Consider the following 257,338-nt stretch of genomic DNA (forward strand, 5'->3'; position numbering starts at 1 on the left):
TCTCTCTCTCTCTTTCAAAAATAAATAAGTGTTTTTAAAAAGGGAATAAAATACTCATATCTGCTACAACATGGATGGACCTTGAAAACGCCACTGCCCCACCCTTGACCTGATTAGTATTTTCACTTGCTAATTTTTTGGAAGTTGGTTCCCTGAGTCTTTAGGACTGGGTTATCACGTTTACCATTCCTTTTTACTTGAGCTGTGGCCAACTGTCCTCAATTTATCTTTCTCACTTAATGGCTTCTGAAGTTCTTTTCGCTCATCCATCCATCCATCTGTCCGTCTCTCCATCCACCCCCTCATCCATCCATTTTTCTAAATTCATTCAACCAACCCAAATCGTGCACCTACTACGTTCCGGGTATTTTACTAAGCGTGGGGGATACAATGACAAGGAACACGAAAACAAGGTCATTTCCCTTGTAAAACTTCCTTCAGAGCCTCCTTACTCCAAGTGTGGTCCCCGGACCAGCCTCAGCTGGGAACTTGTAAGAAACACAGCATCTCTGGCCCCCCCCAGCCCAACTCAACCAGAATCTGAGTGTGTGTGCTTGTACATGCATAGTGGATCTCGGGAAAGATAGAAAAAACTGATAATGGTAGTTCTATCTGGGAAAGCTGGAAGTAGCGAGGGGTGATGAGAAGAATCTAAATTTTGCTTTATACCCATCGTAGATACTGCTCACATTATTATTTTTGAACATGAATGTTTAGTGCTCACAAAACACCCTGAATCTTTTTGGTCCGTTTCTTGACTGCCTTCAATGTGTAGGACCTTCCTGTGTGGGGTATCTCTTCTTCTTCTTTTTTTTAATGTTTATTATTTTTGAGACAGAGAGAGAGACAGAGAGCAACCAGGGGAGGGGCAGAGAGAGAGGGAGACACAGAAGCCAAAGCAGGCTCCAGGCTCTGAGCTGTCAGCACAGACCCCGACGCGGGGCTCGAACTCACGAGCCGTGAGATCATAACCTGAGCTGAAGTCGGCCGCTTAACCGACTGAGCCACCCAGGTGCCCCATGAGAGTTCATCTTAAAGATCGTACAAAGCTTGCTGCAAAGTAAGCATGGTCAGTATGGAGGGGGTAGAGAGCCCACCATACAAGATAGCGGTGGGTGTTAAGCCTTTCTTTCTAGGTTCTCTGGGGAGAATAAATGAGTATATGTAAAGCATCAGCTGTACAGAAGTTGCTTAATGTTATTCCTCTCTGCCTTAGGTCTCTCCTAGCCACCATCAACTGTAGGGATTTTAGGCAAGTCGGGGAAACCTCCCATGGACCGTCACACTTCACTGACAAGGACCATTTATTTGAAGGTTAGTTTCTTTCCCATTTCAGAAGTGGAAGAGGCCCCCACAAATCAAGCTCCCCTCTTGTTCTGTACCTTGACCTCTCATTGCCGCTCCCGCCAGCCGAGGAAGGGGGCAAGTTTCTTGATGGATCAAAATATTGGTGTGGAACAGAAGGGTGAAGCCTCTCTCCGGCACAACAACCTCTCGGTTCTAGATGCCTATTCATTCAGGCAGCGGCGTGCTGGGTGCTGGGACTTAGGGGGGAGCCGGACAGACAGGGTCTCTGCCTTGCGATCCGTCCCCAGCCCCCTTTATGAAGTTAAGGTTTGCTGAAGTATAATTTATGTACAGTAAAAGTCACCCTTTTCGGAGGACAGCTCTGTGGGCTTTGACAAATACTGACAATTGTATAGCCCCCGCCACAGTCAAGGTATAGAACTATAGCCCCCGCCACAGTCAAGGTATAGAACACGACCTGCTGTCCCCACCCTCTCGTTTTCTCACGCTCCTTTGATCCTTTGTGGTCAGTCTTATCCCCTCCCCCAGCCCCTGGCAATCCCTGATCTGTCTGCTGGCCCTATGCATCGGTCCTTCCAGAATGCCATCTACACGGGATCACACAGGACGTGGTCTTTTGAGTCTGTTTCCACTTAGCTTAATACATTTGAGGTTCCTTTTTATTGCTGAGTACTATGCCACGCCATGGACGCACCACTTTGGTGCCGTCTTGGGGACAAAGAGGACAGGAAGACGACTCACCTGGACCAGACTGGCCCTAAGCCCTTAAGACTTTGCCAGAGTGGATTACATCACGTTTGCTCCCATAGGCAGTTAGGTGGGACAGGCACATTCGATTGTTATGGAAAAATAGACAAAGGCTATTTTTTGCACCTCTGTGTGGATTGAGAAACTCAATTCACTTTATTTTATTATCATTTTTTTTTTTTGCATGTGCTTTGATGGGGACAATACGGGCCCAGCTGACCTGAAATGAGCAAGCGTCCCAGCAACGCCCCGCTCCCCCAGGCTTTATGACAACAGTCCCGAGTCACAGAGGTCCTGCCCATCCCTAAGGGAAGAGCCTTCCCCTTCCTGTGGTGCGGTGGCCCCGCAGAGTTTTGCCCAAGCGCAGCTGATGGGGGAGGATGGAGTTTCTGGGAACCTCTCAGACCGCCAGTTACTGTGGCCCCAAGAAAGCCTGTGCCTTCAGGGCACTGCCCCCCGCTGGGCCCGCCCCGGAGACCCAGGAATGTTACCAGCCCTATTCCCTGCCTGGCTACCGCTACCTGAAGTCATGGAGACCCAGCCTCTTCTACAAGGTCTCCAACGCCCAGACCTGCGTGGACGAGAGAGCCACGTGTCGCAGCCACCTGAGGCCCCCCACCATCCTGCCGGCGCTCCACTCGGCGCTCTTCTGCCGCTACAGCCCACGCGACTGGGACAAGTCCAACGATCTGCAGATGCGAGGGGCCGAGGCCTCACGGCTGTGGGCCAGCCGGCTGACGGGCGACTCCATGCGGCTCATGCAGGACAAGGACGAGCTGACGCGCCAGATGCAGGAGGGGACCAGCCGGAACCTGGGCCAGCGGCTGTCGGACATTGGCTTCTGGAAGTCCGAGCTGGGCTACGAGCTGGAGAGGCTTCTGAACGAGACCCACAGCATGGAGACGGTCAAGAGGCGACTGGAGTGCGCGGCCGAGGAACTCAACTGTCCGCTGCAGGTGAGTGTGGGTAAGGGGGGGGGGGGTGGCGAGGCCGCCGCTGAGACGCAGCCCCGGCTTTCTGCTCCTCCCGAGTGAAGGTCAAGGCAACAGGCACCTTGCAGGTGGGTTCCAGCTGCGTGATCGTCTGTGATCAGTTCCTACGGCTCAGGATTATTCCAGTCAAATCAGGGTTCCTGAGACTGAACCGGATTTCCTTTGCTCCTTGGGCTTACATCAGAACTGTAGAGGTTTTATTGAGACATTCCACACGGGTGTGTGTGTCTGTGTGTGTGTGTGTGTGTGTGCACGCACGTGCTGGTCTTTAGAGGATATACTTAAACTAACTGCCGTGTTTTTCTCCAAAGCCCTTAACACTTTCTAACATCCTCTGTAACTTACAGATATACTTATTTATTTATTTTTCTATTTTTTTAATGTTTATTTATGTTTAAGAGACGGAGAGACAGAATGTGAGTGCGTTAGGGACAGAGAGAGAGGGAGACACAGAATCCGAAGCGGGCTCCAGGCTCTGAACTGTCAGCACAGAGCCCAATGCAGGGCTCGAACCCACCAGCCGTGAGATCATGACCTGAGCCGAAGTCGGACGCTCAACCGACCGAGCCACCCAGGCGCCCCGCACATATATTTACTGATTGTTTTTTTCCCTGGGCGGGGATTTCTGTCTGCCTTGTCACCGGTGTGCTCCAGACTGATACCCGGCTGTGACGGGCAGCGTGTCTGTGCTGGTCCTTAGTGAACAGTGTCTGTGCTGATTGCCCGTGGTCTGGGCCAATGCTTTGAATGTCTCCCCAACATAGCACAGTGCATGGCGCACAGTAGGTGCTCAGTAAATGTTTGTTGACTAGACGAATAAATACCTGAATGTGGGCATTCTGGACACTTCTTGTTCTCCAACCGTATCCCAGATCGGTTGGGATTGCTTTTGGCTGCATGTAATGGGTACTTGCCTGCAGCTCGGCCAAGAAGGAATTTATTGTTCGGCCATAATGAGAATTCTAGAGGGAAACAAGGCGGGCTGCTGCAGCTTCCACGTGATGCCGGAAGGGGCCCAGGTGCCCGTCTTTCTGCTCTGCTGTCCTTAGCATGTGGCTTTTGTCCTGCTGCAAGGAGATTTCATATCTCGTAGTGCTTGCTGCTGCTTCAAAGAGCATTTTGATGTTCTCGTTTGAGGCAGAAAGATAGGGGTAGGGCAAAGAGCAAATGTGCAACCGTGTCAGGGAATGAGAGTTTTCTGGAAGGAAGCACCATGCGTTTCCATGTCTGGCCCATGTGCCAGAACTCTCATGGGTTCCGTGGCTGCAGAGGAGTCTGGGTAAGTGAGTGGTTTTCACTGGGTCCTGGAGTGGACATTGGGTAAGGAACTGGCATTATCTGCCTCGTGCCCTGGGGGCTAATTGCGGTCACATAGGATGATGTTCTGCTGTTCCCGAGACCTTTCAGTTCCACCTCCCTGGACAATGGTGACTGCCTCCTTCTTGTCCTCCCCACTCCTGCCCTCCCTCCCATTTTCCAGCCAGCGGGGCGATTTTAAATATTAAACTGGATCTCCACACTCTCTCACAAAAACCCCCTCTGTCACCAGCTCTAGAGCCTGCGCAGCCCAGCCCGTGCTCACCGCACTAGCCTCCACGTCTCCGGTTCTAGTGGCTTCTTGTGTGCTCCCCTCCTACCTCAGGACCTTTGCATCTGCTGTTCCCTCTTCCGGGCACATTGTTTCCATTCTTCTCTGCTGCTGCTGCTAATTCAGGTCTTGGTCTGTCACCACCTTAGAGAAGTCCTTCCTGGCTAACCCCCCACCGGTTCCTCCCACACACTCACATCACCCTGACTGTTCTCATCCAAGCCCTAATCACAGGATTGTGTCTCTGTGTGTGTTTACTTGTGTGTGTTGTCTCCTCTCTGTTACGGCAGGGACCATCTGATTGGTTGATTGTGGTATCCCCAGCACCTTGATCGGGTGTTCGATCAAGAGGGGCTCAATAAATCCTTGTGAAATCAGTGAACCCCTCTCCTTTCAGAGTTCCCAGGTGTGTTTGCCACCCAGCACCAAGATGCGGTGCTCGTCTGCTTCCTTCACACTTCTGCTACTCTTTGTGACATCACAGGCCGGCAGCCCAATCACCACCCTTTCTCAGCCCCCTGTTGCGGAAGCTCCCCTGAGCAGCCCCTTCGGAGGCCCGTCTTCTGTTCCTCTCTGCCCTTGTCCCCACGACATGAGCCTCCAGGTGTGCGGCTGTGAGACAGGGTTGCCTGTGTCTCCCTTGGGCCTGATCGCTTTCCAAAGCTCTCCCCCCACCGACAGATCTTCACAAAGGGGTTTTCACGTATATGTGTAGGTAATACCGATCGACCGTATTTTTAGGGCTTTACATTTGTCGAGCTGACTTCACCCAAACAGCTAATCTGTGAGAGATGCAGCAGTATCATACCCATCCTCAGTCATGGCATCTCACGTCCCCACCAAGAGAGAAGTGGGGGGTGTGGAAGCTTACCCACGCGCACAGCCATGCAGGAAGCATACCCACATGCACAGTGATGAAGCATCCGGGTTTCCCGGGGATAAGACAGATCATGGCAAATGTATTTGTGAGTCACCTCCGTTCAGGGTCTATATACAGGTGCGGGGAAAACACTATTTCCTGCTGCCCCCTACAGGTGGCCCTGGAGTGTCTGTACCACCGGGAGAAAAGGATAGGGATTGACTTGGTCCACGACAATGTGGAGAAAAAACCTTATCCAGGTAAGGTGCCTCCTGGGTCTGCCCAGCACCCCCCGGGGGGAGGAGGGGGCCCCCTGCTGGTCAGAGAGGTCTCTGATCTGCCTGTCAGGAGCAGAAGTCACATGTCACCCCAAGCAAAGTCAGGGCTCAGAAAGCTTTGGTGGGGGCCGAGGTTGCAGGGGATGGGGGGGTAGAACAGGGAGAAATGAGACCATTGGACCCTGCCAAATGGGCATCATGATAATAATACCAATAAATAACAATAATAAAAGCTAGCGTTTGTTGAAACCATGATTACGCCATATGTTAACTAACTTGGATTTAAATTTTTTAAAAAAGCCAGCGTTTCCTGAGCCACTATTTGCCACACGCTGTACCGTATCATATGCATTATTTAACTTAATGATAAAGTAACCTAGCGATGAGCATTTGGCACATAGCAGGTGCTAAATTTTCTTTTAATCTGGAATTATATAACAAGGGAAGCAAGTAAGTTAAAGAATGTGGAGCCTCCACAGCTGACCCTTAGCTGGCTGGTCCAGGGATCACGTGCTTACGATGAGGCAGGAAATGGATCCCACCCTGAACTTTTACCTGTGGGGTCAAAGGTGGGCAGTGAGGGGTAGGAGGGTGGGGCCACTGGGGGTGGGGGGAGGCAGAGCGCCCTGACCTTCTCAAGGGCGCTGTTCTTTTTGACATTTTTCATTGCAGGAAGTGGATTTGCTAAAATGTTGCCAAGAGCACATGAGAAAACTAGCTCAAAGAATTGATATCCAGATGCGGTAAGAGCTGCCTTCTCTCTCCCTTCTTGGAATCTATTTTGGGTCCCCCCGGGCTTCCGAGGGCAAGCGGACGGGCTCTCGGTCTCTGGGTGGTTCTTTGGGCCAGCGTGTGCTGGTGAGAGTTCGACAACAGGCTCTCTGGGAAAGAAAGTAAAATTGGGATTCGCAGCATTTGCCAATTTCGGGGCTGTAAATGCCTGCCCCGCCCCCCTCCCCGTGGCTAATTTTAGTGGGCAGCTGTGCCCCGCCTGGTCGCTCTGATTTTGCCCTTGCGGTCATGACAAAAGAAACGGCCTCCCAGAGGCCCCTCTTAGCCTGTGGCTTCTGCGTGTGAGTTCTGAACTGTGGGAAATGGCAGAGCAGCGTGGCATCAGGCACCAAGGTGAGTGGCCAGGGCATCTCTGGAAGGGATCTGGTGGACGCCCGGAGCCAGGATCTTCAAAAGAAATCGGCTTTTTGTTCCTGGAAGATGACATAGCCAGTATCCTGACAGGCCAGGAGGCTCCCCTCTTGATTAAAAGGAGGCCCGAGTTTTACAGGGCTTGGGGCCCATAGCTGAGCCCTTGGCCCCCGGGTCCCCTGGAGGCAGCCTTCCCTCCTGACTCCTGACACAGGAGCTGGGCACTGTCTTTAACCCTTAACAGCCCACGCTGCTCTGCTGGTTTCTCCTTGTCATTTACTCAGACACCGAGAGCAAGAGGTGGGCTGGCTGCCTAGCCCGAGCCTCCCCTCCAGCTGCCTGGGGCATGTGGGTAGCCTGGTTGGGATGCTAAGGGGTGCCGGGCAGCTTGCACATGAGCCCTGGGGGCTTGCTGCTCTGGCTTGCTATGACAGGAGACAGTCACCGGGGATAAGAGAGCACCCGGGGCGGTGACCTAAGGGTGTGGTCAGGGCCACTGTCAGAGGTGGTGGGGTCCGAAATGATATGCAAATACAGCAGTGGCTGCAGGCCCAGGTGGGTGGACGAAAGCAGAGTTGAGTTCTGTCATTTGTTTGCCTGGGTCCTGATTTCTGACATTTCCACTCCCATGTTCCACTGTCGTTTGCCACATGTTTGTCTGTAAATTAATTTGCTTAAAAAAAACATTTACATACTTGTATTTTATTTATTTATTTATTTTCATTAAATTTTTTATGTAATGTTTATTTTTGTTGAGAGAGAGACAGCGCACGTGAGGGGAAGGGCAGAGAGAGAGAGGGAGACACAGAATCAGAAGCAGGCTCCAGGCTCTGAGCTGTCCGCCCAGAGCCCGACGCGGAGCTCAAACCCACGAAACATGAGACCATGACCTGAGCCATAGTGGGATACTCAACTGACTGAGCCACCCAGCACCCTTACGTCCTTGCATTTTAAAGGGAACATTTTAAATTTTTTTTTTTAACGTTTATTTATTTCTGAGACGGAGACAGAGCATGAACGGGGGAGGGGCAGAGAGAGAGAGGGAGACACAGAATTGGAAGCAGGCTCCAGGCTCTGCGCCATCAGCCCAGAGCCCGACGCGGGGCTCGAACTCGCAGACCGTGAGATCGTGACCTGAGCTGAAGTCGGAGGCTCAACCGACTGAGCCACCCAGGCGCCCCTAAAGGGAACATTTTAACAAAGAGAGCGCTTTGGGCAGGCACATGTCTTGATTGTATTTTTCTTGCCCTTGTTTTTACGGTCACCCATTCTGGACAAGAAAGAGTGGTTTTCCATTTGTGGTTGACATAGAGCGATGGCAGACCGTGGTGTTGTGGTGATAGAGGGCTGGAGTTCGAGCCAGCAGGGGGAAGAAAAGCCCAGAAACTTGGAACTGGGGAGCTGGGCCCCAGAAGGGAAATCCTAAGACAGGACTGGGGGTGGGAGGGGACTGCGGTGTGACCCCAGCAATGAACAGGATGTGGGAGAGTAAGGACAGCCAGAGAAATGGAGAGGAATGGACACAGAAAGAGGAAAATAGATGGAGACTGGGGACAGACGCAGAGAGGTGAAGGCAGCCCAGGCAGGGAGGGTGGGAGGAGAGAACCAGAGCAGGTGGAGAGGCGTCCCTCCCCTTTGCTGGGACTGAGGACCAGCCACCCTCCATAGAGGCTGTTTGACCTCGGGCAGTGGCCCGTTTGTCAGAGGATGGCTTCCGGGGCACCCTAATTAATCTAGAACTGGCCACAGCCTCACTGATGGGGTAGAACTCAGTGTGGCCTTGCCCCTGTGGGGAGGCTCCATCGCTGACCTGCTCAGGTGGCGGCAGCCCTGGCACTGGGCTGCTGACTCAGGGTTTTGTGGGTGGGGCCTCAGGCCTGCATCTGGGCAGAACTATGTCCTTACCTCACCAGATGCCCCGTGGCAAAGCACAAAAGGCACTTCCTGGCAGGGCAGAGGCCATATTCGAGCTTTTCCTCATAGGCCGCCATCAGGGTGAGCCGTGGCACTGGGTGGGCTCTATGTCATGGGCCAAGGAGGGGGAGACAGAGGGGGAGCCCTTTTCTCTAGGCTTATTAGCATGGGCTAGGAAGCTGGACCAGCTGACCAGGGATTCTGAGGCCCTGGGTCCCCTCTGATGCTTTGGCATAGATGTTTTCTAGCATTCTGGTCTTCATGTTCCAGTTCATTAGGCAGGACAGGGCCCCCTTTCTCCATGGCTTTGCTAATTCAGAAGGCCCCAGGAACCTCAGGATGGTTCCTCCTGTCCCAGCATGACTTCCTGAGCATTTTGATAGGTGGGAGCGCACTGCCAGGATTTACTGTCCTTGCTTCTGGCCTCTTTGAAACCCCTCACCAGCATCCATATCCATAGCAGAAAAAGAAAGTGTAAAAAAGATGAACAGAGACAGGGGAGAGGGACAAAGAAAGAGAGAAACAAAGTCCCCAAGACAGAGAGAAACCAAGAAAGATGAGGCAGAAAGAGGTAAAGATCAGAGAGAGACAGACACACACACACACACACACACTCACTTTAGGTGGTGTAGACATCACCTGGCTTAGTGAAGGTTATTCCCTTCTTTATTCCCCGTCACTTCAAGGCAAAAGTCCTAGTCAATGCTTGTGTGTCTTTAACACAGACTAATCTTATTTCAATCAAGAGAGAAACAAAAAGGTTCAGGCTTAGAACCTTCTGGAGACAACAGATTCTATCTGTCTAGGATTCTGTTCGTGTTTACTTAGTATTTATGTTGGAGGTGACCCATTAATAGGGCTACTGATGTTCCTTTAAAGACAGTGAGGTAGATTTTCCCTTTAAAACACATTTATTTATATTTTATTTAAAAAAAAATTTTCTTTAACGTTTATTTATTTATTTTTTTTAATTTTTTTTTTTTTAACGTTTATTGATTTTTGAGACAGAGAGAGACAGAGCATGAACAGGGAAGGGTCAGAGAGAGGGAGACACAGCATCTGAAACAGGCTCCAGGCTCTGAGCTGTCAGCACAGAGCCCGACCCGGGGCTCGAACTCACGGACCGCGAGATCATGACCTGAGCCGAAGTCGGCCGCTTTACCGACTGAGCCACCCAGGCGCCCCACGTTTATTTATTTTTGAGACAGAGAGAGACAGAGCATGAACAGGGGAGGGGCAGAGAGAGAGAGAGACACAGAATCTGAAACAGGCTCCAGGCTCTGAGCTGTCAGCACAGAGCCCGACGCAGGGCTCGAACTCCCGGACCGTGAGATCATGAACTGAGCTGAAGTCGGACGCTTAACCGACCGAGCCACCCAGGCGCCCCTTATTTATATTTTAAAAAAGAAAAGTAACAAGTAAACAATAGTGCAGGTACTTTGAGAATACGGCAAGAATCACGGAAGTGGTTCTCCAGGGTCTGGAGTTTGGCACACGGTGGCCTTTAAATCTAAGCTTCTTGGCCAAGATACTAACCTGCAGGTGCAAGTACTCGGCCTGCCAACCTGCCAACCGTCCTCTCCTCACCTCTGCTCTGTCCCTGGCTCCGCCCAGTCCCTGACTCCACCCACTCTCCGATTCCACCTATACCTGACTGTCCACTCCTTGGCTCCACCCACCACGGACTCAACCCAGACCCTGACTCCGCCCATCCCTGGTTGCCCAATCCCTGGCTGCACCTAGTCATCAACTCGGCCCAATCCCTGACTTCTCCCCAGTCTCTAGATTCCACCCTTTTTTGACTGTCCAGTTAGTTCCTGACTCCACCTAGCTCCTGGTGCGGCACAAATCCTTGACTCCGCCCTGTCCCTGATTCTGCCAGCCTTCATACGCTGGTTACAGGTCTCTAAATACCTGGATGTCTCTACCTTCTTTGCTTTTTACACACGTGGTGCCCTGAGCTTGGAATTCTCATCCCCTCAACCCAACTCGGTTCACCTGTCTGCTGTTGTTAGGAAACCCAACTCAGAAACTTCCTCACCCTGAGTTGGTGGCTTCCTTCTCTGTGTTACTTTGTACCCTTTTCAAACCTTTACTGTTACCCTTCTCATTCTTTGTTCATTTGTACTGAATTTACACAAATCTGTGAGCACCTTGAAGGTAGGGACTGGGTCTTAGTCATGTCTTTTCCCTCTGTGCCTGGCAGAAGGTCAGACACAATGATCTGCGAAGTGATTTAAATTGACACCAGGCTTTTTCCAAAGTGTGAATTCATATCTTGTAAGTCAGGTCAGCAAAGTACAGCTGGGAGGGCCAAATCTGGCCCGTAGCCTGTTTCTGTAAAGTTTTATTGGGCACAGCCACGCCCATTCATTTACCTATGACCTAAGAGTGTTTTCCTGCATAGTTGAGTAGTTGCAACGGAGACCATATGACCCACGAATCCTAAGATATTTAGTATTTGGCCCTTTACAGTAAATGTTTGCCCATCCCTGTTCTAAATGACAACGGATCTGCTTGGATTGGGGCGAAGGAAGAAGTACAGGGAGGCGCTGGGTATGCGGTGGGGGCATTAAGGTGGGAAAAAGGCGGAGAAGCCATTGAGGGTAGATCAAGCACCCTCCTGGGAGTCCAGAGACTTGGCTTTCACCAGTGGCTCTGCACCACCCTCCTGGCTGACCTCGCGTGAGGGACTCTGGGCAAGTGCACAGTTTACGGACCAATCCTTGCCCCCCACAGGGATAACCGAGATGCTCAGCACGCTTTAGAGAGGGACCTTGAGGACAAGAGCTCGGCCCAGTTTATCGATGAGAAGTGCTATAACCTGAGGAACACGGCAGACTGCATCACTTTCTTCCACGGCATGGAGAAAGTCGATGGCACGTAAGTCCTGGGTTCTTGGTCCCCCTCTCTGGCCAAGCTTGGTGGAACTGAGGGCTTCTGGGTCTGCTCCTGCCAAGAACCACAAAAGGTCATTGTGCACCAGTAAAGTAAGAGGCAAAGTGGTTGAGTGGGGATCCTCAGTTGCAAGCCACAGAATCCAAATCTGGCTAACTTCAGACAAGATGGAATTTACTGGAAGGCTGTGGGGGAGCCACAGACTCCAGGAGAAGGCTGGAAGGGAAGGTCCTGGCAGCTTGAACGAGCCAGGAAGTGAGAGCTCATCAGCTATGTTGTCAGAGCACTACTGTCTCTTTGTTCTTGCCCCTTTTACCCAAGATTCAAATTCCAGCAAGAGGGTGCAAGGGATTGGCTTAGTGAGGGTCCCACAGCCACTGCCGTTGGGCCAGGGCGTGCCGGGCACCCTGACTGGCAATTCCACCAAACAAATTCTGAAACAGAACGGGTGTAACCAGAAGGAGGAGGCATTCAAGCTCAGCTGGGAGAGTGACGCCCTCCGGTGGATGCCTGGCTTCAGATTCAGCCTCTCCACTAGTGCTTGGGGCAAAGTACTTAATCTCTCTGGGCTCCGATCTCCTCATCTATACTGGAATAAAAACAGTGCCCACCTCCCAGAGTTGCTATGAGAATAAAAAGGTGGGTGTGGGGAGCGCAGAGCACAGAGCCTGGTGTGGGGGAGTGAGAGCAGCTAATATTTATTGAGTGCTTGCTGCGTGACCCCATTTACTTGTCACAGCAGCTCTGAGCTAGGTGCCTCTGTGTGTCTGACAACGTCATGGGCATGTCACTGTTGATGGAATTTCATGCAGAACTAGGGCCTGCTTTCCCGATTGGCAGTCCAAGGTCAGGGTCATGATGGCTGGACAGAGAGGTGCTCTGGGTACAGGTTGGGGGGGGGGTGGTATCTATCTTGGTTTCATTTTTTTTTTTAAGTTTATTTATTTTGAGAGAGGGCGCGCACCAGAGAGTGCATGTGTGGAGTGGGGGAAGGGCAGAGAGAGGGAGAGAGGGAATCCCTATTCGGGGCTCGATCTCATGAACCAAACCATGAGATCATGACTTGAGCCGAAATCAAGAGACGGATGCTTAACCACCTGAGCCACCCAGGTGCCACTATTTTGGTCTCTTAAAAAAAAAAAAAAAAAAAAAAAAAAAAGTGAAAAACTTCTAGCACATAAAATTGTGCTTGGCACTTAGTAGGTGTGCAGTAACTGTTGAATGAATGAATGGAAGGGGAAAGGGAGGGAGGGAAGAAAGGAGAGGAATTTCTTGGTCATCTCCTTGGCTGGAGCCCGGGGCCACCTCCTGGACCTTAGGAAATACCCAAGGGTTGAAATGACGCTTTGGGGTTGCCGGCAGTAGCAGCTTCTGGGGACCCTCCTCCTCTTCCTGACAAGGCGACTCGACTCCCCTGTGGGGCTGGCCGGCCATGCGAGCAGGACTTCAGGGGCCTCGGCCCCCTCAGCCACAGCTGGAGTCTGGACGATTCCCTTCCCAAATGGATGCCTTCCTGAAAGCTCACGGCCGGGACTCGGAGCCTGCTGGGCACTGCACTTTACAAACAGCATCTTGTGAACGATAAACACTTATCAAGGGCTTGCTGTTGCCGGTGGCCAAGATAGGGGTTTCACATTTAGTCGTTCAACAACCCCGGGGCGGGGGCGGGGGCGGGGGGGGGGCGGTAGGCACCATTATTATCCCCTTTTTACAATGAGGAGGCTAAGGCTCAGAGAGTTGAAGTGACTGGACCCGTCTGAGCCCACGTTGCATTTGATTTTAGGTAAAAGGTCGAGGAGCGATAATCTGAGCCCCCCTTGGGCACCAAGCCTGTGTGTTTTACCTGGGCACCTTCCTGCCTCCTGCATCTAGAGGACACAGGCTCCAGAAACCACGTCCCCCTGCAGAGGCACACCAGCCGACAAGCTGCCTCTGGCACATCCCCCCCCCCCCCACCCCCCCAGGGAGAGTGTGATTGAGCAGGTTATTTGGTTATTTTCTCTCAGAAGCACAGCTGTCTGCTCCAGGGGAGGGCAAGGGCTTAGAGGTTGCTGCTCCTGACCTTGAACAGTGCCCCATTCAGCAGCAGGAGACAGAGTTAATCTGCAGTCTCTTTCTGCTGTCCCTGATGCCTCCCTCTTCCTGGACTGTTGGTGAGTAGCTCTGTGACCTTGGCAAAGGCACTTTACCTCTCTGAGCCTCAAGTCTTTGTTGGATGAAAGGTCAGGATCAGACACAGCACCCTCTCCCATCTCCAGAGGGCTTAGACCTCCTTTATGGCTTGATTTTTAACTCCTGCAAAAGACAGACAAGACAATCACATATTATATGTTTGTTTTTTAATTTCTCTTCACCATGCAATCTAAGCATGCTTTAAAATGTCTGAAAAGAGACTCCTATTTCAGAAAATCGAGTCTCTTTTTTCTCTACTGCCTGAAAATAAAGATGATTTATTTAAGAACTGGAGGCTTCCCAGATAGAAAAGACCTTACAAATGGACCTAGTGGAGGCGCCTGGGTGGCTCAGTGGGTTAAGCGTGCGACTTCAGCTCAGGTCATGATCTCACGATTCCTGGGTTCAAGCCCCACGTCCGGCTCTGTGCTGACTGCTCGGAGCCTGGAGCCTGCTTTGGCTTCTGAGTCTCCCTCTCTCTCTCTGCCCCTCCCCCACTCGAGCTCTGTGTCTCTCTCTCTCTCAAAGATGAATAAACATTAAAAAAAAAAAGGTACCGAGTCTGGTTGACCCCAGACCTGGAGCCCGCTCAGAGAAATGCGTGTCCCTCCTTCTCATGGGCTTCCCAGAGAGGACCCCCATGCAACACATTGGTTGTATGTTGCAAGGATTTCCATACGCAGGCAGGAAGCACCTTCTGTCGTCGAAACTGAATCGCTTAGGCTTCACTGCCTCTGAGAAGCCTTCCGGGACTGCGTTGAGATCCATCCTTCAGCCGCCCTGCGGGCGGTCCCACAGTGGAGACTGCCTGCTGCAGACCGCGTTTCCATGGGGTTCCCACTCGGGCTCGGCCAGTAGTGGGGGCACCAGCGGGAGGCTGAGGGCAGGGAGAGAAGGATGTTGGGGGTTTATTCTTCCAGCACCCCTCTCCCGCCAGGGTGTGTGCTCCTCCAGGGCTCCCCAATCCCTTCCTCGCCCTCTCCCCTTGCCCTTCCCGACTTTGGTGGTGACGGTTTCGTGAGCTTGCTCATCCAAGGGCACCTCAATGCCCTCTGAGCGTCCTTTTTATTTCCTTTTATGACACTGACAGGCACGTAATGACCACCTCCATCAGTCCCTCTCTGTCTACAGTCCTTCCGTGTGTACAGACCTTTATTGAATGTCCGTCTTCCTCTCCTGGCAACTTCGCGCCCTGAGGACAGGGAGGTTGATGTTCTTGTGTATGGTTCTCTCCCAAGTGCCTAGAACGAAGCATGGCATGTAGTGGGCATTCAGAGAACTCTGGTCAAATGAATGAGTCTGTGCAGTGATCGATGCGGAACGGAAGCAGCCCTGCAGCCAGCATGTACCCCCGAGGCCTGCTTCACGGCCTGTGTCTGTGACTTCAGGGAGGGTAGTTGACAAGGAGCTTCTCGAAGGAATCTCGGCTCTGTGATAAGGCACCAAGTGCCCTTTGGGAGATCCGCTCTTGCTAGGCTGTAGCTGCCTCCTCTGTGAAGTAGGGGGTTTGGATTAGCCCTGTGGTTCTCAACCGGGGCTAGGGGACAGTTGTCCCCTCCCCCAAGGGGCACTTGGCAATGTCTGGAGCCATTTTTAGTTGTCGCGACTGGAGGGGAGCTACTGCTGGCATCTAGTGGGTAGAGGGGGGCTCAGGGTGAACCCCCCCCCCAACAGAGAATGGTCCTGACCCAGATGTCAGGGGTGCCTAAGGTGAGACTCTCCAGATCGGGGGTTCCCCAAGGCCTGTCTTCAGCCCCCTGATTCCTCTCCTGTGTTCAGTTCGTCTTTGTGCCTCCTGCAGGGTCTCCGTGCCCGAGACCTGGGCCAAGTTCAGTAACGACAACATCAGGCACTCACAGAACATGCGGGCCAACTCCATCCGGCTGCGGGAGGAGGCTGAGAACCTCTTGGAGACCTTGTCAGACCAGATGTGGAAGCAGTTTACTGACACCAACCTGGCCTTCAGCGCCCGCATCTCCGAGGTGACAGACGTGAAGAATAAGCTCCAGACACAGCTGGCTAAGGTAAGCAAGATGCCCCAGGGCCACCGTCCACGCTTCCGGATCCTCATCTCCTCCCGAGGGCGGCGGCAGCATCTGGCCAACCTGCCCTCCTGCCCCGTCCCACCATCCCGGGTCGACCAACTTGTCCACCAGTAAAGGTGAGGGTCTCTGAGCATCCCAGGGGGGGATTCGAGCATCTGGGATAAATCTTTTCCTTGTGCCCCTGGTGATGAGCTTGGCCCGGCTGTCACCACGGCACCCAAGAAGCTGCTGACGGCCCCTGGGGTCCTTCACTCCATCTCGGGGCCTTGCAGCTGAACGTGACCGGTGAGAGTGGGTGCAGTTATCAGAGGCCCAGAAAATGGGCCCGAGCAGATCTCCACCCACATCAGCATCTTTGCAAATGTAACCTTTTACCTTCAAAGGCTTCCCCAGCATCAGGGGTGAAGGATGGGCTAATGTCACTGTCTTCCTGCTTCCCCCGTACTGCCCTCTCCACTGCTCCTGTGCGAATGCAACAGGCCGCCCCTCACCTCTGGGGGGGGTCCTCTCTGCATGGATTTTATGCTCCCTGCTCTGCACACACTCAGTGAGCCTCCTGGGGAGCCAGATGCGTGCTGGTCGCTGGCTAGGAATGAAAGGAGGGGCCATGCAAACAATGCCCTGATCCCCCTGGCGCTTGCGTTCTGGAAGAGAGCGGTGTGACATGTGCACACAGGAAGGACTTAGGGATGACCGATTGCAGGGTGTGGTGGGGTGGGGGGGAGGGCAGGGGACTAGCCTTGAACCTGCTTTCATGAAATAGTTAGAGCCACAAAGGTACGTTGTATGTATATTTGGGGGGCAGTGAGGGGCCTGCAGGCAAGGTTCAATGGAAATTGCTGGGCAGTATGAGCCCTCCACATACACCACCCTACAGCTCTGGTAGCAGGTGACAGTTTCATCAAGAGCAGGTCACTAGGGAGTTAGGCAGCCAAGGGATGTTGGGAAGATTATTCATTCTCAGGAGCGGCAAGGAGTACAAAGGACGCGTGGAGGATGAACTTGGGAGCAGGCTCGGGTCATACGGTCCTGGCAGGTCCTGGTGAGGGGTCTGGATTTTGCTCTGAGAACAGTAGCGAGCCTTCGAAGGGTTTTAAGCAAAAGGCACTGGGCTCCAATCTTATCCCCAGGTGGATCTCTTTCCTTCCTGGATGGAAAAAGGGCTGCAGAGGAGAAGAGTGCCCACGGGGAAATGGTTAAGAGGCTCTGGAAGGCGTCCGGGGCGAGGGGATGGCTGCCTGTGCCAGGGTGGGAGCCTCAGACGGGTGGGGGAGGGGAGAGATGTGAGATATCTTCAGAAGACAGAGTTGACGTCTATGCCTTCCCTCCCCCCTTTACTGGACATTTTTCTGTTAATCTTTCCAGAACAGGGTTGAGGAACTTTTTCTGTTAAGGGCCCGATTCTATTTTCAGCTCTGCAGACCGTACAGTTTCTGTCACAGACTCAGTTCTGTTCATGTAGATGGGCCCCAGACAGTAGGTACACAAACGAGCACGGCCGCGTTCCAATAAAACTTTATTTACAAAAGTAGGCAGCGGGCCGGATGTGGCCCACAGGTTGTAGCTTGCTGACTACAAACGGCATTTTATGTAGTTTATCATCGCTCCTTCCAGCCCACAGTGTGGGGTTAGAAGCATGGAATGCCTGGGTGTGAATCATGGCTTCACCATCTCTGCAATCCTGGACAGGTTCCTTAACCTCTCTGTGTCTCAGTTTCCTTCTCTGTAGAATAGAGATGATGATGGTTCTGACCTCCGAGCTGCCAGAAGGATTATATAAACCCGCTGAACCGGTGCTTGGAACATAGTAAGCGCTGTGTCAATGGCTGTGATTTTCCTGTATTGGTTGGTTCACTTGTCTGTCTGCGTCTCTTCAGGGCATCGCCCCCGTTTCAGCAAGGGAGCCCCCCTGCTTAGTGTACCTCTCAGCATATAGTAGACACCCCTTCAATCTTTGTGTGATGAAGGAGAGGAATCTACGAGGTTGAATTTTCTGTTGTTTTTTTAAAAGAATGATCCATGAATAATGCTTTTAATTTCAATTTTCTTTCTCTCTCCTTCCTTCCTCCCTCCCTTCTCCCTCCCTCCCTCCCTCCTTCCTTCCTTCCTTCCTTCCTTCCTTCTTTCTTCCTTCCTCCCTCCCTCCTCCTTTCTCCCTTCTTTCCTTCCTTCCTCCCTCCCTCCTCCCTTCTTCCTTCCTTCCTTCCTCCTTCTTCCTTCCTTCCTTCCTCCCTCCCTCCTTCCTTCTTCCCTCCCTCCCTCCCTCCTTCCTTCTTTCTTCCTTCCTCCCTCCTTTCTCCCTTCTCCCTTCTCCCTCCTTCCTTCCTTCCTTCCTTCCTTCCTTCCTTCCTTCGTCCTTCCTTCCTCCCTCCTCCTTTCTCCCTTCTTTCCTCCCTCCCTCCTCCCTCCCTCCCTCCTCCCTTCCTTCCTTCCTTCCTTCCTTCCTTCCTTCCTCCTTCCTTGCTTCCTCCTTCCTTCCTTCCTCCCTCCCTCCCTCCTCCCTTCTCCCTCCCTTCCTTCCTTCTTCCTTCCTTCCTTCCTTCCTTCCTTCCTTCCTTCCTTCCTTCCTTCTCCTTCCTTCATCCTTCCTGCCTTCCTTCCTTCCTTCCTTCTTCCGGGAAGAACTGTCCTGTTATTGTGGTAAAACAAACATAACAAAAAATGTACAATTGTTTTAGTCTGTTCAGGCTGCTCTAACAAAAATACCATAGACTTATAAACAACAGACATTTATCCCTCATGATCCTAAGCATCAGTATCAAGGCACTGGCCGATTCATTGTCTGGTGGCAGGCCAGTTCTTGGTCCACAGACATCGTCTTCTCGTGGTGTCCCGGCAGAAGGGATTTTTGAGGCAGCTCTCTGAGGTCTCTCTAATCAGGGCACACCCATCCCATTCGTGAGCCTCCTGATGACCTAATCACTTCTCACAGACCCCCACGTCTTTTTACTGTCACGGTGGGGATTAGGTTTTGCCGTGGATTTTGGGAGACACAAACCGTTCAGTCCGTAACAATCATTATTACGTGTAGAGTTCACTCGTGCAAAGCTCCCGCTCATTGTTGTGCGACCACCACCACCGTCTGTCTCCGGAACGTTTTTGCGTCTTCCCCAACTGAAAAGAACTCCCGTGTTTCATGAACTCCCTGCCCACGAGGCCACTCCCCAGTCCCCTGTGTCCCTGGCAGCTGTCATCCTACTTCCTGTCTGTTATGAATTGACCGCTCTGGGTATTTTGCTCCTGTAGAATCAGACACCCTTTGTTCTTTTGTGACGGGGTTATTTCACTGGGTACAGTGTCTCCGAGGTCCCTCCGTGCAGTAGATCATGTCAGAATGTCCTTCTGTCATAAGGCTGGACAGTATCTCATCGGATGTGTACGCCGTGGATCCATTTCTCCAGGGGGACACGGGGATCGCTTCCACCTTTCGGTTATTGCACAAGCATTTTCTTTTAATGAGACGTTTTTTTATTGTGGGTCAAATGCCGCACATTGGCATGTTTCGTGGCACAAAGTCTGAGGCCTGGAGGTGACGCGGGAAGCTCCTTTGGTGGGTTTCAGGGGCTGGTTTCTCACCCGTGAAACCGGGAACGAGAATTCCTCCTTGAGGACATTACTCGAAGTGGATTAAGGTGTGGAGTCTTGTGTGCAGTGCTTGGCATGTGGTAAACATTCGATAGAAGCTGACTCAAAGTATTTATATTATCAATGGAGAAGGAAAACTATCTTTTGGGTGGAGGTGGGGAGCACAGCCTTTTCCCTAAATTTCTCTGGGCAAGTTTGGGATTATTACTAACAGTCTCATCCCTGCTGATCAGAGACTTTTTGCAATCATGTGGAATTTTATTAATAGTCATTAAAAAAAATTTTTTTTATGTTTATTTACTTTTGAAAGAGAGAGCAAGTGCAAGCAGGGGAGGGCAGAGAGAGAGGGAGACACAGAATCCGAGGCAAGCTCCAGGCTCTGAGCAGTCAGCACACAGCCCAACGTGGGCTTGAACCCACATACTGTGAGATCATGACCTGAGCCAAAACCAAGAGGCAGACGCTTAACCAACTGAGCTTCTCGGGCGCCCCTGAGGGTGCTCCCTTTAAAGTTATAACTGTTCTGGGGTACCTGGGCAGCTCAGTTGGTTAAGCGTCTGCCTCTTGGTTTTGACTCAGGTCGTGATCTCACAGTTCGTGGGTTCAAGCCCCGTGTTGGCTCTTCGCTGACAGCTCAGAACCTGCTTGGGATTCTCCCTCCCCCTCCCCCTCCCCCTCCCCCTCCCTCCCCCTCCCTCCCCCTCCCTCCCCCTCCCCCCTCCCTCCCCCCTCCCCCCTCCCCCTCCCTCCCCCTCCCTCCCCCTCCCTCTCCCTCCCTCTCTCTCTCCCTCCCTCTCTCTCTCCCTCTCCTCCCCTCTCCTTACGTGCTTGCTCACTCTCTCAAATAAACTTAAAAAAAAATTTAAAGTTTTAACTGTTCATTGTTGAGCTCAGCCTGATTCCTTTTGGCAAGAAGCATTTCCGGAGAAATCTAGGGCCCCATCCGCACCTGTGCTACAGAGCAAGTATTTGCCCAAGTGGTCCTAGGAATCCACTTAGAACGGCCAGGTCTACACAGTTCCCCATGCAGACTTTGAGTCCAGCAGGGGTTTAGAAGACAGCCTTAGCTGTGTACCATGATCCTAGGGTTCCGTCCCTGAGGCCACAGCCCAAACCTTGTAACTCATCCTGGGCCCCGTCCTTGAATTCCCCCTTGCACTTTTGGGCCTGTGGTGTGCCTCAGTCCTGTTGACCTCTGCTAGGAGAGAGGCTGGTGACTTCTCCGGGCTGAAGCAGTTGATGGCCTGGGAACAGGCTGCTGCCGTTGAGAGCTGGGGCCCCCGGGGGCTCCAGATCAGCATAAGTCCTCACCTGCATCCAGTGACGGAGTTGAACATGCCTCGTAGGAGGTGGACTCTCAATATGGGGGAAAGGCGCAGGGTTGGGGGAGGTATGGGGACACTGCGATAGAACAGTTCTGATCCTGAAGTGTGGGAGCCAGGCCCTGGCAGGGGAGGTGACGCTGTGTGTGTTACGAGCAAGAAAGTGATTCCTCCTTCCATCTTTTCTCAGTCCTTTAAGTGATCTCAAGAGGGAAGTCCCGATCGGATGCTAGAATGCCTTCTTCGCCTGTTTTAAACAGAGAGCACCAACCTCCGGCTAAGAACTTGGGGGCAGGCAGCAATGTCTGGCCAGGCAGCAATGTCTGGCCAGTTTTTTTTTTTTTAAGTGTGTTATTTCTTTATTTTGAGAGAGAGAGAGAGAGAGAGAGCATGCACGCATGAGCTGGGTAGGGGCAGAGAGAATCCTAAGTAGGTTCCGCACTGTCAGCACAGAGCCCGGTGTGGGGCTCAAACTCAAAAACTGTTCAATCATGACCTAAACTAAAATCAAGAGTCGGACGCTTAACTGACTGTGGCTCACACTGTGGCCAGTGCCCCTGGCCAGTGTGAACAACATGGTTTTCCATGGTTTCGTCCATTTTTATGGTTACTTGCACTTAGGGCAGATGATGCTGATTTTCCCCTGACGACAGTGATGTAAAATTTCATACTCGAATCAATGAATTTAAGTTTTGTTTTCTTTTTTTTTAACAATTGAATTTATTTGAAGAAAGAGTTGTTAGTTGTGTGACGAGTGGTGGGAGGGGGAAGGTGAAAACAGCAGTGTAGACCCCTGCGTGTCAAATATCTCTGCATGTGTGCTAATGGCCGGTAGTACCCGGGTATTTCGTTGAAATGCAGATTCTGGCTGAGCAGGTCCAGGGGCCTGAGGGTCTGTGGTTTGAACAGGCTGGGGCGGGCGGGGGACGAGGGTGTAAGTGCTGCCAGGAGGAAATAGCTGGACTGGAGGTGGTAGAGCGAGTTGGCTTCGACAGACATCTGGGTATGCAGCCGTCTCCTCCCCTTCTCTCCCTCCCTCTTCGTCCTCCCTGTCCTCCTCCCTTCCAGACTCAATACTAGGGGGAACCAAACCCTTCTAAAAGGCAAACCTCGGCCCTCCAGTCTAATCAGATTTGCCCTGATGGCATCTGCTTTCCAAACTTCCAAGCCGAGCCCTGTCAGCCCTCCCCCCATGGATGGGGCCTGCTTACCCCATCCTGCGGGTCAGCCTGCTTCGTGCAGAGGCAAACGCCCCTCCTGGGGTTTCTGCCACCCCTCGGTGGGTCATGATTTTGACGAGTCAAAATCCCATTTTCCCATCTTGAGCGTTGGTGTGGCCGGAGCAAATGAGGACGCCAGGAGCTGGGGGACCAGGATAAGCCAGAAGCGCAGCCTCTGTCAGGCTGTCAAAGAGAGAAGTCAGATTTCTCGACTTGCCGTGGACAGCTGTCTCCCTGCATGCGTGGTGGGCTTTCTTGTCATCAAGGGCAGCAAACAGGAGCAAGCTTCACCCTGAGGACTTCCACCCTGCTCCCTGCCGCACCTGGAGCCCTCCCATCTCCCTCTGTGGCTCCGGCTTCCAGATGCTTCCAGATGCTTCCAGGTGCTCCATCCCAAACCTTGGAGACCACTTGGATGCCTCTCTTCCTCTCCCACACCACGTCCACTCCGTCAGCAAATCTGGTTGGTTCTATTTTCAGAATCTCATTGCTTCTCTCTGCCCCTTCTGCCTCCACCCTGGCCCAGCCTCCACCATGTCTTGCCTGGATTACTGCTGTGGCCTCCCTGCTGCCCTGTTTGCCTTTGGCACTTTCCATGGACTAGCTGGCAGCTAGTTAAGAGGGCATTTGGTTTACCTTGAAAAAAAGTTCAACCGCTTTGGATTCTTCCAAAAACCTTGGGAGTTTGGCCCAAGAGTGCAGCCTCTGTCTGGATAGAGCCCGCCAGTGTCCATGGATCCCCATGTTCACCCTGAGCAGGCTGCTCTGCCCCACCGTGGTCCTGAGAACTTCTCAGCGGCCCCTCCCCTTTGCAATGTAGCGCCTCGAGAAATGCATGGTGCCCGGCACATCAAGGAAACGCTGGCTGGGTGGTTTAAGTCCAAGGACAAACACTAGGAGTCTTTGGGCTGAACGGGGCCTGCCTGCTCTTCGGCCCCTCACATTTTTCTTTTAACAGCTTTATTTATCCCTGATGCGTAATTAGCCGCACATATTTCAAGCGTAAAATGTGAGCGGTTTTGACAAATACATGTCACGAGGCCATCACCTGAGTCAAGGTAGTCAATGTATGAAAGGCTTTCTTGTGCCTGTCATCTCTTCCCCACCCCCCACAACCACTGATCTGCTTTCTGTCAGTACAGACGAATTTGCATTTTGTAGACCACATTATAAAGGGACACCTACCCTGTACGCTTTTTTTGTTTTTTGTTTTTTTTTAATTTGGCTTTTGCACTCAGCACAAGGGAGGGTCCTAGTTTACTCCTTATTGTTCAGCAGTTATCCGTTGACCTGTTGAAGGACGTGAAGTTGTTTCCAGTTCGGGCTGCAACCTAGAAAGGTGCTACGGACATTCATGTCCCTACGTTTGTACATACTCTCCTAGAGTTGTTTTTTTGTTTTTTTGTTTTTAGTATTTTGGTAGGGTCGCCTGGGCGGCTCAGTCGGCTAAGCGTCCGACTCTTTGTTTTTGGCTCTGGTTGTGATCTCGCGGTTCGTGAGTTCAAGTTCAGGTTCCATTGAAAAACGGGTAGCTCTAGGAACTCTGAGCTCAGGTTTCCACAGGGGAACAGCGGGCAGGACTTTTCGGACAGGACCCGGGCCCTGCAGTTTGCCTGGGTCCCCACCGCATCCCATCACTGCCCACTTTGCTCATCTGGGCCCCTCCCCGGGTTCCAGTAGGCTCGTGCATTGGCCTGTTTTGCTCAGTGCGTGGGAGGAAATGCCGGAAAGCAGATGAATAAAGCAGCCGGGTACAGAAAGAGTTTAACAGAATGCAGAGGGACTGTGAGTTTTAACCTTGAAAGCCTTTGCTTTCATTCTGGGGTGTCTGTGGAGTTTTGCTTTCCAAGGGGTCATTAACACCAGCAGAACACACTTTCCCTGGGAGGCCGGGCCAGGGCAGGAAGGCACAGCGTCTGAGGGGTGAGGGCCTCACCCCTCTGCCAGCCCCTGTGTTTGTCCAAGGAGGTCTGGAACCCATTGTGGAGTGGGAAATACTTTCGTGGTTTGCAAGCAGCCGGATCCTGTCCAGCACGGGTACCCACAGCCAAGCTACTGACGGCTCTTTCTAAAACTGGCCCAGTTTAGAGGGCAGTCTGGTGTGGGGGGGCAAGGGCCAGGCCTTGAACACCACTGCAGCTCTGTGAGAAAGTTCCCTTTGCGGGGTCTCTCCATCAGGCCTGCCGAGGGCGTCAGGCCTTGACGTGATACTGATTTGCCTTGACGTGATACTGATTTGCCTTGACCGTCTATCTGACAGCCATCCAGTCTCGGGCAGGCTTTGAACCTTTAAAGGCAACAGAACTGAGTGAGACTTGGCTGCTTTTTTCCATTTTCTCTCTTGTTATGGTAGCCTCTGTTAATGGCCAGGGGGATTCGTTTTCCACTTGTGGCAATAAAATAAAGATCCTGTTTCAAGTAACGCTTGTCAAGGGAGTTGATTTGAAGAAAAATCGGAAATAATTGTGAAGATGGTATGTGGGTTGTGGCAGGTTAACTCAGGAGAAGCCTCGGGGCGGCATGCGGTAGGTCTCTGCCTGATGCTCCGCTTTGCCCCAGAAGGGATCCAAGGTCTCCTTGCTGTACCTGGGCCACGTGTGCCTGCGGACACTCAGCGTGAGGGGCACCCCCCCCTCCCCGAGAGCTCAGGTATGGGCGGTTTTGAGGCCTGTGCCAAGTGGCAAGGTGATGGTTGGGGGTGGGGGGACTGTGTGACCCATTATCTGTCCGCAGTGACACTGAACAAATGGGAGAGAAGCTGCTGGAATCGGGAAGACAGAGCAGAGGTCTGGAGCTGGGAAGGTGTCCAACAAACGCAGGAAGTTGGAGGGATGGGACAGGAGAGGTGGAGAGAGAATGGGACAGAACCAGCAAGGGTCCGTTGGGGGGAACCATACAAAGGAAGCTGTCTTGAGGTCACTCTGCGAGCACCGCCAAGGCTCAGGGAAGCTATTCCTTCCCTCCTCCCACCGCCAGAGCTTTAGTTGGTGTTAGCCAATCACACGCTTCGACTGGAAGCCGGGGGTGGGGCAATCGCTGGGATTGGTTCCTGCGGAGACAGGAAGCCTGTAAGAGGCAGCCTGGCCCAGGCAGAGAGCACCTAGCGGTTTCCTAATTTCTTCCAAGGTGTGACTTGTCCACTCTTGGGTCCTTGGCTGTTTGTCTGCTCGGGAGCCACCGCCCAGCCTCTTGTATGCTCCTAGCTGTTGCATCTGCTTGCCTTGTCCAGGTCCAGAATTTTCTTGCATCTCGACATCCTTCATCTCCCCCCCCCCCCCCCCCCCGCCATGTGTCAGCCCCACGGTGCAGTGTGGATGGCTGCGTTGAGTTCTGGCTCTAGCGCTTTCTGGCTAAATGGCCAAGGCCGGATTGCTTCACCACTCTGTGCCTCGTTTTCCCCATCTCTCGAATGGGAGCAGTAATGTTTGGCAGACGTTTGTGAGAAAAACAAAAAAAACAAAGAACAGCTGTGTCGGTGACGTATTGATGCCCCGTGAGTATCAGCTGGAAAGATGGTAAAAAAAAAAAAAAAACCATAGTCTGATCTCCGATCCGGAGGGAGGAACGGCAAGGTGGCGGAAAGAACATGGCATCTGGAGTCAGAAGACCAGGATGAATTTTGGTGCAGCTAAGGGATCTTGGGAAAGTAACTAACTCCTCTGAATTTCCGTGTCTCAATGTATGCGACAGGAGTAATCCTGCCAGCTGTGAGATCAGAGGGGAAGGGGCAGGTGAGCAGTTCTTGTGCTTGGCTGCACACTGGAACCACCCACATGCCTGGGTCTCACCTCTAGGGATTTTGATTTAAGTGGTTGGGGTGTGGCCCCAGGCATCCAACCTTGTGAACTACCCCCAGCCAAGATGGAGAACCAGAGGTTCCGAGTTCAGACCGGTGTTTTCTCAGAGTGTGGTCCTTGGGCCAGAGGCATCAGCCTCACCCAATAATGTATTTGAAATGCAAATTATTGGGCTCCCTTCCAGCCCTTCTGAATTAGAAACTTTCGGGCCCATCCATCTGAGTTTTAACAAGTTCTCCAGGTGTATCCCAGGCATAGACGTGCAACGGATGGGTGTTAATCCCCTCCCTCTGCAGCTGTTTACTTAGCACATCTTATGTACTAGACTCTTTAGGTGTTGAGGATATAACGCGAACCGGACGAGATCCCTGCCCGGAAGGGGGCTTCCGTTCTACTGGGGGAGACTGGTTTTTAAAAAAATAAACAATTAATTAGAAATTGTGATAAATGTTAAGGAGACGCTTGAAGGCCTGCGCTAGTGGATTGCCATGAATTTTCCTACTCACACAAGTGTCCTCTCTAGCAGGGAGACTCCACCAGTGTCTAAACCCCTCCAGGACTTGCCGGACCCCTGACCTCAGACAGCCTCTCAGCAGCTGGTGTTTGTATTGCCTGAAGGCAGCTGGCCACCTCTGGACAGCCCTCACCAGGAGCAGGGCTTAGTCAACATCTATCCTGCTCTTCACCTGGGGTGAATTTCCTCCCCAGTGGTATTTGCCAGTGTCTGGAGAGGTTTTGGAGGCAGGCGTGGGACTGACAGATAATGGGTAGAACCTAAGGATAACGATAAACACTAGATAAGGCGCAGGACAGGCCCCCACAACAAAGACATATCTGTCTCCGCATGTCAAGGTGCCAAGTTTGTTCCGTAGCTTTCACGACCTGAGTTTCTGGTGTGGTCGCTCCAGAACACTCCTGTCCTCACTCTCCTTGCCCCTGGGCTTGGCTGCACTTGAAAACCTTCCACCATTTGACCAGCAAAAGGATTCCTAGCGGCCTTCTCCCTTCCTGAGCTGAGAAAGCTGCCTTTGAGCCAGGCATCTCCTTGGAAACCCCTTGGCTTCGCGCAATTTGGAAAACAATGAATTTGCAAGGTTGCACAAAGCATCCAGAGGCCTCAGGCCGGCTGGAACTGCTAAATGCAATTTTTTTTCCCTCCACATCAAAAATAATTTCCTGGCCTTAGATGCTTTCTCTGCTGTCACAAGACAAGACGCCGGCAGATAGTTTTACATGGCAAACAACCTCGTTGGACCCCTTCCCCTCCTCCCCCCCGACTTTCAAAGCCTTGGGATGGATTTCTGTTCCAGCCAGGAATATCAGGGCGCTTTTTCCGCTGAGCCTCGAGGTTGGTTTTGGCCTAGGCGGACCTGGCAATTGCGCACACAGAGGGATGGGGTGGGGGGGGGGGGAGGTTTGCCCTCAGCTGCTCCCCTGCAAGGGCTGAGGGTGGCTGATCACGGTCTGCTTGGCCATCGGGGTGCAAGAGGGAAAAAGAGAAGATTAACCGTAATCTCTAAAGACTAAGCTTCCTGTGTGTAGCCAGGGTTCTCATGGCTTTTCTTGTGTTAACTCCCCTTCCTCAGATGTCAGTAGTGCGAAGGCTAAGGAGCCCTGGTCTCCTGGCTTAAGGCTTGGCAAAAAAAAAAAAAAAAAAAGGCAGTAAATAATTAAGTAGACAGACGAATACATGGAGGTTCAGATGAACAGACAGAAAGTGCTCTGGTCAGGGCGCCTGGGTGGCTCAGTCTGTTAAGCATCTGACTCTTGATTTCGGCTCCCTGTTGGTGAGGTTGAGCCCCGGGTTGAACTCTGCACTGACAACGCAGAGCCTCCTTGGGATTCTCTGTCTCCTTCTCTTGGCGATTTGCTAAGGCCACGTGCTCAGCAGGGTGCTGTTGGCATTCGAACACAGGCTGGTGGCGCCCCCACCTGTCTTCTAGGCGGTTCCTACTGATTTTAAGGGGCTGGGCAGGCTGAGGTGTGTGAAATCTGGCCTTTCCTCCCTTGGCGTGCTCCCATCCGTTACCAGTGCCCCCTGCTTTGCTTTCTCAATAGTCCCGTGACCTTGTGACTTCCGTGTCTCTCCATCCCGCCTTGATGTGGGTCCTCTGCCTCTCCATTGCCCACTGGCCATCTTGGTCCCCTCTGTCCACCCTGCAAATGGCGGCCAGAGAGATCTGCCTCCAGCTACGAATCCGATGCTGTCCTGCCATCTTAAAACTTTCATGTGCATGGGATTACTTGAGGGTTTTGTTAAAATGCAGATTCCCGTGGTAGGTCGGGGGTAGGGCCTATACCCTGCATTTCTTTTTAAGTTTATTTACTTATCTTGGTGGGGGAGGGGCAGGGAGAGAGGGAGAGAGACAATCCCAAGCAGGCTCTGGACTCTCAGCGCAGAGCCCGACTCAGGGCTCAGACCCACAAACCGTGAGATCATGACCTGAGCTGAAATCAAGAGTCGGATGTCTGAGCCACCCAGGTGCCCCAACATTTCTAATAAGCACTCAGAACCCATTGATGCTGGTACACAGACCACACTTTGAGTAGCAGAGCAGTACAGAAATTATTCTCCAAATGCAGGAAACCTCAGAGGAGCATTAGCCTTGTATGAGATGGGCTGTTTCTGATGACTGGGGCTCCCTCTGTGATGGGCTACAGGCAGGGGTCTCAAACTTCTGGCTCTGGGGCCAACTCTGCCCCCTCTTGGCCTGTTTTTGTAGATAAAGTTTTATTGAAACACAGGACCCCCCCACCCCATACATTTACATGTTGTCTGTGGCTACTTTTGCACTGCCGTGACCAAGTTGAGTAGTTGTGACAGAGACCGTGTGGCTTCTAAAACCTGAAATACCTACCCCACAGACCTTTCCAGAAACATCTGTTCACTATCTAGAGCATCCTCAAGAAGCTCCAGAAGGCTGTGTACTGGGACTCCCTGACATCTGAAGGGGCTTGACTTGAAGACTTGAAGACTTAAAACTTGACTTGAAGACTTAAAAACCAAATCAAGGGGTGCCTGGGTGGCTCAGTCAGTTGGACGTCTGACTTCACCTCAGGTCACGGCCTCACGATTTGTGAGTTCAAGCCCTGCATTGGGCTCTGTGCTGACATCAGAGCCTAGAGCCTGCTTCGAGTTCTGTGTCTCCCTCTCTCTTTGCCCCTCCCCTGCTCGCTCTCTCTCTCAAAAATAAATAAACGTTAAAAAAAAAAACGACAACACAGAGAGCCATACCTGCAGCTAACAAGTCTCAGGTTGGGTCTCAGGGAAGTGGCTCCAGGCGCACAGGGCAGACCCATGATGCTTTGAGGTATAGCGCACATCCCCTGGTCCAGGAGCCTTGTAGCATCCTAGCCAGTGGGGGAGCGTAGGCCCCGGTCCCCATTTGCCGGATAAGGAAATCGCCAGTGCAGCCCAGTGGCTGAGTGGGGGTGTGGGTTCCACAGCTGGTTTGTGGTAGGGTTTGGACGGGAACCTGGGTCTCCTGACTTCCCGCCTGGGGCTCCCACCTCCGAGACACCCTGCGCAGAGGCCCTGGTGGCTGGGGATCTGCCTGGAGGGGTGTCGGTTAACAGAAAGAACTTCGGTTGGGGGAGGAGGGTTGAGGGCGTGTGGCCCACCATCTGCCTCCCACTGGCTCCCTCTCTGAGCCACATTTCGGAAGCTGAGAAAGAGGACATTCCTCCTCCCTTGCACTGGCGACCCCTGCCTTGACCCCTTACGCCCAAATAAGTGGGTTAATGGAGGTTAAGTGTGAGCCCTGGACTGGAGGTCTGAAGGAGTCTGAGTTGGCTGCGAAGCCAAATTCTGTCAAGTGAATCTCAGTTTCCTATTGTCTTATATTAAAAAAAAAAAAAAGAAGAAGAAAAAGGAAAAGACCAAAGATCCCAAAGGACAAATCTAACAGACTGAACATTGCAGGGTGGGGGTTGTGCAAGTGCCAGGCGCCCGACTAAGCACTTGACCCACCGTATCTCATTTAATGCCCACAGCAACGTTGGGGGTGAGCTAGTGTCGTGCTGGTTTTGCAGATGAGAACAGGAGCCCCCCCCCCCCCCGGCGTCTGGCTCAGTGAGAAGGAGCTCAGGGGATGTGGGGGACTTTCTGGCACGAGGCACAGGGGGATGGAGTGACCCGTTCCCGGTCAGGGGCTGGAATTTGAACGTGGCTCTGTGTGACCGCACAGGGGCGCGGTGGCACCAAGTGACCTGCCCCTCCCCACCCTCCGTGCGCTGCGCGACCCTCAGCTTCACAGCCCCCACTGGCAGGCGGCCTGCAGCTCACAGGGCACAGAGCTGGGGCCTAGGGAGCAGAGTGAGGTGAGCCCTGCACCGTCGCCACCTCCTTCCCAACCGTGTGCCAGCTTCTGGGCCCAGGCCGCCGAGACTCCTCCCATGGGGTGACCCCCCCTGGGCCAATCGCACGGCGGCCCGCCCAGCCTCTGAGCCAGGCTGCGCCCTGCCCTGCGAGCTCCTTCTCCCCCCTGCTTCTTGGGCTCTGTGGGAGCAGAAAGGTTAACACCCCTAAGGCCTGCGGGAGAGGAGGTGCTTCTGGGAAGCCCTCAGAGCTCAGGGACTGGGGAGAGAGAAAAAGAGGGAAGGAGAGAGAAAAAGAGGGAAGGAGAGAGAGAGAGAGAGAGAGAGAGAGAAGGAAGGAGAGAGAGAGAGAGAGAGAGAGAGAGAGAGAGAGATGATAGATAGATAGATAGATAGATAGATAGATAGACAGACAGACAGACAGATATGCCTCTACCTGGCCCGGGAAAAATGGCGAAGGGGCGTGATGACTTTCTTGTGGTCCTTTCCAGGGGTATTTGTGGGAGAAACACACACACATGCATGCACACGCTTACTTTTGGAAGAGCAGGTCAAGACCCCTGCTGTTCATGTGGCTCCAGAGATGGGTGTGTGTGTGTCTTACGGCTCCGTGTGCCGGGCAGTGGAGGGGGCTCACACGCCTGCTGGGGTTTCCGGGAGCTCCTCCCAGGCTGGCCACCCCGTGCCCTTACCTCCACTCTGTGCAGTGGGGGTATTACCATCCCCTGTTTACCGGAAAGGTTCCGAGATCCTAGGACACTTGCTGAGGTCACCCAGCGTGGGCTAGGATTTGGATATTGTCAGGCAGGCTACTGCCAACGTCTGTCCTCTTTTTGTTTAATTTTTATTTATTTATTTATTTTTGAAGTTTATTTACTTCTTTTGAGAGAGAGTGCCCGTGGGAGAGGGACAGAGAGAGAGGGAGAGAATCCCAAGCGGGCTCCACTCTGTTAGTGCAGAGCCCAAGGCAGGGCTCGATCTCATAAACCACAGATCATGAGCTGAGCCAAATCAAGAGTCAGATGCTTAACCGAATGAGCCGCCCAGGCGCCCCTGTCCTCTTTTTAACCAAACACCCTGTGGTGTGTGTTAGTCTCCATCCTGGGGGCAAATGTTCATTGAGCACCAACCAATTGGTCCGTATCTGCAAAGCCCTCCACAAAGTACCTGGCACATAGTAAGCACTATTTCAAGTGTTAGACGTTATTATTTATTGTTATTATTATTACTGTGTTCCAGGCATTAATCAGTAGAGGCACTGAGGATTCAGCAGTGAGCAAAAGTCCGTCCTCATGTGAAGCTTACTTTCTTTTCTTTTTTTAAGTTTATTTATTTATTTTGAGAGAGAGTGTGTGAGTGTGGAAGGGGCAGAGACGGAGAGAGGGAACCCCAAGCAGGCTCCACGCTGGCAGCACAGAGCCTGACACAGGGCTCGATCCCGGGAACTGTGAGATCATGACGTGAGCCAAAATCAGGAGTCGGACGCTTAACTGATTGAGCCACCCAGGAGTCCCAGAGTTTGCTTTCTGGTCGGGGGAGAGGAATAGCATTAATGAACAAAACATGTATTATGTCAGCAGGTGTAAGGACTGGAGAGAAATACAGTAGGGGTTTGGGTGGTTGGGAGTGCCGGCCAGGGTGGGGGGTTGCATTCTTCTGTGTGTTCTAGCCACAACCTGAAGGAGGCGAACGAGCGATGTGGGTGTCTGGGGAAGGAGCATCCAGGCAGAGGGGGCAGTGTGTAAAGGGAGGTGTCGGTATCTGGGACACTCATTCTGTGTGTGTGGGTGGGTATGAGGGTGTGTGTGCACACACGCACACATACACACACGTATGAATGTAACAGGTGCCTTGAGTCTGAGGGATCCTGACCTTGGGAGGGTATTGGGTTTGCCCAGACCTTCCCATCTTGCAAGACTGCCCGAGCACTGAGCTTCCTGCCTGCCTGGGCCGGGGTCTGGATTACCCGGGCCATGGTGAAAGAAGGGCACAGCTCTGGGCTGGGGGTTGGAGTGTCAGGTTTTTAAAGTGGTTGGCTTCAGATTCAGCCTTGTGATGAGGCTACTACTCCTTCCCCAGACCCCTTTCTGGAAGCCCAAGCCCACGTGCACATCTCAAACAGTACCTTCGACCTGCTCGGTCAGTGTTGGGGATGAACGGAATCACTTGACTTCACTTGGGGCTTCCTGCCAAGACAGACAGCCTTGATTTACAACACCAAGTCCATGACTGTGGTCATTAACCTGCTTACTTCCCTTGGAGACATAATGTTCATGTGTCTCTGTATCGCTTGAACCAATAGGGCTTGACTGTGGCTGCACTTTTGAATTACTCAGAGAGCTCCTGAAACATCCTGATACCCAGACCCATGAAATCAGAACTCTATCTATCTATCTACCTACCTATCTATCTATCTATCTATCTATCTATTTATCTATCTATCTATCTATATTTGTAAAGTTTGTTTATTTATTTTGACTGAGAGAGAGAGAGAGTGAGTGGGACAGAGAGAGAGGGAGAGAATCCCAAGCAGGCTACACACCATCAGCACAGAGCCGCACATGGGGCTTGATCCCATGAACCGTGAGATCATGATCTGAGCTGAAACCAAGAATCAGATGCTCAACCAGCTGAGCCACCCAGACACCCCAAGCATCTGTATTTTTTAAAACCATCGCAGCAGGGAACCTGGGTGGCTCAGTTGTTTAAGCGTCTGACTTTGGCTCAGGCCACCATCTTCTGGTTCATGAGTTCGAGCCCTGCATCAGGCTCTGTACTGACAACTCAGAGCCTGGAACCTGCTTCAGATTCTGGGTCTCTCTCTCTCTCTCTCTGCCCGTTCCCCACTAGTGTTCTCTATCTCTGTCTCTCTCAAGAATAAATATTAAAAATAAAAAATTAAAACCCTCTCAGTGATTCTAACATGCAGCCAAAGTCCAGAATCAGTACCCTTTACTATCAGCTGGTATTTTTTTTTAATTGGCTTTCTCCCATTAAAAAAAAAACAAAAACAAAACAAAACCTAAACTACAGAAGTTATTTTAAAAGGAAACTTTAAATCTGGTAGGGTTGTGGGAATTTTTTCCTTTCTGACCCCAGGGAAGAGAGATGACTTTATCACACTCCTCACTTCTTGGTGCATCCTGTTTATAAAAAGCCCCTTGCTTATTTCTTTTTCCCTCCTTTTATCCTGTCCTTCCTGCTTCCTCCTTTTCTCACATAGACGACTTTCTCATCGATGACCATTTTAACTGTTGAACGTGGACCTCTTGGTCGAGATGTATTCTTACAAAATGTGCATGGCCGTTGTAGGTGCAGGGATTTTTAATTTTCTCCAAAGGGATTGTGTAATAGAGTTCACTCGTTTGCCTTCTTTTCTCCCCCTGCGTAGTTTTAAAGACCCACCCCTGGTCCTACCCGCACCTAGTCTACACCTAATGGCCACCAAAATCGTCTGCAGTGCCCGTCTGCTCTTACTCGTCCTTCTCCATGGTCAATGGCATCCATTGCCAGCTTACTGCCCACTACGAGTGATACCGCATGGGACATCCTTGATATATTTATTCCTGACAGTCTTGGGTTCCCACAGTATATACCCAGGAGGGGATATACTGGGATATGTGGGTCATCTTCTTAGACCCAGGGCTCTTCTCCCACGGGATGTTATGGAATTTGGGGTCCAAGGACCCGGCTGACCTGGAGCTTGGTGGGCCAGGCTGGCATTTGGTGCCTACATGAGCACCGGGCAACTTCTTAGCTTCCTCTTGGGCATGAAGGTCAAGGCTACTCTGTCTCAGGCTCCTGCCCCTGGTCAGTCCACTTGGTCTCTGGCTCCTGGCCCTTGGAGGTCACATTCCTCAAACTTTTGGAGGCTGAGTCATTGCCCACGTGGGTAGGACTGGGGTGGGTGACAGGGGCTGTCCCCAAGACAGAATGAGAGAGAGAGAGAGAGAGAGAGAGAGAGAGAGTGTGTGTGTGTGTGTGTGTGTGTGTGTGTGTGTGTGTGTGTGGCTTTTTCCTCCCTTCTAGGACCCTGGCTGTGAGTGACAGAGGCTGCACACCAGGTTATGGGGAACAGTTTGGGCAGATTTGCTTTGGGTGTGAGTCATTAATGGATTTTAGAGGGGCCGATTCTGGAAAACCCCTACTATTCTGGAAAATGCACCAGCAGGCCTGCTCAAGAAATTCAAAGGGGAGACGGGAGGTGGTGGCCTGGAGATACAAACAACACTCAGCACCCAGCACCCCCAAAACGCCAGCAGAGGGAGGCAGGGGAGTTGGGCTGTGACCGCCCGCCCAGCTCCCCAGCCCCGCTCCATTTTCTCACCTGCTGCATCCGTGTGCCTGGGAGACAGTGTGATACAGGGTTTCCCAAATCCAGTCGCTCCTGGGCCACCTTCTTGATGTCACCAGATCCACCGGCCACCTGGGCTATTATTTATATTTCAGTTTAAATCCAGTCCCTGAAAGGGGCTTAAAAACACATGCATTTAAAACGTGTTTCCGTCCCTTGTGTAACTGGAAAACTGGCGGCGCTTGCCATAACTAGAAAGGAGCTACAAGAATACATATAAGGCAAGTAGAGCAAACTTGTTAAAATGTTGCTGCAGCCTGTTGCCTGCGGAAGCCTCTGGATTCCACCTCCGCTCGCGGGACCCCCTGGAAGTGGTTGGCAGGCTTGAAAAAGAATCGATGAATTTCAGTTCATGGTGCGGCTGCTGCGTCCCTGTCCCTCCGCTGTGCTGGCGAGAGAGTTCCTGGAGAACATGTAGTGGAGGCCCCTTGGGTGGCCCCGTCCCCCACCAACGTCCTGCACACTAACCACATCCAATGCATATTTTCCTAACAGAGGGTGGAAGGAACTTGAATTTCTGCCATGCTCAAGGGAGCACTTACAGTTGTAGCAAAGCCTTGTCGGTGCTTCACAAGAGGTGTGTGTTGCGTATAATAAATATTTACCGCATAAAGGAGCACACGAATGAGTGAATTCTGCACTAGAATGTAAACTCCACCGGGATGGGTTTTCTGTCTGTTGGGTTCAGTGCTGTGTCCGATTCCTACAAGTGCTTTGCACCTAATAGGTGCTCAGTGAACATTTGGTAAGTCGACGAGTGGATCGGCGAGACTGTAGAAGAATGAGTGAATGAAGAAATGATTGAGCACATGAATGAGTGTGAGCACCACCCTTCGACTCAAGAGTCAGGCCTCTTGTAAAGTTGCAGGCCCCCAGGGAGGCTGGCCGAGCCCTGAGCTGGGGACCAGGGGACCAAGAGAGCCAACGGGAGAAACCAACATAAACACAGCCTGGGAGCAGCTCAAGGGTGTCTTAGCAGCAGCTAAGAGGAAGCAGAGCATCCTGGGAGCTGCCTTCATGGGCTCAGGCAGGGGGCACGGCTGGCAGCTACCCCAGCAGCCAAACCCTCAGTGATGTCCTCCTTACCCCACCTCGCCAACAGGCCACAGACGTGTAGATCTGAGAGGGAGGGGCTGTTTTCTGCACGGGGTAACGTGATGCCAAGAAGCATTTTTCAGCTCTAGAAGGCTTGATTTTCTTCTGTACCAGGCTGGGGTGGTGCTTTCGGAGATTTGCATGTCTGTCCAGCCCTCTCCCCCGCCCCCCAACACACACACAAAGGGGCAGGTTTTTAAGGAAAATCCCCACAAGTTCTAAGAGCTGTCTCTGCACTCGAGTGTTTACATGTGCTCATGTGCCGAGCACAGAACACACGGGATAATGTTTAACCAACATGTGGTCAGTGGCACTCTGGTTCTGGGTGGCTCCGTGAGGACCCGGTGAGAGGCCAGGCTTCCTCCTCATGGGCTTTGAAGGAGGGTCAGTGGCCCCCTTGACCCTCCATAGCCCTGCCACCCATCTCCACCCCAATAGGAAAAGGACATCCTTTTGTTACCTTGAAATAGCAAAACACTCTCTTTCCGGGCTTTTTCCCTAAGCTGATAGAGAAGTCAGGACTTTAATTCTTTGGAAAAAAATTGCCTTTTAATTTCTTGTGCCCGTAGAATATTGGCTCAGCCCAGCTACAATAGTCATCAGGTTATGTCGTCGGGTTATAGTCAGTAGGTTATGACTTGCGAGCACTTCCTAGCTCAGAAAAAGAGGGAAAACAATATGAATGTAATGTCCTCGAAGGCGGGGACTGGGTCTCACGCTTGTGATCCCTGCTCCATTCAGGAGGCAGGCACACTCATGTGCCAGTCGTGTTTTCCGATACTGAAATCTGAGATGGATCGGACCAATATAAAGTTTAGGGTACACTGTTCCCAAGCCTCAGGGTGGACAAGGACGATGGGGGAGAGCTGGCTAAACATCTAGACTTCCAGTGCTCGCTCGCTCGCTCACTCACTCACTCATTCATTCATTAACTGACTGTTTATTGAGTTCCTGCCATGAGGAGAGTTTGTAGATTTAGCAAATAAAAAGCAGCCTGTCCCAGTTGAACAGGAATATTGGAGTAACAACAAATCATTTTTTTTAGCGCAGGTATATCCGGCGTGGTAGCTGACACATATACTAAAACGGTGCTTTGTTGTCGATCTGAAATTCACCTTTAACTGGGTGTGCCGGCTTTTATCTGCTAGCCCTCGCTCTGCACCAAGCACTGTTCCTGGCGATGGGGGTACGGCATGGACAAGCCCCCAACTTCTTGGAGCGTACGTGCTAGCGGGCGAGACGGACAAACAGACAGCGGAAGGCAGGCTTGTCAGAACGGGGCGCCATCCGGCCCTGCCAGGTCTGGAAGGGGTGTTAGTGCAGCCCACCCACAAAGAATCTTCTGGAAGGAGGGGTCCCCAGAGAAACGGGAGCCACTCACGGTGATGGTAGGAGAGAGGGCGTGTCAGCCGCAGTGAGGTGACATCTGCTGAGTACTCTCGGTTCTGGTGTGCTTATGTCGGCCAAGGGTGGGATCAGGTGCCTTCTGGTGCCCGATCTTTATTTGTCCTCTCACGCTGTTACTTTTTATTATGGAAAATTTCCAACACACAGACGTCGAGAGAATCCTATAAAAGTCCCCCAACACGAATGTCAACGCCTTGCCAATCTTTTCCTGCAAATGACCTTTTTCCGATTTTAGCTTTGTTTTCTACTGAAGTATGACAGTCTTCCAGTAAAGTGCACAGCTTGATTAATTTTGACAAGGGTCTTCCGCCCGTGTTTACAGCTATGGTACTCCACTCGGGTTAAGATATAGAACATTCCGGGTCCCCAGGAGCCTCTCTCCTGTCCCTTCCTGGGATCTGTACTTCACCAGCTACAGCTGATGTCTTCTCTACAGGGCATTAGAGTGGGGAAAATATTTCTACACATAAATAGAAAATCTTGAGCCTCTTTCCCCTCTTCTCCCTTTGTTTTCTTCCTTTCTAGTTTATTTACTGATCTAGTTACTAGAAAGGTGCATTTTGGATTATAAAAAGATCTAGAACAACCTAGATTAATTCGGATTACAGCGGTTCAGAGATTAGCTATTGTTTTGGATTATTGTGTTAGTCTTAAAAAAAAAATTTTTTTTAATGTTTGTTTATTTTTGAGAGAGAGAGACAGAGACAGAGCATGAGCAGGGGAGGGGCAGAGAGAGAGGGAGACACAGAATCCAAAGCAGGTTCCAGGCTCCGAGCTGTCAGCACAGAGCCCGACGTGGGGCTCGAACTCATGGACTGTGAGATCATGACCTGAGCCGAAGTCGGACGCTTAATCACTGAGCCACCCTGGTGCGCCTTATTGTGCTTAAAGGCCTTTCTCCCTCTCTGTCCCTTTTTTGCCTGAACACTAATTGGCTAACTCCAGTGGGTATTGGAGGTTGAAAACACAACCAGCCTTGGCACCTGCCCCTCCCCAGTGTCCGCAGCGTCCTGGGTGACCAGAAGTGTCCCAGCTGTTATCCTGAGATTGTCTTTGAGGAGCACAGTCCCTGCCCCCACAGCCCTCATGGTTGGGAAAGAGCCATTGAGGCATTCTACTGCCCAGGGCTGCTTCTTCCCTGACACCCCATGTGTTCCCCGCAGACGCTGCAGGAGATCTTCCAGGCTGAGAATACCATCATGCTTCTGGAAAGGTCCATCATGGCCAAGGAGTGCCCACTGAAGGTGGCGCAGACGAGGCTGGAGTGCCGGACCTGGCGCCCCAACGTGGAGCTGTGCAGGGACATCCCACAGTTCAAGTGAGTGGGGGAGGCCAGGACGCAGAGGGGTGGGTCCCACGAGCTCCCAGGAAACCTGGGTCTGAAAAATGGACCCCCCTCCCACCAGTCAGGACGTGTAGGCCCACTACTCAGCAGGACACTGGGCAGGGGGCTAGAGTTCTGGGGTCCCCTGGATAGTCTCCGCCACCTTGTGCTCTGAGAACCCTCCAGCTTTCCCCTGAGAGCTCAGCAGAGGGAGCCTCCCAGGCCGGAGATCCCCGTGCCCCTGCCAGCCCCTGTGAGGGGCTCCAGCACACCTCCCTCCGTCTCCGTCTCCCTCTTTGTAAAGTTGTCACCCACGAACGCTGGAATAGCTTAATCCCGCCCATCCCGCTTTGTGAAGGAGAGGCCCTCCTCACTGGAGAAGGGTTGCAAAGCTCACGCAGGCCCCGAAACGGGGGTTTGGGAGCGCGGGGCTGGGGTCTGGAATGGGATGACGGCCGGGCAAAGCAGGAACAGGCCATCAGACACGGAAATTTGTGTGACCAGGGTCAGGCCCCTTGGTTGTGTGTGCCCTGTGTGCTAGGGACGCTGGCTTAGCTAGCTGCTGCTGCGTGACAAGAGCCCCAGGGCTCTGTGGCTTGTCCCCCTCCTGAGCCAGATGGGCCGAGATGTGGAGAAGAGAGCTGGGGAGGAAGGAGGAAGAACATTCTGAGAGAAAACACTGGGTGGCTCCAGGTGATGGTGTTTGATGTGGGCACAGCCTGAGATAATCGTTCAGGAAACAGAAGAGCTGGGCGTGTTTGTTGGCCGGGAGTGGACAGGGAGAGTGGCCCCAGGCTTTGAACTTGAAGACCTGGCTGCCTGCTCCCCAGCCTGCTGCTGGCCTGGAAATGACTGGAAGTTCTTCACCCTGGGAGTGGGTGCCGTGCCCGGGGTCCCCCTGCAGCTGGGCTGGCAGGGGTCCAGGTCCCGGGTGAGGGCTCGGGGGAAGCTCTCCCGATCCCTCTTGTACAAGTTCCCGCTTCTTAGATGTTCAGGTTGGTTCCGGCACCCTCTGGGGCCAAGGGGTGTCTGATAACCCACCCCCAGGGGACTTTCACGGAACAGGGCTTTCAGGGACCAGATGTTGTCCCGGAAGGCCCATTACTCGGGGACAAGCTCCCTGCCTCTGTGTCCACCAGCTGTGCCCCCGAAGGGGGTAGACGGGGAGCATGGGTGGGCCATGTTTGGCTCAGGAGCCCTGGGCAGTGTGCGTGCGTGCACTCACACGTGTGTCTGTGTGTGCCCGTGTGTACATATGTATGTGTGTGCACGAGGGCTTTGGGAGCTCAGCAGATAATAGGATTCAAGCCATCTGCCTTTTCCAGCAGCTGAAGTGTCCTGTCTCTGCATTCCTCTCCTTGCCGCCGGCCCCCATCCCTCCTCCTCCACCTCTGGGCCTTCTTTCCTGTTTCTTCTATAGGTAACCCCTCCCCCTCTGACCCCTCTCCTGGCTCAGGTCCCGTCCATGCCCATTCCCGAGAACGGACACCCGTTTATATTTACATTTAAATTAATGAACATGAAACAAATCCTAAAACTCAGCTCCTGACGTCCACGAGCCACAGTCCAAATGGGTGGCCAGAGGCTACCATATTGGACAGCGCAGAACATTTCCGTGGCTGCAGAAAGTTCTGTTGGACAGCGCTGGGCTAGAGCCCCAGGGAGCCAAGAGTTTCCAGGCTTCTATGTGACCTCTCCCTAGCCCAGGGTTGCCGCGGGGAAGCCCATCCTGATATCCAACTCAAGCCCTTTGGGTAGCATGTCCTCTCGGCCTGAGCACAGAGGCGGGACCCACGGCACAGCCCCCGAGACTGGGCCACTATCACAGGTCCCTACGGCTGCTGTCACAAGTCACCGCACACCGGGTGGCTTGAACAACGCTTCTGTATTCGCTCACACTTCTGGAGGCCAGATGTGTGAAATCGACTCGGTGGCAGGGCAGGCTCCCCTGGAGGCGGGGAGGGAGAGTGTGCACCATGACTCCTCTTGGCCTCTGGTGTTGCCGGGCGTGCGTGATGCCCTCGGCGTGGGCCGCATCACCGCCACTGCCTCTGTCTTCACGGCCTTCTTCCCACGTGCCTCTCTGTGCCTCGCATCTCCCTCTCCTTCCTGGGATAAGGGGCCCCGTCTTTGCGCTTAGGATCCATCCTGAATGCAGGTTGACCTCACCTCAGGATCACCTACACCTGCAAAGACCCTGTTTCCAAATGGTATCACATTCCCAGGCCCCGCGGTTTTGGACTTGGATGCATCTTGGGGGGCCACCCTTCAACCCACTCCATCTGGATGTTGTGACAACCTCGTAACCCCTCTCCCGCCCCTGTTCTTGCCCCTTCCGATCTCATCTTTAGGCGGTGGCCCGGAGATTTTCCCAAAATTTGAGTCCGCGACTCACACCCCCTCCAACGCTCACACACCATTTAACCCCCCAGGGGCCCTCCCACGGCCCTGAGGACAACCCAGGCCCCTCGATTTTGGATTTTGCTGTGCTCTGTGCTCTAGCCCTGCCCTCTGTCCAGTTGGGTAGCCACCAGCTGCACATGTGGCTTCTCCATTTACATTTCAATGAGTTAAAATGAAATACCATTAACAAAAACAAGTTTCTCCCTTGCTCTGCCTGCATTGCAAGTGCCCACGGACCCCACGCGGCCAGTGGCGCCCAGAGAGCACGGTGCAGGTATAGAACATCTCCGGCGTTGGGAAGTCCTGTCCTGTAGAATATGTTCCCTCTTGGGTTTCATGCAGCCAGCTGGTTCTCATCTTTTATTCTCGGGTCACAAGCTCCCTCCCCAGAAGGGCCTTTCCTGATGCCTTTGGAAGTTTCCCCAGAAGCAGAGCTTCGGGAGAAAGGGAGTGGGGGGAGGCAGGATGGGGGAGCGCGGCTTCGTCCTGATCCCATCGGAGTCTCTGCATCATGAATTGCACCATGGAGGTGGTCCCACCTGGAGGCAGGGGACAGCCTTTTGTACCCCTATGTGGGTGAGCCGTTGGCTTCTCTGGAGAAGCGTGGACCTATGGACGTCAATATGTACGGCCAGTGCACACGGCAGCTGGGAGGACGGGTGCCCCAGCCAGTAATGGGGACCCGAGCAGGGCGCCAAGAAGGGACACCCCACCTGACCATCTTTTATCCACATGGCGCTAGCCAAGCTAGTAGAGTTTTTTGTTTTTTTAATGGAACAGAATACATACAACATAAAATCTACCAACAGCATTCAAAGTGTTGTGCAGTTACATGCACTATCTAGCTCCAGAACATTTTCATTCCACCCCACAAACCCTCCCTCCAGCCCCGGGCAACCACTCATCTTTCTGTCTCTGTGGATTTGCCTGTTCTGGAAGTTTCATGTAATTCACATAATACATAACCTTTTGTGTCTGCTTTCTTTTCACTCAGCATGAGCCTTCAAGGGTCCTCCCTCTATAGCAGGTGGCAGGGTTTTGTTCCTCCGTGTTAGGGCTGAATAATATCCCATCATATGGATGGACCACCTTTCGGTTGGCCATTCCTCCGGTCGGAGGACAGTGGGGCTGTTTTCACCTTTTGACTCTTGTGATTAGTGCCACACAGGTATTCGTCCAAATATCTGTTCGAGGGTCTCCTTGCAGTTCTCGTGGGTATACACCGAGGCGCGGCATTGCTGGGTCACGTGGTAAGTCAACACTGAACTCAATGAGGACCCACCAGATTGTTGCCCCAAACATTCCGTGTCTTCCATTGTGCTTTTCGACCTCGGCAGCGCCCGTCGCGAACCGCCTTGTCTCCCTGTCCCACCTCTGTCTTCCTTGACGGCCGAGCCTTGTCCGTCTCGCTCAGGGCTGCCTCCCCGCGCCTGGCACAGTTCCTGGCCCCTGGCTGGTGCCAACTCTGCCTTCTCTGCTCTCCCCCCAGGCTCGTGAACGAGGTATTCACCATCGACGACACCTTGCAGACCCTGAGGCTGAGGCTGCGGGAGACCCAGGACACGCTGCAGCTGCTGGTAATGACCAAGTGCCGGCTGGAGCACGAGCTGGCCGTCAAGGCCAACACGCTGTGCATCGACAAGGAAAAGTGCATGAGCATGCGCAAGACCTTCCCCTGCACCCCGCGACTGGTGGGCTACACCTGAGGGGCCGCCCCCGGCCCCTGGCATCCTGCTCTGCGCCCGTTCCCTGCGCAGGGTGAAAATGGAAAATGCAGAAAAAAATGCAGAAAATGGAAAAGGCAGAAAAATAAAATAAAGTGTCGTTTCCTCCCTTTCCTCCTATCATGGGAAAGACCCCAAACTATATTTTATATATAAATTTATTTATAAATTTATTTATAAATTTAAATTTATTTATAAATTTATTTATATATATAAATATAATATATATATATATAAATAAATATAAATTTATTTATAAATTTATAAATTTATTTATAAATATAAAAATATATATAAATATATATAAAATATATATAAAATATATATATATAAATATAATATATATAAATATATATATATATAAATATGTATGAAGAGCCCAAATAAATGTGCCCAAACCAAAGATGTTGGAGGTCATTCTTCGCTGCAGAAACCGGCCTCGTAGCGGATCCCGGGAGGAGACAGACTGATTTCTTGGGGACGGAGCACTGAGAGGGTCTCGGCACCCCCAGGAATGGAACAGACCACATTTAAAAAAACGAACAGACCAACCCATTTGTCCCTTTAGGAGCACCGTGTGTAGACCACGGGATCTGAAGACCGGATACCGGAGCCGAGATTGGCCAGAACCCAGTCGTCACTTAGGAGCTGGGTGGCCTTGAGCGGGCTCCCAGCCGGAACACCCTCATGTACAAAATGAGGTCAGTCCAAGGTGGAGGCCGCTGTCAGCTGTGTGGGGCCGGGCAAAAAGCTAGGATTTGGAGCCACAAGTCCTGGGTGTGAATTCCAGCGTTGCTATGTGGGGTGTTTTGGAAATCGCTATGGGAGAAAAAGGAGGTAAAATCAGTTCTGGTGGAGGGGGGGCAGGAAGAGGCAGGTGAGGGTTGAGAGAGAGCTCTAGGCAGAAGTCACATCGCTTTGAAGAGTTAAACGGAGAACTAGCATATCACCCAGCTGTTGTACTCCTAAGTATATAGCCAGGATCGTTGGAAACAGGTACTCAAAAAAACACTGGTACACGGATACTCATAGTGGGTTAATCGCAAAAACTAAAAAGTGAAAGCAACCCAAATGTCCATAAATAGGCAAGAGGTATACTGTCCATGCAATAGAATTTTGTTCTGCATAAAATAAGATGCACAAAGTGCTGACATCTGCTAGAATACGGATGAGCCTTGAGGACATCACGGTAAGTGAAAGAAACCAGACACGAAAGGCCACGTATCGTGTGATTCCATTCATAGGAGACGTCCAGAATGGGCAAATCCCTAAAACAGCGGATTGGTGGTTGCCCGGGAGAGAGGAATGGGTAGCGATGCTCCGTGGCTACAGGGTTTTATTTGGGAGTGATGGCAATGTTTGGGGACTACATACCGGGGGTGGCACAAATTGCAGATGTGCTAAATGCCATAGAATTGCTCGCGTTAAGTGGTTAATTTTATGTCACGTGAAATTCACCTCAATTAAATGGGGGAAAAAAAAAAGTCCTATTAGAGGGTGGGATTTTTGGTGAGATGAACGGCCTGAATAAAGGCAGGCAGCTATGGTCCCAGGCACAGAAGCCCTTGGAGAGGCGCGGGAATCATCCCCAAAGAGTTTCAACTTTTTTTTCCTGGGGCCAGTGTTTCCCAAGCTTTGTTTTTCACGTCGGTGCTTCCCAGAGTTTGATGCGCGTGCACGGATCACCTGCAGACCTTGCTAAATGCAGGCTCTGAGGCCGTGGGTCTGAGGCAGAACCTGAGTCCTGAGGTTCTGACAAACAGCCGCGTGGGGTTGATAGTCCAGGGACCACACTTGGAGTAAAAGTAACAGCTGCTCAGCCTGCCGTGACCAAGCACCACCCTTACTGTTATTCCATCTTTTTAAAAAAATTTTTTTTTATTTTTTTAAATCTCAGAGACAGAGGGAGTGGGGGAGAGGGGCGGAGGGAGAGGGAGAGAGAGCATCCCAAGCAGGCTCCTTGCTCAGCGTGGAGCCCGACAAGGCTCGATCCCACGACCATGAGATCATGACCCGAGCCAAAACCAAGAGTCGATTGCTCAATCGACTGAGCCACCCAGACGCCCCTATTCACTCCATCTTTTAGATTGTTACACTTAAAAGAAAAAAAAACCAACTTAGATTTGTTTCAAAGGCAAATTTGTGGCATGACTGCAGACAGGAGCCTGTGCCCAGAGTGGAGCAAAACAAAATATTGCTAATGATGTTGGCTCAGGAAGTATTGTCCGCCCAAGGTGATCTTGTCTCAAGGTGTCTCTCCTTTTGTTCTAGAAAGGAGATCAAGTCCTAAAGAGGTGTTAAAGACGACCTACCATCCTGTGGAGACTGTCCTTGAGGTAAGCTTGCTTGAAAGAGGACAGAGTCCCTTTTTCTACTAATGAGTTTCGATGCTGTTTAAGGCCTTGAATGCACGGATCTAAGGAGGCCCTCCTGCAGGCAGGAGGCCATAGGATCTTTAATGTGGGGATGTGAAGTGAACAGGCTGGTGTTTTAGAAATAATTCCTTGGTGCCGAGGAGTCAGGGGGGGAGGGAAGTTGGGAATGTGGTCTCGGAGCGCAACAGAGAGGTTAACCAAGGCTGCGTCTGGGGACCGGGGAGATACCCAAAGCCTCCGGAAGAGATGGGCCGGGGTAGGGAGGTCCTGAGAGTCAGACAGAGACGTGCTGCTGGAATTCGAGGCTGCGGTGGAGAGAGGACACAGGGGCACAGGGAGCACCGAGAGGGGCAAACAGCATCCAGAGGAAACGGTGTCCAGGGGCTTGCAGATGGACAGGCAAGCGTGGGGGTAAAGAAAGCCCTTTAGAAGCAGGTGTTCTAAGTATCCCGCTGGCCCGGATACCCTTGAGTGTCATGCTTTTGGAAAGCAAATTGGCAACAAATGTCAAGAGCCTTAAAAATACCTACGCCCTTCCACTCACGAACCTCTTTGTTAAGACTCTCTTTAGAAAGCAATCCCAAATGCAGACCCAGATGTACGCGTCACAGCTAATTTGCTCTAAGAGACCTCTGAAAATTGTTCTATCTAGCGGCCGAGAGAGCAGCCAAGTAGGCACAGCCAAGGCGTGGAATATGGTGTAGCTACGTAAACAATGGCAAATGCTAAACGCTTGACTACGGAGGGAATGTGCTTCTAAGGCTGAAAGCCCAGAGCACAAGATGGTGGTGTTAACCTATCCTCATTTGTGCCAAAAGTGCACAGGAAAAAAGACTGTTGAAACACACTGGAATGTTCACGGTCAATGCTAAGCAAGAGCTGGTTTCTTATTTGTTTATGTGAACAATTATCCGCAGCGAACATGTGTTCCTTTATTAATCAGGAGGAAGTGCTTTTATAAATAGACTTTCCTTTGCGCTAGCTTTGGATTTATAGAAAAGTCTCTAAGAGGACCCAGGGAGTTCCCGTGTACCCCTCACCTGCCTTGCCCTGATGGCGACATCTTACCTGTCCTTAAGGTGCGTTTGCCAAAACTAGAAAAATTAACATTAGTGTGTTACTGTTAACTAAACTCCAGTCCCTGTTTCTTGTAACCTTGACGATTTTGAAGAGTACCCGTGTTTGTGGGGATTTGAAGGTGTTTGTCAATTGTCCCTGAGTTGGGGTTTGTGTGATGTTTTTCTCACGATGAGTCTGGCATTACAGGTTTTGGGGGGCGGGGAGAGACCACTGAGGTTGAGTGCCTGTCTCGTCCCCTCACATCGGGGCTTTTGTGACATCCACGTGGTGGGTGACGACTCCGGTGATGGTGACTCCATTCCTCGCAGAAGGTGGTGCCCGCCAGGTGTCTCCATCATGTGTTACTGCGTTTTCCTTCCCATGCTCTAGAAGTCTCTAAGCCCAGCCCACACTGGAGGGCAGGGGGACTACGGCCGCCATCTTGGAGGGAGAGTATCTACACACATCATTTGTAATTCTTTCCTCAGTATGCCCTTTCACCCTTATTTATCCTATCATTTATTTGGGTCCATGCACTCAGGGATGTTGGTTTTATGCTTTGGCTTATGACCTAATAATACGTCATTTACTGTGCCACTCCAATTGTTCCTGCCTTGGCCACTGGGAGCTCGTTCAGGTTGGTTCTTGTGAGTCTTTGACATCCCCCCCCTTCCGATCTTTGAGCACTTCCTTACTTTCTGACCCTACAAGATGTTTTAGGCTCATCTTGATTTTTTTTTTCCTGCTCTATACCTAGAATCATCCAGTTCTCCGAAGAGTCGTGCTTTGGTTTTGTGTTTGTGAAACTGAAACTCTATAGCCGTCAAACACTAACTCACCAGCTCCCCCCAGCTCCCAACAGCCACCATTTTACTTTCTGTCTTTATGATTTTTTTTTAATGTTTATTTTTGAGAGAGACAGAGCGCAAATGGGGAAAGAGCAGAGAGAGAGAGAGGGAGACACAGAATCCAAATCTGAGCCGTCAGCACAGAGCCCGACGCGGGGCTTGAACTCACGGACCGTGAGATCATGACCGAGCCGAAGTCGGACGCTTCACTGACTGAGTCACCCAGGCGCTTCTCTGTCTCTATGATTTTGATGAGTCTACTTCATACATGCGGAATTGTACATTATTTGTCTTTTTGTGACTGGCTTCTTTCAGTTACTGTAATATCCTCGAGGTTCATCTGTGTTGAAGCACATTGTAGACTTTCCTCCTTCTTAAAGGCCGGATGGCAGTCCGTTGTATGTATAGACTGCATTTTGCTTACGCGTCCGTCTGTCGATGAAGGCTCAGGTTGCTTCCGTGTTTTAGCTGCCATAAGTAACGCAGCAATGAATGTGGGTGGGTGTACGACTATCTCTTTGAGACCCTGCTTTCACTTGTTTGGGGGTATATATGTACCCAGGAGAGGGATTGCTAGGTCGTATGGTAATTCTAGTTTTAATCTTTTGAGGAACCACCAATCCCATCCCAAGGGTTCACATGTCTCCACATCCTGGTTAACACTTGTTATTTTCTGGGGTTTTGATGGTACCCATCCTCATGGGGGTGAGGTTGTACCTCCCTGTGGTTTTGATTTCCCTGATGATGAGTGATGTTGGGTGTGCTCGTTGTTCAGAAATGTTTAAATTTTATGTATTTGTTTAACTTTATTTTGAGAGAGAGAGAGAGAGAGAGAGAGAGAGAGAGAACAAGCAAGGGAAGGGCAAAGAGAGAGGGGGACAGAGGATCCAAAATGGGCTCTGTGCTGCCAGCAGAGAGTCCAATGTGGGGCTCGAACTCAGTGAACCGTGAGATCATGACCTGAGCTGAAGTCAGACGCTCAACTGACTGAGCCACCAGGCGCCCCATGAAATGTTTTTTTTCTTTTTGCAAAGAACATGTTTATTTTTTGTTTTATTTTTTTAACGTCATAAGAAGGTATGATTTTATTATTTTTTAAAATTTTTTTTCAATATATGAAATTTATTGTCAAATTGGTTTCCATACAACACCCAGTGCTCATCCCAAAAGGTGCCCTCCTCAATACCCATCACCCACCCTCCCCTCCCTCCCACCCCCCATCAACCCTCCCCACGAATTTTTTTCTTTTTTTTTTTTTTTTTTTATTTATAATTTTTTTTCAACGTCTTTTTATTTATTTTTGGGACAGAGAGAGACAGAGCATGAACGGGGGAGGGGCAGAGAGAGAGGGAGACACAGAATCGGAAACAGGCTCCAGGCTCCGAGCCATCAGCCCAGAGCCTGACGCGGGGCTCGAACTCACGGACCGCGAGATTGTGACCTGGCTGAAGTCGGACGCTTAACCGACTGCGCCACCCAGGCGCCCCCCCACGAATTTTTTTTAATAAGGGGCTCCTGGGTGGCTTAGTCCCTCGAACATCCTCTCTTGATTTCAGCTCAGGTCTTGATGTCATGGTTCGTGAGTTCAAGCCCCGAGTCTGGCTCCGTGTTGACCGCACAGAACCTCCTTGGGATATTCCCCCTCTCCCTCCCTCCCTCCCTCCCTCCCTCCCTCCCTCCCTCCCTCCCTCCCTCTCTCTCTCTCTCTCTCTCTCTCTCTCTCTCCCCCTCTCTCTCCCTCTCTCTCTCCCTCTCTCTCTCTCTCTCTCTCTCTCCCTCTCTCTCTCTCTCTCTCTCTCTGCCCCTTCCCTGCTTGTGTGCTTGCTCACTGCCTCTCCCTCTCTCTCTGTTAAAATAAATATATAAACTTTTTTTTAAAAAACATTTTGGGGTGCCTGGGTGGCTCAGTCCATTTGGCGTCCATCTTGAGCTCAGGTCATGATCTCATGGCTCATGGGTTCGAGCCCCACATCGGGCTCTGTGCTGACAGCTCGGAGCCTGGAGCCTGCTTTGGATTCTACTAAAAAAATTTTTAATAAGAAAAAAAGACAGACTGCCAGACTTGGTGCCAGGAGGCTTTGGATGAACTGTAAGAATTGGTTTTGGCAGAGTGATGGGGCGTGAGGTGTACTGGAGGAACAGCGACACCCTGAGATTTTAGTCACCTCTGTACCCTCAGTCCCCACACATAGTGTGTGTCCCATAAACACTTTCTTGAGAGAGTTGTAAATGGCCAAAAAGCACATGCAAATGTATATATATCCGTCTTGGACTGTGGCCTGTGGCTGAGTTTTAGGAGAAAGGGTAGTTGCGTTTGGACCGGGGGTTGGGGGGGGAGGTAAGCCTTCCAGTCCATCTTCTGTTTGCAACACCAGAGCCCCTTGACTTGAGGTCCCAGTGTGGCCCTCAGAAGCTGGCACGCCGACCGCAGCCTCGCAGGGTGTCTCCCCACGGGAGCCCGGGCGGGAAATCCCAGAGACAACCCCCAGTGCTGGCTCCCTGCCAGGCCTGGGGACAAATTGGGAGAACTCGGGGCGGGGGGGGGGGGAGGCTCCCGATCGACTTGTTTTCCCCATCCCTCCTGGCTCCAGGGGACATACCACTCCCTGAACGGTGTGTGTGTGTGTGTGTGTGTGTGTGTGTGTGTGTGTGTGTGTGTGCGCGCGCGCGCGCGCGCACATGCGTGTGCCCACCATCGAGGCCTTCTCCTGCCCCCGTGGACTAATCCAGCATTTTAGCATCTTTCAGAAGACCAGGCTCGTGCTAGAAATTCAGCAGACTTTGGAGACAAAGTGAGAGGCCACAAGAGAGGAGACAGGATTGCAGATGTAGGGGGTGACAAGGCTGATGGGCGTGGACCCAAGTCTCGATTTGTAGGAAGCCTTCAAAAATGTATTGAACTCATTACGAACATTTAAATAATAAATTCTGCATTAAAATGTATTTCGGGGGCTTCGCTTAAAGGCAGGCTTATCTGATTACCCCACACCCACATTCCCCTGTGTGGCTGATATTCCGAGCTGGGAGCACAGTCTCCACTGCTCCCTATTGCCACACACTGGTCCTGCTCCCCACCCAACCCCCACCCCATATCTTGCCTGCTGACCACTTAGGGAGCTGATTTGCTACTTCTTGGTTGTTGACGCTTCCTGAAAAACCCTTTGATCCAGCCTACAAAACTGAGACCCAGGGGCTAGAGAAGAAAAGGGACCTCACGTAGGGTCACATGACTGCAGGAAGCCAATTTGGAGTGGGGACCATGGGGCTTGGGTCCTGTCCTGTTGACTTCCTGCGACACCTCGCCTCCCCGCTGTGTCCATTGTTTTATCATTTATCATTGGGCCAGACACCCAAAGCGACTAGCCTTGCGGTCTGCTTCCCACTCAGGGTGCATTAAAAGGAGCATGGGGTCTAAGACACAAAGGCTAGAGCTGCAAGAGGCCAGACGCTTACGAACTTGAACGCTCTCGTGTATTCTCTTTCCCAGTCCTGTTTCACTAGTTCGACAAAGCCGAGTCCAGGAGAAGTATAGTAAAACCTCAACAGCAATGCAAGAGTCCTGGGGATTTTTCATTTTCTGGGTAACAAAGGTGATCCCAAAGGCTTTAGAACCACAGGGTGTTTCTTGAATGACTGGATGGACCAGTGAACGGATGGAGCTAGCGAGGGCCTCCCCAGGTGTCACTTTCACCCCCTTTTTCTTGAGAAGAGAAAGCCCCGCCCAGAGAGGCACGGTGACTTGCTTAGGGTCACACAGCAAGTTAGAGCTGAAACCACTGCTTCCCACTCTCTTCGGAACTCCCGGGCCTGCTGGCGGGAACCCTGCTGAGGGGTCTCTGTCCACTTTCTTGCCCCCGTAGGATAGCGGAGGGGTCAGACTGGGTCTGTCTTTGCCGAGGGTGACCTTGAAGACTCCAAGACTTGCACCACCATCTGGTCTGGGAATGAAGTTGGCTGGGAGTTAGGATGCACGGGAGGGCCACCCTTGGAAGCTGCCTTACTCCATAGGAGGTTGTATTCATTCATTCATTCATTCATTCATTCACACCTTCATTTGACCTACTCCCCGAGCACCTGGGACGTACCAACACTTGTCCGGGGCCTTGCAGCCCCAGTAGGGACCACACCAGGCCACGTCCTGCCTTCATGGGACTCAGATCCTCAGCTGGCTGTCAGCATCCCAGGGGGAGACCATAGTGTCTCCCTGAAGAGTCCAGTGAGATTTTTTAAAAAAACGGGCTTCAAGTGTGCACCCGTCTCTTGAAAAAGTGAATTTGCGGGCTTTTCTCTTACTCCTGTTCCCTCAAGCTGAGCTCCGCCTGCTCCCCGGGGATCAGCCGCCCTTAGCTCGGCCTGGGCAGCTCCTCCAAGTGCTGCTCCAACCCAGACCCCTCCCCGGGTCCGTTCCGCCATCCCACACCTCCTCCCCTCTCCCCTGAGTCCCCCCCAGAGGCCTCCCCCAGCCTCAGGGAAGGGTGTGAGCAGTTGCAGGCTGCCTGTATTTAGGGAATTCAACCCGATCAGTTCTAACACACGTATTCACCCAAGAAACCACAGCCACGGCCAAGATAGCGGATGAACCCATCGCCCTGACAAGTGCTGCCCGCCCCCGCCCCCCACCGTCATCCTTCCCCCTCAACCGGCCGGGCACGGATTTGCTTTCTATCACTATAGACTAGCTTGTGGTTTCTAGGATTTTATGCAAGTGGAATCGTATGCTGTGTACTCTCCCTCTTTTTTGCTTTCTTGCGCTCAGCATCACTGTTTTGAGATTCGTGCGTTTGTGTGCGTCCATAGCTGGTTGCTTGTCATTGCTGGGTAGCCTGCTGTCCCTCCCCCTGCGGTTTTAGTGAAACCCAGGCCTCCGACTGTGCTCCACACGCCTGCGTGATCGCCCCCACCTCCCTCCACAGCCTTGGCCCCTCCTCTCTCCTCACTCACCAAGCCCAGGCCATTCCAACCTCTCCGTTCCTCAGTGCCCCCAGCATAAATAAGCCTGCCCTCTGTGAGGACCCCAGGGAAGCCTCAGCATTGCCAGGAGGAGTTCCTTGAGCCCGCACGAGCATCAAGACATGGGCAGAAAACATACATCATACATCTCAAACAGTGTTTAAACTAGTACTTCAGATAGGGCATCTGGGTGGCTCAGTTGGTGAAGTGTCTGACTCTTGGTTTCGGCTCAGGTCATGATCTCAGAGTTTGTGCATTCAAGCCTTGTGTCGGGCTCTGGGCTGACCGCTGACATCATGGAGCCTGCTTGGGATTCTCTCTCTCTCCCTCTCTCTCTTTCTTCCCCTCTGGTGCTCGCTCTCTCTCAAAATAAATAAACATTTAAAAATAAATATAAAAATAAATTTCCCACTAAGCACTCCTCTTAGAAAGAAAGAAAGAAAGAAAGAGAAAAGGAGGAAGGAGGAAGGAAAAGGAAAGGAAAGGAAAGGAAGGAAGGTAGGAAGGAAGGAAGAAAAGGAAGAAGGAAGGAGGGAAGGAAGGAAGGAAGGAAGAAAGAAAGAAAGAAAGAAAGAAAGAGGAAAGAAAGAAAGAAAGGAAGAAAGAAAGAAAGAAAGAAAGGAAAGGAGGAAGGAAGGAGGGAAGAAAGAAAGGAAAAGGAAAGGAAGAAAGAAAGAAAAGGAGGAAGGAAGGAGGGAAGAAAGAAAGGGAAAGGAAAGGAAGAAAGAAAAGAAAGAAAGAAAAAAGAAAAGAAATGGCAGCTTGCATGTATTGAGTACTGCTCTGTCCCAGACGGTTTCTCAAAGTGCTGTCCCATTTAATCATTGCTCAGCCCTGAAACATGGGTTCTATTTATGTCATTTTATGGAAGCGGAAATAGAGGCACAGAGACGTTAAGAAACTTGCCCATGGTCACACAGACAGTAGTGAAGTGCCGAGACGGGACTTCAGCCCTGCGGTGTGACTTTAGGGTCTGAACCGCTGACCGCAGCCTCCCACGTAAAGGCAAGGTATTGATGAGGGGGACCGAGAGTCCCGGAGGGGTCTGGTAAAGCTACTGGCAAAGGCCAGTCCCGCAGGAAGAGAGGCCCCCACAGCCTTACTCACCCAGCGGCTGCCCCGGGAACAGCATTTCTCCTCCTTGACTAACATACGTCGGTAATAATAATCGAACATCACCTTTTGATGCTCGTGAGATGCCAGGTGTCTCACCCTCTGGCCCAAGTCATTCCACTCTCATCTTTTAGAGTTCCTGCAGACAAGGAAACTGAGGCACGGAGAGGCTAGGTCACTCGCCTGCAGTGACACAGGACGAGCTGGCCCTACCCAACCCCCCAGGGGGCTCCCCGCTGACACTCCCCCCTCCACACACACAGCAGCCAGCATCAGGCCACAAGGCGCTGGGAGGGAGGTGGCTGCATGTTTGTCTTGCCCAGAAATGCCAGTGCGTCACCATCACACAAAGTCCTGGCTGTTTGCTCCCGTCGTTCCCGGGGCACTCTTGACAAGTGTCCCCCTCACGAAGGCTGAGGGCGGAGGGGAAGGAATGGGAGGCAGGTTCAAAGCACACAATTAAAATTCCGAAGGAACTATGTGAAGTCCTTCTATTCCTCCCCTAAAAACACACACAGAACATTCTTGATCTCTCTATTGGGCTGGGGGCTGGACTGTAAGCTTCTTGCTGTACCTTCTCCGGTGCCATGTGACCGACTGCAGCCAGGCTCCAGGGAGGAATTCTGTGTCCCAGAGACAGCTGGTCCTTCCCTCCTCCCCACCCAACTAAGCTGCTTGGGATTCCTGGCGCTCCTGTGGGAGCAGGCAGGGGTGTGGGCACCCGCGGGGAGCGGAGCCCAGGATAGCCTGAGTGGGGGGCATCCAGGCTGGCACCTCCACTCCTTCCCCCGCCCCCACCACCACATGGCTGGCGGGTTTAGGCCCGGCAGGGTGTGTGGGGTTGGAGGGCGGGAGTGAGTGCCGCAGGCTGTTGGTGGTCTCAGAAGATAAAGGAGACCCATCAGCCGAGGTTGTGAGTCCGAGAACTGGCCTTCCCAAGGGGTGGGTGGCCTGCTGTCCCAATAAGGGGTCATCCTGATAGGGCACTGAGAAGCAGGCAGGGAACCCTCACGCCCTAGCAGGGCAGGACTGCAAGCAGGGGCTCCCTCTCAGGCGCGCCTCACTCCCAGGGATCTGGGGAGAAGGGGGTGGGGTGGGGGGGACTGCTCGATGGGCGCACAGGCCTCCTCTGGAGCCGGTGAAATGTGGAGCCCGCAGAGGCGGTGGCGGCATAACACGGTGGAGGTGGGAAAGACCCCTGAGTGGTGCACTTTGAGGCGGTGAATTTTATGGTGTGTGAATTTCACCTCGGTTTTAGCCAAGACGGAGAAGGAGAAGGAGTTGTGGCCTTTCCTTCCTTCCAGCCTCATTTTCCTCCCTAAGTAAATGTCTGTGTGGACTCTGGAACATTTCCATTAGATACAAGAAAACGTGTGGATGGAAAAATTGGAAAATATCTTGACATTTTACATAATAAACTGATACACACACATGAGTGTAAGGAGGCCCTTTGGGCTCAGGGGCCTGCCAGGACAAGGTCCACGCGTGCTGGAACCAAGGGCCTCCTGACCCTTTGCTCCTGGCTTGCCTTACCTGGTCCTCGCCCTGCCCCCAGTCACCTACCCAGGTGCTCTGGGCTTCTGTCTCCTGTCACCCTCTTCCCCTTTCCCCACAGGCCAGGTGGAGTCAGCATGAGGGTTAAAAGCACTCCCTGCAAGGGGTCCAAAGCCCCTTTGCCTGGGTTTAAATCTGCGCTCTCCAGCTCACTGTCTGGGTGACTGTGGGCAAGTGTCTTCAGTGCCCCGGGACTTGATTTCCTCATCTGTAAAATGGGGACAATGTTCTCATGGTTTCTACTTACAGGGGGCTCAGCCAGGGTTATGTGAGATAAGGTACACGAATTGCAGGCCGCAGAGACTGGCACACAGCAGGGGCTGGCTAGCTGGCCCTGCTTGTCCACTGTCGGTCAGGGACCTCCTGCCACCACCCAGAGAGCTCTGGGGCTGGAAAGGGGGGAGGGGCGGGGGGATGGGGCCTTCAAAGGACTTGCTAGCTAGCATACGGGACACAGTAAGTTTGGTGAGGGGGTCCTCACTGCTGCCCCTGGGACAAGAGGAGGGGGAGCGGGTTTGAAGCCCCGAGGAAGGGATTGGAGGGGGTGAATCACCCTTGGGATGGAAGGAGCAGAAAACGCTTGTGCGTCCCCACCTTGCCTCCACATCCTGGTTGCTCACAAATCCCAGGGGACTTGGCTTTGCCCAGAAATGGCCCCAGGAGCGTTTCCATCAGTTCACTGGATGGGGGGATCATTCCTGCCCTCCCTCCACGTTTAACTGGTCCAGAGAAGCAAAGATGCTGGACAGGCAGTGGAGACGTGAGTCTGGCTACTGTGCAGGTAGGGGGAGATCGCAGATGAAGACAATTGAGCCTTGGCCCCACCCCTCATGGTTGTATGCAGATAAGGCCCAGCCTGTAGCCCCGCCCCATGAGCCACGCCACGCCCCCCTCCGCCGAGTCCCTGAATGGACACAGGGTGCAGGCCAGCTCAGTGCCAACCACCCTTGGCAGCCCACTCCTCGTGGGCACTGCCCACCTTCCCCAAGTGCCTCCTCCCTACCCACTGGCTTCTGCAGGGCTGAGGAGGGGCTGGGACCCCCCAGCTCCTGGCTGCCAGCCACACCGCAGGCCCCGAGGCGGTGGGAGAAGGGGCTCAGTCAGGTAGGTACGTGGATGAGGAAAAGCGTGTCCTGCAGGGCTGAGGGTCTGGTTTTCTGTGTTCCCCTTGTGCTCTGTTAGCATCTTGGCAGGAGATCCCAGGGGGCAGAGGAGGTGGGTGGAATGGGGTGCTGGCTGGTCCTGGCACCGGCTTCTGAGGGCCTAGGGAGCCAGGGGGTGGATCTTGGCAGTGGGACTGGAAAACAAACTCCTCCCTCCAGAGCCTCCCCCCTCCAGAGCCTCCCCCCTGGGGGTGGGTTCCGAAGGTGGGAGCAAAAACCAAGTCCAAAGCTTCCTGTCTGCCAAGGCTGGCCTCCAGGCTACCTGGGTTCCCCCTCCTCCCTCTAGAGTGCCCCACAGGAGAAGGGAATTTCGAGAGAAGCCTGATTTTGCCAATCTGGCAGTAAGGCTCAGCGTGCATATCAGCTGAAAGAAAAATCCTTCGAACACCAATCATGTTGGCATCTCTTGCACAAAAGCTTTCAGGGCTCCCCAGTGCTCCTAGGGTGCCCCCAACCCCAACCTTCACTCTGTTCCACCTCTCCAGCTCCGCCTTCCTCCTGAGCTCAAGCCACACTGGCCTCCCGCTTTCCCCCCAGGGCCTTTGCACATCCTGTTCCCTCCTTCGGCCGGTTACTAGCCTTTTGCCTCAGTGGCCAGCTCTGTCAGCTCACCAGGACAGCAGGAGCCCCCCGCGGGGCCCTCTCGGCTTCCCTTCCTTCCCAGTGCTTAGCTCTGTTGAGAATTCTTGTTTTAGGGCACCTGGGTGTCTGTCAGTAGAGTGCCTGACTCTTGATTTTGGCTCAGATTGTGATCCCAGGGTCGTGGGATCGAGCCTTGTGTCATCGGGCTCCTTGCGGAGCGTGGAGCCTGCTTAGGATTCCCTCTCTCTCTCTCTCTCTCTCTCTCTCTCTGCCCTGCTCCCCAGCGCGCATCCTCTCTCTCCCTAAGGAACAACAAAAAAAAGAATCCCTGTTCTTTTGGGGCAGTGTTTCCAAACTATCTCAATAAGGAGAATCATGTGAAGTACTTTTAAAAATGCAGCTTCCTGGGCCCATCCCCAGCCCTGGCATCAGAACCCAACAGGGTGCTGTTTTTTGCTCCCCTCGGGTGGTTCGGTCCATCACCGTGGGAGGTCGCTGCCTGCGCCCCTGGTCGACTCCGTGCCAGGAGATGGGCACCGTGTTTTTCTTCAATTCTTGACCACCGTACCTCCTGCGCTGCGTGGCAGGTGACAGGCCTTGGGAAATATTTGTCAGATGAATGGATGACTGCAGAATGAATGGAATTAGTTCCGGTGACCAACTTTAATTCAATTCCAAGTGTACTCGTTGCCCTGTCTACACAAGACTAGCCCACCCGGAGAAGCTCACAGAGATTGACAGACCCCTGGGGACGTGAGCTGAGAGAGAGTGGACATTGACAAACCCACGCTAGAGTCTGAGATAGAGGCAGGGGGAGCCGGCCTCTGCCGTTGAGGCCCGGTAGAGGACAGAAGTGTCCTCGAGACCATCCTGAGGCTAAACCCTCCCCCTTCCCTGGGAAGGCATCGTACCCCCAACGCAGGCGGAGGCCAACGAACCGTTCACACCTGTGGGGAACCGAGGAACCGGGCCAGGGTAACAACAATTAGAATAGTAACAATCATTAAGGTCCGCATTTTTGGCACCCCTGTGATGCTAGGCCCTGTTCTGGGATTACACAAGTCCGCTCTTGCAATCCAGTAGCTGCTGGGCAGAGACAGTCCCTTGATTTGGTGCCCTGCGCTCGCTTCCTCTCCCTTCCCTCCCTCCTTACCCCTGCCAAGTGTCAAGCTCCCTATCCGAACAGCTCTTTCCTGCCTTCCACCCTGCTGGGTCCCGGACTTCAAACAGCCCTCTCTGCCCACCAGTGTTCCTGCGAGCACCGAGCTCTGGATTTGGGGTTCTGAAAACATCGCCACCGCCCCGGAACGGGGGCCCCTCTGTCTGATGCAGCAGTGGAGGGGTAAGGGAGAGGGATCACGGTGCATCAGAGGGAGCCCGCCCCACCCCAGCCCTCCCCCTTCCTGGCTTCCCACCCTGCAGCCAGCCCCCACAAGGCAGCTGCCTGCATTTCAGGATTTTGAGCTTGGCAGGACGCCTGGGAGGTTCATTTCTGAGGGGGCAGAGAATGGAAGGAGGCGGAGGAGCAAGAGGCTTTCCCAGTGCCCTGCCCAGGCTGGGATGGGTGGTATCTTCCAGATCAAAACCCAGCTGGCCGGCACCCAGGCCTGCAGGGAGTCCCTCCCCCTTGACGCAGCCTGGGAGGGATGGGTGTGCAAAACAGGGGCGGGTGTAGGGGGTCAGGCTCGGAGGGGGACAGGCTGTGGGGGCGGGTTGCCCTGCAGTCCCCCGAGGGGGTGCTATCAGACCCCACCCCCCAGGACCGAGGGGGCGCGTTCAGAGCCTGGCGGGCCGCCTGACACTAAAGGCTTGTTTGCTTCCTGCCCACACTTGCTGGGACTCGCCTTAGGCTGGGCACTCGGGGCTGCCTATGCCAGTGCCTGTGCCAGTAGGCACCCCTCTTCCACGCCTGCATCCCGCATCCCCGAGGGCAGCCCTGAGAGTGCCGCAAAGGCCAAGGGCCCCTGGGTGGTGACCTTTGGGACAGGGCAGGGAGGGACCAGAGTGAGCTGAGCCCCTGGACTTTGCCAGGCCTGGTAAACAAGGCTCCCAGAGGTCAAAACAAAACAAAACAACACAACCCAAAACCTTGGGAGTCTCCGGCCAGGCCTAACTCCTTGGAGTAGGGGCTGTGAGTGGCCAACTGGGTGACTGAGGGTGGGCACTGTATGGGCCAGGGATTCTCAGCCAAGCACTAAGTAAGGATCCCAGAAAAACTCTTAGTTCTCTGTCCTTCCCCTTACCAAACCTGGCCCCCCAGCTTGGGTGGGTCCAGAAAGGAAGCCCCCTGGAAATCGTGGGTCGGTCCAGGATATGAAAAGAAAGGAGGCAGCAAAGCATTGCTTCAGAATGGGTGCAGTGGTTACATCTGGGCTGAGGGTCCATAGGTCTCAAGGGGTGAGGTGTGTTCAGAGTCAGGAGGTCACCGTATTCCTGATCTGGATGGGGAGGAGCGGGCTGGGCCAGGGGAGGGGGAGGGGCAGGGTGTTTGGCATCCTAGATTCTGACATTGTCCTTTAGGTTTGTGCAATCTCACTAGGCCCTAAGTTCACAAGGGCCCTGCACTTGATTTAATGTTCTGCCTGTGCATGATCTTGTAATTCTTAGTAATTTTGAGCCAGGGACCCTGCATTTTCATTTTCCACTGGGCCCTGAAAATTATGTAGCTGATCCTGGTCTTAAAACTCAAGGAAACAATGGTAGCTCTAGAGTTTCTATTTAGGGGAAGCTTTTCGGTGAAAGGCTGGTTGGAAGTGAGAGCTGGACAAGTCGTGAACCTGCACGTGGATAATAAGAAAGGTGATGCTGAAAACCTTATCATCTTACAGTGCTTACTCTGTGCCAGTCCTCATTCTAAATGCTTCCTATGAATTAGCCCATTTAATCCTCATGACACCTCTATGTGATCAGAACTACTATCCCCATTTTACAACAGAGGAAACTGAGTCTCAGTGAGGTTGAGGAAGTAGCCGGGTCAGTCCTGGGCAATTTGGCTCTGTAGTCCTTTGCCTTCCATTCCCATGTATTGGTGTTTAGACTGGGTTTCTTGTAGACAACATATGGTTGAGTCTTGGGTGTTTTTTTTTTTTACTGTTTATTTTTGAGAGAGAGAAAGACAGAACATGGGTGGGGGAGGGGCAGAGAGAGAGGGGAAGACACAGAATCTGAAGCAGGCTCCAGGCTCCAAACTGTCAGCACAGAGCCCAATGCAGGGCTCAAACTCACAAACCATGAGATCATCATCTGAGCCAAAGTCGGATTCTTAACCAACTGAGCCACCCAGGTGCCCCTGGTTGACAAGTCTTATTTTTTATCTGCTCTGCCAGTCTCTGTTTCCTCATTGGTGTATTTAGCCCATTTACATTTAATATAATGGTGCAGTTGGATTAAAATCAATGCTCAGTGCCCTTTTTCTTCCTTTAAAAAAAAAAAAAAAAAGCTTCCCATCCTGGGGCACTTGGTGGCTTAGTCATTTGAGCTACTTGATATCAGCTCGAGTTATGATTCCAGGGTCATGGGATTGAGTCCTGCATCAAGCTCTGTGCTGAGCATTTTTAATTGTCTTATATGATTCTATTTTTTCTTCCTCTCCTTGCCTATCAGTTATTCTTCTTTAAAAAATTGCTTAGTGGCTGTCCTAGAGGTTTTGCAAGATACATTTACATCTAATCTAAATCCACTTTCCATGGCTTCCCAGAGTCTTCCCACACTCTCCCTTCCCTCCCTTACAACATGGCTACCATCCATCTCCCTTCCCATGTGCTACAGTCACCCAACACATTGCTGCTGGTGTTGGTCATGTATTGCAGTCATTCGTTTTGTGGATCCTCAAACGATCTTTTTTTTAAAAATCTTTATTTATTTTTGAGAGACAGAGAGAGACAGAGCACAAGCAGGGTAGGGGCAGAGAGAGAGGGAGACACACAGAATCCAAAGCAGGCTCCAGGCTCTGAGCTGCCAGCACAGAGCCCGACGCAGGGCTCGAACCCAAGGACCATGAGATCGTGACCTGAGCCAAAGTCAGATGCTTAACCAACTGAGCCACCGAGGCGCCCCCTCAAACGATCTTATGAGGCAGGGCTGTCCTCAGCCTCATTTTGAAGAGCAACCAGCAAAAGCATGAAGTGTTTAACAAGCTGCCCAGGCCACAGCCAGCAAGTGGCAATGCTGAGCTTTGAACCTGGGTGTCCTCACTCTGCATCTCAAGCAGCCTGCTTTTGTTTAGTTGATGTGTTTCATGTCATCCGATGGAGCAAAGTTTTCTAAAGAGACTTTTATTCTCATTTGATATAGTATTTTCAGCTACTATTGTTCTGGTTAGTGTATGATTACTATTTAGGGGGGGTGCTTTGGAGAGCTCAGTGGAGACAGGGAGCTACCAAAAGAATTTTGGTTTTGGCCTCACCCACTGACGCCCTGCTCCCGTGTAGGCTTAGAGGGTGGGGCTTGCCATGCCCACCTCAGTGGCATGATGCTCTGAGGGCTGGGTCATCCTATGTAGAAACACAGGCTTCTCCTCCCCAAGATCAACACTCTGGCCTGTGTTGTAAAACGTCTCTGCAGAAGAGCCTGATCTCCGGATCCTCAGGCTGTTCCCTAGTGGCCCAGGGATTGCCCTTGGACAGAGGCCAGAGAGGCATTCTGGGGACCTTCCCTGCAGAAGCTCAACTTCCTGAGCCAGCCCAGACAGTACCATTCTCAGGGACAGGCAGGAAAGAGCCACTTTCTGTTTGTAGACACTGACCGTGCCCTGCTGTCACCCTTCCTTCTTCCAGCCCTCCCGGAGCCCCACCCCTTTTGGCAGGGAGAAGGAACCTGACCAAGGGTCCTGGGGCAGGAGTGGGCAAGACAGTCCACCCCAACCCCACTGGGCTGATTTTCCAGGTTGACAGGGATCCCCCTGCAAAGAGAGCATCTGGAGTCAGATCTGAATTCCTGGGGCAGACACCACCTTCGCTGATGTTTGAAGGGGAAGCCTGGCTGGAACACTGGGGACCTAAGGACCTCCTCTCAAAATGTCTGTGGAGCTGGGGCTCTGGGGCACCCAGTGACCAGTTAGGAGAATGCACACTGTGCTGGGCATGTTTTTGTCTCACCGGCATCCCAATTTCCCTTTGGGGAACCACCCTCCCCATTTTTTCAAGTGTCCTCACCCTTCTACTCCAGGAGACAGGTAGGTCAGACTTGGCCAGTCAGCATCATCCATCCCCGGCCATCATGTTGGTTCAAGATGTCCGCTGAGAGTCAGCCCTGGGACTTATGCTGAGACTACCTAGAGAAAACTTTTATTTGCTGAGCTTGTTGAGCTGGTGAAATGTAAATTTGGAGCTGCTGGTGGCTGACTTGCCTGCCAACAGAGGGAAAACAGAGCCTAAAGATGATTTTTTAAAATGGCATTTTATAAAGAAAAGAAAGAATGAATTATTCACTAAATAGGACAATTGGCTACACATTTGGTGGAAAATTAAGTCAGATCCCTTCCTCATATCACAAACAAATGGTTCCAGTTGGATGAAAGCAAAAAGGATTAAAAAGTGAATGTAGCAGAGGGAAATGCAGATAATACTTTTTGATAATTTGGGACTGGGCAAAATCTTAGATTGCCCTGGATTTGCATGACACGAAATCCAGAAGCCCCCAAAGGAAACTATTTGCAAATTGGCTGCATAAAGACAGAAACGTACATAGCCAAAGATACCACAGAAAAAATTGAAAGCCTGATAATGATTGGGGGGAAATATTTGCAACATGGCAATGGACACATACACGTAAACGCCTCTAATTACAAAGAAGTCTGATCATCAACAGGAAAAAAAAGGAAAGACCACTCAAACCCAAACTGGGCAAAAGGCATGAACAGACAGATCACAGGAGAATAGTCAGCTGAACCATTGTTCACTGCAAGAAGCACTGATCCAAAGGAGCACCTCAGGGAAGGGATCAGAAATGATATCATGCATGAACCATTAAAGGAAAGGAAAATATTTAGCTCTGAAGGAAACAGGTTAGAGCAGTGCTATCCAATGAAATACAATGCCAGATGCATAGGAAACTAAATTTTCCAATAGCCACTCTAAAAAAAAAAAAAAACAGCAACACGTGAAATCAATTTTAAGACCACATTTTACTTAATATTTCAGCATGTTATCAACACAAAAATTATTTATTGGTTTTTTATACCATGTCTTGGAAATCTGGTGTGTATTTTACACTTATGGCATGCCTGGATTTAGGCCAGCCACGTTTCAAATGCTCGGCAGTAACAGATGGTGGCAGCAACCATGCTGGACATTGTGGTGTTAGAGACTAAGTGAATAGATCACAGACCTGGGGCCGTGTCCTGGCTTTCTCACTGGCTAACCATGCGACCTTTTTAATGCTCCACGTCTTCCTTTGAAAAATGGCGCTATTGGGCTGTGTGGGTTTTAAATGGAACTCACATAAGGCATCCGGGCTCACTGGCTGGCACAGAGTTAAGAGCATAACAGTGTATTTGTCGTTCCTAGTTATTATCAAATAGCTGGTCCATCTGTAAGCACCGTGAATGAAAAGAAAGCCAACGTGTAAAAATGGCAGGGTGTTAGATTTTAATTCAGCATGAGGAAAAAGTCCAGGACGGAGAGCTGCGCTGTCCAGCAGTATAGCCACCAGCCCCGAGCGACCGTGGAACGCCAGAAGAGCTAACCCCACGGAGAAGTGCGTAAGTGTAAAATAAAACACCAGAGCAAAAAATAGAATGTAAAACATGCCACTACCTTTTTTTAAATGTTGGTGAGATGCCGATCACATTTTGCATATGTTGGGTTCAAGAAAATACATTTTTACAATGAGTTTCACTTATTTCGTTTTACTTTTGGAAACACCATCAGTGTGCTCACATATTTCTATTGGACAACGTTGATTTAGGACTCTGTGCCAGTGGGATCGAATGCTTTATTGGTAGTGAGTTCCCCATCCTAAGAACACTTCAGGTTGAGGATGCATGGGTGGGGGAGTGGGGAAGGCGTAGGATGACAGAGCTGGGGACTTACGGGTCTCTTACGCCTGAGGCTCTTAGCCACAGAGGAGCTCCTAGGGCAGCGGCCCAGCACGTGCTGGCAGCCGCTGACCTTGACTGTCTGTCTGTAGGTGACCTAGCATGCTGCTCCGGCTCCCGCCCAGCAGGACTCACCTCTTCCACATGGGAGCCCAGTATGACACAGTGTTGGCTCAGGGGGCAGCAGCTGGCCAGAGGAAGGATGGGGCCCTGCCCGCCTTCTGTGTCCTTGTAGCTTAGATCAGCTGAAGGTCAGCTCCTTGAGGCCCTTCTTCTCTCCTGCCCCCGGTGTCTAGAGGGAGGGCCCCCCACTGCTCTCTGTTCAGCCCCAGATCCTGGGCAGAGCTCCCACATGTGGGGGAAGTTCTTGGCTGCCTGGACACACGGAGAGGCCCTTGGAGGGAGGATGTTAGTGGAGGCAGAGCCAGAAGCACCATTCCCCCCGCCCCCCACACACCCCCTGGGGGCCGGACAGCTTCCTCCCCGCAGCCTGTGTCTCTGGGAGGAAGGGTCGACCCCAGTACCCGCGAGTTGGCCTTAGGCAAGTGGAACAATCAAGAATTGGCCTGAATGTTGCTTAATACTGAAACCCACAACCAGCAGGATGGTGCAGCCAGAGCTCGGCCTGGAGCTCTGATCCAGCCCTGGTGTTCTCCTGTTCCCAGGGGACCTTGGGCAGGTCCCTTGTCCCTTCTTGGCCTTGGTTTCCTCCCTCACCAGAGCAGGGAGGCGGACACGAAGTTGTTACATTCACCCACACCAGTTCCTCAGCTCCTATCTGTGGCATCCTCTTTTCATTTTTTTGATTTAAAAAAAATTGTTTTAAGTTTATTTATTTTGAGAGAGAGGGAGAGAGAGAACAAGCAGGAGAGGGGGGCAGAAAGAGAGGGAGAGAGAATCTCTATGCTGTTAGCACAGAGCCCAACGCAGGGCTTGAACTCACGAACCGTGAGATCACACCCTGAGCCGAAATCAGCAGTCGCACGCTTAATCGCCTAAGTCCGTGATGTCTTGTTTCTCGTGCTGAGTCTTGTCTGTCCCAGCTGGATGACATTGACAAAGGCAATAATGATAGACAGCAGCTAGCATCTGTCGGCGTCCGTCCCGCTTGACATGCGTTTCACCAATTCAATCTTCGGCCGCCTCAGGGGATGGGGATCACCACTGGCTGTTTCACGAAGGCAGAAATGGGGAACTATGAGCTTCGTCCAACGCTTTGCCACAACCAAGTACCACGGACTGGGTAACTTCCACTTATTTTTAATAATTAAATTCTGGGCAGCAGAAATTTATTTTCTCACAGTTTGGAGGCTGGGAGTCCAGGATCAAGGTAGGAACAGGGTTGGTGTCTTCTGAGGCCTCTCTCCTTGGCTCGCAGACACCTGTCTTCTCCCTGTGTCCCCATGTCTCCCCTCTCTGCCTGATCTCTTCTTCTTCTTCTTTTTTTTTAATATTTATTTATTTTTGAGAGAGAGAGAGACAGAACATGAGTGGGGGAGGAGCAGAGAGAGAGGGAGACAGAATCCGAAGCAGGCTCCGGGCTCCAAGCTGTCAGCACAGAGCCCGACGTGGGGCTCGAAGCCAGGAACTATGAGATCATGACCTGAGATGCTTAACCGACTGAGCCACCCAGGTGCTCCCGGATCTCCTCTCCTGTAAGGACACCAGTCACCTTGGATTAGGACCCTCTCACGTGACCTCATTTTAACTTAATCTCCTCCTCAAAGTCCCTGTCTCCAAATCCGGTCACAGTGTGAGGTGATAAGGCTTAGAACTTGCACATATGAATTTGGGACGGGGGCACATTAGGCTCGTAACACCCCTCGGAGGCAGGGAGGCCTCTTCCCCCTGTATCCCTCACAAGCCTGGCCCATGACAGAGGGTCTCAGATAATCTTTGTTTACAGTCAAGGTTGGGGGGTGGGGGTAGGGAATGGAGTTCAGGGTTCTTCAGCTCCACCCCAACGTACCCCTACGATGCTGACAGCCTAGAGAGGGGGAATGACCAAGCGAACAGAAATTGCCTCCTCCTCGTAGAAGAGTATTGACCCCAGTGGGGAGGTCTAGGAAGGCTTCCTGGAGGAGGTGCTGTCAGGAGAACAAGAATCCTAGCCAGGTGAGACGAGTTGGGGAAGAGCTTCTGGAGCTGAGGAAAGAAACAGCAGGTGCAAACTGATGTATGTGACAGAGGGTGTCTTAGGAAGGGAGCTCCAGCGTCAAGTTCAAAGCCAGGGGATAGAGGTGGCAAGAGAGAGGAAGGGGCAGCCCGGGAAGGTCCTGAATGCTAAGGAAGGTGGACTTTGTCTGAGCGCTCTAATAGTTAAGGAGTGATGTCAAGCAAGGGAGTGGACCGATGTATGGAGCGAGTTCACCTTGGGGTGGGGGGTGGGCTGGCCCAGAGCCTGAGCTATCACACCCACCCCCTCCCATGCCAGCTGTCTGTCCCAGCCACGCCTCTCACTCGCTCACAGCCCTTTCTTCCCCTTCGTCTGGGAAGCCAGGGACCCCTCTCCGTCCACTGTTGAGCCGGGACCACCCTGAACCGTGCAGCATCTCTGTTTGCAAAGTCAGCTTTTCAGCATAGAGTCTGGGAAGGCGGCGGTGTCCCAGCGTCCCCAAAGGAGCATGTTATCTCCGTCTTCACAGGGACTGGATGTGCCTTCCTGCGCTCCCCACACACTGGTGGTAGGTCAGGAGGGTCTCCACTGGCTGAGCCTCCAGAGGGACTCAGAGTGAGCTAAATTGGGCATGTCCCGTGACACAGAATGTCCCCACTCCGAGCTGCTTTGGCTACTGGTAACAACAATAATAGAGCGGCTACTTACCGAGTGCTTACTCCATGAACACGTCCCCAAATTAATTCACTTCATCTTAATGGCAACCCTATGAGGTGGGGACCATCATGATCTCTGTTTTATACATGGGGAAACTGAGGCACGAAGCGGCTAGGGCACTCACGCAGGGCACCACCACCGTGGTGGTCCTGGGACCATGCTTGGAGAAACATTGCTTTAGTCTCTGGCCACTCAGAATAACTGGGTGGCACTCTAGCAAACAGCCGTGGCCTGGGAATCAGGAGGCTCAGGGTTTTTAGGGTTTTTTCTTTATTAATGTTTATTTTTGAGAGAGAGAGAGAGAGCATGAGCAGGGGAGGGGCAGAGAGAGGGAGACACAGAATCCGAAGCAGGCTCCAGGCTCTGAGCTGTGCACAGAGCCCCACACGGGGCTTGAACCTGCAAACCGTGAGATCATGACCTGAGCCGAAGTTGGTGCTTAACCAACTGAGCCTCCCAGGGGCCCCTAGAGGCTCAGTTTTTATCCTTGGTCTTGAGTGACCGTGGACGAATCTGTCTCCAACGGACTCAGTGTAACATCTTCTGACACCCAGACTGTACATGGGGCTTTTCTTCCAGGCTCATGCACCTGCATTTCAGGGCCTGAAGCTTAGGGACTCCTCCATCCCTCCCCTCCCTACCTGGCCTACCTCCCACGTGCAGCTGAAGGTGCCAGGTCCAGATCCGTGTGGAACCTGTTTCCCTGCTTGTCGTGCAGGTTTGGATGAAACAGACTTGGGGGGAGGCGGGGTCGGGTTTTAGGGGAAGGGATCTGTGGAGATCACTTACAAAGGCTTGCAGATAAGCAGTCAGACTTACCGGCCCGCCCCACCGGCCGCTGGGGCGATCACACAGACAAGCGTGGAAACGGAACTGTCCCATTCCCCGCCAGACAAAACACACTACATCCCGCAACAAGGAATTGGGCTGCATTGTCCCATATGGGAGCCACGAGCCAGAGGTGGCCCCTGAGCACCTGAAGCGTGGCTGGTGTGAATTTGAAGACTTTGTTTAAAAAAAACAAAAAGATGTAAAATATCTTTTTGGTATGTTGTATCTCGAAAACATGCTGCCATGATGATGTTTGGGATCTATGAGGTTAAAGAAGGTAGATGATTAAATTTAATCTCACCGTTCTTTTGAAGTTTATTTATTTTGAGAGAGAGAGAGAGAGAGGCAGAGAGAGGGGGATACAGAGGATCCGAAGCAGGCTCTGTACTGAGCAGAGAGCCCGATGTGGGGCTCGAACTCACGAACCGTGAGATCATGACCTGAGCCAGAGTTAGATGCTCAACTGACTGAGCCGCCCAGGCGCCCCTAATCTCATCGTTTTTAACGTGGCTACGAGAAAATATAGAATTATATATATGGCTGCTGTTTTATCTGTATTGGACCGCATCTTGATTGCTTCCTTCCCAGAAGGAATCCAAATCCAATCCAAATCCTTTGTGCAAAATGTCCCAACTGTATCCGAGCCGTCCTTAAGTTACGAGCATCCCGGGGAGGAAGGGATGGGTGGCTTATCTTCACGCCCTACGGAGCCCAAGTCAGAAGAATGCCACGCACGGTCCCTCTCCCCTGGCCCCTCCGTGCCGTCCGTAACCCATGTGTAAAAGAAGGAATTGTGTGAGTCTCCTCGAGCTGCTTCCCAAGTTACCACGGCGGGGTGGCCGGAGAGGCAACGGTGCGTTCTCTCCCGTTCTGGAGGCCGGGAGTCAGATAGGAAGGTGTCGGCTGTGCTGACACTCTAGGGGGTCTGTTCCCAGCCGGTGCTGGCGGCTGGCGGTCCTTGGCGTCCCTCGGTGCACCCTGCATCACCCCAACGGCTCTCGCCGCCCCATGGCCTTCTCCCCCGCGTGCGTATCCAAAGTTCCCTTTTCTTACAAGGGCACCAGGGCCTACCCTAACCCAGCGTGCACTCTTCTCAGTTACTAACTGATGCCATCTGCAAAGACCCTACTTCTAATAAGGTTACGTTCTGAGGCTCCGGATAGGCATGGATTTTGGGGGGACACTGGGCAGCTCGGCACAGGGACCTGTGCGGGTAGGGCATAGGTGGTCTTCAAGGTGACCAGGCAGGTGGGGACAAGCAACGTCATGGGCATGACCCCTGACACTTCTTTCAGTGACCAGCAGGTCGCTCCAGGATGCCCGAGGGGCCCGCCCTGCCCCCGAGTGGCTGTGGCAGGGTGGGGGTGGGGGGACAGCTCCCCACGAGTGGAAGTTTGGGGGACACTAGTTTCGGGGCTGCAAGGCAGAGGTTCTAAGTCATGCCCCCACTAAGCCTCCCATGGGAAGCGACCGTGGGTGAGGGAACCACATGTAAGGGCTGGCCAAGTCCCTAACTAGCTAGAACCCTGGGGTCCCTGGTCTACTCCAGACGGCGGTTCCTAGGCCTGGGGATGCGCCCCTGGGTCAGGAACCTCAGTGCCTCTCAGTTACCACCAAACTCCCCGTGGGGATGGGGACTGCTCCCAGCTACGGGAGCCCCGGCCTCTCCAGGAAACAGGTCTTGTCTCAATGCTGGACTCAGAGAATGGGGGCCTTTTGCATACAGCACCCCCAGGGAGGGCGGGACAGCCGGCCTGTAACGCAGACGTGCTGTGGGACACAGGCAGAGCACACTGTCCCCCAAACCGTGAAGCTGGCACCCCAGATACAAGGCACGTAGTCACCTTGCTGAACTGGCTTCCTCCTGATTTCCCGCCAAGGCTGTGGGAGTACTTAATCTCCACGCTTGCCCCTGGAGGTAGACGTTATTATCGCCCCCCGTGAATTCATGTAAGGTCTTGCTTGCAGGTGACAGAATCCGCTCTGGCTAGTGTGAGCAGAAAAGGTTTTTCTGAAAAAACAATATTAGGTAGAAGGGTTGGGGAGACAAGCGAGGTTTGTCTAGCAGACGGCGACAGGTAATACTTACCGCGGGGGACGCTTTGACACTCAACTGCCCTAGCTCCTGAGCTCCTGTGGACACACGATCCCGGCCACTGCCGTTCCCAAAGACTCAGCTGCCTCTGACCCCAAGTTCACCGAAAGCGAAGGCGATGCCACAGTTCACTAAACCCCCCCTCCCGTTCCCACGGACGTCTGATCGATTCATGGTCTAGTGCTCAGTCCTGGATACACGGGGGCTGCAAATTTGAGTGGGCTCCTACCAACGGGCACTTCCCCAGCGACCGAAGGCCGTGCAGAGAGGAAGGCAGCCACGAAGGCGAGAAATTGCGCCTTATAAGCAAGAAAACGGAGGCTCAGAGAGGTTGAGTAACTTGCCCGAGGCAGCACAGTGAGAACCGGTAGAGGTTGGCTGCACATCCACTAGGCTAGCTGGAGGACCTGAGGTCTCCCACGGACCGGAGGGTTTGGACAGGCTGAAGTGGGAGAGGTCATGTGCGGTGGAGACACCTGTGTGATTCAAGACACGGAAGGAGGAGGCGGCCCTTTGGAGGAGGAGCTGTCGTTCTGTGTATCCTGCTGAAGAAAAGCGCCGGGAGAGCAAAGGGGCTGGGAGCCAGGGCCAATGACCAGCAAGGACCCACGGGACTCCCGCCGGCCGACACCCACCCCGGCTGTGCCCTGCCGGAGTGGGTCCCTGTGCCGAGCTGTTCCCCCTCAGACCCCAGCAGGCCTCTCAGAGCTGAATGTTCTAGAGTCGGGTTGACATTGATGGTAAACAGAGACATTCCAAACCTGGAGGAATTGGAACAATGCAGCCACCGCGGGCCGAGGCTGGAGGCTCGGAGGTGACGCCGGGCGGGGCCAGGTTCCATCGGGGCCCGGCTGTAGGGCATGGGCAAATACCCCGAGTGCCTACTGTGTGCGAGGTGTGGGGGGAGAGGCATTCCTGAGCTCCCTGCCCAGAAACCGCGGCAGCCAGCCCGCGGGGTGCGGGGCCGGCCTCCTCTGGAAGGAGCGGGGAGAGTTTCGAGGTCACCTCTCCTCTGCGTCTTGGGGCTCCTTGAGAGCCCGGGGAGGGGCCGGGCGGGGCAATTCCAGCTGCCATGTCCCTGCACACCAGGCAGGAAGGTATTGCCACCCCACCCTGTCAGCGGGGCCTGACGCCGGCAGAATGAAGCCGTCTGTCCCCAGGCTGGGCCTAGAGACACGGGGCCTTCGACCCTGCTTTCCTGTCGCTAGTTAGTATGCATTCCTCTAGGACTGGAATCTGAGCCAGAAGGTACAAGACAAACAACTCGAGAGAAGTTTAAGGGCTGCAGGACAAAGTAGGGTGGTGACAAATACGAGCAGGGCAAATGCACTCCCTCCCCTGCAGAAGCTTCCCCTGAATTGGGGAAGGGCCTCGGAGATGGAGTCTGGGTTGGGGTCAGGGGGTGATCCTTCCATCCTCCCCCCCTCCCCCCACCCCGCCCTGCCTCGCCTCCCAGGGTTTTCTCCTACTTCCTGCCCTGGCTCCTTCCGGTCCGGTCACAGACTGTGTGTACATGAGGGTGTCCCCTCACCGGTTCCTCCGTCACGCCGTTCCCAGCCTCTGGCGGGTGTCTGGGGCCTCGTAGCATCCCAGCGCCCACCCGCCCACCCACCCCTGCCGTGGTCCAAAGCGCGGTCCATCTGCAAACCTCACGAACTGCTCCCGGCCCACAAAGAGCTGAGCGCCACACCGGGAGGACAGCTTTACAAACCCGGGTGGCTGTTAGTCGTTGCTGCTGCTTTTGCAGACGCGTGGCGGGCTCTGTTGTTTCCATTGTAGGTTATGGAACCGGCATGTGATGGATGGGCCACGGAAACGAGCAAACCGGCCCTGCCCTGCAAATGGCTTGGTAAGCACCAAGCCCTGGGAATCACAGAGCAGGAAAGCTTCCCCTGGGAGCTTAGGACCGCGTGCCTCACCCTCCTTCCTTTTGTCTCTCTGAGCTCAGGTCCCTGGGAGCATCAGGAAACTTCCAGAGCTTCCCTGAGGGGCAGGGAGTAGGCCTGGCCTGGCGGAAGTAGGGGGGACGCAGGCACCTGTCAGCTGAATCTCAGGCGCCTGGAAGCAGGGTTGCAGAGGGGACATCCCAGAGGGGATGGCTAGGAAAGAATGTCTCCTCTCGACCAGAATCGCCTTCCCCTCCCTCCGAAGCCCCACGGGGGTCTCCTTCTGCCTCCGTCATTTAGTCCCACGGATTTGCCCGGAGTGCTACATGAGGGACCAGCCTGACCGGGCGCCCGCCTGCCTTGAGCGGATGATCTCCTGGCCGGTGGGAGACGCTGAAGCCCCAGATGATGCAGATGATTTCAGGTGGTGGGACGGTGATTTCAGGGGTGAGGGAATGAGACAGGATGATGGGACGGGAGTGGACGGGGTAGTCTTGGGGGTGCAGGATGTTAAATGGGGGAAAGGTGGTGGGATTTCAGACAGCTTAACGAGGTACAGGAAGTCATCCTAGAAACCCTCAAAGAAAGATCAAAGAGAGGAGGAAGCAGAAACTTCTTGCATGGGGTTCTGCCCTGCCCAAGTTCAAGGTTGGCCTCACCTGTCTGCTCGCTCGCACCCCGGAGGGGCCCCAGATCTTGCGCCAGGCGTGGGGTAGGGTCTACGGAATGGTACTGGTCCTTCGCCAGTGTCCCAACCCCCGCGCCCACGCCTTCCCCTCCCGCCTGTAGATCACGGCGTGGTATCAGTCTTACTTCATGCCACATGCCCACACGAGTTCTGAGATGCGCTGGAACCGGGGGAGGGGCAGCGGGGGGGGGGCGCCCTGGCATGCCTCGGCGGGGGGCCCTGGCCGAGCTCCTTGCCCACCTGTTGGTACCCGTCCCCTTGGCCGATCTGCCAGCCTGGCCTCTCTGGCAGTGGGCCTCTCCAACTTGATCTCAGTCTCTCTTCTTGGAATTTCCCTCCTTTCTAGGTGTTCTGGGGAAAGTCTAGTTTGGGGGGCTGGGGTCAGGCCTCTGCAACTCCTTCTTCAGGTGCAGTGAGTCTATTGGTTTCCCACGGGGGCGCCTGGGTGGCTCAGTCAGTTAAGCATCCGACTCTTGATTTCGGCTCAGGTCGTGATCTCACAGTTCATGGGATCGAGCCTCCCTTCAGGCTCTGTGCTGACAGCGCGGAGCCTGCTTGGGATTCTCTCTCCCTCTCTCTCTGCCCCTCCCCTGCTCGTGTGCATTCTCTCTCTCTCTCTCTCTCTCTCTCTCTCTCTCTTAAATAAATTTAAAAAATTTAAAAAGCCCACAAATGCTCACAAACCTCGTAGCAATAAGCAACATTCATTCATTAGCTTGCCAGTTCTATAGGTCAGAAGTCCAGGTGTGATGGGGCTGGGTCCCCTGCTCTGGGCCTTGGGGGTCTGAAATCAAAGTGTCGACTTATCTGGAGGAGAACCTGGCTGTGGACACTCTCTGCTCCTTCCCACGTGGCCCCATCTCCAAGCCTGCACCGGCAAAGGGAGCGCTCAGTGCCCGTTTCAGTCTCCCATTTCCTCTTCTGCCGCCGGCCAGGGAAGCCTTCTTGCTTTTAAAGGGCTCTTGTGATGAGGTTAGGCTAAATGGTCCTTTTAATGAGCTCAAAGTAAATTGCCCCGTGAGGTAAAAGAGCCACAGAGCTCACCATTGTCACGGAGTCTCGCACATCCCCTCCCTGGGGGCCGTTCTTTCAGTGCTGCCTCCCTGGGCAAGCAGCGGGTCCCGGATGGTCCACACAGACCTCCTCCAAGATGTCCCCTGTGAGGGCGCACCACCTAAGTAACCTGGGAAATGGGAGTCCTGGCTTTGAGCTCTGCCTTTGCCGCTAGCTGGCCACGTGACCTTGGGCCAGCCACCTTTGTTTGGGCCTCAGTCTCCCCATCTGTTCACCTGGGAGATTGGACTGTATCACAGGTTCTCTACTCTGACTGCCCTTTGGAACCGCCTGGGGTAGCTTTTAAAAAATATAGCGTCTTGTCGCACCTGGGTGGCTCAGTCAGTTGAGCGTCCGACTTTGGCTCAGGTCACAATGTTATAGTTTGTGGGTTCGAGTCCCGCATTGGGCTCTTTGCTGACAGCTCGGAGCCTGGAGCCTGCTTCCGATTCTGTGTCTCCATCTCTCTCTGCCCCTCCCCCACTTGCGCCCTCTCTCTCTCGCTCTCTCTCTCTCTCTCAAAAATAAATAAACATTAAAAAAAATAAAAAAAGAATAAAAAACCTGCCAAGGAGATTGGGCAGATCCGTCAGGGTTGAAAAGCACAGAATCAAAACTTTCCAAAGCTGAGAGGTTCTCAACCTTGGCTGCACATTAAGATCCCTTGGGGTGTTGTTTTCCTTTTTTTTTTTTTTTTTTTTCCCAAAAGACCAGTCAGTGCCCAGCCCCACCCCAGAGCCTAACTGAATTGGATGGAGGTCGGGTCCCTTTTAAAATCTCTCCAGGGGCTGGCAGCGTGCAGACACAAGATTGTAACTGCCCCTTCCTGTCCTCCCCCCTTCACTCTGGGTGGGAGGGGGACAAGAGAAGGCCAGATTGAAGAAGGAAGCAGGCACAGGGAGGGGAAGCCTGCCTTCTGGGTCAGCTCCAGGGACCCCTCCAAGTGATCGTGTCTTTCTCCTGAGCCCACTTCCCAGGACTGAGGATTAAGAGCCGTTTCATTGCTTAGCACGGCGCTCCTAGAAGGCTGGTGAATGTCCTCGGAAGCCCCCCGACCCCCCCCACCCAGGCCAGGTGGAGCAGGTGCCTAGGTGAATGTGACCTCTGCCTTCCCGGGAAGGCCTCCCAGTTTCTCACCGCTGGGATCCCCGCCCTCAGGTTCCCAGCTCGGCCGTGCAAACAGGCCCCGGCCCTGTTTTCAGCATGGCCACTGCCTCATTCTGCACCATTTCCTTCCAAACAACTGGCTTCCCCTTCGGGAGGTTATCAGAGCACAGTGCAGGGTGGACAGGGCCGGATTTCTGCCCTGGGCACTCCCCGGAGGCGGGAAGGGGCAGAGGATGGGGCCCTGTCTGGACTGGCTGACCTGACCAGAGGCCGATCCCGCAGGAGAGTTCCAGGCAGGAAGGCTCAGCTCTAGCAGTCTGCCGGGAGCACCCACAATATACAGGGAGTCCTCCGTCCCTCTTGGAATGATGCTGCCTTGCAGACAAGGCCCAGGCTTCTGGCTGGTGGGCCATGCTCCCGGGTGGCTGTGTCTATGGTCTGTAGGGACCTAAGGGTGGGTCTCTGTTCTCACCATTTCTCACAACTGAGAGCCTCACAGCTGACCTCCCCCCTTCTGATCTTGCCGCTTCCATTTGTTTTCCCCAGAGCGACCAGAGCGTCCTTGGGAAAACAGGGGTTGGATCCATAACTCCTGGGTTTAAACTGTTCGTGGGCTTCCTGCTGCGCGGCGGATAAATCCAAACTCCTGCCACAGCCCGCGAGAGCTGCTTACTGTGGCCCCTGCCCCTCTGATTTCTTCCTCCCCCCACTCTTCCCACTCACAACAGCCTCCTTTTCCTCACTCGGATCCTTCCTACCCCAGGGCCTTTGGACTTGCCATTAATTCCCTCTATATGAAGTACTCTTCCCACGGGTGGTCATTCTTCTGTTCTACCTGTTACCCTTCAGTCCCAGATCACCCTGCCTAAAATACCTACCCCCCATTACTGTCTAGGTCACCCTTTTTTTATTTCTTCCCAACACATCACTATGAAAAATGTCTTATTTTTTAACTTAGTTTTTCTTTCTTTCTTTCTTTGTGGTCTCTCTCTACTCCTAGAAAGTAAACTCCTTGAGGGCAGGGACCTTGTCTGGCCTTTTTGCTGTGAGTTCTTGGGCCTGGAAAACGCTCAGTAACCTTTGGCTGAATAAATGAACAAAAGAAATCGACATCGTCTCCAAGCACGTAGTGCGTGCAAGGTACCGTAGGTGTTTGTAGAAATGTACACGTCACCGTCCCAAATGCACTACATGCCAAGGGCTGTTCTAAGGGCTTAAGCTCAATCTCTCAACAGTCCTGTGAGGTCGTTGAACACTACTAAGTTGTGTTCACATTTTACAGGTGAGGCAATAAAGGCACAGAGAAGTTAGCGACCTGGTCAAGGTCACCCAGCTGGTCAAACCCAGGAGTAGCCAGCCCCCTATGCTGTACTGTCTATGGGGAAACAGGAGGCGTGATGCAAACTGCTTAGCTGGATTGGTTGCACAGGCCGGGGAAATCTATTCCATTCTATTGTGGCCACCCCCACATGACCATAATAAGGCTGCAGAGGGCAGGGGAGTGGGGAGGGGAGCAAGGGATTCTTCTGAAAACCCTCAAAGAAGCAGCAGAATCCCATGACGGGGCAAACTGCTTCCTGCCACTCCAGACTCAGTTTCCCCATTTCCAGGGTACAAAGGAGGTGGGCGTTTCTATAAGTGACAAATGGTATCAGCCAGAAGCATCACACAAACCCCAGCATGGGGGCAGGGTGGTGATAGCGAGTGGGGCTCAGACAGCAGGGGAAGGCATGAGGGTCTAGGTCAGAACTTGGGGGCGGCGTAGAGTGCACACCCAGAGTTTCTGCCTGCAGGGCGTCGGCCCTTGGCCCTGATGGCAGCACCCCATTCTCCTTTGGGAACTCCCCCTTGGCCATCTGAACCGGCAGAACTGGAGCAGGGGCAGGGAGGTGGCCGTCCGGCAAGGTGCCTTGCCACTGCTGGGCACGTGACCCAACCCAAGCCAATCAAATCCCCTCTCCAGACTGGAGTTTCAGCTGGTGGGGGCGGGGGTGGGGGGGGGGACAGGAGGGGAGGAGGAAGGCAGTGCCCATTTCCAGACTCCTCCCAGGGTGTGCACGTCCCTACCCAGAGCCCCCTGCTGTACTCGCAATCCTGAGAAACCCCTGCGACGCCTCTGACCTCATTTGCTGCCACTTTCTCCATCACGCACCACAGTGACAGCTACCACGTCACTTTTTTACTCCTCAGGGCTTGCTCCTCACCCCAGGGCATTTGGACTTGCTGTTGCCTCCCGCTAGGAACATCCCATTCCAGACCTTCCTTCCCCCTGCTGGCTTCCTCTTGTCATTTCGGCCTCCACCAAAGGTGTCCTCGGAGAGCCCTTCCGAGATCACCCAGCTGAACCCCTGCCCTACCCCACTGGCCGGGGTCTCCCATATCCTCCTGTCGTACCTTCTTTATGGCGCACAATGATGGCTCAGGTTATTTTGCTGACTTGTTGGTTTACTTCTGTCTGCCTTCCCTCGCTGGATATAAACCCTGTGAGAGCCCTTCTCTGGGAGTCTTACCTCCCCGAGCTTGGCAAAGCCCCGGGCACTTGGTTGGGGCTCAAGGAATAAGGAATGAATGTGGTCGTGGGTTAAGTCTAACCCCAGGGAATCCTCATAGGGGATCCTTCAACGAGTTCAATGGGAATTCGTGGTCCTGTTTCCAGACGGGAAAGCTGAGGGCCGGTGAGGAGAGAGGAGGCCATATCAGAACTCACTCAACCTGGTCTTCCTTCCCCGAGAAAGCAGGAAATGCCCCAGCCACCTCCAAATGGTGTACTTGGGCTTTGGGGTCACTTTGCACAATCGTGAGCCAAGCTACCCAGGAGCAGGGAGTCCCTGGCCTTAAGCCTCCCCTTTTCCTCTCCCCAAGCTTCTGGGAAGAAAGAAGCCTTTGCCTCTCTTCTCTGGGAGAAACAGAAAACATTCTCATGTGGAGAAGCACCTGGGGGTGGGAGGAAGGGAGGAGACGAGGCAGACGAGCTGGGTCCTGCCACACGCCCGTCCACACAGATCCGGCTGGCACGTGGGTGGTGTGGTCTGACTGGTTGGGTGAGTCTGGGTGTGGGCTGGTGAGGGTGCCAGCCGGTGAACCGTGATACCCCCAATCTGGAGATGGAGAGGCACTCTGGGGAGACAGCTGGTCTCCCGATGGCTCTCCGGCTCGTGAGCACAGACTCTGGTCTGGGACCATCAACACAAGAGACCCAGAGAGTCCCTGGCTCCTGGAAGGATGCCATGGCCACTTGAACAGGGCTTCCTGAGGGCGCCTCATCTGGTGGAGGGCGAGGAGGAAGCATTAGGGCTGGAATGGAGTAGCCGGAGCATAGAGATGGGCTCGAGATAAGCAGATAAAGGAAGAGGCAGTGAGGAGAGAAACCTCAGTGGGGGTGCTAAGAGGGTTGAGTGTGGTCATTAAGAGTTTGGAGCCGCAAAGACCTCTGCCACCTATTTAGTTAACCTGTCTGAGCCTCAGTTTCCTCATCTGTAACATGGGGATCACAGTACCCACTTCCTCATGGTGTTGTGAGGGTTAAGTGAGCCAGGACAGGGAAAGTGCTTAGCACTTAGTACAAGCTCAATAAATTAAGCATAAAGAGGAGTACAAAGTACAAAGTACAAAGTAATGGGCGTCTTGCACCCATTAACTCTTGCTTTTTCTCCTAGCTAAGCTTTACTTTGTCTAGGAAATTTGGGAATGGGCTCCACCCCTATGGACCCCTCCTGTCCAAATTCTATCATTTTGGAACGCTGGTTGATAATGGCTCTAGCTAAGGTGTTAATGGCTGATGGTGGCTAATGGGATAATGACCTTAATGGCTTAATGAAGTTCCCCATTTAAGAATATTTGCATATTAAGCAGTGACAGCTTGAGAAGCCGGATGAACTTTCTCTGTAAAGCCCAGGGTGTGGCTGGGAGGGAAGACGGAAGGAGTTGGGCCCGAGCGGGACTTCCTGGGTTCTCCTACCCCTCCGGAGTGCACTAGCATCCATCCCTGGGTGTGTTGAATGGGCGTACACTCACACAACTGCAAAGAGGAAAGCTTCAGATGACTAGAAAGACTCCTAAAACATGTCTTTGGGATCCTGCAACATCCTGTGTGTGGGTTGCACAGAGACAGGATCAAAAGATGTGCCAGGAAAAATGGTCTGGGGGCTACATGGGAGAAGAGGCCCCAAGATTCGCCCTCTCTTCCTCTGAGTCCTTGTTCTTAATTACCTAGATTTATTCCAGAACAAGTTTTCCTAAATTCGGTCATCTCCGTATCACGATCATCACCACCATTTCCGCACCTCCTGCCTGTGCTATTATTTAAGAGCTCATTAAACTCTGTCTGGGGGCCAAATGCAGTCCCACATCAGCTTTGGTGAATAGTTTTATTTGAAGTGCAGCCACACCCATTCATCTAGGATTGGCTTCAGAGCTTTGAACTCCTGTCAGAAATGCTGTGAGGTCTGTGATCCCGAAGCTGAAAACATCTACTACCTGGCCCTTTACAGAAAAAGTTTGCTGACCCTTGATTTTGCTTTGTAAAACAAAACAAAACAAAACACCAACTTCTGTTTTTTTTTAAGTTTATTTATTTTGAGACAGAGAGAGAGCAGGCACCCACAAGCAGGGGAGAGGCAGGGAGAGAGGGAGAGAGAGAATCTCAAGCAGGCTCCACACTGTTGGTGCAGACCCTGATGTGGGGCTCGATCTCGACGAGCTGGGAGATCGTGACCTGAGCCCAGATCAAGAGTCGGACGCTTAACCGACTGAGCCACCCAGGTGCCCTTCCACTTGTGTTTTTGAGTTAAGTAGACTTACTTGAAAGGGAAACTATATCACTGCTATAGATTGAAAACCAGACTCCCTACCTGTGAGAGGACGTGCACTGGGGAAAATAAACATAATGAAAGCAAAAGAGTAGTTTTCATTTCTACCTAGGTGCTCTTGCCTAACCAAAGTGCTTTTTTTTGTTTGTTTTGACTTTTTATTGAAGTATAATTGGCATGAAAAACCCTGTGCGTTTCAGGTGTACATCATAGAGCTTCAATATTTGTATACGTTGTGAACGGATCCCCAAAGTGAGTCTGGTTACCACCTGTCGCCTTATTACGATGTTATTGACTGTATTCTGTCTTCTGTACATTACACCCCATGACTTATTTTATAACTGGAAGTTTGTACCTCTTAATCCCCTTTGCCAGTTTTGCCCCCCCCCCACATTCCTCCCCCTTCTAACCAAACTTCTGAGTTGTGACCTTCTTTCCTTAGAAGGGTATCATTCCATCTTGAATGCAGCAGATAATTATTGAGCACCAACTGTATGCCATGCATTATAATGAATGCCTGTTGCCCTTGTGGGGCTTTCTTGGTGCCAAGTGCTGTTTGAAGCTTTTCATCTCTGCTAATTTGTGAAACTCTATGGCCCTGTGAGGTGGGTGCCATCACCCCGTTTATCATCGAGGCAAACCGAGCCACAGAGAGGTTGAGAGATCTGTGGAAGTTACACAACTCGGGAAGTTGATCGGGGCTGGATTGTGGCTGCCCCCCCCTTCCCTGCCATTTGTATGTTGTAGTCGTTAACCCCCAGCACCTCAGAACGTGACTGTATTCGGGGACAGGCTCTTTAGAGAGGTAACTCGGCTAAAACAAGGTTGTTGGGGTGGGTTGTAATCCAATATGCTTTACACTGACAGTCTCATCAGAGGAGGTGGGGACACAGACACACAGAGGGAAGGTGATGTCAGGACGCTGGGAGACGATAACCATCTACACGCCAAAGAGAGCGGCCTCAGAAGAACCCAATCCTACCGACACCTTGATCTCGGACCTCCAGCTTCCAGAACTGGGAGACAGTCAATTTCTGGTGTGCAAGCGATACAGTCTGTGGTACTTGGCTGTGGCCTCACACGGAGGCCACACACGGAGGTGCGGGGCCTGGATGTGATGGCCACGCTCCGTCCATGGGTGCTGGAGCATCCTAGCACCCAGCTGAGACTTTCTCCTTGTGCTCATCAAAGAGACTGAACAGGACTGGGGAAGAGAATAGCATTGTTACTTGCCATAATTGAATGGTACGAATTCCACGCCCATGGATTGCCTCAGACCATCTCCTGGACCGTCAGGGTGTATGCTTCTTGCTTTGGGGAATGTAAACCTGCCACCTGACCAGTTGGGACCAGCCTGGGTCCATGACAGCCCATGGGCCCATGATGCCCAGCGGTCGACTCTCCTAGACTTCCGCGTTACTGCTGAGCGTCTTGAGATTCCTCGGGCCAACGCTTGGCTCTGCTGATCTGCTTGGACTTGACCGCTGGAAGCCATCCTCGGAGATCTCAGCACGTGGACCCACCCCTCAGTGACCTCACAGGGCAGCGCAAGACTCCTCAGTGTTACCGGCACGCGCACCTTCTGGGGATCGTGTTCAACGCAGGTTCTGAGGCAGCCGGTCCGGGGAGGGCCTGACATGCTGCATTCTAACAAGCTCCCAGATGATGGCGCTGCCAGGGAGGGAGGGTGCCTGAGGAGCTGGGCGCATGCGCACATCACAACAGATGCTGTGGGTCCCCGCCAGGCACCAGAGCCGTCTGGTTAGTCCCCCTGCAAGCGGGGACTTTTAGAGGCCATTTCGGGGGGGAAGAAATCTCCTTCCTTAATCTTTACCAAGGGTTCATTTGCCAGTGGCCTGGCTCCCAAATCTGGGATCCTCCATGAAGAAGACGCTGGAATAACTTTGCAAGCCATTGCACCGGTGTCTAATAGACTTTTATAGTCCTGGAGAAGAGTAAGCCTGGAGAGCTTCAACATAGGCTTTGGGGCACCATGCCACATGTTGGTGAGTTGAGGACCCTCGGGCTGCATAGGGAAGGGATGACCCAGTCCCGAGGCACGATCAGTGCCTTCTCCTTCTCTAGGGATCTTACAACCTGAGCTCTGACGCTCCAGATTGCAACTCACTGAGCGATCCTGGACAGGGCGTGGGCATCCATTCTAGAATCTTCCAACTCCTCCTCCAGGATCAGCCACCTTCCAAGCTTAAAAGATACCTCTTCAGAGTGTCCTTCTCTTCTCTGATCCATCTGACTACCCTGTCTGCTATAACTCTCTCTCCCAAGTCTGTTGTTTATCTTCTAACCTTTTTTATACTGTGATCACTGGTATTTCTTTACTTCCTAATGGCAGTTGCCACAACGTATAATTATATGACTGTTTGTTTCTTATTTATCTCATGGCTCCCTCACCAAATTGCACCCTCCACTGGGTCAGGGACCGTGTCATTTTCATTCACCTGTGTGTTTCATTCACCTCTGGGCACTGGGCGTGGTGCCAGGCCCTCAAAAAGTAGTTGTTGGATGAAGAACTGGGATAGCAATGCTTCTGAACTTCAACATGCAGGGGGTTCACCTGGTGATTTCGTTAAAATGTAGATTCTGATTCATTAAGTGGGTAGGGCCTGAGAGTATGCATTGTTCAAGGCTTCTCATGGGATCTTGTTGCCGCTGGTCCGTGGATCGTGCCTTAAGTAGGCATGTCCTAGGTAAAATCTGTCCTCATCGGTTGTCCACCCCACCACCCCCTGTCTCCTTTCTCATTGCTCAACACCCGAGGGGAGGTTTCCAGTGTTTCAGAAGCAAGGAAGGGGCTATTCAAACCCAAGAAATGGTTAGTAAAGCAGTAGGAGACATTTCAAGGTGCCCAGAACTAATGAAGCTCCAAAAGCTTAGCTGAGAGTGGGCACACCGGGCTTTCAGAGGTGTCCAGCTCACGTGAGCCCATCTGTGGAGACGTTGGGGACCTAAAGAAAGACAGTCCCACCCTGGATCTCTCCCAGCAGGGTGATAGGCTGTTCCAGGGCTGGAAAAGGGAACCCAGGCCTCACCAGGCTGTCCTCCTTCTCGATGAAATCTCATCATGAACATCCAGCCGCTTAACAGACCTGGCCTGGCTGTTCCAGAGGTGGATGCTCCCCATCGCCTTGGTGACAACATCTGGTCTCCACCGTACCCGTGGACTCACCCAAAGGCCTCTCCGAATACAGAAAGATACAACCGCAGGACAAGGTAGTTCAGTTGAACTTCTGGTGCTTCCCAGGGGCCCACATCTGTGGGAAGGTATGGTGGCCCTCCACCAGCCAACATGTCCACTCCCCACATGCCTAGGGTGTCAGGAGATCCGGTGTTAAGTTGAACGCTCAATGACCATGACCATATATGGCTAAAGGACTAAGACAGTATTTCGCAAAATGTGGTCCACACACCACTGGCATCAGAGTCACTTTGCAGTTGGGGAATGGGAAAAGAGAGCTTGTAAAACACGCAGACAGGCTCCACCCCCGGCCTTTGGAAGCGGGGCCCAGGAATTTGCATGGTTCACGGGCTCCCCGGATGATTCATATGTGCTTTTACCTTTCAAGGTCTCTGGGCTCATATATTTGCTTCCTCCTCAGTCTATGTAGTTTTTTTATTTCCTTTTGTGTCAGCTCTATTGCGTGCATATCTTTGATCATGAGCTGCCTCAAACCCCTTTGGAAGCTAGAGAGTAGAGTAAATACACAGGCTTTATATGTGACTAGGTGCCCCAGGAACCACCCTGCCCCTTTGATGCGCCTCTTGCCAGTGAAACTGCCATCAAAGTGCAGCCCGCACAGAAGCTACCCGGCGAGCCCTTCCTTATTACCTGAATCCAGCCAGCCGGTCCCCAAGGCCAGCCCATCTTTGAGACGCGTCTGTGCTGGCAAACACTCCCAATGGACAAAACCATGCCCTGCAGGCTTGGCTGTTTCGTCTGAGCCCCAGACTCTTCAGCCTTCTCTATAATATTGTTTTCTTTACACATTTCTCTGAAGGGACGTCTGAGTCCCTTGTGACTTATTCTCCCAAACCCGGTGCCTTTCTAGAGTGTGAGCGCAGCCTTGCATTCCGTTCTCCTATCATTTTTCACCTTGTGATTTCTCTGCCTGAGCCCACTCTGCCCCCCCTTAACCTTCTCTGCACAGCAGCCCATCAGACCATGGTGCCGTGTGTCCGTGTTTTGGTTTCACGCCGTTGTATTGAAGAAAAATGACTCGTTTACTCGTTGAGCTATTGGTTGGTCACCCTCCTACCCAGCCATGGTGTCTTTGAACTTGCTGCCTCCTCGACTTGGGGCTCTCTCCCTTCTCTTTTGCCAAGCCAACTCCTCGATGTCCTTCAGGTCTCAGGCCCCTTCCTCAGGGAAGCCCTCCCTGACATCTCAGCCTGGGTCAGATCCCCTCCCTGCAGGCTCTCGGAGCACCGGCTAACCTCTTCCTTTACAGCGTGCTTTCCAGGCGGATATTTGCATTTCGTAGAGGGACACCTTGGTTCATTAATTCATTTTGTTAGGGTGATTGTGCGCCCCCGTTTCCCGGGGACAGTTCTGATTTGCGATTTATTGTCCCACTGCATTTATTAATAGCACCCCCTCTGCTCTCGAAAGTGTCTTACTTTGGATGATGAGCTATATGGCCGTCCCTGTGGGAGCGACCCCACCCGACTGTAAGCTCCGTGAGGACCGGAGCCTTACTTATTTCTGCTCGTCACTGTGCTCCCAGCACCTGGCTCCAGAGAACCCGGCAGATCCTTCGTGGCTACTTGTGACCCATCCTTGAAAGTGATCCGGCATCGCTTCCGGCATCTTCAGCGGGTCAACTGGACGCCGGTCAGTGAGCCCAAGCTCTCAATGAGCTGAATGTCAGAATTTGCAGGCATGTTTTAAAGCTACCGCCTATCCCTAAGAATTTGAATTTTATTAATTGAGTCATCAAATATTTATTGATTCCAGTGCTCCTGTCTTGTCGCATCGTTTGTGCATGACACAAGAGTTCGTAGCTGAGAGGCAGAGGGTAAAATCCAGCCTACAGACAGTCCTGCAAGCCACATGCCTGGCGTGGGGTTGTGTCTGCTTGGAGAACAGGGCGTTTCATTTTTCCTTTGCACAAAGGTGACATCTTTGTGCCAAGCTGTCTGCACTGAAAGGAAGCCTTTTTCTTTAAAAAAAATTTCTTTAATGTTTATTTATTTTTGAGAGAGAGAGACAGAGCGTGAGCAGGGGAGGGGCGGAGAGAGGGAGGGAGACACACAATCTGAAGCAGGCTCCGGGCTCTGAGCTGTCCGCACAGAGCTGACCCGGGGCTCGGACTCACGAGCCGTGAGATCATGCATGACCTGAGCCGAAGTCGGCCGCCCAACCTACTGAGCCCCCCAGGTGCCGCAGGAAGCCTTTTTCTAAATCATTGGTTTGGAAGAGGAAGCTTTTTCAAATTTTCATAAAGGCGCTGTAAAGACTAGCAGGCACCCTGACCCATCACCCACCCTGTGTCAGATGCTGGCGAAAAGGACCTGAGCAAGATAGACGTGGCCTCTGCTCTCAAGGAGCTTACGTTCTATTGGACAATGAAGACGAAGAGGGAGAAAGTGCACAGACAAGAATTAAAAAATATCATTACAGATTGTAAACAGCATTACGGGGCGAAAAGCCCCTCACTGAGCTCCTACTCTGTGCTGGCTGCTGGAGGCAGAGGTCGGAGTGTGGCGGGCGAGGCTGCCTATGCGGGGCCACCAGAACTCAGGGGATGTCCTGCAGAGGGAGGAACGAACAAGAGGAAACAGAGACGGGCTGTGTCCAGAGGATTTTAGTCCCACAGAAGGAGAGAATTCCCAGACTGTTCAGGTGTAGGGACTTCAGGATCAAGAGCCTCAATGGCCCAGATCCTGCCCAGAAGCATAGGAATGGACAAGAATTTCTAGGCCTCCTCCTCCCAAGTTGTCATTGTTTGAATTTGGAACTGGGGCACCATGAGCGGGGTGTGCATGTGTGTGTGTGTGTGTGTGTGTCTTTCCCCGGAAACAGAAGACATCTTCCCTTCCCCACACCCAAAGTTCATAAGCATTTGGGAGTCTGGCCTGAGTCCTCAGACTGGGGTTCCCTGGCCGGGCCAGGGGTCACTCAGCTTAGGGGAATGTTTCCATGCTTACAGTGTAAGAGACAACTCCCCCCTGCCCCCCCCCCCCCACCAAGATACCGAGGAATCTTAGGAAGAAATACAAAACAAAACCCATGTCACTGTCAAGCAGGGTAATGAAGGAACAGTGTTGATTAGTAAGTTCCATGCGATAAACGGTTTTGTTTTTAAAGGTTTTATTTTTTTAAAGTAATCTCCATACCCAATGGGGGATTTGAACCCACAACCCCGAGATCAAGAGTCACGCACTCCACCAACTGAGCCAGCTGGGCGCCCCTGAGAGCAAGCGTTTTTCGACCTGCTTGTTCACTGCTGGACTCCCAGTGCCTCAAACAGTGTGTGGCACAAGGGACATTCACACCAAGTATACTTTTTTTTTATTCGTTTTTCTGAAGGACACTTAGTGTGCGACTTGCAAAGTACTGTGAGGTCGGGGACATCAGCCTTATCGTTTATTTAGTTTTGAGAGAGAGAGACAGAGTGTGAGTGGGGCAGGGGCAGAGAGACAGAGGGAGACACAGAATCCAAAGCAGGCTCCAGGCTCCGAGCGGTCAGCATAGAGCCCAACGTGGGGCTCGAACCCACGAACTGTGAGCCGAAGCCAGGCGTTTAACTGACTGAGCCACCCAGGCGCCCCCCCCCCCCCCCCACATCAAGTATACTTTAAGTGAATGATTGGAAACATATTATTTCTGTGAGCGATTGTTTGGCAGAAAGGAAGGAAGGCAAGGAGGTGTTTTTTTTTGAAAAATTAAAAATATTTAGAAAAGCACAAAGAAATAATATTTTTGACTCTGCTTAAGATCCCAGGAAAATGAGAGCACACCCTGGACGCTGTTAACAACGGGGACTTTTTTCTTCCCCTCTGCCTTTTCGGGGTTAAATGTACTCCATCTTTTCAGGACAGGCCAGGACAGGGGACCTCTGCTCGCCTTGCCATGCTGGGAGATGCCAGAGGACTTTCTTCTGAGACTTGCTAAAAACATCCCCTGGGCCTACCTGGGCTCCAGATGCTTGGGTGGTAATGATCCTGGCGGCGGAAAGCATACTGCCCTGCTTCCTGTCACTCTTTCTGATGTATTTCAGGGTAATTCAAATGTGAGAGGGCTCACAAGCTCCGTCCCCACGGGGCCGAACCTTCTGATAAAACCCGGGAGCTTTAGTCAAGCAGCCAGATGTTTCGGGGCTCAGTGCCAAACATGTCTATGATGGGAAAAACCCAGACACAACCCCTTAGGTCTGTGATGTCTTCAAGAGACCCGAAAGCCCCTTACAACGTGGTTAGGGGCCGTATCTACAGGGGCCTGGAGATTCTGCGGCCGTGGACTTCGGTGACAGTTGAACCTCTGTGTCGTAGGTCCAATGGACGAGATTTGTATTGTGGATCCTTCTTATATTTGCAGGATGCTTCACGACAGGGAAAAATGATGAGATCCAGAGCTCCAAGCTGTAACTGGAGGACGCGAGGCGGTGGGGGGGGGGAGGGTTCTTCTCTGCTGGAAACCATTGCCTCCATCCCGCCCCCACCCAGTCTGTGGAGGTGGGCGACAGGAGGAAATGATCTCTCCAGAGAATGTATTTCTCAGATCCCACTCCAGGAATTCAGGTCTTTTGGCCATTCATCCAGCAGGCAGTAAGGGCTTTCGTAGCTGTCTCTCTTATGGCAGATGGGCAGCCGGCTGAGCCTTGCCTAAAGTGCTGATGGCAAGGCATTTGGTTAGCGGGGCGGGGGGTGGGTGGGTTGACCCAACATTAGTTTCCTATAGCTTTCATACTTGGAATTTTTCCTGGGCAGCTCTCCTCCAACAATCCTGCTCCACATCTGGAAAAGCAGCTGAGAGAAAATGTCGCTTGTGAGGTCTTTGCATGTGCTGGCTGTATTCCTCCCTGCAGAGGCATCTAGAGCTGTAAGCCAAGGTCAAAGATAGAGTTGGACCCTGCGAGATGAAGCGATTTGCCAGGATAACATGGCCAGCGGGAGATTTTTTGCTGCTTGGCTTCGTGACTTGCTTTGCCCACGAAATGTGAGCGCGCAGAAGCTTTTAATAGCCGGTGTGTACTTCATTCCCTTACCTCCCCACCTCCCTGAGACCAGCGACGGTCCACATCGAGGCTGCTCCCTCAGCCTGCATCGTGAAGCAAAGATGATACGAACACGTGGTCACAGTCAACCAGTAACGGACGTGTAATACGAGCAAGATACAGCAATTACCTGTGTTGCCGGCCACAGAGATTGTGGGATCATTTGTTACCATGGCGTCACCCAGCCTATCCTGACTGATACAAAGACTGCAGCTAGAACCCATCCCTCCAAATCCGAGTCAGCGGATGCTGATTCTTAGTGTGTTCGTTATCTGTCTCTGCATAACCAAGTACCCCCACGATTAGCACACCTACATTCACTTAGAGTTTCCACGGGTCAGGGATCTGGACAAGGCTTCACTGAGTCCTTTGCCCCAGGACTTCCCACAAGTCAAGATGGTGGCCAGATCTGGGGTCTCATCTGGAGGTTCACCCGGGGAAGGATCTGCTTCTAAACACACATGGTTGTTGGCATTACTCTGGTCCTCGAGGGCTGGTGAACGGAAGGCCTCAGTTCCTGGCTGGCTGTTGGCCAGAGTTTCCCTTGTTGTTGTTGTTGTTCTGTTTTGTTTTTTGTTCTGTTTTGGTTTTTTCCTGTGGATCTCTCTAACATGGCAGTTACTTTATGAAAAAAAAAAAAAAAAAAAAAAAAAAAAAAAGCATGCTAACCTAGAGGCCACAGACAGTCTGCTGGCCGGACAGAAGTCACAGTGCTTGTAACCTAATCACAGAAGTGACATCCATCATTTTTGCCTTATTCTGTTCATGAAAACCCAGTCATGTGTCCAGCCCACTCTCAAGGGGAGGGGATCACACAAGGGTGAAGCCCCAGGAGGTAGGGTCACATGGAGAAGGGGTGGCACCCTAGCAGCCTGTCCACCAGTTTGCTTGCAAAGGACATGGCTATTGATCGGAAGTGAGAAAAGCCTCTGCGACACCTGTCAAGATTCAACTGACCCACCAACCAAAAGGGGGGTTCACTGGCCGAATCACCTTCCCATCTCGTCCGTTCCCATCCGGACTTTATGGCTTTAGATATTGTCTTTTAGGGTCTCCACCCTTCTTGACCAAAGCCCGCCTAGTCTCCGTTACCTATCCTGCTACAACTCCAAGTCCTGCTACTGCCTGAAGGTTGGGGATCACGTTCGCCCCGGGGCATGGACACCGCTTGTCATTCCTTCTAAGAACAGAAAAGAGTCAACAGAAGCAGGTTATGAGCAACGGGCAGAACCTTAAAACGTTCAAGCCAGCAAGGCCACACAAGAGGGGCCAGAGTTCTCAGTACCCTGTGCGCCTCACCCCTGACCCCCACCCTGGCCTTTTGTCAACCTGTTCCTGCTGTGAAGCAATCAGCCAGGATGCCTCATAGGTGTCACAGCAGACATGCATTTCTCATTCACGCATCTGCAGCTTGGCTGGAACAGCTCTGTGTCCCAGATGGGAGTTCTGTAGGTCACCTAGGGTAGCTCTGCTCCCCACGTCTTTAATTTTTCTGGAAACCGTGGGCTACTGGAGGTGTCTTCTGCTTACGGAAATGGCAAAAGCACACGAGGGTAAGCCTTACTGGCCAAGCGCATTCCCAGCCTTTGCGTGTGCCCTGCCTGCTAATATCTCATTGACCAAAGGCTGCCAGTGGCCTGCCTCAAGGTCAACGGAGGGGCGGGGGCGGGGGGAGGGATGTACACTCTTCTGGCCACAAGGCTGGAGTGTGGATGCACACTGCTCTATAGCAGGTGAAGATTTGGGACCCAGAACTCAATCGAACACATTCTTATTTTCCCCCCACACCATGTTGAGGTTTCCAGCTTATTATGGAAACACCAGGAGTGTGAATACGGATGGGTAAAGGTAGGTTTCTGCCTCCAGTTTTAGCGGACAGATAGGACTGTATTTAAAGAAACCAAACTAGGAGGCATAGGCAGCAGGTGAATGGGCAGGTAGGTGGGGCTCTGGAGCGGGGTTTGGGAACAATAGAGAGGAACAGTGGATCCCCTCCTTTCTCTGGGTCCTGGAAAGGCTCTTTGGTGTTTTGCCAGGTGCTTCCCGGGGTGAGGCACGCCCCACCAGCAGGCACACTGGAGGTGATTTAGGTGATTCGGGAGGAGGCACTGCCTAGAGTGAGAGTGAGTTTGAATCACAGAGTGAGAAGGAGTTTCTCTTTCCTGGTGATCTTGCAGTGGTTCTGATGACAAGAAGGAGAGTCTCCTTCTGTGCTAACGTGTCCCTAATACCTCCCAGGCTGGCTGATAGATCCCCAACTTCAGGTTCGTGGTTCTTTCAGGCAACAGGATCTGGCTAGAATATACGGACACTGGGGTGGGGGTGGGGGGTTGGGTAGCGTTTATAAGTTTCTCATCTATGTTTGCTGAATGGCACTGTTTCCTGTTTACTGTAATGCTATAGGGCTTCCTTTTAAAATAAATATAGTTAAATAAACAGAGTTGATTTAAAGGAAAAAAAGTCAGTGAATACTAGTTCAGGGGGCATGTAGTGACAGCTTGGCCATGGTTAGCATTTGGTAAATAGTGACGTGGTAGGAACAGGAGAGTGGTCTTGCTGCAGTCGGTCTGATTTCAAATCCACGTTCCATGCGTCACTTGAGGCCTTTGAGCAAGTTACTTAGGTAGCTAATCTGACCCTCAGTCTCTTTATGGAGAAAACGAGGGCAACTTCTTTTGCAGGGCTGTGGGGTTATATTGAAGGGAATGTTGAAGCAGAAACCCACCCGGACTGTCCATTCTGGGAGAGCCTCCTGCGTTTCCTGCGTCCTCCAAGTGGCCATGGGACAGCAAATGCCAATGTCCCTGCTGGTGGCTGGGCCCCACCTGGCCCTCCTCGGCTGCAGCCAGACCCCACTCTCCTTCCCTTTAAGGCAGGGCCTCAGTTCAAATGAACACCTTCCTGCCTCCTCTCTAGCCCTACAGAAAACCTTCTGCTTAGCAGATAGTGGTCTTGAGCAGCATTAAATTCCAAAATTCAAAGAGAGATGACAGGTCAGGCACCTGAGCAACTGGGGAACCTCAGGACCTTGGGGGTGGGGCGTGGCCCTTCAGAGGGGCTCTCAGATCTCCTAAGGATCTCTACTTTCCATTCAGGGAGGCTCTCCCCTTGCAGAGCTCCCCAGCAGGATTGAAAAAAGACTGGCATCAGTCAGTTTAAACATGGCATTCTGGCCCCATCAGCCAGTGCATAATAGATTGGTATTTCCTAAAAGTGTTTCTAATTCTCTTTTCCGTAACGCGGTCTACTGCCTTGTATTTTGGGGTGCATGCAAATAATATGAACCTGTTAAATTAAAAGCTTAAAATATACTGTTATGTTGTGGCCCTGTTTTGGAACTTCTTCGATTTTTCAGTATACTAAATGCTCCCCCCACTCCACACATGGGGCTTGGGTACCTCTGGCCTCCTCCAACTCCCCAAGAACCTCCAGAACACATTAGTCCTCTCAGTTTCCAGATGGGAAAACTGAGGCTGGAAAGAGAGGCTGGCTGTTCCTTGTCTTCTGCTGTCACTTCTAGGGATCATAAATTCCAGGGCTGTGGGTTCAAAGGATGTGGGTGGTGGTTTGTGCAAGGGTGTGTGTGCAGTGGGGGGAAGCAGCAAGTGGGGGGGGTGGGCTCGGCGGGAGTCCTAAGACTTGGGTTCCCGGTTGCCCTGCCCCCTCCCACCAAGGTCGGAGAATAAAAATAACAACCGTTCATATTCACTGAGCACTAACTATGTGCCAGGCACTGGGCCCGCGTGTATCACCACTTTCGGGTCTTCCAACGACCCTACAGGTCCCATTGTGACTCCCCTTTCCAGAAGAGGAAACCGAGGAAGGAAAGGTGTAGGAAGGACAGGATCACAAAGTTGAGAAGTGGGCCTGAGAAGGGGTTCTCCAGCAGGAAGTCGGATTCCAGATCCGTCGTTCTGAACCCTTACAGGAAGGTTGGAGGAGAAAAGGGGGGCAGAGGGACCGGAGAGGGGAGGGAGTGGAAATCCGTCCGGGCGAGCGCGGCGGAGGGACTCCTGGCTGCCCGTAGCGGCGCGATTCTCCCTCTTTCCCCGAACTGCGCGGCAGACTCCGCCCCAAACTTGGCCCGAGTTGCGCCCGGGGGCGGCCGGGGGCCGGGGGCGCTCCCCGGGCCGCAGCCTTTCCCTCCGGCGTCCCCCCACCCGCCTGCCGCCGGCCCTCCCACTCCGCTCTCCGGGCCCCTGACATCACGCCCCGGGAGGCGGGATCCGGGAAGGAGGGGACGCGGGGAGGAGGCTCCGCGCCACCGCGAGGGAGGAGGGAGGGCGCGCAGTCCCAGCCCAGAGCTTCAAAACAGCCCGGCGGCCTCGCCTCGCGCCCCAGCCCGTCCGTCGGTCCAGCCGCCTGCGCCCGGTGAGTGGGGCTCGCGCCCGGGAAGCGCGCGCGGGGCGCAGGGCCACGTCGGGGGGGCTCCGGGCAGCGTGCGCCCCGGGAGCCGGCCGCGCGCCCCTGCGCGCACGGGACCGAGGGAGTCCCGCCGTTGGTGGGGGGCAGGGAGGGGCCGAGGCCCATCCGTACCGAACCCCCCCCCCACGGTCCTCCGCCAGGGGACCAGGGCGCGGACCTTCCCCGTGCGCCGAGTTCGCCGCGCACCCCGAATTCCACCTCCCCACCCCCGGACCGCTTCCTGCGCCTTTTGCGCCGAGGCGGGCGGGAAAAGTTCGGGGAGGAGTCAGGGCGGCTCCCCTCGCCCCCGCCGACTGCCCTCCCGGGGCTCTCGGAGTCCGGCGCAGCCGTCTGTCGCGGGAAGGTCCCGGGCGCCTCGGCGCACCGTCCCCCATCTTACCGAGCGGCGGGCCGGGCTGCGCCCAGGCCGGGTCAGTGGGTACCCCCTCGGCCGCGGCTCCGTTGCGCCCCCCAGCGACGAGGAGCAACTTCCTTGGAGGAGCCTGGAGGCGCCGCTGGGAAGCCGCTTCTCTCTTCTCATTCTGGTTGGGGTGGGGGTCTTTGGCGGCCCCACCCATGGGTTCCAGAGAAAGGGGAGGCTGGAGCTCGAGTATAGAGGGACTATACACTCTCCAAATCCAGGGTCCTAAACACACCCCAAGGAGGCCCTGATTTGGGGCTCCCATGGGGACATCATAAATGGGAGCCGGTTGAGGGTATCTGGACATGAGGGATACCCCGCAGAACAAAGCCCTCCTTCCAGGCCGCAGAAGCCACCCCTTCTTTTTGGAACAAGGCGGACAGCCCGGTATCAGGTTTGGGGAAAGTCACCCTGCCTCCTTCCAAACTCCAAAGACGTGTGTGTGTGTGTGTGTGTGTGTGGAGTGGGATTGGCTCGGGTGATCTTGTAATTTAGCGGTGTCTATAATGGAGAGGCAAGCCTGAAAAGTGACAGGCAGAGGAAGGGTGAGGGGCTTGGGAAGGCTGCAGCCCCAATCTTGTATGATCCCACTGTCGAAAGGCACCTAGGATGGGCAGATTCATAGGGCAGAAACAGAAAGTACAGGTTGCCAGGGACTGGGCGGGGTGGGGGGTTATCGCTTAATGGGTAAGTTTTATGTTGGGGAGGGTGAAAACATTTGGGGTATAGACAGTGGTGATGATTGCATGACATTTGGGGTGTATTTAATGTCACTGAATTCTACAGTTACAACTAAATGATCGATGGTCGATTGTATGTATTTTTACCACCATTAAAAAAAAAAAAGTCTCCAGCCACCTCTTTACTTCCGTCTGAATTAGTGGAGTCTCAGAGGCTGCTGACCATTGCAAGCCACCTCTCCCAGAATTTGGCCTCGGTACAAGGAAGTAGAAGTGAGGCTGAGGAAGAGACAGGAGCCCGGGTCCCCCTAGGACTGCGGGAGGGACCCGGATGGGAACTGAAGCTAATGGAGTGTTTGCGGAACGCCTGTGCAGCATTCAGTGCGCCCACGCTCTCCCCTTCTGGAAGCTTCACACAGCTGCGTCCATCCCTGCTCCCAGGTGGCAGGTGGGGAGAGCCAGGTGGGAGACGTTAAGTCAATTTCTCAAGAGCACTGAGCTAGTGAGTGCCCAGAGCCAGACTTTGAACCTCCCTCTCCCCAAGCCCTCCCCTTATCCACCTGGAAATGCCCCGGTGGGTTTCCTGGAATGGGGCGGGAAGATGGGGGGGGGGTGGGGAGACCCTTCTGGGAAAAACAGGGCCCAGATGCCCAGGGGGGCCTTGGCAGATGCCAAGCCCAGAGCCGAGGGAGGGGCATGGGGGTGGCAGGAAGACGCCTAACCTGTTTTCCCACTGAGGGATTTGGGATCTGCCCCCGCCAGGAATTGAGGGCCAGGAATTGAGGAGTGGGAGTTGGAGAGCGGGCCACGTAGCCTGGAGCTTGCTGTGTCCCTAAAGTGGGGAAACTGAGACTCCCTAAAGTGGGGAAATCTGGGGACTGGTGTCTGGGGTGGAAGCCACGGAGGTGGCCAGCCTGGTGGGGAGGCTCGGGGGCTGCGGCTACACCGCCCACCCAGCAAAGTGACACCCTGTCTGGCAAACGGGGCTCCGTGGCATCTAACTGTAAATACAGGGCACGTCCATTCAGTCACCCCTCCCTGGCTTCACAAGACGCTGTCTTCCTGCGATGGAAGCAAACGTTTCACCTAGATTTCCTTTCTCAGCCTCGCACGTACATTCCAGGCAGGAGCCGAAACCACGTGCGTGTGCGTTCAGACTCTCCATTTTACAGCCACAAGTGATTCATAGGTTGACTCAACTGGCCAAGTTTTCATCCCCTGGGGACTGTCCTGCCCCTCAGCGGCCTTCCTGGTTGATGGGGGCACAGCAGAGGCCAGCTCTCTGTCGCAGTAGACTCGGTCAGACGTGACCAGGAGGGGAAGTCTGTCAAGACAAAAATATAGAAGTGCTTTTGCAAGGCCAGATGGGACGGCCATTGGATTGCTGGCTGGTTGATGAGTCGTTTGGGAGGAAGAATCCAACCACCCTCCCTGGGGGGGCAGATTGTGTGTGTGTGTGTGTGTGTGTGTGTGTGTGTGTGTGTGTGTGTGTGTGTGTCTGTGTCTGTGTTTTGTAACATGTGGCCGCTGCCCAGCTCTGTGGACAAGTGGGGCTCTGACACAGAGCAGGGGTGGCGGCTGCCATGCCCGAAAGGTAGGGTGGGGTCCCAGGCACTGGAGCAGAGTCCTTGGAGAAGAGGCAGGTGAAGGTTGGTGCCGGGCTTCTAGGAGGGAGAATCAGCCCTGGACGTCGGCTTAGGAGAGCAGGCACTTGGTGGTGGCAGCTGGAGTGGGGAAAGGAGGCACCTGGCACCTTAGACGGACCGGAGGCCTGACTCTTGGACTTGGCTTCAGCTTGTCCGGGGAAGAATAGGGGTTGGGGTGGGGGTGGTGGGAAGCAGAGGCTCCCCTTTCTTGCCCCAGGCGTGATGGAGTTACCCAAGGCCCTGCAGGAGTTACCCAGAGTGCAGAGTGGAATCCTCCCCACATGCATCTGGCTCTCGTTAGGGACAGGCCAAGGGGGGGGGGGGAGTCTAAAAATATCAGAGGCAGAACTGCTACCCAGCGAGAGTGCTGGGCTAGTAACCGGATACCCAGGGTGGGGGCTGGTGGTGGTGCCTGTGACGCAGAGCTAGCGTAGCTCTGTTCCAGTCACTTGGGTTCTTCCAGGCAGCTGAGCCTTGGGCAAGGGCCTGGGAGGGGCGAGAGCTGTCTGCATTCAGGGCAGCCAGGGGCTAAGATGGGGAAATTTCAAGGGCGTGAGAACCTTAGAAAATCCCAGTTTGACAACTAGGGACACCCTGACTTGCCCCAGGTCACCCGGCAGGTTGTCAGCAGAATCAGGAGCAGATCTGGGTCTAAGGGTGCACTGCCCAGGAGCTCAGTGGCATCGGAGCCGTCATGGGGGTTCCAGGCCAGGTCCCCAGGATCAGGGTCCCTTATGGCATGTGCCATCCACCCGGGATGCTGAGTTTTCCGTGCTCACGTCCTGATGGGAGAAAGGTAGACAAGATACTATGCCCAGGCAGTAGGTCACTTCCCGCTGGGCCTTGGGTCACTCTCGGGCCCAGCCGTTGGGCTCTGGGGGATGTTTGCCCATCCTGGGGCAGGATGTAGGGAGGAGGAGGGGCTGAAGGAGAACCGGCTATATGAGTGCCTCCCTCCTTCCCATCTTAAGACACTGTTGGTTTTGTTCAAGAGGTATCTGCTGTGCCTAATGAGTAAGTTGTTAACGTGAATAACTGAATTCCTACGGCCCCCCCTGCCCTTGGGAAGTGGAGCTGCTTTTGATCTAAAAGGGAAGTGAGGGCGTAGAGATTGCCCCAATTCCTGCCCTCTGTGGACAGGTTGGATGACCTCAGCTTCTAGAAGCTTCCTAGCATTCCTAGGTGGTGAGCTGGAGGAGGGGTCGCGGGGGGCGACATTTGGCATGGAGATTATCTTGAGGAATACGGGTGTAAAGGGTGTAAGCTCCCTATCACCGTGTGGGATGTGGGGACGGAGAAGTTAAGTCCCTCACTGCAGATGGCTTCCCCGTGGAGAAGTCACTTGGAACGTTTCTGGTTCTGACACTTCTGATCACCGATGTATCTGGCAAACGCCGTCAATAAATACGACTCAGAGTCGTCTCGTTCGTCTTGTTCTCATGAATGCTTCTCACAGTGTGTGGTCACTGGCGGCATGCAAGATATTTTTTGAAGTTCTGCAAGCTGAACGTGAACCAAGAAAGAGTAATCATGTCTTTCTGTCAGTTGGGGTTTCACATCAACGGCACCCAGACCGGTTCACAGATACACCGTTTGGTAGAGTGAAACTACAGTTGATGCTTTCAGCTTTAACACGTTTTTTAAAAAATAATCGAAGGGTGTCGTGGATAAGCCCGGCTGATCCAAGCAAAAAGCTTAGCCCTGGCGTGACTGCCATTTGGGAATTGGCATCACCGTGACCGGGATGGACATGCAGTTCACGCTTTGGACGACGCCACCGATCCTGGAGTATCTGTGAGCTCTCCGCCCCAGCTTCGCTTCCGCAGAAAGATCCGTGTGTCTGGCTTCAGACCTCGCAGCCACTCAGCTTCCCAGAGAGTCTCTCCCTTTAATGAGGGTCCTTGTGCTGCCCGGATGACCTCGGACGTTGCTCTGAGGATGGGAGGAGTTGTGTGTCGGTGTAGATAGGAGTGGCTTGCTTGAACCGAGGGAAGGGCGAGGGAGCGGCTGGCTGGCCCCCTTTCATCTTGCTGGGTACGATTTAGCAACTCTGTGCAGAGAGCTGCTACAGGCAGAGAGGGATTTCACTGTCTTCCAAGGAGGCTGCAGCCTGGTCCAAGGATGCTTGTGCCAGGACCGGGACGGAGACAGAGATGTGGTTTCGTGGAAGCCGGTGGTTGTGGTGGGCAAAGGGTTTCCTTAAGCCTCGTGGGACCGGAGACGGGCTCAGCAGAGTCCCTAGGATTTCCCCAAGCAGCGATGGTCCTGGGTGTGCGGGCGGGAGCAGAGAAGGACGGCGGACAATGCTGGCGGGATCCCCCTCGAGGAGCAGTGTGCAGGTCGCCTGCCGTTCAGGGAGGGCAGCAGGGGGCATGGAGCGGGACGGGGAGAGAGGGGCCGGGTGGAGAGGCTTTCCTCCAGATCCCCAAGAACCTGGCTAGGGAGGCGGGCATGATGATGTTCCCACAGCATTGTTGCAGTGGAAAAGGCAGAGAGAGAGAGAGAGAGGAGGGGGGGGGGGAAGAGGAAGTAACCTAGAAGCAACATAAATATCCATCGGTCGTTAACAGGACAGTTTACAGAGGTTAAAAGGAATGAGATTCATCTGTGTGTCCCGGTAGAGAAAGATCCGTAAGGCATTGTTATAGCAAAGCGATCGGTGGGGAAATACTCTTTTTGTATGAAAATCAACAAGGACTAGCGGCGTTTCCTGTGGCCTCGTATGTATCGTGTGGACATAAGGAAGAGTGTCTGGAAGGACACATCAAAATAGGTCTGGTGGCTGCCTCTGGAGAGAGGGGAGGGAAAGGAACAGCAATGGCAGGAATGGACACGGGAACCCCAGCCTCGTCTGTACCAGAGAGCATGTATTCACGCGCTTCCTCTGTACCTGAAGTTCCATAAGTTCCGGTAACCCGGGGCCAGGGTAATGGGGGGCCATCCAGCCCCCGGGGAGCGTTCCCTTTGGAACATCCCACTGTGGACGCCTCGTGGGTGTAAGGGTTTTCCTGTCTGGGTGCTGTTAACAGAATGGGGCGACAGTGAATATAGTGGCCCCAGTAGGGCCATTATGAGAACCCCCGAAGGGTATCCAGGAGGCCTTGGGGAATGGGATCTTTGAAGAGAATTCAGAGACACGTAAGGAGCCGGGGCTGGAGCCGCGTTTCAGGTTGGTTATCTGAGGGGAGTAGAAAATGGCTTGCATTCTGGCGCCATTGTCCGTGGCAATAATAATAATTACCATTGCTGTTGTTCTAGCATTTGTAAGGTGCAGAGCAGTTTCCTGGGCCACGGGCTTTGTATCCTTTATCTCATTTAAAATGAACACCAACCCGGGATGCCTGGCTGGCTCCCTCGGTGGAGCCTGCAACTCTTGATCTCAGGGCTGTGGGTTCGCGTCCCACGTTGGGTGTAGAGATTGCTTAAAAACGGAATCTTAGGGGCACCTGGGTGGCTCGGTCATTTGAGCATCTGACTTTGGCTCGGGTCATGATCTCGCGGTCCGTGACTTTGAGTACCACATTGGGCTCCCTGCTGTCCGCACAGAACCCGCTTCGGATCCTCTATCCCCCTCTCTCTTCTGCCCCTCCCCCGCTTATACACGCGCGCGCTCTCTCTCCCCCTCTCTAAAAAATGAGTAAACAGTAAATAAATAAATAAATAAATATTAAAAACACCAAACAACCGCCCCGTGAGGGTAGGGACTGTTCTAATTCCCGTTAGTAGATGGAAAAGTGGAGTCTTAACATTTTTGCTTAAAACCACACAGTGGCTGTGTTTTGGATTTGAATCCTGGTCTGGTGGACCCCACAGACCCTGCTGCATTTGATGTATCCCGCCACGTCCGTCTTTGTGAAAACAGACATCTGCGTCCTCCTCTTGGAATAATCCCGGCCCGTCGACCCGGGAAAGTTCCTTTGTTAGCACATGTTTTGGTGGGTGTCCCGGAGGCTGGCATCCTTCCTCCGAAGCCGGCCATCTGGGCAGGCCTGGGGGCCCCCCGGCCGTGAGCTCTCTGCCCCCCAGCCTGTCTCACGGAGGACGGACCCGCCCCTCCCCCAGGCCGTCTTGATTCTGTTTCAGGTGTGTGTGGAATGGCATTCTGGGAATCCCGCTTTGGCCAGGAACCTGGAGTCTAAAGCTCTCCGTTCTTTCTGCTGGTCTTTGCCGAAGGCCAGGGCTGGTGGATGCGGGGACGGACCCATCCGGTGAGGTCACGGGGGTGCCTCCAGAATCCAGCACCCAGCTCAGCGTGCAGTAGCCGGTGCTCCGGGACCCTCTGTCCTGTGAAGTGCTGAGAGAGGGAGTCACCCTGGAGTCTTGGGGCTCCATGCTTCCCAGCCGGCTCCAGAGGAGGATCCCAGGGGTGGGTGAGGAGCCAGCCGGAGGCTGCAGGGGGTGAGAAGAGAGGGGAGAGACTCGGGGGTGGGGTGGAAGAGATAACTGGTGCTGGGACAGCTAGCCGTTCCCTGTCCTTCCCATGGCGGGCTCCGCCTGGAGCCGCGTCAGGCCCCGGATGGCACGGTCAGCGTCCATTTGTGTCAGAGTGACACGGGGTCACATTCTTCTAGGGCAGAGCCCGAAAGAGGCTTCATTGCCGCCACGCCCACAGTGCGGTCTGCACACCCACGGGCGTTAGGAGGCAGCTTCTATAGCATACGGGCAAACGTTAGAAACTGTGATGTGCTCATATTTATTTATTTAAAATTTGCGTTACTAAAATGTCCATCGCTTGGCCCGGGATACAGCTTTTCCTTTGATGGAGTGATACACGCTTAAAAACGAATCGACTCAAGCTCATGTGTTTTAAAGACGGTTATGGGTCACGTGTGGCCCCGGGGGGGATACGGAGACAGGGCAGAACTGATAATAGTGTTGTCTCTGTCACTGTTTCCCTTCACTCCGTGATGTGCCCACCCCATCCCCCGCCCACCCCCAGATGCCACGAGTGTTGGCTGCTAACACAAGCTCCCCCTTTTCTGGGCAATTTCGAGGACCCCCTCACCCCTCTGGAGACAGCCGGGAAATTGTGCTCCTGCCCCCTGGGTCTATGGACCACACCCCGGGGCACCTGCCCAGCTGTGTCCACGAGCCTGGCTGAGGTCCCGCCGCCCTCTCCCAGGTGGGGCCCTGGGGCTCTCCCAACGGTTTTCCAGGCTAGAGCTGATGAGCCTCGGAATATTCCTCTCCCTGCACCCAGAGGCTGGGTGGGACTTCCCAAGCGGAAGGAGGACACTGATCGTCTGGAGGCCCTCTTCTTGGAGATGCTTCCGGTCTCCACTCACCCTTCCGCCTCAGGGCCTGCACAGGGCTCTGGAGTGGCCTCGCGCCGTCAGGGGTGGCGGGTTACCGGCCCCCAGTGAGCTCAGCCATCTCTGCACACCGGCCTGTTCTGGACAGTCCGTGCAAATGGGATCGTGCGCCGCGTGGCCTTTTGCATCTGGCTTCTTTTCCCTCGCAGCACGTCTTCGTGGTTCTTCCCTGTTGCGGCACGTGTCGGTGCTTTCTCCCTTTTCAGGGCCGAATAATATTCCACCATATGGGTGTCACCGCTTGTGTTCATCCGTTCACGAGTTGCTGGACACAGGGGCTGCCTCCACCTCTTGGCCGTGGTGAGGAACGCTGCGGTGGACATTCAGGTACCTACTTGGACCCGTGTCCCCGTGTCTGTTGGGTGTATCCCTCGGCGTGGAGTTGCTGCCTCCGGTGGTAACAGTGTTTAACTGCTCGAAGAGCAGCCAGCCTGTTTTCCAAAGTGGCTGTACCTTCTTATGTTCCCACCAGCAGGGTTCGAAGGCTCCAGGTTCCTGGGGGCTGGGGCCTCTGGGTCTAAGGGAGGACCCACCAAAGGGTCAGGGACCCACTGACCCAAGTGAGTGGGCGGTGGGAGGGGGGTCTGGAAGGAAGAGGGGTGTGCCTGCTGTGTGGGCACCTGCCGGGGGTACAGTTGCAATCCGTGCAAGGTGCTGTTTTCTGCACGACGCTGCAGTGACTTTCGAAGGCGCTGGACACGTCTCATGGCGCGAAATCACTCTGTGAGAGGTGGTTCCCTTTCCGATCCTCTTTCAACAATCCTGATTCCATCGAGGGAAAAATCTTAGTGGGTGCTGACACGTTTCATGCCTTTCCAGCTTCGCGTTCCTTCTTCAGACGGTGCGTGTCTTCGGTGTAGCCCTCGGACAGACAACAGCACTGAGCCAGAACTCGGGGACTTTTGCGGGGGTGGGGGGGCATTTGTTTTCACAATCAATCTCTATTTGTAGCAAGTGATGCTGATTTTCCACTGCCAGGGAGCCAGAAGATTTCTTTTAAAAATACGTGTATTTCTGTTAGCGAGTGGGTTTATTTAAAGACCAGGATGAAGTCGACTCCCAGAGTGGTACTCGAGAAGGTGATGGCAATGGAAGTCGGGAAAACCTTGTTCTGGGATGTAGGGCCCGATAATCACTGGTCTTGAGTGTTTCACAGAGGGAATCTCTTCCTGTCGTTTGTCCCCACTCCCCACCCCCCCGCCCCCCGCCCAGTTAAGGGGCGTGACTTGCCAACTCTCAAGTTAGCGAATCTGTATGGGCTGGGAACCCCAATGGAGAGATGCTGGGTTAGAGTTCTCCAAGAAGCAGAACCAACAGGATGTGTATATAGAGAGAGAGATTTATTTTAAGGAATTGGCTTACGTAGTTATGGAGGCTGGTGGGTCCAAAGTCTGCAGGGTGGGCTGGCAGGCTGGAGACCCAGGGAGAGGAGATGCTGTAGTTCAAGTCCGAAGGCCGTCTACTGGCTGAATTCCTTCTTGCTTGGAGAAGGTCAGCCTTGTTCCAGTCATGCCTTCGCCTGATTGGATGAGGCCCACCCACATTAGAGAGGATAATCTGCTCTTCTCGAAGCCCACCAATGTAAATGGTAATCACACCCCAAAACACCCTCACAGAAATACGGTGGCTCAACCAAGTTGACACAGCTAAGGATCACAGCTGCTTTAGGGGAGGCAAGGCACATAGCATTATATAAAACAGAATCCCTTTTAAATCATTCCCTTCCAGCCTTCCAAGGAGAAAGTCTCAGTTTTGTGCCAAGTTGCCTTCAAACTTCCCAAACACTTGTGACATCCTGTTTCAGCAAGGAGACAGCAAGTTGGCTTGGGACCTGGCTTTCAGCGGCCCCGGTTTCTAGCTGGCATCTAGTAACATTGTTTTGTTTCCATTGTATTTCTTTTTCCCAACACCCTTGGTTAATGGCAGGCAACGAGGACTTTCCATTTGAGTCCTGGTACAAGGTTTCCTTTTATAAAGATGTAAGCTTAGGGGCGCCTGAATGGCTCAGTCGGTGGAGCGGCCGACTTCGGCTCAGGTCATGATCTCACAGTTCGTGGGTTCGAGCCCCGCGTCAGGCTCTGGGCTGACAGCTCGGAGCCTGGAGCCCGCTTCAGATTCTGTGTCTCCCTCTGCCCTCCGCTGCCTGCACTCTGTCTCTCGCGTTGTCTCAGAAATAAATAAACATTAAAAAAAATTTTTTTTATAAAGATGTAAGCTTAGAAAGTGAGGAACTCACTAGTACCAAGGGAATTACGGGACCCACCTGAAATTCCAAAGGTGGTACACAGGGGAAAGCGACGTAAGCATAGTGGGGCCGGTGCCCGAAACAGCCCCTCATGCTCCACGTTCCCTGAGCTGCCCGTTGCCATTTTTGACTTCTTTCCCCCCCAGGAGACCGTGCTAGTGGTTGATTTCCATGTGGAGGGTCCCACCGGAGAGTGGTGGCAGTGGACAGGACGAGAGCACCCTGGCTCTGTGGAGGGCTGGCCTGGGGGCGGTGGTTCTGAGAAGCTCCTTGACCATGTTAATGGTCGTGGTTGCTGGCTTGCATCCCAGCCGCTGCTCTAAGCACTCGTGCTGTAGTATCTCCTAGAAGTCCTAGAAGGTAGGTGTGCCATCCTCATCCCCGTTTTACCAGTGGGGAAACTGAGGCACAGAGGGGTTACACTGCTAGGCTCCAGTCCAGTCAGTCTGGCGCTGTTTTCTTGCATATTTTGCCCCTGTTACCTCCTGTTCATCTTCTCCCCTCCGTCCACCTCCCCGTGTTAACTCCCCTGGAGGTGCGGGCCCGGCTTTCCTGGTCTGGGGGCTCCTCGGCCAGGCTACGTTGTAGGAAGCGATTCCTGGTCCCTGACTTGGCGGCACAATGCGTGTACAGAAATGCCAACTCTTGTCACTTAGGAAAGGTGACGGGCTGTTAACGTGAATGCCTCCGATCTCCCGGGGATTACTTGAAAGTCACTAGTACAGAGTGTTCTGTGAAGGCAAAAACATTCCCAGCCTAATGGCCGTGAGGATGGGGTGACGCCCCGAATCTGACGCCGGCTTCGGCCCCGGCTGCCTAATCCAGTTCCACCTCCCTGCCACGCTGACATGCTGCATGCCTGCAGGGACACCAGCAGCCCTCTCTGGGCTGGGGTGTGGGTCTGCTGGGTGGCATAATGCCAAGGAGCTCCTTGGATGCCAGCAGCCGGCGGTGAGATCTTTAATTGAGGGGCTCAGGCAGCAGTCATGGGCAGGATGACAGTTACTAGGTCTTCTGCAAAAGCTGCCCAAGCCAGCAGACGTTCAGCAAATAATTGCCGCGCAACCTTGAGCTCTGGGGATATGATGAGCGAGACATTGTCTCTGCCCCTTGAGGACCGAATCTGATAAAGCAGTGTTTCCACTGTAGCAGTTAGCTTCTGCTGTGTAACAAACCACTCTGAAACGTCGTGGCATAAAACGGAAACTGTTCACGGGGAAACCTCGCTTCGCGAGCACAGATCGTTGCGGAAACGTGCTTGTCCAAAGCGCTCGCGTACCAAGGCGAATTTCGGGAACGTTGGCTCGGTTGCGATCATGTGACATTTGCTATCGCCTACTGCTCGTATTGCGAGACATCGCTCGTTTATCAAGTTGAAATTTATTAGAAACGTTTGCTTGTCTTGCGGAACACTCGCCGAACACGTGACTCGCAATCCAAGGTTGTACCGGGTTTAGTTCGTGATTCTGCAGGTGGGTGGTGTGGGCTGGGCTCGGCTGGGCGCTCTCTTGGGTCTGTGGTCAGCTGGTGGGTCAGCTGGGGGCTGGCTGGTCGAGCGTGGTCTTTGCCGGAAAGGCTGATCTCTGCCCCGTCCAGTCTCCTGCCCTCCAGCTTGTTCATGTGGTAGCTGAGCAGAGAGAGAGAGAGGAAGTGCGTGAGGTCTCGGGAGGCCCCCGCTCCGCACTGGCCACTGCGTCCCTTCCACTGCCTTTTCTTGATAGAAGAAATCACAGGGGCAGCCAGGGTTCAGTGGGTGGGGAAATAGATTCCACCTCTTAAAGGGAGGAGACGAGTTGCAAAAATTTTGTTAAAATCGTGTGTGCTTCTGAACATGAGGGATGTTGGTCTGCCTTTTTATATTCTTGTGATGTCTTGCCTGGTTTTGGAATCGGGGTAATTCAGGCCTCCAAGGATGAGTGTGGGGGGGGGATGTCGGAGGTGTGGGGGGGCAGGTTCCCTCTTCTTTGGTTTCATTCAGTTGGTGTTATCCTTTCTTGAGTGTTTGGCAGAATTCACGAGGGAAGCCATCTAGGCCCGGAGTTTTATCTTTGGGAAGGGGCTCCAGGCCCTTGATAAATATTTCTTCTTCCTTCTGTTAGCAAACTTGAAAAGAAAAGTCTAGGTCTGGTTCTTTTTCTTAGCTGTTCAGCTCCTTGAACTCTGTCTTGTTCAGTCATTCCCTCCGTACTTATTTACTGAGCACCATCCACAAAGCAGGCACTGTTCTAAGTGCTGAGACGGCCGTCTGCACCACACAGAAGGTCCCTGACGCCATCACGGAGGAGAGCGATAATGCCCAGGTAAACAGGTGCATTGTGGCATCAGGCCGCGGCAGGTGCCGTGGGAGAAAGATAAAGAAGGGCTGTAATGTACGTCACTAACATTGTCCTCAGCAAGTTTGCCTGTCTCTTCTTTTTTTTAACGTCTGTTTTATTTTTGAGAGAGAGCGAGAGCGTGAGCAGGGAAGGGGCAGAGAGAGAGGGAGACAGAGAATCCGAAGCAGGCTCCAGGCTCCGAGCTGTAGACACAGAGCCCAACGCGGGGCTCGAACCCATGAACCGCGAGATCATGACCCCAGCCGAGGTCGGACGCTTTACCGACTGAGCCACCCAGGCGCCTGGACGCCTTCTTTTCTAAGGTCTCCTCTCTCAGCCTCTGTTTCTGGGTCCCACCGTCCGCTCTTGGTTTTCTCCCCACCCTGTGCTCACCACCCCCTCCTCCTCCGTCCCCTCCCCTGGCCCAGTGCTTTCTCCACGTGGGCTCCGTGTCCCACCTGCCCACCCGCCACACCGGCGGGTTCTGCTAGGTGCTCCTGTTCTCTCCTGAGAGAAGGTCCCACCCGTATTCCCACCACCTGGCCACGTGTCCACATCGTTCCCAGACTTGGCTAAACGTGCTGGGCCGTTGCCCTCGCCCTACAGACGTGCTCCTCCCGCTCGGACCCGCGTGCATCAGCATGCTCAAGCTGGGGGCCCCCCACCCCTCAGCCGGTGCCAGGCCTGGTGACTCTGCTTCTGAGAAGTTCTCGCTGGTGCTTCCGGCCTCAGCTGGTGCTCACCGGCCTGTTGCTGCCTCGGTCCAGACCCTTGTTCCCCACCAGGGATCTACCCCAAAGGTGTCAGCCCTTGGCCTGCTTCTAACCCACCCTCTGACTTCCAGAGGCAGATCTTGGTACTTTCCTCCTTAAGGGGCGCCTGGGTGGCTCAGTCCCTTAAGCGTCCGACTTGGGCTCAGGTCATGATCTCGCGGTTCGCGAGTTCGAGCCCCGCGTCGGGCTCTGTGCTGACAGCTCGGAGCCTGGAGCCTGCTTCGGATTCTGTGTCTCCCTCTCTCTGCCCCTCCCCTGCTCATGCTCTGTCTCTGTGTCTCTTTCAAAAAATAAATAAACATTAAAAAAAAAAACAACCAAACAGTCTTCCTCACTTCCTGCTTTACTCATTTGTGTATCACCAGGGCCCGGTTTATGGGGGGCGCTCAGTAAATGCTCATTTACTCAGGAGCAGGGGACGCCTGGGTGGCTCAGTCAGTTAAGCGTCGGAGTTCGAGTCCCGTGTCGGGCTCTGTCCCGAGAGCTCAGAGCCTGGAGCCTGTTTCAGATTCTGTGTCTCCCTCTCTCTCTGCCCCTTCCCCTTCTTTTGCTCTGTCTCTCTCTGGAAAATAAATAAACATTAAAACAATTTTTTTAAAAAACAAACAAGTAAATAAAAGCAGTGAGCAGTAGGCTAGACTCTGAGCCTGCTTCTGCCACCTGCTAATTTGATGGTATGAACAAATCCTCTCATTTTGACTTCTAGCCAGCAAAGGGGATCCTAGCTCTTGCCCATCTGTGTGACGGGGCTGTCACCTCCCTGACAAAAGGAAAAGGAAATTCAGATTTAGGGTGGGCAACGTTGTAGTTTCTCTAGTGCTGGGTTGCCTAGGTTCAAGTCCCAGACCCAGCCTTTACTGGCTGTGTGACCCTGGGGACGTCGCTTCACTTCTCTGAGCCTTTCCTTCGCCTCTAAAAGGAGGCTAATTGTAGCACCTACGTCATGGTGTTTTGTGACGAATGAGTGAGAGCCCAGAACAGTGCCTAGCACACGGTAGGCACCGAAAGTCGCCTGCCACCATTGTTGACGTCGGACTGAGAGACTCAGGCCTGCGCAGGCAGGATCGTCCTCGGCGGCTTCTGCCCTGGAGCACCGCCGAATCCCCGTGTCCCGTGTGTGGCCGTGTCTGCCCCAAGCCCAGTGCTGGCTCCGTGCCCGGAAGCCCCAGCGCGGTGAGAGCAAAGCCGGGCCGCCCAGGGCAAAGGGGCTTCTGCCAGCATCAGGGCATCTCGGATGCCTGGATATTCCAGTGTGGCTGGTGTCCAGATACCAGGGCGGGAGGCCGAGCTGACCTCTGCCTTCCTGCAAACGGAGGCCAAAGCCACCGTCCCCTCCGAGTGCCGCGGGTGCTGGGAGGGGCCTGGGCTCCAGCCAGCTGGCCCGCCAGCTCCGGCGCGGGCCTCGGAGCCCCTGTGGCGGCACGGTGTCCCCCGGGCTTCAGTGCCCAGAGCGTCCTGGGCCTGTCCAGCCCGGGCTGTGGGTGGAGCGCTTCGGGGCCGAGGGAACACCCCCCCCCCCCCCCCCCCCCCCCGGACCTCCAGACGCCAAGCAGCCCAGGTCTGTTTTGCAAAGCTCCACACCTCAGGGCTGACCTCCTGCCCACAGTTCCTGGAACGGCGCCAACTCAGGCTGAGAACGGGCCTTGGTTTAAATTGTAGGAAGGACTCCGGGGGTGGGCTGAGTGGTCGTCTCAGCAGCGCGCCCTGTCCCGGCGGGAAGCTGGCCGGCTCTCTCTCTTGCTCCCCAGCACGTAAGGGAGCACATGCCAAAGCCGCTTCCTTTTAGGGGCTGCGGGGGTGGGGGGTGGGGGTGTCTCTCTAGGAAGGGGAGGCGAGGAGGGACCTTAACCTTCTTTTCACCTGTAAGGCCTTATGGTGATGTCCCAGCATCAGCGGCAAGCCAAATGGTGCTTCTGGCAGAGGGAGGGCCGGTGAGTCACCAGCAGGACTTTGTCCCCACCCAGGGCCAGACGTGCAGTGCGTGAACACACACACACACACACACACACTTCAAGCAAATATCCGACCAAGGCACAAAAGCAGGACAGCCTCTCTACTAAAGAGCCAGTGATGAGCTACCAATCCTCGGTGTGTCCTGTTTGTTGTCTGAGGTCTGGCTGGGCATTTCTGGGAGCGCCGTCCCTCATCCCGTCGGCCATCAGAACTTAAAACTCCCTGAGCCGCCAGTCCTCCTTCGCGTGCCCGGATTCTCCATAGCCCGCCCCCTCCCCCACACTGGCTCTGGTTCTGACGTCCGGAGGATGCTGGCCCCCTGAAAGCCATTCACTGCTCTTCCTACCCCGTTACGGATTCTTTCTCTTGCAAATAATTCTTTTGACTCTGCAGTTCTAATACCCTGGGTTGTCTGTTATTTTATGTGATTATTTTGGTGGGTATTTTATAGCACGGAGAGCATTTAGGCCGTCAATCTGGAGATCCTTTCGCGTGGTTCCTACTGTGCACCAAAATCAAGGCTGTGGATTGTCTGTGGGACCCACCTGAGTTTCTGGGTGGAAAGGGGGTGCATTGGGATACATTTTGAAAACAGGACTGAGTCCGTGTAGCGTCTGGGTGAGTGTTTTTAGTGATCAACGAGAGGCCTTATCCAAAATCCAGACCAGTCTCCAAGTAGATCAATAAAGACAGCGTTCGATTCAGTGGGGCCAGTGAGTGAGCCAATAGGATCAAAAATGCCAGAAACACTTTTTTTTTTAATGTTTATTTTTGGGAGAGAGAGGGACAGAGCATGAGTGGGGGAGGGCCAGAGAGAGACGGAGACCTAGAATCCAAAGCAGGCTCCAGGCTCCAAGCTGTCGCCACAGAGCCCCACACAGGGCTGGAACTGAGGAATGGCGAGATCGTGGCCTGAGCCGAAGTCGGACGCTTAACAACTGAGCCACCCAGGCGCCCCTAAAGTGTATTTCTGTTTTTTTTTTTAAGTTTTATTTATTTATTTTGAGAGAGAGAGAGAGAGAGCAAGCACACAGGGGAGGAGCAGAGAGAGAGGGAGAGAGAATCCCAAGCAGGCTCCACACTGTCAGTGCTGAGCCCAAGGTGGGGCACGATCCCATGACCTTGGGTTTGTGACCTGAGCTGAAATCAAGAGTCAGACGCTGAACTGACTGAGCCACCCAGGCGCCCCTAGAACGTATTTCTTAATCAGACCCTCTCTAATAAGCCCCGTCCTATCCCAGCCGTAGCTAATGGGCCTGTGCAGACACATGCTGCCTCCCCAGATCCCTCCCGCCTGCTGCAAAGATTGAAGGAAGTCCCACCAAAGGTCAAGGATGCAGGGATGGATGGCTTGACGCTTCCTGAGCCCTGTCACCCGATGTTAACTAGGCTGCCGTGTGATTTCCATTAGGCCCTAACCACGTGAGCGGGGAGGAGGGCAGCAGAAAATGTCCTGGAGCCCGAGGTGGAAAACAGGGGGTTGGAGTCCCAGCTCTGCCCAACTTTGGCAAATCACCTGCAGCCTTTGTGAGCCTCAGTCTTTCATCTGTAAAGTGGGGATAATGATACCTTGCCCTGCCGGCTTCACAGGGCTGACATGAAGGTCCGACACAAGACACGCCGTGTAAACTGCAGCGCGACCTTTAATCATGAAGAATCACGTGGGGTGACCCCTCGGCGCACCCTCTCCCCGGGGACCTGCTGGACCTCCTCCCTGTCTTGGGGGCACGCGTGCATTCCTGTGCGCTGTCGCGGTCAGGGGCAAGTTCGCTAGTCCTCCCTGAAGAATGCCCGTCTTTCTCGTCATGTGGCAACAGCAGCTGGCAGAGGGCAGAGGAGGCCGGGGCTGGGAGAGAGGGCCTGGCTGGGTCGAATACCCCACGAGGGACGTCTCACCACGGGCTCGTAACTGTAACAGTGTTCTGCAATAGAAGACTCGGACTGGTAAACATTTGGCGAGAACTAAAGACAACAGACAGAGCCCCCGAGGGGTGGAAGAGGCAACTAGTAACGCCAAGGAAAAGAAGGGTTCTTCAAGGGAAAAAAATGCAGTCAAAGCACACTGTTTGTCTCTGTAGTTGACAACAGCTACGTGGTCAAAAGGTCAAGGTCGATGATTGGCGAATGGCAAGACTGTATGGAGACGGAGAGAGTGGGCAGGTGGGGGGCGACGGTGGTAAAGAGACTCTCCCCTGGGCAGGAAGCCGATGTTTACAGTAGATGAATCAGGCGGGGAGGCTCCTGGCTTGACTCGGTCCGTGGAGCCCGAGACTCTTATCTCGGGGCCCGTGAGTTCAAGCCCCCAGGTTGGGTGCAGAGATTACTTAAAAACTAAAATCTTTAAAAAAATCCCCAAAAACAAATACAGTAGGTGAATCAGGAAATAGAAGTGCATATGGAAACATGGAACCCTGGGGAAAAACACAGCTGAAGGGGTTAAAAGTGATTGCTTCCGGAGACCGGGAGCAGGGCAGGGCAGAGGCTGTGGTTTTTCATCACACGCCTTTGATCCTATTATCTTTCGTGGTTTTTTTTTTTTTTCCTTGTCATCACCTGTATTATATAGATCAAAACATATTTTTTGAGAAGCTGTGCAAGTGCTAAGACTTTGATTTCTAGACTGGGACTTGAAAAGCTCACCCGTACAGCCTCCCTGCCCTCCTGCCTGGTGAAAGCCATGCTGGCACGTGGCAGAGGCTACTGGAAAATGCTTGTGGACATTGGAAACCTGTCTCCCGTCCTCCAAGGGGTCTCCCACTGAGCTCACGAGGGCACCTGGAGTGGGGGCCAGGACACCCTCCAGACCTGACCTTGCTCCTGCTTCCCTGTGGGATCAGAGCAAGCCGGAGCATGGCCTCTGTGCCTGGTCTCGGTTCCTGCCTCTGGGCGATCAGGGCTTTGAGTTTTCTGAGAACATTCATAGTTACGCATTTTTAGAACTGCAAATGATAGCAGATAGCTTGCCGTGCACCGGGCACAGCCATGAACAGATAGATAATAGATAGATAGATAGATAGATAGATAGACAGATAGATAATAAACAAGTGAACAAAATGAGGTACGCTGAGGCCATGAAAGTCCTCGGAAGAAAATGAACCGGGGGACAGGATAGACAGCACCAGAGGGGGCGTAGGTGCTCATCGGGTGATCTGGGAGCTTCCCTGAGGATGGGCTGTGGGAATTGAGACCTAGACAATGCGAGGGAGAGCCAGCTGAGGGCGGAAAGGAGGGTATCCTCCAGGGAACTCTCCTCCAGAAAAATGAGACCAGGCCAGCCCGGTAGAGCACTGAAGGCCGCAAGAATAGGGAAAGCAAGAGGCTTCGGCATTCAGTAGGTCATTTTTTGGAGGGAAAATAAATCTCTGTGAATGGCAAGGATAAGTTCGGTGCCACCTTGGGTTTGGTGGGCTGGCCTTCATGCAGCCCCCAGCCCCGGGGGTTTGTCTGTCCTTCAGTATCTCCAGAAGGGGTGCACGGAGACCCCGTGCCGGGGTGAAAGATGGGTGCGTGTCACGAGGAGAGCACCGCTGGGAAGGGAGGGCCCAGGGGATGCCAGAGGCTGGTCTGTGCTGGCCAGAATTACACTCCCCGGGGAACTAAGGGTGGTAATAAGTCAAAGACGTGGCCTCGAGGCTTCTGCCCCCACACGGGACTCTGCACAGCTGTGGGTCCAGTAGGTCAACTTTGAAGATGGAGTATGGCACAGCACTAAGTGTCCAGTATGGTCAACTGAGCCAAAAAAATTAGCAGTAAAATCCACTACCTGCACGTACCCTTTGACGCGGCACCCCCACTTCTAGGACTCTGCGGAGAGCAGCGTAAGGGGGCTCCCGGCTGGCTCAGTTGGTGGAGACTGCACCCCTGCATCTCAGGGTTGTGTGAGCCCCACGCCGGGTATAGAGATCGCTTAAAAATAAAATATTAAAAAGAAAAGGAAATAAGTGTAAGGATATCCCTGGGCAGTCCGGCGTGAAATAGCAGGACGTCCGGAAAGGACCTGAATGGCCGTCAGCAGGGAACCAGTTGAGCAGACTGGCTTCAGCCACACAGCCCAACACCAGGCGGCCATGCCAACGACGAGGTGGAATCCTGCGCGCCCGAAGAGAATGATTAGTGGTGGGAAGAGAATGACTAGGCTGGAGAATGGGCTCCCGACTCCACACCCAGCTCCCCTCTCGGTGAAGGGAAAGTGGGGCTCGAGGGGAGCAGACACTCCCGCTCCCCTGGGTAGGGAGGAGGTGTGCGGAAAAGCAAAGCACCGTGCAGCACGCCCTGAGCTCCACCAATCCGGAAGGTGGGCGCTGGATGCCCCCTCCAATCAGGAGCGGAAGAGCAGGTGAGGGGCGGAGCAGGAGGCCGGAAGTGTCACCCAGGTGCAACTCCCTCCACACGGAAACCGGAAGAGTGTGGAATAAGTGTTCCCACATAACTATTTCTGGAAGGACACAGTGGAAAATGGGAAGAGGGGTACCCTGAAGGAGAGGAAGTAGGAGCCTGGCCTCAGAGATAGTGGTAAAGGGACCCTTGACGTAAAGGTGCAGGAGTGAAGGGCCCTTCTTTAAAGGTTCCTGGGATCTTTCCTACTTACGAATGGTTTCTTCCAAAGCCAGTGGTGAGGTCACTTGCCATGTGTCAGGTTCACAAGTTCTTTTTGTCCCATTTTTGCTTTTATGGGAGATCCAGACATCATCATGGGGGAGCACTAAGTAGGTTGCATTTACTTCTCTATTCCCTAATTTTCTGGACACCTAACAGTTCAAACCAATCTGTAGCCACCCTTGTTTGCCCCTAGATCTTTGTCTTACACTGGACTCAAGACATTTTGTAAAAACTTAGCGTCTTCTCTGCGGGAGCTCCTTCATAATGTCTGGAATTCCAACCGAACTCACTCCCAAGTGTTAAAGCAGTGCCTTCCAGACATTAGGCGTTCTAGAACCACCCTCAGGCTTTTTGCTAACACTGAAGACCTCCCATCCTTTTATTTACATAATATTTTTCTTAAATGATTCACTTTTGAAACTTCAGATTTGTTTTGGGGCGCCTGGGTGGCTCAGTCAGTTAAGCTTCTGACTCTGGGGATGGGCTCAGGTCACCATCTCACAGCCCATGGGATAAAACCCTGCCTCAGTCTCCATGCTGATGGTGCGGAGCCTGCTTGAGGTTCTCTCTCTCTCCCTCTCTGCTTCTCTCTCTCTCTCTCCCTGTCTCTCAAAATAAACTTTTTTTTAAAAACTTCAAATTTGTTTTAAAAGGATATTTCATATTACTACTGTAAGTAGTGTTACTTATGAAAAGAACCTTTTAAATTCTTAAATTCTGGCTACACTCTATGACCTACCCGAAGTTCTGCTTATTCTTTTTGTAAAAAAAAATGGCAAGTGTTTGAGACAGGCTAACACCAAACTGGGTCTTTTTCCTTGGTGGACTCAGAAGGATTGGATGGGGACTTTCTTACTTCGTGGTTCAGTGTTATTTAATGCCCTATCAATCAACGTATCAACCCAAACCATGCCCTACAGCATTTGAATTCCACACTTCGGAGAAACCAGAGTTAGAGCCTTTCTCCCCTCTTCTGGAAAGTTTTAGTTATGTGTCCATATGCTTTTGTGTCATCTGAACTGGATAATATATTAAGTCCATTATCCCCTGGCATTTATGGCCCTGCCTGATTAGGTTGGCTTTTTGGTAAGGGTCAGAAACACATCTGTTGGAGGCGGCCTACGATGGCAGCTAAAAATGATGCAGGCGTAAACAAAAGAGTATTTGTCCTTTTAACAAGAATTGGAAGAATTTCTGAGCTGGTTCACGGATTCTTCCCGAGCGATGATGCGCAGAATCGCCGCCGGGACCGCGCAGGCCGAACTCTGGAGCCGCGGCTCCTGGCTCATTGTTAGGGAGTCCTAGGTCTTGGGGAGTCCCCCCGTGTGAGCCCATGAGCCCCTGCCCCCCATGAGGGAATGATGAGTCCCGTGAGTGAGAGAGCATGGTCAGAAAAGACAAGCCCCCCGGGTACGAATGCCTTTGGTGCTTTTGAGCAGCTCTCCAGTATCACTTTAATCCACTTGCTACAACCCTAGCTCTTCGGCAAGAGTTCCAATTTCACTTGGCTGTCGCTTCCTATGGTGGAGTATGCAGACTGTCCAGCCGGAGTAAAAAGTTTAGCCTGAGATCTCAGTGGTTTAACATCCAAAGGCTTCTTCGTCAATCACAGTATCTGTCCAAAGCGTGAGGCTTCAACGAGCGGTGGCTGCACCATCCCGGCCACTTCATGGGGGAGGGATGTGGGAGGACGCACACCTCGTCTTCAGCCCGGAAATGCGCGCCAGGGTTGCTTACAGCCCATTGGCCAGAGTTAGTCATAAGGCTCCAACCTAACTGCAAAGGAGGCTGGGAAATGTAGTCCTGTCAGGCCCAGAGGAAAATGAATCCGTCGCAGCTGTCTACCATCCACCATGTTTCCATTTTGTGGTTAGGTGTTCACATAGGGATGGATGTTAAGAGGTGGGGTGTTTGAGTGGGGATTAATTTTATAAATGGTCAGATCGTTAGGAAATATGTGCGCGTCGGGATCACTTTGGCTCTGTTAAGCACCATTGCTGTGATCATGAATACTCAGACCTCCAGCCTCCTGGGAGCTGGGAGCCTCCCAGGGCATTGCCACCATTGCCTGGTGGGTGGGGGATCAGGGAAGAGCATTTTGGCACACTTAGAGCCGCTCGTTCCTGCGCCGGCGCCCATAGTGTGCTGCTTTGAAGAGGTGCGCGCTTTTCTGAATTAGCGATTTTAATCGGTCCTCACCCGACTTCCTCCACAAGGGATATTTGGCATTTGGATGCAACACGGAGCAGCTCCTCATGCCAGACTTAAGTCTATACAGGGAAGGAGAGATGAGAGAAGAGCTGGGTTGTTTTTTTTTTTTTTTTTTTTAACTTTTTAATGTTTATTTATTTTTGAGAGAGAGAGAGAGAGAGAGAGCACAGGCAGGGGAGGGGCGGAGAGAGAGGGAGACACAGAATCCGAAGCAGGCTCTGGGCTCTGAGCTGTCAGCACAGAGCCCGAGGCAGGGCTCAAACTCACAAACCGCGAGATCACGACCTGAGCCGAAGGCAGACACTTAACCTAGTGAGCCAGCCAGGCACCCTGAGAAGAGCTGTTTTTGATTTGCTAAAACCCCCACTAAAAACTGACTGTTTTTTGCTTGATTTTGCTCTGCCATTGACACGTGTATTTCTCTCTCTCTCTCGCCCCCTTTAGCATCTCTCTCTCTTCCTCTGGACTTTAAACGCAATCCCTCGCCCCTCCGTGCCCTGTGAAAATGTTGGTGCTCCTGGCTTTCATCATCGTCTTCCACATCACCTCTGCAGCGTTGCTGTTCATCGCCACCATTGACAATGTAAGTTCCCTTTCTTTCCGACCGTCCCAGATCCCAGAGCCCCCGGATCCTACAGTCTGTAGAAGCAGGATTGAGAAGTTGCCCAAGGTGATTAGGATACGGGCTTGTCCTCCCCCGTGAGACATGCCCCTCTCAGCTCAGGCCTCGGGGCTCGGCCAAGTGTGGAGGTTCAGAGCATCTCACGGTTAGGTCTGGGTGCACAGGCACCTGGATCTTCTTGTCCCTGATCCCCCACATGCCTGGTGTGATGCCTTGGGTGTAGGAAGCTCTTTCCTTGAATTCACTTGAATTCATCCTTCCTCCGGGTAAATTTCTTAACCTCCACACTGTGCCATTCCGGGGCCCGACCATTCTTTGCTGTGGGGCCGTCCTGTGTCATGTAGGGTACTTAGCAGTATCTTTGGTCTCCACCCACTAGATGCTATTTTGTGACAACCAAAAACGTCCTCGGACATTGCCAAATGTCCCCAGGCGGGCAAAACCACCCTCAGTGGAGGCCCACAGCCCTAGATCCCCCAGGTGACCCATCCCAGGTGATTTCTGCCCCTCCTGCCTTTAACACCTTACAAGTCAGGAACCCTGTTGCTAGGCCCCCCCAGTTATGCCTTCCCTGGCAGAGCTCATGCTTGGAACTTTCCTGCTGCCCGTGCTCCCGGAAACATTGAACTCTTACTTTCATATCCAGCCTGCGGCCATGCAGCAGGGATGCATTTGAGAAACAACCCATCGGTAAAGACTAATGGGTCTCCTAGCAGGAAATGAAGCTTGGTATCAGAGTTCCTCCTGGCCCGCACTTAGCCCCACGGGCCTGGCTTCCATCCTGATCGTTTCAAACTCAGAAGCATTTAGAGTCAGAAACACGGCTCAGCAAGCCTCGGCTGCGCCTTCCGCGTGGCCACCAATGCTGCCGACATCGAGGACTCCTGTTGATCGATCATCATATGCGAACCTAGATTACCACACCGCCTGCCCCTTAGCGCTCACCCTGGCCAGGTCCTGCGCTAGGTCCTTATACATGAACCCACGCATTTGGTCCTTACCTCAAGCCTACGAGACGGGTCCTCTTCTGACACGGTTTTATGATGCGGGAGCTGGGCCTCCGGGCAGTTGGACACCTGTGCTCGGCTCACCTGCAGTCAGTGGCGGGACCGGGATTGGAGCCCTTCCTGACCCTGGATCCTGGAAGGGAGGTGATCGCAGTGATCAGCCTGGGTTCCAGAAGGGTCTCGAGGAGTTGCTCTGCGGGGCCAGGGCAGAGATCACAGTGATGCTGTGGCTTAAAGGGTTTGGGCCTCTGTGACATAAATGGTAGTGAGTGTTCTTTTAGAATCCCCTTTCTCTGTGCTTTGCAACTTCCCCTTTGAGATCCTGAAAGGGTCGCAGACGTCATGAGAGGGATAGACAGACATGAGGGGCAGAAGAGCCCTCAGCCACAGCACCAGCTAGTCCTTTGGGGCACCGTGGGTATTTGTAGTGCCGTGGCACTTACCAGGAAGACACGGACAGGCTTTTTTTGGCCAGTTGGTAAGTCACGGTGTTCATTATGAGTTAGGAATTACTCTTGGCACATAGCTGGCACATGGGAGCTCGGTGAATGTTTGATGACTGGACAGATAGGAGAGGGGGATTCCAGTCTTTGGATGGATAGAAGACAGAAGAAGGGCCCAGTGGGGGCAGGGAGCTGTAGAAGGCACAGAGAGGAAGAAAGCATTTGGACCGAAAGCAGAATTTGGCCTGCTCGTCTTCTCCACAACAGCCTTTGCCCCCGGATTTCAGCCTTTCTGGCTGCCCCCTGACGTCGCCCCTATAGTTCGTGTGGATTTGCCACTATGAGCTCTTGTTATTGCCATATGAGCCTCATTCGCTGCTGAAAAGCAGCCCAACAGCATGGACCTCGCTTGGGAGCCTGTCGGACGTGCAGAATCCCAGCCCCACCCCAGACCTCTCAAATGAGAATCTGCAGTTTTCTAATTTTTTTTAAACGTTTACTTATTTTTCGAGAGAAAGACAGAGCGTGAGCACAGGAGGGACACAGAGAGAGGGAGACCCAAAATCCGAAGCAGGCTCTAGGCTCTGAGCTGTCAGCACGGAGCCCAACGTGGGGCTGGAACCCACGAACTGTGAGATCATGACCTGAGCCGAAGTCGGACACTCAACCCACTGAGCCACTCAGGCGCCCCCAGAATCTGCATTTTAACCTGATTCCCAGGGGCCCCACATGCACCCTGCAGACTGACAAGTGCTGGTCCCGTCCCGAATATTTATTTCCCGCTGTGCCTCGCACCTGGGTAGAAGTCAATGCTTTCGTGATTAACCGACCGCCCTCCCCTGTGTTTCTGCTTTGTGTTCCAGGCCTGGTGGGTAGGAGAAGAGTTTTTTGCAGATGTCTGGAGAGTGTGCGTCAACAACACAAATTGTACAGAAATCGATGCCAGCTATAAGGGTGAGTGCGAAGCCGATACAGAAACACCGAGCGAGAAAGGAACGCTCAGGCGGAGGGCTCCCCTGTTCGCTGCTTTCATACCCTCTCCTGTGCTCTCGGGGTACTTGGAAGGGGCTGGCCCAGTGCTCCGTGCAGGCCAGAGACAGGAGGGGTGTGCAGAAACCAGCTAAGCCGCCCCCCCTCCGCCGCCCGGGTTCTTGGCCAATCAGAGCTTCTGTTTCTCGCGAGGTGTCAGGCCACTTTTCCCGGTTTGGGCACAGCCACCTTCTCCCGTGTCCTCACAAGGCAGAGAGCAGAGAGCCCAGAGCCCAACAAGCTGCCGGGTGTCTTCAGGAGGGCATCATGCTCATGAGGGCTCCGCCCTCACGGCCCGATTCCCTCCTAGAGGTCCCACGTCCGAACGCCATCCCATCAGGGGTTAGGATTTCAATAGAGGAGTTTGGGGGAGGCATAGTCAGCCCACAGCAGCCCCAAACTGCACCATCCCTGGTTCACCCCGAACAGTGAGATCGTGACCTGAGCCGAAGTCAGACGCTCAACCAACTGAGCCACCCAGGTGCCCCCTGGATTTTTATGCTTCATAGAGCTGTAATTTACAAATCAGAAACTGCATACTTCTTAAGGGCTCAGTTCAAAGAGTTTTCCCAATGCTATATACGCCCGTGCAAGAGAGAGAACTTTCCCATCACCCTAGAAAGTTCCCTTGGGCCCCTTTCCACTCGTTTCCCGCCAGCCCCGTCCCGAGGGCAACCACTTCTGACTTGTGTCACTATAGTTCCCTCTGCCTGTTGGGACTTGATACAAATGGAGTCGTACAGTGTGTATTCGTGGGCGGGGGGCAGGGGCGGGCTTCTTTCCTCACTGCAAGGAATGGGGTAAGGGCCCAGGTGCTCTGTGGATGGCACTCCTGATGTACAGCCAGGAGGGACCGTGAGCCACTGCTCTAAGCATTTCATTAGATACTTCCAAATTGGGGCGCCCGGGTGTCTCCGTCAGTTAAGCATCCGACTTCAGCTCAGGCCCTGATCTCACAGTTTATGGGTTCAAGCCCGGCCACGGGCTCTTTGCCGTCGGCATGGAGCTTGCTTGGGTTCCTCTGTCTCCTTCTCTCTCTGCCCTTCCCCGACTTGTTCTTTCTCTCGAAGGAAATAAACTTAAAAAAAAAAAAGTACTTACAAACTATGCTTTCCTCCAGTCAGTTTCAGGCAAAACTGGGAAAAAAGAAGAAGGTTTGTCGTTAGGTTTTCCCGTGCAACTTTGGCCACCGTCCCCTCACCCGTGTTAGCTGCATCCTGGTGATGACGTTCAGCCCTTATGCGGGACTTCCTGCTTGCAGTGCCCCCTAAAATCCTTACATGGATGGATTCCTTCTGCTTGCCCTGCCTGAAGGCGGGGGGCGGGGGGGAAGCTGGGAACCACGCAGGTGGCTCCAGCCTGTGCCCTTGATCCCTTGTCTACACTGGCAGTGTGTAGCTTCCGCTGTGTCCTTCCGTGCGATGCCCTCCATCCAAGCCCAGCTCTTCTCTCTGCTGGGACTTCCTTCTGCCGAGCCTGGCTCTCCAAGGCTGATCCGAAAACCCTCCCTTTCTCTTCTCCTAAGTAGCAGTCATAAGGCTGATTCCCTTATAGTTAGGGGGTATTCAGTAGTCAGTTCTCAGAGCACTTTCTGAAGGTCCCTTGGGCCCGTGAGCCCCACGTCCCCAAGAATCCCTCTGGAGGCCTGTAGGACGTCGGGGATCATGTGGTCCAGTGCACAGATGGACACCGAGGGGGAGGGGATGCTGGGAGGACGCCTGGCCGCTCTTGTGCTCGCAGTGTGCAAATGTCCGTTTACCTCCTGTCGTCCTCACTCGGGAGCTGCCACTGTCACTGTGGCCCCGGGAGTCTGCGGTCCTCGGTCACGCTCTCTCGCCCTCTCCCCGCAGATTATTCCACGGTGCAGGCGGTCCAGGCCACCATGATCCTGTCCACCATTCTCTGCTGCATCGCCTTCCTGATCTTCGTGCTCCAGCTCTTTCGCCTCAAGCAGGGAGAGAGGTTCGTGTTAACCTCCATCATCCAGCTCATGTCATGTAAGTAGAGCGACGGGCTTCCTGGAATAAGCGCTTCCCTCCCGGGAGCTCCCCTCCCTACTGCACCATGACTAGGAGCCAGGAGCGGCGGCAGGTGAGGTCTGAGAGAGGAGAAGCCGGCCGCCACGCTGCGGCGGAACCTTCTCTATGTCAGAGTCTGGGATTTAGTTGGGGGGTCAGGGCAGGCGTCCCCAGGACATGAAGTCTGAGCTGGGATCTGTAGGATAAGTAGGAGTTGGCGTCTAGAACGTGCTGTCTTGATACTGAGGGGAGAGGCAAAGGTTCCCCCAGGGAAGATGCCGCTAATGTCTGTGTGTGCTGGTGATTCGGTCAGGATGGCTTTTGGCTTCAAGTAAGAGAGAAATCCAATAAACAAGGGCTTCAGCCACAAAGACCTTTACTTGTTTTATATGACAAAGAGCTTGAAGGTGGAAGGAGCCATTGTTGGCCTGGCAGCTCAGCAGCATCAAGAGCTTCCACTCGGTTCTTTGATGCTTTTCATCTTCAGAGTGTCAGTGATGACTTCCTCATGGCCCCCAAAAGGCTGCTGCAGCTCCAGACATTCATCCTAACCTCACAGTATCTAAAGCAGTAACAGGGGAAAGTACAGCAACAGAAGACGCATTCTCCTCCCTATCTGTCTCTTTGCAGGGAGTACTATTTTTCACTGAAGGCTTTTTCTGCGGCCAGAACTGGGGCACATATGGGTCCATAAAGTATAGCAAGTAAACAGGAATAGGACTGCTGGGTGGGGGAGGGGAGGGGGAGATGGTTGGCAAACGGTGGTCCACGGGCCAAATCTGGCTCACTGCCTGTTTTTTTCTTTTTTAAATGCTCATTCATTTTTGAGAGAGAAAGAGAGAGTGTGTGAGCGGGGGGAGAGGCAGAGAGAGAGGGAGACCCAGAATCTGAAACAGACTCCAGGCTCTGAGCTGTCAGCACAGAGCCCGACGCGGGGCTCGAGCTCACGGTCCGCGAGATTGTGAACTGAGCCGAAGTCAGACACTGCCTGTTTTTATAAATAACATTCTAGGGGCGCCTGGGTGGCTCAGTCGGTTGAGCGGCCGACTTCGGCTCAGGTCATGATCTCGCGGTCCGTGAGTTCGAGCCCCGCGTCGGGCTCTGTGCTGACAGCCTGGAGCCTGTTTCGGGTTCTGTGTCTCCCTCTCTCTGACCCTCCCCCATTCATGCTCTGTCTCTCCCTGTCTCAAAAATAAATAAACGTTAAAAAAAAATTTTTTTTTAAATAACATTCTACTGGAACATAGCCCCGGCCACTCGCTTGCACAGTGTGGCTGCGTCCACGCTCCGGCGGCCAAGCTGAGTAGTTGCGACAGAGATCGTAAGTGGCATACGAACCCTAAACTCTTCGCTGTCTGGCTGATGCCTGGCTTACACCGGTTCTGACTCACCCTCCGGGCCGTGCCAACGGCCACCCGAACAAAATCGGGTCTGGCTAGCAACAAGTGCGAAGTCAAGCATTCACGGGGTAGGCGGCAATATTCTGCTGCAAAACATTAGTTGTGATCTTTCCAAAAGACCAAAAGTAACTACTCCCCAGTCACCGAAGCTTATGTGCGTCTTCTTCTCCAGCCGCGGCCCCCGCGGGGGGCTGGTGCACGCCGTGTCAGTGGTCCGTGATCTGTTTATTTGCTTTCTTTGGACAGGCCTGTGCGTTATGATAGCAGCTTCCATTTATACAGACCGGCGCGAAGACATCCACAAGAACAACGCGCAACTGTATTCGCTGACCGCGGACGGCAGATATGGCTACTCCTTCATCCTGGCGTGGGTGGCCTTTGCTTTCACCTTCATCAGCGGCCTCATGTACCTGATACTGAGGAAGCGCAAATAGGACACCCAGAGCTACGTAGCGTTTGCTGCAGTACAGAATCCACATTCAGATAACCGTTTTGTATATAATCAATTGTGTGTGTGCGTGTGGTTTTTCTAGCAAACATATCGTTTCCTTTAAAAGCCAGAAAAAAAAAAAAAGAAAGAGAGAGAGAGAGAAGAGTTTTTGCATTCTTGAGATCAGAGAGAGAACAGACGATGAAGGCTGGAACCCAGAACTCCTGCCCGTCCAAAAGTCGTGAGACGACAAAGCCAAAAATCCAGCCATGCTCAAATGCAAACATGTTCAGTGGGATGTTTCTAGACCGTGGCGATGTGCTGTGATGTGATGTGACGAGAGACCAAGAACGCCAGGTCTCGGGGGACGTCCTCCCCCCCAGGCTGGAGCCTCGCCGAGCACCCCCCTCCCCTCGGCCTCCCTTCCCCATTCTGTCTGTGCTGGTGTTGGAGGTGGGGTGAGGGGGGGGTCCGGGTGAGGGATCGAGTCTCCTCAGATGTTTAGCCAAGTTCTATGCGAGAAACAGATGTGTATCCCCTGCTGTTCTGTCTGTATCCAGACCAGAGCCCAGTGGTCCTGTGAGGGGCTGGGTCCAGAAAGTTCCACCCACGTTTGCTGACGGTGTCAGGTGCTTGCCTTAGGGAAGGTGAACTTTAAGGGGGGTCGGGCTGAGGCTCACCCTAAGGCGGGGAATCTCAGCATGTGACCCCCGGCAACCTAGTAAGGTGCAGACTGCCAGGGCCCCTCCCCGGACCTACAGAATCAGTGTCTTCAGGGACGGGGCCTGGCAACCTGCATTCCTAACAGGCTCCTCGTGTTGAAGCCGAGGACCACAGACAGCCCCAGGGCCGGGTGAGCACAGCTGCCTCGTCACGAGATGTAAAGATCTTGTGGTGAGGTGCTGGCCGCCACCGGCCTCCGTTAGCTCTTGTCTCTTCCACAGCAGCTCACATGTGGGTCATCGTCCCAACTGTGCCCAAGCCAGTGTCCGGACAGCCAGATGGCCTAGAGGTGCTGCCTTCTTCCTCCTGTAAGTAGGAAAGCCTGTCCCGCCTTCTGAGGCCGGCCGGCCTCTGCTAACCCCCATTTCTAGAGCCTCAGCGGGCCCACCCGCCGTTCATTCATTCAGCAGCATAAATCATGGAATGCTTGGTACATGTCAGGCCCAGGGCCCGCCGAGTGGGGACAGTCTTCTCAGGGGCTCAGCGTCCACTGGAAGAGGCAGATTAAAAACTACTTAGGAAAACTAATCACGAACTATGACGAAGGCCGCAGAGAACACAACCCAGGTTCAAGAGAGAGAGGCCCTTGGGTAGGGGGGAGCCTGCTGTATGCCTGCCTATTTTCAAATGCTCCTGGAGGCACTTAAATCGGCAGAAATGTCACTCTGGTCTGCCACACAGAGTGCCTTTGTCGGGCGGTGGTGTCTCATTACACCCCAAGGACACTTTTGTGGAGGGTCCCAGGGTCCCGCCTGCAAAGGCAGCCGTGACAGGCTTCCGGATTGCCGTGGCTCTCGAACACCGGTGTGCACGGTGCCGCCTGGGGAACGTGCTTTGGTAGGGTCTGGGGGACAAGCCCGCTAGGTGCTTCCGAGGCTCTCCTGCAGAATATGGCCGTGGGGAGTTTGTCTTTGGGGTGAAAGCACGGTGTGTGGCAGGTGACCCCGGGAAGTGCCTCCTGTAAGAAATTCTTCGCCCCTCATGGTCTGTACCCTCTTGGATTTTGGGCATGCCGCCGGGGACATGTGCCTGGGGCCCCGCGTGGGACCCATCTGCCGCGTCTCCGTGCTGGCACTTTGACCTTCTGCTAAGTAGAGCGATGACTTGTCATAGCCTGGTTCCCGTGGAGCTGGGAAGATGCCCAGGCGTGGTCTTAGGGCCACCACGGATGCCAGTGCAGGATGGGCTTTTCTCTCCACCCACTCGCTCGTTTCTTCGTTCATTTTCAACAGCGCATTAAATGCTTACTATGTGCCGGGCACTGTGTGGGGCTCTCAAAACACAGGGTGGGCAAATTCACTTGAGGTAGGAACTCCCTCCTCGTGGAGAGGCCACCAGCACAGCGACAAAGGGACAGACACGGGGAAAAACTGTCACCTCTTGCTTCCATGGAAAACCCATTGTAAGAGTGTGGGTCATACCTCCCGGGGTTTGCAAGATGCTACATGAGCCTCAAGGAGGAAGGTGGTCTGCGTGCCCTGGGGCTTTCTACCCAAGGGGCTTTTCTAGAATTTTCTAGCAGCCACAGTGGAAACAAACAAAAGTCTTAGAGCCCCAAATCTGGAAAGCCTGCTCCCCAGGCAGGGTGTGAATTTCCCTCCCCAAATTTGAGGGGTACATGAGTGTCTGAAACGACCCCGTGGAGTTTCCTGGCTGGTCACCCCTCCTGTGGAGCACGTTTGGTGTCCACATCCATCTGTGATGCCCCGGTTTTGTGAAACATGAGAGGTGCTTCCTCCCCTGCGTGGTGTGATGTGTGACGTGCGTCGGGAAAGTAAGGTGGTAGCAGGAGGAAGAAAATGCCCAACCTTCTTCGCCCTAGACAGAACCAGCCCTCACTCGGCGCTTAGGGTCAGTTATTCAAGGACAACCCCAATGAAGAAAATTAGCTGAGACATCCAGGAAGCAACGACTAGGACCAAACACGTGACTCGTAACAACTGCATTTGAAGGGAGTGTAGTTTGCGCATTTTAGGACATTTTTATAAAGTACTGTAATTCTTTCGTGGAGGGGCTATGGATGGAGACAGATTAACTTGTTTTGTTATTTGCATTAAAATTCCTTTGGGTCTCTGTTCAGATGAGTTTGGAGGATTGATTTGTTGGTCGGAGTGGATGTATGTGTTCGTCGATGAACGCAGGAAAGTTGGGGGCCTCCCCCCCACCCCGACGCCGCCCCCCACATGCTCTCTGCTGTAGTTGTGTGCCTGGGTGCATTCGTTCTTCAACAGAGCTCAAATCCTAGGATGCTCTGTACTCGCCGCTAAGGAAGACCTGCCCCCGAGCCTATACGTAGACGCACTCAGCACAGTAACTGGAAGATAGGAGTTGTGGCTTCCTTTAAAGTCTTCCTGGACGAGAGAGAGACTTGCTAATAGTTGAAAGGCTACTTACTATACAGTAGGTTAGACAGTTCTGTGTATTGAGGGACAGTGGTTTTGGGGGGCAGTGTTACAGAAAGGCTTAGGGGCTGAATTTGAATCTTGGCTTGGGGACAAAATGGGACTTTAAGGTAGTTAGATCCTTTCTACTTAATGTGTCTTTAAAGTGGTCTATTTCCTATATTTTATATAATCTGAAACTGTGCATGACAAATAAAGTTTGGAAGCAAACTGCCCAGAACAACAGACTCGAATGTTCCCAACCATGCCAACCATCTAGCGGAGAAGGCTGCCATTTTGAGTGGCGGGGGCGCCATTTCATTTCCTGTCAAGATAATCCTGGGCAGTGTTTACAGCGAGCCATTGATATCTGACAGGTCACCACAGGACAATTTCCACCACCGCCCCCCACACCGCCTTTGCCTGCAATGGAATCTCTTTCCCAGAAGAATAACATGCTTCTTCTGGGACCCCATGCTGGAAGGCCCCACACTTGGTTAGCGATCCGCTCGCTAATGCCATCTTAAAATCCGTAATGATATTTGAGCAAACAGCCCCACTATTTCTATTTGCAATGGTCCCTGAAAATTATGTAGCCAGTCCTGCTCTCCAGTTTGCTTAATAAATGCTTCTGCTTTAAAGGGTTTGGTCAAGGGGCGCCTGGGTGGCTCAGTCAGTCAAGCGTCAGACTTTGACTCAGGTCATGATTTCATGGTTTGTGAGTTCAAGCCCGGCATCGGGCTCTGTGCCGACAGCTCAGAGCCTGGAGCCTGCTTCGGATTCTGTGACTCTCCCTCTCTGCCCCTCCCCGATTTGTGTTCTGTCTCTCTCTCTCTCTCAAAATAAACATTAAAAAAAAGTTAAAGGGCTGGATTATGATGAAAGTCAGATCTTTTCAGCATACTCTGCTAAAAAATGAAAGTTCAGCCAGAAAGAAAGGAAGTATAGATATATTGGTAGATAAGTAGATGGGTAGATAGGTAGATACATGGGTATATCAAAACACAGATGGGTAGATGATAGATAGATGGATAGATGAAGAGAGAGAGATCTTGAATTCTTACCTAAGGAATGCCAAAAGTAGTAGTAACAATCCATCTGGGGAATCTACATCCCCTTGTCTCGACACGGGCGTTGCAAACTAAAACCTCCAGGGGTTTCTATCTGTATTCTTTGTGCGTCTAGGGTTTTTGTTTGTTGGTTTCGTTTGGTTTTTGGTCCGTGAGGCAGGTAGCTGGTGGTAACCCCAGAGAACTCAGTTTTATGTATTTCTTCCATTTGGAAGAAAGCTTGTCATTCATTCATTCATTCACCAAATATCTGTGGCCTCCCACGATTTATCCTGGAGAATGCTCATGTGTGCTTCAGAAGAATGTGGATTCTGCTGCTGTTGGAGGGAATGTTCTGGAGATGTCTGTCTGGCCCATTTGGTGTAAAGTGTAGTTCAAATCCAATGTTTCCTTATTGATTTTCTGCCTGGATGATCTATCCATTCCCAAAGGTGGGGCACTGAAATCTACTATTACTGTATTGCTGTCTGTTCTTCCCTTGGGACCTGTTAACATTGCTTTATTTATTTAGGTGCTCCGATCTTGGGTGCATTAATATTTATGACAAAGGACTCAATTCATCACGAGGATATTGTAAATATTTTTTCACCAAGTATTTGTGTATGTATTATGGCATAAGCATTGTGCTGGTTGCCAGGTACATTATGATAAACTTAGTCCCTGCCCTGCTTTAGACTTAGTGCCAATTAAAAAGAAGGGGGGGGGGCTGGTGCCTGGGTGGCTCAGTTGGTTGAGCGTCTGACTTCAGCTCAGGTCATGATGTCACAGTTTGTGGGTTCGAGCCCCGCGTCAGGCTCTGGGCCGACAGCTCAGAGCCCGGAGCCTGCTTCGGATTCTGTGTCTCCCTCTCTCTCTGCCCCTCCCCTGCTCATGCTCTGTCTCTCTCTCAAAAATAAGTAAACATTAAAAAACAATTATTTTAAGTGCAAAGAGGAATACTTGACGGTACGTGAAAATTACATGCGATTCGCATTTCAGTGTCCATAAGTAAGGTTTTATTGGAAGCCAGCCATGCCCATTTGTTCAGTTATGGTGCCAGCTGCCTTCACGCTACAGTGACATCCACACTACAGTGGGAGAGTTGTTGCAGAACGTGTCTGGCTCTAGTACTGTCTGGCCCGTTACAGAAAATATATGCCATCCTCTGGTCTGATCAGACAAGAAGGGAACTTCCTCCGCGTCTCTTTTGAGGAACAAGAGGAGTTTTCCGGAGCCCTTTGGCAAACTCCTCCCGATGTCACTGGCCCGAGGATTCCACTTTTCATGCTTCACCCAAACACCCAAACACCGGCGGGGGGATTAAATTAGCACGCTTAGTATTGACCTCTTAGCTGGGGATCACATTCCTCCAGTGAGCGATATACTTATGAACCACACTCTCAGCAAAGAGAAAGGAAGAGGCGAGGAACAGTGTCTGCCCCGGTCCCTCCCTTCGCTGCCCGACGTCCATGCACAACTTCAAAAGACTTTAAGATTCATGGGATGTACTAACTTCTTCCCAAGAGGTACACGCCCTGAAGCCCAAACCAGTTAGTACTTCCAGCTCCAGGGTTGTTTGGTGACTTTATTTATTTGAGAGAGGGTGCAAATGGGCGAGGAGCAGAGAGAGGGAGAGAGAGAGAAGCGGGGCTCACCCAAACCCGTGTTTACCAAAGCCGGTCTCATGCTCACCCGACGCGGGGCTCGAACTCACCACGAGCCACGAGGTCATGAGCTGAGCCCAAGTCAGATGCTTAACCAACTGAGCCACCCAGGCACCCCTTGGTGACGTTTATCATCCTCTTTATCAGGCCCACACGTGGCTCCTGTGACTAAAGGCTAAGATATATACGCCCAACGTACCCAATACGTAATGGGGGACGACCTGTTCTGTAATAAGTGATGCCCTTTGGAAAATGGATCAGTAGAAGGAGAGTCGATGCCCAGTGACCTAAGGGTCACGGTCCGTTGCGAATACCGAGAACTTCCCTGATGGGGAGCGACATCAGTGGTTGGTCAACCCATGGCCTTTGATTCCACTCAGTGGCACAAGCTGTATCCAAGGCTGTATCCAAGATGGGCAGTGGGGAGGAGGGCCCCTACCTCCTTCCCGTGGGCATGAGGCCTGGTGTCTCAGAAGAGCCTCGGGCGGGGACAATCACAGATGGGGCTCCTTTGGCCGTGCAAGGCCAAGCCAGCCAGACATCTTCCCTGGCTCTTGGCTTGTTTCTACACAACAAGCTTTTATCATCACAAATTTTGACAGGAATCCTGGAGCTGGGTGGTTCTGCCTGACGATCTTTCACGAAGTGGGCCTCATCTCTGAGCCTGAGAAGTCCTGTCTCCTGGTCCCATCCCTCAGTCTCTTGAGGCAGTAACTTCATGCTTTCATAATCCAAGCTATGTCCCTGGTCTTGTCTCTTTGTCTGGTGGAAAAAGCTAGGATCTGGGGTGTCTTTTCTCGTCATCTCCTCCATCGTGCTTGGCTTTCCGCCTCCACACCACTGATCCGTAGTTTCGAGCAGGGCTTAACAGACCACTGGCTTGCTGGCCAAAGGCCTGCTTTTTTGAGGCCCAAGAGCTAAGAATGCTTTGTCGTTTTTGGAGAGTTGTAAAAAAAAAACATGTCAAGAAGTATATGCAGCAAAGACCTTGTGTGGCCTGGAACACGGAAACGATTTACTGTCTGCCCCTTTGCAGGCAAAGGGTGCCGCTTCCCGGGTTAGACTTCCAGTCGTCCGTCACTGCGCATCCCTGAAGCACCAGATTCCCCTGTCAGTTTGGATTGCAGGCTTCAGGCAGAAAGAATCTCAGGAAAGCCGTGTTTTCTTCCACTCTTGCCATCGGGTGAACCATCTCTGGCTCAAGGCTTTTTCTTTTCTTACGTTGTGTTTATGTTTTACATTTATTTTGAGAAATAGTGGTGGGAGGGAGAGAGGCAGAGAGAAAGGGAGTCCGAATCTCAAGCGGGCTCAGTGCTGCCAGCAGAGAGCCCGATGTGGGGCCCGAACCCAGAAACTCTGAGATCGTGATCTGATCTGATCTGATCATGATCTGATCATGATCGCTTAACCGACTGAGCCACGCAGGTGCCCCTCGATTGACTTTTTCTTGAAGGAGCTTCGCGACGGCTCTAGGAAGCTGAACATTGTAACAGCCTGATAGGTTTCGACAACTCTTGCTGGTCTGACAGCTTCCACAGGTACGTGGTTGGTGGAAAACAGGGTTAAACGTTTGGTCCTGGCCCAGCCCAGTCCACCGCCTGATTTTGCAAACAGGGTAACGCTGGCACACAGCCACGCCCACTGACTTACACATCGTTCGTGCCTGCTTTAACAGGCAGGGATGAGTGGTTGCCAAAGAGACCATACTGACCGCTAAGCCTGAAACAGTTGCTATCTGGCCCTTTACAGAGAAGCTTGCCAAAACCTGGTATAAAGCAAATGTTTTGCGATCACAGTGCACGGGCCACCGCTTCCCAGCCTGGAATGGCGGGGCCTCACTGCCCTCTGCCCTGCCCCCTCCCACTGGCCAGTTGCACATTTAGAGTGTTACTTGTAGTGCCCAAATTTAATACCAGTCAGGGTTCTTAGCTGTAAGCAACGGGGACTCTGGCTGATTTAAACAGAACGGGAGCTCGGTGAAAGCAAACCGGTGAAGCACAGGCTTGGAAGTATGCAGTCACATCCCCGTGATTGCCTCCGATTCTTCCATAGAACCGTCTGGTGAGGAAACCACTGCTGTCACCACAAGCTGGTGCTTTGCACCGAGAACTTGACCTTAGGAAGCCCGCTGCTCCACCGGAAAGCATCTGTCTGTGCTATCCCTACTCCTTTGGATTCAGAGCCTGGCACGGTGCGTCTGATGGATGGGCGAAGACTGTGTCAGGTGACCACACCCTCGCCGCAAGGGCAGCTGGGAAACAACAGGCATTTTCAGTATCTATAGTGGGAGGTAAGGTCTGCAAGCCACCAAAACTCCGAAGGAAGGAAATTCCCCAACAAAGGAAGGAAGTTCAAAGGCTGGGCAGTCAAAACCCAAGAGCAAATGCCTGCTACATCCTATCAGGATCCAGTTCCCTATTTATCCACAGCTAAGTTCGTGCTTCCCAAAGTTTATTCACCCGTCTCTCCTCGGCCACATGCTCCTTGCTCATAGGCATATACGGCCTGGACTGTTACTTGCTGAACGTTTTTCTTTAAAGCAACTAGTTTTTATGTGAATACATTTATTCAAAAGGAAACTCTAAGGTAAGTTGAAAATCACCCTCGGCTGTCCTAAGTGACATAGATATGATTAAATTAAAAACAAGAATGCTGTTAAGTGTAGTGCAAACCGTTATCTGGCAGAGGTTTTGAGCCTGAACACTGCTGTTTCCTAAGGAATAAAGGAGGCTAGTAACCGACGTATAGGTGTTAAAAAATTATCAGGACCGTAGCTGCTTGACGTAATCAGAAAGCTAACAAGAGAACAGAGGAGACAGGAACTTCCTCCTATGTGATGTGACTCTAGGTACCACCTAAATGAGTTGGGTACCACTGGGGGTGTTTGCCTCGTCATGATAATATAAAAAAGCATAAACTAAAGTCCTTGCTGGCGCAAGGGAATTCACACGTACGCTCCGATCCTATCGGATTTCCTGATTCTGCTCTTTGTGAGCCGGGTTTCCTCTTTCAGGCTGGCCACATCAGACATCCCAAGCCAACAGGAGATTAGAAACGTGTGTTTTTGTTTAGCCACGCCTGAGTGTGTGATCGGAAGCTTCCAGCCTCCGGGGAAGCCTGCCATGCCCCATACTCTCAACTCCCCTCTGACCACAATCCCCGCTCGAGCTTCTGGCACGGCAGTGACCCAGGAAGGCGTTGCGCAATCCCGCACAGGTGGCCGGCAGGAGCCACATCTCTGCCAGGTGTCTGCAGTGTGCTAATTACAGAGCATGTCGGGCTTTAAGGAGCTGAGGTTCCTAACTCCTCTCCCGTAGGGTAGGGGCTGTGGTTCGCCTTTTCTGATCACTGCATTTCTCGCTCCCATCCCAAGGTCATGGCCCAGGACTTCTGCGGCCAACTGGACCCTCCCTGGGAGGCAAGGCCAGGTCACGTAAAACACACGGGCCTCAGAACCAGACAGGCCCGGGTTCCAATGCGACTCGGCAGTTAGTTGCTAAGAGGCTTCGGCAAGCAGCTTAGACCCTGTGAACCTCGTGTCCTGTTCTGCAAAATGGGAGTAATGCTTGGTCCACCTGGTCCCCCACCCGGCCAACATGCGTTGAGTACCTACTGTGTACCACACACTGGGCTGGGCACGGAGACACAGGATGTACCAGACTGAAAGGAGCTGACGTTGTAGTGGGGAGAAACAGATAAAAATTACACATTGGGATACAATCTGTGAAGGAAGCCGTGTGCCACCAAGACAGCAACTCGGGGTAGGTGAGGCCTGACCGTTGAAGCTGAGACCCGCGCTAGGAGAGCTGAGGGCAGACGGGGCCGAACAGCAGAGCCGGCTGGGTTGTGGGGTCCCGTGAGATGGCGCACGTACCGGGCTTGGCACCGAGCGGGGGACCCTGAGCGCTTGCAGAGACACCCGGAACTCCGGTTTACGGAGCACGGTCACGGGAACTGTGTCATTTCGTTTGATTCCATGGCAGCCCATCAGGCAGAGGAGGCAGACACCATGCACTCACTTTTATCGGTGGGGAAGCAACGAGAAGAACAGGGAAGTACAGCAAGGAGCCAAAGCCATTTCCTTTGGTCTCTCCTCTCCCCAAGGCCACCTCCTTTGGGGCGCCTGGGTGGCTCCGTCGGTTAAGCATCTGACTTGGGCTCAGATCGTGATCCTGCAGTTTGGGGACTCTGTGCTGACAGCTCGGAGCCCGGAGCCTGCTTCGGATTCTTTCTCCCTCTGTCTCTGCCCCTCCCCCGCTCATTCTCTCTCTCAAAAATAGACAAACATTTTCAAAAAACCACCTCCTTTGATGGACGGTGGACGCTTGCAAGATGGGAGCGGATGACTTAGCTACTGCTGTATGACAAGCAGAACCTTGTTCGACAGGTGTCTCTCATCCCGTTTCAAAATGACTCGGGTATAGACTCATGCTGATGGCACAGATGGAGGAGACCAATTGGAAACATACGCTCTCTTGGGCTCGGAATTGGGATACCACTTCTGCTGCCTTTTGTTAGCCAAGCGGGTTACAAGTCTTACCCAGGTTCCAGGGAGAGGAAACAACTCCCTCCTTCAATTGGGAGGACCGCACTGTCACTTTACAGAGGACGGGGGTGAGAAGGTGAAGGCGGGAGGGAGCAAAGTATTGAGGCCATTCGTGTCATCTGTTAGTGCCGACTTCCATTTAGGGGCATCAAGTAGAGAATGGGTTGTGTGTGTGTGTGTGTGTGTGTAGCAACTGAACCTTTTAGAGCACACACCATTCGGGAAATGCTCGTGAAAATGCAGACTCTAGACCTGTGAAATCTCTAAGGACCTGTCCCAGGATCTGAATTTTAGGACTCCCAGGTTTTTCAAGTTTGCATGTTATCATTTTAAGGGATCAGACCTATGTACCGGAGTCAGATGAGTTTTAATTTTGCATTTGGAGATGAACACTGGAACATGTAGGCCAGTCTCTATGCCTCCCTCCAAAACAGTGTGTATCGAAAAAGTGTCCTGCTTCCAATGGATTTGCTTTATGGACTTGGGCAGGCCAAGCGGCCGGAAAGTGAAAGAGCTGGTGATACTACCACCCCCTAGTGGCGGCGTGTGGCAATACAACATAGCAATAAAGCACCCTTAGCAGATAGGTTCTTTCATATCCACTTTAGCCAAATCCAACACAGCTGATCAGGGCTAATGTGAGTTGTTCCTCATTACTCTACAGTGAAATCTATACCGCCAGAACATTGCTATGGTCCTCTTTTCATTAGCTCCATTTATTCCTTTTTAGCCACGTGATGCTGGTACTTAGAATATTGCCCCACGGACACAGATCTGCAGGTTACAACCGGGTGTCACTATAGAATGACTCTTCTCACGTGAGAAAAGAGTATATTTTCAGTGCCAGCCCCCTTCGAAGTCATTTTAAATAATTCTATCATGAGAAGTCCTTGCGAATGTTTTCTTTCAATATTTGTCCTCGCAAGAGCTCCGTGGTATAGACCAAAGTTGCTCAGCGTTGGCGCGATGGACATTTGGGACCAGATAATTCTCTGTCGTGGGGGCTGTCCTCTGTGTGTCAGGTATGTAACAGCATCCCTGTCTAATCCATCCATCGGATGCCAGGAGACACTCCCCCCTGCCCCCTCCACACACACCAAATTGCATCAAGGTAAAAGGTCTTCAGACGTTGCCAAAATTGCCCTCAGTTGGGAACCACCGCCAAAGAGTTTCATACACCGGGAAATACGGTGACTGGTGACCCCGGAAGGCTGCAAGGGCACTGCTGGAAATTTGCCATGAGGGTGGCTGGGCCCCACGCAGCTCGCATCACTGCAAGAGAACAGGGCAGAGCCGACGACAGAGGACCCGGCTGTGGCCCTTGGCACGTGTCGGAACACACGGGAGAACAGCACAGGACGTTCCCGGTCCCGGAGTTTAAGCCGTACGTTTGCTCAATATTTGTCATCAGCTGGAATAAACAGAGACAGGAGAAGCCGGGAAGCGACTGCTTCTTTGTGTCTGTGGAAGGGCGACGGTGCAGTTTCCCCGGGGCCTCGCATGCATGCGAGGAAGGAGAGGTGTGTGTGGCTCGACCTTGGCACAGGTTTACCTTAAATAACAGATTTTGGGGGGCCAGAAGAAGTTGGACATGCTGCTGCCTCATCCGGGAGGGAAGGGGAGAGGAGGGTTAACAGGCGGCCCACCATGCCTCTATCCTCTTCGCTAAGCTTAGGTTTGCTTTTTCCGGAAGCCCGCTTTTCCTGTTTGTCATCCTCTGTCATCCTATGGCAGCCTGGGATGGGTGGACTTTGGTCCAGAAAAAAAGGATCCCGAAAGACCCCCAGCCCAGACCTTTTCAGAATAAGCTGTGATTCCTGGATCACAACGAAATATCTCACTGGGACCAACGAGACATGCCTCATGGGGGCTAATGACCCTGCCGAGCCTCTGGTCCCAGCATTCTCCTTGCTGGATGACCCGTGGCAAACTGCTTGATTTCTCTGGGCCTCTGCTTCCTGTAAAACGAAACTGGCTGTTGCACCAAGTGCAGGAGGCATACAGACAGTGCTCAGAGAGGGCTATTAATCTCTAATTATTATTGTCGAGTCACGGGGCCAAGGCCACCCGTCAAGTAAAGTGGTAGACCCCAGGCTAGAAATTAGATTTTCCTACTCCAAAGCCTGGGTTCTTGGCACCCGCCGGAACGACTTGGGAAGCTTCTGAAGCCCGGATCCCGCAGAGGCGGTCATTTATTGGCCCGGGGAGCAGCCCGGGTGTGGAAGTTGTTAAAATTCTCCAGGTGATTCTAACATGTAGCCCGGGGCTGAGAACCTGTCTCTGGTCTGCGTCATAAGTCAGGTGCAATCAAGTAACAGTCAGGCCCGTGCAGTATTTGACCTTCTGTGACTGGCTTATTTCACTTAGCATACCGTCCTCCAGGTTCATCCATGATGTAGCATGTGACCGGATTTCCTTCTTCTTTATGACTGAATAATATTCCCTGGTATGTAGATAGCATGTTGTCCCTATCCATTCACTTGCCGATGGGCATCCAGTTTGTTACCACCTGTTGATATCCCTTGAGGTGCCTCAAGTAGTCAAACTCATAGGAACAGAAAGTACAATGACGGCGGCCAGTGGCTGGGGGAAGGGGGATGGGGGGCTGGGGTTCAGTGGGTACGGAGGTTTGGCCGTGCAGCTTGCAAAAGTTCTAGAGATCTCCTGTACGCCATAGTGCTTGTGGCAAATGATGGCATACCCTCAAAACTTTAAGAAGGTAGATCTCCTGTTATGTGTCTTATGTTTACAATTAAAAAAAAAAAAAAAAAGTGGTAGGCGATGGGCTGTTCGAGGAAGTACAGAAGGCTCCAGAGTGAGCAGAGCCCAGAAACAGCAGGACTGAATCAGGAGGGGCTTCCTGGAGGAGGTGGTGGCTGAGGGACCTTCTGGGAGGAGAGGTGCCAGGGAGAGCAGGAAAGCTTGGAGCCAGCCTGTGGAGCGGCAGGTGGCGGGAGGCCTTTTAAGGGGGTTAATGGGAGCAGCAGGCTGCTGGGAATTCCAAGCAGGGATCTGGAGCCTTCAGCGGGAACCGCAGACCTCAGACCTCGGAGTTGCCTGCTGGGAGCAAGGTGTGGCCTGCCGGCTCCCGCCTCCCCACCCCCCGGTGAGTTGACACAGTAACCAGACTACCTGTGAAAGGGTGATGACTCAGCCTTCCCTCTCAGCCTCCGTCTTGCTCGGCTTGTTTTCTGGCAACGGAGGCAGAGAGGCCCCGTGGGCAAGACGGGGCAAAACGTGGCAAAAACAATGGCCAGTTGGTGCCAGAGGCTCACCTGGTTTCGAGGTTGGCCGATTTTCTCTCTCATCGTACGTGGAAAGGTCTGCATAGCTGCGGGTGGGAGAAAAGGGTTTCGTGAAGCGTCCACAGACCCACGGCCTTGGGGTCCCCTGGGGAGCAGGCGGACCTGCCGATCCGTGGCCACGCCCTAGACTGTTGGAGTCCGTCCCTCCAGGGGCGGGGCCTGGGAACCTGCCGCTTTGACAGGCTCTCAGGGATCCAGTTCCGGAGAGGTGGGTGGATGGCAACTGGGGATGTTTCACAGGAGGTTTAGCCTTGTCCACCAACCCAGACAGCCCCAATTCGGAGGCGTGATGGCGCTGCCCGCCCGAACTTCCTTTCCTCTCTGCTGGTTGTCCGCTGTCTCATTGAGCGTCATGAAACGCCGAGTGGACCTCCAAGGCGGTTTGGAAATGCAGTGACCTGACTTCAGTGTAGTCCCACCAAAACTGATAAATTAAAAAAAGAAAGGAAATCTCACCTCCTACCCACGGTCCACTCATTTTTGAAATATCTATCCATGCGGATATTTATTGCTTTTTTTTTTTTGACTGGCTGATATTCAGTCCCCCTTTGCTTTGGTGACAACACCCCAAATTCCTCTTGGAGAGGCATCTCTCCCTCCCTGTGGGCAACCTGATGGGCAGGTCAAGCGGGCGTTTTGTGGCGCGTGACCCAAGCCAGCGCAATCCACGTTTCTTTCTTAGACCCTCCTGGGCTCCTCGAGGATCCCCAACCCTGGCGTTTATTCCATCTAGCAGGTGCTTCTTATCTTTGCCTTCTTTCTGAGCCTTCCCTAATCTACACCACGATTGCGTGGGCCGTTTTAGGTCCCTCTCATAAATCCCCCTGCTCCTGAAGTTCTGGTCGGCTTGCCTCCTCGAAAGGTCTCTCCTTACCTACGTCTACATGCTGCTGCAGTATTCTGGAAAGCTTTGGCTTTCCATGCGAAAAGGAAAGGAGTGGAGGCAGGGATGATAAGGGGCGTCAATGCCTTTCAATTCCTCTGCCACATTCAATGGAGTCCACCAGGAGAGCCTGAGGTTTTTCTGGCAGACAACATACAGAAAGTGGCTCATGGAGACCAGTCTTCCACTTGGGTTAGGTTTGCAGCTGAAAGTAATGGATTTTAATCTACCTCACTCGATTCCAATTTGACGAAAGGGTGGAAAAAGGAAGAGAGGAGGAAGGATGGTAAAATCCACCCGCAAGGGCTGTGGTTTCTAAGTGCAGGTGGAATTCTGAAATGGGGAACGCCGTCAGGGAAGGGCTTTTGACACAGAGCCAGCGGGCGTCTGTGGTCATTCAGGTTACGTTGTATGAATCAAGGTCAGAATCTGAATCGACGGAGAAGTGTTAGAAAAGAAACATTTTTTTTTCTCTGCCCTTCTTGGCTTTTTGTGACCCGTCTAATAATCAAATTAACCTAGGACAGATTAACAAGAGAAACACAGATTTAATTAGTACACAGCAGAGTGCCACAGGGACCACGAGACCCAAGGGCAAGCCGGGAAATGGAGGCTTACGTTTCATCTGGAGCTGAGGAATGAGACAGGGGCCTGGGGCTCCACAGTGGGGGAGGGTGACTCAACTCACAGCAGCAGAAGAGCAGGTGTTTGGTAATGAGACGTTCTTCTTGCCATACAGATATGTCATTCAGATTAACAAGTGACCTCTTGGTAATAGCTCTCTTTCTGGGCCAGGCCCCCTATCTAAATTCTTTTAGGTAGTTTAAGGAAGAGGTAAAAGTTTTTCTTGAGTCTGCTGGGTCTTGAATGCCTTCTGCTCAAAATAGTCCACATGTCAATAGTCCACATTTTGGGGAGACTTATTCTGAGCCCCTTCACAATCAATGTGGAGGCCTGGGAGAAATGGACCGTGTTGTATCTAGGTAATAGCTAAAACACTTGCCACACTGACACCGTATTTCAAATATATTATTTAGTAGCATTGTGACAGTTGGTTTCAACGCGCAAAGGATAAAAAGGTTTCTTTTCAGTTTCAGAAAGGCGGAGAAGAGGCATAGTGCCACCTGGTGGCCATTTCCCCACATTGTAATCAAGCCTCAGAGATGAAATTTGTGGCATTAAATGTAGGAGGCGAAATGCGAAATTCCACTGCCCTCAACATCTGGCCATGGACATGGGATATATACATCTCTATATTCAATTAAATTCTCAAGTATTAATCAAAAAATTTGCTTTGGTTTGGTCTGATAAAAGTTGTTCTTTTTTAAAATCAGATATTCCCCAAAGAATAGAAATGATTCCAATGATTCATTTTATGGTCATTCTACATTTTCCTCTGCCATGTTATTTTTCCTGGAGGAAGAAGGGGGTGCACATTTATTCTGTGCTTCTTAGTAGCCTTGGGGCAGAGTAACTGGATGCTGGGGTCTGCCTGGTATATTCATTGAAGATTCCCTGGAAAGTATTCATTCTTGATTCCCCTACCCCCGGACATCACTTCCACGGCTTCTGTCCACATCACTTCCCAGCCCGGCTGCTGTCATCTTGTTCTGACCATTGCAATAGATTGGTAATTAGTCACCCTCGTTCCCTGGTCTACCCACCACCCTCATCCCAGTCTCCAGCTTATTTTCTACGTGGCAACCAGAGTGATCGCAACCTCTTCTGATCCTGTTAACATCTTGAGTGAAATCTTCACTGCCTCTCCATGACTCCCAAGACAACAACCCAACCTCTTTTTCTTTTCTAAGCTTTAATTTTAATTCCAGTAGAGTTAACATTCAGTGCTGTATTAGTTTCAGGTGTACAGAAAAGTGATTCACTTTCATACATCACACTCAGTGCTCATCACGGCAGGTGTATGCCTTAATTCTCAACCCCTGTTTCGTCCAAGTCCCCGCTCTTTCCCCTTTGGTAACCGTGTTTGCCCTCAATAACGAAGAGTCTGTTTCTTCCTTTGTCTCTCTTTTTCCCCCCTTTGCTCGTTTGTTTTGTTTCTTCAACTGCACCTGAGTGAAATCATATGGTATTTGTCTTTCTCTGACTGATTGATTTCGCTTAGCATTATACTTTCTAGCTCCATCCATGTCATTGCAAAAGGCAAGGTTTCATTCCTTTTTATGGCTGAGCAATATTCCATTATATATATATATTTCACATCTTCTTTATCCATTCATCACTCGATGGCCACTTGGGCTGTTTCCATGGTTTGGCTCTTGTAAATAAGGCTGCTATAGTATGTTAAGTTACAAGTTAAAAATAGAACTACTCTAAGATCCAGTAATTGTGCTGCTGGGTATTTACCCCCAAATACAAAAACACTAATTCAAAGGGATATATGTGCCTGTTTATAGCAGCATTATTTACAATAATGGCCCAACTTCTTTTTTTTCTTTTTTCAATATATGAAATTTATTGTCAGATTGGTTTCCATACAACACCCAGTGCTCACCCCAAAAGGTGCCCTCCTCAATACCCATCACCCACCTTCCCCTCCCTCCCACCCCCCATCAACCCTCAGTTTGTTCTCAGTTTTTAAGAGTCTCTTATGCTTTGGCTCTCTCTCCCACTCTAACCTCTTTTTTTTTTTTTTCCTTCCCCTCCCCCATGGTCTTCTGTTAAGTTTCTCAGGATCCACATAAGAGTGAAAACATATGGTATCTGTCTTTCTCTGTATGGCTTATTTCACTTAGCATCACACTCTCCAGTTCCATCCACGTTGCTACAAAGGGCCATATTTCATTCTTTCTCATTGCCACGTAGTATTCCATTGTGTATATAAACCACAATTTGTTTTTCCATTCATCAGTTGATGGACATTTAGACTCTTCCCACAATGTGGCTATTGTTGAGAGTGCTGCTATAAACATTGGGGTACAAGTGTCCCTATGCATCAGTACTCCTGTATCCCTCGGGTCAATTCCTAGCAGTGCTATTGCACGACCCAACTTCTTAACACGGGCTACCAGTCTCTAACAGTGTCCCGGGTGCTGTTGCTGCCTCATAAGCCTCACACTTAGAGGCTTAGAGTAACTTGAGTTTTGCTTAGTTTTGTGGGTCAGGAATTTGAATGGGGCTCAGCTAGGCTGTTTGGTCCACATGGCTTCCACTGAGGTGATTGAAACCCAGGATCTGCTTCAAAGAGGCCCTCCTCACCCATGGGTCTGCCACCTTGGTCCTCCCTGGTTGCTGCCACCCTGTGACATCTTGTCCTCCAGGGTCTTCATGCAGCGTGGTGGTCTCAGGGTAGATGCACTTTTTTAGACGGTGGCTGGTTTCCAAGGGGGAGGAACCAGGGCCAGCTCTGAGAACTGGCCCAGCATCGCTCCCCCTATGTTCCATCGGTCAAAGCCGTCATCGACCTGCCCAGAATCCAGGCAGTGGAGAGACAGATGGGTCCGCTAGGTAGGGGGAGGGGCAAGGCCGCGCCGCGGGAGACCAGGCAGCATGCGGGTCTGCTGTCCAGGGCCTGGCCCCTGCAGAAGCACAGGTCATCCTAAACCACCTGCCTCTTACAAATGTGCTTCCCTGCGCTCTTAACCTGGCGAGCACGGCCAAATCAGGATTTCCAGACTCTCCGTGGCCTGAAAGAATCTGCAAGCCACTGTTTTGTCCCCCAACTTTTTATTTTGAAAAGCTTCAGCCTACAGAAATCTAAGAATGACATGACGCCCATACACTTTCCACTTAGATTCACCAACTATTAACACTCTGTGGTCGTATTTGCTGTGATGTGTGTGTGTGTGTGTGTGTGTGTATGATTATTTTATGAACCATTTGTGAGTTAGTTGCAGACATCAAGGCATGGGGTTAAATGTCCATCATTTAACACAGACACAGCACTGTTGTCTGCACAGTCTATATAGTTGGGACTTTGCTGGTTGTCCAAATGATGTCCTTTAGAGCTGCTTTTCTAAATCCACGATCCACTAAGAATCACGCACTGCATTTCGTTGGCTCATGGGATTTCCCTCTTCCACGCAATCCTCTACCTCCAGAGAACTTTCCTGAGTTAAACCCCTCGACTGGCACAAGCCTTCCCAGCAGACGGTCTCCAGGACCAGCCTGTCTCACCACCATGTTCCACTGTATCTCCCTGCTCATGTTCCTCATGGATCACATTGCCAGCGCTCTAGGGAAATCTTGCATGTTCATTTCTTACTCGTTAATGTCCTTACGCCACTTCCAAAAGGGCAGGGGCAGTATCTTCTCTTGTTCTCCATGTCAGCCCCGGGCCTGAGGTCTGGCACCTGGCAGATGTTCGATAATTCCTTGGTGAATGAATACATGAATATTTCACTGGGGAAATTTAACGAATCAGTGAAAACAGTTTTGGGTTGGCTGAGCTTTGTGTCCCAAACCTTTACTATGTCATAAACCTCTTGCCAAAACTGCTAAGAATTTCTCCTTTGTCTTGGGCTATAGCCCAGCCTACCCAAGCTTGGCCTCTAGTTTGCTCAGAGGAATAACTCCTGCTCATAACTCTACCAAATTGGTTTTATACAGAGCCCATGTGGACTGAAACAAGATCCCAAACCCTACTGCTGAACTACCCAAGTGTCTCTGCTTGCCACTTGTGGGTCCCAATCTGTGAGCAAGAGATGGGTGACTCCAGCTTATGGGACAATTTCTTTTTCTTCTTCTTTGTTATATCTATATAAAGTTTATCTTTTTTGAAAGAGAGTATGTGTGTGAAGGGGGAGGGGTGGAGAGAGAGGAGAGAGAGAGAACCTCAAGCAGACTCCTCACATCATTGCAGAGCCTGATGTGGGCCTTGATCCCACAAACTGTGAGATCACGATCTGAGCTGAAATCAAGACTGACTGAGCCACCCAGGTCCCTGGGAAGATGTCCTTTTCATGGAGTGAGATGCATAATTCGCCCAAAGGGAGCTGGCTCAAGCCGTGGCAGTGATCAGGTTAATTTGCAGGTAGTCCTGAACATACCCTATGACCCCCAGTAATGCCCATCACATGTGGTTTTCACCCCCTGTGCTATGTCTGTACCCTTTTTTCAAGGCACTTTTGACATTCCAGAATTCTCTTACCATTAGGTACTCCCCAAAATGGAGTATCTCCTTGAATGCAAAGAGTTAACACTCTATATTGCAAAAATCAAGTATTACCTGCCTCTTGTGTTACCGTGGCTTAAATCCATTCCATCAAACTTTACCAACTGCATGCACTATGTGCCCCCCAAATCCAGGGGAATCAATAAATAAATCTTGGGTGCAGAACTATTATCTTCACACATCAGACATTATTTCCCTCCATCAAAGAAAGAAAAAGAACTTCCAGATGTGTCCTTGCCCCTGTGATTCGTAACAGTATCTATAGGTGTGTCCATTGGTATCAGCCTTAATTTGTTCAACTTCCTGTAACCTTTAAGGAAGGTGAAGCGACAAACACTCAGAGATTGACTGACACTTATACATATTACCCATTACCATACATCCAGAGGGTGGAGTAAAATTGGACTTAAAAAAAAAATCCCTAAAATCCAATTCAGTCAGTTCCTACCCCTTTTGGCCTCATGAGATTTTTGTCAGGGGAGAGATGCAACTTGATTTTTTATCCACCTTGAAGGAAACCCAAATAGGCCACCCCTCAAAAAATAAGCCATTCTGGCGTAAGGATCATGGTGAGCTGAAGGCCGCTGAGAAATGGGAGACATGGGAAGACCTCTTTGCTTTCCCCCTTTCTGCCTAAAATCGGGGCATTTCACATGTGATCTCCTTCGGCTGGCTCTCTTCTGGTGTCACCGATAGGGTAACAGTTGAGAATATTGCCCCTGCACTTTCCAAAAGGCAAAAGCCATTAATGCTTTTTGAGCCACCAACTCTAAGATGCTTGCTATCGACCTTCCTCCCTCATCCTGTTATTGTGAAACTCTTGCTTAAGCTTGTGTACTCACCAACATTCCAGAAGATTTGCTGGCTGGGGATGTGTTTCACTTCAGTGAATGCCCACCACAATCTTGTCCGTGGGGTCAACTCTTGGAGCTTGGCTTAGCACATGAATGTCTACTCCGCGTCAACCGAAGGGTGCAGTCCTCCCCTAAGTGGAGCCCTCGTCCTGTGCTGAGGGATGCCCCCCCACCCCGCCCCGCCCCACTCCATTGCTCTGAGCCTGAAACGGGACCTCACAGAGGGAAGCTCAGCTCATCAAATTCAGTTCAGAATCTGGCTTTTCCAGGAGGAGTCAAGATGGCGGAGAAGTAGGGGGGCCCAAATTTCCCTCATCCCTCAAACACATCGGTATTGAGGTCAGAACACTTGGAATCTCAGGAATCCAGTCTGCAGAGGGACAGAAAAATCACAGGTGTACAGAGACACGTGGCGGGACAGAGGTGTATGTTTGTGAATTGGGGGAGATGAAATGGGCAGTGTAGACACAGGGTGGGGGGATCCCCTTCGGTGGAGAGACAAAAGGAAGAGAAAGAGAGGCTGTGGAAGTGTGGGATTATATTCGGGTAAGAGAAAACCCTCTCCCGACCACTGGCCAGGGAATTAAAAATATGAAGAGAGCCTGTTTCTACTTTGCAAACAGCCTTAGGAGTTTAGGTCAGAGTTTTCAGGGGTGTATGACTTTGTCTGGGACTGGAGCCACCAGTGTGTGTGTGTCCTGGGAAGGAGGGGAGCCAGTGATCTTGGGGGTGCACTGGGAGAAAGCAGTCTCCTCCCTGGAGTGCTGTGGGAAGAGAGTATATTGCCCCCCACCAAGGACAGAAGACCCTGCAGGTATCAGCCAGAGGCCCTTTGTGGCTGGGTGGAGCGGTGCTATTCCAGAACCACACCTGCACACAATGGGATCCTCGAAGATACCGGGTTTTGAATCCTAGTGGAGTACCTGGGAGGCATGGGGGACTGTGGAACAGGACAAGCCACCCACCTGGGTGGCTCTGTGAGGATGGCCTGAACAGCGTGCTTTGAGACACCCAGTTCAGGGAGGAGATTGGGGTGTCATTTTCCTTTCACCCAGGGGTGGGGCTTCAGGGACCAGGACAGAGGCCCCCAGGGGGCGTGGGCCCCCGCTTACACCAAACCCTGCCCCTCCATACGTGGTAACTGCTTATCTACCGGGGTGAGATTGACACTGACCGAACCAGACACGGCACAGTCACGGGTCCCAGGCACCAACAGATAACTGTCTTGTGGTTTTTTAGATTAGTCTGTTTTTTTTCTTTCCTTTCCTTCTCTTCTCCCTCACCTTTCTACTCTCGTTCTTTCTTCCCCCCTTGGAATCAGCCTCAGAGCTTCTGATTTGACTTTTGATCCGTTCTTATTATATATAAAATATGTATTTTTTTCCTCTCCTCTGGTCATTTAATCAGGCATTTTTACCCTATTCTTTTTACACCTTTTCTGTTTCCCCTTATTTTCCTCTTTCTGGATTAAGCCTATGGTTTCTTTGATTCTCTGCCTGGTCTTTTTTTCCGCCCCTGTCATTTCTTCGTTTGGGATAAGGTTTCTTCCCTTCTCCCCGGGCCCCCGCTTCTCCTTTTTCCCAGGGTTACTTCAGCAGACAAATCAAAGCACATGAGGCGGAAAGTCCAACTCCCCACCATGAGTAGCGAGATAAAGCAGCCAAAGACACAACAGTGCATGCAAGACCCTCTAAAAACACTTCCTCAAATGCCAGGCCCTGGACGGCGTAGGACCTCTTTTTAATGTAGTAGTTGTCACAGGTGCAGGACATAGCACAAGCTGTTACAACGCAGAAAGGCCAGAATCGGGCTCTTCCAGTAGAAATGTCTTAGGAGATAAAGACACAGGAGACCGTAAAATAATAGCTTTATTTATGACTGGAGATGTGAAGATATTCACAAAATGCCAAGGAAAACCATTCCTCGTTCAATTTTTGAAATCTCAGAGCTCAGAGGACTGAGCTTTCACTACAAACCGGGAAAGGACACCTCCCGAACAGACGATTCTTCACACTAAGAGTTGGTGTTCCTTTTCTCACCACCCCCTGGGCCCTGAAGTACACATATCCAGTCTGCTCACGGTTTCCTGGGGAGCTTGTGCTGGCTGCCGCCTCACTTCAGTGCCCCTCAGAGGGGTTCACGGGCCGCATCTCTCGGGGCCCCTTAGTGTTACGTCCTCTCTCCGAGTATGACGGCAGCCAGCAAATGAACAGAGAGTAGCACTGAGGAGTCAGCAAAGGAAAGCCTTGAACCTCAGGCAGACAACTCCATTTTCTGGAGCTGAAATAGAGGGTTGGATACTGTTCTTATCAGAGATACTCTGTGTTTTGTATACACAGCACACAGTGTGTAACTAATTTTATTATAGATATCGAAATATACAAACAAATTTAGGGAAAACCTCCAGGCTCTTTCCCCAAATGACTGACAGGGCCAAAAAGAAAAACACAGGGAGAGGGCAAATGACAAGCCCTTAAGATTTGAACAGAAGGAGAAGACATTTATTTTCGCAAAATCTTGGTGAGCACCTCAGGGATGACCCTTCCTCAGCAGAGAGCTGATTTTTCTTGTACCTACACTGACCACAAAAGCAGGGCACCGAACGCTGCTTTCCAAAGGCACAAGAAGTGGCTGCTCGTATCCTAGGGCTTTGGAGACAGAACAGCAGCGCCTCCATAGTCCCAGAGGTTATGTACACAGCACAGCTGAAGTGACGTGAGTCCAGGGAAGCGTATGTTTTAGAACATATCTTCTGGGAGTACTTATTGAACGCAAATCAGAAATTCATGAAATGAGACGTCACTTACAACATAAGGACGAGGCCTGTCCCTGTTCAAAGGGTTCACAATCTGAACTGGCCCCTGGCAAATAGTGTTAGAGGAACACTGTAAACCAACAACTCAAAAATGAAAAAACAAAACAGTGCGATACAATAAATAATCACCAAAGACTTTTAGGTGAGATTTTCAGAAAACCCAGGGATAGATTTTATATCACAAAATGGTCCATATCGTCCAAAAATGTCTTTTGACTGGACGGTAAAATAGTATTTGTTGGAAGCTAAAAACTGAGATAGAGTACAGGCCATTGGGAGTGGTAAAGCTTTAATTTCTCCGATTTTCTTCCAAATAAACTTATTACTAGGGTTGTCATGGCAGAGAAAGAGGTGATAGCTTTCCACAGGGGCACACTTGGGGTTGATTTTAGCGATGTTCCAAGTCAGCGCGATGCCCCTGGGTCTCAGCACCCGCTTCACTTTGAGCTCAGGCTTCTGCGGGGGAAGCGTGTCTCGGGTTTTGTCTACAAGCTCGGGCAGCAGTGGTGGTGGTTCTGGGAGAGGCGGCAGGTGCTCAAAGGACTCAGGAGCCTAAAAACACATTTAGAAAGTTTAGCGAGCTGGCTCGGCGGGCTCTGGTAATTTACACGCGCGCGACTGCAGTTCTAAATCCCAGTTTTCTGTCCGTTTCTCCAAATCCTCAGGACAAAAGGATGCTTCAAGACTATGTGGGGCTAGGGCCGGTCTTTTTAAGCATAAGCTGCTTTTGGCATTATGATTTGCACACTCTGCAGTGTCACTAATCCAGAACGGTGAGGTCCCAGACATTCTGGATCAATATTCCAGCTCATTTCCAACTTGTGTTCCCAAACGCTGTGCTAGTTTACATGAATGGTGTGAGTGTACATGAACACCCATTTCTCTCCACCGTCATCAACAATGGCGACTGCTCTTAAAAATCTTTTGTATACACACACACACACACACACACACACACACACACACACACACATTTGTATTTGCTTTAACTTTTATAGCTTCTGGAAGACTCCATTATTTTGACTGCATACATAAGGAGATGTACAACAGCACAGTTTTAAAAGCACAAGCTGCATGGGGACCCAAATGTGTCTGCCTAGGTAAATGGGTACTTCCCCTCAATCTGGAAGGAGCATCCCTTATAGAGCATCTCCCATCAGTACCTGGGCTGCATTTTGTGCCACTGGGGTTGTCTCTTTTGAGGTTGAAACCGCTTTTGCGGGTGACTCCAGGGTGGATACTGAACTTTCTGTGAACACAAGGTGTAAGAAGTAAAATTTATCTGCAACAATCAATTCCATAGCCTTTAAGCAAAGCTAGTTACGTCCACCTTAACTTTCTGTATCACAATTATACTGTTAAAACATATACTCCAAGTATTAGGAATCTTGAGACAACAGAAGATGACATATTATTCATATTATTTAATAATAATTAAATGTGAACTAAAGTTACAAAACTGTGAAATAAGATGACAAACTTTTGATAAATATTCAAGACCCAAAGGTGCTAAATACAGCGAACTTTCCTTCAAATGGGACAAGAATTCTCCCCTTAAACACTGAAGTCATTATGTAAGCTGCAAGTAGGAAAAACTACACCCAGGAGAGTGCTCCTGGCTCAGGGCTCTTAGAGGTGGCTCGTGCTCTCTCAGGCCAACAGGATATTTGCAAACAGAGCCATCTGCAATCCTGTATAAATATATGACACACACAAGTCCTAGGAATTCAAATGAAATATCAGGCAGCCTGGAGGTTATAGGACTCTGCTGCGGAGGCTGCTTCAGCCTAGAGGGCATCAGATATACCACTGACCCTTGAACAACACAGGCTCGGTCCACCTAGATGTCGCTGTTTTTCATTAAATGTAGTACAGTCCTGTACAAATATTTTCTCTTCCTTATAACTGTCAAGCCATTTTTTCTCTAGCTTACTGTATTGTAAGAAAACAGTATATACGACATAGAACGCACAAACAGGTGTTGACTGTTTGTTATCAGTAAGGTTTCCAGTCAACGGTGGGTTGTTAGTAGTTACATTCTGGGGAGCCAACAGTCATATGCAGATTTTCTTTACTTTTTTCTTTTTTTTTTTTCTTAGTTTATTTATTTTGAGAGAGCAAGAGAGCAAGTGTGAATGGAGGAGGGGCAGAGAGTGGGAGACAGAGAGTCTCAAGCAGGCTCCACAATGCCAGCGCAGAGCCTGATGTGGGCCTTTGAACTCTCGAACTGTGAGATTATGACCTGAGCCAAAATCAAGAGTTGGATGTATAACTGACTGAGCCACCTGGGTGCCCCTAGGCAGATTTTCTTTTCTTTTCTTTTGTTTTCTTGATAAAAATGTTTAATGTTTATTTATTTTGAGAGAGAGAGAGAGAGAGAGAGAGAGAGAGAGAGGCAGGCAGAGAAAGGGGGATACAGAGGATCCGAAGTAGGTTCTGTGCTGACAGCAGAGAGCCTGATGTGGGGCTCGAACTCACAAACCATGAGGTCATGACCTGAGCCAAAGTTAGACGCTTAACTGAGTGAGTCACCCCACAGATGTTCAGCTGTGTGGAGGCTGGTGTCCCTATCCCCCACATTACCCAGGGTCAACCATAAATTGTGGACTGTGGTAAGGGAGGGGGAGGGAAAAGGGAGAAAAAGGAGAACAGAAGAGAGCTGGTGAAGGGAAGAAAAGGATAAAACAGAGAAAATGTGAGCCTAAGGGAGAGACAGAAGGTTTTAGTTGGCCCAGGACAATGTTCTGAAATTGTATCCATGTAGTTGTATATAATAAGATTTTGCTTATTTAAAAAAATTTTTTTTTTTTACATTTATTTATTTTTGAGAAACAGAGTGAGACAAAGCATGAGCCGGGGAGGGGCAGAGAGAGATGGAGACACAGAATCCGAAGAAGGGTCCAGGCTCTGAGCAAGCGGGTCAGCACAGAGCCTGATGCGGGGCTCAAACCCACGAACTGTGAGATCATGACCTGAGCCGAAGTCGGAGGCTCAACCAACTGAGCCACCCAGGTGCCCCTATTTTTTTTTTAAATAAGCTCCCAAAGTGGGGTTTGAACTCACAACCCTGTGATCAAGAGCCACGTGCACCACCGACGGAGCCAGCCAGACACCCCAACATTTTGTTCATATTTACTGTTGAGTAGCATTTAGCTGTATTATAGATATGCCGCGACCTGTTTCTCCATTTATCCACTGATGGACATTTGCACTGTTTCTAGTTTGGGGCTACATGCATAAAGTGGCCACAAACATACGTGTCAAGTCTTTGTGGATGTGGGTTTTCATTTCTCTTGGGACAATCAATACCTAAGATTAGAATAACGCGGTCACACGGTACAGGTGCAGTTGACCTACTGAACCACCAGATCACTTCGAAAGTGGTTTTACCATTGTACATCCCTACGGCTACGGCCTGGGAATTCTAGGCTGTTCCACATCTGTGCCCACACTCTGTGTATTTTCAGTTGTTCTCCTCTGTAGCCATGTTGCGGCATCTCATTCCAGTCTGCACTGGCCTGGCGAGTGACGATGTCGAGGATGTTCTCTCGTGCCAGTCCACCATCCCCACAGCCTCTACAGTGAAGTGTCATCCGTTTGTTGGCGTTTAATTGGCTCTTTTTCTCCCAAGCATCTTAAGGGAGAAGCTTATCAGATTGCTCATTTTAGACTTTCCATTTTTTCTAATATAAACATTTAATGCTAGTAACTTCCCTCCAAGCACTGCTCTATCTGCTTCCCTCACATTTTGCTGTTTCAATTTTCATTCAGTTGAAAACATTTTCAAATTTCCCTTTTGACTGCTTTGACTCCTGGGTTATTTAGAAACGTGTTTGGTCTGCAAATACCTAGCGATTTTCCAGCGATCCCTGTTACTGATTGTGAATTTAATTCTGCCGTGTCAAAGAACATACCCTGCAGGACTACAGTCCTTTTAAATATACTGGGACTAGTTTTATGGTCCAGAACACAATCTGTCCTATCGCATGTTTCATATGCACTTAAAGAGAAGGTATATTCTGCCATGGTTGAGTTGAGCGTTCTACAAATGTCAGTTAGCTTAAGCTGGGTTGGTAGTGTTGCTCAGGTTTCTACATACCCTGTCAATTGCTGAGAATGGAGTGATGGAACCTCTAATTCTAATGGCTTATTTTTCTATTTGTCATCTCAGTCCTATAAGTTTTTGCATCAGGAATTCTGAAATGCTGTGATTAAGTACATACACATGTAGGTTTCCCAGGTCTTCCTGTTGAAATGACTGCTTTATCATTAGAGATAGTCTTCTTTACCCCTGGTAATATTCCTTGTTCTCAAGTCCATTTGATGGTAATACCGTCACCCCAGCTTTCTCACGACTAGCGTCTGTATGCTTTTGCATAGCTGTCTCCCTCCATCCTTTTAACCTCTCCATGTATTTGTATCTGAAGGGCATCATATAATTATCTTACAGTTGGATCTTGTTTTCTTATCCAGTCCAACAAGGTCTGCTTGTGAATGTAGTATTTAGACCACGAACACTTATTCTAATTATCAGTATGGCTGGGTTTAACTCTACCACCTTGCCTTCTGTTCTCCGTTAGTTTCGTTTGCTCTTTGCATTTTTTGTGGCTTCTCTTAGATTATTTAAAAATTCCATTTTATCCTCACTATGGTCTATTAGCTATACTTGCACTTAAAAAAATTATCGCTCTAGGCATTACCATATGTATCTTCAATAACTTAGTCTGTTTTCAAGTAACATACGAATAAAACGTTAAGACCCTCACAAGAGCATACATCCATTCCTGTCTTATGCACCACTCTTGTCATATATTAACTTCCACATATATTAGAAACTCTACAACATGGTATTACATTCTTTCACATACAGCACTTTCCATCTGCTATCATTTTCATTTTGCTAGAAGAACTTCCTTTATTTTTTTTTCTGCAAATTTTTATTTAAATTCTAGTTGCTTAACATAGTGTAATACTGGCTTTAGGGGTAGAATTTAGTGATTCATCGTTTACACGTAACACCCAGTGCTCGTCATTACAAATACCCTCCTTCATGCCCATCCCCCATCTCCCACCCCCCCCCCCCCATCAACCCTTAGTTTGTTCTCAATCATTAAGAGTCTCTTATGATTTGCTTCCCTCTCTCTCTTTTCCCTTCCCATACGTTCATCGGTTTTCTTTCCTAAATTCCACTAGTGAAATCATATGGTATTTGACTTTCCCTGACTGACTTATTTCACTTAGCATAATATACTCTAGCTCCTTCCCTGCTGTTACCAATTATAAGATTTAATTCTTTCTGGTGGCTGGGTAATAATCCATTGTGTGTAGGTGTGTGTATGTATGTGTATTATCGTACACATACATACACAAACACCTTTAATCCATTCTTCAATTGATGGGACACTTTGGCTCTTTCCATAGTTTGGCTATTGTTGACAATGCTGCTAATAAACATCAGGGTGCATGCACCCCTTAGAACCTGTATTTTTATATCTTTTGGATAAATACTTATTAGTGCAATTGGATTGTATGGTAGTTCCATTTTAAAATTGTTGAGGAACCTCCATATTGTTTTCCAGAGTGGCTGCACCAATTTGCATTCCCACCAACAGTGTTAAGAGGGTTCCCCTTTCTCCATATCTTCACCAACATCTGTTGTTTCCTGTGTTGTTAAATGTTAGCCATTCTGACAGGTGTGAGGTAGTTTCTCAATGTGGTTTTGATTTGTGTTTCTCTGATGATGAGTGATGTTGAGCATCTTTGCAGGTGTCTGTTAGCCATCTGGATGTCTTCTTTGGAAAACTGTCTATTCATGTCTTCTGCCCATTTCTTAACTGGGTTATTTTTGGGGTGTTGAATTTGGTAAGTTCTTTATAGATTTTGGATACTAACCCTGTATCAGATATGTCATTTGCAAATATCTTCTCCCATTCCTTAGGCTGCCTTTTAGTTTTGTTGATTGTCTCCTTTGCTGTGCAGTAGCCTTTTATCTTGATGAAGTCCCAATAGTTTATTTTTACTTTTGTTTTCCTCGCCTCTGCCGATGTGTCTAGTAAGAAGTTGCTACAGCAGAGGTCACAGAGGTTGCTACCTGTGTTTTCCTCTAGGATTTTGATGCTTTCCTGTCTCACATTTAGGTCGTTCATCCATTTTGAATTTATTTTTGTGTATGGTATAAGAAAGTGGTCCAATTTTCCCAACACCATTTGTTGAACAGATGTTTTTTTTCCCATTGGCTATTCTTTTCTGCTTTGGTAAAGATTAGTTAACCATATAGTTGTGGGTCCATTTCTGAGTTTTCAATTCTCCATTGAAATGTTCCACTGATCTATGTGTCTCTGTTTGTGCCAGCACCATATTGTCTTGATGACTACAGCTTTGTAATATAGCTCAAAGTCTGGAATCGTGATGTCTCTACCTTTGCCTTTATTATTCAAGATTGCTTTGGCTGTTCAGGGTCTTTTGTGGTTCCACACAAATTTTAGGATTGTTTGTTCTATCTCTGTGAAGAATGCTGGTGGTATTTTGATAGGGATTGCATTAAATGTGTAGATTGCTTTAGATCATGTAGATATTTTAACAATGTTGGTTCTTCCAGTCCATGAGCATGGATTTTTTTTCCCCCCATTTCATTGTGTCCTCCTAAGTTTATTTTGTAAGTGCTCTTTGGTTTTCAGAGTATAGACCTTTTACCTCTTTGGTTAGGTTTATTCCTAGGTATCTTACTGGTTTTGGTGCAACTGTAAATGGGGTCGATTCCTTGATTTCTTTTTCTGCTGCTTCATTACTGGTGTATAGAGATGCAACAGAAGTACAGAGATATACAGAAGTACATCGATTTTATATCCTTCAACTTTGCTGAATTCATGTATTAGTTCTAGCAATTTTTCTGTTGGAGTCTTTCAGGTTTTCCACAGTAAGTATCATGTCTGCAGATAGCAGAACTCTGACTTCTTCCTTGCTGATTTGGATGCCTTTTATTTCTTTTTGTTGTCTGAGGCTAAGACTTCCAGTACTATGTTAAATGATAATGGTGAGAGTGGATATCCCTGTCTTGTTCCTGACTGCAGAGGAAAAACCTTATTTTTCCCCACTGAGGATATTGGCTGTGAATCTTTTGTATATGGCTTTTATGATGTTGAGGTATGTTCCATCTATACCTACTTTGTTGAAGGTTTTTATTAAGAATGGATGCTGTATTTTGTCAAATGCTTTTTCTGCATTTATTGAGACAGTCATATGGTTCTTATCCTTTTATTAATGTGGTATTATCACACTGATTGGTTTGTGAACATTGAACCACCCCTGCAACCTAGGAACAAATCCCACTTGGTTGTGGTGAATAATTCTTTTAATGTACTGTTGGATTCAATCTGCTAGCATCTTGTTGAGAATTTCTGGGTCCATGTTCATCAGGGATATTGGCCTGTAATTCTCCTTTTAGGTGGGGTCTTTGTCTGGTCTTGGGATATTATATTAATAACTCTTCTTTAAATGTCTGTTAGAATTCCCCTGGGAAGCCATCTGTCCCTGAACTTTTGTTTGTTGGGAGATTTTTTTTTTAATTTTTTTTTTAACGTTTATTTATTTTTGAGACAGAGAGAGACAGAGCATGAACAGGGGAGGGGCAGAGAGAGAGGGAGACACAGAATCGGAAGCAGGCTCCAGGCTCTGAGCCATCAGCCCAGAGCCCGACGTGGGGCTCGAACTCGCGGACCGCGAGATCGTGACCTGAGCTGAAGTCGGATGCTTAACCGACTGAGCCACCCAGGCGCCCCTCCCTGTTGGGAGATTTTTAATTACAGATCCAATTTCTTTGCTGGCTATGGGCCTGCTTAAATTTTCTATTTCTTCCTGTTTCAGTTTTGGTAGTGTGTATGTTTCTAGGAATTTGTCAATTTCTTACACATTGCCCTGGTTTTTTTGGCAATTTTTCATAATATTTTCTTAAATTTTTTTTTGTATTTCTGTATTTGTGGTGATATCTTTCATTTGTAATTTTATTTATTTGGATCTTTTCTCTTTTCTTTTTGATAAGTTTGGCTAGGAGTTTATCAATTTTATTCTTTCAAAGAGCCAGCTTAGTTTCATTGATGTATTTGTTTGTTTGTTTCTATATCATTTATTTCTGCTCTAATCCTTGTTTTCTCCTTCTCCTGCTCACTCTATTTGCTGTTCCTTTTCTAGCTCCTTAAGGTTAGGTGGCATATTTGACTTTTCTTGCTTCTTGAGGTAAGCCTGTATTGCAATATTTTTCCCTCTTAGCAGAGCCTTTGCTGCATCCCAAAAGTTTTGCACTATTGTGCTTTAATTTTCAAGCACGAGTGGGAGAGGGACACAGAAAGAGGGAGAGTCCCAAGCAGGCTCTGTGCTATCAGCACAGAGCCTGATGTGGGCCTTGAACTCACAAACCATGAGATCATGACCTGAACTGAAATCAAGAGTTGGATGCTTAACCAACTGAGCCACCCAGGTGCCCCAACCCATTTATTCTTTAGTAGGATATTTTTTAATCTCCATGTATTGTGGTCTTTCCAAATTTTTTGTTGTGGTTGACTTCAAGTTTCATAGCACTGTGGTCTGAAAATATGCATGCATGATCTCAGTCTCTTTGTGCTTGTTGAGGGCTGATTTGTGATCTATTCTGGAGAATATTCTATATGCACTTGAAAAGTATGTGTATTCTGCCACTTTAGGATAAAATGTTCTGAATAAATCCGTTAAGTCCATCTGGCCCAATGTGCCAATCAAAGCCGCTGTTTCTTTGATTTTCTGTTTAGATGATTTGTCCATTGCTGTGAAAGTGGGTTGTTGAAGTCCCATACTATTATTGTGTTATTATCTGTGAGTTTCTTTATGTTTGTTATTAATTGATTTGTATATTTGGGGGCTTCCACTTGGGGGCATAAATATTTACAGTTGTTAGATTTTGTTTTTAATGTATTATATTTATTATTATTTATTTTTTCATTTAGTTTATTATTTATTTTAGAGAGACCACACACGTGTGAATGGGGGAGAGGGGCAGGGGAGGAAGGGAGGGAGGGAGGGAGAGAGAGAGAGAGAGAGAGAGAGAAAGGGAGAGAGGGAGGGAGAATCTTAAGCAGGCTCCATGCTCAACGCAGAGCCTAACGTGGAGCCTGGGATTATGATCAGAGCTGAAATTGAGTCGGATGGTCAAATGACTAAGCCACCCAGACGGCCCACAACTGTTAGATCACCTTGATGGACAGACCCCTTAATTATGATATAATGCCCTTCTTCATCTTTTCTTAAGTCTTTGGTTTAAAATTTAGTACTTCTGATATAAGTATGCCTACTCTGGCTTTATTTTGGCATCCATTAGCCATGATAGATGGTTCTCCATTCCTTTATTTTCAGTCTGCACATATGTTTAGGTCTAAAATGAGTCTCTTCAGGAAACCATCAAAACCTTAGAGGAGAAAGGAGGAAAAAACCTCTCTGACCTCAGCTGCAGCAATTCTTACTTGACACATCTCCAAAGGCAAGGGAATTAAAAGCAAAAATGAACTATTGGGACCTCATGAAGATACAAAGCTTCTGCACTGCAAAGGAAACAATCAACAAAACTAAAAGGCAACCAATGGAATGGGAAAAAATATCTGCAAATGACATATCAGACAAAGGGCTAGTATCCAAAATAAAGAACTCACCAAACTCCACACCCGAAAAACAAATAATCCAGTGAGGAAATGGGCAGAAGACATGAACAGACACTTTTCCAAAGAAGACATCCAGATGGCCAACAGGCACATGAAAAGATGCTCAACATCACTCCTCATCAGGGAAATACAAATCAAAACTACACTGAGATACCACCTCACGCCAGTCCACAGTGTGGGGGTTCCTCAAAAAATTAAAAATAGATCTACCCTATGACCAGCAATAGCACTGCTAGGAATTTACCCAAGGGATACAGGAGTGCTGATGCATAGGGGCACTTGTATCCCAATGTTTATAGCAGCACTCTCAACAATAGCCAAATTATGGAAAGTGCCTAAATATCCATCAACTGATGAGTGGATAAAGAAATTGTGGTTTATATACACAATGGAATACTACTTGGCAATGAGAAAGAATGAAATATGGCCTTTTGTCACAATGAGGATGGAAATGGAGAGTGTTATGCTAAATGAAATAAGTCATACAGAGAAAGACAGATACTATATGTTTTCACTCTTATGTGGATCCTGAGAAACTTCACAGAAGACCATGGGGAAGGGGAAGGAAAAAAAAAGTTAGAGAGGGAGACAGCCAAACCATAAGAGACTCTTAAAAACGGAGACTAAACTGAGGGTTGATGGGGGCTGGGAGGGAGGGGAAGGGAGGGTGGGTAATGGGCATTGAGGAAGTCACCTGTTGGGATTAGCACTGGGTGTTGTATGGAAACCAATTAAACAATAAATTTCATATTCAAAAAATAAATAAAATAAGTCTCTTGTAGGCAGCATATACACGACTTGTTTTATTTGTCCATTCTGATACTCTATGTCTTTTGACTGGAGCATTTAGTCAATTTACATTCAGAGTGGTACTGAAAACATAGGAATTTAGCGCCATTGTGTTATCTGTAAAGTTGGTGTTTCTGGTGATGTTCTCTGTTCCTTTTGGTCTTTTTTCCCTTCCCCACTCAGAGTCTGCCCCTTTAATATTTCTTGCAGGGCTGTTTTAGTGGTCATGAACTCCTTTAGTTTTTACTTGCACGGGAAACCCTCTCTCCTTCTATTCTGAATGACAGCCTTGCTGGATATGCAGCCTGACTGCACATTTTCCCCGTTCAGCATGTTGAACAAATCATTCCACTCCTTTCTGACCTGCCAAGTTTCTGTGGACAGATCTGATGTGACCCTGATTTATTTTCTCTTATAGGTTAAGGACATTTTCCCCCTTGCTACTTTCAGGATTCTTTCCTTGTCTATGTATTTTGTGAATTTGACTACGATATGCCTTGATGATGGCCAGCTTTTGCTGAATTTAATGGCAGTTCTCTGTGCTTCTTGGATTTTGAAGTCTGTTTCCTTATTAGGGAAGTTTTCAGCTATAATCTGCTTAAATAAACCCTCTCCTCCTTTTTCTTTCTCTTCTTCTTCTGGGACTCCTATGATATGAAAGTTTACACATTTAAGGAGTTGCTGTGTTCTCTAAATGTACAATTATGATCCAATACATTTTTTCCCTCTTTTTTTCCGCTTCATTATTTTTCATAATTTTATCTTCTATATCACTCATTTGTTCCTCTGCTTCATCCGTCCTCAGTGTCACTGCATCCATTTGGGTTTGCATCTCAATTACAGCATTTTTTATTTTGGCCTTTGACTAGTGTTTTGTTCTTTGATCTCTGCAGTAATGGATTCTCTAAGTGTCTTCTATGTTTTTCTCAAGCCCAGCTAGTATCCTTGTGATTACTGAATTCCTCCGTCTTGTCATTTTGTCTGGGCCACTGGTCTGTTTGTGTGTGTGATTGTTAGGAAAGTCTGTTGTATTCCTACTCTTGAGAATAATGGCTGTTACAGGGGTAAAAAAAAAAAAACAAAAACAAAAACAAAAAAAAAAACAAAAAAAAAAACTAGATCCTAAGTGTGTTTTGGTGTGCTTGTTAAAAGAAGTAGATCCATAAATAAATAAATAAACAAATAAAGCAATATTTAAAAATAAATTTAAAAAAAATGAAGGTAAATCCTGGGTGTGCTTTGGTCTGCTTGTTAAAATAAGTTAGATCCAAAAAAAAAAAAAAAAAGGAAGCTAGGTCCAGTTTCCCCTAGAGCCAAAGCTTTGCAGCAGTCCAAGATCACTGACTTTGTGCATTGGGGGGGGGGGGGGGGGGGTCCTGTGCTGGCCTCCCGGAGGTGGAGCCTGCTATGCTGATTCTCAGGTGAACTTGCCCTAATGGAGGTGCATCTCCCGGCGGGGGGGGGGGGGGGGGCGGGGGGTGCTTGGTGTAAGCGGCTCTAGCCTCCACTGGATGGCACTGTTTTGCTCATTGAAGTCGGTCCGTGCTGATGGGTAGAGGTGGGGGGAACTGAGGCGTAGAGGGTGAGGGGGTGGGGATGGCACTGCCTTGCTCTCTCCTCCTAGGAGCTGGGAGTTTGTGCCCACCGCCCTTCAGGATGCCCTCAGAGAAATGTGAATCATCACCTTTCTTGTGTGCCCCACTGCTGCCAAATCCCTGCCTTCACCCTGCCTGTGTCTGAGCTGTCCACCTGCCAGGCAGCACGGTACTGCTGTGTTCTATGTTGGGTGCGAGCCTGGGTTTCAAAACTCCAAACTCCAAGACGCAGACCCCCGCTGATCCTCTGGGGGAGGGTCTTGCCTTGCTTCTGCCTTTTGCTAGTCTGTCCCAGAAGAGCAGTCGCAGAACTGCACGGCGGTTAGGAGTTCACGGTAAACTGCACAACAAGGCTGGCACCAAGGTTTGCTGCCCCCAGCTGGTGTCTGCTCCTACGCTAGCAAACAGGGCAGCATGCTGGCGCCACCAGTTCTGTTTGTCCCCAGAGAGGCCATGCCACCACTCCCACACGTACTCCAAGCAGGGGAACCGTTTCTTCCTGTGCCACCCAAGGGATCCTCAGACCACGGTGCCTGCTCCCGGGTCTCCACCCTCCTTCCCCACCTGCTAAGCCCACCAGGCACGGCCACAGCGATGGCGTAGCCCTCTAAAACTTGAGACTTTGCGCTCCACTGCTTGTAATAACCTGCAGCAGTCAGCCTTTCTTCTTTTCCCGGTTGATGGTTTCGAGGAAGATTTTCTTCTTGTGCAATCCGCTGCAGGTGTTCTCTCTCTCTCTCTCTGTTGCTCCCTTCTCTGTGATCAGGGCTCCCTTCCGTTCGCAGCACCCACAGCTCTTTTCTCCCCTAAATCAAGTCTCTGCAGCTCCCCTTCCACAACATGGCTGTTTTCCTACTTTCAGTTGTGCAGTTTTCCTCCGTCAGGCCTCGGGTCGATTTCCTGGGTATTCAGAATGATTTGATATTTATCTAGCTGTGTTCAAGAGAGGAGGCAAGTTTAGGGACCTCTACCCCTCCCAGAACTTCCTTTATTTTTAATCATGAAGGTTTACTGGCAACAAATGTTATCTTAAAAAGTCTTTTTATATATTTATTTTGAGAGAGAAAGAGCATGTGTGTGGGAGGGGGGAGAAGCAGAGCGAGAGGGAATCTGAAGCAGGCTCGTCTCCACCAGTAGCACAGAGCCCAATGCGAGGCTCGAATTCACGAACCATGAGAATGCATGAACCTGAGCTGAAACCAAGAGTCGAATCCTTAACTGAGTGAACCACCCACATGTTCCTATCTAAAAAAGTCTCAATTTTGCTTTCACTTTTGAAAGATATACTTGGTAAGGATTTTTCCCCCCGGCCTTTTAATGATGTCATTTGACTGTCTTTTGGTTTGCACAGTTCCAAATGAGAAAACTGAATTCTTCATTCTTCTCTCTATATTTTATGATACACTTTTTTTTCTTAAAAACAATTTTTGGTTTTTTTTCTGATTGCTTTTAAGATTTTTTTCTCTTTATCCCTGGTTTTCAGGAATTGATTATGAGGTACCTTGATATGGTTTTCTTTGTATTTATCCTCCTTGGAATTTACTGAAGTTCTTAATTATGTGCGTTTGTGCTTTTCATTAAATTTAGAAAACTTCTGACTATATATGTATGTAGGTCCACTTGGTATTATCCCACAGCTCATTAAAAAACTCTTACTCCTTTTTTCCCCAGCCTTTTTTCTTTTCTCTTTTTAATCTTCCTTTAATTTGGATAGTTTCTTTCTAAGCTATTTGGTCAGGTACTATTTCTTCCAATTTACCAATTTGTTTTCCTTCTTCTGTGTTTAATATGCTGTTTTTTTCTAGTCACTGAATTTTGTTTTCTAATTTGGTTCTATTTTATATATTTTCTTTCTCTTATTATGTTCCTGTGTACTTTTTATCTTTGAGCATATTTCTTTTTTCTTTTTTCAATTTAAATTCTTTATGTAATCTCCCAGTTTGGAGCTCAAACTCCAGATCAAGAGCCAGGTGCCCCAGTTTGAGCATATTTATATCACATCTTTCAAAGTCCCTCTCTGTTAATTTTGTCATCTCTGTCATTTCTAAGTTTGTTTCAAATAGATTGATTTTTCTCTTGGTTATGGATTCAATTTTTTAAAGAAAAATTTTTTTAACATTTATTCATTTTTGAGAGAGAGATGGAGCATGAGCGGGGGAGGGGCAGAGAGAGAGGGAGACACAGAATCTGAAGCAGGCTCCAGGCTCTGAGCTGTCAGCACAGGGCCTGACGTGGGGCTTGAACTCACGGACCATGAGATAATGACCTGAGCTGAAGTCGGACGTTCAACCGACTGAGGCACCCAGGCGCCCTGGATTCCAATTTTTTTTTTTTATCTTTGTATCTCTAGTGACTTTTAAATTGGATAATGGATATTATAAAATGTAAATGGCTGTATGTCGAATTCTATTCTCTCTCATTTTAAACAGAACACAGTGAGCTTTGTGTGGTAAGCCATCAAGTTACATGTAGTTCAGCTTGATCCTTTCGAAGTTTGTTTTTAGATTTTATTAGGGTAAGGCTACAGTTGGCTTTGCTCTAAGATGAGTTTACACCCAGATATTCAGAAGACTCTGCCACGATAGCTGGTCAAAATGGAAACATTTCCTACCTGTGAGCATAAAGCTCTTTGGTCATTCTTTGCCCAGATGTATTGAGTTTCACTCTACCCATGTGTGGCTTAATACTTCAGTAAGGACTCAAGAGGATTCTATGCTAACCTCCTGGGGCTCTTTCTCTGAGTGGCTTCCTGATTCTGATACTATAGTCTTCCCTTTCTCTCCAGCTGCCTTAGCCTCTCTGGAGGCCAATCTCTGTCTCCTCACCTCAGCAAGACAGACATTCTCTGCTTGGGAGCTCCTACCGTGTACCACAGTCTAGGAAGGGAGTTGGGACGATCTGTACAGCTCATCTCATTCACTGCCTTCTCTCAGGGGTTGTAGTTCCTATCCTGCAATATCTGAAAAGGTTTTTAAAAATTACATCTTGTTTAGTTTAGTGTGTTTATGGCAGAAAAGGGAAGTCTGGGATCATTTACTCACATCACTACTCTCTACACATACATTTGTAACTTTTTTCTCTTGTTATATTACTAACACGTTTTCATCAACACATGTACTTCTTCTACAGCATTATTTTTAATGGCTGAATACTGCTGCACCATATAAATGTGTGTAATCAATCCTATATTTCTAGGAATTTAAGGGTTTCCAAAGTTTTATCACAAATAGCACTGTGATGAACATTTTCAAAGAATTTCGGGGTCAAAAGGCTTCCATATTTGTAAAGTTTTTGACATTGATAAAAATGTCATCCAGAAAGATTCACACTCCCATTCACAGTGTGCAAAATTATATTTCCTTTAAAACTCTTTAGTGGAAAATCTGCCGCACTAATTGAACATTTTGGTGGGAAAGTAAACTATGTGATAAACATTGTGCTAAAAGGATGGGAACTTACAGATTAATAAAGACACGGATGCTGTAGAAAAGAAGTTCAGGTGCTTTCAGGAAGACATATGTAAAGAAATGATTACAGAACGGTGTAATCAAGCTATAATATGGGCGTGTGCCACATACCAATGGTAAGGAGAACCTGGAAGGAACAGTGTAGCCAAAGTGTCTAAACTGAATATGAAAGGATGAAGAGTGGGGACATCACACAAGCCTAGGGAGGCCCAGAGGGGAGAGGTGTCCCGACAAAGGGAACCGCACACGTGGAGGTGGTGAGGAGAGGAAGCAGCCCTCCCTGTTGAGAGGCGATTAAGGCACAGCTAAGGGATTTGTAGAACATAAGCTAGAAAAGTTTGCAGGGTCTACGTCATTAAGGATTCTGTCGTGCTAAGGAGTTTTGATTTGTACACACAGGTGTGTACACAGGAAGCAGTATTGCAGTGACAGCTTGCAAGAGTCACCAGAAGCACTAAGTTTAGGGCAGAAACATTACTTACTAGGTCATGACGGAAGACCAGGCTAAAGGTGATGGAATTCTGAAATAAGAAAATACATGGACCAGGCCGGTTGGCTTTTCAGGAGACAGAACTGATGGGCTTGAAAAGTGACGAGACCGTGGAATGAGGCAGATCTAAGCGTCAAAAGTGTTTCCTTTTGTCTAGGAAAACTGTCTAGCTTGGAAAATGGAGTGAGCTGGTGATACCATTCATCAAGACTGGGAATACAGGAGACAGTCTAGGTTTGACCTGAGAAACGAACCTTTATTGAGAAGTGGATATTCTACAAGATAAACAGACTCATGTTATCATGGGTCAGCAGCATGAATTAACATGATCTCTCTGTCCAACTGCTAGATTTCAGACTAAAGCCCCCCAAGTTAGAGGTCTGATTTATCTTCTTAAGCAGTGACGAATCTGTGTTCCTACTTTTTATTTTATTGTGTCTCAAATCCTGTACTTTGGGGAATAAGCTGAGGGACTCCCTGAGCCTGCACTGATGAGTTAACAAGGCAGAAAGAATTACAAAGCCATAGGATGCTCACACCCAAGTATGGGTAAACAAGATTAGGTGAATAAGGATAGAGAAGGGGGGGCAAAGGTCCCCAGAATAGAGGAGGGGGCAAAGGCCCCCAATACAAAGGTATATGAGGTAAGCAAGATAAGGTATTCAGGGCAAAAGGGCTCCCCAATTTAGTACTATAGCAGAAAGCTGCTTTCACAGGAAGGAAGAACCAAATTAGGTAAACAGGTAAATAGGGCTACAGACCTCTGTGCTGTGGGTGAAGCTGCCCAGAGTGGAGCTGATTAACAAAAGAAAGGTGTCTTGTTAACCCTGAGGTTATGTGCTCTGTCTTATCCTCTAGGCTAGCCAAGATAAACAGACACGGGGCCTCCTGTCTGCCCTTAACAACCATCTACCCATCTGCCTGGTGTCAGGATTTTGTTTTGTTCTTAACCCAAACCCCTAAACCCCTTCAAGACCCCCTTTCCCTCACGTCCATGAGTTACTGTTCACAGTTTCATTGCCTCTTTGTGCACGTCCATTACCATGTTTGTAAGCCTTCTTATCCTAATAAAAATGGAGCAAGGACCCTTAATCGGGGCTCTTTTCCCGGATATTAGCCATCTCTCGCTTTTAATTCTGTGTCCGCTCTCTTGCTGGTCAAGAGAGAACTTTAGACTTAGAGTCTACGGCACTGTACCATGTAGTTTAGAAACAATTTGTAATCTGAATTAACAACCAACTGATTATTATAGATTCCAACTCATTTTCAGATTTATATTTGTAATTTTCATCACTAAACTGGAAATTGAAGGGTTTCTTAATTCTATCATGAGGTACCTGGAGATTTCAGTGGTTCCAACCTTTGTTTGGGTCCACAGTTGAAAGGGGAGAAGGAGTTAGACTATATATTTCCTATGCTAATCTCCATTTTTAAATATTACACCATTTTACTATTGCTAATAAGCAATATTTCAAGAGTTTATCAAGAGTTTCAAAAACATTCAAGTGCAGTTATTAAGGGCTGAAACTCTATAACTCATTACTAGTCCCAGACGACTATATTTTACTTCTTTCTCTTTAACTCTGAGAAAGAGGGCGCTGTTCCTCTTCCCTTTCATGTTATGCCCTAGCTTCCTCTCACAGTGCTAATGTTATAGTTAAAGAAAAAAGGTGTGTACCAGAGAAGAGATTCATAATAGCCCCAAACAACCCAATGTCTTTCAGTGAGTGAATACAAACTATTTTATACATCTATACCACAGAATATTACTCAGCAGCAAAAGGGAATACTACTGATACACAACTCTGGTGACCCTCTGAGGGAATTATGTTAAGTAAGGAAAAGAAGCCAATCTCAAAAAGATACACGCATATCATCACAGAACACCCACAGATGGTTGTGTCATTGGACTGTGGTGACCATCACGTGAATCTCTACATGATAAAACTGCACAGAACTACACACACACATATACTAACACACTGAAACAAACTTTATAAATGTGTCAAATGCTTTCTGAATTGTTACCTTCCATCGTACTTAAGAAGGAAAGACAACTCCTTTACCTGCGTTGCAGTTTGATCGGGCTTCTTTTGTCAGATCGATCACAGAATCAAATTTCTTTTTCTCTGTGGCCTGAAAAGTTGTTGTTAAACAAGATTTTGCCTCCATAACAGAACATATTTTTAAAAAAATAAAACACAAATTTTAAATTACCATTTAGAAGATAGAACATCCTATAAGTCCTTAAGGTTTAATTTAATTCTATGAGGGAGAAGCTCAGGAAATACTACGTGGTTTTTCACAATATGACTAAGCAAAGTCTGAGTTAATTTGGTAAGTAAGTATGGTTTTGAAATATGTTTATCATTAAGTGTTTGCTTTTTTTAAATTTTTTCTCTCTCTTAATGTTTATTTTTGACAGAGAAGAGTGCCTGTGCCTGGGTGCATGAGAATAGGAGGGGCAGAGACAGAAGGAGACAGAGGATCTGATGTGGGCTTTGTGCTGACAGCAGAGAGCCTGATCCCAATGCAGGGCTTGAACTCATGAACTGTGAGATCACAACCTGCGCCAAAGTTGAATGTGTAATCGACTGAGCCACTCAAGTGCCCTGTTTGCTTTTTAATGTTTAAGCTAGACTGGACCATGGGTATGCCAAGTAGTCAGACATTAATTTCACAGAGAATGAATCTCCCGAAGAATGAATAACAAAACTAAGTCATCCAACATGTAGCAACACTCAAGTTCACAGAACTAACATATTCAAATAAACAGCACTCAGAAACAATATTTATTACCTACCTGAACTTCTGTTTCAGCATTTGGTAGACTGTTAGAATTTCCTGATGTAGGTTTTCCAGTATCTGAAAGACAATTATTAAAATACCAACATTTGACAAGTTTATTAAGCAATTAAATATTTATGAACTTTGTAATATATACAAATGCTAAAACACAATAATGAGGATCCTAATTAACCATTTACCAAGTATGGGTACATAGCCACAAAAAGTAATTCAATGGACATACCTATTCCAAAGACCAAGGAACAGTGCAAACAAACAAAAAATCTAATTTTTGTTCAAAAGATTTTGTTCTTCTGTGACTTTACAACTGTATTAGTGACCCTTTTTTGAAAATCCATCTGTAAATTAACATAGCATTTGAGGAAAGACGCACATTTTTTATTCACAGTATTTCTAAACTAGACTACTGGAGAGGGCTGAAGAGCATTCGATCCGGAACCAGTAGAAAATCTCAGATCAATGCTTAATATCCCTTGTAACTATCTGATTCACAATCTTAACAGTCCAAACCCTGGGGGCAATTCAGGAGATACATAAGTGGAGGCAAAGCTTTCTGAAATCAAGATGCAAATACTCTAAAATAGTAAAATGTGAAAAGGAAATGGATAATTTTGAATGAGAACTTCTAGGCCAACAAGAAAGCCATTTTAAAAGAGACAAACTGGGGCGCCTGGGTGGCTCAGTCGGTTGAGAGACCGACTTCGGCTCAGGTCACGATCTCATGGTTTGTGAGTTCGAGCCCCGCGTCGGGCTCTGTGCTGACAGCTCAGAGCCTGGAGCCTGCTTCTGATTCTGTGTCTCCCTCTCTCTCTGCCCCTCCCTCACTCATGCTCTGTCTCTCCCTGTCTCAGAAATAAATAAACATTAAAAAAAATTTAAAAAAAATAAAAATTAAGAAAAAATAAAAGAGACAAACTTTAGAAATCTTAGGTTAAAGTTTTTAAGTAAGTGAAATAAGACAGAAACTCTAAAGAACAACAAAGTATTCTCAAAGAAAGTAAAAGTTAAAACATCAAAGATGCAAAACAACAGCCAGACTTTAAATCTTAAGTGGACTGTAAGGTAACTTAAAAGACAAAACAAAAAGACAAACAAAAAACAAATCTGTTCCCCCAACACAGGCCAGAGCAAACATGGAAAAATAATGTATACGAAAGGGTAAGTAGTTTCAAAACTCAAAAAGCCATTAAACACAATAAACAAAAGGCCATAAATTGATAAACACGAGTTTAAAAAGAAACCTCAGTTATATCAAGGAATCGTTTACTTATTCAGATATAAATTAAAACACAGACATAAATTAAAACACTTTTGGAACCAGAATTAAAATATTTATTTATTGAAAGATAATATTCAATTCTCTATTAGAAAAAAACTGATTTGAGGTTTTCTAATTTGATAGATGATATTTTAATCAACTTCAGATACCTGTTGGATTTGATGTAATTGGAGCTGTCAAATTAGGACTTTCCACAGAAATCAACATAACATCATCATTGTTACTAAAATGATAAAGAAAATTAAAAACAAAAATAAACTAAACATGCATTATTAGGCTGAAACATGCAATGTGGTTAGAATTCTGACTTAACATTTCATAACTGACACGTTTTAATCTAACAATTGTGGGCAGAGGGAGAGAGATGATAAGTATACAATATACATAAGTGTTCAACACATACAAGTCACTCTAACATGTATACTTGCCTTCATGAAAATTAAAAGTATAACTGAAAGAAACCCATTAAGACACTTAGACTCTTCCAGATACAGGACTATAACAAACAAAGCTATAACAAATTAGTTCTGCTACGATTCTACATTGTATCACTATAGTAGAAATAGTTACCATGCATTTACTAAACTAAACAAAGTTGGTAAATGATGCTGATTGCGGTTACAGAATATCCTGAGTCAGAAGACTGTCTTCAGCTCCCATTTGACCCGGACTCCTTTCATGAGTTTATATTATTTTTTAAAGTTTATTTATTTGAGAGAGAGGAAGGAAGAGAGAGAGAGAGAGAGAGAGAGAGAGAGAGAGAGAGAGAATATGAATGGGGGAGGAGGAGAGAGCGAGGGAGAGAGAATCCCAAGCAGGCTCTGGGCTGTCAGCAAAGAGCTCAATCTCATGAACCACGAGCTGAAATCAAGAGTTGGATGCTTAACCCACTGAGCCATCCAGGTGCCCTGAAATAAGAGAGGCCTAAACATAATTCCGTCTTTCCTTTTTTTTTAAAGTAGGCTCCACCCTGGGCATGGGTTCCCACAGGCCTTAAACTCACAACCCTGAGATCAAGACCTGAGCTCAGATCAAGAGTCAGACATTCAACCGACTGAGCCACCCAGGTGCCCCTACTACTTTCGTGAGTTTGATATTTAAAATCAGAATCTTTAATGAAATCTTGACAAAAATTTCATTGAGCCCATAAAATTGTTAGATGAATTTTCTATGCACAGAGTTACACCACTTTCTAAATTAAAAAAAAAAAAAATTAATGTTTATTTGAGAGAGACAGAGTGTGAGCAGGGGAGGGGCAGAGAGAGAGGGAGACACAGAATCCAAAGCAGGCTCCAGGCTCCAAGCTGTCAGCATAGAGCCCGATGTGGGGCTCAAACTCACAAACCGTGAGATCCTCACCAGAGCCAAAGTCAGATGCTTAACTGACTGAGCCACCCAGGCGCCCCTACACCACTTACTTATAGATGTTTTAAATTTGAGCTTTTGTATTTAGGTCTACGATCCATTTCAAATTATTTTTGTATATGGTGTAAGCTAAGAGTGGAGGTTCACTTTTCCCCTCTGGTTATTCCTGCAACAGTTGTTGAAAAGACTATCTTTTTTCCAACAAATTACCTTGGGAATTTTTGTTGAAAACCACTGGATCATATGCATATTCTCTAACCTGTCCACCGATTTGTAGGTCTATCCTAAACACCACCACGTAAGTGCTGTCTTAATGACTATAACTTTATAAAAGTCTTTTTTTTTTAATGTTTATTTTTGAGAGAGGGAGAGAGACAGAGCGTGAGTGGGGGAGGGGCAGAGAGAGAGGGAGACACAGAATCTGAAGCAGGCTCCAGGCTCTGAGCTTTGAGCACAGTGCCCGACGCGAGGCTCAAACTCACAGACCTTGAGATCATGACCCGAGTCGAAGTCGGACACTTAACCGACTGTGCCACCTAAGTGCTCCCACTTTATAAAAGTCTTAAGCTTAGGTAGTGCATGCCTTTCAACTTTGTTCTTCTAACACTGCTTTCATCTTGTAGATCTTTTGCATTTTATGTAAGTTTTCAATCAGCTTGTTACTATCTATAAAAAAAAAAAAAAGGCCACCAGGATTTTGATTGAGACTCCACTAAACGTATAGAACAGTTTGGGTGAAGTGACATTAATAATGAATTTTCTGATTTGTAAACATGACGTAGCTCACCCTATATTTAGGTCTCCTTTAATTTCAGCAATTTCTTGTACTTTTAAAAACTAACAGATGAGTTTTTTAAGAGCAGCTTTAGGTTTATAGCAAAATTAAGTGGAAGGTCCAGAGAGTTCCCATGTACTTATTGTCCCTAACCAACCTCTCGCCCACAACTTCCCCATCAAAATCCTATATCACGGTGGTATGCTTGTTACAGATGATGAACCTATACTGACACATCATTATCATTGTCAAAGTCCACACTCTACAATCGGGTTCACTCTTCGTGGTGAAAATTCCATGAGTTTTGACAAATGTAAAATGATATATATCCACCATTATAGAACCATAGACAATAGTGTCACTGCCCTAAAAGTCCCTGTGCTTCACCTATTCTTTTCTCCTAACTCACTGGTGGCATTTGATCCTTTTAGTGTCTCCATAGTTTTGTCTCTTCTAGAATGTCATGTAGTTAGCATCACAGTATATACAGCCTTCTCAAATTGACTTTTTTCATTTAGCAATATGCATTTAAGTTTTTTCTGGATCTTTTCATAGTTGGAGAGCTCATTTCTTCTTGAGTATCGTGTAATATTCCATTGTCTTGAATGTATCGGTTTATTTATATAATGAAGGACATCTTGGTTGCTTCCAAGTTTTGGCAGTGACGAATAAAATTACATTTTATATGATTCTATTTTCTCTCCTTTCTTAGCCTATCAGTTATACTTCTTTTTTAGATGGTTCCCTTAGAGTCTATACGTTTACAACGAATCCAAGACTACTGGCAAATAACACTATGCTGCTTCACAAGTAGGGCAAGTACCTCCCAATAACAAAATATTCCTTTTATTTTTTATTTATTTATTTATTTTTTTAAATTTTTTTTTAACGTTTATTTATTTTTGAGACAGGGAGAGACAGCATGAATGGGGGAGGGTCAGAGAGAGAGGGAGACACAGAATCTGAAACAGGCTCCAGGCTCTGAGCCATCAGCCCAGAGCCTGACGTGGGGCTCGAACTCACGGACCGTGAGATCGTGACCTGGCTGAAGTCGGACGCTTAACCGACTGCGCCACCCAGGCGCCCCCAAAATATTCCTAATCTCTCCTGCCTTTTCCATGTATCATTGCTATCGTTCATTTCATTTAAACAAACACACACATACATAAATACACTGTTGCCATTGCTTCCAACAAACTCTTGTCAAATCACTTAATAAGATGAATAAAAGCTTGCACTCTACCTTTGCTTATTATGTCTCTGACAATCTTCTTTTCTTTCTGTAGATCTGCTTATCTGATTTATTTTCCTTCTCTGTAAAGAATTTTTAACATTTCTTGCAAGGCAGGTCTACAGGCAACAAGCACACTAAACTTTTGTTTGTCTGAGAAAGTTTGTATTTCTCCTTTGATTCTGAAGGAGAATGTCACAGAGTACAGAATTTTAAGTTGGTGGTTTTTTGTTCTCTCAACATTTCACTCCACCCTCTTCGCGCTTACATCATTTCTAAGGAGAAGTTGGAGGTAATTCTTATCTTTGCTCAACTATGGGTAAGGTGTTTTTTTCCTCTGGCTTTTTTCAAGATTTTATCTTTGATTTTCGGAATTTTAAAAATCGTATGCCCAAATGTAGGTTTTTTTGTTTTATTTTGTTTTGTTTTAATATTTATCCTGCTTGGTGTTTTCTGAGATTGCTGCTTCTGTGACTTGGTATCTAACATTAATTTGGTAGAAATTCTTCGTCGTGATTGCTTGAAATACTACTTTTACTCCTTCTATCAGCCTCCTCCCCTTTTCTATCCTTCTGGTGTTCCCATTTTGCTTATGTGCCTTCGTTTGTAGTTGTCCCAACTTCTTGGAGATTTCTGTTGTCTTTTTCTCTTTGCTTTTCTGTTTTCAAGCTTCTATTGTCATTCTCAAGCTCAGTGAAGCTTTCCTCAGCAATGTCTATTCTAATAAGCCAATCAAAGGCATTCTTGTTGCTGTTTGGATCTCAAGCACTTCTTCTTCATAAAATTTCCAGTTCTCTGCTTACATTATCTACCTGTTCTTGCATTTTTTTCTACCCTTTTTTTCATTAAAGCCCTTAGCAAAGTGGTAATTTTTCAAAATTCCTAGTCTGATAATTTGAACATTTCTGACTCTGCTTCTGATGCTTGTTTAAGTCTCTTCAAATCGTGTTTCTTGCCTTTTAGTATGTCTTGTGATATTCTGTTGTTGTTGAAAGGGGGACATGATATACTGGGTGAAAGGAACTATGATAAAAAGGTCGTTGGTAATGCATTAATAAGACGGGGTAGGGAGGGGAAGCTTCTACTGGTCCTGTGATTAGCTCTCAGCTTTTAAGTAAGCCTGTGCCCTTGGAGTGTGGACTTCACCAGTGCTTCTCAGTCCCCGACACCGTTCAGGCGGGACAGGATGGCTGGAGCAGGTGGAGTTGCGTATTTACTTCCTCCAGATGGAAGGCCAGAGGGAGCAGGAACTGGACATTCCTTTCCCCCAGGTAGGTTAAGTTCTGGTAACAGTTTCTCTCTAGGACAGGCCTTGTTAAGAACACAGTGCTCTGGTGTACTTTAGAAGCTTCCTTTCACTACCTGCCTCTATAAGCACGAGGGGATTTTTCTCCAGTATTCACCGTAAGGCCCTGGCAAAGCCCCACCTGGAGTTGCTAACTCTTGATTTGTCTACACTGAGCCTCCAGCAATTACAGTTTAGGTTTTCCTACCCTGGGACTGGTTCCCACGGAGTCTTCTGCTCTCGTTCCTGGATGTCGTGATGACTATTTCTGCCTGTTGTCCTCTCCATTGGGGGGGTGGGGGGAGAACGTTGCTCTGTGACCTTACTTCTTCTCTAGTGGTTCTAAGAAGAGCTGTTGATTTTTCAATTTGTTCAGCTTTTTTACCTGTCGTTAGAATGGAGTGACGACTCCCTGCATGCTGGATCACAAACCTGATATCTCCTTTGTAGTTTTGAAATTAGGTCTTACAGGTATTTTAGTAATCTTAGCCCTATGTATATCATATTCTTTGACATTATTGTAAATAGGATGGATTTTAAATTTGAAATTTCAACTATCTGTGGCCTGTATTCAGAAACACTGTATTAAACAGGGCTTATATAACATATATACACACATATACATACACACACACACACCATGTAATATAGAGGAACAGTATACTATATACACGCATATATACCCTATATGGAAACACAGAAAAATACATTACCCACATATTTACAATATCTAGCACTCTGCATCTCTTTACCTTTGCATAGATCCACATTTCCATTTGGTTTTGTTTTCCTTCTGCCTACAGAACTTCCTTTAACATTTCTTGCAGTGCAGGTCTGCTGCTGATACATTCTCCATCCCCCTATATTCACCTTTTTTTAGTGGGAAAATGTCTGTTTCCCCCTACATGTCTGAAAGGCATTTTCACAGGAGTGTAAAAATTTTAATGGGTCATTTTTCTTTCAATGCTTTAGAGATGTCTTCATTCCAATGCTTTAGAAATGCCTTCTAGTTTGCATAGTGCACAGCAAGAAGTCTCCTTATCTTACTTTTTTTGTTCCTTTCTATGTAAGGAGTCTTTTCTTTCTGGCTGCTTTTAAGATCTTGTCACTGGGGCGCCTGGATGGCTCATTTGGTTGAGTGTCCAACTCTTGATTTCAGCTCAGGTCATGATCTTTCAGGTTCCTGGGATCGAGCCCTGTATAGGGCTCTGTGCTGACGGTGCGGAGCCTGCGTGGGATTCTCTGTCTCCCTCTCTCTGCCCCTCTCCCCGCCTGCATACACTCTCTTTCTCTCTCACACAATAAAGTGTATATGTTCCAAAGGTCTCTGATGCTCTGTTCATTTTTCTCTTTGTTAGTCTTTTACCTCCCCATGCTTTTGTTTGAACAGTTTCTAGTACTATTCCACTGTTTTTTAAATGAGTAATTATCTCTTCTGTTCTTAATCCTAATCAGTGTACTCTGCATTTACTGTGTTTTTCACCTCTAGAAGTTCAACTTGGGTGTTTTTGTTGTTGTTTTTTACATCCTCCATCTTCCTTTCTATCGTAGGACATGAACGCTATACAGGTTAATAGCTGTTTCATATTGTGGTTGTCCATCAAACATACTGTTTCCAGGTCTGTTTCTATCATTTCAGTTTTCTCCTTGCTATGAATTATATTTTTGGCTACTTTGCATCCCCGTTAAAGGTGCCAGACATTGTAAAATTTACACTGTTGAGTGATGGATGACATTTCATTCTTTCAAAGAATGCTGGACTTGATTCCGGCATGCAGTTAAATACTCAGGATTAGTTTCATCCTTGGTGTCCTTTCAGTTTTTTGGGAGTAGGTCCACTGCAGTTTTGAGGATGAAGCCAGCCCCACTATAGCATGCCCACCTCAAGACTCTACCTGGTGTTCATACTTTAAGTTTCTTCATTGTAGCCAGAGGGAAAGCAAAATGTTCCTACCCTGTACAATACCCAAGAAATGTTTGGTCTTCTTCTTTTCAGTGGTTCTTTTCCCAGCCTCTTGAAGTTTCATCCTTTGCACGTAAAGATCTGTATTCAAACAATAACTCAAGAGGGTGCCTTTGCAAGTCATCAGACCTCTATCTTTACACAGTTTCTTTTTATCACTGTTCTGCCTCACAATTCTAGCCAACTCAGACTTCCAAGTCTCTGATCTAAATGTAGCAAGATCTCAGGTGTACCTGGGTGGCTCAGTAGGTTAAACATTGGGTTCTTGGTTTCAGCTCAGGTCACAATCTCACAATCTGTGACCTGAGCCCCATGTTGGGCTCTGTGCTGACAGCGTGGAACCTGCTTGGGATGCTTTCTCTCTCCCCCTCTGTCCCTCCCCTGCTCACTCTCTCTCTCTCAAAATAGACAATAAACATGTAAAAATAAATAAATAAATGTAGCAAGACCTGTAGGCTGTTTGGGCTCTTCCTGCCCCTGTCTTTCAACCTGCGAAATGCCTCTGGGCAGTAAGCTTGAACAATGTAGGGTACATTTCAGGTGCTTCCCTTTCCCCAGGGAACACAGTCTTATGCTCCCTGTTGAACATTTCTGAACACAATTCTTTTTCTTTTTTAGTTTGGTTTTCTATTTGTTGACAATCAAAGAACAATTCCTGTAGTAATTAATACTTCATGGACAGAAGTGAACATTTCCTACATGCTCCCTTTAGTTTTGTGAAATCAACTGGTTTAAATGCACATTTTAAAGCAGATTTAATTCAATAATTTTTCCCCAAATTTATCAATAAGAGAGTCTAATAGCCATCATTTCTAAGTTCAGTAAATAAAAACAAATGTTTAGATCGAAATTTGATTAAGAACATTTTAATCTTCTATCCACTTTTGGTCTCTAACAAAACTGTTTTGTATGTATTTCTTTCTACTAGTAATAGTGATCATATGGTTGAAAGATTGATAACTATACTTATTTTGTTGCTTAACCATAAGCAATTCTTTTCAGATGTTCATTACACCAGAGTCAAAATCTCTTTATCAATCTCAAAATTCTTCATTTAACATTTGTAAAGTATTTCTAGTATTTTTTTTAAGTTTATTTATTTAGGTAATCTCTATCCCCATGTTGGGGCTTGAAAACTGTAAGTCACATGCCCCTCCAACTGAGCCACCTAGGCAACCCAAATACAGTACAGTGCTATTTTAGGAGTCTAAGAAACCAAGCAGAAGACTTTAAAAAGCAGAGTGGAATTTTTGGCTTTTTCACTGGGCTGGGGCGGTAAAGATTGCAATTTGAGACCCACTAAAGTGGAGGGACCTAGTGAATGCTCCAAGCTTTCAGCCAGGAATCCATGGAGGGCTAGGTTTTTTGTTTTGTTTTGTTTTTTTTTTAAGTTTCACATATGTTTGTTCCATACAAAACAAAACAAAACAAAACATAGTGTTATGTCTTAAGAGCCAGAGTGAATGAAAGGTAGAAGGAACCTTGCCACATTCACAAGAAGCCTAAATTTATACCATTCTCTGAGGAGCTTAGGTGACCAGGCCCTACTCTGCCAGAGGACAGAATGAACCTTGTGTACAGTATATCATTCCAGAGCCTCACCAATTTTTCAGAAATTATCAAGTGTGCCAAAAAACAGAATCAAATGACCAGAAACTGACAGAACAGCAATAGCAACAGTTACACAGATGATGTGGATGCTGCAGTTTTAACACAAGGACATTAAAAAAACTATAATTAATACTTTTAAGAATAGTGAGGAAAGACAGAGATATAGTTAAAGCCAGATGGAACATTCATCAGAAAAGCAGAAACTATGGAAAAAAAAGACTACACTGAAACTAACAAGTCAATTCATATAAAGACACTATTAAGAAAGTGGAAGGGGCGCCTGGGTGGCTCAGTCGGTTAAGCGTCCGACTTCGGCTCAGGTCAGGATCTCACAGTCTGAGAGTTCGAGCCCCGCGTCGGGCTCTGGGCTGACAGCTCAGAGCCTCGAGCCTGCTTCCGATTCTGTGTCTCCCTCTCTCTCTGCCCCTCCCCCATTCATGCTCTGTCTCTCTCTGTCTCAAAAATAAATAAAAACGTTAAAAAAAAAAAAAAGAAAGAAAGTGGAAGGACTTGGGACTAGAAAAAGGTATTCATTGTAAACATATCTGACAAAAAACGTAAGACAGGCAACTCAAAGGGAAAACATGCAAAAGTCTTAGAAAAACTTCGTAAAAGGTATTAGAATGGCTCACAACCATAACTTGTACTTCACTACATTATTAGAAGGAAATACAAATTCAAAACCAATACGTGGTGTTATCAACATACCAGTGTGGTGAAGCAAAAAAGAGAATATCAAGTGATGGCAAGGATATGGGAGAACAACCACCTCATTATCCTTTCTGATGGAAATACAGCTTTGGTCTGCTTTCCCTGGTAAAGTGTTTGGTAATATCTATTAAACCTGAAAGTACATATATACTCTAGGACCTACCAATTCCATTTCCAGGCAACAGAAATGTGTGTACGTACATTCACCAAAACACATGTAAAGGAATGTTCATAACAGCACTACTCATAATTTCCCCAATCTGCAAACAAACCAGGTGCCCACGAATAAGTAAACTGAGGTATATTCATATGATGAACATTATACAGAAAAGAGAATGAACACATTATTGCTGCTCAGTGGAGCATGGATGAGCCTCACAACATATAATGTTGGACAAAAGTGGCAAGACACCAAAGTGTTCCCTGAGTCTGACTCCATTTCTATAAAGGTGAAAACCAACCAAAAACTTAGGTTAAAAGTTCAGATAGTGTTACTTAGGTCGCTCTGGTAGGAGTAGGATTGGTGATTACGAGTGAGGCATGAGGCAGAATGGATGGCACTGGTTTGACCCAAGAGATAGTTACAAAATGTTTTTATTTTCTAAGCTATACATTTGCCAAGCTACACATTTATCTTTTGTAGTTTTCAGTGGGCATTATGTCAATTAACTTAATTTTTAAAAATTATTTATATAAATGTGTGTGTATATATATGCATGTAGAAAAGTGTGTCTGTTTGTGTGTGTATATAAACTGTTAATACTTATCCTGAGAAGCTAATCTGTGTATCTGCACACTGAAGATTGGAATCCCATGACCATTCAAAGACATGTGACTTTTATAAAACTGTTCTACTGACTGACACCAGTGATGGCTGTTTTTTTTTTTTTTATGTTTGTTTGTTTGTTTATTTATTTTTGAAAGAGAGCACAAGTGGGAGAGGAGCACAGAGAGAGGGAGAGAGGGAATCCAAGCAGGCTCCAGCTGAAGAGAGGATTAATAAACTGGAAAATAGGCCAATAGGAAATATCCAGACTGAAGCCTGGAGAACAGAAGACATGGCGGCTACAGAGAAGCAAGTAATTGAAATACCGGAGGGGAGAAGAGATGGCATGGTGCCGAAGGAATATCTGAAGAGACAACGGCCAAGATTTTTCCAAAGATAGTGGAAGACATAAAACCAGATTCATGAAAACGGTGAGTCCCAATCGAGATAAATTAAAAACCAAACACTAAACCCAAGCCCCCACAACTAGCATCATAGTGCACTAATGAAAACCAAAGGTAAGTAGGATATCTTAAAAGCAGAAATACAGACACAATCTTTGAAGAAACAACAATCAGACTGAAGCTAACTTTTCAACAGAGATGGTAGAAGTCAGAGGTAAAGACATCTTGAAAGTTCTGAAAGCAAATAACTACCTACAAGTCAATACCTATGTTAAAATAGTCTTTAAAAATATAGACAAAATGAGGGCACCCAGGTGGCTCAGTCAGATAAGCATCTGATTTCTGCTCAGTTAAGCATCTGACTTCTGCTCAGGTCTTGATCTCATAATTTATGAGTTCGAGCCCCACATCGGGCTCTGCGCTATGTGGAGTCTGCTTGGGATTCTCTCTCTTTCTCCCTCTCTGCTCCTCCCCCACTTGCGCTCTGTCTCTCTCTCTCTCTCTCTCTCAAATAAATAAACTTAAAAAAAAAAAAAAAAAGACAGAATGGCATTGTTTCCAAACCAAAAAAACCTGACAAAATTTATCTTGAGCAAAACTAAAAAAAGAAATAACAAAGAACAAAGTTCTTCAGGCAGACAGAAAATTACCACAGATCGAAAGACAGAAATACAGGAAGAAATGAAGAGCAACAGGAGTGGTAAATATGTGGGTAACTCTGAGTAATGACTGTAACAAAGCAGTGATACCAGGCGCCTGGGTGGCTCAGTCGGTGAAGCATCCGACTTCCGCTCAGGGCATGATCTCACAGTCCATGAGTTCGAGCCCCATGTCGGGCTCTGTGCTGACAGCTCAGAGCCTGGAGCCTGCTTGAGATTCTGTGTCTCCCTCTCTCTCTGCCCCTCCCCTGTTCATGGTCTGCCTCTCTCGGTCTCAAAAATAAATAAAAACATTAAAAAGAAACCACAGTGATACTGTCTTGTGAGATTTAAAATACAGAGGACTTTGAACAACAAGGGTTTGAACTGTGCATGTCCACTTACAGGTGGAAATTTTTTCGATCAATAAAGTACAGTACCCCAAGTGTATTTTCTCTTATGATTTTTAATATTTTTTCTCTAGATGGCAGTACTGTAAAAATACAGTATAATATATAGTACATACAAAATGTTTAATTGTTTATTTTAAGTAAGGCTTCCAGTTAACAGTAGGCTATTAGTAGTTAACATTTTTGGGGAGTCAAAAGTTATGTGTGAAGTTTTGTGCGTGGGGTCGATGCTGCATTATTCGAGTGTCGACTGTAATGTAAAATGAAAATGTGTGAAAACACAAAAGATGGAGTGAGAGCAGTAAATGGAGTTACAGGGTTCTAAGGTCAAGCACTGCCTACAAAATGGCAGAGGTAGCAAATCATATGAGATTCTGATTACTAGAGTCAAGGATCCAAATCTGATCTTTAGGGCAATTTCTAAAAGAACAATGAAGATGTGTAATTAACAAGGTAATGGGGAAAGAGGAAAACAAGATTGATTCAAAAGGCTAAAACAGCGACCAACACACAGACATAGACAAGGGAGAAGGAGCATAAAACAGATGGAATGAAAGAGAACAGAAGAAAGACTGTAGTTCTGAACCCACGTATTTCAGTAAGATTACATTAAACATAAATCTAGATTTTCTAATAAATAGGCAACTATTTTCAAATTGGGTTTAAACCACATGTTTAATTTAATAATTAAAAAGCTAGCACCCATGTAACCACCGCTCAGGTAAATATATTTTATATGATCAGCATTTCAGAAACCCACGTGCCTCTATCCTGTATTATAAATCTCCATAAATAGCATTTGTAGTGCTAATTTCTTTGTTTTATTCTTTAGATTCACCATCTAGCCTTGAATTCCTACATAATGTACTTCTATTTTTCTGGCTATTTTTGACATTCATTTGAACAGAATCGAACTATTCAATGTTTTTATGGGAGTAACTCAGTTGCATGTGACTGCAGTTCCTCCCTTTCCACTAACGTACAGAATTCCACTGTGCGGATTTACTGTAATTTATTCACTTCAAGTGTAGATGGGCTTTTTTTCCTTCTCGTTTTTGACTAGTATGGAAAATGCTAATAAATGTTCCTCTGCATATATCCTATTGCACATTTAAAGGGCATGTTTCAAAGGATAGGAACGTGAGGTCAAATGATGGTCAGATCTTCAATATTCCTAGATAATGCCAAATTTTTTCTAAAGCATTATACCAATTTGCTCTTCTAACAACAAAATTTTAAACAGAGTCAGTTCCCTTTATTTCAAAGCCTCTCCAATACATCTGGTGTTGTTGGATTTTTCAACGTTTTACTTTTCCTTACCTGATATGAAATGACAGCTCATTGTGGCTTTAATTTGCATTTCCCTGATTACTAATGAAAATGAGCACCTTTTCATATGTTTATTGGTCATTTGGAATTCCTCTTTTGTGAAATACACATACAAGTCTTTTGCCCATTTTCCTTTTGTATTATCTGGCTTTTACTCACTGAAACTCTTTTATATATATACTCTGGGTACTAGTCCTCAATAGGTTCTATGTGCTGCATATGTCTTCTTCACCTTGATGGCTTGTCTTCTCACTAAAATTATAGTGCCTTGAGAGAAGAAGTTTCGAATTTGAATGTGGTAAATTAAAAAAAAAAAGATTTAATGTGATCAATTTTTTTGCTTATTGCAAAGGTATTTGTGTCTTAAGAAATCTTTCCTTATCTGAAGTTCATGGAGACATTCTATATTACCTTCTAAAAGCTTTATAATTCTCCTTTCGTTATTTAGTTCCTAATCCACATGAGATTGATTTTTATGTATAGTCTGATATAGGGATCCAATTTCTTTCATATTTCCCTCAACAAGAGTAGCAAAGTAACTGCAGTATTTACTAAGTCCCTCATGTCCCAGATGATGTGCCATACATTCTCCATCACTGATCATATATATATATATATATATATATATATATATATACCTACGTACATATACACACACATACATATATATATATATGCATAGGTTTAAGGATTCTCCATTTGTCTATCACTCGTATCACATTATCCTCATTACTCCAGTTTAGTAGTGTCCTGACATCTGATGGCAAACTCCTTCCTTTGTGTTTCTCTAGTTGATGGACATCTTGGGTTTCTTAATCTACTGCATTTATGCACACATTTTAGAAATCAAATCATCTTGTCAAGTTCCACAAAATTACACACTGGGGAACTGATTGGAATTGCACTCCATAAATTAATTTGAACAAAAGTGAGAACATTCTATAAATACTGCATTGGGCAACCCATAAACATAGTACATTTCTCCACTGAGTTTTTCTTAAAATCTCTGGAAGTTTTGTTCATTTTCTTCAGTTATTACATGTCTTATTGAATGTATTCCTAGCTTAGCTAATGGCTGTATTTGGTGCTACTGTATTGGTGTGGTATCTTTAAAAAATATCTTATAATTCCCTAATTGTTTGTATCAGGTATACAGGAATATAACTGATTTCTTACACATTTGAGATTGGCAATGTTGCTAACCTCTTAGTAATCCTAATAATGTATCTGTAAGTTATGTTGCATTTCCTACATTATAATCCTACACTAATCATCCAAGGATAGCAATAATATTTCTTCCTTCTTTTTAAACCCTCTATATTTTGACTTCTTTTTCTTCCTTTAGCCAAGAGATCCAGTAGAAGGTTAAAGTGATGACCGCAGGCATCCTTCTATTTTATATCTTAAAGGAAATACTTCCAATATTTCACCATCAGATCTGTTTTACGGTTTTTGTAGATATTCTTTAACAGATTAAGGATGTTACCTCCCTATTCCAAGTTTTCCAGGAATTTGGTTTTTAATCATCAACAGGTATTTTGTCAAATCCGACCTCTATTATGAGTTAACAATGATTCTTGTCCTGGCAAATTACATTCGCTGATTTTTTTTATTGTTGAACCAACCTGGCAGCATTGCTGTGACAAACTCAACTTTTATAGATTATTGGACTCGGCTTACTAGTGTCTTGTTTAGGATACCTGTGTCTGTTTTGTGGGTAAAAGTGGACTGTAGGTTTCCATTTCTGTAAAATGTTAAAATTGACTTTGTATCAGAATTGTGCTAGATTGTAGTATCTAGTCTCATAAAATGAACTCAAGTATTTCCTTTTTTTATTCTTTGGAAGAGTTTAACACCGGTGTTGTTTCTTTCTTCGGTGTTTTTAAAACTCAACACTGAATCCATCCATCCAGGTCAAGTTATACACACTTGTTAGCATGGTTGCCTGGGACAAGTTCCATAAATGGCAGATTCTTCATGACAGAGCATAAGGTAGATTGTTCTTATCAGATAAAGCCACTGACAAATTTGCCATATTGGTCTACAAAATGCTATTTTCATGGGGTCTTCACTTTTCAACTTCTATCACTAGCATTTTATTTTTCTTCTTAGTCACATGATGAGTTTCAGCACACACATTAAGAGGTAGTAACAACAGGGACGCCCGGGTGGCTCAGTCGATTAAGCGGCCGATGTCGGCTCAGGTCATGATCTGGCAGTTTCGTGGGTTCTAGCCCCGTGTGCGGCTCTGTGCACTGACTGTGCAGAGCCTGCTTAGGATCCTCTCTCTTGCTCTCTCTCTCTCTGCCCCTACCCTGCTCACACTCTCTCTCTCAAAATAATTTTTAAAAAATTGAAAAGAAAAAAAGAAGTGGTAACAACAAAGACTCGATGAAATGGGACTCCTGCCTTCATAAACTAAATAAATGCTTTCTTCATAGCAGCTTCCTGGCTCAAAACTAAAATGAATATTAGGAATATTAGGAACGTTAGGGTTTCTTCCGAGGAGTCAAAACTGCATGTAAATTCCCAAGTACCAAGAATCTACTGCAAATGGTGTAGATTTGGGATGCTTCTCCTTCTTTTGCTGCCTCCTTGGGTATGCGCAGTTATCTGGAGAAAGGGTGTTGTTCTTCAAATAATGGCCATCCTTTATTTATTTTTGGTTATATATTTTTCTCTTTTTAAAAGCTGGAGTATAATTTAACATATAAAAGTAAAACCTGAGGACATTTTAAGGAGTTTATGTTAAGAATAAATAAATAGTATTATAAAGCTCCAAAACTGTTCAAAATCACCAAAGAAAAGAATTCACTAAAGTGCCCCTCCCCCCATCATCTATCTAGGCTGGAATCAGTAACCGTGTTTCTTTGTTAAACCTAATGATTTCTTCCCTACCAGCCCCAAATCTTTTAGACTAGATCAGGGGTTCCAGGTCTTGGATGCTTTTTTTTTTTTTTAAGTTTATTCATTTTTGAGAGAGAGAGACAGAGCATGAGCAGGGCAGAGAGAGAGAGAGAGAGAGAGAGACAGAGACAGAGACAGAGAGAGATACGGAATCCAAAGCAGGATCCAGGCTCTGAGCTGTCAGTACAGAGCCCAATGCGGGGCTCAAACTCACGAACTGTGAGATCATGACCTGAGCTGAAGTCGGATGCTTAACTGACTGAGCCACCCAGGCTCCCCTTGGATGCTTTTTTTAGACAAGGAAGTTAGTCTGTTCACTCTAATTTGAAGTTGCCATGACACTGCTTTCAACCTCTAAGAAACTAATAATTTCAGGCACTTCTTCTCCACTCTTACTTTCCTAGCCTCAGTCTTCTCTGTAATTTTTGTAAGCCACTGTTTCACAGGACCTTGACTTTTCCGTGTGTAGAACAAAAACCACAGGAGTGATCAAGTGACCACTCTGGTCCCCATACCAAAGCTGGAACACAGCATAAGGGAAAACCCAATCCCCTAGTCAATTCTAAACTTGATTTAGTACTGTTTTTCTTTTTAAGTAAACCCTACTTCCAATGTGGAGCTTGAACCCACTACCCAGCGATCAAAAGTCACATGTTCTACCGACTGAGCCATTCAGGTGCCCATATTTAGTAAAAACCACCATGTAAAACAACGATAAAAGCCCTGGATAACCGATTCCACTCCTTCACAACAGACAAGAATGAATGTGAACATTTAAGCTGTTTTACGCTTGAGAAACATAGGTTTACGAGCATCTACTTAGTTAAGTATGCATTTTTATAGAAATGCCTACCTTTCAGAAACAGCATCATGTTTCCTTGATAAATTAATCTTTTCACTCGCATTTTGTGAAGGGTTAGCAGATTCAGAGTTCACCGAAGTCTTTCTTTTATCTGGACTACTGACTGACTCTGGGCTCTTATCCAAATTCGTCTCTGAATTTGTAACCTGTTAATTGGGTGAGGGGAAAGCACTGAAAGGGAGTGGAGTGTTACCACTTGTATTCTTCCACACACAACTACTAGTTAAACTTTCACCTGGAAAATGTTCTCAAGATATTCCCGAATACATATGGCAAAACATACGTTAAGTTATATGTATTTCGATGGCTAATGACAATCATTGCAGTTTCTCTGCCAAAATGAATTTTAAAAATACTTCTAGGAGATAAAAATGATAGTAACAAATGAACTTGTTAGCTTGCGTGGAAAAGAAAAATAAATACCTAAGTACTTATACAACGTTTTATTCCTATCAGACTATGTTATAGGAACTCAGAAACATTAAACTTTAATAAGCAAATTTTTACTTTCATTATACTTCTAATAATAAGTGAAAACCAGAAATAAATCAAATTTCCAACTTGTTCTTCCAGTTGGTGAGTTTTGTTTAAAACTTGGAAGCTGAAGTACTTAGTACATGCTTTGGTTGAGAACTTACAGTATTTTTTTTTTTAAGTTTATTTATTTTGAGGGTGGGGGAGAGAGAGGGACAGAGAGAGAGAGAACTTGCTGACAGCGCAGAGTTTGATGTGGGGCTCGAACTCACAAGCCGTGGTGAGATCATGACCTGAGCTGGAGTTGGACACTTAAGTCAACTGAGCTACCCAGGTGCCCTGAGAACTTGCAGTACTTAAAATATCTGTGTTAGTTGGGGCCCCTGGGTGGGTCAATGGGTTAAGCGTCAGACTCCTGATTTTGGCTCAGGGCATGATCTCACTGTTTTGTGGGTTCAAGCCCCATGTCAGCCTCTGTGCTGACAGCTCAGGGCCTGGAGCCTGCTTCGGGTTCTGTGTCTCCCTCTCTCTCTGCCCCTTCCCTGCTCATGCTCTATCTCTCTCTCTCTCAAAAAGAAATAAACATAAAAAAATATTAAAAAAAAAAAAGGGGACAAGAAAATTTTGTCAATCATTTGTCAACACATTCAACAACTTAGATAAAATGGTCACATTCCTTGTGAAGGTAACTTACAAAACGACACGAGATCAAAGAGAAAAATGTGAATTTCCCTGTACCTATTAAAGAGTTGCATTTCGAGAAAAAGTCTCCCTATAAAAAAGGCTCTCGCCCAGAGAGTCTTCAGAGATGGATTCTATCAAACATTTAAGGCAGTAACAAAAACTTTACCACAAACTTCCAGGAAACAGGGGTAGGAATGCTTCCCAATTCATGTACTGAGGCTAGCTACCATAAATACGATACCAAAGAAAATAAAGACACTACAAGAAAAAAACTCAGTGAACGTACATTGAAGATTAGATTCAAATTTTATATAAAAAATATAAACAGATGCCAAAGTCCAATGATACCCTTGCTGAAATATTTTGGAAATATATTCTGCTACAAAACAGGTTAGTATTTAGGAATGCACCAAATATAAAGATGGCTTAGGAGATGAATGGATTGACAGATAAAGACAAAAATCAACACATAAAAATAGTAAAGGTAGAATTTAGATGCCGTGTATACAAGTGTTCACTGTTAAATTTTTTCAACTTTGCTGTAGTGTGTGTTTTAAATTCTTTATGATAAAATGGTGGGGATGGGAGCAGTCTAGGTAATCACAAATCACCTCTCTACTCACTTTATTTTACTTTATTTTTTACCTCTCCACTCACTTGATGAAAGAAATAGAAGTGGCATTTGGAGGATACTCTGCAGACTATCTTCTCCAGAGACAGCATCGTAGGAACATTCCAAAAACAAATGTATTGTCTTTAAAGCCGACATTTCCTTTCTTAAAATCCAACTACCTGTAATGTGGGTCAGTGAGGTAATTAAAACTCCTATATGTTTATACCAACCTTACAGGCTGTGTTATTGGTTAATACATTTGGTTCCAAGCAATTCTTTTGAGTTTGCAATACTGTTTTAATGCGTCTTTGAAGTTTGGATATTTTCGCCTAGAAGAAAAAGAGGAAAACAAATATGAAACCAGAGTACTAAATAATATATAGAGATGAAGGGAAAACTATGTATTTGCCAAAGTGGTCTTCTAACACTTAGGTAGCCACCCAAGTAAATGAGAAATTCTTATATAAGCAAAGATTTAAATCATGTTTGATGCTGATATACCATTTAAGAATGGAAGATAAAAACCCCAAACTTCTAACTGAGCCACAGTAACACTCATGTCGGTACAAACACCAATCAGCAAGTAACCTTAGAAAAGTAGAACAAAACAAACCCCCCGAGACCGTTTGAAACAGGCTGTAGGAGCTCTAATACAGAATATGTTTTGAATTTAAAAAAACACAACTGCCTATGTATTAGGTCAATCGACACAGAATTACTGACAACAGAATAGCACAGAATAATATTTCTAAAAGTATCTCACAAGGGCCAATATTGCTAATAGATTCTATCGCTTCTGGTATAGTACATAATGCTTGTGGTCAAGGATCAGACTTGGGTCTGCCTTATTGTTTCCGTTTCCCAACAGGTAAAATATCACTATATTCACTTCCAAATTAAGTCAGATGAAATTAGAAACTTACGAAGAGTTCATCAGCTACTGCTTCATGTTTATTCCTGCACTGTGTCCTCCCAATGCGTTCGGTCAGTTCCTTCAGTTTGTTATCAAATAGTTTGTAATTTACACTATAGATTTCCTGTCGAATCAAATGTTTGACCTAGAATTAAAAAAAAAAAAAAACCCAAACACCCCATGTTTCAAGTTGAAAAACAATTTTATTTTCTACCCCTTCAAAACATCTTTGCTCTTTTTTGGATTTACTATAACCAATAAAATATACTTTTTTTTTCATATTTTTATGTTTCTATGTATATGACTATATGAGTAAGTTTTATAGAAGTTTGAATATCGGGGCGCCTGGGTGGCTCAGTCAGTTAAGCGGTCGACTTTGGCTCAGGTCATGATCTCACAGTCCGTGAGTTCAAGCCCCGCATCGGGCTCTGTGCTGACAGCTCAGAGCCTGGAGCATGTTTCAGATTCTGTGTCTCCCTCTCTCTGACCCTCCCCTGTTCATGCTCTGTCTCTCCCTATCTCAAAAATAAATAAAATGTTAAAAAAATAAAAATTAAAGAAGTTCGAATATCAAATTCAGCAAGACACACACCATCTATGGAGATGTTAGAAAAAATTAAATGTCGTCTCCCAGTGCTAATTTTAGTTTCCTGTAGTTTCAGCTGAATTCCATAATATATATTAAAGGAAAGGTAAAAGCCTATATCCCATTTATATATATATTTTTTAATTTTTTTTTAACGTTTATTCATTTTTGAGAGACAGAGCAAGAGAGCGTGAGCAGGGGAGGTGCGAGAGAGAGGGAGACACAGAATCCCAAGCGGGCTCCAGGCTCCGAGCGGTCAGCCCAGAGCCTGACGCGGGGCTCGAACCCGCGAACTGTGAGATCGTGACCTGAGCCGAAGTCGGACGCTTAACCGACTGAGCCACCCAGGCGCCCCCATTTATATTTTTTAATAAGCATAACTGAAACCTGTATTCCATAAAAAGGATCTCTACCTATCTGAAAACCAGAGCCCAATGAACATGGTTGGTTGGTCTGTAGTAAATCTGAAGCAAATTATGGAAGTCTGAGCCTTGGCCCAGTCATTAACAAGCTACATGACCTTTGGGAAGTCACAATATCTCTCGGCTTCATTTTCTTTGTCCACATAGGGGTAGATAATACAATGCTGAACAAATGATCCTCATAGGATTTTTATAATACGAAAGGTTAATATGTGAAAGAGCTCCATAAAATAGAAAATAGTGAATTGGCATAAAGGAAATAAATATGCAACATAATCCACTTTACTTGCATAGGTTTTTTTAGGGGGTGACTTTCCTACTGTTAAAACTGAAAGAGGCCAGGAACAATTAGGTAGTGACTAATGCCGTTTGGCATAAAACATGCTATCCTAACAGTCTGTAGTAGCTATCACACGAAACATTAATGCATTTCATTGTCTGGATGTTTTTTAGAAAACAGACTGGCCTATTTTCAGGGAGTATAATTAATCTCAATGCCCACGGCTATGAAAAGCTCTGTCGAGCCATATATTCAGAAACATCCACTGTAACTTTTTGAACCTGTAACCTCCTGTAAGCCACTTTCCTAACACAGTAAGTAGTCTCTCTTAATAACAAAACCTGTCATGATACATTTAAGATATTTATTGGTAATATTTGTATTTTTCCCCATAAATTCGTTTCTTGGTGTCTGAAATTGGAACACAACGCTTCTATGTTAACTGTTTTATACTGGTATCACCTGGATGATTTCTCATATTCAGCAATTTTTTTTGATTATTCCTAAGGTTTTTCCTTCACATTTCCAACTGTTCTTACTCTTCAACATTATCATCTACTTGATTTTTTCTGTAATGCTTAACATTTCTTCAGTGGTTTTCTCAATATTAGGCACGACTGTCATTTTCACTTTCAAACTTTTAAGTATTTGATTAAACTAGTAAGTGCTCAAAATAAGTATATTATATAAATAAGTGCTCAGAAAAACATACTATTTTTTACTGTTGGGTGTTACCTGTTACCCATGTGTGGTTTTTATGGGTTACTGCATACTTGCCAGTTCAATGGCTGGGGTCAATATGTAAAGCTCATACTGAGATGAATCTTGGAGAAACTATCTAAATGTTTTGAATATGGAAATAGCGTTTTGCTAACAAGTGGAGGCCACACAGTATTTGCGAACCTTCCCTGGTGACGAAGAACCATTATGGGACATTTGTTAACATCACAGATTCCTAAGCCCTACCCTGAATTCACCAACCAGAACTTCCTGGAAAAAGGCCTGGAAAGCTGTATAATTAACAGGCATCACGAGTAATTCTCAGGTAAGTGTGAGAAAAAAGGAGCCTCAAACAACAGTCTTCAACTATTAGTGAGCCCAGTAAAAACCACAATTTAACCAAGCAAGTATTCCTGGTGATTCAGATGGAGGCCTACTCTTAAAACTTGGTTATTTAAAAGGACTAACTGCCCACCTACGGGTGATTACTCTTGGTTAGAGGGGACATTTGTTCTCGTTTAGTGGTGATGTTCCTGAAGAACAAGGAAGATGTAATAACTTTGACCAAATACCTCATAAATGTCTTGTGCTGATGGTAATGTGTCCAAAATTATGGTATCAGATGCAAATCCTAGGTACAATTTGCAGATGGCAGTCAAAGTAGCCTAGAGCTTGGAGAAAGACTGGCAATTATGCATTTCCAATCTGCCCCAACTTCCTAGGATGAGGAACTCCACTTATCTATGGGTAGATGAATAACTTGGACTTTAGAAGAAAAACCCCTCCACTTCAATAATTTAATTGAAATCAGTGAGGCCAAGATCCTTACAGAGTCTCGAGAGAGAAGAGTCAACAGCTCTGGGACTCTCTCAGGGAAGAACGATGTCAGAATGGTAGGACCTATTCTGGGAATCAAACAAGAAAAATAAATAGGTATGGTTTAGAGAGTTAACTGTTTGAACAGGAATTAAAATATCAAGGGATGGAAAGCTAGCTGTTTAGAGATAGGTAAAAAGATAGTAATTAGTTGAAACCCAAGATATTTCCGAAGAATGTGCAAGAAAACTTTTGGCGGGGGGGCTAACAAAACAAAACAGACTGCATTCCTTAAACCTCACTTGGAAGGACCATTTTCTGTGTCAACTCAGACCAAGTATTTTGTGAGACAGATAACAATAATGAATGAAAATTGTAATCTTCCCCTGCCAGTGAAACCAAAATGATACAAAGATTAAATTTTGTCTTTATATGTCCCTATCAGAACTTATTTCTAGGGGCACCTGGGTGGCTCAGTCAGTTGAGTGTCCGACTTCGGCTGAGGTCACGTTCTCACACCTCTTGAGTTCGAACCCCGTGTCAGGCTCTGTGCTGACAGCTTAGGGTCTGGAGCCTGCTTGGGATTCTGTGTCTGCCTCTCTCTCTGCCCCTCCTACACTCTCTCTCAAAAACAAAAACAAAAAAAACCCATTAAAAAAAAAAAAAGAACTTCTTTCTAAATTCAGCTACTAACCACTGAAGTAAGACACAGCTGGAATCCGCAACCTTTTTCGTAAGCTAGATCTATGCTTACCATAATTTTGCTACCCCCCTCCTGCAAATAATAGAGTTATGTACATATTAGAGTTTCCTTTGGTCTTCCTGGAAGAAAAGACTAGGAGGAAAGGGAAAAACTGCTGATTGGCTTTCATGCTGGTTCTGCATGAGTCTTTCAATAAGGTTTCCATTTATTTATTATGTGAATATATATTCATATAATACATAACCATATAACTGTAATGGTCTCTTTTAGAATAGTGTTTTTGTTCCTGAAACAGCAGGATAGTTTGGCTTGGGGCTTTGTGGTCCATTATAGTTGACAGACATTAATCTACCACATAATGACTTTTGGGTGAACAATTCCAGTGGTAGTAAAACCGTAAAATGATTGTTATAATAGGTCCTGTAATGAGGACCTTTTTTATTAAAATTAAAGCTCATTACACTTAAACTCAGAGTTGATCAGACGTAGGAAACTGTAGTACAATGAAATAAAAAGGGGCAAAAATGAAAGCAAAACGTGCACTTGATGATGCTATGCAGCAAATGGTCAGACAATGCAACATTTCTGTGTAAACCTGGAAATCAGGGCAAGTAAAACTGAATGCAACTGGACTTTATGATGGAGACTTCTGGGTTGTCAGAGTCTATGAAGTGGTCAATTGTGACAAGGTATACCAACAGCTGTAGCTGCAGATCAGAGAACCCCATGACCAGGACAAAAGAGATCCAGCAAAGCTTAAGGTCATGCAGTGTCTTCCAAGGAAATTTAAATGTAATATGACTAAAAAGGCCATTCTCTTTCTACTACAGCACTCTACCTCCATGTGATTCTCCAGGTTGCTCTGCATAGGGCTATGTTCGATTAATTAGAGACGGTAAAGTAAACAATGATCTTTTCCCGGATACCTCCATCTGTTGATTCCATTTTCACGTACCACCTTTGCACCAAGTGAAAGTCACCTGTACTATACGTCATTGTGGAGATCAAGTAACTTTTACCATTTTTTATTAATCAGAAGTTTCTGAAGCAAATATATATGCCCTGATATTTTACCTGTTCCAGCAATGCTGTTTGCTTTTCCAGAGCTACACAAATATTTTCATCAATTTGCTCTGAAGTTTTCATGCGCTTAACATGTTCTTTTTTTTCTGAAAACATCCTCTTCTTTTGATTATGGCCTTGGGGAAATGGAAAGATCAGAGGTAAAAACATTCCTTCTAAGGAAAGAAACAGGGGAATTCTCTAATCTAGTGACCAAAATGTGACCAAGGCAGCATTTTTTAGCAAATGTAATTGTATAAAACTTCCGACAAACTAATCCCCCCCCCAAAAATGATTGTTTTTAGGTAGGGTTCTGGTCTCAGATGCACTTTCCCTTCAACCTTATTTAGTGCCTATTTAACACCAACAAAAACTGAATTATAGCATTTAATCCTCTAGTTACTTAAGTGATCTTACAGTATTTTTATAAAGTTACTTAGGCAGTCTGACCTATTTTAATATGTGATACTATTATTATTTTTAATTTTAAATCCATCTTGTTTAATCATCACTATGAAGCCTAGACAAGAACACAAAATTTCTCCTACGAAATCAGTTTTTTCTTATATTTCATTAACCTACAAAAACATTCTACTTCTAACGAAATTTACTTTTGCTATTTGATTTGGTAGCTCTAGAACATCACTGGTTAATTATTTGATGTTTCTCTGTCACTCTATGCACACACATGTATATCACATGTATATGCTCATGTGTATATACCCTTATTACCTATCAGCTTATACTTGGCATATGATTTCCAGGTCAATTCTATGGAAAGAAATGAGTTCACCAATGATTAAAAAAAAAAACACACTCTTTCAAGTAGCCTCCTTATTAACCTAATAAATAAATCTTCAAAATAAGAAAAGATGTAGGGGTGCCTGGGTGGCTCAGTCAAATGAGCATCCAACTTCGACTCAGGTCACGAGCTCACAGTTCATGAATTCAAGCCCCACGTTGGGCTCTGTGCTGACAACTCGGAGCCTGGAGCCTGCTTCGGATTCTGTGTCTCTCTTTCTCCCTCTGCCCCTACCCCACTCGTGCTGTCTCTCAAAAATAAATAAACATTAAAAAAATTAAAAAAAAAAAAAGAGATGTAGATGAAATAAACCAAACAACTGCCTTAAACCACCTTTTGATTTTTTTGTACTCTTAAGGGAAAGCGACTGATTCCTTCTTTGCCAGAATTTATTTTCCTTTGGATATGGAGAATACTATTTCCCCCTCCTCACGCTAAATGGTTCAGAAACAAGATACTCTAAAACAATTATCATTATTTACTCTTTCTCTTGACTATATGTAGTCTACTGTTTCTACATCTGAGGCTAAAAAAATCCCCCAAAAGGAAAATGACTCATTTCTCCAAAAGATGCTTAAGTATGCACTTACTGTTATTACTAACTGTGTCGAGTGCTGATGGCCACGTTGAGTCTGCATTGTCACAATTTGAAACGCTGGAATGACCGGTTCTACAGGATTCGTCACTTTTCAACATGTCAGCAGGACAGTTACTGGAGATGACTGAATTCACCAACTTAGGTATTTTATCAAAAGGCACAAAATGGGTATCTGAACTTAAAATGTCACTTTGTCTTTTATCATGTGACTCGGAAATGGAGTTCGTTTCTAAATGGGAAACGATCTTGTCGATTCTCTTATCATCCAAGGTGTTTACTGTAGATTTTGGTATTGGAACCATACCACTGCATAAACTGGACGGACAACAAATGGATTTCAGATCACAATCCTCTTCACGTTGTTCAAAATAGGACCTTGTTACATCTGTCTGACATTCCAAATGATTTTTAGAAGTGTTTTGTGAATCTTTTGTCTCTTGTGTAAAGGGTTTCCCAGAAGATTCTATTGTTTTACTTGGCTTTTGGGAAGCGCACACAACTTGTTCTTGAGTGTATTCTGATCTTGTTTCTGAATCAACAGTTTCTAGTGGTTTCATTACATTCTGAGACAAAACTTTACTTTTCACCGAGCATACTGAATTTTTATTAGAGTCCAGCAAGGAAGCAGCATTTTCAGACTGTCCATATATGCTAGTTACGACACTGGTATTTGAATTCTGATTACCACTTGATATATTATTCCCACTTGCTGTTTTCAGTGCTTCGACATTCTTTGACTTATTCAGGATTTCTACTTGCTTCCGGCAACTTGCAGGCATTGTTTTTTTGGCTTTTAGTATCTTCCGCTTACTTCTATCTGGACTTACCATCTTTTATATCCTAGAATTTAAAATACCATGTTTAAGTACTTCTCTCTAATAGACAAAAGCTTATTTATTTGCAGTACTAAAATTAGGTTCAGACTATCTCTGAAGAGTCAGGTAATTTTCTTGAAAATTACATCCATTTCCATCTGTCATTAAAATGTACAAGTAATTTTAATTTTATTCTATAAATCTAAACTATGTAAAACTCAGACTACATATTGCCAGTAAGCCTCTACTTGATACTAAGTCTGATAATTTTATCTGGCCACTTTTTGTGGTATTACTTCACTGCTGTAGCCATTAAAGTTTGGTGTCAACAATCCAAACAGGCCATACTTTACATAATCTAAAGACTGAATTGCATTTCTTCATAAAAACAAAACTCAATGTTTTGCAAAGAATTTTGGATTTTCTCCACGTAATGGCACCTTCTTAAAGCCTTCCTAATGTTCAAATTTCCAAAATAAATGGTACTGCGGGAGTAATTCCCAGTAGGAGTATAAAATAAATGCTAAAGATACACAACGTGATGCCAGTTCAAACAAGAAAGCCGATTTAGGTTTTATAATAATAATTTCTCATAATTTAAGAAAAATCTACATAAGAGAGAAAAATATCTTCGTGTTTCTCAGTATCTATATCAAGTCTGATCTAAACTGCAGGTAGGTAAATGGTTTAAAGGAAAGAACTCTGCCAAGTGACAATCAAAGGCATAATAAAAGCAAAAGAATATAGATATATATAATATATACGGGCATGGTAGATCAGTTATCTAGCAAACTATAGAGAACTTATTAAACTGAAAGAATCTAAGACTTTTTAAGGAACAAACGACACAGTCAAAACTACCTAAGTAATTTTGTCATTTGTAACTATATTCTTACCTGAAGCTTTTATCCTTTTTATTCACTATTTCATATGATCAGGAACAGTTCCAGGATTTGTGAGACCTGAAGGTTGAGGTGAATAGTTATTTAATAGCAAGAAAAAAGAAATCAGAACAAATTCAAATTAAAAAAAAAACAAACCTGTAATGTATAAATAAACATCACAAAATCCAGAAAAAATAGCATACTTTCATTAATCAAGGCCCTGATACAATATAGGATCCTGTTTTGCCTCTATTACTGAATATCTGCCTCTTTGTGAACATAATTTTTGCAGTATTTCCCATAGAAAGAATGATCAAACCAAGGCTTTCTTCCAGCATGGTTAATTTTTTTTTTTTTTTAACGTTTATTTGCTTTAGAGAGAGAACACAAGCAGGGGATGGGCAGAGAGAGGGAAACACAGAATCTGAAGCAGGCTCCAGGCTCTGAGCTGTCAGCAGAGTCCGACATGGGGCTTGAACCCATGGGTTCATCAATGAACCCATGAACAGTTCGTTGATCCCACGAACTGTGAGATCATGACCTCAGCTGAAGTCAGACACTTAACCGACTGAGCCATCCAGGCGCCCCTATGGTGAAGTTTTAATTGAACATGCTATGTTATTTTTTTTTTAACAAAGAGAGAAGTTCTTTTGATTGGAAATCCATGAGAGCTATATCCTCTACTTAGATTTTTAAACATGAGGTAACTGGAAAGTCTTCCTGACTACCTTCTGGCTTCATAAATTTCAATTTGTGGCTTCTTTACTCCTCACATATTTCAGGTGCTAGGCACTGAAGACCACATTCCCATCACGATCAGGCCAACAGGCAATAATTACCTACACTCAAAAGTGACTATGAACCACAAATGTATTCTATTAAACCCACACTAAGGATATCCTTAATCACAATCTGCCTGAAGCTGTTCTACTGCCAGGTGACACAGAGGTAAGGGGAAATGAAGATGAAGAGAGACAGTAGTCTTAAATGATTACAGCATCTTATTTTTTAAAATCTTACAAAAACTTCCAACCATGTGAATACACTGCCATGGTCCTTTCTCATGGCCTTTAGAGAAGGCCAAAAATAGTGAAAAGCCCTGAAAACTTTGGGGGAAATATGCCCCTCCATATGATGCATCCAAAAGGCATGTAATATCCATTAATTATGAAATACAACAATTTGAAAGTACTGAATATTTTTGGGGTGCCTGGCTGGCTCAGTCAGAAGAGCATGTGACTCTTGATCTCGGGGTTGTGAGTTTAAGCCCCACCCTGGGTGCAGGGATTACTTAAAAAATACCGAATACCTTTGAACCACCCACCACTCATTCAATCAAGTACTACCAGTAACTTTCATTTACTTAAGTTTCCCTATACCATGTCTCCTCCCTGGTACCCATTCTAAGATAATTCTATATCCTAAGTTTTGAGTTTATACTTCTATTACCCTTTGTAAGTTAGTTTCATTGTAAATGTCATGTGTAAACAGTACAGTTTAATTTTGCTTTAGAGTAACTTATAGTTTTCTAACACTTGTTCCTTCATGAATATCCCAGACTCATCCACACAATTGTATATAGCAATAATTCATACATTTTAATGGCATTATAATGACCGATTGGGTCAATATAACAAAACTTGTTTATTTACTTCTCTACGAAGATATCTGAGTCACTTCTAGCTTTCTTTTTCTGACGAATACTTGTTTCAAGGGGGCATATCTGTATAAATTTTTTGAGTGGATCTGTTGGGTAGCAGGTAAGATATACAAATGTTCAACTTTTCAAGATAGACAAATTATTTTCCAAAGCAGGTATACCAATCTACATCTCTATGGGCAATATATGAGAGTTACCACTATCCAAATCCCCTCAAGCCTTTGGTATTGCCAGACTTAATTTTTATCAATCTACCTGGATATAGATATATATCCCAACTGTCTTTATTTGCATTTCCCTAATTACTAGCATCTTCTCATGTTGATTGGCTATACAGCTTTCTTTATCTGCAAAATTCCTGGTTATATCTTAATTTTTTTTTTGACTGGGTTTTTTCTAAAGCTTATTTATATTTTTTGAGACAGGGACAGCGTCAGTGGGGGAGGGGCAGAGAGAGGATTCCAAGCAGGCTCCATGCTGTCCCCACAGAGCCCAAACTGGGGCTCAAACTCCTCCGAAATAATTACCTGAGCAGAAACTAAGAGTTGGGATGCTTAATCGACTGAGCCATTCAGGCGCCCTGGGTTGTCCTTTCTTATTTACATATTAAGAAAACTTAATAGATTATGAATAATAATCCTTTGTCAACCATTTGTTGAATGAGTTACAAGTATCTTGGATATTCCTAATTTTTATATTGACAAATTTCTTTCTTTTTTTCTTTTATGGCTAAAGTTTAATCTCCCTTGAGAAATCCTTTCCCACCCCCATGGTAATGTATGAAATAATAAGGCCCACTGGAGGTACAGAAGCCTTCTTCCGAATAGGTTATCTCGGGACATGGACCTGTAGCGTGGCTGCGTTAACTATAAAAGTATATGATATAAATGCAGGCCTGAGTGAGCATATAATAGAAATACTCGCTCAGAATTATTTTTAAAGTTTATAAACATGAGAAAATGGGTCATTAACTGCAACTTGCTCGTTGATAAAATTTAGGGCACTAAAGAGAGACAAATCACTTCTGTATCAGTATGCTTAGAGAGAAATAAGTAACACTGCCAGTAAAGGGCTCAGGGAATTTAAGTACTGGTAACTATCTAAAAGGTAAACTAGAGTTTACATGTTGTAGAGAGGTTTAGTGAAATTTATTACTGGTAGATTAAAACTTAAAAAATTGTAATTGGGGATCCCTCCCATCACCAGAGCTCCTGACACTCTTCAACCTTGAATCCTGTGCTTCAATCCTTTGCTGTCAAATAAACCACATTTGACACATCATTGGAATCGTGGTACTGTTCTGCAGCATAAGGATGGAAAAGAGAAGTCATCTATATTACCTCAAGTTTTAAAGACCTGTCTTTTGCAATTTAAGTCTTTAATCCATCTAGAACTGATTTTAGAATGTACTGGAAGGAAGGAATCCAAATTCGTTTTTCCCTCAGGTGTATAATTATTTGTTGGACAGTATCCTGTTAATTTTTAACTTTAAAAACATAATGTCTCTTTTATTTATCTGATGATGTAACTCCTTCTGAACATACTGTTGTTCATCCCATCAATTTTAGATGTCTCTTGTAAAACTTACTGATTTTGGTCTAATGAATCTTTCAATATAATTTAATCAAATTACATGTAATATAAATGCCATTAAAGCTTTAATTTATATTGGTGTTATGCCTCTCTGATTTTCACAGCTTTTTGCTGCTACGTTTTCCTTTCTGTTATTTGTGATCTCCATATTATGCTTCACTATGGAAATGTCCTTTTTATTTTTTGTTCTTTTTTTAAGGTCTACACATGCTTTCCAATTCCATGGATTTTAGTATATTTAAAAGTTTTCCGGGACGCCTGGGTGGCTCAGTCGGTTAAGCGGCCGACTTCGGCTCAGGTCACGATCTCGCGGTCCTTGAGTTCGAGCCCCGCGTCGGGCTCTGGGCTGATGGCTCGGAGCCTGGAGCCTGCTTCCGATTCTGTGTCTCCCGCTCTCTCTGACCCTCCCCCGTTCATGCTCTGTCTCTCTCTGTCTCAAAAATAAATAAACGTTAAAAAAAAAAAAAATTAAAAAAAAAAAGTTTTCCAAAAGCATTTCAGCCAATGTTTCAGTAACCACTGAAGTACAAAATGAAACATTATTTGAATATACATTATTAAAACAAATATCCAAAGGGAGACTGGCTGGCTCAGTTGGAAGATCATGTGACTCTTGATCTCTGGGTTGAAGTTGGAGCCCAACTTTGGGTATAGAGAGTATTTAAAAAGTATTTGAATTTTACATCCCGGATTTTACCCTACTTTAATGTTATATATACTTTCAAGAATAATTTTGGATATTTACATTCTGGTTCAGAGCCAAACTTGGCTATTATGAATAAACTGCTACAAACACGCATGTGTCAGTTTTTGCGTGGACTTGTTTTAATTTCTCTTGGGTATATACCCATTGGAATTGCTGCGACATACTCTAACTCCATATTTAACTTTCTGAGAAAGGCTGTTTTCCAAAGCATCTAGACAAATTTACATTTACACCAGGAGTGAATGACAGATCTCGTTTTAGGATCACTTCCTCAACACTCACTATGATCTCTTTCCTAGTATACTCATCTTGGTGAGGGTGATGTGATACTCATTTTCATTTCCCTGATGGTTGCTAATGCTGCTTACTGGCCACGTTTATCTTGTTTATTCAGCACATTTTCCACTTTAAAATTGGGTTATTTGCCTTATTATTAACTTATAAGAGCTCTTTGTATATTCTAGATTTCAGTATCTTTTCACATATGATTTGAAAACTTCTCACACTCTGTAGATGTCTTTTCAATTTCTTGATATGCTTTGAAAACCTCGAGTTTTTAATTTTGATAATGTCCACTTTAGTTTTTTACTTGTTGCTTGTGCTTTTGCTGTCATATCTAAGGAATCACTGCTTAATCCAGGGTCATGACTATTTACTGTTGTTTAAAAATTTTATAGCTTTATTTCTTGAAATCCATTTTAATTTATATATAGTATCAAGGGGGTCCATTTATTCTTTTGCATGTGGACATTTGTTCCAGCACCATTTGAAAAGGCCATTCTTTCCCCCACTGAATTGTTTTGGCGCTCTTGTCAAAACCCAATTCATTTCAATGTTAAGGCATATTTAAAGGTTCTCAATTTTATCCCATTGACATATAGGTCTGTCCTTATGCCAGTACCACAGAGTCTCAATTACTGTAGGTTTCTGCTAAGTTTTAAATTTAGGATGTGAGTCCTCAACTTTGTTTGTTTTGGCGTGGTGGGGACAGGGGGATTGTTTGGACTGAGTTCCTTGACTGTGTATATGAATTTCAGGACCAGATTAACAATTTCTGCAAAGAAGCCTACTGGATTTTGATAGGGGTTGTGTTCAACCTATAGATCAATTTAGGGAATATTGCTACCTCAATTCTACCAAACATTCTGATCCATGAACATGGAAGTCTTTCCATTTTTAGATCTTTAATTTCTTTCAAAAGCATTTCATAGTTTTTAGAGCTTTGTACTTCTTTTTGATGTTATTTAATTGAAACTATTTTTCTTAATTTCATTTCTGTATTGTTTGTTGCAAGTACATGGAAATTCAACAGAATATTGTATATTGATCTTGCCTGCAACATTGTTGACCTTGTTTTTATCTCTAGTTTTTTAAGGCTTCTTTAGAATTTTCCACAAGTAAGATCCTGTCATATGTCAGTAGTTTTATTTCTTCCTTCCTAGTCATGATGCCTTTTATTTCATTTTCTTGCCTATCCTAACTAGAAACTCCAGTATAATGTAGAACAGAAGTGGTGAGAACAGACATCCTCATTTTATTTGGACTCAGGGGATAACCTTTACTCTGTAACCATTTTTGTATAATGTTAGCTGTGTATTTTTCACAGATAACCTTTATCAGGATAAGGAATTTCCCAACTATCTTTACTTTGTTGAGTGTTCTTGTCATAGAGGAGCATCGGATTTTGTCAGAGAATGTTTCATCATCTATTAACATAATCATATGGCTTTGTTCTCTATTCCACTGATACATTATTGTATTTTTGGATGTGAAACCAACCTTGCATTCCTGGGATAAATCCCACTTGCTCATGGTGTATAATCTTTTCTGTGTTGCTGGATTGAATTTTTTAGTGTTTTGTTGATGATTTTTGCATTTATATTCATAAGAGATATTGTTCTGTAGTTTTCTTGTGGTGTCTTTGTCTGATTTTGTTATCAGAGGAATACTGGCTTCCCAGAATTAGGGAAGTGTTCCTTCCTCTTGTATTTCTTAAAAGAACTTATTAAAAATTGGTATTTTTAAATGTCTTGTAGAACTCAATAAACCCATTTGTGACTGGGCTCTTCTTTGCCTTCTAATTCAATCCCTTTACTTGTTATAGGTCTGTTCAGGTTTTCTATTTCTTCCTGAGTCAGGTTTGTTCATTTGTGTCTCTAGCAATTTGTCTGTTTCAACTACTTAACTGACTGGTATACAAGTGAGTTGTTCTATTCTCTTATTTATTTTTTTAACTTCTGGAAGGTCAGTAGTAAGCCTCCCTCCTTCATTCCTGATTTCAATTATTTGAGTCTCTTTCATGGTCAGTCGAGGTAAAAGTTTGTCAATCTTTTTGATCTTTTGGAAAAACAACTTTTGGTTTCCTTGATTTTCTCTATTTTTTATTTTATTAATTTCCACCACACTCATTATTTCCTCCATTCTGCTGACTTAGGTTTAGTTTGCTCTTCTTTTTGTATTATAGTTAGGTTATTGACTTGAGGTATGTTTCAATACAGGCATACATCACTACAAAATTTTCTTCTAATGATTGTTTTAATTTCACTCCAAAGTTTTGGCATATCATTTTCATTCATTTCAAAGTATTTTCTGTTTTTCCTTGAGTTCATTTTTTACCCACTGGTTATTTAGTAGGAGGTGTTTAATTTCCACATAGTTGTGAATTGCTCAAGTTTCTTCTTCGCATTAAATACTAATTTTATTCCACTGTTATCAGTGGAATCTAGTTATCAATCTAGTTCATTGACTTCAATCCTCTTAAATTTGCTGATGTTTGTTTTATGGCATAGTGTGTCTACACTGGAGAATGTTCTCCATACATGAGAAGAATGTATTCTGCTGTTATCTTGTTGAGTGTTCGCAAGACATCTCTTCAGTCTAGTTGGTTCAGAGCGTTATTCAAATCTTACGGTCTCCTGTCTAGTTTTCTGTACATTAAGAAAGGGCAGTACTGGTCTCCAACCATTCTTTTTGAATTGTCTATTTCTCCCTTCAATTCTTGTCAATATCTGCTTCATAGATTTTGGTACTGTTATTAGGTGTATGTATATAATTGTTATAAATTCCTGACGGACTGGTCCTTTTTTTTATAAAACATCTCTCTTCTAGTAGCATCTTTTGTTCTAAAATCTGTTTTGTCTGAAATCAGTATAACCACTCTTTCTTAAGGTTGCTCTTTGCATGATAGATCTTTTTCTATCCTTTCATTTTCAACAGATTTGTAGCTTTCAATCTAAAGTGTCCCCTGTAGACAGCGTATAGTTGGATGTGGTTTTCCCTCCAGTCTGAAAATCTGTTTAATCCATTAATATCTGACATTAATATTGACGATTCGATTTATGTCTACATTTTACATTTTGTTTTACAGGTCTCACATCAAGAAAATTGAAAGTCTTGGGGCGCCTGGGTGGCGCAGTCGGTTAAGCGTCCGACTTCAGCCAGGTCACGATCTCGCGGTCCGTGAGTTTGAGCCCCGCGTCAGGCTCTGGGCTGATGGCTCGGAGCCTGGAGCCTGTTTCCGATTCTGTGTCTCCCTCTCTCTCTGCCCCTCCCCCGTTCATGCTCTGTCTCTCTCTGTCCCAAAAAAAATAAATTAAAAAACGTTGAAAAAAAAATTTGAAAAAAGAAAATTGAAAGTCTTTTCTATTTTCTGAAGAGTTTGTGTTTGCAAATGGTTATTACTTCTTCCTTAAATGTTAGAAATAATTCACCATAATGCCACCTGGGCTTGGAGTTAACTTAGTAATAAAGGTTTTCAATTATAATTGAATTTTTAAAAAGAGACACAGGACCACTCATATTTTCTACATCTTTTTGTTACTTTTAGTGGTTTTTCTCCTTTCAACAGAATTTCAAATTTATCAAGTTCTTCATAATTTTCTCTAATTATATTTGTAACATCCGTAAGATTTGTAGTATTTTTTTTTCTCCTTTCTTAAGATGAGCGGGTAGTGGCTCAGGCCATGTTCAGTCTCTAGCTGTCTTACCACTCACACTAGCTTCTTAGCTCATCTGGGCAGATGTCAGGGCAGTGAGTGAAGTCAGAGGATATTGGCACCCATGGGCCCTAGAAGTTGGTTTTCCTGCAAGCCTGGCCCAGTGGTCCAGTAGGATGAAGTCATTCTGGTCCTTGGCTGTCTAGCACTGGGCCTCTGTCTGCTGTTGTTGTTGCCACTGCTCCTTCCTTGCCCTTGTAGCCAGTCAGGCTTCACTGAAGCTCTTTTTATTCTTGATATTAGTGATGTGGGGTTTATTCCCCCCCTTCATCATTTTTACTGGAAATCTATCTATTGAATCAATACTTACAAAGCACTGACTTTTGGCTTTGTTGACCCTCTATTGTATGTAGTGTTCATTTCCTGTTGGCATAATTCCATTTTCTTCAGGCTTGATTTGTTGCTCTTTTTCCAGCTTGAGATAAAAACTCAGATCTTTCATTTTCAGCTGCTTTCCCCTCTTCACTTTTTGTATCTAAAGCTATAAAATTTTTCTCTAGTTCTGCTTCAGTTGAGTCCCATACATTTTGATAAACCCACTCTCAATTTTATCATTTGGTTCAAAATATTTCCAATTGTCATTAGAATTTCTTCTAGGATCTGTGGATGATTTCGAAACATTAATTTCCATGCAATTTGCAGATTCCCTATTTATATTTTTGTTGAAAGTTAGCTTAATTGCACCAGAGTCAGAGAATATCTTCCAAAATGACTATCTTCCAAATGGTATTTGTTGAGGCTAGCTTCATCGTCAATTTTTCCAAAAGCTCCATATATACTTGAGCAGAACCTGTATTCTAACACTGTTGAGTACAATGTTGTTATATGTAAATGCCAACTAGTTCAGATGTTCTTAGTTGTACTGTTCACAACCTTCCAGCTATTAAAAACACTGGATTTGTGCACTTCTTTTGATTTAATCATTGTTTTCTTTATATAGTTTGAAGCTGTTAAGTACATACTGATTTATTTTCTCTATTCCTGGTGATGGATTGGTTTTCATTACAAAATCTCTTGCAATGCTTCTTGCTGCAAAAGTATCTTAATACATTATCAACGGTAAATAAATGTCAATTGTATTTTTTTTTAAATCCACTGAACCAAATATGTACCTTCCCTTTACTAACAGTAAAACTTAGAAACCAACCAACCTGAGCTAGGTTATGTAATTTGTTCAAGGAAACATAGTTCAGAGCCAGAATTTAATCTTAGGATCTTAAGATTCAAGGAAATCTTGTATCACAAGTACAAATCAGATTAGGAATTATGAAGGGACAGGGTTATCTTCAGGGCTATACAATGGTCAACAAATTGACAAAACTTGACCAATTTGTGACAGGTGATTATCTGATAATGAGCATGAACTAATTACTACTCTAAGTGTGGTCCATGGACCAGCTGCACCGGCCACTTTCTAAGTGCTAGCAGAATTTTACTTTTATTTTAAAAACTTTCATCAATGTAATGCCCTAAAATCAAACAGTTATAAAGTGCTCATAATGAAATGTAGTTGCTCATCAGCACTCCTTAATGCTTGGTGGCAATCAATTGTAATCAATTTAACAACCTGTTTTTATTTCAGTATTTTTAAATATCTTTATACTAGTTATCTCCTGAGTTACAAATTCTAGTAATTATCAATTCCTATATATTTACAAATGAGATTTAGCTGTTTTCTACACCCTACACATCTTTTTTTCCTTAAAATCACATCTGTAGCTAACCCAATACATTGTTATAGCCAAGTATTTTCTATATAACCAATAGATCATCGCTGTCAGCATGGGGCCTCATGTGGGGCTGGAACTCATGAGGCATGAGATCATGCCCTGAGCCCAAACCAAGAGTTAAATGCTTAGCCTACTGAGCCACTCAGGCACCTGTATGTCATGTTTAAAGATCACATCTTAAAAAATGCCTTCCCTTGGGGCAATTGGGTAGCTCAGTCGGTTAAGCATCAAACTCTAGGTTTCCTCTCAGGTCATGATCTCATGGTTCAGGAGTTCAAGCCCTGTGTTAGGCTGTGCACTGAGAGCACAGAGCCTGCTTGGGATTCTCTGTCTCCCTCTCTCTGCCCCTCCCCCACTCGGGCTTGCTCTGTCAGAAAAAAAAAAAAAAGCCTTCTCCCAAGATAACAACTTTCTTCTCTGAAGATGCCATTACATGTATTTTTAGTTATGAGCTTTGAGGTCAGAGGTGTATCTTATTTACTTTTATATCCTCAGGAAGGTAGCTTTCATATAACTTTAAAAAATGCTGCTTAAATGTATACTTCTAAAAATTAATCCAAAAAGTCAACCAGGGTTAGTCTTTCTTTAAGTACCCAAACAGGCCTCAGCAATTTTTGCCATTGGGAGCTCATAAGCTACTTCTTATCAGCAGCACTATATACAGTAGAGTCTCTACATTTACCAGATCAGTCTATGAACATCCCTGTATCCCAAGAAATTTTATCAGGAATTCAAAAATTCAAACTAATCTGATCATCTCCCCTACCCAGAGAGTCATAGTTAGTTCTCTCCAAGTATCGCCAGACTACAATCTTTTCTTTCCCACTCAGACTGGTAAAGCTGAAGGACAAGAAGCTACCGGAGTCTACGGTAATGCATTTTAAAGGTATGGGTTGGGGCACCTGGGTGGCTCAGTCGGTTGAGCGTCCGACTTCGGGTCGGGTCATGATCTCACAGTTTGTGGGTTTGAGCCCCACGCCAGGCTCTGTGCTGACAGCTCAGAGCCTGGAGCCTGCTTCACATTCTGTGTCTCCCTCTCTCTCTGCCCCTTCCCTGCTCATGCTGTGTCTCTGTCTCAAAATAAACATTAAAAAAAATAATAAAAATAAAGGTATGGGTCAAGGTTTAATTAAAACTCAGAGAAAAGAATATTTAAATGATGTAAGAATAGGAGACAGAAAAGAACAGAATACAGTTCTTTTTTATATTTAATATCTCAATGAGAACACTTGCACATTTAAAGTTATAAAGTTTGTTTTTATTACTAACAACTATCCAATGTATTACTTAAAATCTGATTACATGAAATGAAATAAATCTTCCCACACCCACGATGATAGAATTACATGATATCCACAAGAATTTTCACACCAGAATTCAAGATACTAACTAGTAAGGAGATAACAGTGGGCTGAAAGCTGAGGTATGTACAAGTCAATAAGGTAAACAGAGCAGAAAATTCAAGATGTACCTAGACACACCAGTTCTTAAAAGACACAAATCGTTTCCAATAAGACACTGTTCCTGCATTTCTGTTGAGGCAGAAGTTAATCTTAGGATGTGGTCCGTGCAAATCTGCAGATAAAGCTGAGATAGGCAGATTAATTCGATTAGCATCACACTCAGCATCTCCGAAAACCGAAGTGAAGGACACACGACCCAGGCATACTTCACAAAAGATGAATTCAGGGCCATCAATCCTTGATTCAGAGGCTGCATTTCTGCATTTTCAATAGCTCTCCTGTGACATCTTGACCTTGACCTTGACCTATCTTGACCTTGACTGTTCTTCACCGTTTGTTTTGCAAGTAAGTAGGCTGCTGGTCCGTTTGCTGGCTACAAATAAACGTGTGACGGGACTGTCACGAAAAGCCTTATTAAATCCCAACCTGGAGTTAACAGTCTCTGTACGTGGACAGGACGCAAATTCTTCCAACGTTTTACTTCCACGGGGTTGCAGTTATTCGCTCCGCTTCTCTTTCTAGATCTTGGCCACACAGAAGTCTTCAGGGCAGCGCAGACTAGCTTGTCCCAGAGCCAACAACAGGTGCCGGCTCCTAACGTCAGAAGCGTCGTCGTCAACAGTCACGCGCACAAGTCGGAGAAGTCAAGTTTTCCAAGGACAGCCAGGCTGGGGTCCGAGAGGCAACGCAAACTAACCGCCTCCTCTCTCTACCGTGCACATCCTTGGACTTGGCCAAAATGGGGGAGAGAGAGCAGGTCAGGCGGCGGCACGAAGAAGAAAACGGCCTCTGATACGAAAATATGTACATATACATTTGTAAGCGCTCCTAAAAGCCAGAGCGCCTGCGTGGGAGGGAGACCCATCTCCGCCAAGACTCGGCTGCAGGATCCCTGGCGCCGCTAAGCTCAACAGGTGTCCGGCACACGTGTGCGCGCGAGGCCCCGGGCTCGCAGGGGCTCCCTCCGTCCCCGGGCTCACTTCCCAACGCCACGTCTCGACGGCAGTCTCCCCGCCGCCTGGGGAGCCGCGCCGGCGCCCGGCCGAGCGCCGGCGACCGCCTTCCCCCGCGGCCGCTAAAGTAGTCCGGCCGGGCCTCGACCCCGTACTCACTCGGAAGGATAAAACCCCGCGGCCGACGCGCTGCCCCTCCGCAGCCGCCACTCCCACCCACGCGGGGCGCCTCAGCCGCCGAGCGCACACCGCTGTCGCCTCCCGCGCCGCCCGCCGGGGAAGCGCCGCGGACGCGTGCTCTCGCCCGCTGCGGGCGTCCTCCCGACCCCGTCGGAGCCCCGGCCACTCCGCGGGGGCCTCTCGCTCGGCCCCGCCGCCGCTGCCGCCCTGCTAGCGAGGCGTCCCCGGGCTCCTGCGCCGACCCTCAGAGAGGCGCGCGGCGCCGCGCAACCGCCGACCCGGCCAGCCGCCGCTCGCGCGGGGCTGCCGCCCGGTCCCAACGTACCTACGGCGGCTCCCCACCGGCCGCTTTCCTCAACGGGAGCTCAAGGAACAGTAACCGCCGCGCACAATACTCTCCCGCGCGGACCTCGGGGGTAAGTCTGCCCGCGCCCGCCCCCGCCGGACTCCGGGCCAATGGCAGCGCGAGCGTGCCGTGGCCCGGCCAATCAGGGGCGCCCGGGTGGAGTGGGCGGGGCGAGAGGGGGCGGTGGCAGGGAAGTGGAAGTCGGCGGCGGGGTGCCTCTGGGCTGGAGCGCTGGTGCGCGTCGGGCGGTGGTGCTCACCCGTCCGGTGGCGGCGCCCTGCGTCCCGGCGGGCGGTCGTTCTGAGTGATTCGCGCGACGCGGTAGTTTTCCGAGAGACGTGACTCGTGAAACTCTTTATAAAAACCGATTGGAATCTTCAAAATGTTGCCTTTAAAGCTTCATTTCTTTGGATGAAGGAGTTTTTGGGCGACTCCTTAAATTTTGCCACCCAGGCGAGAGGACATGGCCCACTTGTGTTTTCTTGAGTTTCCTGAATTATCCCGGCACCCTGTCACCCTGGGCTGCGTTAGATTTCTCCAGGCAGATGATGGCCCTGTTTGTGACTGCTGTGTGTTCGACAGTTCTGAGTGTCCTCTCTGTGCTCGGCGCAGGGAGTGTAACCATCAGTTTTTCCATGACGCGTCTCTCATCGCCGAGGGGACAACTGCTTGCCGTGTAGTAGCTACTGGCTACGGGGAAAATGAGGCAAGGACGGAAGTTCTGGAAGCCTGGGTCATGAACGGAATGATACACTTTGACCCAGTGGGTTCCCAAAAATCTGGTCCAGGGGGTGGGTGTCTATTCTATTATAAAAATAGTATTGACATTTCTGTTGGTCTCAGACGTTTCGGTTTTCCAGAAACTTCTAGGAAAGTGTCGTGTTATGTTGCAACAGGTTAAATGCAGAAACAGATACAAGAATCCAACTGTCTTAAGTCAGACATTAAGGAAATTGGCAAAAATGTAAAATAACACCGATCTTTGCACAAGTTTTTATGTTTCGTTTTGGAAAATAATTTTTTGAGAGAGATCGAGAATGGGGGTGGGGAGTGGAAGAGAGAGGGAGACAGGCTACCCTGACAGAGCCTGATGTGGGGCTTAACTTACAAAAGGTGAGATCATGACCGGAGCCAAAGTTGGACGCTCAACTGACTGAGGCACCCAAGCGCCCCATGTTTTGGAAAACAATTTTTCACATAATTGAAGGGTGTACATAGGGTTGCTGAGAGAAAGAGAGGGTGTAGGAGGCAAGTGAATTGGAGCCAGATAAGGAATATGGACCTAATTCAGTCAACAGCGAATAAGTAGCCTTTAGAAATATCATGTCCATGGGGAGTCTGGGTGGCTCAGTGGGTTGAGCGTCCGACTTCAGCTCAGGTCGTGATCTTGCATCTCTGGCTCTGTGCTGACAGCTCAGAGCCTGGAGCCTGCTTGGGATTCTGTGTCTCCCTCCCTCTCCCCTCCCCACTTATGCTCTGTATCTCTCTCCTTCAGATATAAAGAAAACATTAAAAACATTTACCAAAAAAAAAAAAAAAAAAAAAAAGAAATATGTCCATTTAGGGAAATAGTATATCGTGTGCCATTTAAAAAAAAAATTTTTTTTTAACGTTTATTTATTTTTGAGACAGAGAGAGACAGAGCATGAACGGGGGAGGGTCAGAGAGAGAGACCACAGAATCTGAAACAGGCTTCAGGCTCTGAACTGTCCGCACAGAGCCTGATGCTGGGCTCAAACTCATGGACTGGGAGATCATGACCTGAGCCGAAGCCGGACGCTTAACTGACTGAGCCATCCAGGCGTCCCCCATTTTTTTTTTTTAAAGTAAGCTCTATGCCCAACATGGGGCTCGAATTCATGACCTCAAGATCAAGAGGTGCATGCTCTCCTGGTGAGCCCACTGAACTTCTGACTTCTAAAACTATGACACAATAAGTGAGTGTTGTTTTAAGCCCCTATGTTTGTAGTAATTGGTTATGGCAACAACAGAAAATAAATACTAGCATTTGCATACCCCTCTCAGCAATCTCAAAGGCAGGGCTGGAATCCTGGGAGCTACATTTCCTAGATAACCTATGGCCAGCGTTCTGGATTCATTTACATTTTGCCCAGTGGCTGCACGTCCTGAGATTTGGAAAGTAGAAGAAACACAAATTAGCATTCTGTGTTTTTTCACTTTGGCTTTGGGTCTCTTCACAGCCAGTCCCTGCAGTGACATAAGGCAGCTGGGACAATCAACAGTGGTTTTTCTGAACTTTTCCAGCAGCAGCAACTTCCCTACGCTCTGGATCACAGAAGCAGTGACACAAGTGAAAACTAACGTGACAGTAACTCCTCTAGCCCTTCCAAAGTCTTTTAAAGTACCTATTCTCTGTACCAAATACCGTTATGCTTGAAACATCTGGAGTGCTTTCTATTTTCATGATTGTACGCTAAGCAGTAGACTTCTCCATGACTCAGTTTCCTCATCTGTGAAATGAAATTACCTGTAATACAAGGAACATAGTACAAAATGATGTCTTAGGGTTGCCTGGGTGGCTCAGTTGGTTGAGCATCTGACTCTTGATTTTGGTTTAGGTCATGATCACAGTGTCATGGGATCCACCCCCATGTTGGGCTCCGTGCTGAGCATGGAATGGAACTTGCTTGGGATTTTCTCTCTCTCCCTCTGCCCTTCTCCGCTACTCGCATTCTCTTTCTTTCTCTTTACAAAAAAAAAAAACAAAAAAAAACAAAAAAGGAAACCTCTTTTTCTCTACCAAAAAAAAAAAAAAAGTAACCTCTAAGAAAAAGAAAGTAACCTTTTAGAATTATTGCATGGATTAAATTACGTGGATTAAAAATCCATTTAAAGTGCTTAATAGAGCATTTAACACACAGTGAGTGCTCAATAAATGTTTATTATTATTTTTTCCAAAGGGCTCTTTATGTGGTCACCAAATGGGCACTACCAAAAAGCCAGTTTCTTCTGCCTTTTTCCTCTCATCCACATTCCTACCTTGAAAACATTGGGGGGCACCTGGGTGGTTCAGTTGGTTGAGTGCCTGACTCTTCACTTTGGCTCAGGTCATGATCTCATAGTTGTGAGACTGATCTCAGGGTTGGGCTCCATGCTGAGCGCAGAGCCTCCTAGGGATTCTCTGTCTCCTCTCTCTGCCCCTCCCTGGCTTGCTCTGTCTCACAATAAATGAAAATAAACATTAAAAACAAAGAAACGTACACCCTGGGGTGTCTGGCTGGTTCCATCATAGTACAGGCTGCAACCGTTTTTTAAATTAATTAATGTATTTAGAGAGGGGAGAGGGAGAGAGAGAGACCCCAAGTCTGCTCAGCCCTGTCAACTTGGAGCCTGACTCCAGGCTTGAACTTGTAAACCATGAGATCTTGACCTGAGCTGAAATCAAGAGTTGGACACTCAACTGACTGAGCCACGCAGCCACCCTGAGAAACTGCAACTCTTGATTTCAGGACTGTGGGTTCAAGTCCTATGTTGGGTGTAGAGATTACTTTTAAAAAATCTTAAAAAAAAAACCCCATACACATTGTCACTACTTTACGTATTGGGGAGTTTTAGCAGCCACAAAGTACTTTACAACATAAGAAGTCAGGATTATATATAGCACTCAGCACTGTCAACTGTGAAAAATAACTCTGAAGTTAAGCAATTTATTATTATCTTGAATATATGTATTTTTACTATGAGTATCATGATGGTCATATTTTATATGTCAACTTGGCAAGGCTCTGTGCCCAGTTGTTTGGTCAAATACTATTCTAGATGTTGCTGTGAATATATTTTGTAAATTTAATGACAGCTACAAATCAGTTGACTTTAAAGTCAATGTGTAAAAATGAAATTTGTGTATAGATACAGGGGGAGGGAAGGAGCTGTATAAGAGCAAAGTTTCTGTATGCTATTGAAGTTAAGGTGGTATAAATACAAAATAGGTTGTAATAGGTCGAAGAGTCTAATTGTAATCCCTTAGGGTAACCAGTAAGAAAAGAACTTTTAAAATTTTCACAGCAAAAGAAATGAGAATGGAATAAAAATGGTACACCATAAAAAAAAAAAAGTCATGTAAACACCAAAGAAGGATGTAATGGAAAAATTGAATAATAACAAGAAAAAAAGTAGCAAATTGAGAGCATTAAGATTTTCCTTATCAGTAACTATTTTAAATGTAAATGGATTCAACTTTCTTCAAAAGTAGTGTTAGATTGACAAATAGATTAAAAAGCAACAGCAAGAACCATGGTCCCACTATATGCCTTCTGTATACAACTCAGCTGAGATCTAAAGGCAAGTAGGTTGAAAACAGATAAAAATAGATATTGCATGCAAACAGTAACCTAAAGAGAAGTGAGGTGGCTGTAATAATTTCAGACAAAATAGATTTATAGTCCAAAACTATTGCAAGAGACATAGAAGGACATTATATATTGATAAAAGGTCAATGTATCAAGAAATACAATAGTCAGAAACATATTCACACCTCACAACAGAGCTAAAAAATACATGAAGCAAAAATGACCAGTACGGAGGGAGAAATAGATAATTCTACAACAATCCTCGGAGTGGTTAATACCCCACTTTTAACAGTGAATAGAACAACGGAAAGAATATCAGTAAGGAAACAGAGGACTTGAACAACAATATAAACCAACCAGACCTAACAGACCATTGAAGGATATCCCGTACTAAAACAGCAAAATAAACATTCCCAAGTGCACATGGAACAGTTCTCCATGATAGAGCAGATGTTAGGCCACAATACAAAACTCACGAACGTTTAAAAAGATTGAAATCACACAAGGTATCTCCTCGGGACACAATAAAATAAAACTAGAAATCAGAAACAGAAGGAAAACCAGAAAACACGTGTGGAACTTAACCAACATGTTCTTAAACAACCAATAGGTTGAAGAAGAAATCACAAGAGAAATCAGAATATGCTTTGAGTAAAAATGAAAACACTATATACCAAAATATATGTTTAGGATGCACTGAGCCTGCCAATTCTGAAATTATTCCATTACTGTCAAAGGTCTTGTTTTCGGGATTCAAGACACATGGGTATCACAGTTGAGGGTAGTCATGTGATTGAAAGATGTTCATAGATAGTGCTACAGAATGTAAGGTGTCTTTGATGACAAAGTTTATGGAAACATTTACAGGGTGATAACTATGCAAACAGGCAAAGATAACCAAGTGTTGGTTCCCTGGGCTTCCTCAGTGGCAGTGTGGCTGTTGATGATCAGGCCCAGCTAGAACGGGGATTCTTTAAGGCTTTTCTTTTCCCCTCTCCTTATGGCCCTCCCTAGAAGGAAGACATACTTATGTATCTGCCTATTTACCATTTGCTTCTCCTAAGTCTTTGATCTTCAAACAACTCAAAACACTTATGTTATTTTATGCTTGTCAGTTGGTCGCTAGCACAAACCAACTCAGCACATTCCTGACCATTTACTTGAAGGGATCAAAGGTTAATCTCCGAGGTGCTTATATCAGAAATAGGCTTTAGACCTGAGGTCCGTTTCTGCATAGATTATTACAAGTGTTGTACTACAGTGAGACTTTGCTTTACTATTTGTTTCTATCGAATGAGTTCAAATTTGATTCATTCATTTTTTTTTTTTTTTTTTTTACTTTTAAAATCAACTTTATGAGGGTGCCTGGGTGGCTCCGTCGGTTGAGCATGTGACTCTGGATTTCAGCTCAGGTCATGTTCTTGCAGGCTTGAGATCAAGCCCCACATTGGGCTCCATGCTGAGCCTAGAGCCAGCTTGGGATTTTCTCTCTCTCCTGCTCTCTCTGCCTCTCCCCCACCTCTCTCTCTCTCTCAAAATAAGTAAATCAACATTTAAAAAAAATTACATAAAATACACACATTTCGAGTTACAATGAGTTCTGAGAAATGTAACCACCACCTCAGCCAAGATCACTTCCTTCCCCCAAATTCCCTTGTACCCGTTGCAGTCATCCCCAAACTCTGAACCCCAGTTCCAAGAAACTCCTCATTTGCTTTTGATCAGGATATATTAGTTGCACCTCTTCTATAATTTCATATAAATGGAATTGTACAGTATATCCTCTCTTATGTTTTTTGTTTAGCATAATGTTTTTGAGATTCATCCATGTTGCTGTGTGGTTTTTTTTTCTGTTTTAATAGGGAATAACGTTCTATTTTATGGATGAACTCCATTTTGTTTATCCATTTACCTGCTGATGGGCATTCGGGTTGTTTCTAGTTTTGTTTATTATAAATACAGTTGCTCTGAACATTTGTGTACAAGTCATTCAGGAAGTATGTTTTTTTTTTTTTTTTTTCCTACCTGGGAGTGGAACTGCTATAGGTCATATAATAAATATATGCTTGACTTCAAGCGTCTGCAGAAGTTTTTTCTAAGGGCCAGAAAGTAAATATTTTAGGCTTTGTGGGCCATATGGTCTCTGTTAGAACTGCTCAAGTCAGCTATTGTGGTGTGAAAGCAGCTATAGGCAGTACCTAATTGAATGAGCATGGTTGTGTCCCAGTTAAACTTTATTTATTGTCCATCAACTGATGAATGGATAAAGGAATTGTGGTTTATATACACAATGGAATACTATGTGGCAATGAGAAAGAATGAAATATGGCCTTTTGTGGCAATGTGGATGGAACTGGAGAGTGTTATGCTAAGTGAAATAAGTCATACAGAGAAAGACAGCTACCATATGTTTTCACTCTTATGTGGATCCTGAGAAACTTAACAGGAGACCATGGGGGAGGGGAAGAAAAAAATAAAAAACAGGTTAGAGAGGGAGGGAGCCAAAACATTAGAGACTCTTAAAAACAGAACAGACTGAGGGTTGATGGGGGGGTGGGAGGAATGGGAGGGTGGGTGATGGGTATTGAGGAGGGCACTTGTTGGGATGAGCACTGGGTGTTGTATGGAAACCAATTTGACAATAAATTTCATATTTAAAGAAAAAACACTTTATCTACAAAAAATGGGTACTGGGTCAGATTTGGGATGTCGTCTATAGTTTGCTGAACCTGGCAATCAAGGTTTCAAAGATTCAGTCCTGTGTTTTCTTTTAGATATTTTATAGCTATAGCTTTTATACTTAGATCTAGATCAGTTTTCAGTTAATTTTTGTAGATGGTGTGAAGTTAGGATCAAGGTTCATTTTTTTGTTCATACTATTTTTTGTTTCAGTAACATTTATTGAAAAAACTTCTTGGGGCGCCTGGGTGGCTCAGTCGGTTAAGCGTCCGACTTCAGCTCAGGTCACGATCTCATGGTCCGTGAGTTCGAGCCCCACGTCAGGCTCTGGGCTGATGGCTCAGAGCCTGGAGCCTGCTTCCGATTCTGTGTCTCCCTCTCTCTCTGCCCCTCCCCCGTTCATGCTCTGTCTCTCTCTGCCTCAAAAATAAATAAACATTAAAAAAAAAAATTAAAAAAAAAAAAAAAGAAAAAACTTCTTTCCCTCTTTGAATTACTCTGGCAACTTTATCAAAAAACATTTAGGAGCAGCTGGGTGGCTCAGTTGGTTAAGCCTCTGACTTTGGCTCCGGTCATGATCTCGTGGTTCAGTGAGTTCGAGCCCTGCATCAGGCTCTTTGCTGACACCATGGAGCCTGCTTCAGATCCTCTGTCCCCTTCTCTCTCTTTGCCCTTCCCCCACTCACGCTCTCTCGTGCTCTCAAAAATAAACATTAAAAAAAAAAAAGTCAGTTGTTAAGTCAGTTAAGCATCTGACTCTTGATCTCGGGTCAGGTCGTGATCTGGTGGTTCATGAGATTGAGCCCTGCATTGGGTTCTGTGCTGACAGCGTGGAGCCTGCTTGGGGTTCTCTCTCTCTCTCTCTCTGCCCCTCCCCTGCTTGCATGTGGTCTCTCTCAAAATAAATAAACTTAAAAAAAAAGCAATTGACCATATATATATGGATATAATTCTGGACTCCCTATGTGTTTCTATGGATGTATATATTTATCCTCGTGCCAACAGCCCATGGTGTTGATTACTATGGCTTTATAATAGGCCTTGAATTTGAGGGTATAATTCCTCCAGCTTTGTTTTTCTTTTTCAAAATTGTTTGCCTATTCTGGGTCCTTCTCATTTCCATGAAAATTATAGAATCCACTTATTACATTATGTAAAAAAAAAAACACAGTGATTTTAATTTTGATTGAATACGTAGACAAATATGGGAGAATTGACATTTTAACAGGGTTGAGCCTTCTAATCTGTAAGTAGTTAATACTCTGACAAGTACTGTTTATCATGTATATGTGTAATTTTTATTAAAAATATTGATAGTAATTCTCTGAGTGGCAGGATTATAGAATACTTTTGTTCTTTTTACTTTTCTGTCTCAAAAATATTATTTTAAAAATATTTAGCTAGACCAAAAAAAGATACTAATTTTGGTTATGCAACAGCTCAATTTAATTTGAATGATTCAGAGACAAGTAACTATATTAGAAAAAGAGAGGATAATTGTTTCTGTCTTTCCAACTAAAATAGAAGATTCATTACCACAAGAAAAAATTATTTGATGGTGTGTCCTTAGCAACTAAACTTTAAAAATATCATTGAAAAAAGAATAAGGAACTGCCTGTTCGTCTACATCACGAAAGCACCTTCATGCAAATAACTGTTTTGTACACTGTGAATTTGTAATCTGTTTTCTTTTGCAAACAGAAGAAATAATGTATTTCTAACTTTCCTCACAGAAAAGCCAAGGAACTGTGACCAATATAAGGGCAACAGACTTTCCCAGTGTTCGTTCTACATATTATTTCTCACTGCAAGAAACCAGAGCTTGGAGAAGTAGCTGAGTCCAGGTATACATAGGAGAGTACAAGTTAACCTGGAACATGTGATATTCATGAGGAGGGAAATGAAATTTTACCTCATCCATGGAAGAATGTTCTAGAAGTTGTAGGCATATGTTAAAACCCCCACAAGTCCACTAAATGATTTTGATTTTTTTTTATAATCTTTTTTTTTAAAATTTTTTTTAACGTTTATTTATTTTTGAGACAGAGAGAGACAGAGCATGAACGGGGGAGGGGCAGAGAGAGAGGGAGACACAGAATCAGAAGCAGGCTCCAGGCTCTGAGCCGTCAGCCCAGAGCCCGACGCGGGGCTCGAACTCACGGACCGCGAGATCGTGACCTGAGCTGAAGTCGGACGCTTAACCGACTGAGCCTCCCAGGCGCCCCATGATTTTGATTTTTAAAAAGTACCCAGCCACTATCCGTAGGCATCCTTTTTTTTTTTTTTTTTTTCTTTTTAACGTTTTTGAGAGACACAGAGTGTGAGTGGGGGAGGGGCAGAGAGAGAGGGAGACAGAATCTGAAGCAGGCTCCGGACTCTGAGCTGTCAGCAGAGACCCATGCAGGGCTCAAACGCACACACCATGAGATCATGACCTGAGCTGAAGTCCGATGCTCAACCAACTGAGCCACCCAGGCGCCCCCATATGTCATCCTTATGAAATGCAAGCCATATAGCATTCTATACAATAAAAATTGAAATCCCCTGTTCACAACTGAATTTACCCACACCCCTAGTCTAACCTTCAGAACGTGACTTTCCAGACATTTTCCCATTTACACACACACGCACATGCGCACAACTCTATGCATAAACGTATACAAATTTAGAGTTTTGGTTATTGCATGAATGGGCTCATCTTACCATTCTGTTTATCAATCAAGATATCTCTCTTTTTTTTTTTTTTAAAGTTTTAATTTTTTTTTTTTAACGTTTATTTATTTTTGAGACAGAGAGAGACAGAGCATGAACGGGGGAGGGTCAGAGAGAGAGGGAGACACAGAATCGGAAGCAGGCTCCAGGCTCTGGGCCATCATCAGCCCAGAGCCCGGCGCGGGGCTCGAACTCACGGACCGTGAGATCGTGACCTGAGCTGAAGTCGGACGCTCAACCGACTGAGCCACCCAGGCGCCCCAAGATATATCTCTTGAAGCTCTTTCCATGTCAGTGTAGAGCTAGCTCATTCTCCTTAACAAGTGCACTGTATTCTATTATGTTGATGTAATTTAACCAATTACTAACTGGAGGACATAGGATAATGCCCTCTCCTTTTTTCTACTATATTAAATACCTTTTTAGTCTTTTCCTCTTAGTTCTAGCAATTGGAGACCTAGGAGTGAAAAAAAAAGTTCAGTTAAATGCTATCTATACATCAGATTTTGACAGTAAGTGCCAAATGATGGGGAGTTGTTCTAAAAAGGAAGTTGTTCCAGGAAGAAGGAACACACCTTTATCAGTTGGGATGTTTTGCAAGTAACAGGAAAAAAATCGAAAGTAGCCCAAACATCTAGAAAAAGCTAGCAGTTGCAAAGTAGTGTTCCTATAACTGAACCAAATGAGAGTTCCTTCCCACATCTTTCAGTAAACCAATAAAAATTGACGACTGAGCTTTTGCAGTGAAGAAAGGTAGGCTATACATTGGTACGGTGCCACCCAAGAGAGTGGCGGCTAATGCTCAAAAGTCCCAAACATCTCCGTGGTTGCAGGTGAGAGATTTTAAGGGCATAATTTGGGGCGGGGGTCTCCTGAGAAGGTGGACGCTCCCGGAGGCTCCGAAGTCCTGTTAGCAGATGTTAATAACTTCTGGTGCCACTTTGTCTGGTCACAAGGAGGTCTGTTCCATCACAAGAGACTTGGAATCTGAAAAATGTCTTTGTTCTTTAGGGGAGAAATTTCATCTGGTACATTTGGTGATTATATCTTCAGGGTAGTGCTGATTAAGTACTTGTACCTGCCGCAGCTAGTAGGCTTGCATTCCTGCGTGTTGCTTTGAATGAGCGAGCCTTTCTATCTGGTGAACCTAGGCCTACGTGTTCCTTGGCAGGTCCAGCCCAGCCCTGGGACGGTGAGACCTCTAGTGTCCATTCCTTCATCCGCAGTGTCCACGTGGATGCCAGTTTCACTTCCTTTTCCTTTCCCAGTACACCGACTCAGATCCTGCGGATTCAGAGTGACTCCAAAATGTGGGGTGGAAACACAAGGTCGTCTGGTGGTACCAACTTCAGCAGATTGTGTTTGCTCTGCTGCAGTTAAGAAAGGAACGACCGAGGTGCCGATTTGGGGCGCACGGCGCGGTGGGACGTGCAGCCTGCCCCTGGGGACCGGGGCCTTCCATGGCGGCCCACGGCCCACTTCCTGGCCTGGGCCTCAGGCGGCGGCCGACCCTCACCCCAGGGCCGGGGTCCCAGCTGGCCCAGCCCCACAGGCCGCACTGCTCCGGTTGGGCCGTGGGGCCGCCGTTTGTTTGAGTGGAGCTCGTGGTGTCACAAGCGTAATGGCGAGAGCAGAAGCGCAGGGCAGAGTCTCGAGAGGGCTGGTCTGGGCCTTGAGCTTGGCCACCTGGATGAGGCCCACGAGCCCGGGCTGATGGCTTGGTCCCAGTCAGACGAAGTGGCCCCCCCACCCCCTTCCCGACAGCGCGCACAGAGGCCTCCGTAGGGAAGCGAACAGAGCGTGGGGTGATGAGGGTTGGAACCGTTGGTAGCCCTCAGGTGGCAGAATAAGGTGTGGCCCCAGGCGGGTAGGGAGGGCCACCACCCTTGGGTGGGTCTGCTGGCTCAAGCATGAAATACAAAAAAGGTCCCCCCTCCATGTCCACCCCCCCCCCCAGCCTTTTGAAAGAAACTGTCTGCTACATCTGGTCCTTGTTGGACCACCTCTAGAAGCAGCATCAGGTGTGACACAGGTGCACGTTGGCACCCTGGCTTAGAGGTCATGGAGCGATAAGGTCACAGGGAGGAAGAGAAGAAGCTTCTATGTCAGAGCAGCTGTATTCAGGAAACATTGTCACATTAAAGCTATTGCTCTAGTACAGTGCATTTGATTGCTCACTGACCTAGGGTTGACACTGCTAAATACTTTGTCTGAAATATTTTCTGTCTAGATTTTCAGAAGTGCGATATAAAAACAGTGGTAGTGTTGCAGGATTCTTTTACCTCAGTACCTGGGATTCGTGGTCTCCTGTGGCTTCAAAGAATGAAGAGGTAGACTCGGAGGGAAGTAAGCAGGCAGCAAGAATTTTATTAAAAAGCAAGATTAGCAGGGTGCCTGGGTGGCTCAGTCGGTTAAGTGTCCCGAGTCCTGGTTTCAGCTCAGGTCGTGATCTCGTGGTTCGGGAGTTGGAGCCCCACGTAGGGTTCTGCACTGACAGTGTGGAGCCTACTTGAGATTTCTCTCTCCCTCTCTCTCTGCCCCTCCCCGGCTTGCTCTCTGTCTCTCAAAAATAAATATATATTAAAAAAATTTTAAATAAAAGCAAGAATAGTACAAAAGGTGTCTTTGCAGAGAGAGGGCATTGCAAAGTGAATAGCCCCGACTGTAGGTGAGGAACTCATTTTATAGGACATCGCGTTCCTTCCCCTCTCTTTCCCCTTTGTTCCTTTCCAGGTTCTGTTTTTCGTTGGCCTGATAACTGTAGGTGCTGACTAGTTTATTCCTGATGGGCTTGATTCCGTGGTGTGAGGGCTCGGACTGTGAGTACCATGATCATACTGTCCCTGGAACAACATAAGTTTTATGGTTTACTTTAGTCTGTTTGTCAAATTCCTGAGGGGAACCTGGGGGGGGGGTGGAGTAGGTGGTTTGTTACATTCTTAAGAGAAACACTTTACGCCTGAGGGAGTTTTTCTCCTGGTCACATGCTCCCAGCATTGTTTTAAAATAATGTGTTTTCCTTCTTCTGCATGGGGGGGGGGGCCCTCAAGTCCTAACCTTTCCCTCGCTACCTCTTTAACCCTCTCTTTCCCTATCATAGTCACATAGAAATTCACTTTGTAAATTTTTTTGTTCAAATTTATAATATGAAAATAAAGTGAGGCCTCACTGAAAGGGGGTCAGGAGGCAAGAAAGGGAGCACATTCTGTAACTGAACAAAAGGAGGTTGGTTCACCGGCTGCACAGGAAGCCAAAACAAAAGCAAAACCAAAAACTTAACACTGAGCTTTGGCCATGAAGAAAGGCTACTTATTGATGTGGGGCACCCAGAAGGATGGGGATGTAGTGCTTGAAGTCCTGAACTCCCTGATGGTTAGTAAGTGAGGATTTTTTAATTTTCTATTTTTTAATGTTTATTTTTGAGAGACAGAGACAGAGTGCGAGGGAGGGAGGGGCAGAGGGGGAAACACAGCATCCGAAGCCGGCTCCAGGTTCCGAGCCTTCAGCAGAGAGCCTGATGCGGGGCTTGGACTCACGAACCGTGAGATCATGACCTGAGCCGAAGTCAGACGCTTAACCGACTGAGCCACCCAGGTACCCCAGTAAGTGAGGGTTTTTACAAGGCACAGTTTGGGGCAGAGATGTCCTGAGGCCCATGTTGATTGGTCTGTAAAGTCCTGTTAACAGATGTTACTTAGCAACTCCTGGTGCCGCTTCCCCTGGTCACGGGGAGCTTTGTTCCATCTCAGGAGGCTTGGAGTCTGAAAAATACCTTTGTTTGTCATTAGGTCCATGTGATGATCATATCGTTAGGGTAGTGCTGATTAACTACTTGTATGTGCATAAGCTAGTGGGGTTGCATTCTCGCGTGTTCCTTTGCACCCTCAGCAAGCACTGCTGTCGCTAAGCCTCCCCGTTCCATGGTTAGACAGTATCCCTGCTGCTGTTCATTCCTTCACCTGAAATAACAAGATGGATGCCGGCTTCAGCGCCCCTCCGGGTCAATTACAGGAAGAACTGTCAATCACAGACCCCAGCGGAAGAAGTGCCAACAGGAAAGAACCGTCAGTTAGAGGTCCCGGATGTAGTTGCATCTCCTGCAAGAAATATACCCCTGCCAGCCAGTCAGTGAGAACCCGTCATCACCTGGAACTCTGTTCTCTCTGATGGACAACGCCTCCCAATTCCCTTTTCTTCTCCATAGGATGATGTTCGTCTCCTTTTTTCTTCTCCTTTTTTTTTCTTTTTTGTTTTGTCAGACTTGTCTATAGTCTTGCTATAGCTTGCATGTCCTGGGTTGCAATTCTTTTTGTTGCATCCACACGACTCCTGAAACAATGCCATGGGCACCAGTGACAGTCACAGTAAAGTTTACTGCAAGGAGAGGCAAGTCCTACCAATCGGGACCAACACTTTTGATCAGAGTGCGGCCCTGAACAGCCCAGGTACAGAGTTTTTATAGCCGACCACATCGTCTTATCATCACCTGGGAACAGAACAAAGAAATAGTTCCCAGATGAGGTGGAAACAGTTCCCGGATGGGGGTGATTATTTTAGACTTTCTGCCGTTAAGGCGCAACCAGTTGATCTCCTTGACCCTGCCTCTGATGCCACTTTTCTTTGAACTTTTGTTCCCTTAATTGGTGAAGCCTCATTTACAAGAGTATGAAGCGTAATTTACAAGAGTAAAGCAAGGTGTTATCTCTTTAACCTTCAGTGTCAAAACAAAGCTGTTATTTCTCAAGCTACAGTGTCAACACAAAGCTGGTATCTCTCAAGCTACAGGTTAGCCCTACACTACAATTTAACCCTTACACTTTTCTGTTCCTAAATAAACCCATTTTGCCGGTTAAAATAACTGCCTGTTTTTTTTTGTTTTTTTTTTTGTTAAGGTTAACAATAAGAAATACAACTTGTTTGTTTTGGAACGGCCAAATCACTTCCCTGACTACTCATTGTGTTTGTGCACTTGTTTGGTGGGGGAGAGAGGAGCAGCAAAGGCCTAAGTGTATTTACACAGAGGCACGATTAACCACTATCCCTTTGGTTTATACGTTACCTTCTGCATTCTGCGTTGCTGTGTATGTAGTGCATATAATGGACAACCGAGTCCTAGCTCATGGCATCTCATCTTTGTGGATGTTAAAGAGGTTGGCAGTTTATGGTATAGGCGTTAGACTAATACATTTTGTATGCTTTGTGTTAAAATTCCTAGGAAAGAATGTCTCCTGAGAATTTGAGCAGTATAGCCTGTTAGGGTCAGGTGTAAGGCAGGGTAAAGATAGGAGTCACAGGCTCTCCCTGTGACTCAGGGAGAGAGAGAGGGAGGAGTCAGGGAAGTCGCCCCCAGGTGTAGTGGGGTGGGGTTTTTAAGCTGCAGCGGTTCCGGGTTTAGGTCCGGGTGGGCCTTTTTCACATCAGGTCGTGCTGTCACTCAGTGATTAATTGACTTCCAATTCGTTCTGGCAACTTTTTGTTGGGTTGCGCTGGCAAGATGGCCGTCCCCTCTACTGTGGTTCCAAGGACATCCTAACATAGTCCACTTTGGAGCCACACTCCAGTGGACTCTAAGCCAAGGGTGGGTGATGGCTCAGCTAGACCTCAGAAATGACCTGGTGATATCAATGGAGACGCAGGTTTATTGGGGGAACTTATGTACAGGGAATCCAGGATGGCAGACTGGACAAAACAAAATCCCCCTTACTGGGATCTACACGCAGCAAGCTTTTACAGTCTAGCGACTGGCTGAAAGGGCGGGCCTATGCCGGCGACTCCATCTTGTTCTGTGTCCTTCACCTTGACCACACCTCCTCCCCTTGAGTAACCTCCCACTCACCTGCCTAACTGGACTTGGACCCTTCCCCAGCCAATCAGCTGAGGCCACAGCCGTTACCTCACCAACTGCCCCTAGGCCCCAATAAAACCTTTGTCCTTTTGAAACTCGCCCTCTCTCCCCGGTATCTCACCGCTCCGTTGGTGCAGGTAGGGGATTGAGCTCGAGCTAGCTCGAATAAAGGCTCTTTTGCTTTTACATCGGACTCAGCTCCCTGGCGGTATTTGGGGATCACGAATTCTGGGCATAACATGGCCAGCAAGTTATCAGTAGCTTTTTCCCTCCTTGCGTGGCCAGCGGTCCAGGGAGATCAAGGCCTGTCATCTGGACATTTTTTCTTATAAAGGAAATGGTCTGGGTTGGCCACCCCCAGAGCCCCTGACCTTGAATGCTGAATGACACGTTCTTCTACATATTCTGTTTGATGGGAATATAGATGGAGCACAGGATGCATACGTTCTCAAGATAGCGATTAACAGGGGCCTTCGGGGTGTGCTTGTGCAAACCATCCATCTAGCGCATTCCATATACTGGGTCGGTGGGGAGGGAGAGAAGAAGGAAGGGTTCTAGGCCAGAAGTTCATATGGAAAAGGTACTTTCAGAGTATAAAGGGTGTCCTATGTGTGCAGTTTACTCAGCACCGCTGTCTCGCTAGTGGGCGTAGTCCTTATTTGGAACAGCTAGTCTATCCAGATGTTTCGAAATGTCCAATGAGATATGCTTAAAGTAGAAGTCGTGAAATACCACTCTGTACATATCTTGGTGTTATAATTCTTAGGACATATCTTTTAGAAGGTGAATTGCTAAACCAGCTCTGTGAGTAGTATGCTACTGTCTGTACTTGTTTCATAGTTTGGAGGAGGCAGGGAAGGAAATTCAAAAGGTAATATGCTAATGTGTCCGCATTTGGATAGTTTCAGACAAAACCATTTTTGTGTGTTATAGGCATCTTGTTTGCTGTGTATATAGTGCATACAGTAGACAAGTGAGTCCTAATTTTGTGCCATCTAGTCTCTGGATGGTAAAGAGGTTACCAATGTATGACAGTAGAGTTAGTAAACTCAGCACATTCTGTACAGTTTGTGTTGAAAAGCATAGGAAAGCCTGTCTTCTATAAATGACTTTTGGATATGAATTTGTCCAACCACCTCTAAGCTTGTGCTTGCCCACTGGGTTGTGGTAGAGAGAAGGAAGTCAGGAAGGAATGGTCAAGGCCCAAATGGTCGTATTTAGAAGATACCTCAATCATAATCCTTGCCATGTGTATACAGTTTTATTTTACAGTGCTTTGTAAATATAGTGAATAATTAAGCCTTTATTGAAATACCTAGTCTTTCTGGATGTTTAGAAGTGCTTGATCTACAATTAGAAGTAGTAGAATAACATTGTATAAGTAGATTTTAAAAATCGATGGGAATGTTATACAATCCCACTTATATGAGGTACTTGGTATAGTCACATTCATAGAGACAGAAGGTAGAATGGCAGTTATCGGGTGTGAGGGGTGTGCTATTGGAATTATCGTTTAATGGGTATAGCTTTTCAGTTTGGGATGATAGAAAATTCTGGAGACAGATGATGGTGGTGGTTGCGCAAGAAGGTGAATTCACCTTATGCCACTGGACTGGAGAATTAAAAATGTGTAAGTGATAAATTTTATGTCGTGTATATTTTACGACAATAAACATTTTTTAAAAATTGATGGGAAATTTTATCTTTGCAAATGGGATTGTTAAACCACCTCTGTGGACGCTATACTCTATGTACTTGTTCATTGGGTTGAGGGAAGTGGGAGAGAAGAAATTGCAAGAGGTGTTTTACTGGCATGTTCTAGAAGATTTCATGTTATAACACATTGCCAATGTGTTATGTATATTCCATTTATTTATTTATTTATTTACTTATTACTTTAATGTTTTTTTTTTAATGTTTATTTTTGAGAGAGAGAGAGAGCAAGCAGGAGAGGAACAGAGAGAGGGAGACAGAATCCCAAGCAGGCTCTGCATTGTCAGCATAGAGCCCAATGTGGGGGTTCGAACTCATAAACCACGAGATCATGACCTGAGCCAATAAGAGTCGGACTCTTAACTGAGCCACCCAGGTGCCCCTTGTACATTCCATGTAACTTTTCTGTACCATGTGTACATCCAGGAATATCTTCCTTAAGGGCTTGGCAACCATCTCTGATATGTAATCATCAAGGGTGGTAGCCCCTACGTATCTGAAAACCTTCCAGTGTTCCTTCCTCCTGTGTCCTTCTTTATTTTCATGTAGAATGCTTCCCTTATAACATTCTGGTCACTAAATAATGGGGTTTTGCCTCCCACACCAAGGAATTCTGCAACACCACATTCCTATAATTCAACTCAATTCTGACACTGTCTGCCTAGAGTTAGAATCAGATCTCGCAGGTTAAGGATTCTCGAGAATCCTTAATGACACTACCCCCAACTTAAGATGCCATTTGCAGGTGGTAGGTTTCCCACATTGCCCACAACTTCCATGTGACTTGGCTGCAAATTGGAGGTTCCCATGACCTCCTCTCCCGTGGGATCTGACATTTGCCAGAACAGATCGCAGAATTCAGGGATTCACTTTCAGAGATTCCCTCCTCAGCTAAGGTTTCGCTTTCTGCAGTTTCAGTGACCTGTGGTCAACCACAATAGGGAAGCAGATGATCCTTCTTCTGACAGGTCATCAGATAGATGGTCAGTAGTCGCCTAAGGCTGCATCACAGTGTCTACAGTCATTTACATCACTTAGGCATTTTATCATTTCACATCGTCCCAAGAATAAAGGCCACTATAGTACATTAAGATACTTTGAGAGAGAGACCATATGCACATAACTTTTATTACCGTTATTGGTATAATTGTCCTATTTTATTATTAGTTATTGTTAATCTCTTACTGTGCCTGATATATAAATTAAGCTTTATCAGAAGTGTGTACATATAGGAAAAAGCATAGTATATTTAGGGTTTGGTACTGTCCCCAGGCATTCATTGGGGGTCTTGGAACATATATCCTCCAGATAAGGGGAAACTGCTGTACTTATGTTTACCAGTTTACTAAAGGACATGATAAATCCCACTGGGGCGCCTGGGTGGCTCAGTTAAGTGTCTGACTTCAGCTTAGGTCATGATCTCATGGTTAGTGGGTTCAAGCCCTACATCGGGCTCTGTGCTGACAGCTCAGAGCCTGGAGCCTGCTTCAGATTCTGTGTCTCCCTTTCTCTCTGCCTCTCCCCCTCAAAAATAAATAAACATTAAAAAAATTTTTTTTAAATAAAGGATATGATAAGGGGTGCTTGCCTGGCTCAGTTGGGATGGTATGCAATTCTTGATCTCGGAGTCCTGAGTTCAAGCCCCATGTGAGGTGTAGAGATCATTTAAGAAAATTTTTTTTAATTTAAAAAATACTTTAAAAAGGGTATGCGAAGGGATCCAGATGAATAGCTAGGTGAAGATATACATAGGGCGAGATCTGGGAGGGTCCCAAGTGGAGGAGCTCCTGCCCCCAGGAAGTTGGGTTGCACTACCCTCCCAATATATAGATACGTTCACCAACCTGGAAGTTCCCTAAACTCTACACTATTGGGATTTCAGGGAGGCTGCCTCCCTTAGGCATGATCAATGATTAATTCCATTTCCACCTGTCTTCCCTCTCTGGAAGATAGGGTATAGGGCTGAACCTTCGAAGCTTCTGATCTTGGCTTAGTCCCGCCCCCACCCATCCAGGAGACCACCCAGAGTCCCCTCAGGACAACAAGAGGTGCGACTAGTACTCCGATCGCTTAGGAATTTACAAGGGTTTTAGGAGCTCTGCGTCAGGAACAGGGTTAAAGACAATTATTAGAACAAAAGATACTCTTATCACTTAGGGAACTAAAAGGTTTTTGGGAGCTCGGTACCAGAAACTGGGAGCAGAGACCAATATATATATTTTCTATGATGTCACACCACAGCTCCCAGTTTCTGTGGGAGGGTAGAAACCTAGCTTCAGTGGACGCCTACCAAGTTGCAAAACTCCCTTCTGTCATAAGCGCTCAAAATAAGTTTATTTTTCCTTTGGATAAAGCCAATTAGCACACACAGATGGCCACCTCAATTACCAGGTGAATCTAGGATGTGTGTGTGACAAAGGGTGGTATCAGGTCCTCTTACTTGAGAATAGTTCGCATTTATCTTGAGAACATCTAAGTCACGGGCTGTATCTCCTTGGCTATAGAACAGAGAGCGATTTCGTTTGTTTGTTTGCAGTCTCTTAGCAGCTTGCCCGTGATGTGTATCACGTTCTGGATTAATCCTCATTCAGTCGTAAAGCTGTTTTCTTTCTCTAAGACTTTTGTAGAGAGGATTTTTGGGTTCGGAGAAGATTTTGTTCATAATTCTATTTCCCCAGCAGTGACAACAGTGGAGTGGAGTTGGTAATCTAACACGTTTTATTCACCTTGTGTTGTTAGGAGTCTGTAGAAAGATTGTCTTCTGAAAATGGCTTTGGGAGTGAAATTGTAAAACCACATCTCATTTAGTGGGTCGTTTCTGTAGAAAAGGAATCGAGCGAGTTGAAGGATTCCAGGCCATAACTAACGTCCCTAATCAGAAGTCACCTTCAGATATAACCATTGTCACAGGAGTGTAGTTTATTCAACACTACTGTGTGTATAGTGGACAAACTTAAGTCCTTATTCGAGACACGTATCTCTTCTAGGTGGCTAGAAGGACACAAAGTATGTTAAAAACAGGAGTAGTGAAATGACACGTTTTATAAATAGTGTATTGTTAAAATCCACACGAGAACCGTGTATTTTGGAAATGAAACGGTCAAACTACCTCTCTGAGCAGAACACATTGTGTTTGTGCCAGTTCAGGGAAGAGGGAGGGGCAGAAGGTGCCAGGAGCTGGATGCCAGTCTGTTGATAGTTAGACAAGCGTAACCACCACCCCTTGTGTTCTCTGCATACTGTTCTGACCTGAGATGTATACAGTACATGGAAAAGATCAACGTGTTCAAATTTTACAATGTCTCGCCTTTCTAGATGTTAAAGAAGTTGCCAGTGTGTGGCAAAAATGGAGTTAGTAAACTGAATTTTTGGTTAATCCACCCCCTGGTGCTAGAGGGGTTTCTGTCCTTGAGTCACTGCCATGGTGGAATCGGTCAGAGAGGAAGGGTAGAGAAAGGGATGCTTTGCTACGGTCTCTGCATCTGGAGGATAGTTGTGGATTCTGTCCGAAGTTCTGTATGTGTGCTTTTTATAAAGGGCCTGTGTCTACTGAGGACAAACTCCAGTCTTTATTTTGCAACTTTAAAGATTTGGGATGTCTTGAGGTGACAATGTATGATAAAAAGTAGAGCTAGTGAATTAATCAACTTGTAAATATCTTTAAAAAATAATTACTAGAGAGACACCAGGGTGGCTCGGTCGGTTGAGCATCAGACTCTTGATTTCAGCTCAGGTCATGATCTCACGGTTAGTGAGTTTGAGCCCTGGGTTGGGCTCTGCATTGACAGCACAGAGCCTGCTTAGGATTCGGTCTCCCGCTCTCTCTGCCCCTCCCCTGCTTGTGCTTTCTCTCTCTGTCAAAGATAAATAAAAATAAACTTGAAAAAAAGCATTTTGGAAGTGGAATTGTGAGGCCACCACTAGGCAGTGAATGCCAGGATTTCGCTTTCATGATTCATCTATTTGTTTGTTTAAATTCCAGGTAGTCAACATACCCTGTAATGTTTCAGGTATACAATATAGTTTTTTTTGTTTAAATTTTTTTTTAGAAGCATTCCTTTTTTTTTTTAACATTTATTTATTTTTGAGACAGACAGAGCATGAATGCGGGAGGGGCAGAGAGAGAGGGAGACACAGAATCGGAAGCAGGCTCCAGGCTCTGAGCTATCAGCCCAGAGCCCGACGCGGGGCTCAAACTCATGGACCGCGAGATCGTGACCTGAGCTGAAGTCGGACGCTTAACTGACTGAGCCACCCAGGCGCCCCTGTTTAATTTTTTTTTAATGTGATTTACTTTTGAGAGAGAGAGAGAGACAGAGCACGAGCGGGGGAGGGGCAGAAAGAGACACACACACACACACACACACACACACACATACACACACACACATACACACACACACACACAGATTTCAAAGCAGACTCTAGTCTCTGAGCTGACAGTACAGAGCCAGACGTGGGGCTTGAACTCACGAACTGAGATCATGACCTGAGCCAAAGTCGGAAGCATAACCGACTGAGCCCCCCAGGCGCCCCACAGGTACACAATACAGTGATTCGGCATTTCCATACGTCACCATGTGCTCATCACGACAGTTGCCCTCCTTAATTCCCATCATCTATTTCACTTATCCTTCCCCCCACCTCCCTTGTGGTAACCATGTTTGTTCTCTAGAGTTAAGAGTCTGTCTCTTGATTTGTCTCTCTCTCTTTTTCCCCTTTGCTCATTTGTTTCTTAAATTCCACGCATGAGTAAAATCATATGGTATCTGTCTTTTTCTGACTGACCTATTTTGCTTAGCATTATACTGTCTAGCTCCATCCACGTTGTTGCAGATGGCAAGATTTCATTCTTTTTTACGGCCGAGTAATACTCCATTCAACATATATACTACATCTTTATCCATTCATCTATCAACAGACACACGGACTGCTTCCATAGTTTGGCTATTGTAAATGATGCTGCTAAAAACAGAGTTGCATGTATGCCTCTAAATGAGTGTTTTCATATCCTTTGGGTAAATACCCAGTAGTGCAATTGCTGGATCATTGGGTAATTCCATTTTTAACTTTCTGAGGAACCCCCATACTGTTTTCTTCTGTGGTTGTACCAGTTTTCATTCTCACCAGTGGCGCCTGAGGGTTCCTTTGTGTCCACATCCTTGCCGACACCTGTTGTTTCTTGTGTCGTTGATGTTAGCCATTCCAGTGGTGAGGTGATATCGCATTGTAGTTTTGATTTGCACTTCCCTGATGATAAGTGACGATGAGCATCTTTTCATATTTCCGTTAGCCATTCGGATGCCTTTTTTTGGAGAATAGAGGCCTGTTGGCTTGTTTGTTTGTTTTGGTTTTTGTGACTTTTTTGTTTACAAGTGTATCAGGGAATTATTAATTTCTACTAGTAGTAGTTAGTAGTAGTACTCCAGAAGAACAGAACGAGTAGGACTGATGGATTGATTGGATTTCATTTTGTAAACATCCAGAAATAATGTTTAATCTGGGCACCCTGTTGCCAGTCAAATTTAACACATAAAATTAGCTATCACACCAAGAAAAGCAGGATTTCTTTCTTTCTTTTTTTTTCTGAGTGAGTTGGTATAGTATACGCTTGGCTATCAAAATATTCATGGCTTTTGGACTTTGAGTTGCTAAATATTTGAATTTGTAAATATTCATGATCATGGTGTGTGAAAATGTATGATATAATCTTTTTTAAGTTTATTTATTTAACTTATTAGTCTCTACATCCAGCGTGGGACTTGAACTCTTGACTCCAAGATCAAGAGTCAATGCTTTTCTGACTGAGTCAGCCAGGCACCGCCATACTGTATAATCTTAACCACACAAAAACATTTGCTTAGTTCTGTGCATACAGATATAGGACCTAGAAGGTTCCTTCATCCATGGAGACTCTTTTCAAAATAAGATCCCATTCACAGGTGCTGGGGACTAGGCCTTATCTTTTTGGGGGACACAGTTCAGTTCATAACAGTTGCAGGTCAGTGGTGGCTCTGCTCCTCCTAGACGTGTCTTTCCATCCTTGGACCCAAACTGAACAGGGCCCTCCTACTCAGCGTGTGCTGTTCTTGTGGCGGGAATAAATAATAGCTCTCAAAACATCCATTCAGATGAGGCGTGTATCAAGTTCAGTTCCACAAGTTTGCCACATGCCCGTTTGCCGTGTGTCACAAGTTCCTGCCTCACGTTGTGTTTGTCCAAAACTTGCATCATTTCACAGGCATGGAGTTCCTGTCAAGATCCAATCTGTTCCACTTCTTGTTTTGTTTTGGTTTTAGTTGCTTTACTGTCATTCCTCTTTTTGTAACTTAACTCTAACAGAAGTATCCTCTCTTCTGTTAGTCTTGTCAAACCCACTTCTTTGAAGAAGTTTGACATTTTTCTTAAGTATTCACAGGCATCTTGGGCTCCTGGGTGGCTTGGTTGGTTATGCGTCCAACTCTCGATTTCAGCTCAGGTCATGATCTCATGGTTGGTGACTTCAGGCCCCACATCGGGCTCCACACAGGTGGTGAGGAGCCTGCTTGGGATTCTCTCTCCCTCTCTCTCTCTGCCCCTCCCCTGCTCGCTGTCTCTCTCTCTCTCTCTCTCAAATAGATGAACTTAAAAAAAAAAAAAGAATTCACAGGCATCTTCAGCTGATTAAATGCAAGACACACATGAAAAAAATCTTAGCACTTAAGATTCTTTCAAGAAAAGATAGCAGTTTCTGAAATATATTTGGAATATGACAATATGTAGATAACAGAATGATTTCACTTATACTCTATAAATATTTCCAAGTGAAATACTTGCACAATATCCACATCAATGAGATGAACACTAGATGTTGCTGGTGAGTCTTGGTCTATGTGATAGTGACAGCAGCCGGATAAGAACGATGGGTTGTTCGCTCTATGTCTGGTTCCATTTTGTTAGGCATCTTGGGGGCAGGACTGTCGCTGTACTGTATTATAGGAGTGGTAGAAATTGTGTAGTCATCTCTAAGAGTTGGGGAGCAGGAAGGGGTTCCACACACTTCTGAGGAGGCAGAGTTACCCATCTGAGGCATGTGGCCTTTCAACCCATTGGTTAGAGGTTTCACAGCACAAGTTGTGTTCTTTAGTGTGTGTGTGTGTGTGTGTTTTCCAAGTAATCACCTTATGAATCTAGCTTCCTTCTGTCGTCATACAAAGTCATAGATTATTAACTATATTTCTTATGTCGTACATCATATTCACGTGTTTTACTTATTTTATATCTGGGCATTTGTACCTTTTAACTCCCTTCCCTTATTTTGCTCATCCCTATACCCCTTTCCTCTCTGGCAATGACCAGATTGTTCTTTATACTTCTGGATTGTTCTCTATATCTATGAGTCTGTATCTTTCTTGTGTGCTTTGTTTTATTTTTTAGATGATTACTTAGATGATTACATATATAAGTGAAGTCATGCAGTGTTTGTCTTTCTCTGTCTCACTTATTTCGCTTAACATCATACCTCCTAAGTTCGTCCATGTTGTCACAAATGGCTAAATTTTGTGCTTTTTTATGGCTTAGTGATATTACATTTTATATATACACATATCACGTCTTCTGTATGCATTCATCTGGGTACACCTCAGGTGCTTCCATATCTTGGCTATTGTAAACGGTACTGCAGTGAACCTAAATGTGCATATATCTTTTCAAATTAGTGTTTTTGTTTTCTTCAGATAAATACTCAGAAGTGGAATTGCTGGGTCTTATGGGAGTTCTGTATTTAATTTTTTTGAGGAACCGCCATACTGTTTTCCACAGTGGCTGCACCATTTTGCATTCCCACCAAAAGTTCATGAGAGTTCCCTTTTTGTCCCAAAAGCTTGTTTTTTTTGGTGTGTTTTATTTCGTTTTTGCCTCTGGATTGAAGTTAGCTTTTTACTCTTCATCTAGGAGTGACCTATAAAAACACGTACGGGCACTCAACACAGTTGGAAATGCCACATAAAGCTATGATAAGATGCCATTGTACACCCTATAAAATGGCAAACATTTAAAAGACTCACCACACCAAGTGTTGGTGAGGATAGGCAGCAACTGGATTCTTTTTTTTTTTAATAATTTTTTTACGTTTATTTATTATTGAGAGGCAGAGAGACACCGAGCACGAGTGGGGGAGGGGCAGAGAGAGAGAGGGACACAGAATCCGAAGCAGGTTCCAGGCTGTGAGCTGTCAGCACAGAGCCCAACGCGGGGCTCGAACTCACAAACTGTGAGATCATGACCTGAGCCAAAGTCGGTCGCCCAACCGACAGAGCCACCCAGGCACCCCAGTAGCAACTGGGTTCTTGTACACTGCTGGTGGGAGTGTAAATGGCACAACCACTTTGCAAAAGAGCTTGATGGTATTATGATGTTGTAGATATCTGAACAAGGGGCCACAAAAAGGATATCGAGAAGCTAGAAACATATATATCTTACCAGCTATCAGGACATCCCTTAGCCCGGTCAATCTGACACGTAAAATTAAATATCAGGTGCAGCCACCAGAGTAGGAGGCCAGGAGAACTGGAAAGATTCTTGTTAGGATGTAGTTCGAATGTCATCCAGTGACAGTGGCTTCACACACTGTACTGGTGATTTGAGATTATAGGGTTTTTTTTTCATTTATTCCTTCAGTCCCTCAACACATATTTAATGAGCATCTATGGTTTGTCACGATTACACTGAGCAAGAACCAGTCCATGTCCTCGAGGGATTTGCCATCGGAAGTTAAGGTGGACAAGTAAATTCATAACATTAGTATAGTCTGATCAATGCTACAATCACATGATGTGTCATAGTTTAATTTCACTAATAGAGTGCCACCAGGGATCCTTAGCGCTAAGATACAGAGCTCACAGCCAAAACACACAGTAGGGAAATACTCTAGACAGAAAGCATGAAATCCAGATCTTTCTATGTTCCTGTTCAAATATAGAGTCTTTGATTTAATTTTGATATCTTGATACGCAAGGGAATGTCTTTGGGTCAGGAAATCAAGGACAGCCTCCCTGAGGAGGTGACATTCAAAGAGAAATCTGATTGGTAAGAAGGGGAAACAACTAAGGCAAAGGCCCTGGGGTAGGACTGTGCTGCATTTAGAGGACCTGAAGGAAGGCCATGTGACCAAAGCATAATGAGTTGTATAGGGCAGATCACAGTGGTATAGTTTGGAGCAAGATTACATTTCATTTTAAAGGTAATGGAAAACCATTGGACTACCTTCAATGGAGATCAGATCTGCCTTGCACTGTGCTCGTAGAGGTGGTGTGGTAGAGCCCCTCCCTAAGGAATGTGATGAAAACCTCAAGACAAGGGAAGACAACCTGGCCATGTGCACGTATGTGACCTTCCTCACGACTCTGTAACATAGACCTGCCAGTCAGACTGGATGTCTGTGTGTTACCATGTATGGGAGACCATGAAGTAGAAATTGTATAAAAGACTATACCCCGCTGCGCTCAGGGCTCGGTTTTTTGGGTACGAACCCATTGAGCCTGTGCCAGTACAAATAAAGATGCTTCCTGGAAAGAAGAGCCCCAGTATCTCGTCTCTCTATGCGAGAATCCTGCTACTGTGGGGCTCCTTTTGTCACTGGTCACTACCCAACTTCCTTATTGAGGCAAAGCATAGCAGTGCTTGGAACTACCAAACTTTTGTGGTTAGCCATAGCTGACAAATACATGCTTACATCTGCGTCCTTATCTCAGAAGAGTAGTTTCTAATCAGGTTTTCTTTGACACTCACTTCCCCTTTTCCTAGCCAGAAACAAACAAGCAAACAAAGAGAGCCTCAACAGAGCTCTTTAAGAAATCAATAAGACCCGAGAGGACTGTTTAAGGTAATGGAAATATCGTATATCTGGATCTTGGTAGTGATTATACAGGTGTATATAATTTGTCAAAAGCCATCAAACTGTAGGCTTACCATAGGGGAATGTTGTTGTATGTAAATTATACCTCATTAAAGCTGATGTCAAAAAGGAAATTCTCTGAACACCATAGGTAAATACTGAGGAGGTCTGGTGTGTACTGTTTGAAGAGTGCCAGCAACGTGACGATGTCAGAGCTGCTCTTTGAAGAATCAGTAGGGGTGGTGTGGCCATTTAAAGCGAGGTTTTGGGGCGCCTGGGTGGCTCAGTTAAGCCTCCGACTTCAGCTCAGGTTATGATCTCATGGTTCATGGGTTCAAGCCCCACATCAGGTTCTGTGCTGACAGCTCAGAGCCTGGATCCTGCTTCAGATTCTTTGTCTCCCTCTGTCTGCCCCTCCCCCATTCACACTCTGTCTCTCTTCCTCAAAAATAAATAAACGTTAAAAAAAAGGGGGGGCACCTGGGTGGCTCAGGGGGTAAGCATCCAAATTCCGCTCAGGTCATGATCTTGTGGTTCGTGGGTCGAGCCCCGTGTCGGGCTCTGTGCTGACAGCTCAGAGCCTGGAGCCTGCTTCAGATTCTGTGTCTCCCTTTCTGTCTCTGCCCCTCCCCTGCTCACACTCTGTCTCTCTCTCACTCTCTCTCTCTCAAAAGTTAACATTAAAAAATTTTTTTAAAGCAAGGTTTCAAAATTCTGTGACACTCCTCCCCTTAAGATCTGTGTGACTAGTTACCCACGGCTACTTTGTGGCCCCATCCCTTTAGACTCTAAACCAAGGACGCGTGAGGACTCAGCAAGACCAAAGCCATGACCCAGAGTGGTGATCCAGATGTTGGTTTATTGGGGGAACTTACGTACAGGGGGTCGGAAGCAGCAGATGGACAAAACATTCTACTGGGATCTGCACGCAGCCGACTTTTATAGTGTGACAACTAGCCCAGCAACTATCTGAAGCCTTTTCCCTCCTTGCATGAGCAGTGCTCCTCGGAGATCAAGGCCAGCGCTCCAAGGAGGTCAAGGCCTGCCATGCAGAACGTTCTTTGTTAGAAAGGAGATGCTCCGGGTTGGCCACCCCTGGTGTCCTGACCTTGACTATTGAACACGTTTTTCTTCATATCCTGCTTGATGGGAATACAGAGGGAACATGGGATCAGTACATTCTCAGCATAATGGTTAACAGGGGGATTCAGGGTGTGCTCGTATGAACCAGCCAGCCAACACATACCATGTGATACTCGATCACCAGAACAAGGTGGGAGTGATGCTGTGCCAACAGAAATGGGTAACTTCTACTTCCTGTCCTTGGGACGCTCTCCTTGAAACCCAGATGCCATGCTTGAGGAAGTCTGTGCAGCTGGTGGAGAGGCTCCTGTGAAAAGGCACCTCGGCCCCTGCCCTCAGCCTCAGCTGAGGTCCCCGCCAGCAGTCAGCCCCACCTGCCAGCCGGGTGAAGGAGCCAGGCGGTCCCCGTTCCCACCAGCCGCGTCCATGCGGTGGGGAGCAGAGGCAAGCTCCCCCTGCCAAAGCCTGAGCCCAGCACACAGAGCCCAGCACAGATGTGGGAGCCAAAGAAATGGCAGTTGTCTTGGCCCCAAACAATTCTAATATCTGGTACAGATTCATACCCACTTACTCAAAATCCGCAAGGTGAGCTGTATTTCAGAATTCAGAATTTTTGATTTTAGAATTTGGAATTTTTGAAATGGTACTTACACCATATTTTCATAACATCCCCAGTGGGTCTTACCAAAATTTTCAAATGAAATTTTAAGGATCTAATTGGCTTTATGAATCGGTTCCTGAATTAGGCAGCATCCCATCTAACAAGTAGAAGAGAATTCCACAGGGCTACAGAAGGGGAAAGGTTTTAAAAGGCAAGACAAGTCATAAACAGGAAAAAAAGGATTATTTTGGGGGAGGTCAACTTTCTTTTAGAGGCGAAAGCTTCTCGTGGTAGGTTGATGACCTCAGCGTTTTTGGGGGCATGGGGAAGCCCCATGTGACAGATCACCTTATTGTTTCTGACCAGAAAATTCCTTACTGACAGGTCACGACTACGTTTCTAGGGGAGGCTGAAAGCTTAATAAGATGAGTTAAACCCTGGTTTGGTGTCGTGGTCTAGCATACATTTTGGGCCCGAGGTTTTCTTTTTAACATGAGTAAATGCAAAATACGAGCTTAACCTCGCCAGGAGAAGGGCGAGCTAGTGCTCAAAAGTCCCAACTCCCTGATGGCTTGCAAGTGAGGATTTTAAAGGCCGACTTTGGGGGGGCGCTCCTGAGACACTGGGCGCAGCTGATGGGAGGCCCAGGAGGTCAGGCTAGCAGATGTTACTGGATAACTTAGTGCGGCTTCGCCTGTTACCAGGGAGCTCTGTTCCATTTCAAGAGACTTGGAATCTGAAAAGTATCTTCGTTCCATATGTTAGAGATTTCATTAGGTCGATGTGGTAATTCTATCTTTAGGGTAGTGCTGATTAACTACTTGTAAGCGAGCGAGGTGCGTTCCACCTCCAGGTTCCTACGAACGATAAGCGAGGATGCCCATCGCTTGAGCCTAGGCCAATGGGTTGTTGCTTGGCAGGTCCGGCCGGGCCTGGGGACGATGACCTCCAGAGTTCATTCTTCTACCCGAACTAACGAGAAGGCCCTGGGAAGCTGCCCCTCACCTCCAGCTGCCCCATCAGTGACCCTGATCCAGGCCAGGGCATACCAGCGTGTAGGGCCCGCTGGGCCGGAAGCTGTGGATGTAAGCGGCTACCAAGGAGGAAGAAGCCGCTGGACTTGGCGGCCCATGTGGTTGGGAGACGTGGAACAGGATGCAAGGGTCACTCAGGCTTCTGCTTGGAGGACAGGGTAGATGGTAGCACCACTGTTGCTAAAACACAACAGGATCGCTCTTGGCCAGAGGGTTAGATTACTGGGGGTCATTAGCTTGGGGGTCATTATCATGAAGGTGGTAATTGAAGTCTCTGGAATGTGTGAGATGGGCCCTGAAGAAGGTTTCCAGAAAGAAGGGAGGGAAGGGGGGGTAGACAATAAAGAAGGGGAAGAGGTACTCTTCGTATCTTTTAATACATCACAGTTCACCTGTACATCCCAGAATCCTAACCAGACCCCGCCTCCACCGCAGATTGTGATTTACTGATTAAGGTGTTGGGGTTTGTGTCTGGCAAGGTCTGACTTTCAGGTCAAGTTCCTTATAAATAAATAAAAACCTTCACACAAATACATAGCCTTCAGTACAGCCTTCCCCACCCCCCCCCCCCCCCCCCCCGCAGGGCTTTGATTGGAGGGCGGAGACCATCTTTGAGGTGCAAAAGACCCAGGAAGCCAGAGGCTTCCACCCAAACTGTCAGACCACTTGGGCCTCTGTTTCTTGATATGCATAAAAAAGGTCAGAGTCACCTCTGAAAGGGGAAGTAGAGGTGGGGGTGGGGGGCTGCGGGTGGAGAAGGGAGGAAAGGAGAGGACATTTTATCTTTTAATTCTACATATTTCTGTATTTTTAGGAAAACTTGACAGGAACGTATTCGTGTATTCTGTAAATGTATATATACATAAACATATACCATATATAGTAGATTCTGGCAACTTTCTTCTTATTTGTCTTACAACACAATTAATACTTGCTGTGACAATAATTGTTGCTGTGTTTTGACTCATGGCGCACCGGTGAAATCTAGGATTCCCTCCTCAGTTCCACCTTCAGTAAATTTTCTGCATAAATAGTTGACTTGGGTGAGTTTCTTGATTAGGGCTTGGGAAACCAGAGGCCAGCCAAGGTGAGAACAGAGCAGGAAAGGCAGGGTGAGGTGATCCGACTTTCTCTGTTTAGTAAAGACAAAGGAGGTGATAGCCTGTGACAGAGTTCAGGATGTGCTCCCCTAAAATACGGCCCCTTCTTGTAATGACTATCTTAAGCTGGAGGAGTTCGAGAAAATGGCAGAAACAGGAAAGATCACTCTGAGCTTCTCCCTCCTGCCCTTCTTCCCTGACACAGCCCATAAAATTCTCCTGTGAGAGACCCCCTCCCTCTACCTGGAGGAAAGGAGCAAGTCAAGGGACACAGAAAAATCCTAACAAACAGGTCTTGCTAAGTTTCCCTCAGATTAGTGGACTCTCCTACTGCTGAACCTGTCCCTGTCTTCCGTGATGCCCCTTCTTCTTCAAATGCAGCATAAAGATCCTCAAGTCTGTTTCCTTGGGTCCTCATTTCCTTATGAAGGCTGCTGTGTCATGTAAAACAGACTTTAAATAGATTTGTCTGCTCTTCTCCCGAGTAAATTTTTAGATCCAGCCAGAGACTTGCTCTAAGAGGGTCTAGGAACGCTCTTTGCTCTCTTAGACTTTTTCACCCCCTCCAAGTTGGGATGTATTTGGTGGAGTTTTGGGGTGATAGTGGGGTTTGGAGCTGACCACCAAGAAGGAATTCCTGAAGACTCTTCAGTGCAAAAAAATGATTTTATTAAAGCATGGGGACAGGACCCGTGGGCAGAAGGAGCCGCACAGGGGTTGTGAAAAGTGACTGGTTATATACCTTCCGGTTGGGAGGCGGGTAGGGACAGTGCATGTCCCGATGGAATGTTGGAAGCAAGGTTTGCAAGACCTTGAGGGGCTAGCTGTTGTTAGGAAAATGTCATTTATTACTGTTTAATAAAACCTCAGTCATGATACCCTTCAGATGTATATCAGCGGCCATATGCTTGGAGTATAATTGCCAACATACACTTGGGGGTTAAAGATAAAAGGTTTGCAAAAGATTTTTTATGTGTTTAAGGAGACTCATGGGATCCTGGGGGGTCAGGATAATGTTAAGCCAAGATTCCCTTTTGCCCTTAGCCAAGTGTCATCATTGAGGCAGCTGAGCTCCTAGAGGAAGGTCCCCCTGCCTGTTTCAAGGACTTGTCAGGCTATAGGCAGTAAGGGAATTTAATTTTTCATTTGCCTCTGTTTCCCACAATACCACAGCAAGCACTTAAACCCCTGTCCTTTGTTCTTGGGTAGCTCGGAGTATCCAAGGGATATCACACAGATCCCACCTGGGGGGCGGGTGTGGAGGGTACTCACTCTGCCTACCTCATGCTCCCTCATCAATGATACCTATCTTGACTCCTGGCAGTTTAACCGTTTGTTTTCTGTCCTCTCCTTTGTTCCTGGGCAGCCAGGAGTGCCTGAGGAACATCCCACATCTCTCACCTGGTGGGGGCGGGGTGTGCTAGGTTGCCCTTTGCCCTCAGCTTGCCTTATGCTCCCTCAACATATTGATGCAAACTGACTGGAAAGAACTCTAATATAAGAAGAAAATACAGAGTTTTATTTGAGCCTGGATAGGACAGTTGCTGGGGAAACACGATCTTCACAGGTAAGACAGTGCTCCAGAGAAGGAACACTTTTTTACAGGGTTTTATGTTTTTTTTTTACATAAAGAGCCATAAGTCAATATGTCAGAAGTACATTCTTGTTAAAGTTCAGAAAGATCATAGATTAACATGTAGGCAGGAATCATGAGTTTTAACGTCATGGAATGCAAGGAGTAGGGGCATTGATCGATATCTGAAGGGCAAGATGTTTTCTTTAGGCTACTCATTTACAAAGCGGATGTACAATGCATGCTTGACCGGCCATAAATCAGGCTTTCAGTTTAAACAAAGGTTATATACAGTCATGCTGACTTAGAAAGAAATCCAAAATGACTTCCCATATATATCATGCCTTTGGAAAATTTTTCTCTCATCATTTCCCCCTTTTGATTAATAATCTTTTGAAAGAGGCGTGCCTGTCTGGCTCAAGTCAGTGGAGGATGCGTTTCTTGATCTTGGGGTTGTAAGTTTGAGCCCCACAGTGGGCGTAGAGATTACTTTAAAAAGTCTTTCGAGGGGCGCACGGGTGGCTCAGTCGGTTGAGTGGTCCGACTTCAGGTCAGGTCATGATCTCACAGTTCCTGAGTTTGAGCCCCGTGTCGGGCTCTGTGCTGACGGCTCAGAGCCTGGAGCCTGCTTCAGATTCTGTGTCTCCCTCTCTCTCTGTCCCTCCCCTACTCGTGCTCTCTCTCTGTCTCTCAACAATAAATGAACATTAAAAAAATTATAGAAAATAAATTCTTTGGATAGAAAGAATTGATTGATCATATTATTTTGTCCCTCGATGTCAGGGTGATTGCTTATTTGCCCTGGTTTCGTTATGTTCCTTGATGCTACGTGTCATGAGCATGCTATGAAGACACACGTGAAATTGTATCTTTCCACACCATCAGCTTTATTCAGTCATACAGTCGCCATAATCATAAAGCAGGTTCAGGATTCCGGATTCAGTGATGTTTCCTTGGGTGTTTTCACTTGGCTTCTTACGGGTCGTACACAGCAAAGCACAAGATCAGTCCCACAATGAACAAGATAAGATAGAGTGGGGGAGGGGGCTGAGGGCTGCGGGGAGGTGGTGGGCTTGGTGGGATGAGAAGTTAAGGAACCAAACTCCAAGTCTATCTGTGAGCATGAAGTTGAGATGAAGCCTTGGTCCAGTCTGGGTCAGCTCTCAGCTCTTGTTGCTGATTATGTTCAGGCAGTAGAGGAGCTCTCTTATGTGCAGAGATGAGTTGGGTACAACCTTCAGCGGCAGTTGCCTTTTTGATGTGGTCATACGTGAAAAGGGTCAGCGTCTAGAAGGTTTGACAGTTTGCTATAAAAATCCCTCCTTTGTAAAGCGACTTGATCCGTCTTGGGCACTGCAGACCTCTGGTTCAGCTGCTCATCAGTTCTGAGTGTGCTGTCAGCTGGTGCTGGTTTCAGCGATATCTGGTCTTCGCTGCGGTGCCCTTGGTTGCTTGCACCACTGCTGGACCTAAGTTACTGCTTGATGTGAGTGGCTCCATCTTGCTGTTTCTTCCACGCCCAGATTTAGGTCACCGAGGAGTCTTTGGGGGGATCAACCGTGTGTTCTTTTGGGGGAATATCACAGTTGATATATATATATCTATATATAGATATATCTATATATATCTATATATCTATATATATACTTTTTTCCTTTCTTTTTAATTTTTTTTTAATGTTTATTTATTTTTGAGAGAGAGAGAGAGAGAGGCAGAGTGCAAGCAGGGGAGGAACAGAGAGAGAGGGAGACACAGAATCTGAAGCAGGCTCCAGGCTCCGACCTGTCAACATGGAGCCCGATGTGGGGTTCGAACTCATGAACTGTGAGCTCATGACCTGAGCCGAAGTCCGACGCTTAACCGACTGAGTCACCCAAGCGCCCCTATATATTTTTTTTCAATGGAATTGGATTGTAGAGGAAACATCATAATGTGTGCTTTGTGATGAGCTTTTGCCTTTGCATTAAAAAAAATTTTTTTTAATGTTTATTTTTGAGAGAAAGAGGGACAGAGTACAAATGAGGGAAGGGCAGGGAGAGAGGAAGACACAGAATCTGAAGCAGGCTCCGGGTTCTGAGCCATCAGCACAGAGCCTGATGCGGGGCTTGAACTCAAGAACTGTGAGATCGTGACCTGAGCCGAAGTCAGATGCTTAACCGAATGAGCCACACAGGGGCCCCGCCTTTTCATTTTTGTAACCTTTGGTAGAGGCAGTTAGTTAGATTCTCACAGGGTGCCTGGAGGCCAAAGAGGAAGTCATGGCCTGTTGGGAAAGTCAGAGGCCTGTCCTGGCAGCACTCCAAAACAAAGCCACAAGAAGCCGGATCAAACCAGACAAGCCCATGATGGCTGACAAAGCAGCCAGAAACTCGTGACCAAATACGGAAGAAAAAGCATTAAACTCTGCTTCAAGAAGTCCTCCCCTAAGTAATGAATATTCTACCTCCTATTTAGCAACTGTTCCTAAAAGATAGAAACCCAACCCCTGAGGGGCGCATGTAGCTCTTGCTTGTGAGTGCCTGTGCGCTCTCTTTCTCTCTCTCTCTCTCTCTCTCCCTTGCTAGACCTGCACTCACATTTTCCTGCTTGTGTCGTTCCTCTGCTGTGTGTGTCTGTCCTTGAAATCTTGAACTCTTTCTTGTGAGGAGACCAAGAGCCTTTGGTCACAAGTTTAGGACGGGCTGGATCGAGGCCTCAGGGCCCCGGGGTTGCCCCAGTTCACCCAGCAACACATTTATAGCATAAATATGGAATAGCAATAAAAATCCAATTAATAACATTTGAGGCAACCAATGGGGAGTATTTGCAGAATTAGAAAAACAAGGGGCGCCTGGGTGGCTCAGTCGGTTAACCATCAAACTCTTGATTTTGGCTCAGGTCATGATCTCACACTGGCATCATGGAGCCTGCTTGGATTCTCTCTCTCTTCCTTTCTCTCTGCTCCTCTCCCTCTCTCTCTTTCTCTTTCTTTCTCTCTCTCTCTCAATAAATAAATAAACTTAAAAAAAATTAGATAAGAGAAGAATCCAAAAAATCTGTTACAGGTATTTTAATGATCTTGAATTAGTTTGAGTATCAGTTTGCCTCCTGTATCTAGTTATTTGTGCTTTGTGATCTGTTTGAGCTGATTGGTTAAAATGGTAAATCAATTTTCTGTTACTATCTGTAATGATTTCTCTGGGCAGTTCATTTCCATAGATAGTATATCTTGTAGTGGTTGTTATCCTATCTTCCAAAATATTTGGCCCTTGAAGTCAATAATAGTATAAATTTAGTATAATTGATATAATATTTGTATAATTTTTGTTAGCATCAGGCAATTTGAGTTGCTAAGCCTGAATAGTACCCATATAGCAGTAGCATTATGATGGAAAGTACTGTGGTTACAAAATAAATCAAGGAATATTACAGAGGTATGTTTGTTATGATTTGAATATATATACTCAAACATTAGGTAATAGTTTAGTGTTATCATCAGTCACCTTAATAGGAGTTACTGATTTAATTTTTCAGTGTCAGAACGAGAAGAGGACCATAATTTGGGGCGGCGGGGTGGGGGGGGATTTGTAATAACAAATGGTTATCTTCCCGTTGGTCTACTTGTTTTTGTAACCATTAAGTTTTCAGAAACCAGATTGTGGTCTTCATCTGTCTTCATCAGTGTCTTTTTTTTTTTTTTTTTTTTAGTTTATTTATTTATTTTGAGAGAGAGAGAGTGTGTGTGTGAGCACACAAGTGGTGCATGGCAGAGAGAGAGGAGGAGAGATAATCTCAAGATGGCTATGCACCGTCAGCCCCAATGCAGGGCTCGAACTCATGAACCGTGAGATCATGACCTGAGCCGAGGTTGGACACGTAACCAACTAAGCCACCCAGGCGCCCCTTCATCAGTGTCTTCCAGATCTAAAAACATTTTACCCTTTTCAGAAGTGTTTGAACATTATATGTTTCTAAAAAAAATCTTGCCATGTAAGATGATTTGGGGAGTAATTGGCCAACAAAAAGACATGATTTCCAGTAATATTTCCTAACTGGAAAGTTTGTGGTTCTGATTCAAATACTCAAATTGTCAGATTTGCTACCTCTGCCATTTGAACTGAATTTTTACTCCGAGGGAAAGGGCAATGGGGGAAGGTAGAGATGAGAACAGAATAAGGTAGCCCAGTGTATGTTTAGGGTCCTTGAAGTAGTGGTGTTGATGTCTTCTAAAGTGTCAGTGAGGAAGAAGGGAAATGCCCTCTCGGTTCCCTTGGAGCATCCCTATTCTTTATTTTAAGGTTTATTATGCTCAGTGGCCCATTTGCATTTGTAACAGTCTCACTCAAAATGCCCAGGTTGTCTATGATTAGTACCCCAGATGGTCTTCACAAGCCTTTGATTGGGTGTTTGGAAAGGCGTCTGAGTAGGACCATTATTAGGCTCTTATAATTGTAGATTTATAACGTTCACTGCTTTCCCCTCTTCTTTATTGTGTAAAGTCTTAGAAAGTTGATCCACAAGGGAAACAAGTACATTGGGAGGTAGTGTCCCCTATCTCAAGACCGATTGCTTTACTTATAAAGCCAGTTCTTCATCTAGACCTTCTACAAAGGCTGAATTTCAGAGAAGATCACTCTGATGATTTTGAAAACTCTCAGGAGTCCTTCTAGAATATTGTTTAAGTGTTTTTTTGAGTCTTTCAAAATAGTGAAAAATGGTTTCTCCGTGCTTTTGTTTACATTGTTGAATTTTGGGGGGACATCTCAGGGATTGCGTGGTGTAACGTATGGGCACTTCTGTAATTTTCAAGGCTTCACATCTAGGGAAATCCGGTGGTGTTTTCCATTTTGCCTTCCTTATTCATTTCTTTGCTTTACTCTCAGATGCAAGCCTATGCTCAAGCCAGCATAGGTCAGGATATCCAGGTCATATGCCCTAACAGTTAAACTGAATTCTCAAGCAAAGCCTGTGGGAGCTTGGAAAGGGTCCAGGAACTCTTTCGTTAAATATTTAAACTCTGTTCTTGTCCAGGGGGTATAAAGAAGTGCTGACTCACTTCTCCCCGACACAGGTTTTTCCTTAAAGAGGCCCAGAGTAATTGTTGGTCCTTCCATATTTATCCCTTGAGTTTTGGGGACTTCATCCTTTGAGTTCAGAAAGAAGGGGATATATAGGAGCTGAGGGGGGCAAAGGGCTACTGGCAGTTGTTTCTGAAGCTTTCTCTAATTCAGCAATGGAGTCTAAAAGTTTTTTTTATTAGTTTCCTGTCAAAAGATATCATTGCCACATTTTAAATACCTATTAAAATAAACTTCCTATTCTATTTGTTTAATTTTATAGATGGCTTTTTCCAGTTGTACATACAAGAAAACTTTTTTTGGTAAATCAAATTTTGGCCATTTTGGCCACCTAACACTTAGATTATTTTTTGTTGAATGTTCTCATTTAGTCAAACACTTGCAAGTAGAAATTCCAATTGTATTGTATGTAAAACCTGTTGGGGTTTCTTTGGGGGGCTGTTGTGTGTTAGGGAGCTGTTCTGCTTTAGAAGCATGATTCCTTGTCTTCTTTTGATTTTAGTTTTGGTATAAACTCTGGGCTATTCTCCTGGGAGAAGAGAAGAATGTCGTGGATTAAAGTGTATTGTTTATGAGCGTCACTTCTAGAAGGCTGTGGAACCCTCTCTTAGGAGTTTTAGTTTCTTCCACCTGTAGTCTAAAACCACCTTGCGGGCAGTGAGTACCTAATGAAAAACCCTTATGTGTGCATCTCTGGATGAGCCAAACTTTATTTACTCTGTGAAGAAGATGCAGTTCCCTATGGGACTGTTTCTTGTCTTGAGGAATAACCCCAGACCCTTCCACTACGTTCTCAGTCGCCCGAGGATACCCTTTGGCTGAAAGGAGCAAGTGTCCCTTAGCTTTGAAACTAATAATTCAATCTCTCATTTTCTGACCAGCCTTTGAAGTTTTATTGCCAAATGAAAGCCAGATATGAATTAGCCATCCCACGTATTAGCCTCTTTCCCCTAGATTTCCTACCTAGAAAATTATACCAGTGCAAACAAAATCAGTCTAAAAACAGCTCAACAAAACTCAAGACCATCAAGTTAAAATAAGGATGTCTGAATATCAGGAGAACTCACTGATCCACCCGAAGGTTGCTGAGAAGCTGGAGGGGTACAGGGGGCCCATGCCAGTACCAAGTGCTGGGTTCCAGAGGACCTTAGATGGCCTCACGTGGGTTTCTGCGATACCCTGCTGATTATGCCAAGACATGTTTACATAAACCGACCAGAAAGAACTGTAATATAAGAAGAAAATACAGAGTTTTATTTGAGCCCAGATGGGACAGCTCCCTGGGAAACATGATCTTCACAGGGAAGACTGTGCTCCAGAGAAGGAAAAGTTTTTACAGGGATTACGTATGTATGTATGTGTGTGTGTGTGTGTATAATTTTGGCATAAAGATTCATAGGTCAATATGTCAGAAGTACATTACTGTAAAAGTTCAAAAAGATTATAGATTAACATGTAGGCAGGAATCACAAGTTTTAATGTCATGGAATGCAAGGAATAGGGACATTCATCGATATCTGAAGGACGAGATGTTTTCCTTAGGCTCCTCATTTACAAAGCAGATGTACAATGCATGTCCAACCGGCCATAAATCAGGCTTTTGGTTTAAACAAACTTTATGTGCAGTCATGCTGACTTCGAAAGAAACCTAAAATGGCTTCCCTTATATATCAGGCCTTTAATGTGTTTTTTTCTCAGTGGATTCTACCCCAGTTTCCACTCAATGACCTGTGTCCCGACGAGCCTGAGTTTGAATGGGATACAGGAATCTGCTGTTCTCCTAGGCCTCGCTTCTGACATGATGCTTGTCACACAATGTACATCTTGTAGCCTAGAATGTGGCTCTAGTATGTGAAAAGCAGCCGTTTCTGTTTGGCATGCCTCCAAACACAAACTGAGTGCTTTGTCTGGTGTACGTGAGAGTACAGCCTAATCTAAAGTCAGAGAAAGGACTTTCTGTGTTGATTATGTGAGAGAAGGTATGCTGGTCTCTAAGGTGGGACATCAGTCTGGAACCAGATGTGGAGGGAGAAAGTTGGCCACTGTCCCAGGGTCTGCTTCCAGCTCTCCTGGCCGCTTGGCATACTTTATTGTGCTGTCCTGCCTGATGCCTGCCAATGAAAACACCAAAAATGGACCTAGGTCCCAGGGCCTAGTGGGTCCTTCAGAACACCTTGTCTTCTTTCCAGACCTGCATACTCCCCACTCAAAGCTACAGATTTATTCTTATTCAACTACACTCAGAGCTTATACTCACCAATAGAAACACCTCTGACAGTGACTACAAATGGCTCTGACTTCCTGGAATGGAACATGTGTCCTTGGACTGTTCTAAGAATCTAGACAAATAATCATCTCCAGTCTGCCTTTAGTGCATCTGATCATCACTCTGGGGTGACCATTCCAAGTTTTTTAGGACTCCGTCCTGGGATCTGCAACGATGCATCCTCAGGCCCGGAATCAGTTTTTGTACATGATACATGATACTACAACTTCATGTGGGGCTTTGTCTCTGGGTTGGGGAGGTTAATTAGTGGGTGACATCCCTATGGGAACTCTTACCCTGCTAGAACAAGTAGCCAGTGAAGTGGCTCAAATCTTAGGGTCCAAGCAAGCCATTCTGGATGTCTTGGTTCACAGTGGTCTTAGACAACAGAATTGTTCCTTGCTATTCACTGTTGGCCAACCAAGGGGTGGACTGTACCCTGACCAAACTGTATTATGTTTAGGTCAACACTGATAGCAAGGTAGAGCAATGAGACTCCCATATGTAGAAACAGGTAGAATGGCTAAGGGGCCCTAATTGTCAGCCTGGAAACTCTTCTCTTGTCTGCTCTGGGATCCCTTGATCCCTAGTTTTGGGGAGGACTTCAGGTGTTATGATCTTCCTTTTCCTACTTGTCCTTCTAATTATCTTTCATTGTCTCCTACAGCAAAGCCAGACACTGGCTCCACAGTCCTTATGGGCTCAACAGGTACAGGAAGAAGTCTGCTGGTGGGATAGAATATGACACCCAGTAGCTCTCCTCTGAAATCATGTAGACTGAGAAGCAAGGATAAACTTGCCCGGAGACTGCTCCCCCACAGACTGGCCTCCTAGGGAGGAAGTTGGCTTCCTTTGGAAAAGGTCTCTTTGGGTTATGGAAACTGGTTAAAGCTGAGCATGGAAAGAATGAACATTCTGGCAGAATGCTGATGTGGTGGAATAGAGCTGAAGGGGTATGTCCTATCAAATGGCTGTATCTGTAAGACTCAAACCACAGCCCAAGAGCACACATCAAGGGGAAGATAATGCATCCTCAGCCACAGAGCTGGTAAGCCCAGAGGCTAGGGTTCATCTGGACCCCCATCTGGCTCAGATAAGTTGGTGTTCTGCTCCACATGGCCATGAGCACTGGAGGGGAGAGGGGGCAGACACCTGCTACCATCCAGTCTCTATGATCTCCTCCAGGCTTGGTGCATGTGCCTTCAGCCACCAATTCCTGTTTTCTCAATAACACCCATAAAATCATTTCTCTGCTTCATCCTGAATTCCTGGCATCCCAGGACCAGTCAAGGTACCATATCACCTTTTTAATGAATGAAAAGTGATCTGAGCTGTTTCCCCAAAATAAGTTAAGAAGAAAAACAGCAAAAAGAGCCTGTCCACATGGCATCAAGACAGATTTAAGAGAGGAAAAGGGCACAGGATTAGCTGGGTCATTTGATGACTTAAGAGGCAAAAAAAAAAAAAAAAAATAGACTTGTGTTTTATTATTTGCATATTCTAAGGAGGAAATGAGAGGCAATAAATGGTAAAACAGGGACAGCATTTCTCCATCATTTACATGTGATAGGAACAGGAGTAGTTTTACAAAGCTTCCTACCAACAGTTAAGCTTTTTTTGTCCCACTGTGTTTCAGAAGGCAGAGATACAGTCTAAAGAACTTCACAGTTGTAAAAGTGAAGCTGTTGTAACTGAACCTTTTTGCTTGCTGGCCGGCACCCATTCCTTCCATTGGCATTTGTCCACTGGATTTCCTGGAACAAAATTAGCTACAGATTCGGCAGGTGTACACACTCAGTTTAATACAATCGTCAAGAACCATTTCATCCCCCAAAACTTGTGATTGTCTTAAGAATCTGTATGTCCATGGGACCAGATTTGGCCTACATGAGGCAATTAGCTGCTGGTGAATTCTGGGAAGAAGATTTCTTCCCTTTCCCAAGAAAATGCAGGGGAAGAGGCTTCTTCTAATCAGGATGAAATCTGTAGTCCTGGATCTCCTGGCAACCATTTTTTGACCACACGGGGAGGCAGATGTAGGGGAGGAAAAACTCCCCTCTCCCCTCTTAGGTTCTGTAGTCGGGTGTAAGAATTAAATTCGCATAAGATGGATTAACAGGGGAAAAACCTATGTATTTTATGTAATATTTTAACGTGTGCATGGGAGTCTTCAAGAGGAAAATGAAGACCCCAAGAAACCATTGGAGCCAAAAGTGTGCAAGGAGCAGTAAGTCATGGGGATGTGACAAGAGACCAAGGGGCTTGGGCTGGGGGCAGTAAACTGTGGAACCATGACTAGGAAATATGTGGGGGGAGCTGATGGAAGACAAGGGTTATGTTAGCAGGTTGGTGTGTACAGATCCGTGTTGGAATTGACTCCTAGTCTTTGTGATAAGAATGTTCTTCTCTTCCTGGAAGAGCGAGCACCTCTCCCGTGTGAAGTTTTACGACCTGATTTTAGGTAGAAAGAGCCATCAGAAAGCTCTTTGGGCATCTGCTGCTTCTCCGGTGCCTTCAGCTCAAGGTCATCAATACGCCAAAGTGGTGAAGGAGGGTAAAACATGCCACCTTCAAGTGTGCCACTTTAGCATGTGGATGATTTTGAGCCGAGGGCCATCGAGACCCAGGAGACTCCAGAGAAACTTTTACCTCTTCCTTAACTGCCTACAGGAATTTAGATCAGGGGGGTCTGGCTCAGAAAGAGAGCTACTACCAGCGATAAATTTGTATCCGATTAAATCTGATGATCAAACATCTGCTCTTTTGATCTTCCTGTGAATCCTCCTCTCTTGTGAAGCCCCAGGCCCCTGTTGCATCACTTAGATTAGGAAGGCATTTAAGCCTCAACTGCCTGACTGCCTTTGGGTCTCCTATTCTTAACGGGCCTCTGCCATCCAAAATTAAATCTGTTTTTCTCCTGTTAATCTGTCTTTTTGTTGTTAGACTTTCCAAAGAACCTAGAAGGGTAAAATGAAACATTTTCTGCCCCTGCAGCCGCACATTTTGGGGTCGCATGTTGTGAATGCCACTACAGCCTTACGTTGAAGACAGTTGTAGAGAAGACAAAAATACTTCAAAATAGGGTCTCCTGGCTGGCTCAGTTGGAAGAGCATGCGACTCTTGATCTCGGGATGTGAGTTCCCACATTGGGTGTGAGCCCCACGTTGGGTGTAGAGATTACTAAAAAAAAAATTAACAAATAAACCTAAAAGAAAGAAAGTATGCAGCACAGGTCTCAAAAGAAAATGCACATATATTTTGCAACATAATTCTCTTGGGTACGAACTCAATTTAATAAATAAATAATATCTAAAAAAAAAAAAAAGATAGTTCAAGAGAAATCAGGTCATTGGTGCCATGGCTGAACTACCAGGTCTCAGCTAAAGTTTGCTGTGTTCACTGGGCTTACTGATTTTGGTGGGCAATACATTCTTTTTGTTTATTATTGTTTTTATTAGTATTATTTTTTAAGTAAACTCTATCCCCAACGTGGGGTTTGAGCTACGACCCTGAGATCGAGAATCACATGCTTTATTGACTGAGCCAGCCAGGTGCCCCCATTCTGCTTATTTTTTAAGACCGTAGATATGGATCTCTGTTGCTTGATACTCAGAGGATCCTAACAGGTACAGCCATCGCATTTGACGTAACGACAAGACAACCGCTGAAAACAAACCAAGAAAAAATCCAAAGAGGGAAGGGAATTATTATTCAAATTCACATGTACACAGATGTACTATTAAGAGTTGAAAGGGGCACTTGGGTGGCTCAGTTGGCTAAGCATCCAGCTTGGGTCGTGATCTCACGGTTAGTGAGTTCGAGCCCCACATTGGGCTCTTTGCTGTCAGCACAGAGCTCGCTTCAGACGCTCTGTCATCCTCTCTCTCTGCCCCTGCCCTGCTCATTCTCTCTTTCGAAATAAATAAATAAGCTTTAAAAAAAAAAGAGTTGAGAAATGCTGCAAATACAGTTGCTTAGGGGGAAATATTTTATGTGTTCTGTGTTCAACAGGCTTTAATTTTCACACTGGTATATATTTATCTAGGAAGCCGGGATATGGGAAGTAGCTGGGGATAGAAAGGGGAATGTGCTGAGAAAATTAAAATTGTCCCTTTTAGGGCACCTGGGTGGCTCAGTCAGTTGAGCCTCCTATTCTTGGTTTCAGCTCAGGTCATGGTCTGAGATGGAGCCACCTACTGGGTTCCATGCTGGCAGCATGGAGCCCCCTTGAGATTCTCACTCACTCTCTCCCTCTCTCTCTGCCCCTCCTCAGCTTGCTCTTTCTCTCTCTCAAAGATAAATAAATAAACTTGAAAAGAATTTAAAATATAAATAAAATTGTCCCTTTTGCTTTTTTAAAAATTGTATGTAATCGACACATAACATTATCTTAGTTTTAGGTGTGCAACATAACGATTCGCTATTTGTATACCTTGTGAAATGACCACCACAATAAATCTGGATAACATATGGTCACCATACATAGTTTTTTCTTACCAAGAGAACTCTTAAGGTCCAGTTTTTTAGTGATTTTAGAATATACGAAGCAGTACTATTCACTGTAGTCAACATGCTGCACCTCACATCCCCAGGAGTTATTTATTTTGTAACCGGAAGTTTGTATCTTTTGACCCCCTTCACCATTTCTCACCTCCCCCTCCCCCGCAGTCTGCCTCTGGCACCCGCCACTCCATTGTTCTCTGTATCTATGACGTTGGTTTGGGGGGTTTGGTTTACGTTCCACGTATAAGCGAGATCTTACGGTATATTGGTCTTCTCTTTCTGACTTACCACGTTGCATAATACCCTTGAGGTTCATCTGTGTTACCACAAATGGCAGGATTTCCATCTTTTTTTTATGGCCAAATAACCCTTTTGCTTCTGTTGGTTCCTTTTGTTAAGAAGCCCACAGTACCGTACACACGCCTGTGATTTGTGGTAGTTTGCAAGAATGGTTGCAACAGTTCCTCCCCTGGCTGTGTATATCTACACTCTTGCAATAGGATACTCTTTGAATCTAAAGGCAGAGTCTGTTTCTCTTGCCCCTGAGTTGGGACTGGCCCGTGACTTGCCTTGATCAGTAGAATGTGATGGAAGGGTTGTTGTGTAACTTCTGAGCCCAGGCCTCAGGAGGGCTTGCAGCTTCTCCGTTTGCTCTCTTGGAGCGCGGCCCCGAGACTACCAGGTAAGGAAGCCCACGGAGCTTACGGTAGGGTCTGTTCCCCCAAAACCTGTGAGAAGTAAAGGAGATGATCCGTTTTCAGAAGTACCAAATAAAAGCTGTGTTGTTTAATTAACAATAGGTCTACGAGCTATTGGAAATATGTACAGCAGTGGAGCCCCAAACCCTTAGATGCTTCACTTCCTGGTTCTTCCCCTCTCCATTTCCTGGGGTTATTTTCGTGGGCTTTGCAATGAGTCTGTGCCCAAGAACAAAGGGAGGAGGGGCTGAAAGTCTGCCTCACCTCAGGAAGTGTACATTTGTTCCAAACAGACTACGTTTTGCCTTACATGGGCATAGGTGACATCCGGGTAAGGCTGTCACCTCAGTAGTGCTCAGCCAATGAGGAGCCAGGGGAGGGACTTCATGCTAGGAGATAAATTGTCTGCTGTAACTGCCCTGAGTCTGTCAGACACCTGCTCTTGCAAGAACATTGATTAAAGCCTGGCTTCATTATGCTTCCAGTCTCCCTATCCCTCCTTTGTTTGGGTCGGTGGGCTTATTTCTAACAAAACCAAACAGTATTTGGTGGCAAGGGGGTAATTTATTCAGTGGGCAGAGAATGGAGAAGGGAGAGCTTATGCTTCAAAGGCACCTTCACCGCAATTAGGTCTCATGGTCAGGGTTTTATGGGGTGAGGGCAATTAAAGATCTGGTAAGCAAGCTGATGTTGGGGTTTTCTAGGAATAGGGGAGGAGGCTTCTCAGAATCAGAGCGCCCCCTCTTTTCTTCCCTCAAATGGGTGCAGTCAGATCTGTCATGGCCCTGGTGGGTATGTTTTTTGTGATTACAGTTAGATGGCAGTGATCTCAAGGTCATCTGGAAGGTCAGCAGCTTCTGAACTGGATCATACTGGTTGAAAATTGGATCATGGGGGCATCTTTGGAGCTTATGGCTTCTGGCATTTGGCCTTAGTTTCTGGTGACCTATAAACTGGGCTAGAAAAGTGGGTTATTGTGGCTGGTTTGGAGCTTGTTAGCGAGTTCCTGGTGATGGAGGCCACGGGGAGGAGGATGAAGGTGCCTTGGATAATGGTAGCATCAATTGCAGATAGGTGAGTGGGGCCATGTTGGGGCCATCATAGGCCAGTTGGCCCTCCCGCTGCATGTAGCCACCTGAGTGACCCCGGGTGAGGCCAGTTGAAAGAATGGCCTAGTCATCTCCCAGGATCATGATAGATCATAACTTATTGCTGTTTTAAGCCACTAAGTTTTGTGGAGTCTTGTTAGATAGGAGCAAATAACTGAGTCGGTTCTCCAGATCAATTCTGCTAAGACAGTTTAAAATGCAAAGGCCTTGTAAAATTTGGGTACCACTTGGGATTAAAATCTGAAGAAATAAACCGTTACCCAGTGTAATCTATTGTCTCAACCCTTTAGGCTCCAAACCTCAGAGCTGAGACATCAGGGAATGTAGCCATGCCATGAGAGTGCTTGTCTGTGGAGAGAAAACCAGGCTCCAAAAGTACTTGTTGCTTCATTGTGCAAAAAAGACTGGATGAATTTCCACCAAACATGGAGGGAGCGTTTAAGATAGTCTGACTTATACAGGGGAGGCAAAAAAAAAACCTTTTTCCTTTATCCATCTTTGAGTCTCCAGCTGGGTCCTTGTGAATTAGACTGACAAAAGACAAATTAAGAGAAAATTAACCAACAAACAAGCAAAACGCAAGCAAGAGAAAAATCTAACAGAAGTTTATTGGCACGGGCATCGCACATACTCAAGGGAATACCCAGGGGTGAGTAGTTCAAAGGGGTGGTTGGGATTTGGGGGTCTATGCTCCCAAATTAGTTCGGCAAAGGAAAGGGGGAGAAAGAGTTTTTATGGAAAAGCAAATGACTTTTTGGAAAGATAAAGGGTGACTGTTTGGGAAATAGGATAGCCTTGTGATGGTGTCAGTCTGGGTATGGTTGAGAGGGTTCTCAGCCCAAGTAAGTTCTTTTGGGAGCCTCTGCTTTTAGGTTGATACGGGATTTCAGGAACATAAATGCCTTCGGCTCAATCCGTATGCCAAAGTGACGTGTTTTGGGCGGTGTATCCCAATCCCCGTCACTTGAGTACACAGTTTTCACTTTGGGAGGCCTTGCGGGGGGTATTTCAAAAAGGTGGGCATCGTCTACACCACTGGAACTGAGGTACAAGGAGAGGATCATGGACTGCTGATGGGCAGAAACTGGCCGTGTGCCCAGCAGATTAACCCCCACCCCCCAACCCCTCTGTAAAATATGCTTCGGAGCACGGAATGCTGAGTCCACGGCCAGCGGGCCTGTCTGTGCCCCAGTGTTGCCATTTGTAGAAGGAACAGTAATGTCTGTCTCAGGGAGTTGTTTGAAGGGTTGATAGAGACGCTCTCCTTGACCAGACCTCAGTCAGGCTCCTCCAGACTCTTTGCAGCCAGGTGCCTCCACTTTGGACTTCCGTGTTCTTCTGTGCCTCACCCAATTTTAGCAAGAATCCTGTCAAGTACGTCAGTGGACCCAGAATCCCCAACCTCAGTATCTCGTCATCATCGGTACCCAACAACATTCGCCATCCCTGCTGGTCCGCAGCTGGTGTCTGACACCCTGACCTGCCTTCAGCGAGAGTCCTGTGAGGTCGCTGTAGCCAGAATGCCCCCTGACCCCTGACGGTTCCTCTTAGGAAATTTCCACCCCCTGACCTCTACCCTGCTCCTGGGCTGCAAACTGCCGCTTACTCGTTCTTGTCGTATTTGGAATCAAGCCTGGTTTTACACTGAGCCCCTCCTTCTCCACCCTGTTGTAATAGTTACTGTGTAAAATCGGTTTTTGCCACCTCGCTGTCTAGCTCTGGGTTTTCTTCGGTGGGTTCAATGGGTAAATGTATGAAAAGCACTTAAAATCCTACCCGGCACCCAGTAAGCCCTGTGTGGCTTAGTTTTGTTACTGTGAAACCCTTTTTCTCAGTCTCTCAACTGATGGATAAAAAGACCCATCCCTGCTCCTGAGGTCCCAGAGCCAGCTGCAGGCCTACCCCTTTCCCTTCTCTTCCCAAGTTGCTCTTCCCAGAGGACACCCACCCCCGGGGCACCTCTCCCTGCCTGAGAGGTGGGGTCCTGGTTTCCCTCCCAACCCAGGCTCTGAGTGTTCGCTTGTCTTGCTCTGTAATGATCTCTCTTTCCCCAAAGACTCGTGATACTTTTCAGCTCCTTATTCCTTTTGCAGGGACTTTTACCTGCTCCACTCCCTTGCACCCAAGGCCAACCGGCTTTGTTATCCTCACAGGCAGGGCTCATTATCCATCTTCCCTGTGCCAAGCACCTGCCCCTGAGTAGAATAACTACACTCTCTTGCAGCTTTAAGGACAGACGCTTGAGAGAAGTGGGGACTGAGAAGGCACCTAACTGGGGACCCCCCTTCGAATCAGTTTTTGAAGTCTGAGGTCACGGGGAAAGCCAAGGACTTTATAATGATTCTGTACTCCTTTTTGAGTTTTCACGGCTGACAGGGTCATAGATTTCTCTCCCTCCCCAGAGGGCACCCCTTCCCCCCACCTCCAGCTGTTTATGGCTACAGCTGTTTTTCTCTGGAGAAAATCAGAATTAATAAAAATCTGTAGTTCTGACCTTCGTCAACAACCAGTTCTGGAGAGTGTCTGTGGACAGACCCAGTAACCAGACAAAAAACTTGCTTGCACATAGGGATTCAGTAGTGGCCATTTCAAAAGCAAAATCTATAGAAAGATACTAAAATTGAAGGATATTCACCACCACCACCACCACCAAAAATACATATTTAGAGTTATTTTTCAGTGGCAAAGGACAGAAATACAAGCCAGACTGGCTTAAGCAATAAGTATAGAATTTTTGACGCATGTAATTAAAAAGCCTAGAGGCACTGTATCCGGGCACAGCTGGATATAGGTGCTCGAATCATGGGATCAGATAACCCTTTCTCTCTTCTCTTTCTCTCTCTTCTCCATTTCTTTGCTGGCTTGACCGTTATCTATTTTATTCACCAGATATCTGTTGGGTTTAGTTGCAGCAGGCCCTGGGGATACTTCAATGAAAAAGGCTGACAGGGTCCCTATTCTCGTGGGAGTCATGTTTTATTAGGAGAAAAGGACGATAAATTAGTGAACGGATGTATACATAATATATTTCCAATTTGGGGTAATGATGAAAACAAACGGAGGCAAGGGCTGGGGGAAGACTTCCAGTGTCTAGGGTGACAGGGAAGGCCTTTCTGTAAAGGTGAGATTTCCTGCCACCCTCGGGCATAGTAGAAGTCAGCCATGTAGGGATCTGGGGGAGTGCATTTCAAGCAGAAGGAATAGCTACGCTGGGATAGACAACATCTTCCAGTGATGGGAAAACTGGTTCTGGGGAGACTGGCACAAGGTAGAACTGCTGAGGACCAGCTTTTGGGGTTAGGCTAATCCAGGGAGGCAACACTAATGGGTTTTGTAAATAGGGGTGTGACTGCTGTAGATAATGATTTATCATGTCAAAGATGGTGTTCATTGCTGCTTCAAGAACGGAATGGAGCTGGGTGGGAATAGTAGACCTTCCTGATTGTATCAGCAAAGGAGGCTGGTTTCTACCCACCTTAGCGTGTTTTGGTATTGGCTGAACTCACCAAATCATGGTGCAGGTGTCCATCCTGCAAAGGGAAGTGAGCCTCATAGCTACAAAGAAAATACAGTCTATCATCCTACTCTGTCGACAGATGACAGAAAGTATGTCACATTGCACAGTTTTCTGCTTGTGGAGTGTGCCTTTTCATGTTTATTGACGTGGTATAATGTGGCCATTTTTCAAAATGTCAGAGGCCATTATCTCAAACATTCAGGGTCCTAGCAAAGCTCCCTGCTCTTGTGAGCAGTACATGAAGTCATTTTCCAATTATAGCCTTTCTGAACGCCTTGTCTTTCCCTTTAAATAAAGTGTCTAGCCATATGTTCAAGGAGTAGTATTCTAAGTTTTATATCTTGCCTCATCTTCTTTGGAATCTGTCAATGTCAGAGCTTTTTACAGGGTTACTGTAAAAATGTACTTGAACCTTGGTTGAGAGAATTGGCTTTTCTGAAGATAAAGTGATTTTTAAAAGAGGTCGTGTGGGAGTCTATGTCCTGTTTGCAAAAATAGTGAAATCCGGCCTTTCAACTAATTCCCTACTTGGAACCAAGCTCGGTTTTTCAGTACTTTGTTGACTGTGTTGCCCAAATTTAAACTCTGTGTGCGGTTCTAAATCGTCTCATGCTTTTAAGAAGTAAGGTTATGGGATATTTTACCCAGAGACGGCCAGAGTTCAAGAAAAGCAGGGGCTCAGTAGAATACGTTGAAGGTAGAGAGAATGGAAACTGACATAATTTCCTGTCCTTGAATTAAACCATACCGGGAGCAGGAATACTCTGCTATGTTTATATTAAATAATACAGAGACCAGGCATAAAACATTTAGTTGTTGATTCCAGGAAGTAGCCGCTCTTGCGAGATAAAGACTGTAAACCAGAGAAAATCGGTTGCTCATTAGGATTTGCGTTAAAACTTTCGAGTCGCTGGGTCCGCCTACCCGGAGCAGTTCTGTCCTAAACTATGCCTATCCTTGATGGTTCCCTACCTTGCAAACCCCACCCTGAAATCACCCAGCCCGGGCTCTAAAATCCTACACATGCCCTTTGCTAACGAAGGAGATCAGAGTATGCCACCCTCAAATATATCACTTTGGTGTAAGGACTATGGAGATATGGACTGTGGACTAAGGACTATGGAGATAAAGACTATGGAGATGGAGGCGCCTGGTTGGCTCAGTTGGTAGAGCGCACGACTCTTGATATCGGGGTTGTGAGTTCGAGCCCCACGTTGGACACAGAGATTACTAAAAAATACAATAAAGAAAAAATCAACAGATGTAGGAAAAGTTCCCTGCCCTCCCCTAAACTGACTGAGTGCAGGGTGTGAATGTTCCTTTGAGGAAGGTTCCCTCCCTCTCCACCTTCCCCCACTACCAGGGAGATAAAAGCAATTCTCATCATGATAGACGGGAAGTCTACAGCAAGATGAACTTGTAGAAACAGATCCTACTAAGATAACTGTTTTCCCATTGGTCTTCTCCATATATTTCATAGTTATTCCCCCATATTTTATTGTCCCTTGGAGCCCAAACCCATTTTCCTTTGTTAAAAGAGTATACAAGCCCCCGAGTCTAACTGCCTCTTGGAGTTTTCACTTCTTTCTGTGAACGCCCATGCATGCAAAGGTTAATCAGACGTGTGGCTTTTCCCCTGTTAATCTGTCTTGTGCTAGTTTAATTCACAGGCCCCAGATCAAAACTTAAGAAGGTAGAGAAAAAAAATTTTTCCTCCTTGACGCTAATGTCTCCACTTTGAGGTTCTACAAAGACCCTGCCTGTCAAGATGATGTCCTTCCTCATTCCAGTGGCTACAGTAAATTTAGCTTTGCTTAATCTGCGATCCTTGGAGAGGGATGGCTGGCCTTATAGACCGTGTGTGCACAGTGTAAAAATGCAGTAAAACCGCCACCAAAATGCAGGGTTCCAAATGATAAGATTACATAAAATGTGTGTTTGTGTGTGTGTGGTGGGTGGTTGTCAGGATCGTGCACTTCCCCTTTGCACGATCAGTCTTTCGTCTCAGTTGTGATCCATCTACGCTTATAAATATGGTGTAGCGTTATAAACATATGCAAAGTTTACTCTCTATAAAAAACGTTATGTGAAAAAAGTTATGTGAACTGATTGCACAAAAAGCTGTAATTCTTTCTCTCATTCTCTGACTCCCCTTCACAGTGTAACTTTGCAGCCCCTCCCATCAAGAGGCAGAGTACTTTCTCTGGCCCTTCCGTGTGGGCTGGTCCGATGTCTTGATTTGGCCAATGGCCTCCAGCAGAACTGAGGGAATGCCGGTTTTGGAGCGAGGTCTCAAGAGGGCCTTTTGGCTTTTACCGTTTCCCTTGGAACCCTGATCCCATCATGTGAACGAGCCCAAGTTAGCCTGCTGGAGAATGAGACCATGTTGGGAAATGAGTCAGGGTACCTCAGTCTTGCCAGCCCACTTCCCATCATGTGAGCGCCCAGCCTAGATCAGCAGAGCCACCTAACTGATGTATGTGTGAGCCCAGCTGAGATGAGCAGAACCGCTCAGCCGAGCTGTATAGACGCGACTGCCTGTTGTTTTAAGTCACTGGGTTTTGGGGTAGTGTGTTGTGGGGCAGTTGCTAACCGATACGTAGAATGTGGTGGAGACTGTTTATTGCCTGGAAACATCTATTGCCTTCTCCTCTTCCCAACTGACAGAATATGAGTTTTGTTCAGATTCCTTGGCCTCAAAGAAGATGGGCAGTAGCCAGTCACATTATCCCACGTTGCTGGCTACACGTGGGGACAGGCACATGAACCGTCCTGGCTCCTCATGGGACCATCCCCCTGGTCAGTCACTACAATAAATCCAAATGAGCAAGTGGATAAAGATATGTGTCTTACTTCATCCAGGTTGCTATGATAGAATACCAAAGACTGGGAACTCTCAGGTGCCACAGACTGGAGGAGGCTGGGAAGTCCAAGATTAAGGCGCTGGCATATTAGGTGTCTGGTGAGGTCTTGCTTCCTTGTTCATAGATGGCTGTGTCCTCACATGGCAGAAGAGAGAAGGGAGCTCTCTGGGGCTCTTTTCATAAGGGCCCTCATTCATAAGGAACCCTCATTTATAAGGGTTCCACCCTCATGACCTAATCACTTCCCAAATGCCCTATCTCCTGTACCGTACTCTTGGGGGTTAGGATCTCAACCTGTGCATTTTTGGGGGACGTAAACATTCAGTCCATAACATATGCCCGTCAGAATTCTTCCCTAGGGTGTTGTCTATGAGGGTAGAAATGAGAAAAATGTGACTGAGCTGCGGGCTCCATCGGATTGATCTGTTTTAGAATAAAGCATGAGAGGTGAATGTTACATCTGAATATTTAAGAGAAAACGCGTATCTGTGTCATAAGTTTACCATAACAATGAACTTAAATTCACCTCCTTCAACATACAAAGTGCACAACAAGTTAATATTGAGCCTTTAGACTTCAAGGTAGAGAAATGCCATAGGAAAAGATGATACATAATTATTTTTATGACTCCCACTGTAATGTTCCCTTTTGCCTGGATAAAACAGTTGAAGCAATGGATGTTTATAATGGGTAGGAGAATCGGGTCAAATGAACTCATCTCCAAGGAGATTTAAAACCCTTTTGAAACCCTCCTTGATATAGACTGCATTTTTATGCATTTTCTTTGAACTTTATCCTTCTGGGCTCTGTTTGCCAACTTGCCTTGCATCCATACTTTAGATTAAAGCTCCATCTTCTGGAGAAAAACCGACATACATGGGCTAACAGACTCCATTTAGAAGTTACTGAGGCAATGTCTTTCTTAGTCATCTGAATGATTTTTCATTGGCAGCTCATTTTTCCCCCTTTCGAAAGAGTGTCATCTCAGCAGGCCAGTGAAAGTAGATGTAAGCTATTGATCACCTCCTCTTTTTCAAAGAGAGATTCATAGCACAATTTCATCTTTATATTTATGGTTTCTGCAGGAGGAGACCAGTTAGAATAATTTCCCTTCCTTAGCCATGTTCTTTTCTTTGATCCCTCGTATCATAAAATAGGTCCTGGCTATTATTTTCTTACTCTCTAGAGAAATCAATTCCTCTGCAGCTTTTATTATATTTTATTCATGTGGTCTGTTCTGAAGCTCCTTCTTGAATACAAATATTTTAAGGAATATTTTAGATCGATATGGTATTTTTGAGAGATTTAAAAACTAGTCATTAAAAAATAAACTTAACATTTTAAGAATAGTTTTAGATTTAAAGAAAAATTGTGAGGCTAATACAGACGGTGCACATATACCTTGTGTGGTGTCCGTCTCTCTCTCGTTCAGATGGCTTCCGCCAAAAGCGGGGCGACGATTGGGAGGAAGCTGGTGGTGTGGGCCCTGAAAGGATTCACGGAGGATAGAAGTTTACTGAATACGCTGCAGGGGAGTGGGCGGGCGGGCAGGACAGCAGAGGAGAGGCTGTCTGCTATGAGGCAATGGTGGGAACTGTTTTTAAAGGGAGGTGAGGATGTTCCAGCAAATACTCGACGGCCAGGAGGAGACAAGCGACACGCACTCGGAATCAGAAAAGACTGTTTATTTCGCACCGGTGGGGGCCCAATGGAGTCACCTCTACAGGCTGAGCCCCCAGCCCTGGTGCTGGCCTCCTTTTGTGGGTGGTATTGCAGGGGCTCAAAGAAAAAAACGGTAGGGGGGAGGATTTACCTGTTGTGCTACACAGGCAGTGGTGGATGCCGGGGTGGGGGTGGGGGGTGGCAAG

The 257,338-nt window shown here is 47.6% G+C and overlaps 3 protein-coding genes and 3 long non-coding RNA genes across 14 annotated transcripts; 4 read left to right on the forward strand and 2 right to left on the reverse strand.

Annotated features, from left to right (window-relative positions):
• Nucleotides 1–2,370: 2,370 nt before the first annotated feature.
• TEKT5 (tektin 5) lies at nucleotides 2,371–42,541 on the forward strand. Its single transcript, XM_042972094.1, has 7 exons — nucleotides 2,371–3,011; nucleotides 5,670–5,743; nucleotides 6,435–6,515; nucleotides 11,569–11,712; nucleotides 15,701–15,923; nucleotides 38,205–38,359; nucleotides 42,258–42,541. Exons 1-7 carry the CDS (start codon nucleotides 2,436–2,438, stop codon nucleotides 42,472–42,474), a joined length of 1,470 nt encoding a protein of 489 aa, XP_042828028.1. The 5' UTR covers nucleotides 2,371–2,435; the 3' UTR covers nucleotides 42,475–42,541.
• A 531-nt stretch (nucleotides 42,542–43,072) lies between these two features.
• Nucleotides 43,073–87,246, forward strand: LOC122234725. The gene is made up of 3 exons (XR_006212644.1): nucleotides 43,073–43,193; nucleotides 44,764–44,828; nucleotides 86,421–87,246. It is a non-coding gene; the product is annotated as an uncharacterized LOC122234725 (long non-coding RNA).
• Nucleotides 87,247–90,931: 3,685 nt separating this feature from the next.
• Nucleotides 90,932–123,017, forward strand: EMP2 (epithelial membrane protein 2). Of its 3 annotated transcripts, XM_042971825.1 has the most exons (6): nucleotides 90,932–91,078; nucleotides 99,377–99,497; nucleotides 113,711–113,849; nucleotides 116,202–116,292; nucleotides 118,218–118,364; nucleotides 120,032–123,017. In XM_042971825.1, the coding sequence occupies exons 3-6, from the start codon at nucleotides 113,772–113,774 to the stop codon at nucleotides 120,217–120,219; spliced, it is 504 nt and encodes a 167-aa protein (XP_042827759.1). In that variant the 5' UTR covers nucleotides 90,932–91,078; nucleotides 99,377–99,497; nucleotides 113,711–113,771; the 3' UTR covers nucleotides 120,220–123,017. The 3 variants fall into 3 exon arrangements, with proteins under 3 accessions (XP_042827759.1, XP_042827757.1, XP_042827758.1); XM_042971823.1 differs by lacking the exon at nucleotides 99,377–99,497 and having other exon boundaries at nucleotides 90,933–91,078; XM_042971824.1 differs by lacking the exons at nucleotides 90,932–91,078; nucleotides 99,377–99,497 and adding an exon at nucleotides 112,865–112,957.
• LOC102968147 lies at nucleotides 108,077–111,402 on the reverse strand. The gene is made up of 3 exons (XR_444236.2): nucleotides 111,045–111,402; nucleotides 110,230–110,362; nucleotides 108,077–108,378 (listed from the first exon to the last, which is right to left on the reverse strand). It is a non-coding gene; the product is annotated as an uncharacterized LOC102968147 (long non-coding RNA).
• A 19,584-nt stretch (nucleotides 123,018–142,601) lies between the features above and the next one.
• On the reverse strand, nucleotides 142,602–202,979 carry ATF7IP2 (activating transcription factor 7 interacting protein 2). 7 transcript variants are annotated; one of them, XM_042971792.1, is made up of 13 exons: nucleotides 202,912–202,967; nucleotides 201,462–202,182; nucleotides 190,319–190,384; nucleotides 188,600–189,447; nucleotides 187,220–187,344; nucleotides 182,629–182,763; nucleotides 181,936–182,034; nucleotides 179,926–180,080; nucleotides 163,827–163,900; nucleotides 162,394–162,455; nucleotides 161,657–161,756; nucleotides 144,730–144,815; nucleotides 142,602–144,118 (listed from the first exon to the last, which is right to left on the reverse strand). In XM_042971792.1, the coding sequence occupies exons 4-13, from the start codon at nucleotides 189,435–189,437 to the stop codon at nucleotides 143,705–143,707; spliced, it is 2,088 nt and encodes a 695-aa protein (XP_042827726.1). In that variant the 5' UTR covers nucleotides 189,438–189,447; nucleotides 190,319–190,384; nucleotides 201,462–202,182; nucleotides 202,912–202,967; the 3' UTR covers nucleotides 142,602–143,704. The 7 variants fall into 7 exon arrangements, with proteins under 7 accessions (XP_042827726.1, XP_042827727.1, XP_042827729.1 ...); XM_042971793.1 differs by lacking the exon at nucleotides 201,462–202,182 and having other exon boundaries at nucleotides 202,912–202,979; XM_042971795.1 differs by lacking the exons at nucleotides 201,462–202,182; nucleotides 202,912–202,967 and adding an exon at nucleotides 202,566–202,652.
• Nucleotides 202,923–215,469, forward strand: LOC122234627. Its single transcript, XR_006212470.1, has 3 exons — nucleotides 202,923–203,002; nucleotides 211,655–211,765; nucleotides 215,367–215,469. It is a non-coding gene; the product is annotated as an uncharacterized LOC122234627 (long non-coding RNA).
• The last annotated feature ends 41,869 nt before the right edge of the window (nucleotides 215,470–257,338 follow it).

Source organism: Panthera tigris, chromosome E3, assembly GCF_018350195.1.
Source record: "Panthera tigris isolate Pti1 chromosome E3, P.tigris_Pti1_mat1.1, whole genome shotgun sequence".
Lineage (NCBI taxonomy): Eukaryota > Metazoa > Chordata > Mammalia > Carnivora > Felidae > Panthera > Panthera tigris.

Excerpts from the sequence above, each read along its gene's own strand:
- TEKT5 (XM_042972094.1), top strand. The coding sequence starts at position 2,436 with ATGGAGTTTCTGGGAACCTCTCAGACCGCCAGTTACTGTGGCCCCAAG. Across the intron at positions 5,744-6,434 it reads CACGACAATGTGGAGAAAAA|TTCATTGCAGGAAGTGGATT; the intron begins ACCTTATCCAGG and ends TTTTTGACATTT. Across the intron at positions 6,516-11,568 it reads AGAATTGATATCCAGATGCG|GGATAACCGAGATGCTCAGC; the intron begins GTAAGAGCTGCC and ends TGCCCCCCACAG.
- EMP2 (XM_042971825.1), top strand. The coding sequence starts at position 113,772 with ATGTTGGTGCTCCTGGCTTTCATCATCGTCTTCCACATCACCTCTGCA. Across the intron at positions 113,850-116,201 it reads TCATCGCCACCATTGACAAT|GCCTGGTGGGTAGGAGAAGA; the intron begins GTAAGTTCCCTT and ends TTTGTGTTCCAG. Across the intron at positions 116,293-118,217 it reads AATCGATGCCAGCTATAAGG|ATTATTCCACGGTGCAGGCG; the intron begins GTGAGTGCGAAG and ends CTCTCCCCGCAG.
- ATF7IP2 (XM_042971793.1), bottom strand. The coding sequence starts at position 189,437 with ATGGTAAGTCCAGATAGAAGTAAGCGGAAGATACTAAAAGCCAAAAAA. Across the intron at positions 182,035-182,628 it reads CAGTAGCTGATGAACTCTTC|GCGAAAATATCCAAACTTCA; the intron begins GTAAGTTTCTAA and ends TTTTTCTTCTAG. Across the intron at positions 162,456-163,826 it reads AATTACATCAAATCCAACAG|ATACTGGAAAACCTACATCA; the intron begins GTATCTGAAGTT and ends ATTGTCTTTCAG.